The sequence below is a fragment of the Dipodomys spectabilis genome, unplaced genomic scaffold (assembly GCF_019054845.1).
Source record: "Dipodomys spectabilis isolate Male_0828 unplaced genomic scaffold, ASM1905484v1 ptg000140l, whole genome shotgun sequence".
NCBI lineage: Eukaryota > Metazoa > Chordata > Mammalia > Rodentia > Heteromyidae > Dipodomys > Dipodomys spectabilis.
The window spans coordinates 22,768,480-22,998,147 of NW_024870817.1; the positions used below are offsets into that span (position 1 = coordinate 22,768,480).

Genomic DNA, 229,668 nt, shown 5'->3' on the forward strand with positions numbered 1-229,668 from the left:
CGCTGCCTATTTTCCTGAGATCTGACCAACATGGGACTACAATATGGTTGAAGGTAGGGAGCATCTCCTCGTCTATCGCCAGGCTCTGTTGGCAGGTCTCAAGGCAGCAGCTTGCCGACCTGCTAATATAGCCAAAGTTTATGATGTTAGACAGGAAGGAAGTGAAAGTCCAGCAGCATATCTTGAGCGGCGCATGGAAGCTTTTAGTCAATATACCCCATATGATCTTGAGACCCAGGAGTTGGCTCAGATGATTGTTTGCCTATATAAATCAAGCTGCACCAGACAGAAAGCGAAAGTTGCAGGCTCTAGACAAAGTTGGTGAAAAGTCTATTAGGGATCAAATAGCTGTGGCAGAAAAGGTTTACAATAAGAGAGAGACAGAGGAGCAAAGACAGGAAAGGAAGGACAGAGAATGTGAAATTGAGTGTGAAAAGAGAGACCAGACCAAGGAAAAGAGGCCAGACTTTTTGGACTCACCAATATCACATGCCGAGCATACCTGGTTCACAGACAGCAGCAGTTTCATTTGAGATGGAAAAAGGTACGCGGACACAGCAGTAACCTCGGACATTGAGATAGTGTGGGCAGAAGCACTCCCCCAGGGAACGTCTACACAAACAGCAGAACTAATGGCACTAGCAAAAGCCCTACAAATGGGAAAAGGGAAGAGACTAAACATTTACACGGACAATCGGTATGCTTTTGCCACCCTGCATGTCCATGGAGCCATTTACCAAGAGAGGGGGCTACTGACAGCTGAGGGAAAGGCTACTAAAAACAAGAAATTTTAAGCCTCATCCGGGCCTTATGGGAACCAGCAAATATTGCCATTATGTACTACCCTGGCCATCAAAAGGGAACTGATTCAATAACCAAAGGAAATAACTTGGCCAATCAGGCAGCTAAGAAGGCGGCCCTCCAGCCCAGAGCAGAAGTACTGACTCTAGTAGACCCAGGGCCATGAGCTTTGCCTCCTGAGCCTCAGTACTCCCAAAAAGACTTGGAGTGGATAAAGAAAATTCCCATGGCTTATAAACCCCCAGACAGAGAAGGAAACAAAGACTGGTGGAAAATTGGTGAGGGAAAACTTACCTTGCCACAAAGATTGGGCAAGGGGATTCTTAAGAGAATCCCTCGGGCCTCTCACATGGGAACCCAAAGAATTCAGGACTTGTCCAACACTCAAGTAAAAATTAGGCAAGGAAATCAACTCATTGAGGACATTGTTAAAAATTGTAAAGCCTGTCCACTCACCAATGCCCCCAATCAGCCGGTTACAAAAGGAGCTCGCCTCCGTGGAGATAGGCCAGGTGTGTATTGGGAAGTAGACTTCACAGAAATTATAAATATTTGCTAGTTTTTGTATACACCTTTTCAGGATGGGTTGAAGCCTACCCAACAAAGCATGAGACTGTGAACATCGTAGCTAAGAAGATCCTGGAAGAAATCCTACCCAGGTATGGCTTCCCATCCACCATCGGGTCGGACAATGGACCCACCTTCGTTTCAAAAGTAAGTCAGGGAATAGCCGCAGCACTGGGGACAGATTGGAAATTGCACTGTGCACAGAGTTCAGGGCAGGTAGAAAGAATAAATCAGACTCTAAAAGAGACCTTAACTAAATTGGCTTTGGAGACTGGGGCAGACTGGGTATTGCTCCTTCCTTTTGCCCTGTTTAGAGTAAGAAATTCACCCTTGCTGATTTGAGTGATACTGAATTTCTATGTAAACTTGACTATCTACAGCTTGTCCACAAAAGTGTGTGGCCCCAGCTTAGAGCATTATATGATTCTGTTTCTATTCCTATCCCCCATTCGTTTAAACCAGGGGACTGGGTGCTTTTTTTGAAGGTACAACTTGAGATCTCTGGAACCACGGTGGAAGGGACCTTACATGGTGCTACTGGCTACATCTACTGTCCTTAAGGTGGATGGCATTGCTGCTTGGATCCGCTGCTCCCACGCTAGACTGGATGACCCCTCTGTCCTGGACGACCGTGGGGAAACATGGGAAGTCTCCAAGCATCCTACCCAACCACTCCGCGTATGCCTCAAGAAAAGAAAAATGGACTGATTAATAGTATGGCTAAGGTCAGAGAAGGACTAGAAAAGTCAAGATTGAGAGCTGTTGGAGTTTAGTTTTGGGCCGGAGCCACAAGATTGTGTCTCAGGACCATAAGTCAAGGGGGGGAATTAAGGGTTAAAGTACCATTTGTTGCTTGTTTATCTCAGCTAGCAGATCAACACGTGGTGGTAATCCAAACACCTGGTTGTGTGCATTTATAAGTCCTGCAAATCCTTAGCTCGGGGCTCTCCTCCTAGACTCCCCTGTGTCCTGTAGGATGAGGCCTGAGCTGCAGCCCTGCAGCCTGTCTAAATAAAACCTTGCTTTTGCATTTCGGAACGTGTGACTCTCGGTGGTCTTCTTGGTGGGGTCGTGCAACGTGGGCACAACATCTTGGCTATAGTCTAAGAAATAGTACCCAACTTAATGAAAATTCAACTTTATCATTATTTATACTAATGACACTTGTCCAAATACCCATTTACATTCCCTATATGTACTTGATTTCCAAAGGAATTAAGATAATGCCCATATAGCACTCACCCATTGTCTTTTTTTTTTTTTTCTGGACCCTCCCAGTTCTGAAGCAGCACTATTAAAAAACACAGCTAGTGGGGATCCCTGGTCAATTCATGATATAAAAGAGAGGGAAAGGGCAGGGTTGTAAAAAGATTTTTAAAGGCAGAAAGCTCCATTGGATCAAGCCATCTTAAAGGATAATGTGACAGAGGGATGTTAGAAATGTCTTGAGTAGAAGTGGAGTTGTGGCTCAAAGTGGTAGAGCGCTAGCCTTGAGCAAAAAAGCTTAGGGACAGTGCTAAGGCCCTGAGTTCGAGCCCCATGATTGACAAAAAGAAAGCAAGCAAGAAAGAAATGTCTAGAGGAATAATGACATTTGAATTTAAAATGCTCTCCAGACCAACATTTATTTGGATTGTACATTTTAATGCATTTGTTTAAAAAGTTTATTACAAGCTATATTATGTAACAATGAAGCTCTTCTAGATTTTCTCCTACCCTTTCTTTTATTTCCCAGCCATTTCAGCAGCCAACCCAGCAGGCTCTTTTTGTTGGTCCTCTACTCCAGGTTAAGTGTACTGGACACACAATTTTACTTCCCCAGGCTTGACACTTGGAACAGATGTCTAACTGTCCCTGGCTGTCTTTCTCTTGGCTATTTCAGAGACTGAACTTAGCACCTTCACCCAACTAGGAAAGAACCAGTAACTGTAATCATAACTCTTGTGCTGAATTCCTGGTCACAAGCCACAGAATGACAACAGTATCCACAGGCTGTGGCAGGAAATAAAATACTTTCTTTTCAAAAACATTGAGATACTAAATTTGCTTCTTGAAAAAAAGTATCTCCCCAGGCCAAGTACTTTGTAAAAAAAAAAAAAAGAGGGCTAATTTAGCACACAGAGGCTGGAAGTCCATCATTAGGTAGGCCCCTCTATTTGGTCTCTGATAAGTCACATGCCTGCATCACCGTGGAAGAAAGGCATCATGGTGGAACTGCATGTCAGAAGAGAGATCACATGATGAGACAGGAAGTCAGAGACATTCAGTGGTCAGGCTTACTCTTAAAGGAGCTAACAAAAGTCCTGCCAGAACTACATTAGTCCTTTCCAAGGGTAAAACATTCAATGACCTAACTTTCTTTTGTCTAGGCTCCACCTCATAAAGCACCCTTTCCTCAGCTTTGCCATACTGGGGAAAGCTCCCAGCACCTAAACATTTGGATACATCCTCCAGCCACATCCGAACAATAGCAAAGCCATTCTGAATGCCACAGTATGTGGGGAAAAGTGCCTTTGTATCCTGGTTTTTGCAGTAATCTAGGACAGGCTTCTTTTATTACAGTTTCTAAATTCCCAGACGACACAAATCATTTTTGTAAGTATATCAGAGGCTGTTAATCCTGTTGGCTGAGACCCTTCCCCACTCCTGGGCAGTAGTACCATTGCCTATCAGTCTCCATCTGGATGGTGTCAACAGCTTTATCTCCTTGTGAAAATCACATATGAATGTAGGTTGGAGTTTTTCACCCTCTTAATTTTAGGATAAAAGAAAAGCACAATGGGTAAGGACACAAATAATGCTGATTATTTGGCTTCTGCCTAAATTTTGGCCATATGGGAGGCAGAGAGGAGAAGCCTTAGGAAAAAATGAGATCAGAGTTTTTCCTTTCTATAAACACAATCTGCAAAATATATAAGCCAGCTGAATTGGCAGAGTCTTTGCCTGCCCGCAAATGCAGGCATTTATTGTATCAAAGAAAATTTAGTAGGATGCATTTCAGCTTGGGTTTCCTGTGAATGAATTGGGAAGAAAGTGAATGGCTAAGACCTGGATGGCACTGGATCACTTGAAAACCAATGCCCTTTGCAGAAAATAATGAGTCTAGGGAGTGGAAGAAGCCACATCACAAAGTTCTGGATTGACATATGATTTCTCATATGAAGACTGTCCTAATATTTCAGAAAAGGATCTCAAACCAGCAAGATTTTCTTCCCCCAAACTTTTTTTTTTTTTGCCAGTCTTGGAGCTGGAACTCAGTGACTGGGCATTGTCCCTGAGTTTCTTGTTGCTCAAGGCTAGCACTCTACCACTTGAACTATAGCACCACTTCCTGCTTTTCCTAGTACTAAGGAATTGAACCCAGGGCTTCATGCCTGCTAGGCAAACACCTATCTATCACTAGGCCATGTTCCCAGCCCCTTCTTCTCCAAACTTACGATGCTAATAATCCAAAGCCTAAAACTTGAATTGCTTGTAGCTCCACTGTGACAACACAGAGCTGGCAGAACTGCTTTTATTTGTAGTTTTCTATTAACAAGAATCTTTAATCAGCCATTCTATCCTGTGGCTATTTCCTGTTCAGAATTTAGACTGAGAGATACATACATTTTCTCACTCATGTTACATGGTTCAAAAATTTGCTTAAAAGATTGAACCTCATGAAGTTATCTGGATGCCAAAATCTATTACTTTGATATCTGATCCACTTAACATTATTTTTCTCCTCCTACATCAATGGACACATCTTTCAGGAGCACAGTGCCCCTCGGGCTGATAGAAAGGAAGCCTTCCTAAGTTCTTGCCCTAAGGAGTAAGATGTCAGTATGAAATGTTAATTAACAATTCAACCAGGGATGTGCAAAGGGCCAAGTGAGGAAGGGTGGAAAGATGTGCAGAAATTCAATTTACAGCAAATAAAGGATAAATGAGAGATAAGGCTTCCCATTTTTATGGGACTATTGCATCTGTCTCCTGAAGAAAGAACTTGGGAGTTAGGAGAAGTATTTCAACTCTTCAGGAAGACCTTCTAAACTGGGAAAGCTAAGTTAATGAGATTGCCCAAAGCCTGCAGACAGGTAAGTAACCATCAGTTAAAGAAGCTGGAAAAGGATTTTCTACCCTAAGAAAACCAAATAGCCTCTAAGACTAGCTTGAGCCTATGACATAGTAGGTGACTGGAACATATCTCAGTCTGGACCACCCAGAAAAGCCTTGGTGGACCCCTGAACGTGGTAGGCTTCCCTCTGGGTGTGCTGCCATACCACTCACCACCCAACACCTATTCCTTGAAGGCCTGTGAATAGCAACGTCATCTCTATGGCAACAGAGGCTGGGACTCTTATCTAAGACCCCCAAATGGATGTGTCAATGATGCATTACATGTTCATGTATTTCACTGAATGTAAAATTTTTACCTTGAGGACTGTAGGCATGGCTCAAGTGGTAGAGTGCCTGCCTAGCAAGCACAAGGCTGTGAGTTCTAACTCTAGTACTGTTTCAATAAAAAAAATTCCACAAAAAATGATATTAACTATATAGTATTAAGTATACAATGTAGGGGTATCTTCAGTTTACTATAAAACATAAAAAAATAAGATGATAGTGGTTAAGACATAGAAAACAAAATGCTAATTATAGAATTTAGATGTGATGTCATCTATGAAAATTGGCTATAAGTGTTCAAATTTTCTACATGTTTAGAATTTTTTTATAATAAAATATTGAGGAAATTCATGTAGTTCTATTGAAGACACTAAATGGGTCACACTTTTTTGCAGTCTAGAAACATAACATTTCAGTTTATTGAGTTCTCAGCACTCACCAAGTGCTTTGTGTGTACTAATTTATCCTCACAACCAACTAAAGAAAGTATTGAAAATGGTGCTATGGCAAAAAGTGGTAGAATGCTAGCCTTGAGCAAAAGAGCTCAGGGATAGTGCCTAGACCTTGATTTTAAGACCCACAACTGACAAAAAAAAAAAAAAAGTATCATCACCTTTGCTTTATTGTGGGGAAACTGAGGCACAGAGAGCATAAGATACTTTTCAAGATACTTGGTAAGTGCCAGTCAGTATTTAAACCAAGTTCACTGAGCTCAGAACCCAAGGCTATGACCCCTGTACCACACTGGGGATGCACATGCCGATTCCATGTGACTACATTGGGAGCAAAGTGGGGTATGCTAGCCCAGCCTTCCTCTCTATTAGTTTCATGTGGGTTTGATTCGTTAAGTGTTACTCACACTGCCACCTGGGAGTTTTATTCTGGTTTCATGTCACTTTTTTCATATATATGTCTCTCTCTCTTTATAGATATGCTTACATGATGGTGTGGTACTGGGGTGTGAACTCAAGGCTTTACACTTGCCAGGCAGTTTCTCTACTATTTGAGCCACATCCCAGCCCTTTTTTCTTCTAGTTATTTTTCAGATAGCATCTTGCTTTTTGTCCATGTTAACCTCAGCTATGATTCTCCCTATCTTTGCCCCACAAGTAGCTGTGATTACAGGCCACCATATTTAGGCATTTCTTTTTCTATTTTAAGCAATACATTAGAACAACTTTTGATTTGAAGGGAATTGTATGTCGTATATTTTTATAGAAATTTTCCTTACTTGAAGATAGTACCCTGCCTTTAACAGCTACCTATATAAAAGCTACAAAACGGCCTCTGCTTTTATAATGATAAATGGGAAACAAAAAAATTCCCAATTGAACATGGTTGGAAAGGATTATTTTTATGTTGTGTTTTTGTTAAACCATAAGAGAAATAATACGTTACTAGACTAGAAAGAGCTGAATGAGTGTGCCTCAATGAGGCACATAGAACCACTAATTTGAACAGGACAGGGAAGTGAAAGAGGAAACTACACTGGAATGGTCAGAATGCAGTGGGACCACACGGTGTTTTTCTAATTAACGCTATATTCTTATCTGTAGGAACAGAGCTCTGGAAAGTATAGCAGGCTTCCATTTGAGTCAACAGCCCTGGTCTGTGGCAGATACACATTAACTGTATTGTTATCTTCCATTTGCCTTGGGACAGGTATCTGTGCCATTGATTGGCCATTCATCAAATCAGAATCTGACCTGCAAATCCTGTTCATCCCTGGCTTTAGTGAGTTTCCATCACTGGTTTTAGTGAATTTACCAAGTGACGTGCCTCTTTGTGGGAACCACAGACCCATCGGACTCATCATTTTCAAACTAAAATGATCCTTGTTGTAGGTCTCCACTCTTTCCTCGGGGTTTTCACCTGCTGCGGCACAAGCTGGAATGTTTTCAGCTGCCACTACTAAAAAGGTAGGAGATATTCTACAATGTGTCCGATCTTTATTGTACCCATGAAGCTGCTTCTGACCATTTGTTGAATCTATGAAATATAAACAACCTACTTCTAATTGGGTCATAAACATAGTCCCTAAATACCTCTCACACAGGTGTAGGGCCCTTCCCAATGCCCTTGGGGCTAGGCATTCAGTCTTGAGTGTTATTTCTCAAGAGAAACTGGGAAACTCGTGTCAGGCCCAGGAAACTCAAGTCAGGCCAGAGCAACCAAAGATGGCCTTGATCATACAACATTCCTCTGCAGGTACAGAAAGCCTTCTATCCTTGCATTCAGATTGTTGGGGATTTCTATTGTTTATCTTACCTTTTTTGCACCCTTGAGAAGAAAGGAGAGTAGCTGCTTCCCAAAACTAGAGAAAAGGAATTAATACCCAACTAAATGTCTTCCCTCATTCCTATGTCAACAACTTTTCTTCCCTAGAATAAAAAGCTGGAAGAAAAGTTTCCTGCCAAGTGCTAGGATCTAAAACACAAAGACATGAGTAATGCTAAAAAATATAGAAATGATAATTATCCTGATTTGATCATTACACATTATCTGTATGGTTTAAGTATGGGAACATCACCACAAAAAGCTCATGTAGGCTTGGTTGGTAGCTGGTGGTCTATTGAGAGATGATTGCCTCATAAGGGCACTTTTTTTTGGGGGGGGGTCTGGTTGTGAGGCCTGAACTCTGGGCCTGGGCGCTGTCCCTCAGCTCTTCAGCTCAAGGCTAGTGCTCTACCACTTGAACCACAACGCCACTTCCAGCTTTCTTCTTTTTGCTTATGTGGTGCTGAGGAATTGAACCCAGGGCCTCATGCATGCAAGGCAAGCACTCTACCACTGAGCCACCTTCCCAGCCCAGCAGGGCACTAACTTTGTGAATGGATTAACTCATGAAGAGTTCATAGCTGATGAACTATTTGGTTGTGGAGCATAGATGGGGCAAGTAGGTCCTTGTGGTATGCCTTTGAAGGTCACTTCCTCCTTTCTCTGTTTTTCTGGCTACTGACTGCTAAGTAGCTTTTATCCACAATGCTGCTCTTCCTCTATAATGTTTCTGCCTCACCACAAGCCCCAAAACAATGGAGCCAGCGATTGCAACCATGAACTACAACCTGATAAATGATCTCTAATAAAGCTTCGCTACTTAAGTTGCTTTTCTCATTTTGTCACAATGATAAAGTTGAGTTACATAGTGTATATGCATAAAATTATTACATTCTACTCCATAAATCTGTTTAATTATATGTGTCCATTAAAAAGTTTTTAAAAAGTAAAAAAAATTAGAAACTAGAATCAAGGATAGGGAAGGAATTCTTTGAGGCTGGACCTCTGGATTTCTTCAGAGTTGGTCCTGTACAATCACCCCGAGCCAGGCAGGCTGGCCAAGGAAATGTGCAGTTGTTCTGACTGCCCTGCAGGGACCCAGGGGTCCTAACAAGGTCCCTGCTTCAGTTTCATTGTGGAGGTGTTCAGATATTATCTGACCACAGAATTCTAGGACAGTGGAATAAGGAAGCTGTACATAAGGCTGAACTTGCAGCCCCTCTCATAGTGTACAGAGTCTGTGTCAGCCTGTCCTACCACATTCCACAGAAGGGACAGAGTAAGGCCTGGCGCTTGGAGCTTTCAAGGTCAAAGCAATGTGGAGTTAGAAGGTAGGGGACTTAAAATAATGGGAAGGAATCTTAAAGATAAGTAATTCCTTTTTCTCTTAAAAAAAATTAAGCTGGGCACCAGTGGCTCACACCTGTAATTCTAGCTACTCAGGAGACTGAGATCTGAGGATTGTGGTTCAAAGCCAGCCCTGGCAGGAAGGACTGTGAGACACTTATCTCCAATTAATCACTGGAAGTGGCACTGTGGCTCAAGTGGTAGAGTACTAACCTTGAGCAAAAGGAGCTCAGGAACAGCACCCAGGCCCAGAGTTCAAGCCCTAGGTCCAGAACACACACACACACACACAATTGTGGTAAATACATATAACATAAAGTTATCATTTTAATCACTATTTTTCCACATTTTATGAGCATCAATTAGTTGTACAAAGTGGTTTTATTGTGACATGTCCATATATACACACAATGTACCTTGGTCAGACTCACCACTCCATTCCTCTCCCTCATTCATCTTCCCCTTCCAAAAGCAATCTTAACAAGCTTCATTGTCTGTTCTCACATATGTACATAAAGTATTTTGATCATATGTACACTTCTTCGTCTTCCTCCCTCCTACAAGTGCCTGTCCTGTGAGACGGGACCTCTTTTGTGTTCCTACTATTCATATTTTAGTGTCTGTTAATTTTTCAAAAGTTTTTTTTCACCTTAGTGTTTCACACATGCATATACAGTTCTTTAACGACCTCATTGCTCTTTTCCCGGCCACTCCCTATTGTTAATTTTACAGTGAGTTTCATTTTACTATCTTCATTTATCTTCTCTAATCCTCAAACAGTCCCACAGTTACCAACATGGTAATATAATGTATACACATAAAATATACAGATATTTTTATATCTTCTGGTGTCTTCATCAGTTTTCTTCTTCAAGGTTTTATGGTTTTAATTTAAGTAGTCTTTCCCCATCTTAAATTTATTCTTTGGTATTTTATTTGGGAAAGGCTATTGTGCATGGAATGGTTTTCCAGATTTCTTTCCCAGCCTGTTGGCATACAGAAAAACTACTGCTTTTTATATGTTGATTTTGTAACCTACTACTTTGCCAAAGGTGATTATTAGAAGGAGGAGCTTAGAGGTACAATCATTATAGAGATCTTAGATATAAGATCATATCATCTGCAAATAGGAGATAATTGGACTTCCTACTTCCTTATTTGGATCCCTTTTACTTCTTTCTCTTGCCTTATTGCCCTGGCTAGAAATGCAGTACCATATTGAAAACTAATGGGGGGAAGAGTTGGAAGTGTGGCTTAGTTGATAGAGTGCAAGACAATGAGTGAAAGTGTCAGGTACTGAGTTTGAGTCCCAACCTTGGACCAAAAATGAAAGTAAGAAAACAAAATGAGGAGAACAAGCTGGGTACTGGAGGCTGTAATCCTAGCTACTCATAAGGCTGAGATCTGAAGATTGTGCTTCACCAGCCCAGGCAGGAAAGTGCGCATGATTCTAATCGCCAATTAACCACCACAAAAGCCAGAAGTGGCGCTGTGGCTCAAGTGGTAGAGCGCTAGCCTTGAGCTGAAGAGCTGAGGGACAGCACCCAGGCCTAGAGTTCAAGCCCCACGACTGGACCAAAACAAAACAAAACAAAAAAAAGACCAAAAAAACCAAATCTCTTATATAGACCCTACATTATAGAAAGGAGTCATCATAGACCTGGCAGCCTCCTTGCTTACTTTTGCAAACACGATCTATATGTTTATTACAGATATAATTATCTCTCAGTTTTGCTTTAGACATCATTGCTATAGACATCCTCTTGTGCAGTGTCATCCAAAAAATTGTTCCATGATTTGTCTGTGCATTCAAGAATGTCTTGACAGCTCTTTTAATTGCAGCTTTTAGAAGAATCAGACCATTTCCACTGGCAGCTAAGTTCCCGATTTAAGGGATGAAGGAGTAAAATAATTGCACACAGACATCCATTCTGTGTGTGTGTGTGTGTGTGTGTGTGTGTGTGTGTGTGTATGTACCAGTCCTGGAGCTTGAACTCAGAGTCTAGATACTATCCTTGAGGTTTTTTGCTCAAGACTAATGCTCTGCCATTTGAGCTTTTTTCTTTTTGCTTATGTGGTGCTGAGGAATCCAACCCAGGGCCTCAGGCATGCAAGGCAAGTGCTCTACCACTGAGCCAACTTCCCAGCCCTAAGAGATTTGTTTTTGTGCATCTAGCACCCCTTCCTGGTTCGGACGTCAGCATTCCCCTTCCACAACTTACTAAGGATGATTGTTCCTATTCTGCTACCTGGTGAATGTGGTTCTAATGGTACTGCCCATGTCTTGTTCCATCCCTCTTAGCTTCAACAATGGTCTGTAGGGAAGATAACAGACTAAGCTGGCCTGATCAAAGTCTTTCCTAGGACTACTATGTAATAAAGTAGTAGGCAAGACCTCAGTCTTATGGTAACTTTGGGAGCCATAGTTGAAGCTGTCTTTGGCTGTTGGGAGCCATAAGATAAAATTATCTTCAGCTTCCTTTCCCTCCAGCCACCACTACCTACAGAGTGAGTGAAGGAGAAATCTAATGCCCAGCATGTTCCTTGAACCAGTTCTACTTTATCCTCCCCAGAGATATAAATGAATATTGAAGAGCATATATGTGATTGTGAATTTCATTCCTTTTGCTTACACTACTATGAGTTGGCTGATTGTGTGTTTGTAATAGATAGAATGGGTATGAGATTTAGAGGGAAAAAATTGTCTTCAAGTTCTAGAGCTAGTTCTTACTGTGTTCAGGATATCTAACTTGTCCATACCTCAGTCTCTTTATCTATACAACAGAGTATTTGTGAGGTTTAAAATAAATTTAGTCTATGAAAGAGGTGTATATGATGACAAAATGTCTCAACATTAAAGTTTTTTTTGATGGTGCTGGGGTTTGAACTCAGGACTTTGGACTTGCTAGGTGTTAAAGACAATTCCTAATTCAAGTACCTCTATCTTAAATAAAGACTAAAAGAAAATCTCATAGGTTCACCTTGCCAGTCAATCTATCTAACAAAAGGATTCACTGTTCCGACTTCTATCGTCACAGATTGTTCAGAAAAACTTAGATTTGAGTTTGAGTGATGATGATTATTAGCTATATGTCTTTAGACAAATCATCTAATTTTTTCTGGGCTGCAATCTTATCCTGAATATAATGAGGCTTTCAAAGTGTACTGTAGGCTAGATGCCAGTGGTTCATGCCTGTAATCCTAGCTACTCAGGAGGCTAAGATCTGAGGATCATGGTTCAAAGCCAGACTAAGCAGAAGAATCTGTGAGACTCTTATCTCCAATAAACTACCAAAAAAAAGTTTGAAAGGGAGCTGTGGTTCAAGTGGTAGAGTACTGGCTTGAACAAAAGCAAAAGCACCAAAAGAATTTAAAAAAAAACAAAAAAAAAACAAAAAAAACAAAACCTCACCTCGGCCAGGTATGTTGGCTCACATCTGTAATCCTGGCTATTGGATGGCTAAAAATAAGAGGCTCACCATTGGAGGCCAGCTTGTGTAAAAAGTTTGTGAGACCCCCTTCTCACCCAATGGCTGAGTGTAGTGGCTTACGCTACATTCCAGTTACACAGGAGGCTGATACTGAGAGAATCACAGTTTCAGACCAGCATGGACAAAAACAATCATGAGACTCCATGCCAATGGAAGAACTTGGGCATGGTGGTCTGTATCTGTCATCTCAACTATGGCAGTAGTATCAAATAGGAGGATCATGGTCCGGGCAAAGACTAGTCAGAGACTAATCAAAGGCTAGTCAAAGAACAAGACCCATTTCAAAATAACTAGTGCAAAAAAAGATTAGAGGTATGGCCTAGCAGTAGAGTACCTATCTAGCAAGCCCTGAGTTCAGGTCCCAGCACTGCAAAAGCAAAACAATAACAAAATAAACCCACTGAAAAATCTATTTTAAGAAAACTTCAGGCTAAGAAGGTGGCTCAGTGGTAGAGGGCTTGCCTTGCATGCATGAGGCCCTGGGTTCAATTCCTCAGCACCACATAAGCAGAAAAAGCCAGAAGTGGCACTGTTGCTCAAGTGGTAGAGCACTAGACTTGATCTGAAAAGCTGAGGAACAGCGCTCAGGCTCAGAGTTCAGGCCCCACAACTGACAAACAAACAAAACAAACATACAAACAGACCTCACCTTGGAAGGTTGTTGGAAGTATTCTGGAGTAATGTAAGTTTTCTAGTGAAGATCCCTGAGATGGAGTGATCTAAGGGGCAAGTTTATTTCTTTGTTATAAAACCACCCAAGACAGGTGCCTTGGGATGGTGGGTAACTAAGTCCAACTCAGCCAACAGGAAGGTCTATTGGACGAGGCAGCTTCCCCCTAAAGGGCTTTGGATTGAGGACAGTACACTCTTCCTCACCTCTCACTGATGAAGATGCTATCACACATGCCCTTACCGGGTCTCAAGGGAGGCTGGGAAATCCAGTCCCTAGATGGATAGCTGTGTTTTATCCATACCTCTTCAAAGAGGAGAAAAACAGATTTTACTGTCAAACTACTGCATAAAAAGTAAAGGAAAAAAATAGCATTCAACTATTTGCAGTTTCAGTATTTTTCTCTCATGCAAAAGGAATTACAAAAGAAAGCGTTTTCTCAAAATGATTTTTCAAGGAAAAATGTACTGATGTCATTATCACAACCTGCCAGCTTTCCTTGGCAGCTCTGAGCACATATCTCAACCCCCTTTCTCTAACAGCCACCATTCCTCTACCCCAAAGAGCTTCTCCAGAATGTTCCCTAGGGTGACAGCCTTGGAAGACGAGCCCTGGACAAAGTCCAGCTTCATCTGCTGAAATGTTCCCATTACTTATGGGATGAACTAAGAAGAGAAGACAATTAAAAGATGATAAATGACCATTAGATTTGCTACATTCCCAGCCTAGTTTGGGCTCCACTCTGAATTCATGCAGATCAGTGTGGAGACTCTGGGAGTTTACTTCATGCTAACTCTGGCACTGACTGCCTTCTTTCCTGTGTCAGGCAGCTGGGGGAGGGGGGGTGGGCAGACACCTGATGTAAGAGGATAGCTGAGATTGATTGATGGCAGCCCATCCAATGCCATAAATAATGTAGGCCCAAGTCCCATTAGTTATGGAGATTTGTAACAAGAAACTAATGAAGTCTTTAATTATAAAGTCTTAGCAATTTAGTTTCCCAAAGAGGCAGAGCTCCTAATAAATAGTCTGGCAGAGCCCATAAGCAAGGGGCGTACTGTGTTGTGTAGCTGGTGAGGTATGAATAAGAAAGACCACCCACAAGGCTAGATGGCAGACCAGCCTGAGTATGGCTTGTTCTCGACCTCAGCAGATGGACTGTCAAGGAAACAAAATTCCCCACTGCCCCCTTCCTACTTGTCACCCCACCTTCTGGCCAGTGCAGATGTGTGTGAGGAATTGGGCCACAGCCAAGGACAGCCCACCTGCACTTGGCTCATGCACAAAACTTACTTGACTTCTTAACAACATCTGAGCCTCTCCATGAGCAATTAATTTGCAGGTTCACCTATTAGGTGTGAACAGGGAATGATTTCTTGTATCCTGCTTATTACTTTCCAACTGTAGCCAAGTATAAACATTTCTACAAAAGAAAAGAAATAGGAGCGATTGTATCCCTCACATATAGGATGAAGAAAAATAGAGGGACTAAGAACCACTTCTTATGAATGCATTATAGTGTCTGGTTAAGAAGACATGGGGCTATCTAAAGCAGTGTCCACTTATATAATTTAAAGAAGAGGCCATTTTCTTGATCATTTGAGCATACATTCTTTCACTGAAAAATCCAGAAAGCTGAAGCTAAGTTTCTCTTAGTTCTTTCTTTCTGATCTGATTGCCCTAAAAAGGAATCTCCCTCAGTTCTTTCCACCTGATTTCATTTGTCCAGACAATTTACAGGGAATTCAATTAAGTGCCTTGCTCCTGACAAGGTTCAAATCTCAATTCCAAGAAATCTAGCTTCTAGAGGCAGCCAGGGTATGTGGCCTACGAAGGGAATTGGTGCCACATCTGGGGAAAGATCAAGAGAATACCTTATCATCTGAAAACCAAGAGCCAAGCAGACTCCACCATACATTTCCAAGGGAGGAAGCTTATGTTAGAAACTTTAAAACCCTGCTGGGAGGTATCCATGGAAACCAGAGGAAACAGAAATAACAGGCCAGCCTTTCTTCAGGTTGTGGAAGTGGCCCAGGGTGAATATGAGCTAATAAGAAGTATTTAGTAATGTCTTTGCACAGTCCAAGGAGACATTTGCAAGCCCTAGAGTATTTTCACTCTGGCCTGGAGCCTCAGATTCCATCCAGGCTCTGATTAATTGCAGGAGAGATCCTGGGACACAGATCAGGAATAGAAAGTGGTTTATATCAGTATGATCATTAAAATTTGATCAAAAGCTAGACTTGGCTAGTACTTTCTGAAGACATTTTCCTGAGTTCTAAAAAGTGGTTCCCAGCCTTCCTGACCATGAACTCTCCTTGAATTTCCAAGCAGTATTTTGAGGCAGTGCTACAGAATGGTTTAAAAGAGAGTGAATCAAAGCAGCTGAGTGGATGGGACATTTTAGGGAGTGATGTAAAAAACAAGCAACAGAAAGAAGTGCTCCAGACTTAAGGTCATTCATAAGAATGTTCCTGTGTTAGCAGCAATGAGTATGATTGACTTCTGTCTCTCAATTTTAAGAAAAACAGCATACAAACAATCTTCAATAAAATTACTAAGTACAAACTTGGCTATTTAAAATATTTTTTCTGTAATTCCAGAGCCACAAATCCTTCAATTTTAGGTGTCACCTTAGGTAAAATTTTCTGGAAGTCTCTTTATATCTCCCCCCTACCCCGAGTCTCTGTTTCCCAGGTATGTCCAGTGTATGCCTTTGTGATACCCTTTTAATGATGTGATTCCTTTTTATGTGTGTGTCCTCTATAAGACCATAAGTTCCTTTTGAGAGGAACTTGAATCCAGCACTTGATGCTCATAAGTATTCCATGAATTTCTGTTGAATGAATGAAAATTTAAATAGCAGTTAACTTTTTGGCTCTTCCAATAGAAAGCTCTATATTTCAACAGAAAAATAGATAACATCTGTTCTCTTTTCTCCCATTGTGATACAAGAGCATACTCCATATGCGATACCAATTCGCACTGCTTTCTGTGAAAAATGTACATTGAAGCTTCCATTTGGGAACTCATGACATCAAATTTTGATCATCCTGCTTCAGGGCCTTTAATGAAGACAGTTGCTTTATGCCTTGCCACCTGCTGTGGCTCTGAGAAAGGGTTTTGGTCCTTTCTTTTCTTTTTTTTTAATTAATAAGTTTTTTATTTTGAAAATACCATACAGAGGGGTTACAATTACATGGGTAAGGTAATGAGTACGTTTCTTATCAAGCATTGTTGCCTCCTCCTTTGTTTCGCCTTACCATCCCTGCCCTCCCATCTGCCCACTCCCCACTTCTTTTCTTTTCTTTTGCTGTTTATATATTTTTTGTGGCTAATTTTTGTGTGTGTGAAAATACTGTACAGAGGGGTTACAATTACATAGGCAAGATAATGAGTACATTTCTTATCAAGCATTGTAGCCTCCTCCTTTGTTTCCCCTTCCCATCCCTTCCCATCCTCCCCCTGACCCCCCACCCAATCCTCCCCGCTTCCCCCGGCCCCATCAAAGTTGTAAAGTTCGTTTTCAACATAACCACTTGTACATCTCATTGTTGCAATGGGTCCACCTGTATCCCTATTTAAACGATTTGTTTTTCCCCTTCCCCTCCACAAATTATACTGACATCAAATATAGTGAAAACAGGGGTTATAGTGTGGGGGAGGGACATACAAAGCAACAAAGAAATAATCTTTAAATGTGTTAGAAACAATCACAAGAAAGAAAAAAAACATTTGAGTACATGTCTTAGGTTTCATTTCCCTAACATCACCTTATCTGACCTTTTCTGCTTGACTCAGACATATACTAGATATTGCAAATAAGGGAAACCATGGGACCTATGTTTCTTTGGGCCTGGCTTACTTCACTTAATATAATTTTTTCCAAGTCTTTCCATTTCCTAACAAATGGGGCATAGAATTCCATTGTGTATATATACCACATTTTCTTGATCCATTCATCTACAGAGGGGCATCTGGGTTGGCTCCATATCTTAGCTATAGTAAATAGTGCTGCAATAAACATAGTCATGCTGGTAGCTTTAGTGTGGTCTTGTTTGTAAACATTTGGGTAAATGCCCAAAAGTGGAATTGCTGGGTCATAGGGGAGCTCTATGTGGAGTCTTTTTCTTTTCTTTATATACCAGCACTTAGGAAAAAGAGAGATGTCTCTTAGGGTCACAGGAGAAAGGACCCATTCATAAGACTTGCATCCTAGGGAGTATTCATCAAACAATGGATTTGTATCCAGAAAATCCTTCCTTCCTTCCTTCCTTCCTTTTTTTCTTTTTTCCCTCTCTCTTTTTCTCTTTTTCTTTTCCTTCCTTCCTTTTATGTGCAGGTACTAGGGTTTGCTCAAGGCTAGTACTTGAGCCATGTCTCCTCTTCTGGCTTTTTGCTGGTTTTTTGAAGATAAGAGTCTTGAGAATCTTTCTGCTTAGCCTGGCCTTGAACCTTAATTCTTAGATCTCAGCTTCTTAACTAACTAGGATTATAGAAGTGAGCCACTTTCACCCAGGGTTTTGTGTGTGTGTGTGTGTGTGTGTGTGTGTGTGTGTGTGTGTGTGTGTGTGTGTGTGTGTGTGTGTTTTAAATATTGGACAGAAGAAAAAGATAGTTTAGAACTTTGATTTTTCTCTTGTAATAAAGTCACTAGGAATGTTGAATTCTCAATCTATTTTCAACCTACAGTTAACCTAAAAGACACAGCTATTACCATTTCTTTAAGTAGCTACTTCTATTATTATTGTTTTTAATTTTAATTTTTTTGGGGGGGGTCCAGTCGTGGGGCCTGAACTCTGGGCCTGGGCGCTGTCCCTCAGCTCTTCAGCTCAAGGCTAGCACTCTACCACTTGAGCCACAGCGCCACTTCCGGCTTTTTTCTTTTTGCTTATGTGGTGCTGAGGAATCGAACCCAGGGCCTCAGGCATGCAAGGCAAGCGCTCTACCACTGAGCCACCTTCCCAGCCCTTAATTTTTATTTTTGTTAGTCATGGGGCTTGAACTCAGGGCCTACGCTCTGTCCCTGAACTTTTTTGATCAAGGCTAGTGCCCTACAACTTTGAGCCATAGCACCAATTCTGGTTGTCTGATGGTTAATTGAGATAAGAGTCTCACAGACATTCCTTGTCTCTAATGGCTTTGAACTGTGATCCTCAGACCTCAGCCTCTTGAGTATCAGCTAGGATTGCAGGCATGAGCCACTGGCACCTGGCTCTACTTCTTTTTATTCTTTTGTTTAACATTGCTTCCTTCACTTTAACCTTTGCCATCTTACAATATGTAAATATTTCATTCCATCTGGAATTGCATTAGCTTAGGAAAGATTTTTGCTCTAGTAGTCTGGACTCTAGACATTTCTAGCTATCTACCTGTTAGCTGATGTCACTAGTAGCTGGAATAACGATGTTTAAGGATAGCAAGGTATAAGAAAGCAAACTGAGTATATAGAAAGAGATGAAGAGTACCCTAGCTTGAAGGCAACATCTACCCTATTTACATTTTGTGAAAAAATATTTACATAGCTAAAATAATAAAACTAGTGATTATTAAATTAAATATTAATCATTTAATACTAATTTAAGTAAATATGAGGAGTTTAGAGAAGTGGAAAAAGGAATATAGAAGATTCTTAAGGAGTTAAATTTTGTTTTCTCCCAAGAGAACTTCAGTAGATAATACCCAACATTTTAAAACTGAAGAATTTCCCCATGATTTGATACAGAGCATTTTCATTAATTTCATGAGATCTAAAATGTATTCTTATTTCCATTATAATTTCATCTTTGATCCAGGGGTTATTTGGAAGCATATTTCTTAATTTCCATATACATGGAGATGTGCTTTTTTTTTGTGGTGTGGTGGTGGTGGTGGTAGTGGGGGTGGGGGTGGGGGTGGTGTGTGTGTGTGTGTGTGTGTGTGTGTATGCGAGTGCCAGTCCTGGGGCTTGAAATCAGAGCCTGGCTGCTATCTCTGACCTTTTTTTACTCAAGGTTAGCACTCTACCACTTGAGCCACTTCTGGCTTTTGGGTTGTTAACTGGACAGAAGAGTTTCATGGATTTTCCTCCTGGCCTCAAACTATAGTCCTCAGATCTCAGCCTCCTGAGTAGCTAGCATTACAGGTATGAGCTACCTGCACCCAGACAAAAGGGGATATTTAAAAAATAAGAATAAAATAGGAAGCAATATCTTAAATCTAAGAAGACTAGAGTCCAATGAAATTGCCTGGGAATAATATGTGCTTGAGGCTCTAGAATCTCTTAAGGTTGAAAATTTAGTGAATCCAGCATATTGCCAAAGCAGATTCATGTGTAGTTGAAGAATTTGGACCTTACAGTTTTGCCTAACACAGCCTTGATTCCCGTGGACTGAGTCACACAGGTGGGAAGATGCTTCCCCATCGCTGATGTTTCCTTTCTATCACATAGGCTCTTCCAGTTAGGTGAACAAGTAAAGAACTGACCACAGCTTTCAGCAACGAATTCTTGTTGGGATTACAACACAACTTTAGTGGAAATGCTAGCTGACTACAGATACAAATCATGTACTCCTGGAAATCGTTGCTTGTTCACTTTGTTCCTAAAGCAACATTTAAGGAGTACTGCCTTTGTACTGGGCACTAGAAATAGAGCAGTGAAAAGTTAGACTTGGTTCTTGGGACTTACATTCTAGTGAAGAAGTCCTGATTATATAATTTTAAGGTATATAATAAGTATATAAAATTACATATGTTTATGAAAAGTATGGGAGGGGAATCCAAGATGATTATAGGTTATGCTGTGTTACCAAAGAAATAAGCTGGACAGTGTGATTGAAGTAGGGAATTGAGAGAGAAAAAGGAAATTAGTTTTAGCTGAGGGATAAGAATAAGCCAGCCATGCAAAGATCTGGGAGAATGGGTATCCAGGCCTAGGGAGCAACCAGCGGACAAAGATTCAGTATAGTCAAAGCCCACAAGAAGCCACACTCAGGTGTAGAAGAACAGGAAGAAATGAGAAGAGGTTGCAATAGGGAATAAGGAATCAGGTGTTTAGGGACTCTTTAAGTCCTTGGTAAAGGTTCTAAGTGACTCTGTCTATAAATGAAATTTTCCCAGGATACCAGACTGAAGTGGTCCTTTAATCCTTCTAGGAAGTCAAAAGAAATTTGTTGGGATATCACTCACAAACTAGAGTTCTTATAGCCTATAGGAAAAAAAATCTCTAAGTCCGAACCTAGAGTATGCCCCCCAGCTGTGTGCAAGGTAAAGGGATGGCACCTCCCAGTCCATTCATAGGGTTCTTACCAAGCATGGATTAAATCATTCATGTGAAAGCACTGGTCAATAAGAAGAATGCATGAATATGGGGATTACTCTTTTTATCACCAACACAGTCTACCTCCTTTAATGACCCATCTTCCCTCCTCTCTTCTTCCCTACCTCCCTTTCTTTCTCTTCCTTTCCTTTCATCCTTTGAAGTCAGCAGACTATGTGGTCATTTCATCATGGGTAAAGCAAGAAAGACTGTTCATCCACATGGTTTTAAGAAGGGCAAAATGGAGTTGTATGTGTACGCCTCTCACAAAGAATATCTGCCCCAGAAGCCATGGCCCATACAGGGTCTCCTTTTCCCAACAAGCTTAGTTTAGAACCTTCTATTCAAAAGCAGCATGATTTCCCAGACAAATGAAATTCAGGCAAGCGCTCTAATGATCATTCTATATCTAGAAACAAATTCCTTTCTTCAACTCCTAACCCCTTTACACAGACCTTGCAAGAAAAACTTGCTACAAAGCAGGGCATAGTGGCTCACACTTGTAATCCCAACACTCGGGAAGCTAAAGCAGGAGAATCCCATGTTTGAAGTCCTCTCTGTAAAGAGAGAGAGAGAGAGAGAGAGAGAAACAAAGAAAAATCCTTAGGATTTCACATATCTCAAATCGAAGAAGAGCTCTAATATCTAAAAGTCCAGATGGGCTTAAAGCAAAATTTAAAATTTCTTTTTTAAGTTAATTTTGTTTATTTTAAATCAAGTAATACATTCACTCAGCATAAAACTAAGAGATATTGAAGGTACACAGTCAGTGAGCACCACCCTTCCGCTTCTATTTATCTACCTTCCATTCTCTTTCCTGGGGAATGTAAGTCAAAGATTCTTTGTGTAATTGCAAAGATAATCTACATAAAGTCCATACAGTTATGAGCAACTGTCTTCCCTTCCTCCTCTTTCACAATTGCCTCTGAACTATATACACTGAACACATTGCCCTGCTCCTTACTTTGTTGTTGTTTTGCTTAAAATTTCTATCATCGTGCAATGACTTACCCTCTATTCTTTTTTTGGGGGGTCCGGTTGTGGGGCCTGAACTCTGGGCCTGGGCGCTGTCCCTCAGCTCTTCAGCTCAAGGCTAGCACTCTACCACTTGAGCCACAGCACCACTTCCGGCTTTTTTCTTTTTGCTTATGTGGTGCTGAGGAATTGAACCCAGGGCCTCAGGCATGCAAGGCAAGCGCTCTACCACTGAGCCACCTTCCCAGCCCCTTACCCTTTATTCTTTGTGGACTGTACAATATACTATCGAACATCAAAACTTGTTTAAGTGGTCTCTATTTATAGCCATTTAGGTTGTTTCCAATAATTTCTCTTTAACAATACTGTGATAATATACCATACATATGCCAAATTAAATTCATGTAACTATATTTATTGGCAAATAAATTGGTAGAATAAATAAAATAAAATAATAAATAAAATAATTGGTAGAATATCTGAGGATGGCACTTGTGTGTATATTATTTTGGTTAAACATTAACTAACTGCTAATATCCAAGAAGGATGTAGTAATTTGCCATACCCACCATAAGTTGTTGGACACCTGTTTTAGTTACCTATTGCTGCCTTAACAAATCATCCTCAAACTTAGTGGCTGGCTTCAGACAACAAAAAGAACATAGTCTGAGCATCCGGATATAGGAGTGGTTTGGCTGCACTCTTCTGGTTTGGGATCTCTTGCAAGTTGCTATCAGATGACCTTTGAGGCTAGGGTCATTTGGAAGACTGGAATGGCTGACTTGCAAGACAAGGACTGAGTAGCTTGGACCATTCAGGTGTTGTATTCACTCTGGAATTTCTCCACAAGATTTTTCACTCTGAAATTTCTCCACAAGATTTTTCCAAGGAAGCCTGACCTTTAATATGGTAGCTCAGGGCAGGAACGTGAATGTGAGAGAAGTTAGAGCCTTCTTATGACATGGCCTTGGAAGCATGTCCAGGACTAAGGGGAAGCACAAAACATACTTGGGGTCTGCAATTTAAAGAATCATTCTTAGCTGCTCGCCAGTGGCTCACACCTGTAATCCTAGCTACTCAGGAGTCTGAGATTTGAGGATCACAGTTCAATGCCAGCCTGGGCAGAAGAGTCCCCATGAGACTCTTCTCTAGGCAATTAACCGCTCAAAAAACAGAAGTGGCACTGTGGTTCAAAGTAGTAGAGAGTACTAACCTTGAGCAAAAGAACTCAGTAACAGTGCCCGGGCCCTGAGTTCAAGCCCTACAGACGACTGGGGAAAAAAATCATTCTTTTCTACAACTGCCCTTGTACTTGTATGATCCTGTGAGTGAGTACACCTTGCTTCTCTTCCCCTTGCCCTGGCTTCATTTGAATGCCACATAGCATCCCTTCCACATTCTAGCCTTCAAGAAAATGACGATATCATCCAGGTGTAGGATGGGGAAACCGAAAGAGAAGGATGGCCATGTTGTGAGCAATCCCATTGTTCAGAGAGCATGCAGTATGTTCTCAGCTCATTTACCTTTATAATCGGATGAGAAAAACATAGCAGTTGTTTGTTAAAATAAACATCTCTTTGAAGTATTATTGAATTGTAGTTTTCAAATTGTGTTTCTCTATGAGCAAGGTGACCACCTTTTGAGTGTTTGCTATTGATTTATTTATAAATATTTTTCAATATGAAATAAATGTGGGAGTGAATACTCTTATCTGTATGAGAATTATGAGTTTTTCTAGTTTATTATTTACCTTTGACTTTGCTAATGATAATGATGATTATTATTTTAATTTTTATTTATTTATTTGGTACCAGTCCTAGGGCTTAAACTTGGGGCCTGGGCCCGAAGCATTTTTTTTCTTAAGGCTAGCACTGTACCACTGAGTCACAGCTCCATTTCAAGCTCTTTTTGTTGTTGTTGTTGTTAATTAGAGATAACGTTTCCTAGGCATTCCTGCCTTGGCTTGCTTTGAATCATAATCCTGATATCCCAGACTCCTGTGGAGCTAAGATTACAGGCATGAGCCACCACCACTCTGCTACAAAAAAAAAAAATGTGTGGTCAAATTTTATTTTCTCATTGTTTCCTTCCATTTTTCATGTGTATAAGTACACATATGCATGTATATGTATGTGCTTGGTTTGTTCGGATATTTTACATTTTTACCTTTGATCTATTTACTACCAATTGTGCTCTAAGATATGAGGTAGAGATTCAAATGTCCTTTAGACCAGTGGCTGTCCAGTCAATTTGAAATATTATCTTTATCTGATTAAATTCCTGAGGTCTATGTTTATGCTGCTTCTATTCTACTCATTCATAGGAGTCTTTATGTGAAGTGTCACAATGTTATTAAGTACTGTAGTCATGTGATGGATTTTCTGGTAAGGCTTTTGCCCTTATTTATTTCCACAATTTTGTTAGTTATTCATACTGGCTCATTTTTCCTTTGAAAATGAAATTGGGTTTTTAGACCCCCAGGCCCAAATTCCAGGAGTCCAAAGTGTCTGACTCATTTCACATAGTGAAGTGCAGAGAAAGGGGATTTATTAGATGGTACCCATGAGAACACAGTCCAGTACATCTTAAGTCATCACAGGCACAGACATTGGCTTCAAATAAAATAGGAAGATTCGGGGCAGAGGATAAGAAAGGTATGCATGGTCTCAAGTGGCAGGTTTGGCCTGGTTGACCATTAGCCCAGTTCCAGAAAAGTTGTTATCACTTCATTACTGAACAAAAACAGAATCAGTGGTATTCTAAACATGTGGCTGTTTTCCTTAGGATGATAAGAAGGCGTGGCCTGTTTGAGGGGCAATTTGCCTTCCACAGAAGAGGCTTATCAGTCAGTCTTCTTTCTTGGAGCCTGAGGTGATTTCAAAGGGACTTCAGCAGAGAATAGCTCAGATCAAAGGGCAAAGATAAAAAGTTGGGGAATTTTTAGCTAATTCACAGGGCTCAGCAAAAGCATCTTTTAAGTTGCCTCTTACAAAAATAATAGCTAAAGTTAATGGCATGGTAGTGTTACTGGTCACGGAATACAAGTAAGTGATCCTCACTAGGGTATTTGGGATTTTTCTGAATATAGAAGTAAAAGAAGCTAGTCGGTAAGAAGAAAGAACTTAAATCTCAAATCTACAGATTATTTTGTAGTCTTAATCCAAACCATAATGGAAGAGAAATAATCCACAACGGTAAAGATTTATAAAGGGGAAATAAACTTTTTTTTATACAGTCACTTCCCCATTTTAATCATTTAGATTTGGTCTTAGAAATAGTAAATTTAATGCCAAATCTGTCAGAATAATTTCTCTAACAACTATGAATAATATATAATATGTGATTATTTATCCGTGGTTTTATAATCTGTCCTAAATTTCTAAAAGGATAATAAGGGACTAGTGAATGAGATTCTTTCATGGAAGTCTATGCACCAATAATTCATGTCTTTACAAAATTTTCACAGCATCTGACATGAAAATCTCCCAGAGTAACATTTTTGTTACCTTTTCACTTGAGTTTCAGGATTGTAAACATTCACATTTCTATGTCCTGAGTAATGTACAACAATATTTAAAGTTTAGGATATGGCCTTTATTGGAACTTCCCTACTGAAGGGATCAAAGGCATTTCACTATTGTTCCCTTCCCATTCTCCTGGGGCACTCAGCAATCCTGCAGAGTCTCATGGGGGGTACATTCTTGTAAAATGCCTTAGATTTGCAGACATTTTGCTATTATTCTTTAATAATCTATTTCTATTGAAAGGAAGCCCAAAGCTCAAAAGTTCAAATAAAGCAGGAACAAAAAGCAAATGAAAACTGAAAAATATGAAGATTCTATAGTGGATTGTATGGTGACCCTTAAAAGATATGTCAAATCCTTACTGTATGACTTTATTTGGAAACAGGGTCTTTGCAGCTGTATTAGTCAAGATTCTCTAGAAGAACAGAACCAATAAGAATATATATATATATATATATATATATATATATATATATATATGTTAGGATTTATTGAAATATCTCACACAGTTGGAGGTTGGTTAGTCAAGCAATGTCTGTTTGTACACTGGAGAAGCAAGAACCCAGTGCTTGCTCAGTCCAAGAAGCTGAAAGACTCAGAACACTGGGGAACAAGATACACAACCATAGTCCAAAGCTGAAGGGCTAGAAGTACCCTGGAGGGTTGGCATGAGTCCACATTGAGTGGCTGAAGAAACTGGAGTATGATAGCCACAGATGGTGGCAGCAGTAATGGATATATTCACTCAGGAAGAACAGTGCTTGCACTGGCTAGCTGGTAGCCTCTTTTTCCAGTTTTATTCCCCAGACTATTGGATGATGTTGCCTATATTCAGGCCAGGTCATTCCCCTTCAGTTGCTCTCCCATGTGTCAATAATCTCAGGACACAACCACAGACATACCAAAGGTATACTTATTCCCTAGAGATTTTTTTTAACACAACCAAGTTGTCAGTTAAGATTGACCATCACACTTGCTATTAAGATGAGGTTCTAGAAATGAGCTCATTTTATATTTAGAATGGAACTTCAATGACTACTACTACCCTTAGAAGAAAAGACATAGAGATCCGACTCAAGAAGACACAATGGAAGTAGAAGTTGGAGTTGATTGGTCTGCAAACTAGGGAACAGTAATGATCACTAGATGGGTACCAAAAGATACATTATGTGTTTCCCAGAGTTCCAGCCTGCAGAACAGTAAGAACAACTTTTGCTTGAAGGTATTCGGTTGGTGGTCATTTGTTACAGAAGCTATGTAAAGCTAATACAGATCCTGTTACCCATAGAGAGTTAAGGCTGAGTAGCAAAAGTATTGTACTCAGAGGTCTATGATACAGTGATGTGGGAGAAAACCTTCAGCAGCTTTGCTTCCCCTAAGTTCCCTGTTATTCTGACTCCCACTCCTTAACGCCAGGTGTATCAACACACCATGGCTTTGCCCAGATCTATTCTTTCTGAAGTTACTTTCCTTCAAGTTCCAAAACATCCCTCTTATTTCATCTAATTTTCCCTGTGTCAAGACCTCCACTAGCCATTCATTTACAACAGCTTAGGAACTTGTTCACAGCATGAGAGAGACCAATAATGTGGAAGATTCTTATTTTTAAAGCAGCTGGAAAGGACTTTGCCACAAAGGAATTCTCTTTGCTGGTGGAATCTCTGGAATTGGCTTGTGGGTGGGAGGATAATTTCACCAAGGTTCTTCTCCCACTCTCAAACCTCTCTGGCTTCTTTCCTTCACCTCTTCCCTAGGGATCCTGGTTTCTGTGGCTTTGTTAAGCCAAAGATCCCCCATCAGTCTAGGCCCAAGCAGCATGTTTAACTTCACTGGCTCAGGCTCCTACAGACTAGCCAGGAGGTTCAGGCTGGAGGAGTGCTAGGGAAGAACTGCTTTGAAGGAAGACATTCTTTGATGGTCATATGTGAATAATATAGTAATAATAGCAGAGACCAGTACAAATAAAAACTACAGAGCCTGGGCTGGGAATGTGGCTCAGTGGTAGAGCGCTTGCCTTGCATGCTCAAGGCCCTGGGTTTGATTCCTCAGCACACATAAGCAAAAAGAAAAAAGGCGGAAGTTGCGCTGTGGCTCAAGTGGTAGAGCACTAGCCTTGAGCTGAAGAGCTGAGAGACAGCGCCCAGGCCCAGAGTTCAGGCCCCATGACAGGACCAAAAAAAAGTAAAAAAAAAAACAAACAAACTACAGAGCCACTTGTATGGCAACAGTGGAGCATTGGACCACCGCTGGGCTCAGTGTACATGGTCTTCTGAATGTGGAGGTCTTGTACCATTGCAGAAGATGCATGCCCATGAAGCTGGCTGAGTGGGATCACTAAACACTTTAATCCAAACTATAGAGAATTTTTTACTTCCTTTCTAATGGACAGTGTTTTCAGGTCTGCTGAAATAGCTGGAAATAGATTAGCAAGAGAGGAGGCATGCAGATAATATTACTGTGCACATGTGCATGGAAGCCATACAAAATGTGAATCTCAAAGAAAAGCCAGATGGTTGAGACCTAACTACTCTTCAGCAGGGAGAGGAAAGTAAAGTGGGGTTGTAAGAACTTTTAGGAGTGGAAAGTAAATGACTTTTAGGGCTCCTGAACTGCAGACATTGTCTGGGACACAGATCTCTGGGCTCTGGGTTTGATTTGGATTTTTGATCTCTGATAGAAGTTTAATTTTCCTAGGTTAATTAAATTGAAGTAAAAGGATTGATGGCAATCATGTCTCTTTGGCAGACTGCATATTTAGGTAGATCAAGATCTCCAGCAAAAGCTCTTCTCTGTGGTCCCTGCTTCTCAGATGATTAAAGTTTAAAAGCCAAAGGATATATTTTTCAGGATTCATTTTCTGAACCCCCACAGAACTGAGGGGGGTGTTAATTTGGGTTAGTGAATATCCTGGTGTGGATCTGAGCTCATTCCAGAGATCAACGTGCCCACAGACAATCTGCTGCCCTCACAGTTGTGGGCTCAGGTGAGACTTGAGGAGGTGAGGTAGCTATGTATATTTGTGTAGGTGATACCTTCCAAAAGAGAGAGACAGAGACAGAGTCAGAAAGACACACAGGGTGGGGGGGAGGGGGATAAAACTGATAGCTATTTAAATCCCTCTGCCAGGACAGGAAGGGTCCTGGTGACTAGGAGAGCTCTTACTTGTGGATCACAAAGCTGTTTTCTTTCTGTGAATTCAGTAATTAAATTACTTTGTATGAGAAAAAGGTGAGGTGGTCAGGATGGAGCATCTGAGAGCAGGGAGAAAGTAGGATGTTAATGCTGGTGGGAGGGAAAGGAAAAGATTTGGCCAGGGTCTTTCCCAAGTGAGATTCCATGTGTGGGTAATGCGCACCACCCCTCATCGCTATTCTCCCCGCCTCCATTGCTGCCCTGACTTTTTCATTTAAAATAAAAGAAGGGGGGATTCCTCTGGTACCACTGTAGAGTGAGCTTCCTTTGGGAGAATGAGAAGTATGCCAGGGTTATATCATAACCTTATTAGAATGGAGACATTAGTCCTGTAGTACTTGTTCAAATGAAGCCAGTAACATAGCCCAGTCTCAGCTATACTGGTTTGCCTTTTCATTTGGTCCCTTAACTCGGAAAAATCATGAAAACAAAAAAGGGAAAGAGGTTGGTGGGAACAGCCTAGGTAGAGGTGGATCTAGGTACTGATGAGGAACACAAATATGCGGAGAGTTGGTTATGGAAGGCAGATCTGGGCAGGGAGTGTTAAAGCCTCAGGCTTTCACCTGGCTCTAGACCCACAAGACCCAGGGAGTTTCCAAAGGGAATCACGAGAATGGTGTTCCTAGAATGATACGTGGCTTTGGGCTTTGATCCCAGCCAGATTCAAACTTACAGCCCTGTTACATTCTTTCCAAGTTCTAGATATTTTGCTGACAAATATAACTTTATTTCCACTCAATAAACACTAGTAATTGCTATTTTAGTCTAGAATGAGCTATCCCTACAACACACTTGGGCGGGGGGGGCGCATCTAGTGTGTCCAGATGTGATTGAACTCACATCTGGTCAATTGGTTTAAAGCCAAAGTGTGGTTGTGGTAGTTGCCAGTATCAAGAAGGGACACTGGGCACATTTTGTCTTTCATATTTGTTCTAAATATACCCAGCAATGTTTCATCTAACAAGTTCTATAGATAAAATATGTCCCTACCTAAAACCCTGCAGGATGTGTCATCAATCTTCAATTTCTGTAAGAGGCAAGAGAGAAAAGAACCCTTTGTTGTTTGGCATTCTTCTGTAGGATGGGGAAAGAGAGTACTAGTCACCTGCTTCACCTCTGAGATGCAGCACATCCATAATGTACTTTAATATGAATCTGGTGACCTCAGCTCTAGGAAGATTCCAGCCACAGTCCCCTATACGTAACTAAGCAAAGAACACTCACTCAAAGCTGATGCTTTCAATGCTAGTTGCCCAGGTGTAGAATCCACTTGGGTATAAAATCCTGTAGGATATGTGTGCTTAGCATGTCTGAGGACCTGCATACCATCTTTCACACCCCCAAAATACACTTTAAAGGTGAGCTAGTTTTCTGTTTATGGAACTGCTGTTTATAATTATGACAGCCAGCCCAAAAACTCCACATCATGAACTACTAAAATGTCATTTGGTAGGAAAATTTTTCAAAACTCCAGTGCCACAGAAATACAGCAATTCAATTTTAGGTCTACATTTTAAGTTAGGGTTTTCTTTTTAATGTAGCATTTGATCCCTAAAAAGAGTATTTTGTAGTTTAAAGTCTTTTTCCCTCTTGTAATCTTGTAATTACACTTGTAATCTCCCCATTCCATCTAATCACACCTTCCTTCCTTGGCCCCTTTCCCTCCAGAGGGAGGCCCATAGGAGGCTAGTGGCCCATTCTATTGCCTAAACAGCATGAAAGGCATCCACTTGGGGATTCTATTCATCGTATCAAACATTATGAATTTAATTTGTTTGGTAGACTAAAAGGCCCAAATTGGCCATTTTCCAGTCATTCTGCATACTACCCTGAGAAAGGCAAAACCAAGGGTTTTCTCAAGAACCACTGACAATGGATAATTCTGAGTTAAGAAGCTAGCAGCTCTCATCACTTCCCACCAAACCCAGTCAAATCCCAGCATGTCTGCTGGTCCATAATCTACAGATATGGAGGACAAAGGGAGCCAACAACAACTATGTCATTAAGTTAGCTAGTGTGTCCAATGAGTATCACCTGAATACCTACTATTTACCTGTCACCTGATGCAGGTGGACAAGTCACAATGGTAAGAAAACTTGGTAGAGCTCTAGTGAGTAAGTAAATAGCAAGCAAGCAGACAAACAGATAAGCTTAGCAGGGCAGGGACACCCTCTAGCTCTCATAGGAAGATAGAGGGAGAGACACACAACTCCTTGTTGGAATATTAATATGATAATGGCAGTGGGCCTGCTTTAAAGTTATGGAAAGAAAGATAGGTGCTTTGTCTGCTCTAATCACACTTGGCTTTACTTTCTGAGTTTCCAGGTAAGAATACATCCTGCCATAAAACAGATCCTTATCCTTGAGATAAGGAAGCCCTTACTATCTACATTTGATTTGTTTGGAAGACTGCTTAAGTTAAGATGGCTTAAGTTTGGGAAAACAATTTTCTCAGGAATGAATGTATCCTGTTGTCTCTCTTTGAAGCAAAGATGGCACGTCTATGTTTCTAAATACCATATTTCTGAGTTGCCTTCACCAGCTCTCAGTTTCCTTAAGTTACCCTGCTTCAACCCAACCCTGCTTTACACCTGTGGCTACCCTGTGATTAAGCCTGTTAATGTGAAGTTTCAGGACACCCATCTATCATACCAAAGGGATACGAAGTCCACTATAGAGAAAGATATAGTTACAAAGCCTTCTGGCAAGGACCTACCACAACTCTCCTACTTCCCATTGGTCCCAGTTTGTCCACTAGAGTTACACAGGACCATGGTGTCCTTTCCCTTCCAAGATTATCCTTCTAGCATTATATAGCAGCAGCCATGTTTCTACTGTTCTTATCACTTAATGTGGGTCTAGGATATGCAAAGATGGCTCAGGCTGACCTTGCATCCATGTTCAGAAATACCTGGGGCTTTTAAAGAAAGTGCTGGGGCATGTATATCGGAAGTCTATTTAATGAGGGACTGAGGATCCTGTGAAGAATGAACAGGAACCCACCCAAAGAGAGCAGCAGGTGTGGCCACTCTGCTTGTTACCAGAACCCTGATTATTAGAGAATGGGGCATACCTGAGCAGAAGTCAAAGCCACACAGAAAAATTTTAAAAACTTGCGTGTGTGTGTGTGTGTGTGTGTGTGTGTGTGTGTGTGTGTGTGTGTGTGTTCAGAGAAAAGGACTGAATCAAAATGTTGTTACTTTTCTAGGAGGTAAAATTATCAGTAACTAAGCTAGGTGCTGGTAGCTCATGCCTGTAATGCTAGCTACTCAGGAGACTAAGATCTGAGAATTCATGGTTTGAAGTCAGCCCAAGAAGGAAAGGCCATGAGACTCCTATTTCCAAAAGACCAGAAATGGAACTGTGGCTCAAAATAGTAGAATGCTAGTCTTCAGCAAAAAAGCATAGGGATAGTGCCTAGGCTCTGAGTTCAAGCCCAATGATCACCACCAACAAAAAATAATAAAAAAAAATATAACTAATGCAAGTATAAATTTTCTTTCTATCTTTTATATTTTCTACAATGAATATATAAAATATATTAAAAATAGAACAAAATTTTTATTTTAAAAATTATTTAGAAACTCATTATCTACAATGATGGACATATCTCTTTCTTTTTACCATAGGAAAAAAGTCCTTTAGTTTACACACAAACATTCATAAAATGCATTTGGCATATATGTATTTTAGAATCACTCTCTGCATTGTGATTTTGCAACTAGTGTCCCCCCCCCCCCCCCCCGCCTCCTCCCAATCTCTGTATTGTGTCTAACAGTATAAAAGAAAACACTGGAGACATGCCCACAAACTAAAATGACTTATATCAGTAAAGCAATCAGTAGGTCTATCAGCAGCTGAATGGTTCACAAAAATGAAGTAAACCACCGAAAGAAATCCATTTCTCCTAAAGGATTGCAAAAGGGTCTTTCAAGGAGGGCCTGAGACAGGGTACTGGGGCAAATTTTCTGGAGAGGTTAAACACTGGTTCTTAACGCATAATCACATTCAATTTTCAGATGCTTGAGAGTTTTTCAGAACTGATCAAAGACATCCCATACATGTCAATTACTGTCTAGCATCAGGAGAACTTAGGTTATAGTTATAGGATTTAGGAAATAAGAAGTCTGAATTCTATTTTGTGACCAATGGTTATTTAATACATGGGATAAGGTTTTCAGAAAACATGCTAATATTTTCAGAACTACCAACTCTGTTTTGTAGAAGTCTCTTGGTAGAATTGGTTATGAGAATTTTCTGGATTTAAAGTTACAGAGTAAAAACATTCACACAAAACCTATTTTAAGTCTGGATTGCTTTAGAACTGTATTTCCAGATAGGTCCTGAAATGGAACAAGGTTTCCTTGGAGACCAGGATATAGAAGAGTTCACAGAACAGGGATAGTAGTACACTGACTACTGGTATGATTATCTTTGATCTCTCTCTTTCTCTCGATAGTACTGGGGTTTGAACTTAAAAATTCATACTTACTAGTTGGTGCCCAGCTTTTTGCTGATTGTTTCTGAGAAAGAATTTCTCAACCTTTTTTCTATCCTGGCTGGACTCAAACCTAAATCTTTCTATTCTCAGCCTCTTGAGTAGCTAGGATTATAGATGTGAGTCACTCATACCTTTAAAAGTGCTGTTTGATATAGCTGAAATAGAAATTTCAAAACCATGGTGGAGAAGAAAGAATTGTAAGGATTATTGCATGGGACTTGTGATGTTATGTCTCAATTTTTTTTTTTTTTTTTTTTTTTTTGGTCCGGTCGTGGGGCCTGAACTCTGGGCCTGGGCGCTGTCCCTCAGCTCTTCAGCTCAAGGCTAGCGCTCTACCACTTGAGCCACAGTGCCACTTCCGGCTTTTTTCTTTTTGCTTATGTGGTGCTGAGGAATCGAACCCAGGGCCTCGAGCATGCAAGGCAAGCGCTCTACCACTGAGCCACCTTCCCAGCCCCATCTCAATTTTTTTATCTTGAATTCTGATTTAGTCTTCTGTAATGGCGACTCCTTTCCAATTCCTTCAGTAATTATGATGAGAGCCATGGAAGGGATCCTTGCTTCTAGGAATTAGTATCTCCTGTGTTTTACCTCAGAACTTATATAACTTTAGGAAAAATAATAATAGAAAGATGACTCTTTAGGCTTCTTGATAAAATAGTTGGAACTCTAAGATTAACTGTAAATTATTCCTGTATGACAGCCTAGCTTGTGAGCTAACACTTAACCCAAATACTCACATACCTACTCTTAAGCACAACTTCCATGTGTCTTGGGGGGTACTCTTGCTAGAAACATAACTTGCTTTTAAAGCCCACAGTTGATGGGTATCATGGCACATGCACTATATTCCCAGACTTGGGAGGCAAAAGTAGAAGGATGATGAATTGAGGCTGCCCTGGAATACATAGTGAGACTCTGTCTGGGGGGAGGGGGAGAAAGCTCAGGCTCTGCACAAACTCCCAGAGTGCAAATGCCTACCTCAACCACTTACAACTTGTGTGAACTTAAACAAGTCATTCAACTCTCTAGGGGACATTTTTCCCATCCACAAGAAGAAATAATAGTAGCTCCTTTATGATTAGTGTTGGGATTAAGTGTTCATCTAGATAAATCATGAGGGTAGTGCTTAGCTTACAGTGTTGGTTGTGGTGGTTCAGACCTATAATCCCAGCATTTAGGAGACTGAGGCAGAGAATAGCTTGTTCAAAACTACCTCAGCTATGGTATTTTCACAATAAAAAAAAAATTGAAAAAAAGACTACCTCAGCTACAACAAAGACCTAGCTCAAAACAAAACACAAAACACTTCCTTCTCATGTTATTATAATTTTTTCAGTTAGCCCCTTCTTCAAAATGTATGAGAAAAATAAGAATAAGTCCTGCCGTTACCGTAGCTATTAAAAGTGGAACCTAAAATGCTGAACATTTGTTGTCAAATACAAAGTCTTGTATTAGAGAGAAGGTGACTAATATTCCAAATTATTTTTGTGGTTAATTTCCAAATGCCACAGATGTAACCAATTTTTATCATTTGGGGAGGAAAAAATGTGATGCTGGGGATGAAACTCAGGATCGTGTTTGTATTTAAAAAGTGTTCTACCAAGCCAGGCACTGGTGGCTCATGCCTATAAATCCTGGCTATAAAGGAGGCTGAGATCTAAGGATTGTGGTTCAAAGTCAGCCCAGGCAGAAAAGTCCCCATGAGACTTTTATCTCCAATTAATCATTCAGAAACCAGAAGTGGTGCTGTGGCTCAAGTGGTAGAGCACTAGCCTTGAGCATAGGTTACAGAGTCCAGGCCCTGAGTTCAAGCCCCACAACTGACAAAAAAAATACTCTACCAATGAGCTACATTGTAGCCCTCATTATTTCTTTACATGGAAGAAAGGTAGAAAACGTGCCTGCTTTTTCCCAAGATAATAAAGCAGGGAGCCGAAATGAGATTTTTGTTATTATTAAGGTGATGTATAGAGAAGTTTCCTAAATCAGGTAATGAGTACATTGCTTTATGGACAGTGTCACTCCTTCCCTTGATCTCTCCCAGTTTTTCTCTCCCATCCTTACTACAAGTGGTATAGTTCATTTTCAATATAGTATCTACTGAGGACCCCAGCTGCCTTTTCCTTCCATTTCTGTGTCCCCTCCTAATCCCCCAAAAGTAGATAAATGAACAACAAAGAAAAAATAACTTACAAGACAAAAAATGCAAACAAGACAAAAAAGAAACAAAAAAACACCCACAAAAACACAAAACACCATCTTTGCCAACAATAGCAGAGTAAACAAAAACAAAAAAACACAAAAAAATTCCCCAAATGAGATTTTTTTTTTTACTTAAACCGTACAGGAGTAGCTAACAGGGCTTCCTATAATTGCATCATCGTTCATAGATTTATTTCTTCTCTCCCTGCAGCTGTCTGCCAGATGCTGTACTTGGAGAAATCACCTAACTATAACCCATTTGCCCTTAACCATATGAATGGAGATAATTCTCCCAGTGCCAGATGACTGTCTAGTGTGTGTGTGTGTGTGTGTGTGTGTGTGTGTGTGTGTGTGTGTGTGTGTGTATGTGTGTGTGTGATTTTCTTTCCTTTTTTCAATTCACTTTACCTTCCAAATTGTAGTTTCCTCAAACTCTTTCTAAGGTGTTAGTGCCCATCTTTCTTTTCTGTTCTTTCTCTTCCTCTACAAGGACTTGGCCTATCCTACTCCCCTAGTCCCTGCAGCTTTTTGGAATCTCTGCTTTTATTTTTCCTGTTAAGGTCTTCTGTGCAAATCAGTCAAATTAGAGAGTTAATAATAATGACTGGGCAACCCCATTAATATAGCCTCCCTCTGTGAACGTTTACTTTTCTGTTTCAGTGTCCTTTATAGCAGAGCTTGTTAAGAGCCTTTATTACTTGAAGAAGGTATACCTTTGGAGCTTTAAGATTTCCTGTTTATATACAAAGGGCAGGACCAGTGGAATGCTGACAGTACAGTCAACTTCTCCAGCTTTGCCACAGGACCATAAGGAGACTAAGAGAAATTGCAGTAGGGATTGAAAAGTAAATTTCTGCTAGAAACTAAGAAAGACCCAGTCACAGCTGGGGACAGGTGTAGCACTGGGATGAAGAGGCCTGTGGCACGCTCAGGGTCCTAGTGGAGTTGTCCTTGTGCTAGAAAATAAAAAGGTCCCTTATTCTAGACCCCTAGTGTGAGGGGATAAAATTTAGCACTGGGTTCCTATAACACGGGCAAATAGGGGGTTGGAGGTGGGGCTCACTTGGTAGACCATTAGCCAATAAACAAAAGCAGCCACAGGTACTCAGTTTAAGTCCTGGTAGTAGACCTAGAAAAAAAAAAGAGAAGGAAAAGAAATAGTGGCAAATAGACAGACTGATCTTTAGCTCCCATCCATACAAATGACATTTACAGGAAATGTAGCTGTTTACAAATCTCTTTTTTTGTTTATTGTTATTATAAAGGTGATGTACAGAGGTGTTACTGTTACATAAATCTGGTAATGAGTATATTTCTTTTTTTTCTTTTTTTTTTAATTGTGAAAATACCATACAGAGAGTGGTTACAATTACACGGGCAAAGTAATGAGTGCATTTCTTATCAAGCATTGTTGCCACCTATGAGTATATTTCTTTTCTTTTCTTTTCTTTTTGGTGGGGGGGTCCGGTCGTGGGGCCTGAACTCTGGGCCTGGGCACTGTCCCTCAGCTCTTCAGCTCAAGGCTAGCGCTCTACCACTTGAGCCACAGCACCACTTCCAGCTTTTATTTTCTGCTTATGTGGTGCTGAGGAATCGAACCCAGGCCCTCATGCATGCAAGGCAAGCACTCTACCACTGAGCCACCTTCCCAGCCCTGAGTTTATTTCTTTTTGGACAGTGTCACCCTACCCTTGTAATCCAAATCTCTTTTGTATACAGGATCTAGGAAGGGAGCATGTTCTCCACCAGTCACATTATCTAGGCAGTTCTGCACAGACTAAGAGTGTTCTGCCTCTGGCTCTCTGTAGACTAACAGTATATCAACTATTCCCATCTGTAAAGCTTGCCCTGGGAATCATTGTGATGGAAGACAGTGTCTCCAAGCAGGGAATCTTTTTTCCAATTAGAGGTGGGTTGGAGTGGGGAACCTGAGGTTGCATTCATCACTGGAAGCCACTTGATGGCTGTGTGGAATTCCACACTGTGGAGTTTCTTCAGGAAGAATCACATGAACAGTTGTACATGTGGCCAGAAGTAACAAGTCCAAGGAAAAAGTGTATATTTCCATCAGAATGGAAAGGGAGAAAGCCACGAGTTCCACTGACTCAGGATAAGCCCCTGGGGGGGGGGGGGGAAGGGGTGGTTCACCAGTCTTTGAGAGCCCTAGAGCCCTGAAAATGCCCACCCACAGTACAGTTCTCCTTCCCTAGAGGGCCCTGGATAAAACTCTTGTTTCCTGTTTATCTGGCTCCACAGCACCAACTTCCTAGCAGCCCAGTTATCCCCCAGCTGATCAGTGAGACTACAGTTTTGGCCTGTTGTAGTTTCTCATAAATGTGAGCCTGAACTAAACCTAGTCTGAGGCATTTGAGTTGATGCTCTGTTTATGTGGAGATTGGGCTGCATGAGTAACTGACTCTAGGAACTCTGGGGGTCCATTCCAAGTCCCAGAGGCCTCAGACTCCTTTAGTTTTATCAGGTGGGCGGAGCCTAAGGCTGTATTCTTGTCTTTCTATTGTGGCATTCTATTATGAGGTCAATATGTGAAAGTTGGAGTGAGTGAGGAGGGGACAGGATGTGGACTGGAAAAGGCTTCGAATAGTGCAGCCAAGGAAAGATGTTCAGACCTGCCAACCATCAAGCCAAGTGCGAATCCAGAGCCAGCAATGGCAGCCAACGGACCCCAGTCCCAGACTGACCTCTTCTCTGATGAGCCCACTGATTCCATACCCTAGGGGCTGGGTGCTTCATTCAAGTGGTAAAGCATTTGCCTAGCAAGCCAAAGGCCCTGAGTTCAAACCCCAGTTTTACTAGAAAAAAAAATCCTGAGGGATGGTTTACCCTTTCTCTCCTGCAGAGCCAGGAGATAATGCCTTCCAACCTGTTGGGGCTTGACTTTTATAACACCTGCCTTTGCCCCAGGAGTCCTTTCTGACTCTTGCAAAGTCTTGCTCTTTTTCTTTACTCTTCCCAACAAGCATATGAGCCAGTCATTATTAGGCTCATCTTCCAAAGGAGGGAACTGAGATCCAGGCAGGGAGAGAAAGAGTTCTTCGTGAGCCCATGGCTGATGAGTGGCAGAGATGAGACACAGATCTGGATCACTAAGTTCCAAGTTCAACATTGTCCTTACATTTGTGGAAATGTCTCTGTGACCAGAATTGGTGCCTGAGGCAGGAACTGTGTCTGGTCTTCCTTGGAAGCAGACTTTGTCCTCCTTCACCAGGGCAGCAAGCAACATGGCACTTCTGGAAGTATTTACTGAAGGGAGAATCCAGGTCCTTACTCTCACTAACAGTAGAAAGGAAGATGGTGACAGGGAGCTGGTGAAAGCAGGCAGCCAGGATGCAGCTCCCCACAGCAGCAAATCCCTCCCAAGACTTCCCAGCTGTGTGGCAATTCTTGCTCTTCTGTTGGCAGTAAGTTTGTTCCTTTGATAGATGTTTCAGTCTCCAACTCAGCAATCTGTAGTCACATGGATCTTTCTCATCTCCTCTACTGTGTGGAGACATCACCAGGCTGAGGTAGGGATGTGCTTCCAGATACTAATGAAAATTGTGCAGTCAACTAATGAACCCACCCTGTTTCACTTCACCTCCTCCTTGACAAACAAACTCTACTCTGTGAACATCCTATAAAAACTCCAGGCCACAAATGCTTCAGCTGTGTGGCTAGCAATTCCCAGTGTTTCTGTTTCTAATGAATGGTTATGGCTGAGTACTCACTAAAAACATTAGGCTCTGGGGTCTCGTGCAGTAAGCTCACGTCCTATTTAAGCCATTTACCAGCTTGAACTCAGAGCCTAGGCACTGTCCCTTAGCTTTTTCACTCAAGGCTAGCACTCTACCACTTGAGACACAGCCCACTTCTGGCTTTTGGTGGTTAATTGGAAATAAGAATCTTACAGGATTTCCTGCCCTAGCTCAGATTTCAGCTTCCTGAGGAGCTAAGATTACAGGCATGAGACACTGGTACTTGGCAACTGTGGGCAACTTCTTACTCAGCTTCTCTGGTCAGATTTGTATCATAAAAATAGTAGAAACATTTTCCATGTTTGTAGAAATGATTAGAAGTAAGTTATGGAAAATGCGTAGCACAAGGCTTGACTTTAAATTAGTTAGCACGTGGTGTTATCATTACTATTGTTAAATTCCGTCACTAGTATTTTTCCTGCTCTTCCAAATGGCGGGTGTTAGAAAAGAACAATGGTCTTCTTAAATTCATCTCATCCTCTCTCTGTTACATATCATTTCATTTTTATGTATCTGCCTCACTTCTTGTCACAATAATCATACATTTCTGAAGATTTGCTTTTGTTTGTTGTTTTTTAGGCAGGTGTTAGGAGATAATTCTTCATGGATCTCTTGTATTCTTCATATCTTTTTTTTTTTTTTTTTGTATTTTAAAATACATTTTTTTTTCATTTTTTTTTTATTTTAATTTAATTTTATTTGTGAACATACTGTACAGAGGAGTTACAGTTACATGGGCAGGATAATGTGTACATTTCTTACCAAGCATTGCAGCCTCCTCCTTTGTTTACCCTTCACATCCCTTCCCAGCCTCTCCCCTCCCCCCCTAATCCCAATCCTTCTCCTTCCCCCCCCAGCCCCCCCCCCCACCCCCCCGCACCAACGTTGTAAAGTTCGTTTTGGACATGACAACTTGTACTTCTCATTGTTGCAACAGGTCCACCTGTATCCTTAAACAACTGGTTTTTCCCCATCTCCTCCACAAGTTATACTGACATCAAATATAGTGAAAGCAAGGGTTATACTGTGGGGGAGGGACATACAAAGCAACAAAGAGATAATCTTATAAATGCGTTAGAAACACATGCATGAAAGAAAAAAACATTAAAATACACATCTAAGGGTTCATTTTCCTGACATCACATTATCTGACCTTTTCTGCTTGACTCATACATATACTAGATATTACAAATAAGGGAAACCATGGGACCTACGTTTCTTTGGGCCTGGCTTACTTCACTTAATATAATTTTTTCCAAGTTTTTCCATTTCCTAACAAATGGGGCAATGTCATTCTTTCTGATGGAGGCATAGAATTCCATTGTGTATATATACCACATTTTCTTGATCCATTCATCTACTGAGGGGCATCTGGGTTGGTTCCATATCTTAGCTATGGTAAATAATGCTGCAATAAACATAGTTGTGCTGGTAGCTTTAGTGTGGTCTTGTTTGTAAACATTAGGGTAAATGCCCAAAAGTGGGGTTGCTGGGTCATAGGGGAGCTCTATGTGGAGTCTTTTGAGGAACCTCCATACTGCTTTCCAAAGTGTATTCTTCATATCTTAAGAACAGAGGCCTTAACTGTTGTTTGCTCCTAATTATATGCCCAAGTATAATTGTGTCATTCCCAGTGGGATTAAGAAGCCTGTGTCTACCACCACATCCCCTGCTATCAACCCTGCTTTCTACCAAACAAAGCCTCCATCAAATTTCTCGAAGATATCAGTGCCTCCTTCATCTCTCCCCTTTACTGCCCTGGTGATGATGAAGGATCACTCCTTTTCCCACCTTGGGGATGTAGTCCTTGGGTGGCTTCTATGGTCTTGCATAATGAATCTACTCTACTATTCCCATGTATCTGAGCTTTCTGACCTCTTCAGTCAATGCTATGCTAAAGCAATTCAACCACTCTGCCTTATTCAAATGTATTATTTCCTAGAGAAAAAACAATCTCAGAAGGTTACATATTGTGTGATCCCAATACTGTAACATTTTTAGAATGATAAATCTGTAAGATTGAGAAAAGATTAGTGGATGGCAGGGCACAGGAATGCTTATTCTTGCTGAGGGTTGGGATCAGGAAGTTGAGTGGGGTGGCTTGAGGGATAGGAGTGAATACAGATCTAAAGAGGCAGCAGAAAGGAACACTTGTGTGGCAGTAATTTCACAAATAAATCATTGGACACAACTGCATAGAATGAAACTCATATCCATACAAACATTGATATTCATAACATCTTTTTCATAATTGCCAATAATTCAAAGTGACCAAGTATCTTTCAGTAAGCAAATGGGTTAAAAAATTTATGATAAAAGAAACATCTGCCCAATAAATAAGTGGGCTAAAGACTTAAAGAGAAACTTCTCTGAAGAGGAAAGAAGGATGGCCAATAGACACGTGAAGAAATGCTCAACCTCCCTAGCCATAAAAGAAATGCAAATCAAAACAATATTAAGATACCACCTCACCCCAGTTAGAATGGCAAAAATCAAGAACTCTAAAAACAACAGATGCGGGAGGGGACGTGAACAGAAGGGAACCTTACTGCATTGTTGGTGGAGTGTAAACTTGTTCAACCACTTTGGAAAGTAGTATGGAGGTTCCTCAAAAGACTCCACATAGAGCTCCCCTATGACCCAGCAATCCCACTTTTGGGCATTTACCCAAATGTTTACAAACAAGACCACACTAAAGCTACCAGCACAACTATGTTTATTGCAGCATTATTTACTATAGCTAAGATATGGAACCAACCCAGATGCCCCTCAGTAGATGAATGGATCAAGAAAATGTGGTTATATATACACAATGGAATTCTATGCCTCCATCAGAAAGATTGACATTGCCCCATTTGTTAGGAAATGGAAAGTCTTGGAAAAAATTATATTAAGTGAAGTAAGCCAAGCCCAAAGAAACATAGGTCCCATGGTTTCCCTTATTTGCAATATCTAGTATATGTCTGAGTCAAGCAGAAAAGGTCAGATAAGGTGATGTTAGGGAAATGAACCCTAAGATATGTATTCAAATGTTTTTTTTTCTTTCACGCTATTGTTTCTAATGCATTTATAAGATTATTTTTTGCTTTGTATGTCCCTCCCCCACAGTATAACCCCTACTTTCACTGTATTTGATGTCAGTATAATTTATGGAGGGGAAGGGGAAAAACAAGTCGTTTAAATAAGGATACAGGTGGACCCGTTGCAACAATGAGAAGTACAAGTTGTCATGTTGAAAATGAACTTTACAACTTTGGTGGGGGGGCGGGGAGGATTGGGTGGGGGATGGGGGGAGGATGGGAAGGGATGGGAAGGGGAAACAAAGAGGAGGCAACAATGCTTGATAAGAAATGTACTCATTATCTTGCCCATGTAATTGTAACCTCTCTGTATAGTATTTTCACAATAAAAAATAAATAAAAATTTAAAAAAGTTATGATAATGCCAGACAGTGGAATGCTATTTGTTAGGAAACTGGAGGAAAAAGGATCAGGCTGGACTCAATCTCAACAGGTGAGGACTGTTCATTGAGGCACAGTAGCAAGGGGCAGTAGCCTTCCTGCAGAAGTGGAAGTTGTACAAGGAGGTGGGGTCAGAGTTGTGGGGTCTGAGCAAGGAGGCAGAAGTTAGCCAAAAGGCTGTTAGAGCTGGGGAGGTGGGGACTTTCAGTTAGGCCCACAATGGAATGTTCATGGCCAGGCTTAGCGGGGATTGCCCTGCCTTCATCAAGCATGCCTGCGTATACCTGGTGTTTTGCCTGATGTCCATATGCACCTGGGATAAGAGGGTGGGGGTCCATCCTTCATATTTGTCTTTGGATACATAGAAAGATTGAAACAAGAGGGGAGAGGTAAGTCCTTCACTACTTACTACTGAAAAGAAATGAGTTATCCCACCATGAAAAGACATAGTGGAAACTTAAGCGTACATTACTAAGTAAAGACTGTAACCTAGGATTCCACTACAGGTTGAGAATCCCTTATCTGAAATACTTGAGACTAGAAGTGTTTTGGATTTTGGAATTTGAGAATGTTTGTATTTCATAATGAGATAATTTGGAATGAGACCTCAATCTAAACACAAATACATTTATGTTTCCTATATACCTTCTGTACGCAGCCTGAAGGCAACTGTATACTGCTACACATCACATTAGGCCAGAGGAAGAATTTTCTATCTGTGGCATCATGAAAAAGTTAGAGCAGTTCAGATTTTCAAATTAGGGATCCTCAACTGTACATGGAAAATGCAATGTTCATTCTAGAAAAGGCAGAAGTATAGAGGCAAGACAAGGCCAGTGATAACCAGGAATGCAGGGGAGGCAGGGGGAACACAAGATGTTTAGATTAATACAATTCTTCTGCATGATACTATAATATGAATACAATCCTTGTATGTTTGTCCTGAACCATAAAAAGTGAAATACCAGAATACTGATACAAACTATGGTCTTTACCCAGGTAAGTGAATAAAAAGTATGTTTTTTAAGATGCATGCACACACACATACACACAAATGAGTAAAAGTGGTAGAAAATGTATAAAATGTATCATTTCACTTAGTTGATAGTAATTATCTCTTTCCTGGTTTTGATGTTTGATATGACAGGTCTAGAATTGTCATGGGTGGGGGATGCTGGGTAAAGAGTACTATTTGCAACAACTTCCTGTGAGTCTACATTTTACAAGAAAAAAGGTTTTTTTTTAAAATCTTTTAATTCTTTAATTAGTCTGAAATTTATTTTGTATGTGGTATAGGGTAAGACTTTAAGTTAATACAGATTCACATGATTAACCAAACACCCCACTATCCTATCTTGATTAATATTGTCCTGTTCCACTCATTTTTGAAACCTCTAATGGGATTCATTAATCAAATATTTAAAGATCTCTTTCTAATTAACTTGGATATCCTGTACTGTGTATCCTTGATCTGGTGCCAGAATTACACTGATGTTATTATCATTACTGATAACACTAGTGATTCATACTGGTCTTAGTAATAATAAGGAAGTGGAAGAGGAAGAAGAAAATCAGTGGTTACTGAGCATCTAGTTGTCATTTGAGATCTGGAAACATGGTGAGGTTGGGGTCAAATCCAGACCTGTAGGGTTCCAAAGGCTATTTTTTCTTTAATTATAATATCCTGTCTTTAAATAAAAAAAAAAAACTTGTTTTATCTATTTATCCTTCAAGTCTAACTTAAAAAATCATTTGTTCTTATTTTGAGTAGAAAATAAACATTTGATGCTTTAGTTTTCTATGTTCAAACATGTAAATTATCTTGAAAAAATTAGCTGTTTTGATAATATATATTTTGTTTTCATTTTAATAAATTAAAAGTAATGAGAAGTACAAGTTGTCATGTCGAAAACGAACTTTACAACTTTGGTGGGGGGGGAAGATTAGGTGGGGGGGTGGGGGGGAGGCTGGGAAGGGATGGGAAGGGGAAACAAAGGAGGAGGCTACAATGCTTGATAAGAAATGTACTCACTATCTTGCCCATGTAATTGTAACCCCTCTGTACAGTATTTTCACAATAAAAAAAATAATAAAAATAAATTAATTAATTAATTAAAAGTATTTAGCCAGCCTCACATTGAAAGACATTTATTTGGTTAGTCCTTTCCTATTTTACATTGAACATCCCTAACCTTGACAATCTGAAATCTGACATTTGATGGTTTTTTTTGTTTGTTTTTTGTTTGTCAGTGTGGGGCTTGAACTCAGGGCTGGGCACTGTCCCTGAGCCTCTTTGTGCTCAAGGCTAGCACTCTATCATTTGAGCCACAGCACTACTTCCAGCTTTTGGGTAGTTAATTGGAAATAAGAGTCTTATGGGGACTTTTCTGCCTGGGCTGGCTTTGAGCTGTGATCCTCAGATCTCAGCCTCCTGAGTAGCTAGGATTACAGGCATGAGCCACTAATGTCCAACGTGAAATCTGAATCTTTTGACTGCTAATAATATTTGAAAGTTTTGGATTTGGGAGCATTTTGGATTTTGGAATTTCAAATTAAAGATGCTCAACAAGTCAAGTCTATGCAAATATCTCCAAAAAAACCAACTCAGAAATCTGAAGCATATTTTTGCTCTAAGAATTTCAGGTGAGAGATATTCAACCTGCATAAATAATATAACAAAGAACATTCTTACATACATTTTAAGTATATAAGAATATCCATACATTAAATTTACAAAAGTAAAATTCCTAAACCTAAGTGTTGGTATGATTATAATTTGAACAGGTGTTTTCCATCCTGTTTTCTGGAAACTTGAACACATGTCTATTTACCAACAATAAGACAGTGTCCGTTTCTCTCGAGCCTCTCTTAGTGCTCATCTAAGAAGTAAAAGTAATATTTATTATAGCTCTAATTTGTAGTTCTCATATTATAAATAAGAGTGATCGTAAATTGCTGGTCTTTCTCTTAATGATTTGTAGAAACTCTTTGTACGTGTAACATGAATTGCAAAATTTCCCTTAGTTTGTCATTTTCCTTTTTTAACTTTATTTATACAGAGGGGTTACCATCCAAAGGTCATTTTCTTTTCATGTCATCAAGTTGTCAGACTTGTATTTTTGTTTTCATCTTTCAAACATACTGAGGTATTCTGTATTCCTAGATAATAAAAAACAAAAAATATATCCTAACAATACCTAACAAGTATATAGTTCTTTTGGATGTTTTAACTATCTGGATTTTATTTTTTCATGGTTACTCAATATCACTTGTTTGTTTTTTTTGTTGTTGTTGTTTATGCCATGTAGGGCTTGGGTGTTGTCTCTGAGCTTTTGTTTTGTTTTTGCTTTTTTGCTTTAAACTAGGGCTCTATCACTTGAGCCACCACTCTACATTTTGCTTTTTGGGTAGTTAATTAGAGATAAAAGTCTCATTGACTTTACTGCCTGGGCTGGCTTTGAACCTCAATCCATAAATCTCAGCCTTGTGATTAGCTAGCATTATAGGCGAGAACCACCCAGCGTCTAGCATCAGTATCATGTATTTTTAATGAGCTATTTCCACTACTGATTTGAAATGCCAACTCCATTAATAAATTTCTGTTTGTACTTGAGTCTATTCATGAACTTCCAAGTCTATTTTCATTGGACCCTAGGATTGTTTATGTATCAGTACCACAGAGTTTCACATATTATATTTGATAATATGTCTTACTAGCTGATCAACTTTGTGCCTCTTTGCTTTTTATTTACCTATGATGTTAGGCACATGTCTGTGGTAGAGACTTGGCTTCTCAACTTCTTTCATGAGTTCTTCCCTGCTTTCAGTTCTCAAAGTTAGTCTCGAAGCCATTGTTCTCCTGCTCCTTTAAAAGCCAAGTATGCAGAAAGGTGAGCCTCTTCATCCATTTCTCTTTGTCAAGGGCTTCTAAAAGCTTATATCAATTGTGTTTCTAAATCCTAGCAAGATCCATCCTCTACTGCACTGTGCAAGGGCTTAAAGTATTTCTCTTGTTCAAGTTCTCAGAATAAGTACTGAGGTTTGATGTTTTTCTCTAGTTAATGTCAAATAGCAAGCCTGTAATTTCCCCAAATTTAACAGTATTTTCCCCTGGCTTCCTGGCTGGCTCCAACTTGTGAAAATATTCTCAATTTCAACTTTACTTCCTTTAACATTGTGTAAGAGAGTATGTGGCAAAAACCTTAAAATATTAAATGTTTTTGACATTTTTGCTCTGACTTGCCAGTTTCTCATGCGATTCATTTTCCTTTTTATAATGACAAATTTAAAAGCAATCACTCCCTAACCTTTGGCTTTGTTATTTCTATTTCCTTTGTGCTACCCATTTCTATTTCCCCATCTATCACTCTTCTCTATTGATTTTGGATGGTTCTATGTTTGCCTTTGTGCTTTTGCAAAGAGACCCATTGATTTTGAATAGGCCCAGAAATGTTGGGAGCATTGTTGGGTGACATACTCAATCTTAGTTTGTTACTAAAGGCATCAGATATTGCCTTACAAATGGCTTTGTCTCAAGTCTTTGATTATGAAAATTAAGTCTACTGATAGCTCTTGGGGGAAATAAAACACCTCAGATTTGTTATCTGCCTATTCATGACAATAAGAGCCAGAAGTGACCTACCTGTCTAATATCCACTTGTACCACTGAGGACAAGTATATGTTTGACTTCAGGTCCAAAATGTAGAATGTGATGAAGTGAAAAGAGAACTTTGGATGAAAATTTAAGAGGTCTGATGTGCTCTGGCTAGGTAGAATTCCTTCTGAGGCTCCAGAGAGAAAAACTGAATGCTCCCAGATAGGAAGTTGTAGTATACAGATGATTCTAGATCGCCCCTAAATGATAAGGGCAAGAGATAATGTGGAAAATGGAGGCTACCTTACTTACCCTTTCATCTTTCTTCTATGCAAATCATTCCTCAGATTTTTATAGTCCCCAAAGTAGATGAGATGAAATGAGAAGTTAGGTGGTCAAAACAAATAGAAAAAAAAAGATGATAGGAAAAGTCCTCTCTGATAACTATCCGGATAACTAGATATTGACTTAGTTGAATATTGCTTAAATGTATCGATAAATTCCATGATTCTGATGAAAGAACTATCTTGTCTTTGGCAACTGAAGAAAATACTCACATATTTGGTAGGGGTGAAGAAATGGGTGGCTGACTGGTAAAATCCAGAGTGATGACTCACAGAACTGTGAGCAGTCACCTGCACTAATGCAAGACTCTGTCCAGGGGGATCCTTAGAAGAGCAAAGGAAACAATGTCTCTTGGACACACCCATTTCATTTCCACCGGAGTAAACCATGGTTCTTTCCATTTCAATCAACCCCTGTATCTTCCTTCATATTTAGGAAAAACTAGTACTATCTGACTATAAGTCAGATAGTCTTTTTCCTTAGGGATTTTCACCTGAATGAGTCAGTATGTCATGACCAACCTCTTAGATTTATCTGTCTCTTCCTCAACCAAAATGGCCTTTTCTCTTCTGTCTCCCATTTCTTCTGGACTGTCTCTATATTTCTTCTAGACTGAGGAGTGGAAGTGAGGGGCAGAGTAGGCATTATCTCTCCTATGGCTGAACACATCCCCAGAAGGAAACTCTGCCCTCATCCCAACCCAGCTCACCTGCCCAGCTCTCTCATGGTTGGTGAGGTGATTCATGTTTACTTTGGGTGGGGTATTTGGAATGCCACATTCTTAGCACGTTCATTTCAGCATATTGCCCACAATCTTTTTCATTACTTAGAAAATGCTTTGTTAGCCTCAGTAGTAACACTCAAGTAAACGTAATCTTTCAATTTAATATAGTTCATTACTCCTATACAAATGAAAAAAAGTTTACCACTTCTAGGCTAATATGCCTATTAATTGCTGTACAGTGTTAAAACTCAACATGGTAAATTGAGATGCTTTTTTTCCCCAAAGCTGACAGCACAGCTAAAGTGTCTAAAAATTCAAATATATATATATATATATATATATATATATATATATATATATATATATATATATGGCCTGAGATTGGGGGGAGACAAATATTAACAGTATATTATTCATTGACAACTTTTCAGGGTTCTGAGCAAAACTCTAGAGATATCTATCGCACTGTATTAGTAGCATGAAAAGAAAAAGTAAAAACAAAATTCCAGAAAACAGCAAACTTTTGTTCCCTTCATGGTACCTACTGGACTATATCATCCAATTTGAGTGAAAAAAAAAGACAAACAACATAGAAATGTGGCATTTTCAATATCATTTCAGTTCAGGAATAACTGAAAATAAAACTATATCAGTCTTCTTTAATCTAATAAGTTCATTATAAAATATTTTTCAGCAGTAAAAAATAATGAATTTAGAGCTACATGAAATAAGATAAAATGGATAAATCTTAGATGCCATGTTGAGGGGGGAAAATAAATCCAGAAACTATCTCTGTATCTATATATGTATGTATGTATGTATGTACATATATCTATATATATGCATGTATCTGTTACTATCTAAGATAAAAATCAGTTAAATAGAATATATATAATATATATGTATATATTTGTGTGTATTAGTTTCCTGGAGCTGCTGTAACAAATTATCACAACTTAGTGGCTTAAAACAAAAGATTATGGTTCTCTCTCAAAGTTCTGGAGGCCAGAGACTGAAATTAGTTTTGCTGGACTAAAAGTCAAGGAGTTGGCAGAGTTATGCAGCCTCCGGAGGCCCCAGGGAAGAATCTGTTCCTTGCTTCTTCCAGCTTGTGTAGCTGCCAACATTTCTTGGCCACCTCATTGCAAGTCTGTCTTCATGGTCACATTGCCTTCTCATCTGCAGGCAAATCTCCCTCTGCTCCATTTCACTGGGTCACTTGTAATTGCATTTAGGAACTAACTGGACAATGCAGGAGAACTTTCCCATCTCAATGCAGGAGAACTTTCCCATCTCAAGCTCCTTAACTGAATCACATCTCCAAAATCTTTATTGTGTAAGGTATTAATTACAGGTTCCAGGAACTAGGGTGCAGTCGGATTTGGTAATTGAGTGGTCTGTTAACAGGTGTTTATCTTAGTGTGATTTGAAGTTACATAGATTTTTATACTAACACATAATATTTTTTATTTAAGGAATAAATAGGAAAGGCAGTAAGAAATTTCTGATCTTACAAAAAATTAAAAAGAAGTACAGTTAAATATAATGGCTTGTGCCTATAATCCTAGCACTCAGGAGGCTAACAAAGGAGGATTGAGAGTTTTGAAGGAAGCCTGAACTACTTAGTAAGAACAGAGTCAAACAAACCCAGAAGAAACAGGATGTAAAGATGCTGGTGGATCTTTCTAATACTGTTGGTGGGGGATATAGCCACTCTGGAAAGTAGTGAAGATGATAGTGGTAGTTTCTTACACAACTAAAAATAATCTTACAATTTCATGAATGAAGCCTCTTCTCCACCTAAAACCTAGACATAAGGTTCATGCAGCTTTATTTTTCAAACTGAAAACAATCATAATACCTTTAATAGATGAATCATTATTGTGTTTAATTGTCAGTACATACAAAGACTTGAATGGATCTAAAAAGCATTATGTTGGCACAAGCTGGGCACTGGTGGCTCATGCCTGTAATCCTAGCTACTCAGGAGGCTGAGATCTGAAGGTTTCCAGCACTGGCAGAAAGTCTGTGAGACTCTCCAATAAACCACCAGAAAACTAGAAATGGCACTGTGGCTCAAATGTTAGAGTGCTAGCCTTCAGCTGAAGAGCTCAGGGACAGCTCCCAGGCCCAAAGTTCAAGCCCCATGACCGACAAAAAAAGTCATTTATAGAGATCATAGTGCTAAATGAATCTATAGACATTGTAGTCTCAGAATGTCAAAATTATATCATTAGAGCAGATCCATGATTGTCAGGGATAGGGATGCTGGGTGTGGATGTAATTCTGAAGGGGCAGCTTGAGGGAGACTTTGTAGTGTTGGAATATTCTGTATCTTAACCTGGCCTGGTGGTACTTTCAGAAATCTATACTTTAAAAAATAGTATAGAGAGGCTGGGAAGGTGGCTCAGTGCTTGCCTCGAATGCACGAGGCCCTGGATTCAATTCCTCAAAGCAGAAAAAGACAGAAGTAGTGATGTGGCTCTAGTGTTAGAATGCTAGCCTTGAGCTGAAGAGCTCAGGGATAGCACCCAGGCCCAGAGTTCAGGCCCCACGACTGATCAAAAAATAAAATGGAATAGAAACATCTGATACATTATATCAATATCATCCTCATGCTTCTGGGATCATAGTATAGTTGTATAAGAATTAACTATTCAGCGGAATGGGACAAATGGTACAGGGACCTCTCTATATTTCATTGCAACTTCTTGGAAACCTATAATAAAATTCACAAGACTGAATGAAGGTAGAAAGTGAAGAAGGAATAGTTGTGAATGCAGTTATGCTTCTTCATTATCTCTAGATGTTGTTCAGCATCGTCACAGTGTACCTGGCCTCCTGTGTAATGTACTTGTTCCTTTTGAGTCTCTGCCTCACATCTTACCCTTTTCCTGGGACTTCTTGGCTGCTGGTTCTGTTAAATAACTTCTATCTGACATTGTTCATCACATCTTATCGAAAGCAAGTTTCCTTCATCATCTTATCACAGTCTGTTCATCAGTACAGAGAGCAAACACAGAATATCTCCTCTATTGTGTCCTGCTAGACCTTTCCCCATCTGCAGCCTTGTTTTAAATCTCTTCCTGTATGCCTGGTTAAAAGCAACATGCTGGAATCTGATGGATTCCTTTCCTATCTTTTATTATTATATTTGGACCATCTCTAGCCAGATAGCTTGTGAGAATTCTCTCCTCTCCTCTTTCTTCTTTTCTTCTCTTCCTCTCCCATCTCTTTCCTCTCCTCCCTTCTTTTTCCCTCCTTTCTTCTTTCCTTCCCCTCCCTTTCCTTCCTCCACTCCCTTCATCTCCTCTCCTGCTTTTCAATCTTCTGTTCTCTTCCCCTCCTCTCCATCCCTTCTTCCCTCCTTTCCTCTCCTCTCCCTTCCCTTTCTTAGGACACTGTGAGTCTCAAGTGATTCTGAGGATGAGGAGGACAGGGCTCTGGCCCACAAAACAGTCAACACAAACAGCTAGAAGACAGGCCCTGGAGGCTGGACACTCTCCTAGCCACAAGACTAAAGCTTCTCAGAAAGTGAGTGTAATTCCTAGCCAGGCAGGGTGGGCCTACAACAACTGCCCAGTACAAGTCTTAGGAACCTAACCTACTTGGCACCACCCAAATTCTGAGGCAGGGCATCTCAAGATTTCCTGAGCTGAGGTGTTTCTTGTTAGCAGGTTCCCAGAGTCTTTCTGTCCCAAACAATAGCCTTCCTCTCAATATAGCATCTTGCTATCCACCAAGATAGAGTGTCTTCCTCAGTAAGGCTAGTCTTCCACACCAGAGCAGCCACAGGGTCCTAACTCCCACAGTGAGTTTAAGGCTTACAGGGGATGTGGACTTTCCCCAGGCAGAATCGGCAGTCTCTGTAGCAGGGTCATTTCTCCTTGCAATGGAGTCTTCAGCTTTCCTGCCATCCTGGGAATGAGCTTGGAACTCCTCCCACTTTTTTGTTTGTTTGGTTGGTTGGTTTTGGGTTTCTACATGTCTTCCTCCTCTTTTGTGATTCCTGATGCTGTGCCTCTCCTTTTTAAGAATCTAGTATCACCCGTGTTACCTTGGCTCAAAAGCTAAGGCAAGTGCCAAGGGTTCTAGCAGCTTGAGGCTGTCAGCCAACTGCACTGCTTTTAGCTGGGCAACAGTAATTTTCTAAAAGGAATCCCAGCAGTTTATTTCCACATCGGCACAAACACCACATTCTAAATCCCATACCTTCTTTTTTTTTGTTTGACATCTTCATTTTGGTGGAGCATGTTATCAGGAATTCTTCAGAAAGTCATTCTTCATGTGTGTGAACATGCTTGCGCATGCACAGTAGTCCTGGAACTTGAACTGAGGGCCTTGGTTCTGTTCCTTAGCTTTTTTTTTGCTCAAAGCTCACAGTCTATTACTTGAGCCACATCTCCACTTCTAGATTTTTAGGTGGTTAATTGGAGATAAGAGTCTCATGGACTTTCCCGCTCAGGTTGGCTTCAAACCACAATCCTCAGGTCTCAGCCTCCTGAGTAGCTAAGATTATAGACATTAGCCAGAGGTGCCAAGCTAAAATGTCATTATTCTATCCTCACTCATTTTTATAATTTTTAAAAAATTATTATCTTTAAATAGTTGTGCAAATGAGTGGTTTGGAATAGAACTCTGAATCCCTTTGGCATAATTTTGTTGGTATTATAAGGTCCGCTCCTGGATGAGGAGCAGACCCTGCCCTCCTCACAGCCAAGTCTCTCCCCCCAGCTCCCCCCCTACCCTAGATAAGGCCTAGCCCAGGGCCAGATGCTTTTTTTCCCAGGCTCTCTCCCAGCAGCATGGAGTGCCTACATGGCCTGGTACCAGCTAGAAAGATGAATAAACCTACCCCTTACTGAATACCACATGTGTGGTATACTTCTTACTCAGCCTCTTCTTTCAAAACTTAACAGGTGGGGCTGGGAAGGTGGCTCAGTGGTAGAGCGCTTGCCTTGCATGCCTGAGGCCCTGGTTCAATTCCTCAGCACCACATAAGCAAAAAGAAAAAAGCTGGAAGTGGTGCTGTGGCTCAAGTGGTAGAGCACTAGCCTTGAGCTGAAGAGCTGAGGGACAGTGCCCAGGCCCAGAGTTCAGGCCCCACGACCGGACCCCCCTTCCCCCCCCCCAAAAAAAAACTTAACAGGTATCACTGTATTATCTTCTAGATTCTGAAACTGATGTTGGTAATTTACCACAATTCTGTTTATCACTCTCTGGACTCTCACCTTCTTGTCCTGCTTTTATTCTTTCTCTAGAAAATTTTAAGATCCCCCCCGCCCTCTCTCTCATTGGCTCAGTCTTTTCAATCATTGTCGGTCATGGGGATTCAACTCAGGGCCTGGGCACTGTACCTGAGCTCTTTTGCTCAAGGCTAGCACTTCACCACTTTGAACCATAGCTCCATTTCCAGTTTTTTGGTGGTTAATTGGAGATAAGAGTGTCATAGTGGCTTTCCTGTCCAGGCTGGCTTTGAACTGTGATCCTTAGATCTCCCAGCCTTCTGAGGAGTAATAATTACATGCGTGAGCTACCAGTGCCCAACAAGATCTTTTCTTTATTCTCAATGTCATAGCCATGCTAATTTATGAACCTTTTTTATTTATTAGGTCAGGCATACAATGGTCATGTTCAGTCTGATAATGTCATTATATACTGACAAACATCGATTTTTCATTTTTATTAGCATATATTACTTTTGCAAAGGGTTTTATTGTGTTATTTCCATATATTCACAAAATGTGCTCTGATCAAATTCATCCCTTTATCATTCCCTTGTATTCTTCCTCTTCCTTTCCTAGAGCAAATCCATCAGGTTTTGTTGTACAATTTTGATACATTCGTGCAAACGTATTGAATACTCTGATCATAATAACTCACCTCTCATCTTCTTCCCTTAACTAATAAATGGCCCAAACAGAGTCTGTTTTATATTCATCTACATAAGAGAGAGAGATCATGTGACATTTGTCTTTCCAATCTGTCTTATTTTGCTTAACATGATGAACTGTAGTTCTGCCCATTTTCCTGTAAATAGCAAAATTTCATTTTTCTTCCTGGCAGAAAAATACTCCATTGTGAGTATACATACCACATTTTCTTTTGTTTGTCAGTCGTGGGGGTTGAACTCTGGGCCTGGGCACTGTCCCTCAGCTCTTCAGCTCAAGGCTAGCGCTCTACCACTGGAGCCACAGTGCCACTTCTGGTTTTCTGGTGGTTTGTTGGAGAGTCTCACAGACTTTCCTGCCCAGGATGGCTTTAAACCGTGATCCTCAGATCTCAGCCTCCTGAGTAGCTAGGATTACAGGCATAAGCACCCAGCTTATACATTTTATCAGTTAATCCATTGATAAAAACCTAGGCTGATTCTATATTTTGGATTTTGTGGTTAGTGCTGTTATAAACATGGATAGGCAGGTGTATCTTGACTATATATTACTTAAATTCCTTCAGATATATGCCCAAGAGAGATATAACAGATACATTGTAATTCTAGCATTAGTTAGTTAGTTTGTTTTGTCAGTCATGGGGCTTGAACTCTGGGCCTGAGCGCTGTCCCTCAGCTCTTCAGCTCAAGGCGAGCACTCTACAACTTGAGCCATAGCACCACTTCCAGTTTTTTTCTGGTGGTTTATTGGAGATAAGAGTCTCACAAACTCTCCTGCCTGGGCTGGCTTTGAACCATGATCCTCATATCTCAGCCTCCTCAGTAGCTAGGACTATAGGCAGGAGCCACTAGCACCCAGCTTCTAACATTAATTTTTTAAGGAACCTCCAAACTGCTTTCTCTCTATTTAATAACTTTCTTTGCCTAATATTTTCAGTCCCTCTTCCTTGATTTTCTGTTATTCAGAATTGATCTTTTTGACATTTTCTGTTGTTTTTGGAGGTTCTTGCTACATAGCCCAAACTGACTTTATATTCATTTTTTTGTAACCCATGTTTGTCTCAAACTCATAATCCTTCTGCCTTCTGAGTACATAAATTCCAAGTGTACTCCATCCTCAGCTCCTTGAATGATTATCTTTTAAAAACTTTCTTGTGGCATATATTCTGTCTGTTTTATTAACTTTTTGAGACACATATTACCTATTTTTCTATTGAAACTTTAACTTTGGTATCATGGTGTAAAATTTCAAGAATATACATAAACATATACAATATATTATTAATTTTAGTTGTACTGGGGTTTAAACTCAGGGCTCTTTGCTAGGCAGATGCTCTATTGCTTGAGTCTATCTCCTGCCTTTTCTACTTTTAGTTTGCTTTCAGATAGAGTCTTGCTCCCTTCCGCCTTCCTTCTCTCCCATTTTCCTATGTTCTTTTGCTTTCCTATATTTTTGCTGGTACCAAGACTTGAACTCAAGGCCTGTATTTCTGAAACTTGCCAGGTTTCCTTCCTTCCTTCCTTCCTTCCTTCCTTCCTTCCTTCCTTCCTTCCTTCCTTCCTTCCTTCCTTCCTTCCTTCCGTCTCTCCCTCCCTCCCTCCCCCTCCCTCCCCCTCCCCCCCTCTTTCCTTTTTGGTCAGTCCTGGTGCTTGAACTCAGGGTCTGGGTGCTGTACCTGAGTTTTTTACTCAAGGCCAGAGTCCCACTTCTGGTTTTCTGGTGGTTAGTCAGCTGTAAGAGTCTCATGGACTTTACTGCTGGGTTGGTATCAAACGTGATCCTCAGATCTCAACCTGCTGAGTAGCTAAGAATACAGGTGTGAGCCAGGACACCGCCACCCCACCCTGAGCTTGCTAGGTTTCTGTGATGTGAATAGGCTTACTTCCCACTGTGAATTCCTCTTAACTTTTCTCAGCTCTGTTGTGTTAGTGGGACTCATTCATCTACTTCTTTCAAAACTTTTCCAGTTGAAAGTCACTCTTACCTTTTTTTCTTAATGTTATGTGTGCATGTGTATGTGGTATTTATTTATATGTTTGTAATTGGCCTTTCAGGCAGAAGAAATATAGATGCGTGTATTTAATTTGACCACATTTAATCAAAAATCCCTGGTATAAAATTCCAGCGTGGTACAGGAAGGTGGTAGCAATTTTCCTTAGCCTTTACCCCAGTTCAGATGAACATTTGGGCAGCCTTATGACACAGTTAGGAAAATTACAGCTCCAGCATCTCCTGGCTCCCTAATAAGGCTGTTCCAGGAATTGTCCTAGACATAACATGGTGTGTGCTTTATGCAATTGGTATGTCAATCAAAACCTGGTTATTTTCCTTGCTCTTTTTGTATGCCTTCTGCCATAACTTTTTTCTGACTTATAGTCTAAGCTTTGATGTTAAAGGCAGGATGGGAGTGAATATTATGTGCTGTCCTTACTCCCAGTAGAAATCCAAATCATAAGCCCTCAGATTTTAAAAAATTTATTTTGTCAGTTGTGGGGCTTGAACTCAGGGCTGGGCACTGTCCCCGAGCTTTTTTGCTTATGGCTAGTGCTACAGCGTTGTGATGGTGGCTCTAGTATGGCTTTATTTGTGGTCATTTGGGTAAATACCTAGGAGTGGGATTGCTGGGTCAAAGTAGATCTATGTTTTGTGGAACCTTCATACTGCTTTCCAGAGTGTTTGAACAATTTACACTCTCACCAATAGTGTACTACCAGTCGCTTTTGGCCACATCTCCACCAGCATCTGTTGTTATTAGATTTCTTGATAATGGCCATTCTAAGTGAAGTGAGGTGGAATCTCAATGTTGTTTTGATTTGCATTTCTTTTATGGCCAGACTGTTGAACATTTCTTCATGTGTCCATTGGCCATTCTTATTTCCTCTTTAGAGAAGTCTCTGTCTTTTTTTTACAAATAAATTCTAATAAATGTATTTATTTATTAAATTTAATTAATTTATTTTTTGTTTATGTGGTACTGAGAAATTAAACCCAGGGCCTCATGCATGCTAGGCAAGCACTCTACCAATAAGTTACATTCCCAGCCCTCTCTTTAGTCTTTAGCCCACTTGCTAATAGATGGTTGTTTCTTTGAGGATTTGGTTTTGGGGGATTTATGTGTATATTTTAGATATGAGGCCCTTCTCTGTTGCATGGCTAGTGAAGATCTTCTCCAAATCAATAGGCTTTCTATTGATCTTGCTATGCCATTTCCCATGCAGAAGCTCTAAGTTTCATGCAACCTTCAGACAAACTTCTTTGATTTGTTGTGCTTCTGGGTCTTTAGTAAGAAAGTTTCCACCTATGCCAAGGAGCCCTAGTATTTCCCCTATTACTTCCTGTAATATTTTCAGGATATCTGTTTATCTAATCTGTGGAAGGGAAAGGGAATCACAGAAAAATCAGGACAAAGGATGAACTGATGCAACAATGACAGTCACTAGACACTATGTTGGAAATGAAATTTACAATTTGGGGGAGAGGGGAGTGGGGAGGGGTAAGTGGGAGAAAATGAGGGAGGGGGTAACAGTGTTCAGAAAGAAGTGTACTTAAGTACCTTACTTATGTAACTGTAACCCTGATGTTTATTACCTTTACAATAAATTCTTTTTTTAAAAAGGATCTTAAGGGACTTCTCTGCATGGGCTGGTTTTGAACTGTGTTCCTCAGATCTCATCCTCCTGAGTTCAAGCTAGGATTATAGGCATGAACCATTGGTACCTGGGAGCCCTCAGATTTTTAAACTCAAAAGTTTAAGAGTTGGTGCCTAACGAGTAAATGTTTTCACTAAGAACAAAAGAATCACCTTTCACAAGCATAAAACATGTGTTCTCCACCTCTTCTAAGTGCCCTAAGTTTCTGAGTGAAGATGGCTTAGACTGTCTCATTCCTGTCCCATCATGATTCTCCAGCCACTCAAAGCTAAACTGGGAGCCCCTCCCCACTTGGCACACATGAGGCTAGGGACTGTGTTTGAACACCTCTGGGGGTGGGAAGCTTACTTTCTCCATTTTCTGTCTATGTTTATTTCTACCATCTCCTGCTTACTGGCACTGATTATACACCTAGATCTCTGAAGAGCTTTGCAAACATCTCATTTAATCCTTACTACAACCCTAGAAATACTGTTAGTTTCACTTTGCAACTGAGAAAGTTCAGAGGAACCATTGTTTGCCACAAACTCCCAGCTAGGGAGTGCAGGGCCAGCAGGTGAAGGAAAGCTGGTCTACATATGGCTCTTGCTTTTTCTATTTTTTTTTGCCTTAGTCCATCCCATAATACCCCTCTCAGAGGTTTCCACCCACTGGGGAACATAGGAGAAAAGGTCTAAGCTCTCTTCCATATGAGCACTCCTCAGCTATTTCAAGATATTTATCTGATATTCATTCTACTGCAGGCTAAAGCTTTCTTGAATGAAGTACAATCAATATTTATTTCAAGGGCTCTACATGTACTTCTCTCTGGTTGCTGAGCTGTGTTCTCACTCAAAGCACTGGACAGCTTGTAAGAAGACAGGCACTGATTCTTCTCTGTGGGTGCCCAGGATCAGCCATGACTCTACCCTACATCCACCTTGTGATGGGCTGAGATGAGCCTGGATGAGATCGGAACATCCTTGACCTTCTTCTGAAATAGCCAGAACATGAGCCTCTGAAGTCATCCCACTTTAAATGGAGTTCCTTCAGAAGACTCAGCTGAGTCCCAGAGCAGTAGCAGTTGTTTAAACGGGTTTCTTTTTTCTTAATTTCTTTTTCTTTCTGTTGCTTCTTTATTCTCTTTTTCCTTTCTTTCCTTCTTCCTTCCTGTTAGGTTTTTAAAGAAGAGTTCGAGTAAGAACAACACCACGCACGTGGTATTCAGGTAAGGGGTAGGTTTATTCATGGTTCCAGCTGGCACCAGGCCAGGTTGGCATTCCACAAGGCTGGGAAAGAGGGCATCTGGCCCTGGGCTAGGCCTTATCTAGGGTAGGGGCAGGGAAAGGTAGGTGGGACCAGTGGGAGAAAGGTGTGGTCACATCGAATCCAGATATGACCTCATCGGATGCAGATGTGATCTCTTCCAGGTGTGCCAGTTGCCTAGGTAATGCAGGTACTGGGCGGAGACTTGGCTGCAAGGAGGGCGGAGTCTGCTCACCATCCAGGAGAGGACATTACACTTCCATCTTTTCCTTTTTTCATTAACATACATTAGTTGTACAAGGGGCTGATTTCATCATGACATAATATTCATCATACAATGTATCCATCAACCTCATTCCCTCTCTTTCTAATATTCTTTCTTCTTCAGTCTCCAAAATCTAGAATTGCTGGTGTATACCACCATGGACAGATAATTAAAGGAATTTTATTTATTTATTTATTTGGAAGTGGTGGTACTGGGGTTTGAACTTTGTGTTTTGCCATTTTTCTACCATTTGAGACAAATCCCCAGCCCATTGATCCTAATATAGACTCTATTGTATGCCATTAAAGCAGGTTTAAATCATTGATTAGATTCACTTTGAGTAAGTGCCCATGTGAATCCCACCAGACAGCCCAGCTCTTTTTTAGCAAGTAGATCTGGTTTACCTACCACACCTGCCTGATCTACCGGGTCATGATCTCTAGGAACCAAATATACACCAGAGAAGCCTGACTTCCTTAGTTAGAATCTACAGGAGAGGGACCTGTAGCTTTAATAAGCCTTATTTGCAGGCTCTCATCATCATCTAAGTTTGGAAAGCATTGTTTTGAGGAGTTTATGTTTAAAGTCCCATCCCTTGTATGTATTTATAAAATGGAGAAGAAACAGATCTTAAGGTTCTAATGGTTAATTTTGTGTCAACTTGGCTAGGCAAAGTCAAATGTGGTTTAACATTATTCTGTATAGTCCTGTAAAGGTGTCTTGGATGAGATTAACATTGAAATCTATAGACGTAGATTGTCCTTCTTGATATGGAGCAGGGAGGTCTTCATTCCAGGCCTTCTCAGCTAGGAGGTCTGAATAGAACAAAAATACTGACCACCTCTGAGAAAAAGTACATTCTGTAGCACATGGCTTTATACTTGAACTGTGTCCTTAACTATCTCTTGATTTCTAGCTTGGTAGCCCATCTATATGTAGATATGGACTTGCCAGCCCTCATGATCATGTGAGCCAATTTCTTAAAACCATTTAATTCTCTCTCTTCCACTTCACCTGTTCATACATCCTTCCACATAATATCGGTTATATTTCTTTGCAGCATCCCGATTCATGTGAAGACCATTTTTCTCACTTTTCTTTCCTTTTCCCTTCCTTTCTTTCCTTTCTTTTCCTTTTCCCTTTCTTCCTCCTCCCCCCCTTTTTTTGATGCCAATATTGGGGCTTGAACTCAGGACCTTGCACTCTTAGTTGACTTTTTCTCTCAAAGCTGGTATTTTACCATTTGAGCTACCTTTCTTTCTGGCTTTTTGGTCATTAGTTGGAAATAAAAGTCTTTGATTTATCTGTCCTGGCTGGCTTTGAATTATAATCCTCGCATCTCAGCCTCATGACTAGATAGGATTACTGGCATGAACCTCCAGTATCCAGCTAGGTGAATTGTTCTTCAAGTGGCAAATGAAGTAGGGGCTTATAATCTTCTGAACTGCTTTTTTTTGTTTCTGGTCCCTGTTTAGAAGTGGATAGAGAACATGCAGAGAATAGAAATGAGGAGAGTTGTAGGGTTCTCCTGAAGGCTTGAAAGAAATTGGAAGGCAAAGGGAGCTTTCTGAGTCAACAAAAGGGCTGTGACAACCTTGCTTTGTGAAGCCCGAACAAAATATAGCCATTTTAGGTTTAGATTCCATCCTGTTAAGGCACTATAACTGAAACTCCAGGAACTGTATCAGCAACTCCCCTTGAGCCCAAATTCCAGGAACAACCCCCTTTACAGTAAATTCCACTAACTACAGCTAAGTTCCAAATGTTCCTCCAAGATAAAGAACACTTAGTCACAGCTCAGATCATCTGCTTTAGCCAATCATTTTGAAGACATCAGCCCCATGAACCAGCCAACCCCCAGTCTCTAGTCGGTTCCCGCCACCAGTTAAACTAATCATCTTTTAGAATTATTTTATGAATTTCCCCCGGTGTGATATGATTTGCTAAGTGATGCTATGGTGTATAGAATGCCCCTGAAACCCTATAAAAACCCTGCTGAAGGAAGGGTCATGGCTCTCAACTCTGACCCGATGCATCGGTGATGGTTGTGAGTGCAGCTTGAGCTTATAATAAGTGACTCACACGTGCTTACATCGGTATTGGCCCCTTGGTGGCCTTTGGGGATCCTTATCTGGGCATAAGATCCTTAACCTTACCAGGACAACAGCCCATAATTAAATACTTCTACAATGAAGCAGGGTACAAAGGTTGGTACTGTTCTGTTGTAGAACCCAGGGCCTTAATCATACCCATCAAGCCCTCTATGAGCTTTAGGTACCTTTAGTCCTCAAGACCCAGATTTAATCCCAGATTTGTTTCCCAATCAGACAGATATAATTTACACATGATAACCTTCCAGAATGTTTAGTGTTTATGTGGTGTTGGTAAATGTACAAGATTACACAGCTACTATAATAACCAAGAATTTTTCTTTCCCTCTAAGCTCCTCTGAATCTGTTTTATTCAGTGTCTTCTTTCATTTCCAGTTTGTGGAAACTACTGATTTCTTTTCTGTCAGCATTGCATAGTTTCTTTGTTTTGCGTTATTATTGTTCTACTGTGCCCAGTTTTTCTGTATCATTTTAAACTCTCTAGAATTCCATTAAATGCAATCACACTGAAAATAGCTCTTTATATCTGGCCTCTTTTACTTAGTATAATGCTTTTGAGATTCCTCTAACTTGATTGGTGTGGATCAGTAGTTATTCCTTTGTATTGCTGAGTAGTATTCTATGGTAGTATAGATGTATGTGGTTATCCACTCACCAGTTTGGGTTATGACATTTAGGTTGTTTATGCTTTGGGCAATTATGAATAAAGTTGCTTTGCATATTCCCACTCAGGTCCTGGTTTAGACATCTATTTTCATTTCCCTGGAGTAAATCCCCAGGACTGAGATTGCTGATCTTATGTTATGAAAAGAACCAGTTGTTTTTTCCAAAGTCACTGGACCATTTCATATTTGCAACAGTAATGTAGCACTGAATTATTTTGAGAAAGACAATTCATTGCAGACAGATCTATAAACATTCTTATTTTGTGTCATCAGTGTCAATGATAGAATTAATTTTGTATAAAGCACTACTTAAGTGGGCTAGAAACATGGTGTGGTACATTTATAATCCCAGGACTGGGGAAGCCAAGGGAAGAAGATTGTGATTCTAGGCCAGCCCAGACAGGATGACAAGATTATTGTCCCCTTCCCCGCCTCCCCCCCCTCCAACACCACCATAAAGAAAGAATGTTGAACCAGGAGTCAGACCCATCCAGGCCCATTACTGGATATATCACAAAAATTGCTTCTGTAACTTTGGATGTGTTATTAGATCTCAACATGTTTACCTTTGTCCCTCACCTGTTAAATGGAGATAATAACAGAGTGTTTCTGTTAGGGATGTTGTGAGGATTAAATAAAACAAACCACACAAATACAATACCCGATACATAATTTATGATTAATATAAATTACTACTGCTATTTTTATTACCTTCTTTGGAATGGAATTTGTTACAGTAAGGGTTAACTTTCTAGACCACAACCATAAACTTTTTTACAATTTCTCTCCGGTAATAATTTAGAACTCAGGAAAGCCACATGAAGTTGAAAATGATATTTATTGTTGAAAGGAGGAGCCTATAATTATTTGGAATGAACAAACAAATCATTTCTTAATTCTCTCCAACCTTTCTGACCTTACTTTCCTAATTTGTAAAACAACTAATTATTCTGACACTGTGTCTTTCACAGAGTTGACATGAGATCAAAGAAAAAACTAAACATATAAGCTTTAGAGAGCTACATAAATATTTGCCTCCAGTGAAAGTTTTAGGGAGATAAAAACATAAGATATAATTCAGTTAGAAATTATAAAAAAAGAAAGTATAAAATAATGGTGTCCTTTTATAAGCTTCCTTCTTCTAATGTTGATTGGAAAAACAAGCTGAGATCTGGGGAAAGTTGCTCAGTGTGTGTGTGTGTATGTGTGAGTGTGTATGTGTGTGTGTGCGCGCACGCACACGTATTGGTACTGGGCCTTTAATTGTCCCTTAGCTTTATCACTCAGCCTCTACCACTTGAGCCATAGCTTCCAGCTTTTTCCTGATTAATTAGAGATAAGAATCTCACAGATTTACCTGCTTGGGCTGGCTTTGAACCGAGATCCTCAGATCTTAGCCTTTTGAGTAACTAGGATTACAATACATGAGCCATCAGCACCCAGCTTAGTATTGGGGTTCAAATTCAGGTGCTGTGCTTATTAGGCACGCACTCTGCCATTTGAGCCATGCCACAGGTCTGCAAAAGAAATTAATAAAATAAAATAAAAGATGTAGCGAATGGGTTCTGCTGGAAGATAGTTTGTCTTCTCTGGAACTTATGTTGAAAGTTCATCTCTATGAGATATTAAGAGTGGTTTCTTTCTTTTTTGATCCTAGAAATAAAATATTTTAATTCAGATCCACTTAAAAAAATGTTTCCTTACCACCATGAGTGCATCAACCATATTTTCACATACAGAAAACTTACATATATTCAATTGTTTACAATATATCACGGTATAATACACTTACATTCATGTGAAGTAGAGGGCTTAGTCCTTATGGATGGAATAATTGATTCATGTGATTAATGAGTTAATGGATAATGTGTTGTCTTTGGTGTGGTTTTGCTATAATAGCCAGTTTGGCTAGAACTCTCATGAACTTCCTGTCTGGTCATGTGACTTCAGGCACTGCCTCAGGACTCAGCTAGCAAGAAGGCCATTGTCAAATGTGACCCCTCAGCTTTGGACCAGAGCCCCATAAGCAAAATGCTCCCTCTTTTCTTTATAACTTACTCAATGTGTGGTATTGTTATTAGCGCCAAAAAACAGATGAAAGTATAAAGACCAAGTTACCACTCAGACTCTAGCCAGCACTAATCTACCTCCAGTAAAAGAAAGAACACTCACAGCTCTTTTCACACACTGCAGGAAGTTAACATGCAGAATTCAAAAGTTATTTAGTAGCTACAGAAGAATGGTGTGACTGTCTGTGCATGGTGCATCTGCTTTCAGTTGTCTAAGATGACACATGACTTTGAAATGACACTTAAAATTCTTTTTTTATTTGCAGTGTTGGGGATCAAATTCAGAACATCAAGCATACTAGAAAAGCACTCCACCGTTGAGTCATAGCCCCAGCTCTTGAATTTATTTTCAAAAATCCTAATAATTGCATTTAAAAAGCTGTTTACACAAAGGAATTTTTGGATATTATTAGGAAAGTTTTAATAAAAATATAAATTATTTAACTATCCATTGGAGCCATGTGGGAGAACAAAATATGAAGTCAAGAGTTGCATTAGGGAATGGTAATACTGTATATATTCAGAATGGAAAAGAATTAATTGTGCCTTCCATAATTTATGAGCAATGCCAGGCAGTTAGCCTAAGTTACTAAACTGTATTCTCTTTTTCTGGATCTGGCACTTCAAGGTTTGTTGGAGCTGTTCTGTGGAGGAAGTCCAATTCTACATCAACTACAAATGGAAAGAGAAAGGGAGACAAGGGGTCCTTTGATGTAGCTGTTCTTCAGACTTAACCAGTTGATATGGACTCCCAAGTACAGATACTGTGACTTCTTATCTAATAAGTAACTTTTTTTTACTAAACAAAGTCTGAGAATTTGTTATAATTTGTTTATAAGACTCAGAAATAAAGGAAATAGTTGTGTTTTTAATTTGCTGGTAGGTTAGTGCCTGCATCATATTCCAATTAATTTTACTGCAGACATTCTGATACTGCTGTGTGGTCTGAAATATTGATGTATGACCACACATGTAGAATACACATCTTACCCAGACATAGCCTAAAATGCTATGATTCAGAAACATCTACTGAGAACCACCTCAGGAGCTCACTTTTTAAACACAATCACATATCATTTTCATGACAAGTGTGTGAAATATGTATTTATATGTTCAATTTTTGGTTACATGTAACATGTAATCAAAATAACAAATGTAAGAAGTTGGAATCAAGCAGACTAACTTACCACACAGATTCCAAACTAGCACTTATGTATCCCCATGCGAAAACAGGAACTAGGTTATGAGGAATGTGGCTCAGTGACAGGGTCTCACCTAGAAGGAGCAAATCTCTTTGTTTGATCCTCAGTACTTGAAAACACATACAGTACAATAGCACACAGCACATGTCCTACTATGTTATAGTAGGACAACAATCTGAATTCACTGCAAAACTTAGTAACTACAGGGGAATGGCTCATGATTCTCATTTTGTGTATATATATGTGTGTCTGTCTGTGTGTCTGTATGTCTGAGTGTATACACAAAGAAACCAAAGCCTAGACTGATAAAAATAACTTAGCCAGCATTTTTTATAGCTATGAGGCAAAGAAATAGCCTTTCAAGCCCTCTATCTTGCTACTGATAAGCAACAAATATATACCTTAAAGAACTATGGGCATGAAAACTCTAGATGTATCATATTTTGATCTGTGAGCTCCAGGAAAATTGTTGGAACACATTAATTATTCTCTAAGGAAGTCTGTCTCAAAAACGGAGTTTTTGTCTCAAATATCATTAATTTCCTGAATAAGTTGACATAGGCCTACAATCATTTTTTTTTTGCCATTCCTGGGGCTTGAACTCAGGACCTGGGCACTGTCCCTGAGTGTCTCTTCCTCAAGGCTAGCATTCCACCACCTGAGCCACAGCACCACTTCTGGCTTTTTCTGTTTATGTGGTGCTGAGGAATCGAACCCAGGGCCTCATGCATACTAGGCAAGCACTCTACCACTAAGCCACATTCCCAGCCCAACCCTTAATTTTTTTTAACTACTTCTTGAAATTATTTCTAGTTCTCACCTCATGGGATAGTATTTTAGGTTTTCATTACTTGTGTTATTCAGTGATTTCTTTTCTTTGTATATGTTTAAAATATGTCAAACATCAGTGTTTTCTGTATATAAAGTGGACATTCTTCCCCTAATTATGCTCTTAAGACCTGTCATCTTCCTTAGAGGGGAACATTTGAGTCTTTGTGATTCTGTCCTTATCAGTAAGCCTTTTGATTATAGGAGTTCATTCTGAACATTCTGCAGTCATAACAATTTCCCTGGACTCTACTATAGACCTTCTTGTCTACTCTGCCCTGCAGGTCTACCTCAGCCTACCTACTTTTTACTCAAAAACTAATGATTCATTAGATTTCACTTTAAGTTCTTTCTTGCCCTTCAATATTTCATACTCTTGATAGGCCACATTTCCCCTTTCAGTTAATAATATTCTAGGTTTAGAATAGCTATATATATATGTGTATGTGTACATATCTATATCTATATCTACCTATCTATCTATATCTATATATAATTAAGCAAAAGATGTGACATAATGAGAAAATGACCTCTTACAAAACTTCAGGTTTCTGGGCCAGGCACCAGACTTAATTGCCACTATATGGTCTTCCTGGGGGCATTTTGATGCGCAGGCCTGAAACCTTCAAAGAGCTTGCTGTGATCAAAGCAATCTCATCTAGAAAGAAGCGACTCCACTGATTTAAAGTTAATGTTATTCATGAGCTCTCACTTATATTAGAAAAACCTTTCTTAAGAATAGGAATAACCTTGGAATGGGAATGGTGGCCCGCATCTATAAATCCCAGGAACTTGGGAGTCACGATAGTGTGATTATAGTCTGAAATCTGTCTGGGCAAAAGCATGAAACAAACTAAAAACAAAAAGACTAGAGGAGTAGTTCAAGTGTAGAGTGCTTGCCCCAAAGGCAATGTTCTGAATTCAATCCCCCAGTAACAACAAAAAAGGAAAATAGAAAAGAATAATAAGAATAAAATTGGGTGCTCTTATTATTCTGAATAGGCTAACATAAGAAACAAACCCAACTCAATCAACCAACCAACTACCCACCTAGCCATATAAAGTCTGGTTGAAAGAAGAACTAATCTACCTCTATGGCTTGGAGAAAGCATTGCAGATTCTGCTCCATAAACTAGTAGGAAAGGCAATATGATTACAGATTTGTGAGCTTTGCCTCTTGAGAACAAATTGAATATCTTTGGTCTTTGACCTGACTGTGGAAGGCATAACTGTCGCACAATTAGATAATTCCCTAAAATGCCTTTCCTCTGGTCTAACTCAATTCAGATAACTATGTTTGTGAGAAACTCTCAGAGAAAACATTCAAGCCAAATGATCTCATGGCTGGATTTTGCAATGCAATATGTGCATAAGACTAGAATTTATATCCTTCGATATGTGCCATTCCCAAATCCAGCCCCAGGATGTTCTTCAACAACATGGTTTCTTTGCCATGTCTGAGTCATTTCCTAGGCCTGGATCCAGGGCAGCCTGTAGACCCCTGGCCATCACACAGGCCACATAAGAAGGCAGTTCTGTTCTATTTCTAGGAATGTCATCTTTTAAAATTATTTTACACTTATCTCACCCATTTTGCTATCCCAGATGTTTTTAAAAGCAGTTTGCATGGCCAAAAGTGATGTGGTTTTCTTTATTTAAATTTTTGTTGTGCCCAATTGAAAGCAAAATCAAAGGGGTGCCCACATTAAAAATGCCTGAGAACCCCCTAGAGACATTACGCTTGTCTCTAGGGAAGTTCTGGTGTGCTGTTTGCTGCCTTGTGGGTTACCTGCCTTTGGCCTCTCTCGGGGAGGTAGGGGGACCTGGACTTTACCTTTTCTATTTTAGGGAGGTAAAGAAAGAGGAAAAATTGTTCTGGATTGACTTCTTATCTCTGACCACGAGTAACCGATAATGACACCTGTCTGGCATTCTGTGTTTCTTTGCATGTTTTAAGATGATGTCTTCATAGTTGAAAAGGTTTGATGATGTATTTCTGGTTGCTGTCTTCATTTTCTTTTTCTTTTTTTTGGTTCACAACTGGAACTTAAACTCAATATCTAATGCTTTCACACATTGGCGAGTGCTCTACCAACTGAGTTATACCTCCAACCCCATGGATACTGTCTTCTACATGTTATTTGTGATCTCTTAATGAGGGGAGCAGTGGAGAGCATTATTCCATTATTTTAGCTGTCTAGCTTACTCAAAATGCATCCTGAAGGCTGGCCTGTGTTCCTGTAGGGAGACATTTCTACTCGAGAGACTATAGGATGATACTGCTGGGCCCCAAAGACCCTGCAAAATGTCTACATGAACCTGTTTTGGCAAGTCATATGAATTGATAAATCTCCTCTGTGATTAGTTGTGAGCTAGAATATTCTTTATGTAGCTCCAGTTATCTTACTAAGCTAGTCCTATAAAAATCAGGTAATACCTCTAGCAGGTAGCTTTTCCATTCTTAGGTAGTTGACCTTTTTATGAGCCTACGTGGCCTGGTGCTATGTTGTCATTCATGTTTTTATATCATATCTAATCTTAACTTCATAGTTGTTGATTAAGCTCTAGTATCTAAAATGACAAAGGTAAATGATGCCTTTCTTAGAGTGTTTGTGAGCAGGAAATGAGATAAACTATGCTAAATGTTGTATTGTTGATATTTGACCAGGCAAATGGAAGATATTATGATAGCTTTACAGGAGGTGTAAGTAGAATCCCAAAGAGGGACATAGCAACTTTGCTCACTCTGACTATTTTCCTGGGACCAAATGTAAGTGACTGTAATTAGAACTGCACAGAAAACCACACCCCAAAAGGACTTTGCTCTTTTATATCAAGATCCCTTGTCCAGTGTTCACCTGAAAAAACTTAGCCCTAAGGGCTTCCAGAGCTTCAGTTTATGGAATGAAGAAGAGGTTAGAAAATCAGACACTCATTCTCACAAGTCTGTTTAACAAGTAGTTTGGTGGATGATTGCATTAATTATTAAGGGTAGGGGTCTAAAACAAGTAATTGTCTCAGTAGACTGTAGCAGAGTGGAAGATTGTGAGGAATTGTAGAAAAGATGTCATTACTTCCTCTGTACCCACATCTCCTCCTCAGGGAACCTGTCTCCTCTCCCAGACATTTGCCCACAGCTGTTTGGACAGAGATTCGGGCCTCTTTACCTCAGAGAAAAGTCTTGACCAAGCTGTCTTCATAGAATTGCTGGAGAGTTCCTGCTTTGGAAGCATGAACTTGGAAGCCATAGTGAGCCAGGCTGAAGAATGTATGCATTCCAAAGCAAAGCGAGTCAGCCCTTGAAGGGCCCAGAAAGGATGCCCTGTCTGTGCGCTATGCCCAGTTTTCAGAAAGGGCACTACATCTAAGATGTGAATGAAATGTGATGGGAATAGAGAGGATTCAAAAGGCATATGCCTGTGTTAAGATAGAACAATCAGCTGGGCTTGAGTGGCTCACACCTGTAATCCTAGCTACTCAGGAGGGCTGAGGTCTGAGGATTGTGATTCAAAGCCAGCCCAGGCAGGGAAAGTCTGTAAGACTCTTACCTCCAATTAACTACCAGAAAACTGGAAGTGGTGCTGTGGCTTAAGTGGTAGAGCAGTAGCCTTGAGCTGAAGAGTTCAGAGACAGTGCCCAGGCCCAGAGTTCAAGCCCCATGATAGACACAAAAAAAAGAAAGAAAGAAAAGAAAAAGAACAATCAAATATTAATAAAAATTAAGCATTTTTTATGGTACATCTTGGAACAAACAGCAGTGAATCAATGACAGCGGGTTTGTTTTTTGTTTTTTTCATTTTTGGTCATTTTTCGTTTGTTTTGCTGATCCTGGGGCTTAAAATCAGGGCCTGGGTGCTGTCCCTGAGCTTCTTGTGTTCAAGGCTAGCACTCTACCACTTGAGCCACAGCTCTTTCTAAGTAGTTTATTGGAGATGAATCTCACAGACTTTCCTGTCCAGGATGGTCTTGAACTGTGATCCTCAGATCTTAGACTCTTGAGCAGCAAGTATGACAGGCGTGAGTCATCAGTATCCAGCAATGGCAATGTTTGTGGTAATTCTGGGAGTCTTTCTGGACTGGCTCAAGTGATACAGATGTCTTATTAGATTTGCTAAGTTCAAGTAAAAAATAAATTGCCTGAATTAACAATCTAATGTCCTGCACATAGTGGAAAATGAAGGTGAGAAAGGACTCAAGGAGTGAAAGATTGAGATGGAAAAAGTAGTTGCCAATGTTGCAGCTGTCTGTGCTGTTGAAAGGAGGGTTTCAATGGATTGGAAGGTGATATAGTTGCTGTGACCAACTGTTATAGCTTTCTAAGGCACAATTGGGTGATGCCTGTTAGAGATAGTGCTTCTCCTCCAGAGAAGGAAGGACTCTCAAGGAAGCTGGACTCTGGTGAGATATAGACACAGACCACCATACTGTCCTTCAAAACTTTGAGTGATAGAGCTATATATCTCAAGACTTTCCTAAAATGTCCATTCTCAGGTTATCTTTTAATTTGTGTGTTTGTCTATGTGTGTTAGGACTTGAAAAGTTTTAATTAACTTATTGTGCCAGTACTGGTTTCTTTTCTTTCTTTCTTTATTGTTAATATGAAGGTGATGTACAGAAGAGTTACAGCTTCTTAAGTCAGGTAAAGAGTACATTTCTTTTTGGACAATGTCACCTCTTCTTGCTTCACTCGCTCCCAGCTTTCCCTCCTGTTCCCACCCACAAGATGTATAGTTCTTTTTCAACATAGTGTCTACTAAGTATCACTGCTGCATTTGTTCACCCTTTGCTCCTCCACTTCTGTGCCCTTCCTTACCCTCCAAAGACAGACAGATGAATAACAAGACAAAAATAAAAAAAAACAACAACAAAGAAAAGAAACCTTCTTGTTGCTATTACCTGGAATTCATTTCAATAAATAATTATTTTGTATGATCAGACTATGTAGGCATTGCACCTTTGCGTTCCTCTCCTAAAAATATCCTCCTTTGGTCTCACTCTGTGTGCATGCCTATAGTCATATATCATTCTGTACTAGGTTTCAAACTCAGAACCTCATGGCTGTGCTTGGTTTTGGTTTTGGTTTGTTTTTTTGGTCAGTCATGGGTTATTGGTCTTGTGGCTTGAACTCAGGGCCTTGGGACTATCCCTGAGCTTTTTTGCTCAAGGCTAGAGCTCTACCACTTTGAGCCACAGTGCCACTTCCAGTTTTCTGATTGTTATTTGGAGATAAGAGCTTCATATTTTCCTGCCTGGCCTGGCTTTGAAACAGGATTCTCAGATTTCAGCCTCCTGGGAGGCTAGGATCACAAGCATGAGCTGCTGGTGCCTGGCTAGGCTTAGTTTTTTTCCTTAAGCCTCTCAACCATGTAAGCTCCATTTCTACATTTTTATTGGTTTATTATAAATGAGAGTCTCATGGACTCTCCTACCTGGGCTGACTTGAAACCTCAAATCTCAGCCTCCTGAACCACTAGGATTATAAGCAGGAGTCACCAATACCCAGCATAGATCTTTTTCTCTCTTTCTTAAATTCAGTGCTTGGGCATTGTCATTGAGCTTTTTTGCTCAAGGCGGGGACTCTACCACTTGAGCCACAAAAGTTCCACTTGTGGCTTTTGGGTGGTGAATTGGAGTTAAGAGTCTCATGTACTTTCTTGTCTGGGTGGCTTTGAACAGCAATTCTCAGATCTCAGCCTTCACAGTAGCTGGATGACAGGCCTGAGCCACCAGCACCAGGCCAATGTTCTCCTTCTTAAAGAACCTTGAGCATTTCTTCCTGTCTTTGTTTGCTCATCCTCAGTCTTGTCTTTTTTACATACTATATATTTTTTACTTTTACTTTCTCCTCTACAAATCCCCTTTTTACTTTATTTTTTTTTCTTTAAGATTTTTTTTTCTTTTAAAAAGCAGTTTGCCCTCCAAACCTTGCAGCCAGGGAGAAGCATGTTTCTTTCTTGCTTTTTGACAGGACCCTCACATCATTGCAGTATTTCGAGTCCACCACATTTTAGAGCAATCATGTTGAAAGTCTGTAAGAACTACAACCCGGAGGCCGTTTGCAGAGTGTTCATTCTTAAGTACAAAGTTTAAGTGAGTTTGAATGTCAGCTTATCTCAGATTCCCATTTGTGGTTCATTTAAATGATTCGTAAACTCAATTTATTGCTGCAATCTTGTATAGACAGAACTCAGGATTGGCCTGAACTTTTCTGGTCCATTTCCAAGTCTACACAATTTCCAGTGATCACCTCCTCATAATTCTTCCGTATGATCCAGGATTCTTTATTTGCCAAACTGTGTATTATGTGGGGAGATCGGTGGTTTTATTTTTGGCTACTTCTTTACTGTTATTAAAAAAAAAGAGAAAGAGAAAGAAGCTATGTAATACCCGTAGGCAGCAGGTAATCAAATCCATCTATCTTTTCTTTCATCAAATGCTTAGTGAATGGCTGCAATGAACCAGACACTGTACTTGATCTTGAGGATGCAGTGACAGTCATCACAGAAACAGGAAAACAATGATGGCTGCTCGGGGAGAAGCCTAGCACTAAGAAAGAATACAGCTGGAGGGCTGTGTTTGAATTCTGGCAGTTGGGAGGCACTGGCAGGGGAATTGAGAGTTCAAGGTCAAGCCTGGTCTACCTTGAAATACTTGAAGTTCTGTTGTTGAAATACTTGAAGCCTGTTAAGCATTTTACAATGACCAACCTATGTGCTGTACTGGAGGGAAAGGGGGCAAGATGAGGGCCAACTGCTAGGGGCTCTATCTATTCTGTTCTCCACAGTTTAAGGTCTGGCCTGGGCTGTGCCAGTCAGGCTGGAGCCCTAATAAAAGGTCTACAAAGGAGTCTTCTGCTTAGGAACCAACTGGGGAGCCTGTTTCATCTGAAACTTTTCCATTTCCCTGATTCCACAAGTGATAGATACTTTGTAAACAGAGGAATCAGATCTTTCTGATAAAACATTCACAGGAACATTCCCACCCTACCGCAGCAGGAAATATCCTCCAGCCAGAACATTCGATTAGCAACAAATTAAGAACACTTGGACTGTCTGTGTGATCCCTCTCTGCTGGGTCTTGAGATAGTGTGGATTCCTGAAGGCCTGTCCACTCAGCAAATGCCAGCACCTGTGCCCCACTTCCTGCCCTTCAAAGCCTCCACCCCTAGTGCTCTCCCCTTTTAATTCACTGAACCCTGTGCTGAGGTGGCACTGGGGGAGGGGGTTGTAAAAGGAGGAGTCCATGTCCCTAATTACATGCTGTATACTTGCCATGAGCCAGCCCTGTAGCTGCTCTGCACAGAGCTCACTCAATACCAATTCTTTTTTTTTTTTTTTTTTGGCACCCTAAGTGCTCATAGAAATATCAGTTCTTACAACAACCTTGTCAGATATTATCATAATAGTTTTAGAGCAAAGGAAACTAAAACACTGAAAAGTTAGCCAAAGGGTCCACTGGCCTCCAGGGCAAGTGGAAATTGGGAGCTTACATCTCAGGCTGATTTTTTTTTATTAATAATAATTATAACAGCTAAATGTGAGTTGAAGATTTATTATGGACCAACCATTGTTAAAAGCACTGTACCTGTGCTCACAACAATCCCAGAAGAAAGTGTTATTTCCTGCTATTGTTAATGGGAAAATTGAAACAGAGAGAGATTACACACCCTGTATAAGGTCATGGTATTACCTGGCATGCTTGGCCTGGAACCTAGACAAGTGGTCCAGTTGCCTTGGCACTGCAAATCCCCATCTTCTCTGCTAGGCCTGCCTTGGCCTTCCCAGGCTAGTGGCAGAATTATTGAAGTTTCGGAATCTTAAAAGAGATGCAATCTGTGAGAACTCTCTTGGAAAGTGCGCTCTGTGTTGGCCAATAGCAGGTGAAGATACAGACCTTGATGAGAGGGTGTGTTTTAAAATTGGAGCAGACAGAAATTTAAGTATGGGGAAATGTTTAGGTCATGGTGTTAAGGTGGGGGGGGAGCTTGAGAGGGAAGCTACAAGGCTATCTATAAGCAAGATCTCAATGATAGAAAAAGACGTTTAAACCAGATGTGGTGGCAATTTCACCTCTTGACATATGGAAGCAGAAGAATGACAAGTTCTATGCCAGCCTGAACTAGACAGCACTTTCAAGACCAGCCTGAGCTACATAGCAAGACTTTATCTCTAGGAAAGTAAATATATAGAAATAAGAATTTATTTTTTGCCAGTCCTGGGGCTTGAACTCAGGGCCTGGGCACTGTCCTTGAGCTTCTTTTGCTACCATTTGAGCCACAGTGCCATTTCTGGTTTTTTTCTGTATATGAGGTAGGGAGGAATTGAACCCAGTGCTTCATGCATGCCAGGCTAAGCACTCTACCACTAAGCCACATTCCCAGCAAGAAATAAGAATTTTAAAAAGAAAAAAGATAAAAATGAGATTACTGTTTCTTTAAAAAGACTTCAAAAATTTAGTCAAGTAACAATAAAGAAATAAATTTATATTCTGCACATTTTCCCTAATTTAGTATGGCTCAAAGCAAAATTTTAGGCACCTCTTATGCTAGTAACTCAGTGTCACCAGTGCTCAGCATTACCCTGGGAAGTCTGCATTCTGGGGGTGGCTGAACTATGAAGCCTCTTCTACCCCTGTATATGTCTGTATATATATGTCTATTGATCATCTGTCTGTCTGTAGAGTAGTATCATTGGATTATGTATGGTTAAGCTTTTTGGAAAGTACCAAACTGTTTACTAGCAACTGCATCATTTTATGTTTCTACCAGCATTGTATGAGGATTCCAATTCCCCACATTCTTATCAACACTTGTTATCGTTGTAGCTCTCCTAAGGTGTAAAGTGGTATCTCATTGCCGTTTTGATTTTCATCTTCTCAGTGAACAATGATGATGAATATCTTTTCATGTACTTATTATTTTCGTATCTTCTTTGAAGAACTATCTATTCATGTTTAATGTTCATATTTTAAAATCAAGTTTCTTGTCTCTTTATTATTAATGACTAGGAACTCTGTATTCAGTATGTTAAATCTTAACAAATGTTCTTCTTTTGTGGATTATCTTTTCAGTTCATTGTTTTACCTGGTGTATTGTAGAGTCCAGTTTACCCTTCCTCTTGAGAGGTTCCTACAACTTGACCATGAGACTACAAGTAGTCTCTGCTAAAGTTTTCCTTCAGCAAATCAATTTCATTATAGATATTCTCAAAATTAAACATCTAAGTGAATTGTTTAAAAAAGCTCCCTTGTCTTCTAATTGGCATACAGAATATTTGGTTCAGTTACTTGGCTTGTAATGAAGTCAAGATCCTGCCTAGAGCTTGGGCAACAAAGTGAGATACAGGACCTCTCCCCTCCTCCAACCCCCCCCCCCCCCCCCCCCCCGTGCTGATTCTCCCATTCTATTCCAATTGCACTATTCAAGATAACAATGGAACCACCAGAATCACAGAATCACAAAATGCTTTTTTTTTTAAAAAAAAATCTTTTGATAATAATTTCTGGGAAGATTTGTGAAATTTGGGGTTTAGAAAACATAATAAAAGTGAGTTTATTAAAACCCATATGCATAAAATGAATACCTATAAACCCAAATTAATTAAAACCCATACGCATTAAAACATATTTTTCCTCAGTCAGTTCATGAAACTACACTGTTCCTTGAGCAGCATAGAAAAAGCATAAACCATTTCTTGCATTAAAATATTAGCAGGATGCTGGCTTTGTTATTGTCAGGCCTTGGCAAGTTTCCTCCAACTTACAATATCATTAGGAGCCTGGGAGCTCTGGGAAGTGTTCTGAGCTGAAAGAGAAGGCACACTCTGGCCCACAGCCAGGGTCAAACAAAGAGTAAGAAAGATTTAATAATTTTTTTTCTAAGTTTGACATGTTTCTCCTGAATCACTCTCAAGTTTTCAGTAAATATAGTAACTGCTTTTTCTAGTGAGGGTTATAAGGTTAAAAAGTACTTGCAACAATTGATTCTTTTGAACAGACATATTACATTGTTTTTCATCCTATGTTGAAGTGGCCACTTTCTATCAGGTCAAAGGGAGATTAGTTTCTAAGTGAAATTTGCAAAGATAGAACCCCACATTAAAAGAAAGAGCCTGTTTCTAATATGACTTTATTTTTAGGCTATGTCCATTGATTATGTTTTCATGTTAAGTTTGGTCCCATCAGCAATCAATAAGTGCATTTATTTTGAAAGAGTAGTCCTAAAACTTTAGGTCCACTTGAGAATCAATAACTCCATTAGGATTTGAGAGTCTTTTCTTGGTAACATAAGCCACAAAGGTTTCTAAAGCAGTGCTTTATATGCAAAAGAATAGCTCAAAAGATGTGAATGTGGTGGTTGTTATTGTTATTTAGTTGCTGGACTCATTTTAATGAGGTGATACCCATCAGGAATACTTATTTAGACCACAGATGTACTTCATGTATAGCCATAATACTTGGCAATGATGTTTACTCAACCTAACCTGGAGAAACTTTAGAGAGTCACCTAACTTCTTTGAGGACTTAGATTGTGATATCCCTTGGGAGACTCTTTCCCCTGGCCTGTTATTAGTAGACATTTTTCCTTTCACTGAAACCACTCAGTAATAATTATCAGCACCATCTGATGTTGGTGCAGTCTGTTTTTGAGACAGTAGTTGATATTTTCTACTACCAAAGACCTGTCTTTGGCATGGGTACCAAGGAAGGGATAGCTGGACTCTATTCCACAATCTGGTGTTATAGGGAAGTATTCTAAGTATGTCGTAGGAATTAATATTCATTCTTTTGTATGTGCATGTATCAAGCAGCCTGAAAAAAACTGGGAATCACTCTTTGACATCTTCCCCTTCATTGACTACCCAGCAGTTCTGCAAGCTGGGTTCTTGGTCCTCATCCCATTCACTTGGATGAGAGGGCATTTCATTCCTTATCCTACTTAGATCCAATCTGCTTTTTTTGCACATCAGCTAGAGCAATCTTTCTAGAACAAGCTTAAGTCATTTCTGGGATTAAAACCTTCAGTTTCATTCCAGGGCCTTTATTTAAAAATTCTTCATGTTGCTCTCTTGAAGACTGTTAATGGTTCCAATAACATGCTCCCTTAGCCCCCTTTGAATTAATTTTCTTTGACTTTTCCTTTTACTATGCTCTTTATGTATTCTGCTGCTTCAGGGCCTTTGTACATGAAGGCTGAAGGCTCCTTTGTCTGAGCCTTCTTTCATTTTTTTCTTTCTGAGAAGACAGTATCTCAATTCCTAGAAACTTCCTTTAACACCATTCCTTTCCCACTTGCTTTCAGTTCTGATGGACATCCCTGATACCTCCTCCCACCTTCATCACAGAGCTTTTGTGCGCGCGCACATGCGCGCGCGCTCACACACACACACACACACACACACACACACACATACACACATTTGGTCAGTCAGGGGACTGAACTCAAGGCCTAGGCATTGTCCCTGAGCTTTTTTTGCTCAAGGCTAGCACTCTACCTGGTGAGCCACAGCTCTACTGTCCATTTTCTGGTAGCTAATTGGAGATAAGGATTTCTCAGGATTGTCCTGCCTGGGCTAGTTTTGAACCATGATCCAAGGCCTCAGCTTCTTGAGTAGCTAGGATTACAGGATGAGCCACCAGTGCCTGGCAAAAGGATTTTGTTTTGTTTTGTTTTGTTTTTGTCCGTTATGGGGCTTGAATTAAGGCCTTGGTGCTGCTCTTGAGTTGTTGTCCTCAAGGCTAGAGCTCTACCACTTTGAGCCACAGCTCCACTTTTTTACTTCCAAAGCCAGGGTGCCTTAGAGGATTGGAACAAATACCCCCAAGTATACCCCAAATGTAACACAGTGCTTCACATTATATATTAACTGAATACTATGTAATACTGCTATTTAACTCTAGTCTTCCTGGACTCAGGTCTGTTGACCTTCATTGAGCTGTATTCATTACCTGAGAATGGAGACTAAGCCTTCCACCTTCACATCTCCTTTACACATAGTACATGGTTAGTGAATGTTTACTAAAGTTATTCCTGAAGGTTGATAACACAACCTTTACCATACTATTTCTTAAATTTCTTCTCAAAAATTAAGAAATAGTTCACATACCATAAAATTCACCCACTTGAAAGTTTACAATCAAGTGGTTTTTTAAAATATTTTCACAATTGTGAAACATTCACAACAATAAAATTTTAGAATTTTATCACCCCCAAAAGAGTTCTGTACTAATTAATTTCCCACCTTCCCTAGTCTCCAGTCCACCCCAGTTTTAAGTAACCACCAATGTATTTTCTGTCTCTATAGATTTGCCTATTCTAGACATATCATATAAATGGAATCATATAATATGTAGTCTTTTATGTCTAGTTTCTTCACTTGGCATGTTTTCAGAGTTCATCTATACTCAATCATGTTTCAGTGCTTCATTCCTTTTTATTATCTAATAATAATCTATTATACATATAATGTGTATATAGCACATTTCATTCACCCATTTATCTGCTGATGTAAATTTGGGTTGTTCTTCTTTGTAGTTATTGTGAATAATGCATCTATGAATATTTTTCTATGATTGTTTTGTCTACATGTCATTTCTCTTGGCTATATACCTTGGAAATGAATTTCTGAGGCATATAGTGATTATTCACCTTTTGAAGAATGATGAGAATGTTTCTTGAAATAGTTGTAGCATTTGAAGTCCTATCAGCACAGGATGAGGATTTCAGTTTTATCAATACTTGTTATTTTGTCTTCATTAACCATTCTAATACCTGTTGTGTGATACTACATCCTGGCTTTGGTTTGCATTTCCTGATGACTAACACTGCTGAGCATCTTTCCCAAGTTTTTATTAACCATTGTATGTCTCCTTGCAGAAATATCTATTCATTGCCTTGGATTGTATTATTATTTGTGCATGTGTGCACGCACACACACACACACACACACACACATGCTTAGACTCAGGTCCTGGGCACTGTTCCTTAGTTTTTATGCCCAAGCCTAGCACTCTACCCTTGAGATACAGCTCTACTTCGGGCTTTTCGGTGGTTAATTGAGGATAAGAGTCTCATGGACTTTCTTGCCCTGGCATGGCTTCAAATTACAGTCCTCACATTTCAGGCTCCTAAGTAGCTAGGATTACTGACCTAAGCCACCTCCACCCAGTGTCTCTTTATTAGTGATTCATAAGAGTTCTTTGCATGAAGTGGCCACTCATCCATCCTAGGCTTCTTTTCCAGGCAAACCTTCTCAGTAATCTATACCTCACACAGGTGCTGAGAGACCAATATGAGATGGGAGCCAAAGTGAGATCTGCACTAGCTCCATCACATAAGCTTCTCCCTTTCATTGTGGTTCTTCACATGTGCATAGGCCATAGTGAGACAGCATCATGTCATCAGAGCAGCAGGACTCTGGAGTGTAGTTCAGTGACAGTAGTGCTTGCCTAGTATGCACAAGGCTCTGGGCTTGATCCCCAGTAAGCAAAGGGGGAAAATAGGTCCCTTATATATTCTTGCTACAAGTACCTTGTCAGATAAATGATGAAAAATTTCAATTTTGATTAAATACAATCTAATCTATGTGTTTTTTCTTTTATTACTCATTTCTCTGGTATCATCCCTAAGAAATTATTGCATAAACCAAAGTCATAAACACTTATGCCTATGTATCCTTCTGGGAGATTTACAGTTTTAGCTCTGACATTTAAGTCCATCATCTAGTTTGAGCTAATTTTTTGGATGGTATGAAGTTGGGTTAATACTCATATTTTTGTATGTGTATACCAAATTACATCAGCTCCTTTTATTGAATAGGCTCTTCTTTGTCTATTGAAATACCTTCACACCTTTTCTGATAAAATATGAGGGTTTACTTCTAGATTCTTAATTCTATTCGATTACAGCACATGTCTACCCTATGCCTTAAAGATGTTTTGCTGATTATTTCATTTTTATAAAGGAGTAAAGAAATGCTATACAACTGGCAAAGGATGATCTCCTTGAACTGAAAGAATGTTCTGTTTGCAAGAGCATGGTGTCAAGGGAAGAATGGACAATTCATACCTGTTATACAAGGTATGGTAATGTATACTTGCACATACAATCATGACAATATAGTAGACTGATCATATTACCTACTGGTAATTCTGTCTTTATTTAAAGATATAGAAACCAAGATTAGGAAGTAACTCAACTAAAATAATTTAGCAACTAGAGTAGGTAGTGAGACTTGTACACTGTCTCTAGGACTCAAAAGCCCATAATCTTTTCCTATCAAACTCATTTTCTGTCTGTGCATCTAGGAAACAGAAAAATCTGTGGTATTTGCAGTCAAAGTAGTGATATATTCAGTATATTTGATGCATGAGTATCAAACATTTTTCTCATGACACTCTAGAAAAATGAAACAGGCATTTATAATTATTTTGAGACATTTGTCTAATAGAAAAATGTCATAAGATATTTAAAGAAGATATTCTTCAACAATGAAAGTAGTTTTGCTTTCCTGATGGTATATCTTTGTCACTAGTTTTATAGTTTCTCTTAATTTCATTTTATGTTATTCTCATGTAAATGACCTTAAAGTGACTGAACATAATTTTTATTATTTGGCAATACTAGGGTTTAAATTCAGGGATTTGTGATTGTTATTTTAAATAATTAGCATAGCATATTTATTTCTGCTAGAAGAAAAGCTAGAACTAATCTCAGCTGTGTGAATTCGCTTTGTCCTTAATTTTTATTTTCATTGAAAATCTTCCCAAGGAGATGAGTATAGGTTATAGTGGTCTAACAAGTGCTATGTGAATTGTAAAAGATTTGAAATTGAGAAAGATATGAGATTGATGAAGAAATAACATTGATTTCATGTTTCGCCTAATATAAAGCTCTTTTTATGATTTTTTTAATTGAGGGGACGGAGTATAGACTCTGAGTAGAAGTTAAGTTTAGATAATGTAGTTTCAGCCATGACAGAAGCAGTCTAGAGTCTAGACGATTCTGTCATTTCTTGTTAATTTCTACTCTCACTGCTTCTGTAGGGCAAGACTCTTTTGCTTCCCTGAGCAAAGACTCTGCACCTACATGTTTAGTATCCAGTGTGTCTTATGTAAGGATTCCCATAAGTCATTTTCTCTCTTAGAAGATAGGGCCAGGAAAAAGTTTGTCTGACTTGAGAAACAACTACAATTCTTTTACCAGACCATAAAAACTATATCATTAATTTCGTGTTGTTGTTTTCTTGATTCTGCAAAGTTAAAAACTAAATGTAATCCTGGCAAGAGGAGCTTGTACTTTCTTCTGTTGTTTCAAATAGGAAAGAAGTCCCCCAGATCCATCTGAAACTAGGCAGAATGCATGAAATAATCAATGATGCTCAGTATTTTCTTATCAATAGAAAATAATATATGTTCTAGCTCTAGCACTGAATGAAATTAGATGCCTTAGTCAACAATGACTAGCTTTAGAGATGTGTCAGTCTGTTTTCTGTTGCTATAACAAAATATCTGAGGCAGGAATTATAGAAAGAAAAGTTTATTTAACACACAGTTGTGGAAGTTCAAGACACTCATGTGACATCTGCTGAGCTCTGGAAAGGGCTCCCTTGATGGAATCACATGGCAGATGGCTGTATGATGGGAATACACAGGAGAGATCATATGGTGAGACAGGAATTACAATGAGGAGAAGATAGTTTTGTGTCTTGTTCTTGTATAACAACCCCTCTTTTGAGAACTAAACAGGATCCCATGAGAGGTACATTGATTCTTCCCAACGCTCCTCACTGGGTTTTTCTGTTTAAAGGCTGAATTACTACCTGGGAATCATGCTCCCTACATATGAATCATCAGCGAGAACATGCATAACATATCCAAATCATGGCAATCGACAGGTGTTTTGGGGCTTCTTGTTTCTAGAAAATCGAGTAGAAAAGAATTCTTGCATGCAAGATTTTCAAACAACTTAGAGACAGATTAGGACAAGTATCCTCTTCACAAAACACATGAATGAATGAATATAATATAGTAGTTTTCCTTAAGTTCTCATTCTTACCCTTGCTATTCAATTATGCTGAGTATTTCACACATTTTATTGTAGGTGCTAGTGAGGGTGAACCTTTTCTGTTAGAGGTTTAGAAATAACACATGACTCATACTAGCAAAGATGAAGTTATTGGCAATTCAAGTCACAGACCATATGTACAGCATTGTTGTTATACAGGGCCAATATATACTCTATCTGAGTGGTTTTATGCTTGTCACAAATACCGTAAGACAGCCAATTGCTCAGGCGTCTTGTATCTTGTAGCTCTTCTGAGAAGTTTATAATGCAGGAAAATGAATCACTGTGAGCACATTCAGTTAATTGAATTTGCCAGTTACATGTTATTAAGCAGCTAAGACTAGTACAGAACTTATATGCAACTTATCAAGCAACATTGTAGTAAAAAGTTCTTACCATATAGAAATTTCCATCTTAATTCAAAGGTAAACTCATCTGGACAAGAGCCAGATGGATATATTTATGGTAATATAACAGGAAAAAATGAATGGTAGCACAGTGTAACTTTTTGGGTTGAGTTTTGCCAAATTCACATTGAGTCAAGTTTGGAAATTAGAGGCAGGAAGACAGACTATAATTTTAGGAAGAGTCTGTGGGCAAATTAGAGCTAGTACTTCATGTGTAGAAGGAAGAAAGGCCAGGAGATAGGGACAGTGGCTAGAATATGAAAGTGGCCAAGAGTCTTCAGGGTTTTTTTGTTTGTTTTTTCATTTTCTTTTCTTTTTTTTCTGTCGGTTGTGGGGCTTGAACTCTGGGCCTGGGTACTGGCCCTGAGCTCTTCAGCTCAAGGCAAACACTCTACCACTTGAGCCACAGTACTACTTTCAGTTTTCTGGTGGTTAATTGGAGATAAGAGACTCATAGACTTTCCTGCCTGGACTGGCTTTGAACTCTAATCCTCAGATCTCAGCCTCCTGAATAGCTAGGATTATAGGTGTGAGCCACAGGTACCTGGCAGTCTTCAGTTTTTATAGGAAGTACACAAAGTTCTGTGTATTTACTTCTCTATGATTTAGTTGAGGTATTCTGAAAAGAGTTTTCAATTGATTGTTGAGCTCTTCTTCATGAGGAACCCATGGACCTTTATGTCTAACTTGTATTTCCCTGCCTATAGTGTCAACAGACAACCAAGTATCTTAGTGGTATGATTTCAAGAAAAAGAGGGACATTTCTTTTGTATCTATAAGCTTCATTTTTTATTCTTGACATAAAAACTGCCACTTGAAAGCATAAATTAAGATGTGGGGACAGTGGTTCACACCTGTAATCCCAGCTGCTCAGGAGGAAGAAAGCAGAAGAATTATGATTCAGACTGGTTCAGACTAGTCCAGGCAAACACATAAGATTCTATCCAAAATGGATAAATAGATAAATAATAAGAAGAAAAGGCTGGGAGTATGGCTAACATGGCAAGGCAGGTTCTGAGTTCAAACCCCACTACTGTTCCTCCCAAAAAGATAGACTTTTTGTAAGTCCATTGGTGAATTTGGTCAAGCCATTTCTATGGCCACAAAAATGGCTTCCATCTCAGGTAGGTCAGAGGGTTGATTTTTACTTAAGTCTTTCAATCCTTTTGCTCAACATCAACTTTTCTTAACCCTTATTTGTAGAAGAAAATGAGAGTAGCTTATTTGCATAATTACATCCATGGATTAAAAAAGCAGAATGATCTATTCACAGACTGTGTTCTCCTACTTTCCTTGCAGAGATTCTCAACTTAAATCATCTAGGTTTTTACATTTTTTCTGATTTTCAAAAAACATTGATTTCCAAGTTTATGTTCAGCATTGCTGTTCTATGATGAAGCACAGTTTTAGCGAATGTCAGTGTCTCAAAGTGTGTGTGGTGGGGAGGAGTTGGGGAAGTAGATTTGAGAATTGAATTTTTATGAAGATGAATAGGCAAATGGACATGAATCAATATTAAAAATGCTGCCAATGCTGAAATTGTATCAACTACTTTTCTCTTATGAATGCATGTCTTATTTTAATGCCAAGCTCATTCACACTCAGAAGTAAGAATAAAAAGAGTTCACACATGGAAACTATCTACCCTACTGATGGAGTGGAGCAAATGTCCAGATGTTCAGAGAACAGAGAGATCTGCATGGGCAAGTCAGTTCAAAATCATCCACTTTAGCCAGGCACCACTGTAATTTTACCTTATGACCTATCCAAGTGGCTCATAATCATTTTCTTTCAAGGCCTCCTTGTCATTTGACTAAACTTTGTAGATACCCTTTAATTTTCTCCTCACTTATGCCTTGCAGAGTTCCTTGAAAATTTGGCTGGAGCACACGATAGAAGCAGATTCACATTGTCCCAAAATTCCTTTATTATCTTTCTTTCTCTAGTACTACCTTTCTGAAGAATGTAGTGGATACTTCTTTATACCCTGTACCATCTCTCCTTCTCTAGTCATATTCTTTCTTCTCCCTAATTTCTTGCTTCCTATTAAATGTAATTTATCTTTCTTTCAGATCCAAATAAACCTACCTGGGGATACTTGCTTTGATTATTGCCCAACTAGCTGCAAATGTGATTTTGAGAAAGACTTAGGCTTTCATTTGCCAGGTAGCTCTCTCCTGCGAATTCAATAACACAGAGTATAAAATGGGTGGAAATGCCTTAATTTACATGTTGTAATAGTCTGTACTGTGCTAGACTTTTGGAAGGCACAAAGAGTGAAGGTTTAACACTAGCCTTCAAAGAGATTGCAATGTAAATGAGGCACCAATTCAAGCTCTCTACATCCAAAACATATAATACCACCAAATACTACAGACCACCATTGATGCCATGTTACTCATAGTCCACAAGGGCAGACATTTCACATTTCTTTTTTGTTCACTGATGCATCCCAGTGCCTGCAACAGCCCTCAACATAAATTGTAGTTAAGTATTCAGTGATGTGTGGGATGCAGTACAGTCCTCTCTGTAAGGCTATTTTTCCTGTGACAAAGAACACAAGTTATCAGGCAACATGTAGGGAAAGGAAACAAGTATAATGGGGATAGTAGTGTTAATTCATATGCAAGTGTTTCTAGCACTATAATATTCACCATGAAGGGACAGCAACTGCAAAACACAACAGAAGAATTTGCCGCATTGTAGAGAACGTATGGTATTGTGCTGGAGGCCCATTTGCCCTATGTTCTCTATTAGATTAAGTTTGGTGAGGAACTCTAACCCAGAAAGGTTTTAAGGGATGAGGGGAAAGGGCAGAGGGTTCTTTTATTTTGTGTTTATCTTCTCAACTCAATAGCTTCAAACAACTTTCTTTATAATTTCTCCAGCAGTTACCTTTACCTTGTATAAAGGTAAGGTTTTATTTTATTTTATTTTTGCTGGTTGTGGGGCTTGAACTCTTGGACTGGGCGCTGTCCCTCAGCTCTTCAGCTCAAGGCAAGTGCTCTACCACTTGAGCCACAGCTCCACTTCCTAAGGTTTTAATTTTTACTGTAATATTTATTAGGAACTTAATGTGACTCATAATCTCTGCCAGTATGTTTGTTTTGGAATGGGTGGCTGTTTTTATCCGTGTTCTAGCTGCAATCTTTGAGTTACATATCCTGAACCCCTATTTCCTCCATACACCCTGTTTATTCTCTTTGTGTTTTCTCCAAATGGTAAGAACAGGTATGTCTTCTTAAAGTAGGGATGTGGACGTTCAAGCTTTGTGGTCAATGAAGTAGGATTTGGCCAGGAGAGAAGATGTTTTAGAAAGATCATCAGATACTTCAGCATGGATAGATATAGGCATGAGGAGCAGGGGAGGAACCCATCTGGACAGTGCCAGGCTCTGAGGATGAATTTGAGGTTTAAAGGAACTCAGAATTTTCTCTGGTAAAACACTTCAGTGTTTCTGGGGCAGGCAGTGGCCTGGAAAATGGTGGTCTAGAACCAAACACCTGCAGGTTTGTGCTGGAGGGATGCAAAGGGCAGATAGAGTCAGACTAGGTAACCAGGAAGGGGCCTCTGGAGCTTACAAATAATCACCACGCAAATACCAAGAAGGTGACAAGAACTTGGAAAGGGTGGGGCAAGTGAAAAGACAGTGAAGAAACGGGAAAGTGAAGAAAGCTGCTACTGTCAGAAGAAGATTGGTGCTCAAAACTGGTATTTCTCCCCCCCCCCCCCCCCCCCCCCCCCCGCCGGCCTGGGATTCCCAGGTCTCTGATCTGGTCCCCTGTCATGGTGGATGGAGGTATCCTAGACGACAGGCTGAGAAGGTGAAGGACAAGAACAAGTTTTGACAAGAAAAAGATGAAGAAGGGTTAGCTTGGCTGCGTGCCCCTCGCCAAGGTTTCAGCCACAAGGAACACTGGCACTAACTCGCCCCCGCCCGGCTCGGGGTGGGGGGACGGAAGTTAGTGGGTCTTCTCTCTGGATGAAGATGTCTTTTCAGACAGGCTAAAGCGCCTGGGTTCTGAGTGCCAGGGAGGAAGTTTCGGGATCCCAAGCATCCCATCTAGGAATATTCTTTGTGACTCTTGGCACCTCGTTTCCTAGAGGAAGCTACAGCCCGGAGCGTCCTCTGCAGGACAGGCCGGCCGGCGGGGGGTCCAGGCACCCAGCCCGCTCCCTGGCCCTGGGACCCGGGGGCCCTGGGGCCCACGTTCGTCCCTCTCCAGCCCAAGTCTGGGGGTGCACTGCTCGGGTCACCACGTTACCCCGGGTCCGCTGGCCTCTCACTCGCGGCCGCCTCCCAGGCGAGTTTCTCGAAACTGACCCCCCCGGGAGGGTCCCAGGAGCGGTTCAGGGGGTCCCGACAGGACCCCAGGGGACGCCGCCACCGCCCGGAGGGCCCCGCCACCCGCTCCCAGGGCCCCCAGCCCCGTCGTGGGGATCCCCGGGCGCGACACTCTCCGGGACCCCGCAGGACACTCCCCTCCGGAGGCTGGGCCTCGCCCGCCCCCGCCCCGCCCCGCGCCGCGCCAGGGGAGCCCCGGGCCCGACCCCTCCCCCCGGACGCCGGCCCAGCGAGCGGGACGCAGGCGGGGATGGTGACCGGGCAGCGGCGCGGGGCCGGGGCTGCGGGGCTCGGCCGCCTCTCTCTGTCGCTGTCCCCGCCCCTCCTCCTCCGGGCCGTCCGCCCCCTCCCCGAGTGCTAGAGCCCGGCGGCCCGGCGCCCCCGCCTTCCGCTCTCCGCCGACCCTCCCCTGCGCCCCCTCCTCCGCCCCTCCCGTCCCCTCCCCCGAGCGGCCCGCCGGGGCTGGGCTGAGGTGGCGGCCGAGAGGCGGCACGGAAAGCCCCGGCTTGGGGACGGCTGCGGACTCGGAGGGAGCCGAGCCGGGTGAGTTGGCCACGCGGGGCCCAGCGCGCGGCGCGCGGGGAGAGCCGGCAGCCCGGCCAGGTGGGCGCCCGCAGCCCGCGGCAGGCACGGGGTCGGGGCCCGGACGGGCGTTGGGTGCGGGGATGGGAAGGGAGCGGGACGGCCGCTCCTCTCCACGCCGCCGCCGCCGGCCGCAGAAGTGGAAGAAGTTGTGTCTGGAGCGGCGGCGGCGGCGTCCCCGCCGCCCGGGGCGGGCTTCGGCCGGCCGGCGGCGCGCGGGTCCCGGGCGCAGCTCGGCTCCGGGCCGGGAGCGCCTGGCTGCTCGCCCGCTGGCCGCCGCGACGTCGTCCCCGCCCGGCCTGGTCTGTGGCGGGTGGGTCGCTTGGACCACAGACGTCAGCTGCATCCCAGATCTGGCTGCATTTTTGTGGCAGTGCCGTGGTTTGGGGTGCAGGCTGGAGGAGGTGGGCGGGGTGGGGGGGACCACATCTGGACTGGGTGGGCCGGTCCTCAGGATGGGTGAAGGACTGGAGACCTTTTACGCACAGGTTTTTGTTTGTTTCTTTGGTCTTTCCCTTTCATTCAGCGGCCCAGCGTTCTTTGAACTGAGGAAAGCAGAAAGGATTTTCTTCCACCCGGCTCAGCTTTCCTGGAGGGTCGTGGGTTCTGTGAAAGTCCGTGAGCTCTTTCAGTGGGAGAAAAAAGAAAAGACCAACTTTTGTCTCTCACTCCCACCCGGGCCACTTCCTGTCTTCCCCATTTTTCTCTTGCGGTGATTGTGTGTGTGTGTGTGTGTGTGTGTGTGTGTGTGTGTGTGTATGAGGGGGGGAGGAAGGGAGAGAGAGAGAGACAGTGTGAGGAGCTAGGTTATCTTCAGTGGGCTCCTTTGGCAAAGTAGCCCCACAGCAGACAAGTGTGTGTTAGAGCCAGTGGGCAGAAAGGTGTTTATAATCTGCCTTTCTCACTGTCTCGAACTTCACCCTAACCAGGTATAAGAAAGGATCCAAAGTTGCTTATTCTTTCCACCCATTTCTGTTTTTGAAAACTACTTAAGAAATTTTTTTTTAGAGATAACATGTGCTAGTGGGGAGAGTAACTGTTTTAAAGACAGGGAGAACATTTTAAGATCTCCTCTCCCTCCTTCCCTCCCTCCCCCCCCCCCCCCCCATCAGGTAGTGGTGGTAGGTTTGTGATTATGCTGGAAATGTGATTCTGATAACATAGTATTTGAAGGTTTGATGTACTACTTGGTTAAATAAAGCATTATCTTATAATTGTATTTTCTCCCCATAGTCACACCGAACACACAGCATGGCTTCTTGAGGTTTGCAGCAATATAGCAAATATTTTATGCCAAGAAAGATGTTAGGAGTTGTAGGAGAGCCTGGTGGGAGGGGGACTCATTTGTCTTAGGAGCAGATTAATTATAAAGAGTAATTACACTGCAAATGAGTATTCCTGAATATAATTTGAGTCATGATAGGTGAAACAGACAATGATCCATATGAGTAGGAAGGGTCCTTGTAGATGAGAGCAAGTCATGTCTTCCAGAAAAGGTAATACATTGTATTTATCATGGGGATGGTTCAGAACTGAGGGTACCTAAGACTGGGAACTTTAATTCCAGAACTGGTACTGGAGGCAGGGCAAGGTAAGGAAAAAAAAAAAAATCCATACTAGATGATAAAAAGAACGGCATTCTGAAAACTGTATGTGTATTTTAATGAAAATTAAATTCAGCTTCTGAGCTTCTCTACTGCATGTAATTGGCAAAATATGAGACCACAATTTAGGCGACTCAGAATCAGTCTGACATTCTCAGATGAGCCACATACTACCTTATTTAATTTTAGCCTCACTCTAAAATGGTGGTGATAACAGTTCAAGTCAAAGAATCAGTTTGACCAGTTAAGTTCGTATAGAGCTTAGGCTGGCTTCTTACATAAGTGCTACAAAATGAACAACGATCAGCAATATTTCAAGGCCCTGGGCCAAAGGAGGAATGATTGCAAGGATACCTAATTTTCAAATGAGCAACTCTAATTAAGGCTGAACCCATGACTTTGCCAGGCCACACCCAGAAACACCTGTTCTTTCTAGAACTTCAGGCTTTTCTAGGCTTTCTTTTCCAAGGAATGCTTGTTGCATTGTAGGCATGCTGTTAGGCTTGTTGGCCACAATTCCTTTTAGTATGGTACATAACAAGGTGGATGCTCTTATTGTAGAGAGATAGCAAGAAATTCTGAGTTTACTTGAAATGAAAACTGAACTTGAAACTTCCAGGGAAAGATGTCCAACCTAAAAGTGGATACAGGCAGGAACAGTGGCTGGAGCTAGAGATGGATGATGAAAGTTCGTTCCAAAGCAGGAACAGGTGGTCTCAAAGAGTCCTCTACCCACCTAGTGGGTAGAGGGTTTCTGAATAGTGCAGCAAGTGAGGGTAATTTGTATCATTGGGACTGAAATTTTCAAAATTTTGTCATCCTTTCAACAGTCCTGCATGGGGATAGTTAAACCCCTGATCTTGGTCTTAAATGAGCAGGCTTATTCTGGTGTTATTTGTGTAGATTTGGCAGATCTGCTTCTGTAAATTTGAACTTACAGTTTAAAAGGATGTATACAGCCAGGCACTGGTGGCTCATGCTTGTAATCCTAGTTGCTCAGGAGACTGAGATCTGAGGATTGCAGTTCAAAGCCATTTTCACAGGAAAGTCTGTGAGGCCCTTTATCTTCAATTAACCATACAAAAAGCTGGAAGTGAAATTGTGGCTCAGGTGGGTAGAGCACTAGCCTTGAGTAAAAAAAGCTAAGCCCAGCTTGGCTTTTTGTTTTTTTTTTGTTTTTGGTTCTACTACTGGTGCACCCACACAGAAGATGTACACAGAATGGTTTTGAGTATTTGATTGTTAGGATGTGTGATTATAGTGATGCCTTACACATGTGTTATAGTCCAAATGTTATGTTTCCAGATTTGGGCATTGAAGTCAGGACTTCTCTGTGCACTAGTATTTGGAAATTGGGCCTTTGAAAGATGTTTAGGTGTAGATGAGATCCTGAGGGTGGGATTCCCATGAGGAAGTTAGGATCCTAATGAAAAAAGGGACCAAGCTTTCTCTCTCCCAGCCCTGAGGACACAGAGAGGAGGAGCTTGTCAGGAAGAATGCCCTCACCTGCATCCAAACCTGTGGGTGCTTGGTCATTAACTTTGTAACCTCCCAACTGTGAGAAGTAAATATGTGCTTGTTTGTTAAGCCACAGATTGGTGGTATTTGTTATAGAGTGCACTAGTAGCCTAATATACATGCATTACGTTGAATAACTATTGGAAAGACCTTCATGTGAAAAAGATGTATACAAGTTTTTTTTGTTTTTTGTTTTGTTTTTTTTTTTGGTGCTTGTGGGGCTTGAACTCTGGACCTGGGCTCTGTCCCTTAGCTCTTCAGCTTAAGGTTAGCACTCTACCACTTGAGCCACAGCGCCACTTCTGGTTTTCTGAGTGGTTTATTTGAGATAAGAGTCTCATGGACTTTCCTGCCCAAGCTGGCTTTGAAACGTGATCCTCAGATCTCAGCCTCCTGAGTAGCTAGGATTATAGGCGTGAGCCATGGGCACTCAGCCTATATATAAGTTTTGTATGCAGCAGTACAATACCAAATCAGCCTGTATACAAGTTTTGTATGCAGCAGTACAATACCAAATGCACTTTAAGAAGTATGTTATCTGAAAATTTTCTTGGTTTAACCTTAATACTATCAACTAGGTCATGAGATGTACCCAACTGTGACCTTGAGATTTTATAGATCAGAAAGGAGTACCTCATTGTACTTTGACTTTTGCCTTTGGTGGGTTTGTTCTGATTTTGGTTTAACATCACAGTTTCTTGATTAAGTAGTTTTTTTTTTTAATTTTAATTTTTTGTGAACATACTCTACAGAGGGGTTACAATTACATGGGCAGGATAATGCGTACATTTCTTATCAAGCATTGCAGCCTCCTCCTTTGTTTATCCTTCACATCCCTTCCCAGCCTCCCCCCCAATCTTCCTCCCTCCCCTCCCCCCGCCAATGTTGTTTAAGTAGTTTTTATATGTACTTTTTTTTTTTTTTCCAGTCCTGGGGTTTAAACTCAGGGCCTAGGCACTGTCCCTGAGTTTCTTTTGCTGAAGACTAGTACTTTACCACTTGAGTCACAGCGCCACTTCTGGCCTTTTTTGTTTATGTGATACTGAGGAATCAAACCCAGGGCTTCATAAATGCTAGCAAGCACTCTACTACTAAGCCACATTCCAGCCCTTGCAGGCACATTTTTTTTTTTTCAAATTTAAGACTTCAGAGTTGTTATTTGGGAGTGAAACTTTTTATACTTAACTGAAGTAACAAAACTACAATAATAAATTTTAAATCTTAACATACAACTTAAATCTAAAATAATAGACACTGACTTTTGTACCTGGTTGCAGTCTTTGAATGAAGAATATTTGGTATTTCAGCAGATTCATGAGGAACGATGTCTTAACATTGTTAGAGGAGACATTAGAAACCAGTCTTTCCTTGTGCGATCATTACAAAGGAAGATTGAAGAAGGCACTAGGTTGTCTGACTTTTGCTGTACAAAAATGTTTATGTGTTTGTGTGTAGATATGTTGTGTGTATGTATATATGTATGATTTGTAGCCCAGGCTGATAGGTGAAACCAAGGTATTGAGTGTTAAAGTCTTATTAAACACCCTCTGTTTGTGGATTGACTCTGGTTCTAGATGATTGCTGATGGGTAACTGCTTCGTCTGTACGCTGATCCCAGGTGTTCATTACCATGTGCTGTGCACACTCAGTCTCACCAACATCTATTTCCCTACCTTATGCAGTGTATCTTTGTATTAGGAGGACAACCGTTTCCATTTTCCAGAAGTGAAGCTTTAAAAAAAATGTTATTAAGATACAGTGGGGTTACCATTTCATAAGTCACATAATGAATACGTTTCTTTTTGGAGACTATTACTCCCTTCCTTTGTTTTTCTCCAGTCTTTCTTCCCTCCCGTCCTTGCCCACAAGTTGCATAGTTCATTTTCCACATAGTGTCTGCTGAGTACTGTGACTGCATTTGTAAAATCAAGCTTTTTTACCTCCTCATTTTGAGACTCTTCACTAGTCGTGGAGGGCTATTGCTATTAATTTGCATTTCATTTGTGGAATAATTGAAATTGTGCCAAGTAGACCCCAACGAATGCTCATTGTATTACAGGCATGCTGTTAGACTTGTGGGCCACCACTGCTTTTACTGTGGTGGATTCAGGGTAATTCCAGTGGGGATGACTAATCATTGTCAGCCTGCATGCTCAGCAAGGGCACTTCATCTCACCCTGGTTTGCTCAACTGCATTAGAAGAACAGAGGCTAAAGTTTCAACTAATTATCTTAGACTAGTGAGGTTGTGAGGTAGTGACTAGTGAGTAATTTTATTTTTCAAGTTCTCTATAAGTGGCATGCTACTTTGTAAATCAAAATGAAAGAGTTGGTAGGTTCTCTTTTTTAAAAATATCACTGATTTTTGTCACAACACAGGGAGTCTCTACATCTGTGGTGGGTCCACTCTAAGTCTGTGTCACTGAACAGAATGGAAATTCTTACCCATTGTAAATTAGTTGCAAAAGCTGAAAGGCTTCAGGATTGAGTGCAAGCAGGACTGGGTGCTGTGACTCCAAAGTCTGAAGGGGATAACTTCCCTTCAAACAGGAGGGAAGGCCCTACTCCTCATAATGGCTGTTTCCATCAACAGTGTAAATGTGATTTGAGAGATGTTTCTATAGAATTGCTGAGAAGCATTGAATTAAATAAGCACTATTCTGGCATGTTAGTTTTTTTCTTTCTGTTTCAGTGTTCCATAGAATCTAAACTAGCAGTGTGATGTGAAATCTTCTTAGTAACAACCTCCCACATGCCTGGAAAACGCAGAGGGGCTCCTTTTCCTCTGCAGATTCTATTGTTCAACATTTTCTTTCTTTCAGGCCAAGCTGTGTTGTCAGGGGCACCTGGAGTTCAAGCTTCCTTTCTCCTGGGCAAGCTTCAGGCTGCACATGTTGTTTTCTAGTTTTGAGGCATTTAGCCAGTTGTTTAAGGAAGGCTCTAACTGTACTGAAAGTAGTGTCATTCAATATTCAGATAAGTGGCAGATACCACACACTTCTTAAATACAAAATAACTTCTTAAAAAACCAGCTTTGTTTCACTTGCCCACAGCAAACACATTTCCTGAAATGAAAAATAATAGACTAGTTAGTAGGAATTACAACTTATCAGTTTTGTATTTACAAATCACTGCTATCTGTATATTAAATTTAAAAAGCATAGCTTACAACTTAAAAAATAATCTAGAATCACATTCTTATTACTTAAACAGCCAGCTGTTCAATCCTGGAAGATGATTCTACCTAGTAGGGTATGTCTACACAAATATTCCTGCATTTGCTGTCACAGTCATCCTTCTGGGGTCCTCCAGAGGGGAAGCTGTAATTCTTGTTTTGCATGGATTCGTGCTGTATGTAATAGGGAACATGACATCAGACTTAATCGGGACTCTGAGTTAGTATTGATCTGAATCCTTTTGATAGCGGATGTGCTTATGTTATCTTGACTGTAAAGGTTTCCCCCTAGCTTGTGCTTGTATGCAAAGAAAAGATTCAAAAGGAGTGAAACTGATACATGTGTGAATGTTTAAATTGTACTGAGATGCCAAAAAGAGCTGGAGCCAGGTATACTAAAGAGGCCACACTAGGTAGATAAGAAGGCAAGTTGTGGTAAAGGAAAAAAGTGATGGGTTGTGCAAACACCTGTGTGGCCAGGTGGTTGGCGCTGTTGAGGATAATCTGATCAGCCCTACTGTTGATCATGGGTCTGCAGTTCCTCTTACCTGGAAAATAGAGTCTTGGGTCCTAAGAGTATGCTATTGTGGCATCCTAACAGCCATTGTGGTCAACAAAACTTTCATGGTTGAAAACATTAAGACTTAAAAAAATAAAGAATCATAGGGAAATGCGTGAAAAAATACAACAGAGAGGTCCATCAGCTGAACTGGACATTGATGAAAGTGAACTAAGCAACTTAAGGGCAGCTATGGGAGGGAGAGAATGAGAGAGAAAGAGGGAACAGCTTACACTAAACAAAAGGAAAGAAATGTACATATCACCTGATTTGGAGGAAATAGTTGTATTGTCAAAGTTCATAAGCTTTATAGACCATGATAATGACAATTCGCCTTCTGAAGGTAAAATACGTTTCTGACTTTAGCTAAGTATCACAATATTGTGAAATTTATGTGATCACTTAATCTCAATAAAGAAATAAATAAAAACCACCATCAAGTTAAATTTACTCTAGCTTCGATCTAGCAGGATTTTTTAAAATCTTGCCCATGGGACTTCCCATTTCTTCGTGTAAAATTTCAGCTTATTTCTGGCACAAGTTCATCCAGGTAATTTCAAGTCTGACTTGGACATCTGTCCTGTCAGCCTTCCTTCTGAGCTTTCTGCTCATTGGCCATCATGGGTCCTTTGAGTCCTTCACTGGAGCTGCTCTTCTGGGACTCTCCTTGTCATTCCCCCCAAAGTACTCTTAGTAACCAAAGGTCTCAGTTGTCTTCCAGAGAGTAGAGAGCTGGAGTTTGTGCCAAGAATACAGAGGAAGCTAATCATACCCATGACCCCGACCTCATTAACATTGTGCTGGAACCAAAAGAATCAGCATTCCATGGCATTGTTTGACTTTGGATTGTCCCTACTGATTTACGGTCACAGGGTCCGTATTCTGGCCTTCAAAGGGAGGCAGATTTAAGAGCTAGATGAAAATGGGAAAGGCAATTGGTACTTCCTGCCTCCTTTTAGCACTTAACAGTTGGGCTTTGTATTGTCAGCTAATCACTGAGCCCTGCCAGTGGTGGTTTGGGTCAAAACAAACCAGAACTGACAAGGCTGATTCAGTAAAGAGAATGAGGGAGGCCTCAGAGTGTAAAGAGGAAGAGTCTCACATTGGTGCTCCCCTGCCTGCAGGCAAGGATTCTCAGACCTGAAGGTGTACAACATCCCGTGAGTCTGTTCAAATGTAGCCTCTTGACTCAGTAGGACTGGTGGGGCCTGAGATTTTGCATTAGTAAGGAACATTTCCAGTAACATTAGTTCTGTGGAGCACACTATAAGGATCAAGTCCTCTTGGGAGGGTAGAGAGGAGGGTGAGACTCAGCCAGGTGGAAGCTGAGACCTGTAAAGTCTGAACCTTGTCTACCAGCAGCCTGTGGAGGCCAGTTGGGCCTCTGGCCTCTAACTGAGTGGCTGTGTGGCAATTCCTATTAAGTCCTTTGGAGAGGGAGGTTATAGGCCTTTTATATTATAATATGGTTAAGTTATAAGGGAAGACTTTTTTTCTTGCTAAGTTTTATGTAAGTTGATTTCCTCATTGTATCTTGGTTATACTCTATGAGTTAAACTAGACAAAAACAGCTCTAACTTTTTCAACTAAAGCTGTATTTTCCCACATACCCTGTAACTCTGAAGTTTTGTGCTTTACAAAAAATTTTAAGTTACTTATTTTTTCATTTGAAGGATTATTCTAAAACTTGCTTAACACTGCTGGGTGCTGGCTACATATTTGCATTCCTAAGTGCTCTCTTGAGGCTCTGACCTAGTAATCCATACTTTTATAAAGCAACTTCTAGGTGATTTTTATGGTCAGGCAGATTCTAGAAATACCAGGTTAGAAAAATGACATCATGGAATCTGCTCTGATGCTTATAGTGGTAAGGCTGGCGACTACCTTCACCTGTTTGCCACTTGGAAAGTTGGTTGTGATGGAATAGCTTTGTTTCTGTGTATCTAATCATTTTTATCTTGACATGCTTTTGTTCTCATAAGAGACTCTTGGATGGAACCACAAAAGGGAGTCCTTTGTCAGCAGAGTAGAAGTCAGTTCCTGAGGGCTTTATTTTTAGGAAAGTTTTGCAGACACTGATTACTAAGTGCTTCAGGGCAATCTTGGAGTTACTGGAGTGAAAGCCTGTGCCTCTGCAGAGAAGTCTTTAAGAATGTCTCAGTACTGACTCCTCCCCATTTCCCTGTTTTGGTTCAGACCCTGGAGATTATGAGTATGTGACATAATGCATGACCAGAAATGGATGTGGAAGGGCCCCCATCCTCCCGGGACTAGCTTGGTTCTATCTAAGTGAATTGGGCTATAATGGTGGCAGATTTGCCCACCATTGTATCAGCACTAAGCTCTAGTTGTACCGATGCAAGATCCATCTCAGCCTCACCCTAGGGGCTAAGACAGCTTACAAAATGGTTCAGCAGAAAGTGTGGATACCACAGGCACACATGGGCAAGGAGGGTAGGCCTGTGAGCTGCCTACTACAAAGACAGGGAAGCAACTGGGGTTTCAGCACTCAATATGCCCTGGGAGCCTTCACTGCCATAGTACTACCAGGAGTTCCATGGCTTGTTGTGCTTTCCTGCAGTTCAGCAACCTGTGTGGCTCTGACATGAAGGGCAGACCCTGGAAGTGCTGTGGGTGTATCTATGCATGTTCTTGTTGATCTGCGTGCTGTTTTAATGCTTTGGACTCCATTTCTCATCTTTTGTACAAGAAGAGAAAAGGTTTTAGAAACATAAACAAGAATGTCAGAATTTTCTTGCACAGAGGGATGCTTTTTCTAGGAGGAAAATAGAGAAGTTCAAAGAGAGAAAGTGGGTGGGTATACTGGACTTGTCTCATGAATTTTGGCTTCAGCCTCATTGTCTTTGTACCACAGGATTTGTTCCACTCCTCAGAAAGAAATTTGACCCTCTGATAAAACCAGGTAGAGCTTTCTAGGATGGCTTCACTGTTTCATTCCCCAAGTAGTCAGATTCTGTATGTAGGTGGGAAGAACAACATCTAGGAAGAGAAGCAGTGTCCACATTGTTTGAGGATGGAGTGAGTTTTTCTAACCCATTGTTCTGCAGTGTTAGGAACTATTCTAGGCTTCCACAAAACCTGCTTTGTGTATTTTGTTTTAATCAAGAATGAGCTTCAAAGGCCTGTTAGAATATAAGTCCTTGAGCACAAGGTCTTTGTTGGTTATAGTCTAGGTCAACTCTAGAGCCTGTATTGGCCTTAACATAATGTCTCCCCCTTTCCTAAAATAGTTGCAAGGCCTTTTGTCATCTGAAATACTCCAGTGGTCACCAATACTTTTTATTTGTGATTCACTATGTATTAATATCAGGACATCCCATTTTACTCTTTTTTATACTAGCATGCTCTTTGCTTATCCACTAGTCTTGTAGACTTTGTGTCTTAGCTCAGCGTACCTCTCACTTGCTCTGGGAAGTTTCCTTTGACGACTTTGGAATAATCTGGTGCCTCTGTATCCTGGTTACCTCATCTCTGGTCACCTTGTGTTCTCTGTCTTAGGTGCTTATAAGCTGTGTCAAAGTCATGATTGTTACCTGTTCATTTCTCTGTCCTTGTTGACTGTAAGCTCCCTGAGAACAGGAAACCCAACATATGCTTCCTCATGTGTCTCGTATCTGGCATATGGAATATATGAGGTGGGTATTGAGAGGCATAGGTGAGATGAGCACCTGATATATAGTTATCCTGCCACTGAGCTAAAACCAGCACTCTCACGTTCGTCTGTTTGATTCAAACCCTTGACCAGATAATGATGGCCATGTTTTCTGCTCAGAAACCAAGGAGCCGTAGGGCCATGGACTAGCTTTGTACTGGGACCATGAAGATGGGCTACTCCATGTTAACAGAGATGACTTTTTCCTATTTTTCAGGGAAGCAGACTCTTGAGTTTGCAGCTGGCCTATAGTTTCTGTAATCCTTTAAGAAGCACTTCTTACAGGTAAGTGGTTGGTAGATTGTACCAGTGATGCCTATGTAGATTATACCAGAATGATCACAGTATTCCCTGTACCACTTGAAGTTCTTATTCTGTGGAAATAAAAATAAATGTAGGGTAGTATTTTATCAAGAAAGTGAAAAATGGTTTCCTGCCCCTGTTGTGAGTTAACTGGTGAAGGTGTTTATCTGACTGGCTGTTTTGGTTTGAATATGTAATGGCCAATGCAGGCCCAGGTATTGAACTTTTGGTCCCCAGTTCTCTAGCTTTTTGGGTTCTGGAAACTACAGGAGGTGGGACCTGGCTGGAGGGAGTAGGTCACTGGGGACATGTTCTTGAGGGTTGTATCTGGCCCTGGACTCTTCCTGTATCCTTTCTCTTGGCATCCTCCCTGACATAAGGCAAACATTCTCCTCTTCTCTGTGTTCCCACTGTTATGATGTTCTGTCCATAGGCCCAGAATCTAGATAATCAAGGACTATATGGATTGAAATATCTAAAATTATGGGTCAAAATAAAATTTTCCTCGTTAAGTTGTTTCTGTCAGGTATTTGGTCATGGTGAGGAATTAATATGGCATTAGTTTTCCTGGTGTTCTCCTGGGCATTGCTGGTCTTCTCATCACTGACATTCTTTCCTCTCTTTAGGCTCATGTTTTAGAATTCTTTTTCCTCATTTAAGATCCAACCAACATTTCACCTTTTATTTATCAAATATGTGAATGAGAAACCCTTTGGACTGTTGTTCAGCAGAACAAACTAGTTTCTCTTTGCCCACGTGACATGATATTCTTGTCATAGTAAGTCTAACTTCCTTGTGTGTGCCCATCTTTTTCTGCTAGTCTACGGATTTGCTTTTGCTATCATCTCATACTTAATATGGTTTTTGACATGAAGCAGGTTTTCAATAGATGAGTGAAGTTAGTCTGAGGAGAAAGAATGGCTTACCAAAACTGAACTAAAACATAGCATGTATACATACATCATAATATATTTCTAGACCAAATATATGATTTGTCAAGTGCTTTATAGGTTAATTACTTGCTCTTTGTTCATATTACTACACATAGTTGAAAACTTACCATAATATCTTTGAGAGTTTTTGTTTCATTGTGTACTTCTTGACTAGTCACTGAACCGTGATATGCCAAATGGCTATTGTGTGGCCATAAAGAGCCAGTCCTTTTGGTTGCTCTTGGAGAGACAATGTCAACCAGAACTGGGAAGCTCCTGTCAGCCCTTGCCGTTGCTATGTAGACCGCCTCAAGATTGAATATGTACCTAAATACACAGGCAGCAAGGGAGCAAGCAATAGATTTCCTAGTTTCCTACAGAAAGTAAAAATGTTTCTTGGTGTCTTAAGCATTTCTTTTAAAAAATAGTTTAGAAATTTAAAGAATTGTAGTAAAGGCCGGCCGCCGGTGGCCTAGACCTGTAATCCTAGCTACTCAGGAGGCTGAGATCTGAGGTTCGCGGTTCAAAGCCAGCCTGGGCAGCAAACTCCGTGAGACTCTTATCTCCAATAAACCACTAGAAAACCGGAAGTGGCGCTGTGGCTCAAGCGGTGGAGCGCTCGCCTTGAGCTGAAGAGCTGAGGGACAGCGCTCAGGCCCAGAGTTCAAGCCCCACGACTGACCAAAAAAAAAAAAAAGAATTGTAGTAAAGGACTCTAGGTCTGTGCATTAGTTTGCTTCTGAGTGTGTTGGCTTGAGTTATTGCTTTGTCTTGTGGATTTGGAGTTAATACCTCCCAGGACAGTATGAATGGTATAGTCAGAATGGGACCAGGGTCCTTTTAGGAGTTGGTTGAATTCACTAAAGTTTAAGTGATGCTTAACTCTAACCAAAGAATATTTTTATATAGGAAAATGTGTCCTTGAGGTTTTGTACCCATTACCTGATTTTCACTGGCCCAACTGCAATAGAATGAGTCATTGTCAGGTATTTCCAGTTGCTTTGCTGGATGCATGCTGTGCCTAAATAAAGAGAAATGAGTTCTCTTTTCACTTCTGTTCTCCATTATCAGTACAGGTATCCAGCCCTGCCAGAGTAGTCATGTACTCAGAGCATCTTCCTCTGGTGAAGTCCCTGCTGTATAGCTAGCGGCCTGAAAGAATGTAGTAAAAAACAAGGCAGTAACAGAAATTTGACTCCCAGTTGACCCTTTTCATGGTCTTGGGAACAATATAGTATAGCTCAGCTCAGGGATTTCCAGCCTCATGGAATCAAGTTGTCTGCCATATTTAAAAAATAAGCCCTGAATAAAAATTGAATTATAAAGGTCCCAGATGTTAAAATGTGAGTAGGCTGTAGCCTTCTTTGGAATTTGAGATATAGTTGAATATTTGGTCCACACCATCTCTGGAGTATATTTGTGGTGTCTGGTTTCCACCCTGCCTGTCTCATGGGGAGTGCTAACCAATTCAGAATGAATAATGAGCTGCTAGATCTGCCTAGAGTGTACAGTATAGAAACAAAAAGGTAGTGAGGATCTCAAGCAACTCAGCCCTCTTCTCACAGGGCTCACACTGGTATATGCAGAGACACATCACAGAGCCATAGTTGAATCTTGATTATCCCACATCTTCCTGATTAGAAAGTCTGAGAATTTCCTTAGAGCTTCTGAATTTGTAGAATGTAGTACAGTGCTATTATTTCAATCATTGAAACATTTATAATTTCTAAAGATTCAACTGTTTCAGCAATTGAATTTATAGATCAGGGTTAGTTTGTTTTAGATATAGCTATTTTGGTGCTAGAATTCAAAGATATTTACTCAGTTTGGGCCACTTGTATGCAAGGTAGACAATTTGGAGCAATCTGAGCAATGACAAGACAGTAACCTAGTCTACTGGTCTTGGACTGCAGTGCTATTAGCATGATAGTCTCTGATTAACAATATTGTTGTTCTTGTTGTTGTTTTTATGCCAGACATGGGGCTTGAACACAGGGCCTGGCCATTGTCTCTAAGCTTCTTTTGCTCAAGGCTAGTCACTTCCAGATTTTTCTGTTTATGTGTACTGCCAGATTTTTCTGTTTATGTGGTACTGAGGAATTGAACCTTGGGCTTCATGCATGCTAGGCAAGCACTCTACCACTAAGCCACATTCCCAGCTCCCAACAATGTTGTTTATTGTTGAAATGCCTGTGAGTAGGTACCAGTGAATGAAGGAACAAGTAGCATCTCTTCCCCCAACAAGGCTTCTTCATTTTTTTTTTCAGTTTTGTGCCTTCAGATAAAGCTTACTATTCAGTTATAGTTTCTTAATGAGGAAGCAAATAGCCTTTCAAGTTTCAATGCAGAACTGGCTCACTGATAGACATCTCTGGGAAGGATTTGCTACTCTATTTCTAGATCACAATCAATGCATAATTTAGGAATCACTTTTTACTTGGATCAGGTAGCTTGTCAGTTATAATTTGTTGGCTAGTTTGTTTTGTCCACTTTAGGGATTTTGTTGTTGATCTGAAAGACTTACAGATCCTTCCAGGAAAAGTTGATTTTCAGGGCAAGGTCTTAGAATTTTTGCCTTAAAAAAAAAAGATATTGTTTTAATCACTTTTCTGACATGGCCTCTTCCAATTAAGAAATGACTTTTCTCTGTTCTTTTTTAAGGATAAATTTTAGCTGGTTTCTTTTCCCTGTAGGGCATTCTCCTATGGAGCAATTTCTGAGGGCCTGGTGGTCTCTCTAGTTCTTTGTTTAGATCAGAGAAGCTGTGGTTGGTTGCTCAGCTTGTCTTACCTCTACTTCATTTCCTGATGGGATGTTCTGGTGCCTACCTCCTACATTTTTTCTGAATTCAGCTAGAAAGCCCGTTTTTCTTTGTGGATGCAATCTGAAAAAACCAACAGGGAATCTCCCACCGCAGCCCAGCAGGCTGGGGAAAATAGTTCTCAGTCACCTTGTTCCTGAGTTCAAAGTGCACTTCACATTTTATGGGGGTGACCAGCTCTCCCAAGGTGCTGGTTTGAGTGGGCCTGCGTTGTAGTTTGGTGGACAATTAACCACGCTGACTGCCTCCTTTTCCCAGGTCTTTCTGCCTGAGTTGACACTAATATTCTGAGTGAGAAGGGTCTGTTGCTCCTTTGAGCAGAGCACCAGGCCTGGAGTTGGGAAACATTTGATCTTGTTCAAAGGGGCTGTCTCTGAAGCATGAAGATTGAACTGATTGTGACCCCACCCTGGGGGATGGAGAAGCTCCAGAGAGTCAGGAGGACAAGCTAGCCAGTTACTAATCCCATTGGCCTGTGGGTCTTCAGAGTCTCATATCCATCTAAAGTAGAGAGAATTGGGGTTGAAGGCAATAAAGAAGGCCTTAAATGAGAGGAGCAGGGGGTCATTTCATCTAATTTTGTGGTTGTTACTGAGGAATAAAAGGCAAAGGAGATAATTTCATTAGCCCTGGTGAGATCTTTATCACAGGGAGATGGCATCTTGGGAGGCAGCAAGGATTCACAGGACTGTTCTTTCCTTTGTGGTAAACCTACAGCTAGCTCCCCATAGAGCTGGGAGAGGACTCTGGAGCCACAGGACCCTGCTGGGCATTATGGTCAGGAACTATAGTTGCTCCTGTCCTAATTAAGAAGCTGGTGGCTGGAAGTCCTGAAGAATCACTGTCAGCTCCTCAGGAACTGTCCTCGAGCTGAAATAAAGAAACCTATCAGCCAAGCCAACTCATGTAGAATTGCAATGTCGTTTACCTCTGAGGGAGGCTTGCTAGGCATCTGTTGCTCACTTGATTTGTTCAGAGCCTCACGTTCCTTTGAGCTGAGTGTTGTTGGACACCTCTCATGTGGTAGAGATTGAGACCAAGCAGTGCCTTCTGTTTGATGAGTGCTGCTCTGTTCATAGTGTCTGTTCACATCTGCTGCTCTCACAAGCCTGCTAGGTAGACAGGTATTCCTATCCCAGTAGGCAGAGAGGGGAGTGAAGCAGACAGGTTATGTTGTTTTAAGGTCTCACAGTAGGAAAGTGGAGGCATCTCAGTTACATCTCTGGACTTGTAACTTTTCAACTGTGTCATCAGTAGAAGAAATTGAAAGGAGGAAGAGGAGATCAGTGCAAATTCTTCCAAGAAAAAGGGAGGGAGTAATGGTGAGCTGACAGTTCTCTGTACCAGCCACCAGCTGGCACCATTCCCCAAGGCTGCTTGGTTTCTTTCCTAAGAGGGGCAGAGTGGCCAGGCAATGAGAGAAGAGAGGAGTGGAGAGAGGTGGGTGTCAGACTTTGTCATATTCCTCAGCAGAGTGCCAGTCACTTCCCGAGTGCCCATGGTCAGGAAGGACAATGACAGCCTCTGTCCACCATACTTTTTTTTTTTTTTTTGGTCCATCAGGGGCTAGAACTCTGGGCCTGGGCGCTGTCAGGTCAAGGCTAGTGTTCTACCCCTGGAGCCACAGTGCCACTTCTGGATTTTTCTGCTTATGTGGTACTGGGGAATTGAACCCAGGGCTTCATGCATGCTAGGCAAGCACTCTACCACTGAACCACCTCCCAGCCCTCTGTCCACCATACTTGATTCACATTCTCACTGTCTTGTGTTTGTTTTCTTTTCCTTTAAAACATATTTATTGTAAAGGTGATGTACAGGAGGGTTACAGTTATATAAGTCAGTTAAGGAGTACATTTTCTTTTGAACAGTGCCATCCCCTCCTTCATCTTCTCCCAGTTTTTCCCCTCCCAACTTCCCTCTCTCCAAAGTTGCATAGTTCATTTCCAGCATAGTGTCTAGTGGGTTTCACTGCTGAATTGGTTCACCCTTTGTCCCACCATTTCTTTGCTTCCCCTTCCCCGCTCCCCCAAATCAGATAAACTTACATACAAGACAAAGGGTACAGAAATAAAAAGCACTGACAGAAAGGAATTAACCATAGGAAAAAGGGAAAGAAGAAAAAGAAGCATTTTCTTGTCTCCTTCAACTAGACTTGTACTATTATTGCCGTTGTTATTATTTTGGTGGCATATGGACTTCCTCAACTGTCTGTATATTTCTGCTTAATATTTGTGGATTTAATTCTGAAAAATGAGAACTTCTCTTGATGTATTAATAAGAACTGTATTAAATGTTACGTAAACTTAATCTTAGAAAATCAACTGGTTAAGGGGCTATTTTCCAAGTTGATAATGGAAGCTGTCACCTTTCTAGGGGATATGGTATATTGGGAACTCCCAGGAAATGAGAATGTGGTCAGATCTTTCCTGAAATATTGTTGGAGGGCAGTTGCCAGGGATGAGGGCTGGGGAGGGCAGATCTTGGCATGTTTCATGAGCGCTTCTTCACATTCTGGATAAAAGTCTTTGCCCTGCAGTCCTCAGAGGCAAGCTTCTTGCTGTGACCAGCTGCTGTTTCCTCCCTCATGACTGGCTCATCAGGAGTTGGCTGTACTTCAGTGCCTCCTAAAAACTTTCCTCCCTGGTTGCGTTCAAGAAGTTAAGTGTAGTGTCAGAAATGATGTGAGTTGATGAAAAAGAAATAAACAAACCCAGGCAACAATGTGAGAAGGGTCTGGCAGCCCTGCTCCTGTTTTTCTGTAGTTCTGATCTGAAGGAACCAGATTTCCTCTGTGTGGAAAGGATCCAGTATGAAGAAGGCTGAAATGTGCTTGCCAGTGGGTCTTCCAGAGTGGGGCACTGCTTAGCCTAATCAACTGGGGTGGAAACATGTAGCTTATGGTTGGCAGAGTGGAGAGAAGTCACATGGCTACAGCCTGAGCTATATGACTCTGGAGTTAAAATAACATCTGTTCAGGGAAGTGGAACATTCCAGAGGGCTATAGTTCTTCTTTGGCACCAGGCAGAGTAGAGAAATGGAAGGATGGGGAGGATTTTGGCGCAGCTTCTTGTCCAAGCTCCTCAATTCAGTTTAAGATATTGAATGACTTGGCTGAAACTCATGAGGGCAGGATCCTATCTTGTTTGTGTCCCTTTGTACCTCTGGTCCCTGGTATGAGTTAGGTGCTTGATATCAAACATTTTCAGGGGGAACAAGTGCTACAAATAAAGATCTAATTCTTGTCTTCCATTCCAGTGCTCAGAGGCATTTATAGGCTGTGGAGTCTGTAAGGGATGGTGCTGTAAGAGTCTATAAAAGATAGTGAATTTTATGCATTAGAAAATGGAGACATAATATCAAACTGTTTACTTCAAGTTGGGGAGGGATAAGGGGAAGAGGACCTGCCTATGCTTGAGTAGGAGGCAGGACTGCCACATTGCTTTGTATCTGCGCCCTTTTGCTCTGGATTTCATGTGAGTGGGGCCACTGGTACTTGGCCCTGCCTCCCTGGAGAACTCAGGATCATGAACACATAGACTTGAAGTTACCTATCTCCTTAAGCTTCATTACCCCTCCTTTTGGTCACAGCCAGCTCCTTTATAGAGAGGTATACCACTTGGAGCCCATCAGACTCATTATAGATGCTTGTGCATTGAAATGTTGTGATGTGATGGGATGTCCACGTGTCTGCGGCAGAAGAAGTATGTTCTGTGCATGGTGTCTACCTCTGTCTAAATCCATTTGAGAATTGCAACTTAGCTGTTGTGGGCTGTGACCAAGGAAACCGGGTCTCGCCATGGTACCGCTTAGAAACCCACAGTGGTAAATTCAGTGTAGTTAGAAGCCACACTGCTTCTTTGGGGCTGGTCATTCAAAGCCTTGCTATTTGTTTATATCCCATATTTAACATCTTGGGTAATTCAAAAGCAAACAAAATTAACCGTGGTAGTAAATGGGGAGATTTAGAGTAGTTACGAGAGATTAATTCAAGGTATCCAAAGAGATTTGTTAAAGTCAAGAAGTTTTCTTTCACAAACACTGACCCAAGGAGACAAAATTATTTACCACCAGTAGGTTTCATCCTCCCACCTTGTCCCATCCTCCCATCCTGACTAAGGATATGTGTCTTTAAGTTGACTTTTAGGCTTCACTACTTGGTCACAAGGTGTTGAGAATGGACGGGCTTCTTCCTGGTAACTGCTGTAGTTGGAATGTTCTCCAGCGGCTAATGTGTTAACTTGTTCCCCAGCCGATAGCACAATTGGTGGGGGTGATAGAGCCTTTAAGAGCTGGGGCCCAATAAGAGGTTGTGTTATGGGGCCAGCCCCTTTCTCTTTTCCTTATTCTGGTCATGAGGTGAAGTACTTGCTCCATCATGCACTCCTGCTATGATGTGCTAGCTTTCCAAAAGCAAGAGTGCCCACTGCCCATGCACTGAAACATCCCACACTGTGAGCCAAGAGGAAGCTTTCTTCTTTTTAAGTCCTTGGTTTTAGGAATGTGTTACAGTTACAGAAAACTGACAAACACAACTGGCTGTTTTCCTGTGGCATTTCCCTGTTACCTATGGGGGAGAGCCCAGATCCCTCTGGATCTCTAACAACTGCAATGCTGACTTTGTATGACCTTTTCTTCCCTCTCTTCAGAAGATGTAGCAGACCATGCATCTCCTTGGTAGGTCAGAGGACAAGCTGTTATAGACCCTGAATGAGGATTACTGAAAGAGCTGGTTGGGTTCTGGCTTCTACGGTGTATTAAAATATTACAGAACACACACATACACAGATCATAGTGCTTATTGGTGTGGAGCTGACAGACTTGCTGCAGGCCAGAGGTAGATTGGAGCAGGTCTCCATAGCTTTGAGATTACTAGCATCTGAACAAAAATAGCGAACTTAAATTTGCTCAATGGCATCAATCATTAGCTTGATTTTTAGTGAAAAATCAGGTCTTGGTGTATAGTAGTGTCTGTAGCCTGGAGTTTGAGCACTTCATAGGGACATTATTGACACTGAAGTGAAGTTATATGTGAACTGGTCTTGTACAGTGCTAGCATAAGGCTTTGGGAAAGAAAGGAAATACTTATTTGACTCAAAATATTCTGTCTGTAAAATCATGCATAGTAGAAAGCAATTAAGAACACATACATAGGGCCTGGGAAGGTGGCTCAGTGGTAGTGTGCTTGCCTTGCATGCATGAGGTCCTGGGTTTGATTCCTTAGCACCACATAAGCAGAAAAAGCTGGAAGTGGCGCTGTGGCTCAAATGGTAGAGCTCTAGCCTTGAGCTGAAGAGCTGAGGGGCAGTGCCCAGGCCGAGTTCAGATCCACGACTGACCAAAAAAAAAAAGAATACATATATATTGATAAAAACCAGTTCACTGAAAAATCTAGTTTCCTTAATTCATCTGTGATTCTTCAGGATTCTTGAAAGTGCAAACAGAAATGAGGTTGGATTATCCAATTTTCCCAAAATGTGAATTTTTATGGAGGGTATTTTAGAAAGCATATCCTTTATTGGAAAAGTATTTTGTCATTGACAATTGTTGAAGGAATATAGTTTTGTATATTTTCTTGGGTATTTTTATTGCATGTGTATGTAGAGTCAACAAAGTAATTCTCTTTAATACTCTTCAGAGGGGGGGTTCTGTAATCACAGTGACAAAAAAAGTTAATGGAGATTTATGTAATAGTTTTTATATTTACAGAATTAAATGCTGAAATACGATGAAATTCTGTATTCATCTGATTCTGGCTCACTATGAAAATTAATGTTGCTAGAAAATTAGTTTATATTCATGGTTTTCTTATTGCAAAGCCAAGTGGCATATATACATTAATTAATTAGTCTCCCAAGTAAAGTATAAATTACATAAGTATGGTTTTCTAGGAGTGAAGAATAAAATTCTGCAAGTACTTGCTAATGTTTTTATAACATAAATCAGGGAAGCCTTTCATAAGTCCCGTCTTTCTTTGTACCATTTCTCTAGATGATTTCCTCCCTTGTTATATGAAATCTTTTCCCACGATACAACCAAAATAAAATGGCTGGAAGTCAACCCAGTTTCACCTCCCTCTTTGTAAGATTGGGACTCTTGGAGTTTTCATGACAGGACCAAGTTCTTCTAACCACTCATGGCCCCAAAGATATGCCAGTTTATATTCTTTGGTCTTTTCTGCAGTCCAACTGTAGCCCACAAACTGCTCAGCTCATCCTAAGTCTAGAAATCATGCATTTTCTGTTAATGTTAATAATTACTTACACAGGATTAGATTTCATGTGGTGGTTGGGTACACTCTTTAAACATTTTACCCATTGAAAAACTTGGAAAACTAGTGTCAGGCCTTGGGAGGAAAAGAATGCTTGGGAGACAGCCCTTCCCTGCTCATTTTGCCAGAGTGAGGATGGACTGAACTCTGTGTATGTTGTATAGTAGGAGACCTTGAGCGTCAGAACCTCCTGGGGTCTGGTCCCTATTCCCAGGCTCTATGAGCTCAAGTAAGAGAGCTCAGTGTCTTCATCTGTCACACGGGGATAATAAAATCAAATTGCTAGGAGGATAATGAAATAACCCACATGTTATCTCATGTGTCAGGTATACCTAGAATAAAAAATAGTAAGAAAATCTACCTTGAGTAGTCCAATACAACCTGAAAGTTTCTCCCTAGTTGTTGCCCAGTTGGCTGTCTAAGGTGCTCAGAGCATTTTGATAGCTGGTACTGTTTTCAGTCATGTCTCAGTGGGTTTAAGTGGGTTTACAGTGCTTCTCTGTCCATGTCAGAGCTCACCACTGTGAGAATCTCCTGGCTTTCCTTGTGCCTTGTTTATTCATGCTTCCAACTGAGCAAACAGGTTGTAGAAACCTGCACTTACCAGGGCTTCCTTTGCCTTTGGGATTCAAGGACTTCTAGAGTGTGTGCCTTGTTGTAAGTTAAAATTAATGGTCTTTTAACAAATTAGCCCTGTGGTTGGATTTGTTAGAGCATGTGTTTCTTGGGAGGAGTACCTTCTGTTTGTGGTCCATTCTTGTTGGTGATCTGCTTTGTGGGACTATTTGGAGTGTACTTCCGGGGATAACATCATAATTGGAAAGGATGAATCAAAGCCCCCAAATTGTGTGAGAAGTGTTTATGTTTGTCCTGGGAGAACAGCAGTATAACCACACACTGTTAATGGGCTTGGCCTGCTCACAGTCCTGAGTTGTAGTGTGCACCAACCTAGCAAATATAATTTATTTCCCTCAGGGAAATGTGGTTTTATAGGCTGTGTATCGGTGTCATTGAAACCTTGTTTTGAGAGGAAAATAGCAATTAATGTTTGGAAATAGGAAATAGCTTTACAAATTTGTAGTGGAAGAGACCCAATAAAAACGACTATCAGTAGTTCCCTGAAGGTGAATGTAAGAGTTTATAAATGGTGTTTTCTGTCTGGTAGTTTGACAGCTTTTGATTTGTAAGTATTAACCAAAGTAAGTATGTATTTGTAAGTATTAACCAAACAGAGGAGGTGGGAGAGTATTTCTGCAAGGCAAAAAGTAACTGTGCCGGCACCCAGCCGGCATCTGGCTCTTCTTAGGGACAGATGGCAGAGGTCGGGGGTATGTTTGGCCAGATGAGGCCATGTCTGTGTCATTGCTGCTATTGTTTCCCTGCTGGGAGATGACAGATGGAAGAGCCTACCCTGAGAGAGAGCCTGTTAATCTGTAACTCTTAGTTTGCTTGCACCCATGCATAAACAGTTCAGCTCATTATTTTAAGAAACAAAGGACCACAGCATATGGGAGCCACTCAGTATGGAATCGTTTAAAATTAGTTTTTGCTCATGTGTTGTTTTCAATGTTACTGATAAGATTGGCACCTAAATTAAAAGTGACTTTTAATGATTGTATATGAAAGAATGGTTACATGATGAAAAATATGCTTTTCAGCCTTTTGGTGTGACTCTTTAAAATGAGACATATCCATGGAGTCACAACATACCTACAACGCACCCATAACAATTAAGGCTTTGTATAGTTCAAAGCTAGAGGCACACAGTGAAAAGAAAGTGGAATGGTTTGCAGTTTGCTCAATTACAGTGTGTGCCTTAGAGTAGGATTTCTCAACCTTGCCCCTATTGACATTTTGCAGTGGATAATTCTTTGTTGTGGGTGCTATCCTGTGCATTATAGGATGTTTAACAACATACTTGGCCTCTATAACTAGAAGCCAGTAGAACCTTGTTCCCGTAGTCAAGACAATGAGAATTGTCTGCAGACATTGCCCAGTGTATATGAGAAAAGGGCACAGCTGTCCAGGTGGACAACCATTGCCCTGGCATGAAGCAGTTTGAGTGACTTTTCAATCTCTTTCCCTTTGATTGTAGGTCTCAGTTTGACGATGTCATTGTAGAATTATATAAAAAGGACAGCTCTGAGCCATGTGGCTTAAAGTATTAGAGATTTAACCTCAAGGAGAACAAGCTTGATGAGATCCCTCCTAGAAATGTCTCAAGGCCAAAACCAGACAAGGAGAAATGAGCTGTCTCTTGATACAAATTTTAGCTTTATCATTTCAGAATTTCTTGGACATGATGTGATGTTCATGGCTCCTTTCTAAACCCCAAATCTGTTTACTACCTGCTGTTTTCTACAATTCTATGAAAAAACAAGCAAAGCAGTCATTCTGATTCTTCTGGAAGTTCAGAGGCCATTCTGATTGTATATATTTAGTGTAAGTCTTGCCCAAATTATCTTTTCTTTTTGGTTTTGTCTCAGGAAGGCAAAATTTACTTCTGTAGAAGGATGCGCCAGAAATCTGACAAGCAAGCACACAGAGTCGGCAGGTTTTCTGAAAGTGATGGAAAAGTTTATAAGGAAAGGAATAGCATTTCTAGGGTGAGAATGATAATACCAGGCCAATTATCTTTACTGTTTGGATAAGGTCTGGATTTTAAAATAAAACTCTGTGCTCTGTGAATCTGGTTGGGCTTGCTAGTTCTCACAGGGGTAGAGAATTTCTGGCCTGTGGGCTATATAAGGGCCATCTGTCTATATTGATAATTTTGTATAGCCTGTAGTGATGTTCTCCATATCCAAATGGCACTTAGCAGAGTCAAAGTTCTCTGCTGTGGTATGGATGGAGTGCACCATGTGACTTTTGAGACTGGGTCCCAGGGCCAGGCAGTTTCTGCTTTACCCATTGGAACAATGACAATTCTTGAAGCTAGGAGCTTCTGTTTGAAAAGTCTTATTACCTGTGGCTTTGGCTGAAGAGGCCATGTGTAGATACTCCATGACATAGTCCCAGTTAAAACTTGTCTACCAGCCATCCCCCAACTTTGCAAAAGCCATTTTGGGTATAGGAGAAAGCTGGGTTCTTTTCAATTAGGCCAAAGGGACATTGATACCAGCACCCATCAAGAAGAAAGGAGTTTTATAAATAGTAGGTTGTCCGGCAGGTTATAAGTTAATTTGAAATCTTGGATTTAGAGTTTATGAAAGAACAGATAAAAGAATTCCTACCATATATGGATTTGTTTTTAGAAAATAGTTTTCTGTTAGTTGGTTAGCCCCATGTCTTTTCAGAACACTGAGTTGTGTTAACGGAGTTGTTACCAGTTTCACACTGCAGCATTTGATGGATGAAAAGAAGTGTAAGTCTTCCCTTGGTCTTTCCTTCTCCATATTTCTTTGCGTACATTCTTTTCAAAATTAATCTTTATTTCCTTTTCCGTTTGCTATAACGGTTCTCATTGGGGGCAAGGCTCCCCCCCCCAGACTTTCTCTTCTTCATCTTACCCTAGACCCCATATTCCAAAGGCCTTTGGATATGGAGAGAGGAGTGGTCTTCCCAGAGGCATTTGGAGAAAGGGACCAGGATGCTAACCACCTGCACACTCCTGAAATGGTAGTACTGACTCCGTTCTGAAGGAAAGACCCTTGGGCAACTTGTGGTAGAGGAAGTTTTGAATTTTATTTGCAAACTGTGACTAGCTGAACTAAAATAAGCTAGCCAGTACAGCCAAATGGTTAAAAGCCCAGGATTGTTGCCAGACTACTGGTTTGAACACAGTTCTAACCTTTACTAGTGGATTCATCTTTGGGAAGTTATTTAATGGTTCTTTGCTTCAGTCCCCCCACCCCTCTGTAAACGGGCTAATCTTACCTCATAAGTTTTTATGAGGATCAAAACAGTTAGAACTGCAGCTGGCATGTTTTAGGTTTGTTTTTGTTTTTTGTTTTTGGTTGTTGTGGGGCTTGAACTCAGAACTTGGGCGCTTCCCCTGAGCTCTTTTGCTCAAGGCTAGTGCTCTACCACTTTGAGCCACAGTGCCACTTCTATTTTTTTGTGTGGTTAATTGGAGATAAGTGTCTTATGGAGTCTTTTCTGCTCTGACTGGCTTTGAATTACGATACTCAGATCTCAGTCTCCTGAATAGCCTGATTACAGTCATGGCCCACCGGTGCCCTGCTTGTTTTAGCTTTTTTTTAATGGCTACTTACTACACTGGAGATTGAATTCAAGGCCTCATACATGCTAGGCTCCACCACTTGTGCTATGCCTCCAGCCCCCTTTTTTGTTGGTTATATTTATGGTAGAATCTTACTTTATGCCTGGACTGACCTAGGATGTAGTCTTCCTACTGTATTCTCCATTTTATTGGGGATGATATGCCCATGCCAGTGTGCCCAGCCATTGCAGTCCCTGGCTGATAGAATAAAGGGCGTGTACCACTGTATCCAGCCATTAGTTTTGATGGAGTTTTATAAATTACCTTTTGTCTAGGCTGGCCTTAAGCAGAGATCCTTTGATCTTTGCCTCCCTATTAGCTTGGAATACATATTTGAGGAACCATTCTTAGCTGGGAAACAAGAACTTTTCTTTCTACTCCTCTTCATGGCTTACCATGCGATGCTATGTAAAAGCTGGGAGGGTTTATTCTCTTTCAGTTATTTCTAGGGTACACAGGAATAATCCTAGATATAGGAATCAGAAAAAATGAATTTGTGCTTTATCGTATCAGCTATATTAATTTCTCACCCAGTAAAATTACCTGTGGCTTGAGAGAAGTAAAACCACCACAGAGGTAGAAGGCAAAGGAAGCATGACTTCTATACCTGGAGGTACCATGGGAAGAATTTATAGATGAGATTTGGAGCTGGGCTCACGCCTGTATTCCTAACTACTCAGGAGGCTGAGATCTGAGGATCATGGTTCAAAGGCAGCCCAGGTAGAAAAGACTGTGAGACTCTGATTTCCAATAAAACCACTAGAAAACTGGAAGTGGCACTGTGGCTCAAGAGGTAGAGTGCTCGCCTTGAGCTGAAGAGCACAGGGATAGCACCCAGGCCCAGAGTTCAACCCCATGACCTACAAAAAAGAAAAAAAAAAGAATTGGAATTCTTTGCACCAGCAAATGCATAATCTTATACAGTATGCACATCTGTTTATCCAATGAGCCACCTATCCTTTCATGTTTAGTCTGTCAGGTGTGCACACAGTGGAGCTTGCTGCAGATAGAGGCCAATGAGTCTCCCTGTTCTGAGTCTATCAGTGAACCATCCCTGTACCTTGTGAGTGATGACCCTTGCTCAGATTTGTATTATTAAGAGATCATTATCCCCTCAGCTCATTTGGTGCCAGCTTTAAGCATTCTTTAAATGTAGGACCAAATACTGCTATGAAGTGAAGTCCAATAGATTTCCAAGACAGCGCCTGGCACTAGGCTTTTTGAGTCCTCACTCTCTATAGGAGCCAGCTTCTCAGGAGTAATTCTGGGTATTGAGGCAAGGAGAGGCAGCCTTTATGTAGAAAAAATGTGCTACAAGTAGGTAGTTGACTGCTTATTAGTTTACTTTTTCAGACAAATTATTTTTGTTGCTGTTAAAAATTAATTTTAATAATTGCTTTTGGCTCAAGCTTTTGAGGAATGAGGCTGAATTTTCATGCTCAATGAACTTTTATAGAAAAATCTCCTCCCTTTATGGAGTTATTATGAGGATGATACTTGTAAAGAACTTTAACTGCTTAGAGGAAGGTTCTGGATAAATAGCAGCCATATGTTTAGAGATTTGGAGGATTGATTGTACAATGGCATCCCAGTTCTGAAAGAGGCAGATCACACTCTGCTGTTGGTGGCTTGTTTTAGTGGCTATTTTCCTGTTTTTAATTCCAGAAGCTGGGTGATTTTTAAATTAAGTTTATTTACTTATTGTTGGCTGTTGGGCTTGAACTTAGAGCTTAGATGCTGTCCCTGAGCTCCTTTGTTCAAGGCTAGTGGTCTAGTGGTCTACCACTTTGAGTCATAGCTTCACTTCTGGTTTTCTGGTGGTTAATTGGAGATAAGAGTCTCATGGACTTTCCTGCCAGAGCTGGCTTTGAACCTGGATCTTCAGATCTCAGCCTTCTAAGTAGCTAGGATTACAGGTGTGAACCACCAGCATCCCCCCTTCCCCCCCCCCCCCCCCCCGGCCTCATGACTTTAAAAAAATCTTTTTGTTGTTGTTGTTGGTTGTAGCTCTTGAACTGAGGGCCTGGGTGCTGTCCCTTAGCTTTTCCACTCAAGGCTAGTATTCTACTATTTTGTGCCACAGCTCCACTTCTGGGTTTCTGGTGGCTAATTGGGGATGAGTTTCAGGGACTTTCCTGCCTGGATTGACTTTGAACCACTATGAGCTTCTCAGTTTCCTGAGGTTTGAACTAATGGTGCCTGGATGGGTACCTTTTTTCCCAAAACTTATTCAATTAGTTCAAAGAAATCTCAATCTGCAAATAAATATTTTCACAGTTTTGTTCTCCATTGTCAATGAGCAGCATTAAATGGAAATGAAATGTCAAAGTCCTTTATTACAAAATATTTTTTTCTATCCTTTCTTGAGTTGACTTTTGGAGGAAAAAAACACCAAATGATTAAAAAAAGTTGTTTTGTTTCAGAAAGAAATTTATTTCTTGAAAGGACACCTTAACATGCACGGTTGGCTTTTCATGAATGGAGCTTATCCCTCACATGTGTGCCTCTGACAGCTTGCCTGTACAATATGTGAAAATGGGGATTGTGTATTAAAAGCTTCAGTATGTTACAGTCTATACTGCATTAAAATACATCGTAGCCAGGTGCTGGTCACCATACCTGTAATCCTAGCTACTCAGGAGTCTGAGGTCACTGTTAATATGATTTGTTTGGTTTTAGACTATTGTCTTGGAAGAATTTATACCTCTTCCAATTGTTTGTTTGCTCATAGCAATTAATGAACTTCACAATAACAAAGTCATGGAGTCCTAAGTAGAAACTGTTCCCATTCTGTCTCTAGCAGTAGCAGAAGCAGCAGCAACAACTCTTCAGACTCCTCTTCCTCCACATCTTTATCTTCTTTCTCCTGTTTCTCCTCTTCCTTCTCTTCTACCACCACTACCATCACCACCTCTGTTTCTGCCAGTACTAGAATCTGAACTCAGAGCCTTGGGCTCCTGCTTGATTTTTTTTCCCTCAAGGTTGGAGCTCTGCCATTTGAGCCATATTGCCATTTCGGCATTTTGCTAGTTAATTGGAGATGAAGCTCATGGACTTTGCTGCCCTGGCTGGCTTCCACCTCAATTCTCAAATCTCAGCCTCCTGAGTAGCTAAGATCACAAGAATGAGCTGCCAGTGCCAGACTACCTTGTGCTCCTTGAGGAGAAACATCCTGCTCCTGTCTGTGCAGTCTGCCTTGCTCTGCTTGTGGTATAGTCACGGCTTCTCTTTGCCACATAACATGTGACAGAGCTAGGTGCTGGTGGCTCACACCTACAGTCCTAGTTATTCAAGAGGCTGAAATCTGAGGATCAAGGTTTGAAGCCAGCCCAGGGAGGAAAGTCTATGAGGCTCTTACCATCTTCAGTTAACCACCAGAAACCAGAAGTGGCACTGTAGCTCAAAAGTGGTAGCGTGGTAGCCTTGAGTGAAAAAGCTCAGGGACAGCACCCAGCCCCTGAGTTCAAGCCCCATGATGGACTAAAAACAACAACAACAACAACAACCTGTGTCAGAATGTCAGTGCATCTCTGTATTTAACCAAAACCCACATTTTCAACAAGGATTAAGAATTATTCAGGCATGCACAGGAGAAGGAGGAGGAGCCTGGGAATAAGGGAGAAGGAATTAAGAAGAGCAACAGCCAGGGCAGCTCTTTTCTTTGCTGTTGGAATTGTTCAAGAGACTGGACGTTGAGGCCTGTCTGCCCCAGAGGCACTGTTAACTATGCCTTGGATTATGTTTGCATTTAGATAAATAGCCTTTTTTTTTTTTTTTTATTGGGTCCGGTCGTGGGGCCTGAACTCTAGGCCTGGGTGCTGTCCCTCAGCCCTTCAGCTCAAGGCTAGCGCTCTACCACTTGAGCCACAGCGCCACTTCTGGCTTTTTTTTCCTGCTTATGTGGTGCTGAGGAATCGAACCCAGGGCCTTATGCATGCAAGGCAAGCACTCTACCACTGAGCCACCTTCCCAGCCCTCCCCTTTTTTTGCTTAGTATCTTGTTTGCTGTTGCCTCTAGTTTTTGAAATATGTAAAGAATATTCCTCTTCCCCCTTTTCGTGCCCTCTCTTCACCCTACCTTTTTGCTTTAGTACAAAGGACAGTTTTGGGCCCACAGTGGACCTTTTGCTCCAGAGTGGAGGATTCCATGTGGGCATGTTTGCCGATCTCCAGATTGAGTCCTTCCTAGTGGCTTGCGGCTACATGTGCAGTAAAGTAGAAAAGGCCTAAGTAAGGTACTACCACCTACCACCCTTTTCTGTCTTCTACTCCCCTTTTGTGACATTTCATTCATCACCCATTCTCTGCTCAGGGCCATGTGCTGAGTTCAGAGGGTCCTACTTCAAGACCTGCTCCTAGTGGAGTTCCCCCAGAATCCACTTAGGAACTCTTCCTGTGGTCAGGCAGGCACAAGTTGACAGTGGTCTAATACTCAGGTGGAGTCTGACTGGAGGTGAGTGTCTCCAGGCATGCTGCTTCCCAGGTCAGAGGTGCTTCCCAAGCTTGAGGATCAGGTTGCTTCTGCTTGAGAGCCTGTAATGTATGGCAGTGAAGTTTTCATCTTATAAAGGATGGCTGTTATATCCCCAGGGGAAACCAGTGCAGCTTTGAGACCCACTAGACACAAATGAACTTTACATCTGGGGGAAGGGAAGTGGGGGAGGGGGAGAAAATGAGGGAAGAGTAATGCTGCTTGAAAAGAAATGTACTCCCTACCTTATGTAACAGTTACCCCTCTGTATGCCACTTTTACAATTAAAAATTTCTTTAATTTAAAAAGGTACATTGATGATGTTTTTCTTCAGGATGAAAGGAGCTTAATTTTCTGGTTTCTGTTATCTTTTTAAAATGTGCTTATTGTAGAAAGTTAGAACAGTTCATAAAGTACAAGGGAATGCAAGCCATATTCCTGTGGAGATAATTTCACTTTCTAGAGATAATTGTTGTACATCTTGCATTTTGATAATCTTTATGCACATGCACATTCTCACAGAACTTAGATTTGAGATAAAATATTGTTTTCTTCACAGTTATTTCATAGAGATCCAATTATCCCAGAGAGCAAGTGGGTTAAAAGTACTGTCTGAATATGACCATTTGAATATTCATTTAGGTTGATATACTACTTGCTATTAAAAAATCTATAATGAAGTAAAGCTTCTTACTGGCTCTCATTTTTATGTTAAACTTTATTTTTATGTTTATTTTTAATTTTTGAAGTAGAGTCTATTGTAATCAAGTCCGTCTGGATTTGAACTTAGAATCTTCTTGACTCAGCCTTCTGTGCATTGGGATTAAGCACTGACATTACCATGCCTGGCTTGCTGCCTTTCTTTCTGTTCCCTCCCTCTCTCCTTCCTTCCCTCCCCCTTCCCTCCCTCCCTCCCTTCCTTCTTTCTTCCTTGGTATGTGTGTGTGGGGGGCAGTGGGTACTGGGGCTTGAACTCAGGATGCTGTCCCTGAGCTTTTTTTTTTTTTTGCTTAAGGATAATGCTCTACCATTTTAGCCACAGCTCCACTTCTGGATTTTTCGTGGTTTCCTGGAGATAAGAGTCTCATGGACTTTCCTGCCTGAGCCAGCTTCTAATCAGGATTCTCAAATCTCAGCCTCCAGAGCAGCAGCTAGGATTACAGGTGTAAGTCACTAGCACCCAATGGTGCTGTTTCCTAATGCATTTTAAATGGTTAACCCAAACTATTCAGATAGGACTTTTTTTTTTTTTTCAAATACAGTTTATATAATAGGGAGAAGTTTATTGATTAATTTTATTAGTTTCTCTTTTGGATAATATATTGTGTTCTATATTTTTATGTTACTCCTAAAACCCTGGCTATAAAGAGCTTTGGGGAGTAAAAGTTGCAAATACTATTTTGTAATTTGACAGAGATTTGAAAAAATATGCGATCTTACTTGAAATTATGTGAATTGTGGCATTTCTGCTAAGGAAGTGCTGCCTTCATTACCATCGCTGGTTTCTTCTAGAATCCTTTTCCAGTGTTTTTGTCTGTGAGAGTCTAAACAACTCTGTATGATTCATGACCTGTTGTGCCACCTCTTTGAACTTTATCTCCTTGATCTCATTTGTTTCTCCCCTGGTGTCACCTGACATTTTTCGTCTGTTCATTGGTTCATTGCTTATCTTTCTTTTACACTTTCTTGAGTTCATCCATTGATAGGGATATCATGTATCTTCTTTAAAAGCTTTTTTAGTGTGTATTCTTTTACTGCTCCCAGTAATTTCATATTTAACATTTATTATGTGTTTGCCTTTGCCTGGACTTTTCACAGACTGACCACAGATAGAGTTTGCCTGTTAAGATCACTGCAGTAACAAAGAGGATGTAGGTACTGACTGGTAGCTTAGGGGATAAAAAGCTTAACACCAACTTAATTTTCATTGTAAACAATTTAGAATTTTAAGAGATGACTTTAAAGTCACTTAGGAGCATTTCTTTTCAAGTCTTATCCCAATGGGCAAAGCCTGAGATATTTTCTTGTTGAAATGTGATTGACTAGACGGGAGTCACTAATTGGAGGGAAGGGACACTTTGTCTAGTGAGTAGGTCAGTCTAGGGCAAAATGGGAGTGCAAGATGAGAACCAACTAAGTAGGGGTAACTAAGACATTTTGGGGGTGATTGTCAGATTTCATTTCTAATTAGGTCACAACTTACTTTAGACTGTCTTTTATGTGTCAGAATTGCAAACTGTAAACCTATGGGAGAACTTTGGGTGTGATTGGTAAATGAGCGAGGATGTTGATGGCTTGCAGTGGGGCTGTTGTCTTGTTACACCCTGTACTTGGCTACATGGGAATCAGAATGCTGGGAATTCTAAGGGAGGATGTTGAGTAGAGTTCTTGCTTAGCTGTCCAGCCAAATGCCAGGGTTACTGGCTAGAGTTGGCTGCAGTGTGATAATTCATGTCCCACCCTCACTTACCAGCAAACAGTGTTTGTGTTTGCTCATGGTGAGTTGTATGAAAATGTCCCTTTCAGGACACCAAGTTACCATTTAATGAGCTGTTCCATTAGTTCTGTTTAATAACTCACAATCCTAGTACAGCTAAGTGGTATTTAATTACTGACTTTTTGAGCCACTGGGGAGTCATTTAGTAATTACTGGATCATTGTCATTTAATAAATTTCTGTCTTGTACATGAAATAACCCTTAGTAATAATTCACTGCCGAGTCCCCTGGTGGCATAAGTAAGTTAATGCTGCTTCTAGAGATGCTCATGTGGAACCACACAGTCACTTACTGAGAGTTTAGAAAGTAAAGGTACAATAAACTATTTCAGTGTAGGGGCTTCAGATTTTTTTACTTTGTGGACTAGTTAACAAATGTTTAGGGACAGACAGACTTGGGGTTATGAACTTTTGGATTCTTGTCAAGTTTTATTTTCCTCAAGAAACCAGACTTGGGAGTGCATTCCTTGCCTGGGGCATGGTGGGCACTTGGCGAGTATCAGTTGAATTGACTGGAGTTGTGTATTTCAGGACAGAATTTTTGCCGATGACATCTGTTTAACTTTATTTAAGTAATTAACATTATTAAGTAATTGTCTTTATCTGTTTATTTCATCAGACTATACTGGAGATGCTGATTTTATAAAATGTGTTATAGAGTATGTCTGATTGAAGAAATTTCACTTTATATGGGATTGTGAGGGTTAAGTAGCATATTTGAAAGCTTTGGAAGCACCCCATTGTAAGATGATCATTTTTATCTGTTGAAAATCTGATAGAGAGATGGCTTATTTGGGGGTTACATATTCTGGTAAGACAAATTTAAAAGATACATTTTCAGTCATATTATTTCACACAGGTTAATTCAGCAAGTTACCAAACTGCAAGATATAAACACATTGCTCAGACATAAAGTTAAGTACATTCTGTTAGAAAATTCACTTCATCCTTAAGGCTTAGTGCTATGGTTTAAATAGAAGGGATTTCGTGAGTCCATATATGTGTGGAATAGAATAAACAAAAAAAAGAACTAAAGAAATGTATCCTAAGCCACTTTGATATATACCTGTGAGCCTTGTTTCTCCTCTTGGGGATACAGGTGATTTTATTTTAAAGCCAGCCTTCATGAAGCTAAGAGATATCTTGCTAACAGAAACTGAGAAGCTAATTTTAGTTTTTGGAGTATGCAGGTGATATTATCATGAGTATACATTTCTTTGATCACAAGGTACTCTATTACTGGTCCTTTGAGTTTTCGTTTAGTGTTTCTCCAGGAGATTTACAACTATAACAAACTTTACAGCTGTAACCATGGACTGTGGCAGAAAATGAATTCTCACTTCTGTTTCTCTTACTAGTTTTGATCCTGTATCTCTGTGGGATTGTTCCCTGGTTTTAAATGGTGGGTACATGCCACTGCATCCGAGATATTCAGAATCATTGTAATTTTATATTCTACATCTCTGCATTAACCACATTCTGCCTATTTTGAATACCTCATGTAGTATTTCATCATTGTATGGGCCACAGTGTGCTAAGCTAACCCCATATTAGGGCATCTGAACTTTTTCCAGTTTGAGGCTGGCATAAATAATGCTGCTGCAAACATCTATAAACCAGTTGCTTTCTCCTTCTATTGGGATCCCTTCTTGGGGGTGTATTGTTCCAAAGAGCCGTGACTTTCTCATGAGAAAGCTGAAAGGCTGGAGCAAGCATTCCCGTAAGTTGTCTCATTTCTCCTCTTTCTCTGGCAACTCAGCAAATGGCCTGGTGATGATCAGCTGAGACATGGACTGTACCCTTTGTACAGCCCAGCCACAAGGAGTACTTACTTACAAGGAGGTAGAAGGTCTTTTCCCCTTCTGTGCTATGGAGTTCCTTGGTGGTATGTTTGCTGCTTAGGCATGATAGATATTCTTACCTAGTGTTAAGTCCTTATTAGTTTAGTCTTATATAATATACATCTTCTTTTAAGGGAGTCTACCTACCTCACAGGGGCCCTTCCCTTTTAGTATTAACTGTATACAAACTAATTCATGTTGTTTGTGAGGCCTTGCACTGGGGCAGCAATTTTGTGAACAATCCATGGCTATAGGTGCTGTCTCTCGTGGGACCCACCTACATAACTGTGGCCTTGTGATGAGGGTGGAATCGTCTCAGGTGGGTAAATCTTAAGGCAAATCAGATGTTTGTTCTGTTACCCTCACAGAGAAGCCAGAGGCCCAAGTGTTTGTCATCCTCCTTGACACCTCATTTTTCCTTTCATCACCACACCAAATGGTAGGAATTGTTCCACTTAATTGTATTGTCACAGATTTTCCTCTGGGGCTTCCCTCTCTGTAGTTACTTGATCTTTCAGGCTCCAGTACGCTTTCCACCGCAGGGTCACTCTGGCATGGGGTCAGGGTATAGAGGGAAAATGTGCTGGTCAAGTATGGGGCAGATTTAAATGTGATTTTTCTTTTACTTTCTAGTATTTTTTGAGCCTGTTAACCTTTTATTATTTTTGTTTTGTTTTGTTTTTTTTTGTTAGTGGTTAATTTGAGTTCAGACACAAACCAAAATAAAACATTGGCCTGGTCATCTGCTATTTATGTTCCATTGTGGAAAGTATTTTCTCAGCCAGGACGTGTACTTTTGTTACTAACTTCCTTCATAGGATTTTGTTAGCAGTGTTTCTCTGAGGGGTGAGCATATGTCTGCTTGAATTCACTAGTCATCTTTCTAAAAGACTTGAGGTTTGAAATGCAGAAAGTAGAGAAATTATTTTCTTATTTTTGTTTGTATTTTTTATTTTATATATATATATATATATTTTTGTTGTTGTTGTTGGTCCTGGGGCCTGAACTCTGAGCCTGGACGCTGTCCCTCAGCTTTTCAGCTGAAGGCTAATGCTCTACTTGAGCCACAGGTGGCACTTCTGGCCTTTTCTGCTTATGTGGTGCTGAGGAATTGAACCCAGGGCCTTATGCATGCAAGTCAAGCATTCTACCACTGAGCCACCTTCCCAGGCCTTTGTTTTTATGTTTTGTGCTGGCCTTGAACTCTGGGCTTGGGTACTGTCTCTGAACTTTTCTGCTCAAGACTAGTGCCTTACCAATTGAACACAGCTCCATTTTTGTTTTTATTTTTTGGTAATTACATGGAGATAAGAGTCTCACAGATTTTCCTTCCTAGGCTGGCTGTGAACTTTAGTTCACAGATCTCATCCTCCTGAGTAGCTAGGATTAGAGGTATGAGCCACATATACCAGGCAAGAAATTATTTTTAACCTGATTGCATTCCTATCATTATACTCCTTTCCTTTGTTACCAACCCCACACTTCCTGCTTATGATTCACCTTTACTCTGAAACTCTGCTGTGGCCATGTATTGAAACCATGACATGTCACAGAGTTTTTGTAAGGACTGATATCTACTTTCTCTGTCAAGCCTATATTTGTAATTTTTGGGGTTGAAAGACTGAAGCAAAAAATCTCACCTTGAAAGATTAAAAAAACTGATTAGGAAGTGAGCACTTAATGGTTCATTCCTGTAATCCTAGCTACTCAGATGTTTGAAAACTAGGGCTGACTGGACTGGATTATCTAGCAAGTCTACTACTGAAATTATGGAGCAGTCAGTTCTTACCTGTGAGTTCTATATCCAAGGATTCAATAGACTATAGATAATTGCTTAAGAGTTGGGCACAGGTGGCTCATGCCTAATCCTACCTACTAAGGAGGAGGCTGAGATCTGAGGGTCACGGTTTGAAGCCAGCCTGGGCAGGAAAGTCTGTGAGACTCTTATCTCCAATTAACCCCCTAAAAAAATGAGAAGTGAAAGTTACGGCTCAAAGTGGTTGAGTGCTCCCTTTGAACTTTACTAAAGCTCAAGGCCAGCACCCACGTCCTGAGTTCAAGCCCCAGAACTGAAAAAAATTGCATATGTACTGAACATCTACAGACTTTTCTTGTCATTCCCTAAACAATATAATATAACCACTAGTTTCAAATGTAAATTTTCATTAGATAGTTTAAGTAATGTAGAGATAACTTAAAGTGTATGGCCAGGTGTGTGCAGGTTACATGCAAGTACTATGTCATTTTATGTAAGGAACTCCATTTGTTGTGAGTTTTAGTGTCCATCTTGTGTACTGTAGCCAATCCCTGGGGATATCAAAGGATGAGTAATATGCCAGTTTGTAGAAGGCTCCACACAAATATAATAAAGTTGATTATGCAAACAGGATTATACATCTATGCATTTTAACTCGAGCGATATTTGGAATATAACATGGAAAAATAGTTCATAAAGTGAGGAACTAATCAGTGTATAGACATATACAAGAATCCATGGCTCTCATTTAAGAGTATTTTGAAGAGCACTATCCTAGAGCTTCTCTACTGCTCTTTCCTTTTTCTTTTCTTTTCCTTCTTCCTCTCTTATCCTTTCCTTTTTCCTTCTTTCTTATTCCTTCCCCTTTCTTTTTTACCTGTAGGTTGTGCTTTCTGCCAGAAGCAGTGTTGATTTGTCTTGACAGTGAATTCAGATGTCATGCTGCAAAACAAATTTTATTAAGTCCCTTTGACCAAAAAGCTTCCAAATCCTCTGGTTTAGGTGCTGTAAGCACCAAAATAGATACTTTTTTCAAAAGAAGCTCCTATCTTGCTCAATAAGCAGTTTATATAAACAACCTAGTAAATATTTAAGTTCTAACAACTAGTTGCCATTGGAAAAAGTAATACACATAAAATTATATTACATAAGTTTAACAATTCATGTAAATTTCTCTGTGCAGAGCTTTAGAACTTCTTTCTTGAAATCGCCACTATCTTGAAATAAACCATAGTGGACTATGTTTACCTGAGCCTGTACAACTTTCTAGATATTTGATTTTCAAATGTTACTTGGCTTTTTATCACTAGCAGTTGAAAAGAATTGTGTTTCACAAAGAGATGTTATCAAAAGGGATGTTGTTCAGTCTTTCTGTAAATCAAATGGAACTAGTAGTCTGTCCAGTGTCTAATGCTTCACAGTGTTTTTCTGGAAAAATTAGAGTCTCTCTCTCCTAGCTTCTGTGAGTTTACTGTGGCTCTCCAGGATGCCTTGGCATGAGAAACCTGGTCTTAACTTGTGTTTGTTCTCTGTAACTTAAGTCACAGGGCTGCCTTAAGAGGGCTGTGTAGTTAGCTACATTATTCAAAAGTTGTTTTCCATTATTGTTTAGACTGTGGTTGCCAGGTTTTGTTGAATAACAAATATTTCTAGCTCCTGTATCCTTGAAGATGATTCATTATGCCTGGGGTGAGGGTATGGAACCCAGGTGTCTTTAGATGTTAACAACTTGCCTGGCAATACTAATGTACACAAAGCTCAAGAGCCACTGGATTCCATCACAGAGCCATTAAGTTCAGGGACCATGCCACTCTTCAACTTTTAACTCCCTTCCCAGTCTTCTGTTATACTGTAATGAACACTTGATTAAAACTCATTAAGCGCCATTTAACTTACTGTTCCTTATTTCACCTCTCTCTCCTCTTCCATGTTTACTTTGTTACCTACTGTACAAGGAAGAAAAATAAGGTGTGAGGGGCTGGGAAGGTGGCTCAGTGGTAGAGCACTTGCCTTGCATGCCAGAGGCCCTGGGTTCGATTCCTCAGCACCACATAAGCAAAAAGAAAAAAGCCGGAAATGGCACTGTGGCTCAAGTGGTAGAGCGCTAGCCTTGAGCTGAAGAGCTGAGGGACAGCGCCCAGGCCCAGAGTTCAGGTCCCATGACCGGACCCAAAAAAAAAAAAAAAAAAGAAAAATAAGGTGTGAGGTTTCTGTCTAACCAGGTTCTCCCTTCTCAGGACTCTTGCTTTCAGCCTTCCCTACCACACACCACACTCTCACACAAAGCCTGCACCAAGCGGAATCATTCTGCTTGCTTGATGACACACTTGGGTACATTTCTCTCCATGTTTTCTTGTTTCTGTTACACACACACATGCACAAATGTTAAGTTTTCCAAATTTAAAAAACAAAACACCACCTCTGGGATTGGGAGTAAATGAGAGAGAATGGAAGACTTATGATAATACAGTATCTCCATCTTAGAGTTCCTGTGGGAAAACACAGGGAAAAGATGTGAGGTACCAAGGTCCCCCAGGTGGTACACGGCCACACTGGGATTAGAATCTCTTCTCCTGTCTTCCTGTTCTTAGACTGTTGCTATTCCACCTCAGGCCTACCTGACATTGGTCGATGGAGTTGGTCAAGGAACATCTGTGAGTTTCCCCAAGTCCAAAAGTGACTGTGATATGGGAATAATGGCTGAGGTCTTTGCTCACAAAAATTACCATTTTTCTGTTAATATTACTTTGAGGCTCATTTAGCCTCAGAAAAGAAATTCTCAAATGTTTAAATTTTACTTTCATATAAATTCACTGTATAACCTGGGAACCATGTGTAATGACTAGTGTAACATTAGCCACCCAGTTTTTTGTGGTTGAATGAGAAGGCAAACACTTGGAAGCAGAAGAAACTATCAACATTATCATATAAGGAAGAATTAGTGTCGTCTGTGCTTTGTTTATAAATGATGCTCTTCTAACATGAGAATGTGTTCTACTGGGCTTTGGCTAGCATTCACTTGCTCAGATTCTCCCTCTTCTTCCTGAGTTCTAGGCCTACGGGGAAAGCCTGACCTTTGCCCAATTTCAGAAAGGCATGTAGCTCCTTTCCATGTAAGCAGAGTTGGAAGGATGAGAGTTGTGAGGATGAGATTCATGACTTAGGAAGGTCAATAATTTTTACCATGTTCTCTTGATCAGATGTCAGGTGTATTTTTAATGACAGGTATATTTTAGGAAAGTTAATAAGAAAGATTCATGTTGAAGGGAAATTAACTGGACACTGTAAAACTTATGAAGACTATTCTTGGAACTTTGTGATTATTCATGACTGCATTTTTCCCCCATCTGTTCACCAGAAAGGTCCCTCCCTCTCTGAGAGGTCTCCTTCCCAGCAGCTTTTCAACTTCCTGAGTCGGTAAAGAGTTAAGTAATCTTGAACAGCTTTGTGATTATTACAAGTCCAGCCTTTTGGAAAGAGAACACTTTCTCTTTCCATCTTTCTTGAGAAACAGTCTTGAAGCTGCAGTCTTTTCAATTTTACATAATATTTGTCTAGCTTTTATTGTAGACATAATGGTATTGGGAAAGAGAAATGTGTTATTGGTTTTTCATAGGAAGGTTGCTTAATAATTTATTATAACTTGTGTAATCTATTCATTTCAGTTAGAATAAAGACAAAAGAATGTTCCTACTTTCATTCCTTTTTAGACATGTAGCCCAGGTAGGTCTCAAACTTGAGATCCTTCTGATTCGGCCTTTGAAGTGATGGGCGTACAGATTGTGCCACCATGCTTGGCCTTTACCTTCTGTGTCTAATCAAGAGCAAATTTATCTTTATGCCATAAATAAAAGTAATAATAATGCCATTTTGTTCACTTAAATCCTGCCCCTTACACTCTGCTTTACCAGAAATGCTTCTGAAGAAAAATTTACTACATTTACATTTCTTTCTTGGCTTTCATTGTCAAGAATCCCCTCCAAAGAGAGGGAATTCCAGAAAGAAGGTATATCATAGATTTTCCTGGTGCCATCCTGAGCAACCAAGAATGTTTGTCTGGCTTCCTGCATGGTGACAGTGTTCACTGTGATGAAGAGGGCTTGGCATTAATTTGTCCACTCATTGTACTAGGGTTGACGTTAAGCACTGACGTGGCATAAACTGCATTTGACCTGGTGCTTCGGATTCAAGCCAGTAGGTGACTCATTATTTCAGATGTTTGGTTTGTGCTGCTATAGTTGAAGCATTCTGTAAGGAAAATGGAGAAGCTTGTTGTAAAATATAACCTGTCTCCAGGAAGGAGAATCCCTACATCCTGACAGAAGGCTGGTGTAGCTTGTCTAGCTTTTTTTTTTTAATCTTAGATCCGATTGGAAGCAGTCCTGGAAAATGTCCATCACAGCATGTTTAGATGGCATTTCTGATTACATTTTTTTCAATGAGAGTTCAAAACATACTGAGTGGGAGGTTCTTCAGGCCCTGAGTGATAGGCCACCAGGAGGATAAGGCAGTAGGAGTCATCCACTGGGCCGCACCCATTCTGAGCCAGAGGAAAGAGCACTGGGTAGCACTTACCCAGAAGACCAACCTCATCAGCTGGTTTGTCTCTGCAGTTGAGATGACATGCAATTTATACTTTTCCTTCAGAGGCTGTCAGGTCTAAATGTGATTTAGTAATTACAGAATGTTTGGTTTTCTGGAATCAAAGACTATTGTAAAATGTCAAACTTTCTTTTATTATCTTTAACTTTTGTACTTCATGTTTCTAAGTAAAACATTCTGCTAACATGTAAATATGTCCATTTTCTCTTTCTTATATCTTGGTTCTTAAGTATCCCTGGGGAACACTTGGGGAAAAACTGGAATCCTTACCTAAACAAGATTGTCAAAGAAGTTTGAGTTTTATAGGGCCCTGGTATGAACTAACTAGCTTTGAAGTTTAAACCTATCACCATAATTACTTTATTAGAGGATTTTGATTAATTTGTTGGACAGTGATTATGTCAGATACTTAATTTGAGAGCTTTTGCCTGGGTAAATAATATTGTCTGCCTATTGGATATGTGCCAGAAGCTTTATTTAGTCCTTATAGATACATTAGGCAGCACATTTAACTGATAAGTGAGTAGCCAGTATTTAGAGAGGGTAATTAATATGCATAGGGCCACATTAGCTCATAAGTGGCTGACTTACCTAAATAGTCCTGACTTGAAGGATGTCTCTGCAAGTCTATGCTGTCTCTCCCCCAGGCTCAGAGTTAATCTGTTTTGTAGTGCTGAAGGTCTTCATACCTTTCTACACATCTGGCTTTGTTATAAAGTAGCCATTCTCAGAAGAAGTGCTGAATAATGATTAAGAGAGTGGGACAAGTGACTGGCTTACACACTGGCTTGCTCTGCAACCTGGGGCAGCTTTTGAACTTTTTGATGTCTGGCTTCCACCAGGGGATAAAATTGTTCCTGTGTTTGTTAGGTGAGTTTCTGTCTTATCTATAAGGTGTTAGAAGAATTATTCATCATTAACTCTATGCAAGCATAGAGTTGTCTGTGGAAAGGCGAGCCTGAGGGTGCACTCTTAGTACCGTCCTGGGTTAACCCTCCTGGGCTGTGCATGGAGCTCTTGTTTTCCTCCACATACCTTTGTTTTTCCAGTCTCTACCACATACACCACAAATATATCACTACTTATTCAGTCACTAATTTAGTGTCCTAGCCTGTTGCCCATGTGTTTCAACTAGTGTGGCCACAGTGGTATATTATAAATGTGACTTTCTAGATCCAGAGACCAGGTCTGTGAAGACTTTGTAGACTTTTTTTTTTTTTTTTTTTACCAGTCCTAGGGCTGGAACTCAGGGTTTGGGCACTGTCCCTGAGCTTCATTTGCTCAAGGTTAGCACTCTACCATGTGAGCCACTGGGCTACTTCCAGTTTTTTCTGTTTATATGGTACTGAGGAATCGAACCCAGGGCTTCAGGCATGTTACCACTAGGCCACATTCCCAGCCCCCTTGGGAAAAAGAGCTTGGTACTGGCACATGAGCAGGCCTGAGGACCAATGGAATAGAATTGAAGACCCAGAAATGATCCCATAGACCTATGGCCAAGTTGATGAGGGAGCCAAAATTATCAGATGGAAGAAAGGCTCTTCAACAAATGGGGCTGGCATAATTGGATCTACATGTGTACAAAATTAAAGTTAGATCCTTATGTATCACCCTGCACCAGAACCAATTCCAAATGGATCAAAGACCTCGAGGTTAGAGCAGATACTTGAAAATATTACAGGAAGGGATAGGGAATATACTAGGGCTCCTTGGCACAGGTTGATACTTCCTAAATAAAGATCCACAACACAACAAATCTAAGAAAGTCTGGATAAATGGGATTGTATTAAACTGCAGAGTTTCTGCATGGCAAAGGAAATAGCTAGCAAGATAAATAGAAAGCCCACAGATTGGGTGAAGATTTTTACTAGCTATATACAACAGACAAAAGCCTCATGTCAAAAATACAATTAGAGCTCAAAAACTTAAATCCCCCAAAAACAAATTCTCAAAGAAATAACTATGTTAATAAGTGGACTAAAGAATTAAAAGAGACTTCTGGAGAGGAAATAAGAATAACCAATAGACACATGAAGAACTGTTCAACATCTCCAGCCATAAAAGAAATGAAAATCAAAACCACGTTGAGATTCCACCTTACCCCAGTTAGAATGGCCATTACCCAAAAAACAAACAATAGTAGATGCTGGCAGGGATGTGGCCAAAAGGGAATGCTACTACACTGTTGGTGGGAATGTAAACTTGTTCAACCACTCTGGAAAGCAATATGGAGGTTCCTCAGAAGACTAAACATAGAGCTTTCCTATGACCCAGAAATCCCACTCCTGAGCATTTACCTAAATGATCACAAACAAGGCCACACTAAAGCTATCAGCACAACTATGTTCATTGTAGCATTATTTAACCATAGCTAAAATATGGAACAAACCCAGATGCCCCTCAGTAAATGAATGGATCAAGAAGATGTGGTATATACACACAATGGAATTCTATGCTTCCATTAGAAAGGATGACATCGCCCCATTCATAAGGATATGGAAAGACTGAAAAATCATATTAAATGAAGTAAGCCAGACCCAAAGAAATATAGGCTCCGTAGTTGTAATAATTAGTATATGTGGAGGATAGTCCCAGCAGAGGATCACAATCACTCAATAGCTATGTACATATGACTATATAAAATGATGCTAATCAAAAACCTCCCAAATATGGAAACAAGGTTGTTTTTGTTTCTTTGTTTTTGTTTTTTAATGTACTTATGAAGTTATTTCTTTTTTTCTTTCATTTTCCCCCTTTTGATTATCCCCGGTTGTCACTGTTTTTTATTTTGGTACCCTGTGTCTTGTATATACGCTTATCTGATTTGGGGAAGAGAAGGGGAATCACAAAATAGTGAAACAGAGGACAAAAGGTGAACTAGTACAACAGCGATACTCATAAGACAATATGTTGGAAATTAATTTTACAACTTGGGGGAGGGAAGTTAGGGGGGAGAGAAAGAGGGGAAAAACAAGGGGGGGTAACAATGATTGACAAGAAATGTACTCATTACCTTACTTATGTAACTGTAACCACTCTGGCATCACCCTTACAAAAATAAAAATTTTAAAAACTATGAAAGTAAAGTTCTTTGGGATACATGTAGGAGAAGGTGCCTGAAGGAGGTAGTTGGCACTTTTAAGGCCCTAGACAGTGTTCTAATAACTGCAAGAAGAAAAGAGGCCCCCAAAAATGTCCTTCCTTCCTTCCTTCCTTCTTTCCCTTCCTTCCTTCTTTCCCTCCCTCCCTCCCTCCCTTCGTTTCTTTCTTTCTTTTTGGTCAGTGATGGGGCTTGACCCTCAGAGCCTAAAACTGTCCCTGAGGTTTTTCGCTCAAGGCTAGCACACTACCACTTTGAACGACAGTACCACTTCTGGTTTTCTCATAGTTAATTGGAGATAAGAGTCTCACAGACTTTCCTCCCTGGACTGGCTTCAAATTTCAATACTCAGATCTCAGCCTCCTGAGTACTAGGATTATAGGTGTGAGCCACCGGTGCCCAGTTGTAGGACTTTGGTTCTTATCTGCTACATTTCCCCTTCCTTAACTCTAGGGCCATGAAGGTCTTACTCCTTCCTGCTTACATCCAGCTTCAGAGCACCGGGTCTGTCCTTCCTCCTGCAGACATCACACTGCTAGAATAGGCTTGGTTGAGAGGGGCCATAGGCCTCTCCTTCAGTGCTCCTGTGAGTGTCAGAGCCTGGCAGCTCCCCAAGCCTACTGTGAAATGACAGCCCCAATCAACCACATGCAGTAACTTTGTGCAGATTGCCAAGGCCAGATATGGAAACTGCCTTTGGGCTTTCGGTTTCAACATAGATATATCATCTTAACATTTAAAAGGTACATTGGGTCTAAGGACTTCCACACTGTTTTGTAACCATCACCACTGGTCTATCTCTACAACTCCTCTGATCTTGCAAAATTGAAAGTCAGTACCCATGAAATAGTAATTTGCTATTCAACATTACCTCATTCCCAGAGTGTCTTCTAGAGGTAGAAATCTCTCTGCAGCACTGACTGTTTATTTTTTCAGGGCTCCTCCCACTCCTTTGAGGGAGGGAGGTTCTCTGCTTCCTGAGCTGTTGAGGCAGAAGGCCTTGCAGACCCTGAGTACTTCTAGACATTTCCCGAATTTCTCGGCTGGGATTCTGTTGCCGCACATCTAACTTCCCATTGACCTCTAACTGTAGGCCTCTGTTGCTTGTTGAAAAGAATATTATACTGTTTGCTAATTCAAGAATATGTGGGCTTGACCACTGTGAAAAGATCACCAAATGGAGATGGCCTGATGGGAACCATGTCTTTTCAGAAATTTTGCAGATGCAGAATTTGGTGCACTCTCCACAGCCGTCCTGTGCTGGCTCCCCATCTTGGCTTAAGAATCAGCTCTCAGGACCATCAGTAAACATTGTGCATGCCAGTTGTCTGTGCCCAGATAGAACTATTAAGAAAATGTGATAGCTGTGTGTTGGCATTTATTTTTCTAACCCTGTTATAAATATGCATCACTCTTTGTTTTTACTGCCTTAATTAACAGGTTTCCTTTTTGTTCCTTGTCCCTTCTACACAAAGTTTCTGCTGGCTTCTCCCTTTACTTCCCTTGCTTGATTTTTAACAAGGCTGAAGGTCTCATTTAGTAATTGTCAGAAACAAGTACTCCATAAAAGCAGGAGGATAGAAATGGTGATGTTGAAAATTACAGTGAAGAAAAAGTATTGAGGATAATTTTTCTTTCTTTTTTTAGTGCTTTTTATTGTAAAAATACTGTACAGAGGGGTTACAGTTACATGACTAAGGTAATGAGTACATTTCCTATTCAGCATTGTTGCCTCTTTTGATTTTCCCCTACAATCTCTTCCCTCCCCTCTTTCCCCTCCCCCCCCCCCAAGTTGTAAAGTTCGTTTTCAACATAGTGTCTTGTACATCTCATTGTTACAATGGATCAACCTGTATCCTTATTTAAGCATTTTGTTGTTTCCCTTCCCCTCCCCAAAGTAGAAAAATGTATATACAAGATGCAGGGCACCTGAATGAAATACAGTGAAAACAGGGGTTATACCATGGAGGAAGAACATACAAAAGAAACAAAAAAATCACATAGTACATTATAAATATGTTAAAAAAAAAACAATAGCAAGAAAGAAAAAAACAGTTGTGTCCCTATCTTGGGGTTCATTTCACATAACATCATCTTATATGGTCATATGTGCATAGCTTTTGACCTTTCTGCTTGTCATAGACATATACTAGTTATTGCAAATAAGGGAAACCACAGGACCTATGTTTCTTTGGGCCTGGCTTACTTTTCTTTGGTCTTGGAATTTAATTTGAATTTGCCTGTCATCTTGTTTCTACTGTTGTGCCTTCTCTTTCTCAGATGATTTCATTGAAAAGCAATGGTAAATTATCACTTCTCTTGTCTACTATAGCCATAACAGATAGTTTAGTCCCAAACATAAACATTTTAGTAAGCCTTGTGTTTAGTGACTCATTAATTTGATGAGGAAAATGTCCTAATAAAGATAAAGAAACTGTAAATTGTTTTAAAAGCTGCAGCAGGAAAAATGTTGGAGCACTTGAGGTCAACTGCTTCCCCTGTTCTTTGGATTTCATTTGTTATTTGGTCATGGGAATGGACCAATTGGTCATATGGGGGTTAGGTCCTTCTCTTCTATGAACTAATGCATGCATGTCATCATAGATGTTTTACTTCCTGAGTTTCTTCTTTTTTTTTAAGGGAGCTTAATAATTAAAATTTTTTTTTACCCATCATATAACTTTATTAACATTTTGCCCTATTTGTTTCACCTAATTATTTTCTTAGAAGCATCTTAAAGTATTTACAGACATTGTAAATTTCACTGTGAAATACAAATCCTTCCTGAGTTTCTTTGTACACCAGGGGTTACAGATGGGAAGACTTTTTATGAAAATAGTAGATCAAATTTCTCTTACCCACAAACTAGTACATCACATGTGTCACTAGATTAGCCCTGTGAAAGATATGCTTAATTTTTTAAATTGGTAAGCAGTTTAGTTTTTTTCAGAGCTTCATGAATTCTCAGGTATAAAAGCATAAACAGTCATATTTTACTAAATAAAATCTTGGTTATAAACTGTGGTTGGGCAAAGCATAATCTTCATTTCCATTTGTACAAAGTCATCTAGAACATATGATGATTTATTTTCATATTGGTTTGCATAATTTTAGTAAAGCTAAATGTCTGGCATGATGATGTAACTATTTCTAGGTTTTGTTTGAGTGTCCAATGAAGTAAGGATTTATTTCATTAAAATGCCCAGTTCAAGAATGTATTGATTTTTACAAAATACAGAAATAACATCATAAATATTTTGAAAAAAGAATTGTCCTACAATTTTGTACTTAAATTTCAAGAGGTAGTGGTATGCCACAGTGGTTCTAACACAGTGGTTCTAAACCAGGAAGACCTGGTTTTAAACTAGAAGGAAAAAAAATGGAGCAACATCTTGCTATGCCAATTAAAAAATTACTTTTAGTATTCTATAAGTTATGCTTGTGTATGGGTATATAATCAGGAAGAACGAATGTGTGCAATGTAGTTAATAAAAGAATCATCAAGAGGTATGACAAATAGAGGCTGGAGTAACAGTATAAAAATTGGACTTGGCTTTGTACATATAATCAGTTAATGTCTTTATCTGAGTTTGTATCTACTCTCTTGCCAGGTACTTGTCAAGTAGGAAATACAATGATCCAAAGGTAACTTTACATTGGAACATATCTTTCAGTTGTTGCCCCTTTTTCAGTTGTTACTGCCTGGGTCTTCTGGATTAGGAGGGAAAAAGAAAAAAGAACTATAATGAAGCACTAACTCTAGTAAGACCAAGTGTATGGAAGTTGCTACAAGAGCATGAGGTAGCAAACACAGCAAGTGGAGTTTAAGAATGACATGTATATATTTTATTTCACTATCTTTCTAATGGCATCATCTAATTAATTATTCTTTAAGAGATGTGGGTTTTGTTAATGCATAGATCATTTTCTGACACTTAATGGAGTCCAGAGTTAATTCTTGATCTTTTTAACTGAGAATATTTGCTAGATGAGCCATTCCTTAATGCAACCACCATCTATGCATGCTGTTTTGTGTGTCATGCTTGGGTCATGTGAAGTGAACCAGAAATGCTGACAGACCTCCAGGAACCAGTGCAAGGTTTGTTGGAAGAGGCTGGTATGCCAGTGCTTGCACTCTGGGATGGCAAGTGCAAACAGCGGGGCATGCAGAAGAGTCTCTGTTGTGAAGGAGCAGAGGAAAGAGGTCCAGGAAAGGCATCTTCTAAACCCATTTTGGAACCAGACTGCTTATGTACATTAGATGTCTTTTTAACTTTTTCAGGAAAACTTTTATTATCTCCCTCCTCACACGCTTTGTATATAATTGGAAACTGGGTGCGTTATAAAGCAGGCTCTACATCACTTAGCCTGAATTTGAATCCTGTCTGCCACCTGATAGCCACTTGACCTTTCTGAACTTCATATAAAAAATGGATAATAAAATCTCACACATAAATAAGTTGGTTGTCATCATTAAGTAGATTAGCTAACAATACTTACTAGTTCCCTCCTTTCCTTTTGCACAACAAAATTTGAATCGTTTGAAAACCAAGGTAATTTATTTTGACAGGTGCCTGATAGAACAAGAAAGCTAGGTTAATCATGGATGAGTGCAGAATTAGAAACAGCTAATTGAACCAGCACTATTTTAAGTTTTTTCCATTTGCTCACTCAGTCTTTCTACTAACATCCTAGGTACTATTGTTTTGTCCTAACTTTACAGATGGGAACTTTGAGGCTACAGTGATTAAGTAACTTTATTCCTTCTGCATGTTTACCTCTAGAGCTCTTAACTATCAATAAACATGGAGCTTTTGATGAGGATAATGAGGATCATAGCAAAAAACAACATCCTTTAAAGAATAGTTATGTATGGACTGTTACTTTCACCCCTCATAAGGAAAAATAGGAGATGGTTAGAAATTGGATTAGAAAACTATGGTATCTGGAAGGGAAGTGAAGTACTTGCTTACAGTTACAAACTCAATATATGACACAAACTTTTTCCATTTGACTCATGTTTATAAATGAAAGGAAAGATCAGAAATATCTTTAAGAAATGGTTGCTCTTTATTTTTTAATATAATTTTATTGGTAGGAAGGTGCTGTATACAAGGGTTACTATTTCACAAGTCAGTAATGAGTACATTTCTTTTTGAAGAAGGGTACCCCTTCCTTTGCTTTCCCTTAGTTTTCCCCTCCCATCCCTGCCCACTGTTAATTTTGTAATAGGGTGGGGGTGATGCAAGGGAGTTTGTTTCATTGTTCAAGGTTACACATTGCATTAATGGTCAATTAATCATAATGGCTAACTATAACAGAAGGGCAGATTCAGTCTGAGCCATATAGTTTCCAAGTGATGCAAGTGAAAGAGTTGGAAAAATACTGATATTTCTGTTTTCTGGACCCCTGGGAGCTGGGGTACATCTTCCCAGGATTCTGGAACCACAGAACATGGACTAGACTAGGAAATGGACTAGGAACCCTCACTTACCCATGAAACCTTCCCAAAAGTGAGCTGGTTGGGGGGAGGCTACCTGGAAGGATGATTAGGCTCTACCCAGCCATTGTGATAGAGATAACAGAGCCAGGCCTGCCTCACTGACTCCCAGTGCTAATCGAAAGCTGCACATTGAAAGCTCAGCCCAATTTTAAATAGAGCCAGAGAAACCAAGTGAAGTTTGACCAATGGCCTCTTGGGATAATGTAGTGTTTTCCTTGTAGTTGAGTATCCAGTTACAGATGCCTGTGATTATGGCCTTTGCAAACAATTGACAGTGAAATTCATAAGATTTCTAAAGGCTACAGAAGAGCAAATGTGGAATTAAATTTCAAGAACAGTTACCCATAATGGCTTACATGTGGGCAGAGTGCATTTAGAATTCATGCTGAAGTTCTTTTGTGTCCAGGAGGTGTGGGATAGAGAGACAGAAGCAGAGATTAGAGGTATCAGCATTTTCTGGGGATCTTTTGCTGTTCTATCATTTATTCTTAACCTAAAGATCTTTTAAAGTGGTGAAATTCTTCCACAGTGGTTGGTTGCAGTGTGTACCATAGTCATCGTTTGTCTTATTTAGTAAGAAGGACTAAATGATGATTGTTGTCTTTGCCAACAGGCTTTACCAGCAGATAGATTATGGAAAAAGTGAGTCTCTGTGACCAACTTTAATTAACTGTGCAACAGACATTTTAATTTAGCATTGCTTTACAAAGTTGAAGGTATTCAGGCTGGCTTTGTTTTGAATCTGTTTTCCAAAATTTATATGGCAAGGACTTTATGCTAAAAAATAAGTTTGCTGAGGATAATAAAGGACAAACTTAAAAGAAGTAACTTATAATCATCCAACAATTGCTTGTTACAGAACAGCAGCTGCTGTCATTAGACAACAAAAGGGACTTAAAATTCTAAAGTCTTGGTATGTATGAAAAGAATATTCCAGTTCTTGTTGTATGAAAATGCCCTTTTCTGGAACTTTTAAAAACGAGGTGCTGGAAAGTACAACTTTGTGACTAAGAACAGGAGCCTCAATTGAAGAGTGGGACATAATTTTAAACATTGCCTTTGTTTTCCCTATAAAATCTGCAAGTTTTTTTATGCCTCCAAATGGTCATGCTTGTTACCAGGTTTGTTGCCTGAGAGAGTTGAGGTTTTTGAAAGACAGAGGACAGAGGATGAGCGGTTGGTGGTAGGTTGGCACACCAGCGAGTGATGACTCAGTACCATCCCCGTGGTTCCACGTGGAACCTTTTGGAAGCTCTGATAGGATAGCCCTCCTCCAAAGGCGACATGACATGAAATGAGGTGGTGTTCAGTCTTCCGTAAGCATTAGCCATTATATGCTTGTACCACAAGTGCTAAGATTGGTATGTGAACCCAGAATCTGAACTCCAGAGGTCCTCGAGTTCCTTAGAGAGGCAAAGCAGTATGTATAGACAGTGACCTCAACACTCCGCCTTCATTAAGCTTTGAGGTTCCATGGCTTTTTAGACCACTGGGGGGTAGTTCCAGAAGAGTCTGTGCTGCTTGCTATCTGTACAACTTTGGTCAAGATTCTTTCTCCATTCTGTTTCAACCCTGTTTCCCCACCTGCAAAATAGCCAGCATGATAAATTGCTGTGATTATTCCAGGGACATAAATGCTATTTAGTGCTTTCTTAGTTCAGTTTCTGGTGCCTGGCAAAGGCTCAGGCAGTGCATGATAATGATGAAGAGGAGGCAGCTGCTGCTGCTGGTGGTGATGGTTGCTGCTGAAGTTTTCAGCACTCTTGAACTTTTAGTTGCAGAAACTTCTGGCTTCCTGGGTGGCATCCAGGCCAAACACCTACTTTTGACCTCCCATGCTTCATACACCCACTGTGTGGCTTCCTGGGGTCTTGTTTCCAGGAATAACAGCTTTTGGATCTTTCTCATCATCTGCTTCCTATTTATTTCACATACCCTAATTCAAATTTTCACAATTCATCTACCCTGTCAAACATGGGAGACAGCTAGGCCTATGGCTCATGCTGAAACCCCACGTCTTCTGAAGGCCAGTGGCCCTCAGAACCTCTGTCCTGAGGAAATCTCTCCAGTTGTTTATTAGAGGTTTTTGAGCTCTTACATTTCCAGCATAACCAAGCACTTTATGCCCCTCTGTATCACATAGCCAGGTACCAACTTGCTACTTCCCAGACATAGATCTGCAGCAGCACCCAAATGCTCTTTTGTGTGCAGGAGAGGAACTTATGTCCAGCAATGCTATTGCTCTATTTCCTTTTGCCTCCCTTGAGAAGCTCTTTATCCTGTTGTTTTTTACTCTTACCCCCTACTTTTTTTTCACTTCGTGTACCTCATAAAGAAGAGCTGGAAAAATCACAGGAGTCTTCTGTTCTTTTTACTTTAATTGAAAACTTAGGACAGTTCTAAACTGGCTAGCTCTTCTCCCCAACTAAAACCTTGAGCTTAGAGTGCTATTTCCATGAGTAATGTCCTAATCAGCACCCTCTAAGAGCCGGGAGTCATCATTAAAAGCAGATGGTTTCAACCTACACTAAGATTAAAGGTTCCTTATTTAGCATCTAGAAGTAAAGTCCTTTAAAAAATTACTCCTTAACCAGAGAAACTTTAGAATGGGGATAAAATAGTTCCTTATTCTAAAACTACTCTGTTCAAAATAGTCCAAAGATAAGGATGTAGTTTGAATTGATCTGAATGGAAACATGCAAAAGGCAGAAATTATTTTTTTGTTTTGTATGACTGCAAATTGCGTGAATTCCTTTACAGTAACTTATACTCCAACATTTTGCTTCTGATTCATATAGATGAGGAAACTCCAGTGATTTGCTTGGTCTTCCATTACCATAATCCTATTAAAATCTTTGAATTGGTATCCCAAACTGTAATATTAAACAAAACCCTGTTCTTATTAAAGTGAAATTCCTAAGAGCAGTCATTCTGAACTTCCATCAAACAGTCTGGTCCATCAACAAGTGTTAACTAAGCATTTATGATAGGCATTCTTTCTCCTGATCATTCTACCCATGGCCTTAATTGTGCTAGGTTTGTGTCTCTCAGCACTGTGACTACTAGTCATAGTATAGGGAAATGGCAAGACCATGACAAATAGCAAAATCACTGAACTTGAGTCACTCTATAGGCCACCAGCATGTGGTATTAGTTTAGTTGCGGACAGTTTTCAAACCTTCCAGAAGCATATCCCAAAAGGTGGAAAATATACTACCCTTTGTGCTAGGTTCCAGTTCATCTTCATTGTTAACACTGATTGTACTTTCTTGAAACTGCTTGAAGAACCAGAGCTCTCTGTGAATAAGTGCTCTCCCTGCTAGGATGGAAGCTTCTGGGAGCAGGCATTCTGAGGCCAGGATTCTGATTCCCCACCATGCTCACACAGGTTATTGATAGCTCCTATGATTGTTTTATTTTGTTAGAGGGTAGATAGCTAGGAACAAACTGGCTATGAGAAACTGAGGTTTACAGATGAAGCTAAATAGAAGAGTGTCAGAATTTGTCTACCTAAATATTCCTGGAAGGTATTTCCCAGTGATACAATTATTTATTTGTCTTACCACTTGAGTGCTTGGTAGAGGAAATCTCACGTCCCCATTCAAGCCTCTTGAGGTAAAAAGCCTCTGGAATACCTATGACTGGATAGTGTGTGTGTGTGTGTGTGTGTGTGTGTGTGTGTGTGTGTGTGTGTGTGTGTGTGTGTGTGTGTGTGTATACATACACGTGGGGTCCTTCCTAAGCTTGTAAGTGTGACCATTTAAATGGAATTGCCAAAACTGTCATGCCAGAATCTTCCTTCTTGCAAGAAAAGGAAATGATCAATTAAACCCTGTTGCTGGGGTCTGATTCCAAAGATCCTCAAATGGTCTTGCCAGAGATAGCTTGGACCCAACCTTACTTAGACTCTTACTTGGCAGAAAATAGTCCCCAGTCCTCTTTTCTTCTGTTCTGAGGTAGATCATAGGACTTTTCTTTTCTTTTTTTTGAGGGGGGGGGGGGTTCCGGTTGTGGGACCTGAACTCGGCCTGGGCACTGTCCCTCAGCTCTTCAGCTCAAGGCTAGTGCTCTACCATTTGAGCCACAGCGCCACTTCTGGCTTTTTTTTTTTTTTGCTTATGTGGTGCTGGGGAATCAAACCCAGGGCCTCATGCATGCAAGGCAAGCGCTCTACCACTGAGCCACCTTCCCAGCCGATCATAGGAATTTTCTATTCTTGAATTCTATACAGTCCCGTTCTTCTTCCCCTGATTGACATACTGTTTCTGTTAGAAAGATAATGTGCTAGCATATCCTATATTCACAATGAGCCTCTCTACACAGCTGGAGTGCAAATAGCTATGCCAGAGAAAGGAGCAGAGTACCTTTGTGACCCTGCCCAAGTTCTTGAAAAATTATTAGAACTTGACTTAATATTTACCAGTTGAGGTCTAGCCAACATCTGTGCTTGTCTTCCTTTCCCACAGGGTATGACAAGGAAAGGAAAAGAGAAGAGTTCAAAGAATTAATAACAGAGTTTTCATTAGGGTAACATTTAGAGTCATATAAACATCTCTTTCCAGTTTCATTGAAAAATTCCAGGAGGCCAAGTTTTGTAGACTTGTTTCAAGGTGTGTAGCTTGGTAGAAAACTGAACTTAAAGAAAAAAAGTGAGAAAACCAAGTATGAATGATACGTCTAAGAGAACTCTTCAAAAACAAAAGACAATGAAAGAGGGACTGGGAAGGTGGCTCAGTGGTAGAGTGCTTGCCTTGCATACATGAGGCCCTGGGTTCAATTCCTTAGCACCACATAAGCAGAAAAAGCCAGAAGTGGCTCTATGGCTCAAGTGGTAGAGCACTAGCCTTGAGCTGAAGAGCTGAGGGACAGCACCCAGGCCCAGAGTTCAGGCCCCACCACCAAAAGAAAAAGAAAAAAAAGAAGATAACCCAGGGTTTTCTATATTTGGAAAGTGTGGAAAATCTGGAAGAGATTTTCGTTGGTGACTTGGAAATCTTTCTTCATTACACACAAGCTACTTTTCTTCTGGAGCTGTAGAGTCATTTCCTAAGCTTGTGAAGTTGAGATGTGAATGGGGACATCATGGATTCAGCTGGCAGAGAGCACTATGCCTTGTCCTTGGGAAGTCAGCCATGTTTTCTGTGGAGATACGCTGTCACATATAGTGCTCATCTTGGTCATTTTTTGCTGTTCCCATGGCCAGTTTCGAGAACTTTTCTCTTTTCTCTAGAGCCAAGAGATCAAGGGGTGAGATGAATGTGTACTTTTTCTGGGAAATGTCTTTCAGGAGTTATTTAGGTACAAGGTTTCTGACACCATTCCATTCCATCTGGAAGTCCAAGTTACTCTTTATAAGAGTTGAGCTCTTATTTAATTTAAAAAAAAAAAAAGAAAGAAAGAAACGTTGAAAGAAACAGTGCCCTTTGATGCTGAAGGAAATTAAACCACAATTCAAGCTACCGATGGAAATTGTGGAATTTCTGTCCTGGAGATCTTTAAAAGTAGAACACAAAAATTAGGTCACTTAAGTAAGTCTGCTTGGAGGCTGACCAAAAATGGCCTTTTGCAATGTTCCAAGTTTATAAAAACAACTCAGGTTGATAGTCATATATTATTAGAGCATAAGGAAAATCAGTCCTTTGTAACTTTTTGTTTTGTTGTGTGCCAGTACTGGGGCTTGAACTCAGGGCCTTTAACTTCTTGGTTAAGGCTGTCTCTCTACAACTTGAGCCTCAGCTTCACTTCCTACTTTTTTGCCGGTTAATTGGAGATGAGAGTGTCACAGACTTTCCTACCCAGACTGATGTCAAACCAGATCCTCAGATCTCAGCCTCCTGGGTAGCTCGGATTACAGGCATGAACCATGGGCACCTGGCTGCATTATTGTTTGACTCTTAAAATGTCTTGAGCTTCCCACGTCTGGAAATGATTATGTTTCTTATTTGCATTATATGGTAATGTTGCCTTTGGAAATGGAGTGAATGAGAGGGAGGAAAAAGGAGGCTTGTTACTTTAGACCATGCATAACATTTTCTCTTTCCAGAAGATAGCAGTAGGAGGACACTTGGCTTAGATAGAGATGACAGACTGAACTCATTTCAAACCCCCAAAGAATTGTACTTCAGTTTATGGGTGCTTCCTGCAAAGAACTATTGTCATCACCGGTGATAATGTTTGCTGGTTTTAAATGATCCATAAAATGCAAAAATATTGTTTAGTTCAATGTCATAGAGGCTTCTAACTTTAAAGAGTTAAGATTATCTGGCATAAGATGTTAAAATTTTCTGGCCTTGGGTTGAGCTTAGAATGATAAAAACTGAAAAGTCAAAGAAAAGGTTCTTTGTGTGTGCCATACCACAGCAAACATAGTTCTTAGTGACTTGTTGGATTCTCCAGGTCCCCAGGACCTTCTTCTCCTTCTGAAAATTTCATCCAGCTCTAAGGCTTGCTGCATAGTGGCCAGCCAACTTGTCTTCTGCCAACTGGCCTTAACGACACAGTTCAAGGTCTTCTGAGGACCTGTATGAAAGACTTTGGTGCTTTTAGGGAATGGTAGATATTGAAAGTTGTTGAAAGTGTTTAACCCAGGAGATGTCCTATTTATTAACTTATTTTTGTAGCAAATAATGAGAACTAATTTCCTCTGATCTTTTGTATTTACATGAGGAGGTTATAGGTCTCCTTTGCTTCTCCTTCTGGATATTGTTTAGTCAGTGCAATATGGATGGAAAACCTCAGGGACTTGGAAACGCAAGTGTATTTTCTTCCTTTTGTTTTTCTTCTCTTTCCTTCTCCAAATTTTCTAATGTCATAGAGTCTTGTTGTGCTACCCAGATTGATCTTGAACTCTTTGTCTGGTGGCAGTCCTGCTGCCGGAGCCTGTGGTATAGCTAAGGCTCTTTCTGTTTTGATTTGTGTTGTTTTTTTTTAAAAAACTGGGCAGGCAAACAAAGAAACACACAGTTTTAGTGCACTTTTCTTTCCTTGTTCCATTCCCCCTTGTAACTTCCCTTTCTATTTAAAGTTAGTTCTGCCATGTGGTGGTTTTCAAGATGGTTATTTATGGTGAGCCCTCTATTTCAAGTGACATCTTGTGCCACTGACTTGGGGGTTTCCTCAGCCTTCTTTTTCACCAGGTTCCCAAAGCATGTCCGAGTACCTTAGACCTGAGGAAACAAACTTGTAATCCACTGGCAACAAGCTCTGCCACTAAGACTTGTTGCTGTTTTTGAAGATGGGATCTTTTTATGTAGCTTATGCTAGCTTTGAACTTGCAATCCTCTTTCGTCTGTCTCCCAAGTACTGGGAAACAGATGTCTGTACCACATCAAGAGATTATTGGTCACCTTATTTCTCTAGACTGGAGTTTGTACTCTTGTGAAACTGTATCTGCACCAACATCTCTGTGCTGGCCTTCCTGCCTGGATAGTCAGCAGTTCCAAGTCACACAGAGAACTGTGAAATGTCAGTGTATAGTGCTACAGGCATACACACAGGATACACAGGGGTTTGGCAAAGGGAACAACCATCTTATTCTGTTGTGAATGGCCTTCAGGTCATGCCAACTAAAGCATGGATCCCAAACTGATGCCTCAGCAGAATTGGGCCTGAGGAAAATATTTTTCTAAGATTTTAGTGAGGCATCTGTAACTCTCTATAAAGAATCTGTGGATAAAGGAATTTAAACCAATTAGATGTAGGTCATTGTTTACAAACTCATTGGTAAGTCAAGCTACTAATGAGCTTGAACTCAGGACTTCAAGGTTTTTTGCAAGTTTTTTCTGCTATACCAGATAAGCCATGCACCCAATTCTGGCTTTTTGCTAGTTTTATGAAAGTAAGAGCTTTGTAGACTTGTCTGCTTACGCAACTGAACTGAAATTCTCAGACCATAGCCTCCTAAGTAGCTAGGATTATACGTGTGGGCCATTGGTACCCAGCATAAGTAGTTAGCTATTTATTAAAAGCAGCATTTTCCTTTCTAGAGAAAATTATGTCCCATCACTTTCTCTGTTGCTGTTGGTTCAGAAGTATATCTGAGACCTACTTCAAGAATCTGTAACCAGTTACTACATCTGGTCAGAGAATGGAGATGGTGTGAGGCCAAGGTCAGCTACCATGTGGGCCAGTTAGCTGGGTGGGGTTCTATGGCCAGACTGTACTTTTCACCCCAGCCAGTTGCCTTTTATGTGTGGGCCATGGGTCACAGGGAGGGGTAAGAAAGCATATGAAAGGATGTCCAAACTCAGTTTTCCTCCTGGGACCTCTTCTGATAGAAGAATTCACTCTCTCTCCTCTTGATGTGTGGGGAGGACCTTGCCTATATCTTTAATAATTTAAAGGACTGTCTGAACTATGACCTGTGAACCAGGATCTTATTATTCATGTAGTGGTGTCCATAGTCTGAAGGCAAAACTCTGGACTCAGAGCCTTCTGAAATAAAGCTCCACAGTTATGGAAATTGGGAACAAGGCCATCATTAGTAGAGACAGTTGCTTCTGCTTTTACTTTATTATTTGCTGTTATGGAACTCAGGGCCTAGGCCATGTCCCTGAGCTTTTTTGTTCAAGACTAGTGCTCTGCCACTTCTAGCTTTTTGGTGGTTAATTTGAGAGCTTCATGGGTTTCCCTGACTAGGCCGGCATCATACTGCAAGCCTCAGATCTTAGTTTCCTGAGTAGTGAGGCTTTCAGGCATGAGCAACAGGGCCCCATATTTTGTAATTAAAATTTGAACATGATTATCATCTAATAGCACACAAAAATTTTATGCTGAACATCATTAAAAATATTTTATTAAAAAAATTTATGCAAGTCGTTTGGAAAAGAATATGATTTCAGTGTTCACAGTTTGCTTAAAGAATAGATCTAAGTGAATATGTTTTTACTATTAAACATGCAACAGTTTCTCTTGTATTTTAGTATAAACATAGTATGTGAGAACTCAGTAGGATTTCATCTTTCCCCAAAGAAGCAATTGAATTTAGTTGTATTTATACATATATTTTTTTCCTGTAAAAAATACTACTTGTGAGGCAGAAGTAGGTAGATTGAAGGTTTGAGACCAGCTTAGACAAAGTTAGCAATGCTGAATCTTCTTCCCCATCTGTAAAACAAAATATGAAAGTAATGGGACCGCTACTCAGGTTGCTAAGATCTGAGGATTGTGGTTCAAAGCCAGCCTGGGCAGGAAAGTCCATGAGACTCTTATCTTCAGTAATCCACCAGAAAACTGGAAGTGGCTCTGTGGCTCAAATGGTAGAATGCTAGCCTGGAGCTGAAGAGCTGAGGGACAGCACCTACGCCCAGAGTTCAAGCCCCATGACCAAAAAAAAAAAAAAAGTATTGGGACCTTGTTTTAAGGTCCTTGTTTTAAGCTGAGCAAGACTCTGGATTCAAGACTCTGGATTCAACACTTAGTATCTTCAAAAAACTTAAAACAAAAAAGAGGAAACGTAAGTAGGCTAAAGGAAATGTCTCAGTATTTTACATTTTTGATCAGAAAAGTATTGTGTCTGCTAGCCAGTATGCACACATTTTAGGATTCTAAAGCTTACACATCTCTCTGTCTTTGTACCAGTCTACCTCCCACCAGAACCATCTTCCACACATTCTACAGTTCATTGTAAAAAATAAAGTAAAATAAAAAAGTACACAAAAATTAGAATTTTTTAACACTTGTGATTTTTTTCCCCAGAGAAATAATTTGTTCTAGTGCAGAAGCTTCCAGAGTGGTTCTTTAACAGTTAATCTTTCCTTCAGGAACTCCTTCAGGAACACTGTGCCAAAAGTATGCACAAGGTCATAGTTATCATAGGGGGTAGATATGATAACACTGTGGCCACAGTGAGCACAAGCTCACACCACACAAGGGTGTGTGTGACAATGATGTCCCATAACTCAGAAACTCATAGCTATCTACATTGGCGTATTATTGTAGGATTGCATGAACTTCAGAGGTGTCTATGAGAGTCTGCAAAGGGGCTTCAAGGAGGCTGGCACTGAGGTGAATTTGAGCTTGCTTTTGACTTGAAAAGGCACAGAGGAAAAACAGTTGATACGTCAGATTTGGGGTCAGAGCAGGCCACCAAAAGAGGGAGCATAACCTCCTAGCTTTAATTCAACAAAGCCCAGGACAAGTGAGCTGGGACATATATGTTTGTGGGTAATTCTACTGCATGTGTTTGAATGTTGGTCTTAGGAAAAGAAAGACCCATAATAGAAGTCTTTCTTAGAATTTTAGAGGAAGATCAGCCATCTGTACATTCTGGGAAACAGCTCTGCTGGGTCATGTCACTCCACTCAGAAGAGACTTGGCCATGAGGCCTGATCATTTGAGTGAGAAAAAGTGGCCCTTGGTGTTCTCTTGTGACCCAGCACAGGAGTGGGAGCATGCTGAGGGAGGAGTGGGGAGGACATACCAAATGAGGGAGTGTGGTCTAGTGGGGGGTAGAGTGTCACACATGGTCTGTGTGCACGTGAGGAATGAAGTGAATGTGCCAGAGGAAGCTCTTGGTGTCTCCTGCATCCAGCTTCGGTATTGCTTCAATTTTTCTGTTCCCTTAATTTTCTCTAATTTGACAGAGCACTCTTCCAGGTTTTACCTGGGAGACTTTATGAATATACTGATTCGGTGGCAAGGGTTTTGTTACGTGTAATTGTTTTTATTTTTTAGGGGGTCCAGTTGTGGGGCCTGAACTCTGGGCCTGGGCACTGTCCCTCAGCTCTTCAGCTCAAGGCTAGTGCTCTACCACTTTAGCCACAGCGCCACTTCCGGCTTTTTTTTTCCTGCTTATGTGGTGCTGAGGAAACGAACTCAGGGCCTCATGCATGCAAGGCAAGCACTCTACCACTGAGCCACCTTCCCAGCCCCTTTATTATTATTTTTTAAATAGTGAAGCCTTCTTCATTTATGGAACATATACTTCTGCTTAGTGAGTAAAACAGTTCTAGGACACCTCAGGAATAAGTCCCCATCTGACTGTCATTTCTTTTTTTGTTTTGTTTCCCCCCCCCCACCCCTGGACCCACACATACCCCCTGACTGTCCTTCCTTATTGGACAACAGGCTTGCTTGGTTTTTCTTATGGAATAGCAAGTGTACTAAGTGGACTCATTGTAGGACTTCATTGCTGGGGGTGTGTGTCTATGTATGAGGGTGTGTCAGTTCTAGGGCTTGAACTCAGGGTCTGGCCGCTGTCCCTATTTTTCTTACCCAAAGCTAGCACCTGACCACTTGAGCCACATTTCTACTTTTTTGATGACTAAGTGGAGGTGAGCGCCTCACAGATTGTCCTGCCCAGGCTGGATTTGTACCTCCATCCTCACATCGCAGCCTTCTGAGTAGCTAGGATTATAGTCATGAGCTACTTTGAGCTATGCTGAGGATGTTTTAGGATGTTTGATATTGACAAATTATGCTGAACATTTTAGAGCAAAAGCATTGTTATAAGCTTCATTAATGATATTACTAAAGCTAGTCACAGGTGGCTCACACCTGTAATCCTAGCTACTCAGGAGGCTAAGATCTGAGGATCACAGGTCAAAGCCAGTCCAAGCAGGAATGTCTTTGAGATCCTTATCTCCAGTTAACCACCAGAATACCAGAAGTGGTGCTGTGGCTCAAGTGGTAGAGCACTACCAAACAAACAAACAAACAAAAAAAGAATATTACTAACGATTGATGTATTTCTGTTAGAATATAATTTTTTAGACATTTCTTGAAAAAAAATTTTGAAGGTGATAAAAGCTTACTCACAATATCCTCAAGTAATTAGTGGTTTAAGGTGGTTTTATTTCTCTGGAAATTTATTTGGAAGCTGCCCTTAGATGATGGGAAGACTTTAGGGCTTAGTGCCAGGCAGTGATTGATCCCCTTCTTTGACTGTGTCTCACCTGCTCATCTGATGTGAAATCTTTGGAGAAGCTTTTGATTGTATAGACTAAAACTAAAGACATGCATGGAGGAGGTAGCCGTGAGTCCTGCACAATGTAGGGTAAATGATGGCCACCAAATCTTCCTGCCTATGAGGTCATTGAAGGAGATGCAGAAGCCCTGGAGGTAGAGGGTTTCTGAGCCACAACCATTAAGGAGAAATCATCCTCTGAGAGGAACAAATAGTATCCTGTCTGTCTTGGTCTAGCCTGTGTAGGGTCAAAGGCAGGTGTGTAATCACTAGTTTTTGATTGAGGGCATTGGGAAAATGAAGGCTTCCAAAAAGGTAATAGGTAGGGAAGCAGGTTATGCAGATGCAAATGTCCATCTCATCTTGAGAACCAGCCTTGCCTCGGTGCAGAGACTCCCTAGCATCTATCTTCTTTTTGGTTTCTTTCCTTTGTGGATAGGCATTTCCCAAGTAGTGAATTGGCTTGTTTGGATGGCAGAGCCCCTTTAGCCAGCTTTCCCTGTGAAGGTGACAGACTTCCACATGGAGATGGTGCTGGTGGCTTCAACGATTGGCATGGGTGGAAGCCCTTGGAGATGTATCAGGGTCTCTGGCAAACACTGCATGGGTTCATTCCTGATTTCAAAGGGTTTAGAAATGGCAACCAGCCTGGGAACTTGGTCTACTTGATGAATATATGCTTTGGCCCTGTGTGTATCCATAAATAATATCCTATTTGGAAATATTTTAATGAGTAAATGATCTTTATTTCTAATTTTAATCTTGGCATCTGGTTTTCTTTTCTTTTTTCTTTTTTTTTTCCAGAAACACTGGTCTGTTATTGCTTAAAGTTTATGCCTAGGTTTGGAATATAGGCTGCTGAGAAACGTCTAACAGGGCTCGTCTGTACATTCACACTGTTCATTTGGCCACTTGTCTGCCTTGGTCCACTCCCCCAGGTGTGTTGCGCTCACCGGACTGTCTAAAACAGTCTGTTTATTTGAAGTCCCCTGTTCTTCAACAGATAGAGTGTTTGCTGGGCCTCATATATTGCTGGTGCTTGAGTATATTCACAGTGCTTTTCATCCTGGAAAATGGTTGAACATCTATGTTCTAGATCAGCAAAGGAACAAGAATATCGGGCCATTGTCATCCAGAGGAGGTTTGCACACACTTGCTCCTGTCATTCTCCTTTCCTACCTAATCTAAGGGTAGGACAGATGGAGTTTATAAAGGCTAAACTGGACAAATGCTGGCAATTGGAAACACACCCACATGAGGTTTCCCCTTTGCATTGTGCAACCTAACATTTCCCCAGCGTCCCTTTGCTGTCTGCTGACTCAAGTCTGCTTCCCGTACTTTCTTCGTCTTTCTGACATACCTGCTGTTGTCTTTGCATGATGATTTTCTTCGTGCTTATGAGTCCCATAGCTTGAATTTTCTGATAGTCTTTAGGAAGTGTTTTTACTGCGGTCATCCACCTTTTATTTAGTAAACATGAACTCTGTTCTAGGCAATGCACTGATGTGCGTAAGATACAGGGAGAAGTAATTAGAATCGGGAAAAGGGTAATAGTTATGTGGATAAGTATAATCTTAACTCTGTAAATAGCAGTAGCAGTGTTTTGCTGCACAAACCTGGGGTGTTAAAATGTGGAAAATTCAGTTGACTTGTAGGCTCTTCTGTTATACTCAGTACATTTAAAACTTATTCTCTAACAGCTTCATGTTGACATGGTAATGTCTGGATGGAGGAGTTTTTCCATCCTTAAGAGTAAAAGGAAGTGTTCATGATTAGCAGCATTTGACATAGAGAGTTCACAAGGTCTTTGGAGAGTTGAAATCGAGTCATTCACCGTTGCGGCTGAGTGGCAGGGCAGTCTTTATAGAGGGTCAAGTTCCCAGAACTTCACATGAGTGAATACAGTCTAGGCTTTGGCAGCCGGCCGCTTTCTGTGCTTGGTGGACAGGTTCATGAGATTTGATACTTTCATATCTTTCCTTGAAAACCTGGCAGGTTTTAGCAATCCTTCAATGGCTGACCCATTTCTGTTGAACTGCTGTTGCTAGACACAAGTGAGATTGTCCTGGGCCAATTGTCAGAGAAGGTATTTCAGTGATCCTTTTTTTTTTTTTTTTCCCCTTTAGTAATTCCAGCCTAACTTTTGAGCCACAATTTATGCTTTGGAAACAGAAATGAGCCACTACTCTTTGTGTTTATTACGTTGTACTGCCCTTAAAATATGGAAAACGTCCCCAAGTGTTTGTTGTGTCAACCAGAGCACAGTCAGTAGGACTCAGATAATTATTCCTTTAGTTGACTCATGTAAACAGAACCTTTGAGAATGCTCCTGCAGAAAATATAGAGTCCTTGTTGGTTAGACAGAAGGTTTGTGAGAGCAGTGGGACTCAGCGTGTTTTATTCTTGGCTAATCTTTTTTGGTCTTTGCTTCATGCTTCATGTCTTTGGGGCCCATCTTTGCTACCTCATGCTGAATAAGTACAATGGCTGCTAGCATTTTGTCTTGGGTGTTGAAGAATTGCCTTGCTGTAAATGTACTGGGCTTGGGAGTCAGAAGTCCTAGATTGAAGCCCAAATCTTTTTAGGATTCTGACTCTGTGATTCAGCTCAAGTTGCTTGCATTTCTATTCTGAAAAATGGGAATAATAATTGCTGCCAGTCCTACCCACAGTCCAGCCACTCTCTACTTATAGTGTAACCTGATGCTCTGCCATGGACTGCCATTCTTGCAGAGAATGGATATGGTGAACATCTCAGATTTCTGGAAAGGACTCTGCCTGTTTGAGGACTGTTACTCAGACTTTCCTCCTCCGTGGCTTCTGTGAGCAGCAGCAGCTGTCTCTCAACCCACCTCCAAGGCAAACTGGGCAACTTATGGGGCCAGTTTATTACAAAGTTCCCCTTTTTCTAAAAAAAAAAAAAAAAAAAAGCTGAAATGTATTCTGGTAACTTTCAAAATAATTTTCACTCTTTGGTTCTAGTTTTACAGAGCAATATGACACAGTTCAAATTGGGGCATTTCACGCATTAGAAGTTTATAACTGAGGAAGGGGTCTCACCACTGTGTTTCCTCTTTTTTTAAATAATTCACTCCAGTAAATAAGTGCTGATGGGTACAGCCTCAGGCACAAAAGGCAGCTATTGTTTCTCCTCCTGTTCTCTGGAAGTGGAACCAGAGGACGTACAACCCAAATAGAGCTGCTGGATAGCAAGGAAAACCTTTTTAACTCCTTAATGTGCAAAACCACAGTGGTTTTAATTTTATTTAAGATGCTTGCTAGTATAAACAGTGTCTGGATTTATTGATCCATAGTTTAGATGGCCAAACAGAATAGGCAAAAATGAAGGTGAAAAAATAACACAATAGAGACAAATATTTGTAATTTTTTATGTAACTTCTTAAGTTTAACAACCATCAAGTCAGAAAAGCATAGTTGCATATGACAGTGGGGAAAATGGTGGCAGTATTTCAGTATCTTGGCTCGGGCTACCTATACTTATTATGTGCCTATTTTTGGAATGTGCAGGAGTAGATTTGTGGATATGTGATTCCAAGGAAACTATCATTGTGGGCGGGGTGGGGGCTGGGGAACACGAATGTGCAGGGCTGCAGAATTCAGACCTAAACCACAGATGTGTGATTCTTTATTGTTTTTGTGTCGGTCCTGGGGCTTGAACTCAGAGCCTGGGCTCAGTCCCTGAGGTTTTCTACTTAAGGCTAGTATGATACCACTTTAGCCACAGCTCCACTTCCGGCTTTTTGAGTAGTAAGAGTTTACTGGCTATGAGTCACTGGCACTCGATGCTTGATTCATTTTTTCCCCATATGCCACCCAACTTCTACTACAGACACATTGCCTTTCAATAATCTAGTTTTTACTTTATACTCAAATTAAGTACATTCATTTTTACCTTGCCTTTTAGGCATCACCGGCTTCAGGAAAGCATATTTTTAACAAAGTTAAGGGCTGGAAAACAGCAAATCACACAATGATTTAACAACAACTGATCAAGACATAGGCCTGACTGAGAACTTCTGAACTATGTTATGAGTGTGCAAGAACTTAAAATCTTTGGGTTTTGAAATTCCTTTTGATTATTTTTTGACCTTGCTTGGTCAAAACCACATGTAATAAATCAATAATAAGACACTCTCTGTATTAATAGACATACTTTTCTGAAGATTATCCCGAAGCCAATTTTCACTGTCTTTTGAAATTTGATTCACAAGTTTCACACAAACTTGTGTGAAATACCAAAAGGAATACTTAATTCCTAAGTAAATGAATCATTAAGTAAATTCTTCTCAACTTTTTGCTGTCATGATTTTAGTGACCATTTTTCCAGCTCCTTGGGTTTTGATATCTTTTTGAATTTAGCTTTAAAATAAGTAAGAGTAACTGAAAGTGAATAACATGCTGCTAGAATAATTGACTCACTCATCATTTCATTCCCTAATTATGTCTGGGTTGAGTCCTCTATAGTTTCTAGTTCATGGTCATGTGTCTATGGGACACACGTGGTTTCGAGTTGATTGCCTTGTGAAGGAGAAGGGAACAACGGGTGCTCTGTGGGCTGCACATTCCTGCTGGCCTCCTTTTCCAACTTCATTTAGGCCTGTGCTTGTGAGTCAGTGTTCCAGAGCAATGGCTGGCCTAATGCAAATTGAACTATTGATCCACGGGACTAGTATTTGAAAAAATATCACATATTTTAATGACATATAAAACACATGGTAAATCTTGTATATGTGTGTATGTGTATGTTTTAAATCTAATCTTTCTGTTCAAATTCTTTCTCCAGGTGGCACTTTTCTGAAGTTATTTGTTGAGAATTCTCAGCACTTTGCAGATATTGCCAGCAGTTTCTAGGTGAGTAGCTGCTTAGTTTATTAAAAAGTACACCGTTTCCAACTTTTGGATCCTACATGGTCAGCACAAGTTTTTATTTTAGCCTAGAAACACCCTTCAGCTAAACATCAGCAAAGTGTTATAAAAGACTGAAGTTTCATAAACAGTATTGAATTTAATGCTATAATTCCTATGCTTCAACTCTGACATGTTCTGTTCTGTCACCATTCATGAATGAATTTTAAAGCTCTTTAGTTTTAAAATTTGAAGTTTTGAATTTAAATCTTTTTTTTGGGGGGGGGGTTCCGGTCATGGGGCCTGAACTCTGGGCCTGGGCGCTGTTCCTCAGCTCTTCAGCTCAAGGCTAGCACTCTACCACTTGAGCCACAGTGCCACTTCCGGCTTTTTTTTTTTTTTTTCATTTTGCTTATGTGGTGCTGAGGAATCGAACCCAGTGCCTTAGGCATGCAAGGCATGCACTCTACCACTGAGCCATCTTCCCAGCCCCTGAATTTAAATCTTAAGTTGTCTTTTCTTTTGAGTTTCTCCATGGACCATGCCACCATTTGTTATCATTTCTCTCAGAAAGGGGAAGAAGAAACGGCCAGTTCAAATTACCCAATTTTATTACTTGAAAGAAAGATAGCCAGGGTAAAGGCTGGGAATGGTTCAGTAATAGATGATTTATGATTGGGTAGATTTGAATTTACAAAGGTCACTTCCAGAAAATATTACCAGTAGGGGTTGAGTAATCTCCTGAAGTATGCATTCAAGCAAATCAAGGCAGTGGGAAAGGAATTAAATATGGTCCTTATAACTTGTAATCTACTTCTGCTTCTCAGGAGGTGAGGCCTGTTCACCCAGCTTCTCTAAGAATTACATTGTAACCTCCGGGATGCATTCAGACCAAAGGAGCTAGGATGGACTCTGGACATATCATCCAGGAGGGTCTTCTTGTGCAGGGGACTTACACAGAACATTTTTAAAGATACATCTTATTGTAAAGGTCACCTTTTTGGTTTAGATTTTGAGGAAAGATGGTTAGTATGTAGCATTTTGGTCTGCTGATTTTGCAAGTTTTATTAAGTTGTTCTAGCAGCTACTACTGATTAGGTTAGGAAACTTTGACTTTCTTTAAAAATGAGAACTGTAAGCACTTTGAGTTACAGAGCTCTTTATCATGGGGAAGATGTGGTAGTGTCCTGAACAAGCTAATCTTTTGCACCTTATCAAACGGAGAGTATTTAAGTTGACGTTCTATACTTATTTAGTAGTGATAATTTTATTTTCTATTAATAAAAATAATTAATATTTCTGGGCACTGGTGGCTCACACCTATCATCCTAGCTACTTAGGAGGCAGAGATCTCAGGGTCATAGTTCAAAGCCAGCCAGGACAGGAAAGTCTGTAAGACTCTTATCTCCAATGAAAAAAACAAGTGGCACTATGGCTCAACTGGTAGAGTGATAGTCTTGAGTATAAAGGAGCTCAGGGACAGTGCCTAGGGTCAGCAAAGAATAAACATAAAGATGTATGTATGCATGTATGTATGTATGTGTGTATGCTGTTTCCTAGCGTAGTGCCAGTGACTTATGCCTGTAAGTCTATCTACTCAAGAGACTGAGATCTGAGGATCACATTTTAGAGCTGGAAGTAGAGCTATAGCTCAAGTAGTAGAACACCAGCCTTGAACAAAAAAACTAAGGGACAGTGCCTGAGTTCAAGCCCAAATGCCAGAACAAAAAAATTATGTATTTATATAGAATATATAACTTATATATTATTATTACAGTACTACATATTATATATAAATATTTATATATCTTATTATATATATTATATAATCATCTATAACATATTTTATTATAGAATATAATATATAAGATAAAATACATTATAAATGTATGTATAGGTAATATGTTTATATATTATACATAACATATTATATATACTATATATTATAAATAACACACCTCTTTCTATATGTTGAAAATAAAGGATTTATGACATGTAATTTTTCTGAACCCAAATTTTCATGATTTTACTTAAAGTTTAGCCCTGTCAACATGGGCTTGGCATTGAAGTCTGGGCTGTTTCTATTGCTCCATGGGTAAAGGTATTCTCAGCAGGGACAGGTCTGAGTTGTTAGGAGTGGCCACTATTTGCCTAAGTGAGAAAAACACATCCTTTCCCTTGTTGTTTGTCATGTAAGTACTTGTGTGAAAAATCGAGCCAGGTGGATCCATGTTTCCTATGTGAGGAAATCCAGTGAGGGTTTGTCCTTCATTGTGAGTTCTCACCCTGGATCACTGCCAGCTGGCTTGTTTAATCTTATTCTGGGGGAAAGCCTGGTGAGCTCTATAGTGCTCAGTCATGTTCTCCCTCATAATCGTCTTCTGAACAGTTAGCCCCATAAAACCAACAACATTCTGTATGTCTTTCAGGATGTTGTTTTCTAAGATGTGAATTCATCCCATACAAATACTCAAAAAATACATATATCTGTGTGTGTGTGTGTGTGTGTGTGTGTGTGTGTGTGTGTGTGTGTGTAATTTATAAATAGCCATTCTGAACTATGGCCTCTGACTTGCAGAGAATTGTGGCCTATTTCTTTTCTTTTCCTTTTTTTTTTTTTTTTTGGTCAGTTGTGGGGATTGCTATTTCTTGTTACCTACATTGTGTCTCAGCTTTCTCTTGTGCAGAAGGAGTGATTGCAGTTTGAGGAGAGCCTTGACATTAGCAGTACTTGGCAGATATCCCCCTCTACTGGACACATGGGTTGGAATTTCAGCTGAAGTGAGAGTTATCTGTGTGCCCTGGTAGTTTCTGTACCCACTGGTGCTCCATCCTCTTACATGGGGGTGGTCTTTCTCACTGGTTTGAGAAATTTGCCAGGATCCTTCCTGGAGCCTGTCACTAGGTATTAAATAAGTGGATTCAGAGTCTGAGGAGCTACTCTGCCAGGTGTTCACTGCTCTCTTTAAGCAAACTCTTGCCTTCTTGCACCTCATTGGCAACAAAAGGCAGCACCAGCTCTGTGGGAATTGTAGGAAGGCATTGGAAGTGTGAGTTCTATGTGGGGTTCATATAAAGGGACTTCTACTGGCAGACTTTTCTTTTTAATATAGTCAGACTTTCTAGGCTCAAATCCCTGCTCCATATTTTAATTACATGTATGACCTTGAACAATCTACTGACACCCTCTTTGGCTCTCACTTATCTCATAGGTTTCTAAGAAAGACAGGGATACACTATATATAAAGTAGGGTGCAGGGAACTAACACAGAATAAATGTCAAGAAATATGCTTGTAGATTTGTCAGGACACAGGAAAGAAGGAAGAGAATCAATTAAAAGTTTTTTCCTTGGTTTTAAAGTTCTTCCAATTTAAACTGTGGCTTACTGAGCTGCCTTTGATAACCATGTTGTGTTAGTTGGCACCAAGAATAACAATGTTATGTCTGGACTGGGATTGCCAGATGTTTATATGTGCCCCTCTTTGATCATCCAGATAATCTGTATGCATATAGAAATGTCACCCTACTTCCTAATGGCCACACTTTTGTATGTATTTTCTGTGTCTCACATAATTGAGTTCTTACTTTGCATACAACTTTATATCCAATTACTCTTGCCTATTATAGAAAGTTCTCCATGTTGTTTAAATTTGCTTGTAAAAAACATTTCTGTGGTTTTAGCAGTCCATTCTGGTGTATATAGAAATTGCTTCAAACTTTCTTCTGTGTCTGGCACTTGAATTGATTTTTATTTTTATCTATTAATCATAAACTTTGTTGTTTCATGTGCAGCATTCTTCAGTTATAAAATATTCCCAGTAAAGCTGGGGTATTGTTGATTATATAAAAGAATGCTTGCTTGTTTTATAGCACTCCGTTTAACAAGGAATTTCAGATTCTTAAATGACAGTTTATGATGTGAAAATAGTATTTAATTTTAATTTTTTGCTGATATTTGTGTATGTGTTTCCATAAAACTTTGTATACAAAAAGGCAGCTGCCCTGTTTGGCCCATAGGCCATAATTTGTAAGCCCTTGTTAGGTAACAGGTGGAAAGATGGCAGGAGATCACAGAAAACAGCTGCTGTTCATTCCTCTCTCTCTTCCTCTTATCCCTGCTAGGTTCCAGTTTCAGTCTTCTCAGGAACTTTAGATATTTTTCTTATTAGTTATTAAATTCAAGACTTCTCATCAAGTGAATAATCATTTGCATTTCCTCTTTTATAAATTGTTTGTGTTCTTCCATTCTAGTGAAAATTTCATTTATGATGGTGATAATTTTGACATTTATGTGAAAATCATTATGACTTTGTCCCATTTTCCTAGCATATATAGCAACATGGACTATCTGCTCAGTGATTGTTAATTGCATATAAAACAGGAGGAGCTCAGTTGTGGACATGTCAGAGACCATAGAAGTTCTATGTGGCTTCTTGGTGTGGCTGCATCATGTGGAAATTCAGTCCTATGCAGTAAACACTGCTGTCCCATCTCACCCAGATTTGTGAGTACCCCATCCTTGCTCTCTTCCATCATACTTCTTCTAATTTCTCTCTGTTGTCAGGAAGAGAAGAATAAAGAACAAATGTAGCCTCAAGGAGTGCTTCTTACCTGCTTCTGTATCTGTTCTGCTGGGTCTTCTCACTGTAACTCCTTCAGTCTGCCCCTTAATCCACTGTTTCCAGGCTCCCATTCTCCCTCATCTCCTTGCATTCTCTTACTTAATCTACTGCATAGCTTCAGCTGCCATACATAGGCCAGACCTCTCATACCAAACCTCTGTTCTAGGCAGTAGACTCCTAAAGCCAACTGTGTGTTGGACGTCTTCCCCTAATGTTCCACCAGCATTCCTGAGGCACATGCCTCCCCCCGCCCCAGTGAAGCTTCTTTTCCTCCTTCTGCATCCCTGTTTGTCCTGCCTGCAGCCAGCCTACTTACCCTAAGTAAGTGAATGTTTTCCTATCTAGGTTTACTCTTACCAAATTGATAAAAATCTGATTCTTCTAAAACCAAAGTTAATATTTTGCAGGGTCTGCCATGCTAATGGAATTTATTTATGAAGCAAATCCTTATCTATTTGTAAAATCTTGAAAATTAAAAAAAACACTTGTTTTGTATAAAACAAGGTATACCCTGAATATGTGTATATTAGTGTATATTAATCAAGTAAGAACCCCTGCATAGTGCTTTCTGGTTTGAAGGCTAGCCATAATTTTTTTCAGGTCTTAATTATTTCCATATTCCACTATATATTGTTTTTGTTCATGTTGGAATTATCCTTTATTAGCTAGTTTTCAGCTTATCTCTAAGGGAACTCAGGCAAGAAATACAAATATTTTCATAAGATTCTTTGAGGGAATAAAATTAATATTTTTGAGAATGAAAGTAGGATGACTTGTCTCATAAGGATTGGAAGACTTTAAGATAGCCTCAGGGGTGGAGTTTTTTTTAGGGCTTATTGAAGAATAAAAGGAAATTTAATACCATGAAGTTTGAAATTGCCCACTCTGTTTTAGAACACATACACTACACTAATTCCCATGGATTTGAGAGAGCTCAGTTCTCTTGCTGAGCCTGCCAGGCCAATTATAATGGTGACATGGAAAGATTATTTAGTAGGGATGTTCCATGGCTAGGCTTTGTGTATTGGGAATATTTTCTATACCTGAAGATGGCCGCCCTCCCTTTAGTATGTTTAGTTGCTTTAGTCTGGTCCTCTTCTTAAGTTGGCTTCTTCCAAAGCAGATTCCATTGGTCCTGAAATGAGAAGACACTATAGGAAAAATCTCTGAGAGATGTCTGAATGATGTTCCCCAAAATGTGTGCCTCAGTCAAAAGGCTACAAACTAAGAGTAATACTTGGAGCCATTGGATTGTTGGGGCTTCTCATAGTGTTGGAGTTTCCCCAACACTAATCAACTTGCAGAAGTTAATGAGGCCCACAAGGAAATTACAGTATTGTTTCCAAGTTCTGAGATCTGGAACAGAACAAAAATCTGTCGGAAATCTGTGACCAGCCAAGGCTGAACACAGCCACCTCCATTAGTTGGGGGGAATTCCTGGGGAAGGAAAGAAGGTAGAATCCAGTGCTATTACTGGGTCCTTTAGTGCTGTATTTTCCTATTCATTTCTGTTACACAAATGCAAAGTGCAAAAAGCCTTACTGATACAACTTGACATGGTAAATGCTTTTTTTTTTTTTTTGTCGGTCGTGGGGCTTGAATTCTGGGTTTGGGCGCTGTCCTTGTGTTCTTTAGCTCAAGGAGAGCACTCTACCACTTGAGCCACAGCACCACTTCCAGTTTTCTAGTGGTTTATTAGAGATAAGAGTCTCGTGGACTTTCCTGCCTGGGCTGGCTTTGAACCGTGATCCTCAGATCTCAGCCTCCTGAGTAGCTAGGATTACAGGCAGGAGCCACCAGTGCCCGACAGTAAATGCTTTTTTGTAATTGTTCCTTGACTTTTTTTTTTTTTTACAACTCTTGTCATCCAAGGGATAAAGTATATACTTTTCAGGCTACAGAAATCTAGTCATTTATTTATTTATTTATTTATTGTGTGATTCTGAGGCAACCAAAAAGGGCACTGTTGCTGTCCTTATGAACTCCCAATCTAGCCAGGAGGAAACAAGCAGCAGAGATATCACAGCCATTGTGGTAAACCAGTTATACTGGCGACAGAGGAAATAAATTATTTCTACTAGTTTTGTCATTCAAACGGACTCTTGAAGATGACCAGCTTTTGCTGAGGGATGACAGGTAGAGATGAACGTAGGAGGAGGAGGCAAGGAAGACTGAAATACAGAGGATGGTCAAAAAATAGTGAATGGCTTGGTTTGGTTAACATGAGGTATAGTGGGGCTGGGAAGGCAGGCAGGAAAGGTCAGCTTGTGAATTTCCTGAAGATTTCACCCCTGCTTTTACTATCTCTCTGACACAAATGACAGCTGTAACGTTTATTGCTAAACCATTTTTGTTGGCTGATAAGCCAAGTCCCCATTGAACATCCTGTCATTGTATTAACAACTTAGATACAGAATGATGAATGGAGCTTAGAGAACTCATGTGGGTTCAGAGTTTCAAACATATGCGTTTTATATCAAGTGGCTAATTAGTGATCCTGTATGGTGCATGAGTGGGCTTCTTGAAGGGGAAAATTGGCATGCTGTATGTAGGTGGTCAGTATTATACATAAGACATGCTATTTATTCTCTACTTACCAGGTGCTTTTTCACACCTCCTGAGTGTTCTATATGTCTGGAAGCTATATTTAATAGCTCTTAGTAGTAGTTTTCTACAGTTGGTGCCTTTGACCATTGTTGAAGGATATGTCTGCACTTAAATCCTTATAGTACATGGATTGAGAAAGGGAATGAAGTAATTGGTGAGTTTCCTCCCCTGTTGTTCAGTCCCTTTAGTTATTTTTGCCCTGTGTAACTGATGGAGTAGCTATGTTTGTGGAGGGGAAGAAAGCTCCAGAGGGTAGGAGCTGAAAATTACTTCCAGATCCTTCACTGGGAAGGACCTGAAGATGTAGATCTATTACCATCTTATCATATCTTACTACTTAATTTTACATCTTGAGATCTAAATTTAAAATTGTACATGAAGTCTGGGGATGTAGCTAAATAGTAAAGAGCTAACCTGTCTCCCAAAGGCTCTTCAAGCGACTTAGCTATAAAACAAGCCGTTACCTTGTTTATTTTTTAGACTGACCAGTATACTCACAATTCTTTCTCCCTTAGGAATTCTTGTTTCCTCTTTCATCATCTATGAGTGTATTTCCCCATGGAATTCCCCATTCCTCTGAAAATTCACTTTTATTTTGTCTTTTGAAATCACAATTTAAGCTTCCAGGATGTGGTTCCCTAATGATTTCAAACACAAGATCAAAGACTTAAAAAGGATTTGACAAAAAAAAATGAAATGTTAGGATATCTTGAGTCTATTTGGTAATTTGGCCTCTTACTATTGGGTGTCTTTGGATAAATCATGTTCCATCAGTGAATGAATATAAGAATAGTTGATTGTAATAAGCTGCAGTCAGATGAAAATAGATCCTTCTTTATACCCCTTGTCAACCCCCTTCTCCAATATGAGTGAATGCCAAAGGAAATGGGATACTTTTCAGTCTGAACTATATTCAGTATTTCAGTGTGCTTTTATGGTATATTGGCACTCTTCTCCACATACAAGGGTGTGCTTCCTAAATTTGAGGAGACTGTCATTACCTATTCTGGTCTTGTGAGTGCTCTAATCAAACCAGCAAACCCTTGATCTGACTTAGCCCTCCACACATGAATCTTTTTTTTTTATTGTGGCTGATTATATACATTTCATAGTCTTGAGAGATAGTGATACTTAGTTAATGTCACAAACACATTCTCTCCTTCATGGGGCAAATTGTCTTTATTGTGTTCTATAAAGTTTGTGAATTCTATGAGCTTTGACAGTACAGCTATTTCTTCCACGTCGGGTGATAGGTATATTTCTTTCTTTTTGCTTAGTGTCAGCTGTTCCCTCGTTTCCACTCATTCCTTTCCTCCCATCGCTGCCATTGAGTTGCTTAGTTCATTTTGGTCAATGTCCAGTGCAGCTGATGAGTCCTGCTTTTGTATGTTTTCCCTTGTTTCCCTCTGTGTCTTCCTCCTAGTTTCTCTCAGATGTGCACAGATATACCATATATGTGGTCAGCAACATGGGGTCATTTAGTAATGACCAGGTGAGTGGAAGTCCTTTGTTTCTCGAGTCTTGTTTACTTTGTTGTATCTCTTTACGTTTTGGATTTAACACATATCAAGGAGACCATGTGCCGTTTGTCTCTTTGCTCTTGGTTTACCTCACTCAAAATGATTTTTTTCCAGTTCCATCCATTTCCCCGTGAATGCCATTATTTTGTCCTCCATTGTATAGAGGCACCACAATTTTTGGATCCATTCATCTGTAATAAATCTTTTACCCCCTGTTAGGACTATCATATTCTCATGACCCAATTGTTAATATTTTCTCCCGTGTCATAGCTGTTGAAAGCTACTAGTGAAGAATGTGGTTCTGAAGATGGATGCACATTTTCCATTGAGTCAGAAATTATATGTGAAGTTGTGTTTATAGCCAACAGGTATGAAATAGAGTGTCTCACTAGTCCTTTGTGGAAAAAAAAGCCATTGGGCTCCTGCTTGTTGTTGGCCTCCTGCTTGCTATAGGCTTTTACTGTTGCCTCTAATTTTAAAGTTATGAAGTTTATCATATTGTATCTTAACATTCATTTTGTAAGACTCAAGATGTCTCACAATTCAGAAATATTATACTTGAAGAAGAAGACACCAAACCTTTGAGAATACAGCTTTTAGGAACATTTTCTTTTTTAAATTATTATTTATTTTTATTGTGAAAATACTGTACAGAGGGGTTACAATTACATGGGCAAGATAATGAGTACCTTTCTTTTTTCTTTTTTTTGTCGGTCGTGGGGCTTGAACTCTGGGCCTGGGCGCTGTCCCTCAGCTCTTCAGCTCAAGGCAAGCACTCTACCACTTGAGCTACAGCATCACTTCCGGTTTTCTGGTGGTTTACACATTGGAGATAGGAGTCTCACGGTCTCTCCTGCCCGGGCTGGCTTTGAACCGCAATCCTCAGATCTCAGCCTCCTGAGTAGCTAAGATTACAGGCGTGAGCCACCAGCGCCCGGCTAATGAGTACATTTCTTATCAAGCATTGTAGCCTCCTCATTTGTTTCCCCTTCCCATCCCTTCCCTAGGAACATTTTCAAGATGAGTTTGAGTGGAAGTTTCTTCATGTCCAATTTACCCAATAGATAATTCAGTAATTTTCCCCTTTGAAAACCTAAACTCAGCTCTTGTTATATAGTGCATCTCTTCCTTGTGTATCAGAAGGTATTTTAGACATATGTGTGACATTTTGGAACATTTCATAAGGCAGGAAGACAAAGAATGCTAGAACTAGAATTGTTCTAAAAATCCAGGATTCATGATGAGATTTTATAAAACTGAATGACAGGAACATGCCTTCATCTGCTTCTATAAACATATCTGTTAATGATTAAACAAAGCAACAGGGTTTATTTTCATTGCAGGACTTCTCATAGATTTCAGCATGCTAATGTATGCAGTGGCTCTTCAAGGGTCAGATTCAGGATTCAGTATCTGCCTTAGAGGGACTGTGACTATGTTCCAGAACTTGCATCATTCTGACTCAGTTGGAGACACTGATATGGGCTTGATTAAAAATGGTCACAAACTCTTTTAAACAATTTGGAGCAAGAACTGGGACCTTATTTCCTCACCCTTTGAGTCTGGACTGGCCTTCTAATGTGCTTACACAGATAGAATGGCATAGAAGTATTGTGTAAGTCTCACAGTCTCAGCCTCAAGAGATCTGGCAGCTTCTGCTTTCACCCTCTTGAAACAGAGCTCTAACATCTTCATATAAGGAAGTTGGTGGTGGGCACTGCTAGAGGTATAAATGAGGCTCTGAGAGCCTTCCAGGACAACAGACCTTGCTGAACACAGGAAACAGTCAAGGCCATGTGAAGCCAGAGGAAGAATTGTATCACCAAACTAGGGAATTATGAAGAGGATAAACCATTGCTGTTGGAAGCCACATTGCTGTTGGAAGTTTGAGGTACTTTGCTACAAAACAGTAGTTTAATGGAAATACCAGCATATGCATAAGCATCAAACAATAATTCTGAAGCCAAACCCCAACATGTCTTTTTGAAGTTAATATAATACTTATTAGGAACCCTTTCTGATTTACAACTGAATTCCTAGATGGGTTTTCCAGAAGCTCGAGTCAAGTGAATAGTATATTTGATATACCAATGAACAACACCAGACAGTGGCCCCCAATTCCAGAGGGACTCAGCAGTTGAACTCATTCTGCCTTTGCAAGGTTAGAGAGGCTGATGGAAAAGTGCTAGCCTTCCTACCTGTGCTCAGGGAGTTTCCAAGGGCCAGCCTGACAGCTACTACTGAGGGTAACCAGTATCATCCAGGGTTTCTTCTTACAGCTTAATAGTCAGATTTAAGCAGATAGGCTTTAGTTTAGACCCACCTGCCCCATCTGCTGTTCAGCTGCAGGGTGTGAGACCTTTCTAGTAATCCTTTCACAGAACAGCTTTAGTTTTTCCTGTCTCCTTGGAGCAAATCTGATTGGCAGATGGCACAGGGGCCTGTTTCCAATTGGCAGAGATAGGAGAGGGCAAGGGTCAGGTACCCAAGTCTGGCTGGCAGCACTAGTTCCTTGGATACCACCTCTGCTGTCCTCTGTGCCCGAAGGCCAGGTGGTGCTCATGAAATAACAGGCAGACCACAGATGGGAGGCTTCAGCTAAGAGCCCTGACCAAGGGTTACATCTAGGCCCTACAACTCTCAGGTCAGAGGCTCCTGGCTGTCTCACTCTGACCATGCTAGCTGCAGTGAATTGGGAAGAAGCAGAAGGATCCGGGAATCAAAAGAGTTAGAGCTGGAAAAGACCCACTTGGTCATGAATCTTCTTCCTTCCTCACGGCCAGACCATTCCCTTTGGGATGCCCTGCAGTGCTTTGTAAAATCTGTTTCCGAGTGAGTCAGGCTGGGAGTCTTCCAACTGTTCTCTGGGGAGATGGAGCAGCCTTTTCTAAGGAGGAAATGTTTTTCTCACTATTGGTTGGGATTTTTTGTTGGTTGGCTCCAGCCCCATCACTCCTGGCTGGTCTCCCTCAGACCACCCTGAACAAATCCCCCCTCTACCTCTTAGATTCCCACACTGAAATCTATGTCATGCTTCCGCTGAGCAGCAATTAAACCAAGGAGACAGGGCCTGCTTCTTTCTCAGTTTTGTGTTTTCAGCAAGTAATGACTTTCTCCAGCTGCTTCATTATTCTGACCTCCAGCTCTGGATTTCTGTCTAATTTTCTGCCTCTGTTACCTACCACATTGTATAGAAACCATGCTGGTATTTCTCAAACATCGCAAAGAGCACATATTCCACCATGAGGATGGTGTTCTAATGGAAAATTATTAGGGATTTTTGGTGAGGTTTTTTTGGATTTTTTGGCTCAACCTTTCTTGGTTTATATATTATTGCCTAGTAGGTACAAAAAACTGTCAGTAGAATATGGCTCCTCAGAAACTGACAATAATGATATCATACATATTGTTGGTCCAGCCCTGTAAACATTTTGGGAGCAGGGGGGGAGGGATGTTGATATAACTCCATATATAATCAATAAAAGAAAGAAAATAAGGACCTGGGTGTCTGCACAGCTCACAGGGACATTTAGGAAGCAAAGAGGAATGGTTTATGAATCTCTGGCATTGTTACCAATGAAGTGAAAGGTGATAAGCAGGAGCTGGCCAAAGAGACTCTTCTGCTTCAGGTTTCTAGGCCATGAGACTGAAGTTGGAGAAATAAGTGTCACATAAGTGTCTTTCTGTGAGTACTGCAGAGTAGTCCTGTTCTTAGAGGCATTTTAGGTATTACTCAGAGATGAGAGTGTGGGGAAGGAACCCCATTTCAACATCTTTTAACTCAATACAGCTCTGATTATCTGTTTTATATACAAAACTGGGATTGGTTTGTCAGACAGATTCTATTTAATAGTGTTCCATGCTCAGAAAGCCAGTTTGCAAACCACAGGTTCAGAGAACTGACTTCTAGTAAAAACAAACAGAGAGAAACCTCTTCAGCCTAGCAGCTAACGATTACAATTCTGAGATCCACATAGATCAATCCACAGACATTTGGGAGCAGCAGACAGCAAATTAAACAAATAAATGTTCCTGTGTAACTACTATGTCATCAGGAAACTCTTAGTCAACATAAACAGGACATACAGACTGTGGCCTTTAAGTACAAGAACAAGGGGCCAATTCTGGTCATATGTGCAGGTGATTTTGCTGGATTGTGCTAGCCCAAGCAAGCACTGAAGTTGAGGTTAGTGAAAGTCATGAGATAAAAGCTGTCCTTTATTCAGAGCTTTCCATTTGCTGCACACTGTACCTAGCTAATGTGCATTATCCATCCTAAGAATCAGTGGCTCTATTATCCTTATGTCACACATGGAGAAACAGGCTGAGTGATTTGCCTGGGCTCACACAGTTGATAAAGTCATGGAACTGAAGATGGGATGAGTCTCTGGCTTTAGTTGATTCCCTTAAATGTTCTGATGTATTATATCTACTAATATCTCCCCTTCCCCCTACTATTATGGATGCTTGTTTGGCCTTCTCAATTCCCTGTCCTCCAATGATTTCGGTAAGTGAGGATGCTGAGCATGAAGAACTATCTTTCCTGCTGTAGTTATTCCTTTGTCATCAATCCATTTACTCAAGGGTTGCTTCATATTAAACTGAATTTTAATGTTGTATATACATGATCTTCATTGATAGAAAAGGGTGCCAATAGTGTAACTTTGACAGTGTATACTCATACCAAGCAAGCATTTGAAGCTCTGAAAAGTATATATTTGTGCCTGGCCTTAATGACTCTCATCCACTCCAACGCTTCTTGGGCTTCTGTAGAAATTAGAATTTTAAATGGCTTAGCAGCTAGTGATATATTACTAAGGTGGATGAAAGGTGATAAGTTTTTAAATCTTGAATGTCTCTCTCAGATTTTCATCTTTGCTTCTCTTTCTTCCTCTATCATGGCCTTTACCAAAGACTGATATGTAGGGATAGGTCTAGTTTTGAGAGTTGGCCTTGAATGACTTCATAACCTGCTGTGAGTGAACCAGTTCTTGGTCTGTGCCAAGAACAGGTGGCTGAAGTGTGTGCCTTAGCTTCTGCTGACTTTTTTTTTCTATAGCTCTCCTAGGGAGTAAATCTAACAGGGGCTTAGGTTTGTACATTTATTTTTGTAGGTGTATTTGGAAATGCTGGGGCTGTTGAGAACTATTTCACAGAACATCCAGGTGGCTGAATAATCTGCCTCCCTACATCATACTTAGTCTTTTTCAACAAGATGAGAGTTAGCTAGTTTCAGGGACCAAGTAAGGCCCTCAGGGGGAACACTGAACTGATAGAGGCACTTGGGAAGTATTAAGTAATAATAATTTCTAACTGTAAGGACTTCCTTATCTGGCAGGACTTCCTAAACAGTACCCTAGTGGCTTAAAATGTCCATGTTCTTTCCCAAGTGACTATCTCACTTCCTGAAAGTAACATTTTCGTGGAAGGGTTGACCATGCTCCATCTTTACAGGGGAAACTCCCACACTAGAAATCCCACACTTGATTCTGTAGCAGAGGATGAAGAGTGCTGAGCTAGAGTCTGAGATGTCACCTCTTGACAGATAGGGGTTCAAGGGGAGAGTTGTTGAATAAGCAACTGCCTGAGTTCTGGTAGAGAACTCTGGAGCTGGATGTACAGAAGCATCTTTACCATAATCATAGAGCCAACCGCTGTTTGACTGTGTGACCTGCCCCCCAGAGACGGGCAGCTTGTCACTGCTCTCCAAGACATCTGTCTCAGAGAGGCAGGAGGGTGTTTCCATTCATTCATTGTCCATGAAAAATGAGAGTGAGTAGGAGCAAGAGACACACAGATTCAGAGGAAATGAGTCCACCCTCCACTTGGAATGACAGTGCAGATGAATTCCATATTTTGGTGAAGGAGTGTTTTCTTTAAAAAGAGAAAAGGCAACGAAGATAGGCTTAGTTGCTGACCTAGTTTCTGAAAAGCATACCAAAATACAGTTATAGCCTGCTGAAATGGTTGCTTTAGTAGCTTGTTTCATGTTTTGTTGTGTGTAAAAAACAAAAAGGGCCCAGAACTTACTATCATGCTTCTTTGCCTTTTGCCTGGTTTTCCTACCAAGGTGGCCAGACTTGCTGACAAGCTCCTTTAAAATTGCTGTGGTCAGCAGAGTTTTAGAGCCTTGTTACATCGGCACAGATCCTTCACTTGAGGATTCAAGCAACTGTACACCCTTTACCCTGTTAGCAGCTATTACAACAGATGTGTGCTAGCTCAATTCTTAGTTTGGTCCTCCTGTAAGAAAGCAGTTATCAGATTTGATTTTAAAGGCTGTATGCTTACCTGTCCCCACCTATATAAATCCAGAAATGGTGAGGCTGATATGCTTTTGTATTTAGAATGTGCTTATCAGCTGTGATGAGTCAAAAACCAAGATTTGGGCTCTGTTCATTCACCTGTAGACCTGTGTTTGGAAGACACTGTGCAAGGATACAGAATGGAATGTGGAAGATGCACATGCTCCCTTCTTTCATGGGATTTGGTGACTATAGAAACCAGATGTCTTACATTCTACATGGAATTAGAGGAGGTGACCAAAGGCTTAGACAGCACTTCTAGCCCTATACTAAGCCACCCTCTCACCCCCATTTTACATGCAGCAGTGACTTTGTGTCTAGCCTGATATTTTGTCCATGTTGTCACTGTGCACAAACCTTACCATTTCCCTCAGAAAAATTGCCTGGTCAGAGGTGACAGGTGATGACCTGCCTTCATGTTTTCCACACTAGAGTGCATTTGATGTGGCTTCTCTAGTGGGCCTTGCATGCGGAGCATAGCTTAGTGATCAGACTAGCTAAGGAAAGGCTCTTTCTGCAGTCCTGCCAGAGAGTTCTAGAGAGTTCTAGAACTTACATCCTGAGGGCATCTGTCTTGGGTTATACCAGCTGTGTACCTACACTTAGGAGACTTCAGCCTGAGCCTCAGGATTGCCTCTTAGGGCAAGGCTGAGGGCAGATTTGCCTACTATACCCTTAAAAGAGGAACAAAGAGGAAGGGTAAGCATTTGGAGGGCGTACACACCTGGAACTCAGGAAGCTTTGTGAGCCCTTGCTGCCCCTCTGTAGGCAGGATGGAACCCTAGGGAGGTTCCTTAATGAGCACTTACTGGGTGGATGCCCTGTGGAGGATGTGAAGGTGAGTCCTAGAGACTCAGACCTCAAGGGACCTGTGTTCTGTTTAGTGAGGGAAAAGAGACATGCTGTGAAAAGTACTCATGGCGTTGAAGTGGCTTAGATAAAGACCCAGCTCCCTTCGGGAGGGCTGTAGTCTAATGGGAAAGACTCCTTGATAGAGGTGGCTTTGAGCTGGACCTTAAAGGGTAGGCATGAGATGGACACATGATGATTAAGGGAGAAGAGACACCAGCACAAGCCAGACATGGCCTGGGCCTGGCAGCTTTGCTTAGCTGGAGCTGTGAGAGAAGTAAGCAAGTTCACTTCCCAGGATGCAAACAGAGCAGCCACAGCTGAGAGGGGCTACCAGAGGATTCTGTAAAGTTTCAAAAAGCAATTCACAGGTGCCCTTTGCTGGTGGATTGGGCAGAGGAACAGGGACACTTGGATGTGGCAGCTCTGGGAGTGAGTGTGCTTGACTCTGTGCCTGCCATTCCCATTCAGAAACCTTAGCTTCTTGAGGGATCTGCTGGAGAAAGCAGCCCTAGGGTAACGTGAGGCCTGTGAAAGATGGCTGCTTCCTCTTTTCCTAATGACAGACTAGAGTCATGACAGGGCTGCAGGATTTATTTCTTAAGGATGTGGGAACCCTTTAATGACAAGTCTTAAAATGAATTGAAAGCTTATAGAGCTATTAAATTTCTATACCTTAAGGACTCTATAATTAAAAATGGCTTCTCTCAGCCGGCCTGGACAGAAAAGCCCATGAGACTCTTATCTCCAATTAACTACCAAAAAAAGGCCAGAAGTTACAGCTGTGGTTACAATGGTAGAGTGCTAGCCTTGAATACAAAAGCTCAAGGACAGCACCCAGGCCCAGAGTTCAAGTCCCAAGACCAGCACCAAACCAAAAAAAAAAAAAAAAAAACAAAAAAAAAAAAAGAAAGAAAGAAAAAGAAAAGGAAAAAAAAAGGCTTTTTTTCATAAAACAGACCTTTGTCATACTTCAAATTCAAAGCTTCTATTGTTATTTCTAATAGAGGGATACATTTACAGATTTTTTTTCTGGTACTAGAGTTTGAACTCAAAGTCTCACAGCTGGTGCTCTACTTGATTTACTCCTCTAACCTGGCTTTTTACTGGCTAATTGGAGATGGTGTCACGTGTGGACTTTTCTGCGTGAGCTCACTTCAAACTGTGCTGGATCTCAGTCTCCTGAATAGTGAGAGTTTATAATCATGAGTCACCAGCACCTGGCTCTTCGTTTTTGTTGTTATTTGTTATTTGTTTTTAAACTTAACATCAGTGGTATGATTTCTGTCAGCTCCAGGCAAAACAGCCATGAGGTGATGACCATCTTCCTCTAAATAGATGCACAAGTGATCAAGCTTCACCAACTCTGACTGCTGTTGGACCTTGCACGGATTAACTGAGGACTATCTTCTATAGATGTCTTTTTGGGACTATTTATGTTTTTCTCATTCTTGGGTGTTACTGGATCCTTCATCACTGGAAGTTGGGATCTGTTTAGTAACTGAATTATCAAATGTCACATCTTGCTGCAAGAGTATGTAAAAGGGACTTCATCTTCTTCCCAAGGACTTGGTGAACAGCCCATCCAGGAGTCTTGACAAGAGGTGACAGGTCAGGGTCTGCCATGTGTTTTCCATAGCAGAGTATGTAGGGAACAGTAGCTCCCACATCTCAGGGCCTCAAGGGTAAAAACTTGAAGACACTATCACCAGGCTTGGGGTCTCTTTCTCATGGGTGTGTTCTGCTGTGTTACCAGGAAAATACTTGAGAGGTGCTCTCCCATGGCTTGCTCTCTTGGTGAAGGAGTGCTTCCCTTAGGTCTTGCTTTCAAGATGGCTGGTTAAGAGTCTGTTCTGAGAAGCAGGGTTGCTGGATAGCTGGGTTTGGGGATGGGGACTGCAGACTCAAAGGTAGTATGTCAACCAGTTAAGTCAGGGGCATACTTCCTCTAAGAGGGAGGCAAGGAGCTTTCTCTTTGTTCTCTGTTCTAATAAAGCTATTTTTTCAGGCTCTGCCCAAATACTTCTATGATTCTCTTCAGCAATTCTAGAGGTCAGTATTGCCCTCACCAAAGATATAGGACTTTGGTAAATCTTGGGGTTTCGTTGTTGCTAAAGGCCAAAAGTATGGGATGAAAACTCTTTGTGTCCCTTCAGCTAAGTAGGGACTGTGTGTTTTGTTCAAATGAGTGCATCATTCTGAATCAAGGCTTTAAGTAGAGTCTTATTGTCTGTCCTGTGGAGGAGGAGGAGCTATTGTTCAGGTCTATGATTAACCCCCATGAATTTTATAGCTGGTCTTATTTAAAAAAAAAAAAAAAGATGGAAAGGAAAGTAGGAAAGTTTTAAATTCTACCTGTATATGGGATATAGTATAAAACATTGATACATATTGCATGTATAATGTTTAGATCGGGATAAATAGCATGCCCAGTTCTTTAAACATTTATCTTTTCTTTATGTTGGAAATCTTCAGACTCTTATAAAAATGTATACACTTAAGTTGTGAGCCATAGTTACCCATCTATGTTGTGAACCCTAGACTTAGTCCTCCACACATGCAAAGCATGGCTTATTTAACTCCTGTTTGTGAGTCAAAGCTGGTTATGCAGAAGCAGCAGTAACAGGATGCTCAAACACCCCTGCTGCCTTCCAACATAGAGACTAAAAATGACCTGCAAACAGTTCCTGCTGTTGGGCCAGGCCTCTGAGTTCTGAAAGCCGTGAATGTGAGCCCCATGTGGTTCCTGAAAAGGACAGCTAAGGCCAGGGCCTGTGGCCTGTTGGAATCACTCACTGATATTTTAGAACTGAGATGAGGAACTTGCACGAAAACCATTGTTTTTGGAAAGACATATCATGTTTCTTCCGTCAGTTTTGCTGCGTTAGCAGATAAAACGCTGCAGCCCCAAGATCATCACCAGTCACTTTTTAAGGAAACATGACAGTGACCCAGTTTAGTCCCTTTTCATTTATTATACAGTGCATGTTTCAAACGTTACCAAAGATGGCTGGAATAGTTCCATTTCATAGTTTCATTAACATAAAAAAGTTTCATTAACATAAAAATCATGCCTTTTAGCATGCAGAAAACAGATAGTGATGGACATGGTAAGTATTGTTTGCTATATTCCTTAGCATTTTGCTGGAATAACATAAATGCACAAAAGGGGGGGTCTGTTTTGCTTGAAAGAATGAAGGAAACTGCTGTGTGCGTGTGTGCATGTGTGCATGCATTCATGTGTGGGTCTGTGTATATACACAAAATACATTTGTGTATTTTTAAAACTTTCTGTTTGCAACATAGTTTGCTAATCACCTTTGGGGAACACTTACAGTTTCTGTAGACATGTACATGGCCTTTATGAAATTGAAAGAACATTAGATACTAAACTGTGTGATCCTAACTAAGTATAATGTGAAATCAGAGGAGGGAAAGATTTGTGTGGGCCAAAAAATGGAATTAAAATGAATATCTTAGTAACTTCAAAGGGAGGCAATTGAAAGTGCTAACTTCAGAAATACCAACAGTAAATAGTTTGGCTCATTCTTTAAGGGGTGATAAGGAAAATGCTAAGTTTGGCTGCAGGAGCTGTTGTATGGTTGTAGCATCCTCAGATGCTGATGTGGGCAGCCTGGCCAGACATACTCAAAGACTACAACGTCTTATTCCCTACCCCAGAAGATGGTGTGAGGGGTGGCATAGCCCTGTTTCAGTGTGTGTGTGAGGGTAGTAGTCTAGAAAAGGTTTCGTTAAGCACCAATGGGGTAAAATAGCAATTACTACCTTCATTGAGTACATACTATATGCATGGTACTGTGCTGAGTATTCTCATAATATCTCAATCAACTAGTAAGTTAAATGTTACCCCTAATTTCACAGCTATGGAAAGAGGCTCAGGGCAAGGCTATTTGTACTACTATGTTTAAAAAAAAAAAACCCAAAAACTTTAGATTGGGTTCTTTTTTTTTTTTTTTTTTGGTTCTGTTCCTGAGGCATGAACTCTAGGTCTGAGCATGGTCCCTCAGCTTGTATGTTCAAGGTAGTGCTTTATCACTTAAGCCACAGCTCTATTTCCAGCTCTTTTTGTAGTTTATTGTAGATAGAGTCTCCTGGATTTTCCTGTCCAGGCTGGCTTCAAACTCCTCAGCCTCCTGAGTAGCTAAAGAAATGTACTTGATATAACCCAGTGGCCTCACATGCACAAAGCTCTGGTTTGATCTCCAGCACTGCGAAAGTAGAGGAGGAAGAGAAATGGAAAAGGAATAAATGTCTGGGGAGACTGGGAAGTTCTAGATCATGTGATAGCACTAACGCATGCTGGGCTTACTCTCTGCACCCAAGATAGTATCTTGTTCCTGTGTCCTCATCCAGCAGAAAGACAGTAGAGCAAGCCCTTCTTGCATCCTGGAACCCTTTAGTAAGTGTGTTAATCCATTCTTTTTTTTTTTTTTTTTTTGTCGGTCGTGGGGCTTGAACTCTGGGCCTGAGCATTGTCCCTCAGCTCTTCAGCTCAAGGCAAGCGCTCTACCACTTGAGCTACAGCGCCACTTGTTAATCCATTCTTGATGGCTAAGCACTATAACTTCATTGCCTCCCAAGGGCCCACCACTTAATATTGCTGCATTGGAGATTAAGTTTCAATAGGGAATTTTGGAGGGACTATCATTCAAACTCTAGTGGGTTTAGCTACATGTCTAGAATCATCAGACTGCATTGAATGGCAGTGCTAGGAATCAGATATACATAACTATAATTTCTGCCAGCCTTTCGTCACACGTTCAGATAGGCAGCATGCAGAGTAGAACAGGCTGTGAAAGGCAGCAGGAGGTAGTAGAGACTGGACTACACTAGAGAGTCTATTCCCTGTCTAAATCACATAGGCACTACTTAGCTTTGATTATCTGTTCTTGTGTGCAAATATGGGCCTAGTATTGCTAAGTGTAAAGATATTTTATAGCCATATGTCTGGCTTTTTACATTGTCTTCCTATCTTTGGACATTTGCTCCTAATTTAATTTTTTTCATGGCTCAGCCTCCAATTTGAGACTCCAAAAGAAGTCAGAATAGAAATTGGGGTAGGGGCTGAGAAGGTGGCTCAGTGGTAGAGCGCTGGCCTTGCATGCATGAGGCCCTGGGTTCGATTCCTCAGCACCATATAAGCAAAAATAAAAAAGCCGAAAATAGCGTTGTGGCTCAAGTGGTAGAGCGCTAGCCTTGAGCTGAAGAGCTGAGGGACAGCGCCCAGGCCCAGAGTTCAGGCCCCGTGACTGGACCACCCCCCCCCCAAAAAAAAATTGGGATATTGCCAGTAGCTCATGCCCATATCCTAGCAGGAAGCTAAGATCTGAGGAGCGTGGTTGGAAGCTAGGCTGAGAAAGTTCATGGGATCCTTACCTCCAATTAATCACCAAAAAGCTAGAAGTAAACAGTGGTTCAAGTGCTAGAGTATATAGTCTTAAGCACACAAGCTCAGGTCCAGTGCCCAGGCCTTGAATTCAAACCCCAGGACTGGGACGGGGACACACACACACACACACACACACACACACACACACACACACACACACACACACACACACACACACACACACACACACACACACACACACACACACACACACACACACACACACACACACACACACACACACACACACACACACACACACACACACACACACACACACGAAATTGGGATATTAAAGGTTAGAAATCCTACGAATGACTAGCCCAGGATTAGCCCAGGATAACAGGTATGGCTGGCTTTGTGGATCATATCAGTGGCAGCAGCCCATGTTGCCCCTCAAACCTCAGTGTGCAGATGAATCACCTGGGGAAATTTTTGAAAATGAAAGCTATGATTTGCATGGGTTCCAGGTTTTACGGTGAGTCTGATGTGCTTCTGGACTAATTTTCCATTGAGGATTCCAATGTAGCACGGAGCTCAGCAGGGAAATCACTGATATGAATTAGTGACATGTTCTGTAAGCAAAGAAAAGGGGATAAAGCCATAAGGTGTTAAGAGTCTTGTCCAGGGTTGTCCAGGAAGAATTTAAGAACACAGGTAGGTGAGAAGCTTTTGAACTTGACAGTTGTTTTAGGCACAATTCTTCACATTAAAAAAAAATGGACTCATCTTTATTATCTGGAAAATTGGGATTTGACATTTAAGCTTTCTACTTGGGTGGGATGAAGGGAGAGTTAACTGATTGGCTGTCCCTCCTTTCTGCTGTATTTTAAGGGTGAAAAATATGTCTTGCATATGTTGGTGTTCTGTTACTTCCACGTGGCCTTGGCATCCCTTCAGCATGGGGTCTGTGGTGGGAGGAGAGGGTGGGTGCTGAGGAAATTGCTTTGAGCAGAAATCATCTTGTTTCCATTCACTAAGAGCTGTTCTTGTAGCCCTTCTTTGCATCCCCTGCCTGTATTCAATGCCCTTGGAATTGTATGCCAGGAAACAATAAGATCTTTCTAATTGGGCAAGTGGGAGGAGAGGGACTGGGTAAGCCAGGATGCGCTGGCAGTTGATGACCTAAAAATAGATCTTATTCCTTATGAACACATTTTGGGGGGGGGGGGGGGGAGGGGAACAAGAAGCCTGTACGTTCTTAACCATCCTGGACACCATTCCCTTGGTAAGTCAAAGGAGGAGGCTGAGTTGGCTAGGGCACAGCCAGGTGGGTGGAATACTAGAAACTAAGTTGTCATGGTAAGTGGGCCCTTTGGAGACAAAGTTGGTCTTCAGAGAGCAGAGACAACCTGAGATCTAGGGCCAAAGTATATGTCTATGGGATGGGTGGTAGGAGAGCAGTCCTGGAGAAGTGCTTCTTAAATTTGAACATGCCTGTGAATATGAAGCACAGATACTGATTCAGTGGGACTAAACTTGAGTTGGAAATGCATGGATCATTGGGATTTAAAGAGTAAAAGCAACAGATATTCCAGTCTTTTGTAATAGTTAAAGTAGGGCAAAGCTGAAAAAGGCAAGTAAGTGAGTCTCTCATCACATTGCCATGCTCCAGATGTGTCATTGCATGATGGTGGTGACACTGTCATATCATAAAAAACAAGATTATGAGTGTTATATGTTTGATTCTATTGGTGAAAATGCTTATAGTCGGATAGAATGTGAACATTGTACATGATGGTTAATTTATAACTGAGGCTATTACAAAATAACCGAGTGGACTTCATTAAAATTTTAAGGGCAAAGGAAGAGCCCATACACAGAAGCTGGGAATGAAAATCACTTTGACGAGTTTAAGTTTTCGTAAGAAGGAAGGCAATTTGTCCTTTAGGGAAGGGGAGCGGGGAAAACAAAACAAAAGAGAAAAACATTCTCTGAGGAGTCAGTGATCTTGTTGGTTCTGAGGTCTTAGAAAATAAGTTGGTTGAGAGAAAGAGGTGAAGGGCACACCTTAAGCTGGTTCTGTAAACATTGGAGAATTATTACAGAGGCAAGGAGCAGTCAGACTGCTGCTTCTTGAAGGGTATTTCTCTGAAAGGGGCTTTGTGGTGACAGGTTGTGTCTGATCAGTAGAGGTAGCAGCTGTCTGCAGGGCCATTGCCAGGATGGTTACTTGTACAAGGGCATGTTCCTTTTCCAACCATTGCCCTAGTGAATTCTTCATCCCATTTGCCATTTCTGATTTTGGTCATCACACTCTTTTTTTTTTGGGGGGGGTCCAGTCGTGGGGCCTGAACTCTGGGCCTGGGCACTGTCCCTCAGCTCTTCAGCTCAAGGCTAGCGCTCTACCACTTGAGCCACAGCGCCACTTCCGGCTTTTTTCTTTTTGCTTATGTGGTGCTGAAGAATCGAACCCAGGGCCTCAGGCATGCAAGGCAAGCGCTCTACCACTGAGCCACCTTCCCAGCCCTGGTCATCACACTCTTGAAACTCAACATAGAGTGCTGAAAAACATGTCTAAATGGAGATGTGACTAGGTGATCTGTCAAACTTTATATCCCCATGGGATTTTTCACTTCTCTTAGGGAGCATGCTTAAGCTATCTCCCAAGGGTATGAATGGTTAGTCTGATTTTTACAACTCTTGAGACCAGAAGGTTCTAGCTTGTGATTTTGATGTGACTCATAGATGTTTATTATAGTTTGTGTTGGAATTCAATACCTGTTGTGTGAACATGTTGTGGTCAGATATAAGGAAGAGCTGCCATCCTACCTTGCCCCTGAAGGGTGAGATTCTATGATACTGAAGTCCAGTAGCTAGTAGTAATGATATGCTTGTGGTTGGTGTTCATCTAGAGGCACCCCCAGACACAGGGTTGGCAGGGGAATAAGGACACAACCTTCCTACTACTGCCTGCAAAGTAGCAGCAGAATGGGCATGGGGCTGTGTACTAGTAGGCAAATGGGAGGAGGGGGGGGATGGGGGCTTTTGTTGATGGGTTTTTCCTTCTCCTGGCCCCACCTTTCTCCTGCCTTTGCCAGCTTTGTGGGCTCTAGTGGGGAAGGAAGGTTGACCTTGTTCTTCTTTATCCATCCCCCTTACCTGGCCATAGTGAATAAGTACCTTCCTTACCCTGGCAAGCGCTGGGGAGCAGAGTGGAGCAGCCACAGGAGGGAGGCATCTCTGTACCAGAGTTCCTCTGCATCTGTGAGTTGCTCCGGTTGAGGTGAATGGAAGGCCGCCTGCATGCTGAATGTAGTCCCAGGGCAGGACTGTCTGTGACCCTTGGCAGACCACTTTCTCTGACAGCATTATTTGACCATGTGGTGTGTCCCTGGTTGTCTTGGAGCCTCACTGCCCTTTTTGGAATCCAGAGAATAGAACAGAATGAAAGCAGTTCAGGGACACAACCAAAATGGACTGTCCTCCCTTTTCCTCTTAAGCTGATGATGATATTTTCCTTCTGTGTTCCTCGCAACTTACTCAACTTACAGCAAAATAGCATTAAAACGTTTAGATTCTTAACTCTGTTCTTACCATAGTAGGCAAAACACCATTTTTTTGTTTTGTTTTGTATTTTTTGGGGGGGGGGGGTCCAGTCGTGGGGCCTGAACTCTGGGCCTGGGCGCTGTCCCTCAGCTCTTCAGCTCAAGGCTAGCACTCTACCACTTGAGCCACAGCGCCACTTCCAGCTTTTTTCTTTTTGCTTATGTGGTGCTGAGGAATCGAACCCAGGGCCTCAGGCATGCAAGGCCAGTGCTCTACCACTGAGCCACCTTCCCAGCCCCGCAAAACACCATTTGTAACACTTGAGACATTGAAGTTTTGGTGGCTAAATGATTGGGGCAGTGTTTCTTTGTGGATCGTGTCCTAGCCTTTCCCTCCTCCTGTTCCTCTTGGCAGGAACAAGGGATGGTGCCATAGCATTGCTGGGAGGGATTTTATGGCACCATTTGCTGCTGCTAAGGGCTCCTGACAAAGTGCAGCCGTCTTGGGTGGAGGAGGTCCTGGCTTTTGATGACAGCCTAGAGGCTGAAGCATAGGCCATTGCTTCCTTCCAAGGACCTGAGACAGCTTCAGTGCCAGGGGAAGTAGGGAAACAGAACCCACATCTGGGGTGCTGACTTTCTGTTCCTGTTTTGCCTTGAGTCAGAAGGATGGTAAGAAATAGAAAACCAGACAGTCACCAAGCGGGGGAGTGAGCAGGCTTAGAGGGGTGAGGTGCCAGGACACGGAACATAGAGTCACGTGTTAGGAGCTCTGAGGCCTCCCAGCAGCACCTGTTCTGTCAGACAGCCTTATTATTTTATTTTATTTATTATTTTATTTTATTTTTTGGGGAGGTCCGGTCGTGGGGCCTGAACTCTGGGCTTGGGTGCTGTCCTTCAGCTCTTCAGCTCAAGGCTAGCGCTCTACCACTGGAGCCACAGCGCCACTTCCGGCTTTTTTTTTCTGCTTATGTGGTTCTGAGGAATCGAACCCAGGGCCTCAAGCATGCAAGGCAAGCGCTCTACCACTGAGCCACCTTCCCAGCCCCAGCCTTATTATTTATGGAGGGATCCTGTGCGGTCCTGGGAAAGCAAAGCAACCTGCCCAGGGACATGCAGCTGAAGGAGGAGCAGGAGCCTAGGCAATTAGTCCTGTCCTGTCTCCTCTATACTATGGCAGTTTCCAGAGCCCCCACCTGCTCTCTGCTCTAGCTGAAGAACTGCTGTTGGGGCTAGGCCTTGGGGAGGGCCTTTTTCCCAGCCTTTGGCCCCTGAAATCTCTTCTGTTTTTCCCTCCAAAAGTACTCCAGAGTATTGTAAAACCAGGTTTCTGGTCCCCGGAGAGCTCCCTCTCATACCCTTCTGAGGCAGGATCTATCTGTACTGCCTCTCTCCATTAGCATCCTGCATTGCACAATTGGATTGGCCGCAGCCACACAGCTTCTTCCTCCTGGGACTTTGGCAGATGCTGCTCTCCTGAGCTGCCCAGGAAGGCCATAGAGGTTCCCAAATATAGCAGTAGGGCTCTCTAACTCCGCTAGGCTGGGGAATATATCTGGACCTCTGTCCATTTGCTGTAGCCTTTCTGGCATCTTTCTTTAAAGAAAGGGTTTACAATCTGAAACAGGACCTGCAAGTCTGAAGGGAATTAGTAAACTCGAAGTTTAAAATTTTAATAAAATTGCTTTACTTCTGAGAACGAAAAGAAACAATTTCAGGTGTTGATAAATGCTTGGCAGAGGTCTTTTCCTCTTTTCAGAGTTGATCCTGCAGATTAGGTTTTTGGCACATGGCTTATTTCTTCTGCTAAAAAGAGGGCTCTGACCTTAGAACAAGAGCCTGTAGCTCAAGCAGATATCTTTGTAGTGTTGGATCCTCCATTCCCTCTTTCCTCCTTGCCTTTGTTCAGGAAGACTGAAAAGCTCTACTTTTGTTCACCTTTCCCCTAGTGTCCTACATATCCATCCTCACTCTTCCAATGGCAACAGCACATTTACAAACTAATACTTGTTCTTGTTTCTCATGATTTCTGCTCATACATATTTGTTCTAAGTCTTCTAAGGAATTGTACCAGGCAACACTTTGTTCATATGGTTTGAATTACTCATGTACCTAATAGAACAAAACTTCATTTGTTTAAAAAATATTCTACAGTTAAGGCTTAATGTTCAGTTCCCCAATAGATCCTAATACTGGAGTGTGTGTGTGTGTGTGTGTGTGTGTGTGTGTGTGTGTGTGATGTGTGAGTGACAGTATGACAGTGTAACAGTATCAGGAATGGGAAATGTCTTCTAAAATCTTGGGTTAGGGAAAGATAGCACTAACCTAGACTTAAGTTACTCTTGCTTCAGTCCACTAGTAGATTCTTACATCATAAGAAGGCATAGGGTTTCAATCTGTTGGTACATGGATTTAGCTGTTAGGCTGTAAAGGAGAGGAGAGAGAGGCAAGTGTCCACAGACAGATCTAGCTGTTTGGTACCTTGGCTTGCTGGTGTCCGCTAGTCAGTGTGTATAGCAAGCACAACACTATCAGCCTAGTTTACCCTCATGAGAAAAATTTCCAATCACTGGTTCTCCCTGGATTTTACCTCTCGTTACCTAGAAAGATAATAAAATGGACTTCATAATAGTAAGCCAGCAATAGGTTAGGTTGAAAACAGTGGCGTTTGGGTAAGATGGAAAGAGAAACATTGAAACAGTGGTAGTATCTCTCGCCACAATTTAATGGAAGGTGGTAGTTTTATCACTGTGTTGGGTTTCTTTTGTGTATTTACAGTTTCTTTTGGGTTTGTTTTTTCTTTGTATTTATGGTACATATGCATTTATCAGTTATCTGAGACCTAATTGTAGTGCTTTAGGTAAATTAGGATTCTTACTGTTTTTGAGTAATAAGAAATGCTGAGGTAGATAAATGTGTTGCTCTTGCTAAGTCATAAGGGATCCAGGTTCCTATCAGCAAAATCCCCACCATCATTAGCAGAGGATTTTCATTCTCTGAGACCCCCACAGTCATGAGATGGCCATTGGAACCTTCATGATGAGGAGAAAAAGCCAGATCCAGTGTCGGCAGAGTCAGGTTCCCTCCCCAAATCTTCCACTTAATCTTATCATGTGCTATGGCTCAGACCTGTAATCTAGCTACTGAGGAGGCTGATATTGGACAGTCAAGCTTTTAGGGCATAAAATTTACAAGATTCAATGTCAGTCAAGGGCTGGACATGGTGCTATACTCCTCTTATCCCAAGTATAAGAGAGGCACAATGGCTGGGTGCAGAGATACGCACCCGTCATCATCCATGCCATATGGAAACACAAGTAGAAGGATCACAGCTCAGGGATAATGTGAGACCTAATGAGGCAAAGAGGGCTAGAGTTTGGCTTATTGGTAGAGTACCTGCCTTGCAAGTGTGAGCCCCTAGTTCAGTCCCCATTACTGCCAAAACAAAAACAAAATAAACTCACCCACCATCCCTCTACAAAGGAGGTTGGGAAATACAGACTTTTTAGTTCCCCATCAGGACCAGGATGAAGATAAAGGCAAGTAAAATTTAAAAGGATCACCAATAAACTATCCGGATAAATGGAGTACTATCCAGATAGATGGAGTTTTAAGGAGATGAAATGGTGTCAAACTGGAGCCTGTGAGGCAAAAGGAAAAACGGATCCTGTTGATCCTGCCTTTATTTAAACTTTTGATTTTTGTTCATTGTGGAGTTTTAGAATACGTTTTTGTCTTAAAGACTGCATTTGGAAGTGTTTATGAAGATTAATACATTTTTGCCACCCCGGCTGAGTGCCTCACACACTGGTCTTAGCCATAGGCTCGGTTAGCAAAGGAAGGGAGAATGATTGGGTGGGAACCCGGCAGTCTTTGCCCAGGATATGGTTCACATGGTTCACCCAATTCCTTATGCACTACCTGGGAAATTGTAAACTTGTGGTTGAGAGGACACCATTGATAAGCCAGCGGCCATAGGACATTATTCCTATTACCTACAAACTTGTCAGAAACAATTCAAGTCCTTCTAGGGTAAACTTGCAGTCATATGTCCATGCAGAGTTCCCCCAAATCTTCAAGGGATATGTTTTAGGATATACCTATGTTCCTGTACATGCAGATCTCTGATACATTTAATATACAAATTAGGCCTAGCAAGAGATTGACAATAACCAAACAGAACAGTTGTAACAATATGTGATAGTAAAAACTTACATGTGATCTCTTTCTCTCAAGATATCTTATTGTACTATACATATGAACAGGAGGGTACCATATTCAGTGTGCACACACTGGACAAAGGGATGACTTGCTTTCCAGCAGGGGCAGAGCAAGATGGCATGAGATTTTATCATGCCACTCAGAATGCTGTGGAGTGAAGCTTATAAATTGTTTCTAGAATTTTCCATTTAATATTTTTTGACCATGGCTGACCATGGATAACTAAAAACATAGAAAGCAAAACCAAGGTTAAAGGTAGCCTACTGTAGTTGTATAGACTTCTCAGGCAGGTTAAGGTTATATTGTTAATCAAGGATCATTTGGTGTGGTCAAGGGTCTTATGGTCAGTTGGAGGTCCATGTTATAAATGTGACTAATAAAGTCTGACCCAGTGAGCAGCTTCAGTGTGAAACTGCTCAGAAGAACCATTGACTCAGAACATCTTATCAGTTGCTACAGACTTCAGGGCAAGTAACTAATGCATGATAGATCCTTGTTGGGAAGGGAGAAAAATAAGTGCATCATATCAGGGGAAAGACTCTTTGAGCTCCGGTTACATAGACAAACTTCTTGTAATTAATGTTGATAGGTAACTTTGATTTTTTGCTGACATTTTTGGTAGTTATAATGGACAACAAGAAACATGAGTATAGGTGAAAGTGAAAGAAGTTAATAATATAATAATATGATTACCAGAGACATGATTCAGAACTTTTTCATAATTTTTAACAATGACGTGGGGTTTCTGAGAAGTGTGTGTCTTAAATGTCAGTTTTTTAAATAATTTTGTAAAAAATAGTCAAAATTTTGGCAAAGTTCTGCTGATGCTATTTACTTGTAATGGAAGTATTCTTGAGTAATTATATTAAAAACAACATGCCTAGTGACTCTTAGAATTTAACTAAATATGGACAAAGTTCATCTACATAATCTTCAGAGCTGGGAGCTAGTTTACTTTCTCTTCTTCTTATAGCTTCCAAAAATTTAATTTTCAAGAAGAATATATATTATATATAATCTATAAATTTAATATAAATTTAATCTTTAAGAGGAATATATATGACATATATTTTACAAATTAAGGAGATAATACCCATAATAAAAAGACCAGAGCTTTTTGAAGATTTGCTAAATTCATAAAATCTTATTTTTGCAAAGATGTTAAACATTTTTATGGCTATGATTCATACTCTGGTGCTTTTATAAATTCTTGCATTGCACAAATGCATGATTCAATGTCAGATGACTTCCTTTCTTGAGTCTCTATATTGTTGAAAAAAATCAGTGATCTGTTTCACAAATCCTTTTATCTGTCTCCTCATATAATGCTTTCTGTTTTGAAAGCTGTGAGCATTTTCTCATCTAGCTACATGCTAGTCTGTCATGGCTGGCTTTATCCCTACCTCAAACCCTATTGCCTGCAAGACTGCAAAAACCCTTCCAGGAAGCGATCTGTGGCTTCATGCTTCAGGGAGAAGTACTGTGCGTCTTTTCAGGCTGTCAAGGGAATGCTGTACTAATAAGATGAGGTTATCATCTAAAGCCCAGGGATGATAAAGATGCCATAGAATTCCAGTTTTGGTATGGGTAAACTTTTTTAATTTTAAAGAATGGAAATGCTACAGTCATGGCTCAGTGGGGAAAGTACCTGCCTAGCAAGCATCAGATCCTGAGTTCAAACTGCAGTACCAACAAAATTAAAAGAAAAAAAAGAATGAGGTGCTTGCCTTTGCTAAGCCTCGACAATCTACATTTGGTTTGGTCGATGACTTCCAATTGGAGATTGTTTTTAAAAGGAAGTCATTTGAATACATATCTTAGGGTTCATTAACACATTTATAAGATTATTTCTTTGTTGCTTTGTATGTCCCTCCCCCACAGTATAACCCCTGCTTTCACTGTATTTGATATTGGTATAATTTGTGGAGGGGAAGGGGAAAAACAAATCCTTTAAATAGGGATACAGGTGGACCCATTGCAACAATGAGATGTACAAGTCATTATGTCGAAAACAAACTTTATAACTTTGGTGCGGGGTGGGGGGGGCGGGGAGGATTGGGGGGCGGGGAGGATTGGGGGTGGGGGGAGTGGGGGAAGATGGGAAGGGATGGGAAGGGGAAACAAAGGAGGAGGCTACAATGCTTGATAAGAAATGTACTCATTATCTTGCCCATGTAATTGGACTCCTCTGTACAGTATTTTCACAATAAAAAATAAATAAAGTTTACAGTATCAAAGGGAAAAAAAAGGAAGTCATTTTTAGCATCTAACTGGGTAAAACAGAAACATCTTGGTGGTTAGTATTTGTCAGCATATTTTTTTCCTTTTGAGATACTGGGGTTTGAACTCAGGGTCTTGCATTCTTGCTTTGCTTATTGCTCAAGGCTGGTGAGCTACCACTTGTGACATTCCTCCAGCCTTTTTCTTTGGAGGGGTCCAGTTGTGGGGCCTGAACTCTGGGCCTGGGCGCTGTCCCCCAGCTCTTCAGCTCAAGGCTAGAGCTCTACCACTTGAGCCACAGCACCACTTCTGGCTTTTTTCTTTTTGCTTATGTGGTGCTGAGGAATTGAACCCAGGCCCTCATGCACTGAGCCACCTTCCCAGCCCTCCAGCCTTTTATCAGCATCTTTTGAATGTGATGTTGTGAGTATCTTGGGTGCTGGAGGGAATGCTTTGTACTTACTTATGCACTTAGTTGATCAGTGCCTCAGTCTTCCCATTTGTGAACCATGATGATAATAGTGACTGCTTGGGAGCTATGAGAGTTGAATGGCAGTGTATTTAGCAGATGGTCCTGCTATTTTGGTAGGCTGTTTTTAGTGTCATCATTGGATTAGAATGTGTAAACATTCTGCAGCCAATAGTGGAGCTTCACAGAGAGTTACATGAAAACCATACAGGACAATGTGGGATGGTGAAACTGGAAGTCTAAAACAGGATTGAGTTAGGCCAATGGTTCTATGTTCAAGGGCACTTTTACAGGAATTCCATGGCAGGTACATTTCAATGACTTAACACCTACATGAAGTGCATTGATTTGAACATTTCAGTCTTGATTTCTGTTGTGGAAAATACAGTTACTGTCAGGAGAGGCCATTTTTTAGACAGGTAGTTTGGTTCATAGTTTGAGACTTCCTAGCAGCTATCAGGCTCCGGAAATGAAGAAGGGGGACTGCTGGGCCTGAGAAGCAAGAGAAATGAAAAGCAGAGATAGATGACTTAGACAGTACTCTCCATCAACCAGCACCCTCCCCTGCTGACTGCTTGGATTCACAACCGGAAGCAGAGCTGACTTCACGCTCTCATCCAGGCAGTTTACTAAACATCATGCATCTGAATAAATAAAATTTGAGATGGGGACCAGGAAGGATGGTAAAATTTTTCATCTAAATATCGTTCAATGTCTTTTTCAGTGAACCTAGACATTGTTGTGATATAAAACTTGAAATTTTTCAGTTTTTTTTTCCTTCTCTCTCTTCTATGAGAATGAAGTAAAATCTAAGACCAGTCATTCCTTGGCTCTACCAGAGAAAACTGGATTACAAGCCTCGTTTCCATGCAGATTATTTTCACTACAAAATGTTCCAACACAAATGGGTCAGGTCCATAACAGACAAGTTCACATTTCTGATCCTTTGAATTAAAAACTGTCTCTGGTGGCAGATGTGGACTATGCCGCCTATGAGGCAGTCCCGAACCCCGCCACCATCTTCCCCTTCTCATTTGAACTTTTGGGGGAAAAAAGTGTTTTTACCATCAAAAGCTTCCCCAGGGGCTGGGAAGGTGGCTCAGTGGTAGAGTGCTTGCCTTGCATGCATGAGGCCCTGGGTTCGATTCCTTAACACCACATAAATAGAAAAAGCTGGAAGTGGCGCAGTGGCTCAAGTGGTAGGGCAGTAGCCTTGAGCCGAATTGCTGAGGGACAGCGCCCAGGCCAAGTTCAAGCCCTACTGACCAAAAAGCTTCCCAAAGTTTGATCTTCAGTTTTGCTTCCTGATTTCCAGTCAGCATTGGGTTAAAAACAGAGCAACTGAGTGGGTTTGTTTTTATGTCTCCAAGGTATCTGGCCTCATGCTGATCCTCCCAGCCAAGTATGTGAGAGGGGGGAGGGGGGGAAGAGTGGGAGGGGGGGAGAGAGAGAGAGAGAGAGAGAGAGAGAGAGACCTGTGCACTGACAGGAACACAGGATGGAAATGGTGACTTGACAAAATGCTGGCTGGGGAAATGCAGTTCCGCTGCAAATTGGGCCAAATGTTTCCCAAATTAATTCTAACAAAGTGAGCTTAACATTCAGCCTCCTGGAGTTTCTCAGATACTTAAATTCAACTATGTATTTGTTGTCTTGTTTTGCAAATTTCTAACTTCTACTAAATGTTGAATACTTCACTATTTCAAATGTTTTACTTTTTTTCAGCTTTGCTGTAAACATTTCTGTCTTGTAAATAATTACTCTGAAAAGTAAATGCTTTGGTGATGTCTTTGAATGGACATTGGAGTCACATGGAGGTGTGGTTTTCCTTCACCAAAGAATGGAGGGCTGTCTTATTTTTCTCATTTGGGTCCTAGAGTGCAGTTACTGCTGGACAGCAGAATAATAGCCTATCAGGGCAAAGTATCACTTACCTCCTGTGGGTTTTTAGAGAGACTCAGCATGGGCTCAGAAGATTATAGTTGAGTGGATGCATCATTGAACCTTAATGTGTGCAGCCTTAAACACTAAGCCCAGCTTGCTGTCATTCTGGGTTATTTTGCTTTACCAAGGAGAGAAAAATGTGGTACATTTGCATGCCATAACAGACAACTGCTTGTTAACTGAAATATAAGTATAACATGAATCCAAAACAAAATATGATAGTAAAAAGTATCACTAAATGTTTCCAGGCTTTATCTCACAAAGATTTGTTTGCATTTTTGAATGACTAATTGGGAAATGTATTTCCTTGTTTATTGTTTCATTCTGTGTGAGTCAGGTAGAAATTCAAGATGATTGTTTCTAACAGCTTATTTCAGACTTTGGCTACGGGGCAAGGTCCTATTTCCAAGCCCAAGAAGGGTTGGGTGCTGATGGGCATGGTGTTCTGATTTCATTTGATCCCATTTGGTAGAGTGTGGTTGAGGGAAGGTGTCTTGCTGGTGTCCTGTGGGTACAGAGGGCTGTGGAGGGCTGGGAATAGAGAATGCTGAGAGGGACATTTTCAGTTTCCAAGGATTGGGGGGAGGGGGGGAACAAGTAGTGGCAAAGATCCAGATTTGAGGCTCTTAACCTCTCTTCTCATTGGCAATGGACTGGACAGGCCCTTGAGTGACTCACCACTTCTTCAGCAGGCTTAGCTGGATGTACAGGAAGAAACTACAGGCAGCTGTTGGCCAGAGACATTCTCTATGGGGCTCACTCTTCTTCTTCTTCTTCTTCTTCTTCTTCTTCTTCTTCTTCTTCTTCTCCTCCTTCTTCTCCTTCTCCTCCTTCTCCTCCTTCTCCTCCTTCTCCTCCTTCTCCTCCTTCTCCTCCTCCTCCTCCTCCTCCTCCTCCTCCTCCTTCTCCTCCTCCTCCTCCTCCTCCTCCTCCTCCTCCTCCTCCTCCTCCTCCTCCTCCTCCTCCTCCTCCCCCTCCTCCCCCTCCTCCCCCCCCTCCCCTCCCCTCCCTCCTCCCCCCCTCCTCCCCCCCTCCTCCCCCCCCTCCTCCTCCTCCTCTTCCTTCTTCTCCCCTTCTTCCCTTCTTCCTTCTTCCTTCTTTCCTCCTCCTCCTCCTCCTCCTCCTCCTCCTCCTCCTCCTCCTCCTCCTCTTTCTATTTTTCTTCTTCTTCCTCTCTCTCTCTCTGGTTATTTGGTAATATTTGCCCTCCTGTCTGCATCAGGACTGTCCTTTTTACTTTCTAGTGTCCATTTTGACTGCTAAAATACTCACCAATTCTTAACTGTTTTTCTCCAGATCCAGCCTGGGTAGTTTTAACCTGTAGCTAGCATCAAGTACTTTTTACAAGGTGTGAGCTTTGACCTCTTCTTTGTGTCAGGATGTTTTTTCTCACCCTATAGCTATTTTCCCTTTCTCTTGGATCCCCTTGTATCCCAGAAGGGATTCAAACTACTTGGCTTCCCTGAGGCTTAGTATAAATAAATGCTTGTTTTCAAATACACTAACCCCATGCAGATTGCCCTGTAGAGGTTGCATAGCAATGAGTTTGTGGGCTGTTTGCTCATTTGCTGACCACTGAATGACCTGCTCAATTCTGTCTTCCAAAGCCAGGCCTATGCCTCTCTCTCATTTACTAAGTGGTTATTGTGTACAAACTTTTACCCGTATCTTCTCTTAATTTTTATATTAGTCCCATGAGGCTGGTAGTATTTTCCCCATTTAGAGCTAGGGAAATTGAAGCGTGGAGGATTAGTTACTTCCCCTATCTTATTCTGTTGGTGTTCAACATAGCCAAGTTTTGACCCTACCTCAACTGTTTTTTAACCCACAATTGAGGTCATTCTAGAACAAACTCCTTCAGGCTTTGTATAATGTCTAAACTTTTTTTCGTCATCCTAGGAGCATGCTAATGGCAGATAGTGGGGAGAAGTTAGGGCTGCTAAATATCCTGCAGTTTATAGGACAAGCCCCCCACCCCCCGCAACAAGAATTATCCAGTCTAAATGTTAAAAATGCCAAAGCTGAGAAATGCTGTTATACAGATGTGTATTAGAGCATGTACTTTTAATAGTTCAAGAGTACCAGCCAAACAATATTCTACAATTTCACTTAAGAAATCTGATAATAAAAAATTACTCAGTTGGGAGAAAATATATAGAAATGTGTAAAAGAAGAAAACATTGTAGGAAATCTTTAACTTTTGAAATTCAAAGAAGCCCTTAACTGCTCTTCTATCATCAGCAGTATGATATGGTTATTGAAACAGAGCATGTCATTTGGGTAATTATGCAGGGCATTTTTTTTTTCTTGAGTTGCCATTGAGAGGCTGCATACGCATATATCGTTAGATGTCAGCAGGAAATTTTGGCATTGTGAAATTTGATGTCTTGGCTGTGTTTGGGTCCCATGAGTGGGTGTGGCTCATATGGCCCCACAGACCATGTGCCCCAAGCTCCCATGAACAGCCTGGAGTGGGGGTGGGGGTGAGGCCACAGACATAATGAGGAGCAGAAGCAAGGCAAAGGGGAGGGAGGCTGGTGCTTTTCTGTGAAGGAGGCTGGATGTTGGCTTTAGGGGAGGGGTGGGGGGGGGGGTTCTTGAAGTCTTAATCACAACCTTCTGTTTTTGTGTTCCAGTCATGCGCTGGGTTCCGCAGCTCATCAGGCAAATCCAAGCGTTCCCAGTTGGAGAAGTTTTAAGGTCTTCCTGTTTGTCTGAACTCCTGGCAGCAAAAATGTAGACATCTGTGCATTGTCCTGCTCATTTCCTTCCCCCCACGGCCCCCTGCACTGCCCTCCGCAGTATCCACACCATTGTGTTTTCCCTGTCTTCCTCATCTTGACCTTGTACTGCTTGCTTACTGTAATGCCTCCTCAGATCATGTACTCCTTGGGACTTTTTTTTTAATTAAATACTTTAAGCTGGATTAAGCTTAAATGCAACACATAATATTTTGAAGTGTATTTCAGGTCACAGTGAGGCCTGGGCTTAGTTCCTACTTACCAATGTCATTACTGCCTTGTAAGGTAAAATGTTTATTTCATAGGCTATAAATGTCAGAATGGCCACCAGCCCCCCTTAAACATCATCCTTATACCCAATCTCTTTTTACCCTTTTCTTCCAGGACCCATTCTCTCCTTCTTTCCCCTTAATCTGTTCCTTGTTCTTTTTGGCAGGTTCCTCTCCATTACCTGTCCTGAGCAAATGAGCAGATGCTATCCCCTGGCTCTCTTGTCTTCTTACCACATACCCTTACTTGGATTATCTTATCTCTCCCCCTGGCTTTCTTTACTCCAGTAGTTCCCAAGTCTCATGAAATCCTGACCTGTATTCCATGCACAGGTACTAGTTCTTCTTGATCTGGAATAGACTCTTGATCTTGCCCTTTTGCCAGCTTGACCCTTTTCCCTTAGTTTTGTTCTAGGCATGGAAACCCTCAAATAGTCACATAAAATCTTACCATCAAGCCGGGCATCGGTGGCTAATGCCTGTAATCCTAACTGCTTAGGAGGCTGAGATCTGAGGATCCCGGTTCAAAGCTATCCCGGGCAGGAAAGTCTGTGAGACTCTTTATCTCCAATAAACCACCAGAAAACTGGAAGTGGTGCCGTGGCTCAAGTGCTAGAGTGCTAGCCTTGAGCTGAAGAGCTGAGGGACAGCATCCAGGCCCAGAGTTTAAGCCCCATGACCGACAAAAAAAAAAAAAAAAAATCTTAGCATCAAACTTTACATCCCTTTCCCCAACAACCTCTACAGGCAGTTTGTCTCCAGGTCTTACAAAACCTTTTGAATATTTCTTAAACCTTCCCCCTCCACTGCAGTACATCAGGTGCATACTCACCTGGATGAGACTGCCCAGATGCTCCCTTCTTGCCATACTTCACAACTGGTGGTAAGGTCCTGCATAGCTTCTTGGCAGTCATTACTGGCTCTGTGGCTCAGCTGTCACTTGAATCAGACCTGGTGATCCCTGAGCCTGTGTGAACCTGTGCATACACACGCATGCAGTATGCATGCATACACACATTTGCAGCAGATTTTTTTTTCTTTACACTACTTGACTAATTCTCACAAACATCCTAGAAGTGACTTTCTAAACTGTAAATTTAATCTCACTTTCATGCTAAAAGTATTATAGCCTTCCCATCATGATATATAAGACAGTAAGCTCCAAACATTTCCAACTCTTTACAATATGACTTCTCTTTCTTCTTTGCCTTACTCACAGACTCTTCCCCTAGTAGAGTCACTAAGCCAAATACAGTGAATAAGTATTATGTCAAGTGTAAACTACTTTGGTTGACTCTGAACCCCATGTGGATCAGCTTCCCAGGGCCAAGGGTGCTCCCCTATGCAGCAGCAACAGACAGAGGCAAAGCAGACCTGCCATGCACCACCCTACCTTCCTAAACACCGTTCATCTCTATTACAGTGGTGCACACTTGTCTCTTAAATCTGCCTAACCACAAGGTATTCGGGAGTTTCTTCATAAGAAAACCAGACTCATTTAAAGGCTACCCTGACTATTTGGAAATCACTTTAAAGGGTCTAAGACGATATGATGTCGCTCAAGTGGGAGAGTGCTTGCCTGGCAGATGGAGAGACCTTGAGTTCAAATGCCAGTACCACAAAAGAAAGAAAAGGGAGGGAGGGGAGGAAGGAGGAAAACATCATCACTTACAGGGAATTCACACAAGTCTATGAGTCAGAAAGTGAATTTGAATGGACAAGAGGGTCCAGAACACATATTTAATTTTAATTCTGTTTAAGATTTATCATGCCTGATGGTTAAATTGCTATCAAATGCCTAGCTTCACCTTTCCAGCCTCCATTTGTACATACACATGCATGTGCATGCACACACATGCACATGCACCTTCCCTCCCCCACACGTACGATGATTTCTTCTTCTTAGAATATAAGCATTGCCAGCATGGCCCAGCCCTTCCAAAGAGTTTTATGAAGTGTTTATGCAACCTTCCTGAGTTACCTAACAGAAGCTGGAAAACTCCAACCTTTTCCCTAATGGTGACTATTCTATTTGAATTAACATCTGTTGCCTCAGTATCATTCACTCAGTAAAGCATTATCATGGTTTAGCAGATCCCTGCCCTGCCTTCTCCAGTACCCTGAGTTCTCTGTCACCTGGTTGGCTTCTCTAGGCCATCTGTACTTCCTCATGGCACTTCCTCAAAGACAGTGGGAGGAGCTTTGTGTCTCCTCTCTCCATCCATTCACCTTTCATTCTGTGTACTTTAGATGTCAAGTGTGAACAGGTAGGTGTTAGGTTCTAGTGGTGCCTTCTTACTCTGCCCCCATGGGGTTGTTGAGAGTATTGCCCAATTAGAGTGGACTGTGGGTAATCTTAGTGACAACAAAGGTACAGAGAGTGATATGAATTCTGTTTGGGAAGCTGCACTGAGAAAGTCCTTTATGCATGATTTAGTTTTAGTTGATATTTAAAGAGCACGGTTTTCAAGAGGGAATGGTTTAATAAGAAAGAAAAAACTAAATATTGGGACTGGGAAGGTGGCTCAGTGGTAGAGTGCTTGCCTTGCATGCATGAGGCCCTGGGTTTGATTCCTCAGCACCACATAAGCAAAAAAAGCCAGAAGTGGTGCTATGGCTCAAGTGGTAGAGCGCTAGCCTTGAGCTGAAGACCTGAGGGACAGCGCCCATGCCCAGAGTTCAGGTCCCATGACCGACAAAAAAAAAAAAGCTAAATATTCTGAGAGAAATAGTGAGAGCTAGATATAATGCCATTTTATCTTGTGCCTTAGAAATCTCTCATCCCCATCTTCTGTAGGAGTCAGAACCTTGGTTTCCTGAGATGAGAATTAACAGTCTGATGTGTGTGCACAATTCATTTATCAAGTTAGTGGTCCTATGCTGAGCCAGCTTCAGGAGGTCTGCAATTTTATTTCTTCCCTTATCACAAAAGCTTCACGTAGCTTAGGCCAGGATTTTACAAGTATCCACCTCTGCTAAAGGGCAGATTGAAGCCAAGGTCAGGAAGTTAGGAAGAGTGAACCTGGCATTTGAGTCCTTGTTGTTGACAAAGCTTTATTCTCCCAGCCCAAGCTCACAGCTGGCCAGTGGGTGTGAAAGGTGAGAGTGGTCACAAGTAATTTGTTTTACCAGAACCTCTTGCTCTGGCCTTTCCTATCTGTAACATTGTAATCAGACCAGTTTTTACTGAGCTTTGTAAATATTGCCTTTGACAGCATTGTGGTTACAAATTTTTAAACAGCCAGGAGATGGTGGCTTATACTTGTAATCCTCAGGAGGCTAAAATCTGAGGATTGTAGTTTGAAGCCAGTCCATGAGGCTTTTATCTCCAATTAACCACCAGAAAGCCAGAAGTAGAGCTGTGGGCTCAAGTGGTAGAGCGCCAGCCTTGAGTGAAAAAGCTAAAGGACAGCACCTAGGCCCTGAGTTCAAGCCCCAGTACTAGCCTAAATAAATGAAACAAATTAAAATTTGATCTCACTGATGATGTTAAATAAAATTTAAATTTAATTTTAAATGATATCAGCTCAACAGCTACTATATTGAAGTGTTGGATTTTTAAACAACATTGGAATCATTTGGTTAATTATAACAAAACAAGGCATTTTACTACATCATTCATAAAAAACCTTTTCAGAAATGTATGCCCCTAGATAGGTGTAAATCAGCCATTTATAACTGGCGAGAGGATTGCATTGCTAACATAATAACTCACTAAAGAGCGGAGAATGCAGAGAACCAAACGTTAATTTTAAAGGATGTTTCATAGTTTGTTTTTGAATAAAAGAGATATGACTTTTGACTCTTGCCTGAAACTAAAGCACTTAAATAGGAAGATGCCATGTTGCTGGTACCTCAGCTGGAGGCTCATGTTTATATACATTTGCTAATCATTTGACATGTTTCTTGACAATATGAGAGAAAAATACAAATATTTTAAGAAGGGTTGCACTTTTTTATTATACTATGCCCTGTGGCATATGGTTGTGAAATCCTTCATAACCCAAGCATTTCAATTGTCTAGTACAGGAAAGCAAAAGCATATGAGGAAGAAAGGGCCCTCTTAGGACAAGGGGTTTTCAGAACTTAGTTAAGATGCTTTAATACAAGGCCCATCTTTGATGCTAAAAGTAGAGGGAGCCTCATTTGTACTGCTACGCTAAACACCAAAGTGGATCTACTCTGCCATATTCCCAAGAAAAGGAGTTAGAATTGAATTCCCTCACCCTCAAAGAATAAAATGCCAAAAGAGGGAGCCAGTTTTGCCAAGGTCTTTGTACAACTCCTTAGGTATAGCACCAGTGTCCTGCCTCCTGCGTATACAGAACTGAGATTAGATGTGGCCTTTGTTTCTGACAGCCGCTGTAGTTGGCATTCTTTAAAACCCACAGGTTTCCTACCCCTCCCCCCCCTTTTCTCCAGAACAGTAGATCTTGATAAACCCTGTGTTCTCAGAGAAGCTGTAAGCTAGGGAAAGAGCAGTTAGAGGTGGTTATAGTCTTGAATGTTTTCTGAGCTAAAAGTGACATCAGTAATCAGTAGATCATTACTTTTGCCTCAGACATTGAAGCCAGCATGACTAAGGGGAATCTTATGTGGTTACACATAATGTCCTGCAAGAGTGCAGGACAATACTCCTGATTTCCTGCTAGCAGAACCCCCCCTCTACACATATCTATTGCATTGCCATTAAACTTTAGTCTTTGGAGAGTTACTGATTATCAAATATTATTTTGTCTTGGGTAAAAGTAACAGAAAAATAAATATCGATCAGTATGATGATGATAATACTAGCTCTTACTGTGTATTGGTACATATACTTATCCCTCCCTAGCCTTCTGAACTAGATACTTGCTTCAATCCTATTCCTTAGAGATGAGGAAATGATTCTCAGATAAAGTTCATTTCCTGGAACACAGAGCTAGTTAATGGTGGAGCCTGGTTTATAGCAGTCATATGACTCCTTTTATATGGGGGAGGGGATTTGCGTTTGAAGGTGAGTCTAATTACCTATAGGCCAGTGGGCCCTAGAGCAGGAAGAACTAAATGGCAGAAGGAATGCCCAAGATGTGACCTTAGAAGTGGTCACCTATATGCTAGGTAGAGAGAAGGGGGCTGGATCCTGTTCCAGAATGGGGAAGCCACATGTGAAGGGGACTTGTTCTGTGCTAGGTACTGTTCTAAGCATATTTATTTTCACATAGTTAATCCTCTAACATCCTTATTGCTAGCTTCTAGCATTTCTGTTTCATAGGCACGGGAACTGGACAATAAGGGTCCAGCCATGCCCAAGGTTACCACTTAGGCAGTGGTAGGACTTGGATTTGGGTCTAGACAATTTAATTTCTGGCTGCAAGCCAGATAACAACCTTCTGGGTAGGATCTTTGCCCAGAAAGGATGGAGGAGAGGTGTTACCTGTGATCTTTCTGTAAATGTCTTTGGGGAAGAATCCCCCACCTACCCACCCCCAAAACATTTCCTCAGTCTAGTCAGGATCCCAGAATTATCAACTCCCCCTATTACATGGGAGAGCTTGGCCCTTGGGATGGATAGAAAGAGAACTTTACTGCCACATGTGGAAGTCTTCTGTCAAGGGCACATTGGTCAGGGGTTTGAGGAAGATCTGCTACAATGAAGTCAGTTAGTTCTGCCCATCTTGGGGAAACGTGTCAGCAACAACGATTCATACTTTTCCATCAACCAGCCAAAACAGTCTGGTTTTCCTCCACCGATTCCCAAGGCTCTTAGCCCACCATCTTCTCTCACAGAGGGCATTGTGGGTCCATGGGGAGTCATCTGTTCCAGCTGACTTGTGCTGGGAAGCAACGTGTGAAGAGCCCACTGGAGCCCCTGGGTGTCTGTGGCACTAGACATGTGAGTAAATGGAGCCGCCTTCCTCTTTGCTTACCTTGCATCCTACAGGCTGCCAGAACAGGGACAGAACTAGCTTCTGTCCTTCAATGCCTTCAGAATTGAGCTGAAAGCCATTTTTGTTCAATCCTTTCCAGCATTTTTTACTTTCATATTTACATGGCCTGGTCTTTTCTGATACATATCCTCTTCAGAGACACACAGTCCAACTTTCTCTCTGTTTACCATGCCTCATGGTTAGTAGAGACTGTAATAAAAAGTCTGTATTCCCAAAAAGAAGATACTGGAACATATGAACAAGTATAGGGATTCAGAGTTTCCCCCAAAAAGATTTCTGTGAGGACCCCCCCTTCCTTGAACTGTGGGCTTGAAGTGACTTCATCTTGGGTGCCATGGGGAAGGCTTGCTGGGTCTCCTCCCATTCATGCATTCCAAAGTTTGGGAGCCAGCTCAGTGCTTCAGGCCAAGAATGCCATGTGAGCTTCATGATTGCTTAGTGTCTGCAAGTACCTGAAGCTGCTGCAGCTGCATGCTGAATTTAGCATTTACTCGCCCTTGCTGTGAGCATCCTTTGGGGGCTGCACTTAAGCCCATCTGTTTTCAAAACGAACTAGGGAATTCTTAGGGCTGACAAATGAAGAAAATTTACATTTGCCTATGGTTTTTAGATTTGGCATTCTCATTGAGATGTGCAGTATTTAATAAGCTGACTGCAGATGCAGCTTATAGATATTTTGTTTTTCAGATGTTTAAAATAATTAGCATTCTAAGTCTATATTGTGAATTACTAATCACAGAATATTTTATGGATCTTAAATCTCTCAGAGAAATGAGCCACTAGAGGAGAAGAATTTTCAATACATAAATAAAAGTATATAAAGCCTTACTTTCACTTCCTGGTACATTTTGTTCTTGGTTGCATGCATGTGTGTTTAGCACATAGGCTTAAACTATTTTCTGATGCTCCTCAGCAATCTCTGCTTTGGAGGATGAGGTTACATAAGACAGGACAGTGCAGACGTGGGGCTGCTACTTTTGTTCTTGGCTGTAAAAAACTAGTATTGATTGTGAATAAAGTAATAAGAAGTGGGGAACGTTTCAGAGATGCTCTTGGAAGTGGAAACACAGCCCTGCGTTTTTACATTCCACTATTGCTCTGGCATACCAGTGAGAATCAGAAGTGATACTATTAGTGTTTCAAAAGATAGAGTGAGTAACTAGTAGCCATCTTGGTCTCCACTTCATCTGAAATTAGGTTCTGGGTATTTACATCATTAGGTCTAGTTCACCAATACTACCCTTGAGTGGGTAATTAGAAATGTGTCACTCTGCTTATTGTTTTGAAAGTAAATCCTCTTAAGACTGGTGGCTCTGTGATATGCTTGAAGAGTTTATTTTAATGGGATCCTGGGTGGAGGTCCCTGCTATGTTGTGAACTGGTCTAGCCTCTGCCCTTCAGGAAGTTGATGGGTTTATGTTTCAGCTTGTAGCTGCAGATCCTCTCTTTGTATGTGGATCATACATCTAGACTCTACTTCCAGCTACTTTGGAAAGTTTCTGTTGCACTTCCATTTGCACCTGTCACCTTAGGTTGTCTCCCCAGGACTGGGGCACTAAGGCCTACTTGCATCTTAACCCCTCCTGTCAGAAAAGCACTTACAAGTCAGGTGTTGGGCCAGTGGAAAAGAAAAGAAAGCTATTATTAAGGATCTGTGTACATCTAGATTAACATATTTTGTTTATGGGCAATTTGGAACTTATAAAATTACACTTTATCACTATCTTTAAAAATAAAAAGATGAGGAAGTGGCACTGTGGCTCAAGTGATGGAGCTCTCGCCTTGAGCTGAAGAGCTCAGTGACAGCGCCCAGGCCCAGAGTTCAAGCCCCATGACCAAAAATAAATAAATAAATAAAAAAGACGAGGTGGGGATATAGCTCAATTGGTAAAGCCCTAGGTTCTATCCTCAGTACTCCTCCTCAAAAAAAGAAAAAGGAAAATGTTTATAAAGAGACAAATACCTAAATTAAAGCATGTTTGCAGTGCTCAGGAGCCTCATGAGCTGATGAAAGTCCCAAGGAAGTCGGTAGTCTATCCTTCATGCACATGCTTTTCCCTTATCTTTGAAATGACTATATTCCCAGAGGGAATAACATGACTTCATGGAAGGTGGCTTAGAAAAATCTGTAGTGCAGATGTGGCAGTTTCTCTTGCTATGACACATTAGTTTACCTGGTGTCCGCATGTAATTCAGCTTCTCTCTCTCTCTCTCTCTCTCTCTCTCTCTCTCTCTCTCTCTCTCTCTCTCTCTCACACACACACACACACACACACACATACACACTCACAGTCAACCCACTCTGAGGCTGCTGGGCTCCTTGCTTTGTAGCCAGAGGCCCATGGCCTCAGTCATCTCCCCTCTATTCATAATGGCTTCTTGGCTTTGCCACTGCTCTCTCTTTCCTTGGAAAGACACATTTTGGAGACAGGGCTCTGGGATATTGTACATTCTTGATTTTCTAACATCTGGAACCAACTGATTCTGGAGGTGCTGCTTAAGCTGCTCTTCCAGGTGAGTCTTTCCTTTCACAGAGAGCCCAGAGCACTTATTCTTCCCATGGTTGCTAAAAGCAGATTTCTCAGTTGTGGCAGGAGGTGGCTCTCAGGTCTACAGGTAGAAGGAGAAAGATCAGCGAAAGGCCAGCTGCAGCCACCCTAGTGAGTCAGGCCTTAGTACTAAGAGACCTCAGATACCCTGATATGAGATGGGGTTCTTCAAGCTGGATTTGGGGAGACACTTCTGATGTTCTTATTTACTTAAAAGCGTTTCTTTCTTTCCTAGCACATTGATTCGTTAACCTCAAAATGAACTCATCAAAACGTACATAGTAGCAGTTTTACCTAGTTGAATTGTGTGGCACATGCTTCCGAGATAGTTGTCCAAGCTTTAATGTGTCTCACTAGATGACCTTTATTATTGTTATGTGTATGGGACAGGATGGACACATGGAATGTCACCAGACACAAAGTCAGGCAGTTTGAGCAAGCTGTCTGGCTCAGCTGATCTCCAGTCCTCAGATAAGGTGGCTGTGCTGTGACCTGAGGATCTCAGCACTGACAACAGCAGTGGCGTGGGTTATGTCCACATAGCACACCCCACATAGCACACACATGCCCGCTTCATGTTGTCAGACGTAGCTGCAGCAAGGGAAAGGACAGCTTGTGAACTGCTGGCACTCAGAAGTGACACATGTCATTTCTGCTCACACCGAATGAGCTGAAGCAAGTTCCATGGCTAGGCTTGATGTCACTGGGGTGAGAAACATAACCCTCCTCCAAGGATGGTCTGGGAATTCTTGAAAGGATGTGTTTTCCATGAGAACTTTACCAGAAGCTTCCAGACAGGACAGGACTTTTGTTCTGGTTGATCCTTGGGTTTTCTGGTATTTCACAGGGTTGTGTGAAAGATTTGGGAATCCCAGATGGTTAACTCTCTTCACTTATCATGTTTGAGGCTTGGCAAACCATTGGGAGGGAAATTAGCAGGTGGCATTGTACGTTATAAATGAGCATTGATTCTTTGTCTCTGCACAGAGTGGGCTATAAAACCTGCAGTTGTGGTGAGATGAATGTCACTGTTCTTAGACAAGCCAGCAGCCCATCCTGTAGGAGTCATGCATCCTTGGACAGAGGGCTGGTGCAGCTTCCCCTCTGCAATGCCAGCAGTTGAAGGAGGAGGAAGCCGTGTATCTTGATGTTTATTTTTAAATTCTTTGTTTTCCAGCTGTGTGACCTTTTGCCATGGAAGACTTTCTATGTTCTTACTGATCCTGGAAACATTCTCAAGCTAAATTTCTGGCTTAGATTTTGCTTTCTATCACAAAAATCATTAAATGGAAAATGTCTTTTGTTTAAAATCATGTAAAGCAGTAAAGGAAAAAGTCAATTACTGGACTTCATGTTTTAATCTAATTTAGACATGTTGAAAAGGCTTGTGCTCATCAGCAGCACAGCAAAAGGCATTGTTCTCCAACCAGTTCAGACCTTAATGTCTGCTTGGTAAGCTGACTTGCTCGTTCATCTTCTTCAGGCCGAAGACAGACACATGACAAAGGACTTCCTTGTCAGGTGTTTTAGATGGGGACATATGCGAATGGGCCTCCAAAGTCTTAAAGACTGAGTTGTTCAGAAAATGGGAACAGTCTGGTAGACCTGCTGTTGTGGCAGCTGCCTGGGCTGCTGAAGGAAATGAGCCTTTAGAAACAGGGGTTCTGGAAGGAGCCTAGGCCTGGAGGAGCTGGGTGATAGTGTCCAGAATGAAGTCTGTGGCTAGACAGCTGGCAGATTAAAGAACTGGACAGTGAACAGGAGGTCAAAGATGTTCCCAGGGTATTCCAAGATGAGGTAAAAGCTTTTGTTTTCAGGTGCTATTGGACCTTTCACCAGACAACTGAAGTCACCAACAGGTTCAGCTAGAGTGAGAGAGAAGCATCTTGAAGAGGGAGTCCAGCTGGACTTAGGTGAAGGTCAGAATGCAGGAAAATCTAGTAGAGGTCAACTTTGTCCACCCTGACATTTGGAATGACTGAGACCTGTACAGAGGCCCCACCCTATGCTGGAAGCCATGTAGTCAAAATCTCAGTGCTCTGAGGCAAAGCTCCGGTAAAGAAAGTTAGCACACAGGAACTAGTTTAGATAAGTAAGGAGCTCCATTTTGTGTGTTCTGTTTTGTTTTTGTTTTCTTTTTTGCTATAGGATATTTCTGTGTAGCTTAAGTTAGCCTGATCTCATGATTCTCTTGGGTGCTGATTACAGATTACATCCAGTGTAGAAAGCTCCATTTTGCCATTTGCAGAATAGTGACTTGAGATCAAGAACTGTCTTTAGCATGTGACCCAGGAAATCACCCAGGACCATGGGAAAAGCATATCTTTGTTCCTAGGCATTCTGCTCCAGAAAGGTGGACTTGACAGCCTTGTCATCCTATCCTGTTTCATGAACATGCAGACTAGTATGGTGGGCCTTACAAGAGCGGTTAACCGTGTATTTATTGCAATGAATAATGAGATTGTCTCTGTAGATTACAGAACATGTATACTCATTGGAAAAGAGCTTTTGAAAATTTAAAGATTTTAAAAACCTATTTTAAGCTGTTTCTATACATTTATCCTCCCTCCCTTTCTTCCTGTGCCAGTACTGAGCTTGAACTCAGGGCCTCATGTTCTCACTTGCCTACCCCTCCCCCTCCCCGCCTGCTCACAGCTAGTGCTTTGTTACTTAAACCATGCCTCCAGTCCAGCGTTTTTTGCTGGTTAATTGGAGATAAGAGTCTTGGGCTTCTTTGCCCAAGCTGGTTTTTAACTGCAATCCTCAGATCTTAACCTCCTGAGTGGCTAGGATTTCAGGTGTGATCCACCAGTATTCTGTTGATACATAGCAAGTTTCTTGACATTCACACTACTGACATTTGGGCCTGATAATGTTTTGTTGTGTTGTTGTTGTTCTCAGCATTATCAGCAGCATCCTTGGCCCATGAGATATAAGTAACACACACCTGGACTTCCTTCCAAAATGGTGACAGCCAAATGCCTTAAGACAGTGGCATGTGTACTTGCAGGAGGCCTCATCTACCTAGTTGAAAACCCCAGCTTCAGTATCTTCCCACAGTGAGTGGTAGTAGTAGGAGGAGTCTGTCAGGGAGGTAAGGGAAGGTAATGAGCATACTTGATGGTAACGGAGAGAATAATATACTTGTCAGTGCATCTGGACCCCTCTCTTTTCTCTTTAACAGAGTTAAGATATCTGTACTTTTGTGGTTACTGTGTTTTATAAGGTAGCCAGAGTGAAATTATACAACCTCTTTGGGTAGGTGGTTTTAGACCAAAACCAAAAACAACTCAGGCAAGGTGCTTTGTATTTTGTACCAGCAGCATCCTCTTCCTTGTGAAGGTTTCAATTGTGGTTGGAAGAGAAGGTCCTGAATGTTTTGGGAACTCATTCATGCAATCCACAAATGAGCTGGAAAACATCTGCTAACCTGGCTGAATCCTTTGTTCTTCTCACTTGTGAGGCTTCTTGTGCAGAGGGTGGGCAGTTAGTCTCTGGCTCTGTCCCGATCACATGGCAATGCTTCTTATCTACCTCCCTGGGCCTCCTCTTCCTGACACCATGGAGTTCCTTGTGTCTTCCCTCCACTGTGAAAGAATCTGCCAGGAGGTTGGGAGACATAAGGGTCTGGCACCATCTCCCCCAAAGTTTGCCTTCCTGAGTGGTGGCCAGGAACTTAGGCCTTCTCTAATAGGTAAGAGGTAGGCCAGAGACCACACTTCAGAAGCAACATTTTAGAAGCTCGTTCCCACTTTCAGAAGCTAAAGTATGTCGAGTCTACTTTCTCCAAGGTCTTGTGCTTGCAGAAGACCTGGGACTCAAGCCCTTGTGGGAGGGAGATGGAAACAATGGGCCAAAAAACTTCCAGTGATATGTGAACATAATACAGTTTACTCAGAGGCAATGGATTATTTTTTCTTTGGACATCATCATAGCAATTTATTTATAATTGAGCTAGTATATATTTTTTAATTTAAAGTTTTATTTTACAAACTTACAGTTGGTTAGTCCTGTTCATGAATTTTCCCCAGTAGCTGATGCAAATCCTGCCTTGGTATTTCTGTCGTAAATGGCTTAAGCTCTGTGTTCTCTTATATCCTTTACTGTGAAGTGCTAGAGGGCTGCCGTGGCCTGGGACGTGCCAGTCTGCAGTCTTTTGGAGATCACAGATGGAGTTAGGAGCACATACTTGGGAACTTTGTGGTTTGTTACAGAAACTTGTCAGGTAGCATGCCGCCGGGTTTCTCCACTGGATCCTTATCTTTCTTGCTGGCTTTCCAGAATCTCTCTCTCTTCCTTTTTCTGTCTTTGGTGGTATCAAAAAACTTGAAGAGCATCAGGGACACTACAGCCTCAGTAGAATGCTGGACAGAAAGGAATTCAACTCCAAATTAAGCCCAGAAATCTCATTCGTAGAGCTAGTACTGTTGAGTGCTTCCTACACTGCAAACGCTGTGCTAAGTTAATCACACAATCACGATGAATAACAGCCACATGGCCGACCCCGTGACTCAGGTGAGCTTCTTACTACCCATCCTCTCACCATACTCCTCACAACAGTCCATGAGCAAATGGGGGTGGTATCCTTATTTTGAACATGAGGAAACAGACTTGCAGAGATAAAACATCAACAACCTGTCCAAGGACACAGCTGCTTCTTGGTGGAGCTGAACTTTGATCTTGGGTCTGTTTACAAAGTTCCACGAGCCCTATGCCTCATCCTCACATGGCTGCTTGGCCTTTCCCAGCCTGGTAGTTATTGCCTGGCACCTGCTGCTCCCTCAGATTAGCTGAGGGACAAGGGTGGCATAGAGCAGTGGCCGAGGAAGCCAGTTTTGTCGTTTTCAGAAAGAAGCATTGGAGGTACAGGAAGGGCTGTGATCTCCAGACATTGTGACCTTGTTGGTTTCACAACTTTTTCTTTCTATAGTCTGTGTTATCTTGATTCAAGTAAATTTGTTTAGGGAGGCTACATCTGTTGAGATTGCATCTCCATCCCTAGTTCGGCAGATCTTTTTGTGTTTCCAAAAGTTGCATATAAAATATGGCTCCATTAAAAAGAAATACAACATAGGTTTCTGAGCAGCAAAACTCCTTGTTAGCTTCAGGATGCTTTGCAATCTCTCGAAACAGTTTCTCAACCCAGGCACTTGGCTGATGGCTCACACTGGTAATCCTAGCTACTCAAGAGGCTGAGATCTACGGATCACAGTTTGAAGCTAGAAAGTGTGAGATTCTTTCTCTCCACTAATCTACCAAAAAAAAACAGAAGCGGAACTGTGGCTCAAGTTATAGAGTATTAGCCTGAGCAAAAGTAGCTCAAGGAGAGCACCCAGGACCTGAATTCAAGCCTCAGGACCAGCGCCAAAATTCAAAACAAAACAAAAACAGTTTCTCAGCCATGATATCAGAGCTCACTATGGGATTCAAATCTGCAGAGGCTGCTCAGATCAGCCTCCCATTCAACCATTCTGACTTTTTGGGCCAGGAGTTAACTAGCCATGGAGGAGGAAAATAGGGGGAGGGAGGGAGAAAGAGAGAGAGAGAGAGGGAGGCATGTATAATGCATGAAGTTGTTCTCTTCCTGAGGTATAACAGCATTACCTACACAAGATTTTTACCAATAATGTTTTAGCTGAATATTTTAACCAAATTCTCCTTTTGTGTAATTTCCCATTACTGTGAAGCACTTGATAGAGAACAAGCTTAAATGACATCACAAGGAAATAGACAAATCCAGATTTTTAAATGTTCTATAAGAGAACAGGCTTACTATCTTCTGAGAAGGTTGGGTTTGGTGGAGAAGCTAGTGAAGAAGACTAACCAAATATAATGCATGAGCTTTAACTTAGTCACAATTTTAAGAAAAGATGACTATAAAATGGGCAGAGCCAGTCACCAATGATTCATGCCTGTAAGGATCAAAGTTTAAAGCTAGCCTGGGCAGGAAAGCCCTTGAGACTCCAGTTAACTACCAAAAAGCTGAAAGTGGTATCCCACTAGCCTTAAGCCAAAAAAATAAAAAACAAAAACACAAACTTAAGGACAGTTCCCAGGCCCTGAGTTCAAACCCCAGGATACACACATGCACACACACACATACACATCCATAATGTTGGTTACTTGGGAAGTTTAGATTGAAGGTTTGCAGTTTAAGGCCAGCTTGGGTAGAAAACTTCTCAACTGAAAGCTGAGCTCAGGGGCACACATCTGGCATCCTGACTAATATAGAAGTCTAAATTAAGTAGATCCTGCACATGTCTGAGCAGAAAACAAGACCTTCTCAAAAATAACAAGCACAAAAAGGTGGGGTGGGGGAGGCATAGCTTTGGTAGAGTGTCTGCCTAGTTTGACGCTCTGATGCTCTGAGTTCAACCCCAGTGTTACCTCAAAAAAGAAAAAAAAAAGTGGAAATTGGGAAATTTGAGCCCAGCACTGGCTATAAGAGGATTCTTGTCACTTTTCTTGGGTTGTTCACTGTATTGTAGAAAACAGCATTTTTAGGAGGTATATGCTAAAACACTTAGGGATGAAGTATTAAGACATCTCATTTTCAAGTGGCTCACAAAAAATTATGTGTAGGCTCTAGATCAGTAGAACCGGTCTCCTGACTGTGTTAACAACTGTGGTGTTGGATGTTATATTATAGGTGCTCACTGTCAATTCATGGCAACTTATATCTGTTTGTAATTTTAATAGTAAGGGTGTCGAACAGATCTAAAGTAAGTAAGCAAGGTAGCAAGGTGCATTCTTGTCCAGGTCTCCTCTGTGGTGCTGAGTGGGTGTACTAGGTCTCCTCTGTGGTGCTGAGTGGGTGTACTATGTGATCCAGCATTAACTGCTGCCCTTCCTGTTTCCCTGTGCCTTCTAGGTAGAGATGAACTTTACTCCTGTGTCTTTTCCAATAATCTAGGAAAATCTGGTCAGTAGGCACAGGTTAGTTCTGGCTTCCTATACCCTTTTACTCCTTAACTGACTGTTGGAAGATGTAAAAGATGGAGCCCTGTGACTTAGGGTGCAAACCAAGTCTCTGCGCTGCTCAGCTCTCCTATCCTTCTTGTATAATTAGAGTTTTATGAAGAAATATTCAGCATATGTGGCTTACAAATCCTCTGTGCTCTCTGTTCTCACATACTGTTCGTGTGATTCTCTTTGTCTTTTTCTTTGGTAGATTATTTGCTTTACATTGTGTTTCTTTGTCACATTTACAGTATTATTTTCTCAAAGTTGGAGACTGACCACATTACCCAAACTATCAGGGATGTGATAACAAAGTCATGTCCTCAGGGGAGTGTAGTGAGAAGGCTTGCACTGAAGTGGCAGTGGGGGTCTGGTTTCATGGGAGCTTTGTGGGACCAGGAATTACAGTGATGGTACTAAGTGCCCTGTCTGAGGAGCCACTGTGTCCTGTGTCCCTGTGGTTAACAAGGATCTATAATGAAGATCTAGTTCTCCTTTGTAGGGACATTGCCTCAAGAAGCACCTGCCTTTCCAGGGAGCACAGCCTGCTGCCTTTCCAGATTTCCCCTTGTCCACCCTATGGTCTTTGCTTAGAGCCCTGGAAAGCTCCAAAAAGCTCCAGTTTCACTTCCGTGGCTGTACATAGCGTGCTGGTCCTCTGATAGCAACACTCAGCAAACTTGTCAGGGGAACCAAAGCTTCTTATCTCCTGGCCAGAATGGAGGCCTCATCCCAGCCCTGGTTGTGTTGACCTGGGAATTTGGATGGAAATTGTTTGTGCACACAAACAAGAGAGAGAGCTATATTTTAAGTAATCCTGCCTTAAATTTGGCATGGACCATTTGCTAAGCCTATAGGCCTCATCTTCCCTGCTTTTGAAAGTGCATAACCTTTTCTTTGGAAATTGCACTCATACTCAGAATGATGGCCAGTAAGACACAAGTGATCTAAGAGGTTGTAGCAGAACCTTGAAGTTCAGCAAGTGATCAACTGTGTAATGTATATTCTCCTTGAAAACCCACCTTCCGTTGAAGAGGGACAGAGGCTGGGTGGGCATAATAGCAAATTATTTTCATAACAACAGGGGGAGGCTTTGGGCTTCTTCTTGTTGTTAGTTCAAAAAGTCCCTGAGCCTCTCAATGCCTTCAGAAAGTCATCCTGGCTCATTTTCTTATTCTCTCCAAGAACAATCATTTTCAGTCTTACCTAAGCTGGATCTCATGTAGTGATTTACTCAAAGTCTTTTCCATGTGGTAATGTTTGGGAGGTGGGTGGGAATGAAGGAGGACATGCATTCTACCTTAATGCTAACAACCTATTTCATTAGGTGAGTCAGACACCACTACTGGTTTTGTTCTCATCTGGACAGAGACATTAATGTTAGGGGGAACTCATCAGAGTTGGAGCTGATGCTTATTGATGAGAACATGAGTGTTTTAAGAGATCATCTCTGTTCCTCCAATCTTGGGAGGTGGAGTGCACTGTAGGTGGTAGATGAGGTCATTTATGAGGCAGAGTGGAGCTGGCTTTGGAACCCAGACTCTAAATCTTTCTCAGTGGAACATACCTCCTTTCCCTTACCCAGGGCTCAGCACAGCCCTGTTTCACACATACACACCCTGACAATTACGTGCATATGTCCCCAGTGTTATCCTGCCCTGTCCTCAAAATAGCATCTTGCATAAGAACAGTGATATAAGGAGTTTTAAGTGCATCATGTTGCACGAGTGATTGATCAGCATTCACTAGGATGTCCCTCTACAGGCAGCTGGTGGGTGGTATAGGAGTGGGGACCGCTTAAGTTTTGACACCACGTTTCCTTATTTTTCTGCTTCTCTCTCTTCCCTAAGTCTTCACCCCACCTTAGCTCATGTGCCTAGTGGGCTCTTTGTGGCTCTCATGGAGTTGACATGACCTGGGTTAATGAGATGGAGTCATTCAGAACAGGGCCGTATGCCCAGATGTCATATGTGAGCTGCTTGATCTTGCCTGACCTTAGAGAGGGAGTAGAAAATGAGACTGCACACCCGCACTGCCAGCCCTTGATTCAGGGTTCAGGCTCTGAAGGAGGGTTGAACCACTGGGGCAAAGTCCTCTGGTAATGAAGTCATTTGTCCTTGGGAACAGAATGAGTCCTCTGTGAAATCAGAAACAATGGGCATGTTGAGTTGCAGACCTGGGGTGAACTGACGTTCAGGCAGAGGCACATGTGATGAAGTGGGACCAATTTAAGAGACGCATTCTTCTGGAACAACTTTCTGTTGTCAACAAGGGGACTCAGTTGTAGTGACACTTGGTGGTTGTTAATGCCTCATTTTAAGTGATTTTTCCCCAAAAAAGTCATGAACTCTTCTTTGAAAGTTTTCCTTCTTAATTAGTGTAAATTATTATATAAATCATTGTGTCCCCCCAAAATGTGAGACATAAAGTTTGGGCAGTGGGGTTTTGTTTCTTTTTCATAGACTCTTTCACCTAGAAAGCAAATACTCTCATGTCTCTGCCTAGTAATTTGATTTGCAGGCAGGCGTCCGCCCTTGCTCTACTGTTGAGCAAAAGGTTTTGGTGAGAGGCTTTAAAAAAAATCTTCCTTGAAAAAATTATCTTCCGAGCAGTTGTCAGTTGGTGAGCGTGTATGAGAGCCGGTCTGATCCTCAGCAGTGGTTGGAGTCCTGCAAGCTGTAGAAAGGCAGCCAGCCGTTGGCTGTAGTCCCCTGCCAGTCATGCCCAGATCTACCTGGATCTCCCTGTGTTGTTTGCCTTTAATACGAGACTAGGGAGCAGGAGTTTCCCCAGCCCTGGCTGCCAGGGCAGTGTGCCCAGTGGCGGGTGACCCTGCGCTGCGTGCAGGCCCCGCCTTTCTCTTCCTGCCCTGCTGCCCCAGATCAAGTCACCCGCAGTTGTGAGCTTGTAGATGGGGAGACCTGGAAAGAAAGACACCCAGCACATGCCCGCAGACCGCCCCGCTTCCCCCCTGCAGGCTGGCTGAGACCTGGGTGTGTGCGTGCACCCCGCCCCTACCAGGACCCCTCACCCCTCCCTGCCAGACAGATCGGCGGTGCGGGCGGGGCCGGAGCCGGGGAGGGTGAGAGCCGGGGGCGGGAAGGTGGCCGGGGGGGGGGGGGGGGGTGAGGGGGGGGCAGGAAGGTGGCGGGGGCGGGCTTCCCCCCCCTCCCGTCCCGGGGCAGGCCGGCGGGCGGGGAGCCCGGCTGGGGGGCGGGCCGGGAGGCGGGGCCTGGGAGCCGCTCACGCCCTGCTCTCTGCTCTGCCCTAGGTGAGGAGGCCGCGCGGGCCGGGGAGTTTCGGTGTCGCTCAGCAGGAATGCTGCCGGTCCCCCGGGGTGAACGATCGAGGACCCCCGCTGCCTGCCGCCCCTTCCCGAGCCGCCTGGGCTGCCTCCCGCGCCCCCACCGGCTGGCTTAAAAAGAAAAAAAGCACACCAAACACTGACCCCTGGACCCCTGCCGCATCTCCCCCCGCGAGCACCAATATGTGTCATGTCATTGTCACCTGCCGCTCCATGCTCTGGACCCTCATGAGTATCGTGGTGGCTTTTGCGGAGCTCATCGCCTTCATGAGCGCAGACTGGCTGATCGGGAGAGCCAAGAGCCGCAGCGGCGCGGAGCCCACGGGCGCCGGCCCCTCTGAGCCCTACCACCCGACCCTGGGCATCTACGCCCGCTGCATCCGCAACCCGGGCGTGCAGCACCTCCCGCGGGACACGCTGTGCGGGCCCTACGCCGAGAGCTTCGGCGAGATCGCCAGCGGCTTCTGGCAAGCCACCGCGATCTTCCTGGCCGTGGGGATCTCCATTCTCTGCGTGGTGGCCCTGGTGTCGGTCTTCACCATGTGTGTGCAGAGCATCATGAAGAAGAGTATCTTCAACGTCTGCGGGCTCCTGCAAGGAATCGCAGGTAAGCGCGGACCGGCGGGAAGGCGCGCGGAGCCCGGCCAGCTGCGGCAGCCTGCCACTTGTGGATTCCCACTCGCTGCCCGCGGCTCCCTGAGCGCTGGGATGAGGTTTCCTTGCTGATAGTCGGTTCCTGGCCTGTGTGGTGGGTGACACGGGTCCCTTTCCGTGTGTCTGTCACCTGCGCTAAGACCTGGTCCTCTCAGGCCTGCCAGTGGCGCTCCTCCTTCCTTGTGTTTCCTGAGGGTCTGAGTTGTTCAGGGTTGTTGGAATCCTACGTTTGCTTTGCGGGTTCAATTCAAATTCTCCCAGGAGAATTTGGTGAGCGAGGTCTCACCTGCAGCAAGCGCCCCAAACTGTGTAAGCACCTTGTTGGGGGGTGGGCAGTGAAGACCTTCTCTCCCCCCACCCCACGCCTGCACGATTTCTGCTCTGGGCCTGGGAAGACCATGCAGGCTTGGAAGGAATTTGTATCAGATGCTTTGTGTTCAGTGATGTTCTCACGTAAATTGTCTCCTTGGAGCCTGACCGTGTTTTATACACTCAAATCGGAAAATGCAAGCAAACTTCCACTTTCTGGGAGCTTCTTACCAAGGAGCCTATTGGAAATGGGTGGAAAGAAAAGTTAGAGCTCTTTCCAGTGACCCCAGGGAAAGCTGTGCACTGCTGGAAAAGGGCCTCTACCCCCAGCCCTCCCCAGAGGGCTGAAGGTGGATGGGGACAGCAGCAGACTGTTTGGGCTCCAGGGGATCTTTTTGTGTGGCTGCATTAGGTGACATCCCATGTAAGTAGAAGGGACAGACTTACAGACTTAAGTGTGATTTTCGGGTGGTGGAGGGGGGGGGTGCAAGTGTTTACTTTCTAACCAACCTCTTTATGAAGCTCAACTCTGTCTAGTAGGAGGAGCAGGAATCCATCACAGCCCTACTGAGGGGCCCAAGTGATTCAGCCATTAGAAAGCCCAAGGCAGGGGGTTCTTCAGCAGGGGCTCCTGAGAAACAGACCCCAAATGAATGAACTCTAGTCTGCCTCATAGTTGAAGCTTGAGCTCAGCAGGGCTAGCTTCCAAATAAACAGATCAAATGACAAGAGTTTTTCAAACAGCTGATAAGATAAAGTTCTCCCTTCCTCAAGCCTTAGGGGCCTACTGTGATATGTTTTTGTGGGGAGGAGGTGGGGAGTAGGCCAAGAGCCCCAGGATCCTCAGTCTTTGATTGGCCTGGGCCAATGTACATTTAGACACCCAGGGTCTATAAACTTAATTGTTTCAAAATGACTTTTTTTTTTTTATGCTTGGTACTTTTACCACTGTAGCCACATCTCCACTTCCAGTTTTTTTGGGTTTTTTTTGGTGGCTTAGTGGAGATAAGAGTCCATGGAATTTTCTGCTCAGGCTGGCTTCAAACCTCCATCCTCAGATCTCAGCCATCTTAGTAGTAGCTAAGTACAGGCACAGGACCCTCATTTATCTGCCAGGATTAGTGTACATGAATGACTCTGGCAGTCTGAGGCACTCTGGGAATCTGGGAGACCAGATAAACACCACCTCTCTAGACCTTAGCATTCCTCTTCTGAAAAAGAAAGAAATTGGAAAATATGACTTTAAAAATTTTGACTTTTGGTCCAGTGAAGCTTATTGTCTGTCCCCTTTTGGTTCACTTCTGTAATGTGAAAAGTGTCAGGCGCAACATTTCACCTCTCAGACAGTGCCTCAGGTGCCTATCTTAAGACCTTTGTGAAGTGTTTCCAGAGTCTTCTGAAAAGTTAAAATAAACACACAGATAAAGTGAAGCCAGCACACACAATTTATTCATCCTATTGAAGAGCTCTGGTTGACTTGAGAGGACGATCTAACTTTGTCTACCTTGTTGAATTTAAAATCCTCCCTAGTTTCATCCTGTCATGTGGGTTTATTAGTTGGCTAGTATGCAGGCAAGACTCCTGATTTGTCCTCTAGCAGTGAGAAATGGGAGACTCCCTTCAGCAAAAACAAAAACAAAAACCTGTTCTTTGCAGTTTAGAAGTGAAGTGGAAGCATCTTTTGGCCTTGAAGGCTATTCTACATGAAGCTTTTAGTAAAAGGTTAGTCCATTGAATTCCGTCTCTAAGACAAGCATTAGCTTACCAAACTATTGTGGTGTTTGATGTCTCACGTAAATGGCAAGAACATTTATTTTGCACAACGTTCAGAATGTATTTCCTGGGTTTTCACACACTGCTGTGAGTTTCTCTGACTAAGGCTTCTAGGCATTTATTAAGATGCACTGTATTCATAAAAGGCTTCAGTAAATGGCAGCTCCTTTGCACAACTACTTAAAGATTAAAAAAAAAATTAAAGACTTGAAAAAAAGGAAGTTAAGAGACACCCAAGGGGCTTATCTGCCTCTTCCAAAATTTTCTAAAGAAACTTGAATTTTCTTTCCACCCCTATGACTTAGTCTGTATCTCATAATTTCTGAAATTACTCACAACTTTAAATTGGCAGGAGGCAATTCCTGTCTAGTCACTCTGCTCTCTAGGGGCCACTGGTCTGAGGCCAAGCCCTGAAACCCAGGAAGAAGTAGTTTTTGTTGCTCTGCAGCCTGTCTAGTTGCAGGCCTAGGAGAGGAGATCATGAGAAAGGATTGAGCCGTCTTTGTTCAGAGGGACAGATCTGCTGAGTGGCTCAGTGGGCTGTTTTTTTCATATCAAGCATTCAAATCAGTGTAAGTTACAGCTTTGGGCCTGGAATGGATGGTTGAGAAAGTGGCCAAAGGGTGTGTGAAGCAACTGGCTGCTTTCTTTCCTCTCTGCCCAGCTGCTGTAGCACCTGGTCAGTGCAGCCTTAGCCATGGACTTGCAGCTGTGAGCAGCCCCAGTCTTTACTCCAACCCATCTGTTCACATTGAAACAAATGGGGGAAAAGGAGCCTGTTGCCAGAGTAACACAAGGATTCCTTTTGGCAGAAAGGATTTTTTTTTTTAAAAAGATCTGACTAAATGAAAAATCATGATATTGCAAAACTTACTTGCTTATACCTGATTTAAGGAATAAATAGGTTATTGGCTTATAGGCTTCATTGTATAAATCAATTAAAATTTTGGTATGTTGATTTTAGCAGTTAAATAGGAAAGAATATGTTGCTTCAATGGAAAGTCATTCCTGGGTTATGTAAAAAAAATGAAAAACAAACAAAAACAAATTACTAGTTAACAAGATGGTTAACTTGATTTGCCTTCAAGGCCTGGCCTAATAGTGGTCACTAATTACTTGTGCACTGGATACCCTTAGTGTTACACTCAATAGTAATAAAGAGTGCAGGCGTAGAGCTGGATGTTGTGGTATACAACATGGAATGGCACAGCTGCTAAGGAAGTGGAAAGAAGAGGAAGATAGTCCTAGGCTGCCAGAGACTTTCTAAAAACAAGCCAAAGCCCAAAAGGACTTGGAACATGGCTCAGTACTGTAGTAGAAAGCAGTCCTGAAAATAAAGCAGCTGTGAAACACTGACCAACTTACTTCACTCCTGAAGGCCTTGGCTTTATCACTTGTGAAATGAGAATTCATTCCCCATGGCATTTTGAAGAGAGAAGCCTTCTTAGCAAATTTTAGCATATTTTTCATTTCCCAGAATTGCTACTTTCTAAGGAATAAGATACCTTTCATAGTATTTATTTAGGAATTTATTTTTATCGGTTGTGGGGCTTGAACTCTGGGCTTGGTGGCTGTCCCTGGGCTCTTCAGCTCAAGGCGAGTGCTCTACTGCTTGAGCCACAGCAGCACTTCCAGTTTTCTAGTGGTTTATTGGAGATAAAAGTCTCATGGCCTTTCCTGCCCGAGCTGGCTTTGAACCGTGATCCTCAGATTTCAGCCTCCTGAGTAGCTAGGATTACAGGCGTGAGCCACCGATGCCCGGCTTTTCATAGTCTTTAGAACTGACCTTGTTCTCTTCAGTCATGAGAGCCCGCCTGTGCTGGCTACCAGGCGCAGAACAGGACTGGACTTCCATATGAACTCATATCATTTTTTGAAAAAGCAGAAGATAACAATAGTATCAAAAGGAAAATGTCTTCCTCCCACCCCCCTTTCATGACACTCTCCTCTGTTCCTTTTCTTTCTGGCAGCAGCTTCCACACTGAACCAATTGCAGGTGGCTTTTCAGACTCCCCTGGCAACATAAATCTCAGGCTGAATGGTCTTCACTAGGTGGGGGCATGTCGAGGACTTGGCAGAGCCAGAAACACATATGGGTTCAGATCCCCCTGGGATTCATTACCAAAGCTGGGTAACCAGCCAGCAGGGCTATTTTTTTTATTTTTACTTTTTTTTTTTGCCAGCTGTCTTCCTTAGGTTGTGACCTGGATGTAATCCATAGTGAAACTGTAGAATGCAAAGATCCAGGTTTTCCATGACAGCATCAAGCAGTTTGTTTTTGGATGCATGTAGGCCTCACTTACAAGTCCATGGAATCCCCAGTGACTCAGGTTTGGGCCAGAAGCCATTAAAATGAGCTCAGGATTTGGCTCACTTGTGCTGGCATGGACTGCTCCACTGGGACTGCATGTGGGTTGGACTAGCATCTGAGCTGCTGGGCCTGGCTGCCTGCTGACTTCCAGTCTTCCCTCACAGGCCTCTTTGCTTCTCCAGAGCTCTCTGCTTCCTGTCTGCACAGTCTCAGTCCAGTAGGATTGCCTCAGTGATCCAGCTGCCTCACCAGTCTGACTAGACTGATTGCTGCAGGAATGGAATGGCCCTGAGAACTTTCTGCCATGGTGCCTACGGGGCCTGGCTGATGTGAGACTTGGCTTTCCTGGAAGTGAGCAAAGTAGTTAAAGAAGGAACAGAGTAGATAAAAAGAAAAGGGAAGCCAGGCGCTGGTGGCTCACACCAGTAATGCCAGCTACTCAGGAGGCTGAGATCTGAGGATCACAGTTCAAAGCCAGCTGGGGCAGGAAAGTCTGTGAGACTCTCAATAAACTACTCAGAAAAAAGCTGGAAGTGGTGCTGTGGCTCAAGTGGCAGAGCCCTAGCTGTGAGCACAGAAAGGCTCAGGGACAGAGCCAGGCCCAGTTCAAGCCGCAGGACTGGCAAAGGAATAGGAAAAGAACCTGTGAGAATGGGTTTGTTTTTGCCTCTGTAGAATTGCTTAGATTTTGATGAACTTGTATGTGTGGAGACGTGAGTGGGCAGGAAATATACGCAGAACTAGCATTCCCATTGGTATTTCCTCACAGGGGCTTCAAGGTGATGACTTCAACCCAGACTATTGCCAGCTTCCATTTGAATTAATCTCCTGTTCACTCAGTCTCATACAAAAGAACTGGATTAGCTGTTAGAAAAGAAACAGGGGCACAGGAAACAAAGTGTCCCACCCATAATTTCTTTTTTTTTTGGGTCCGGTCATGGGGCCTGAACTCTGGGCCTGGGCACTGTCCCTCAGCTCTTCAGCTCAAGGCTAGCCTTCTACCACTTGAGCCACAGCGCCACTTCCGGCTTTTTTCTTTTTGCTTATGTGGTGCTGAGGAATTGAACCCAGGGCCTCAGGCATGCAAGGCAAGCACTCTACCACTGAGCCACCTTCCCAGCCCCGTCCCACCCATAATTTCATACCTGACAAATTGATAGAGCTTCTCCAGGAATATAGTGTTACCTTACTTGCCCACTTTCAAATTTCCTCTGAGAATGAAAGTATAGGGAACATGCAGTTTTTCTTCCCATGGGTGGGGTGGGGGGGGGGGGGGTTGGGGAGGACTTCTTGGCCACTGAAAGGGCTCTCGATTCCTTTAACAACACATTCACAAAAGTCAGGCTAGCAGTTCCATGTTCTAATCAATTTAAAATTTCCCTGAATATGACATATTTAGCAATGCATCTGCATTAATCCCTAGGGTTGTCACTTTTTTGGTTAAAAAATAAAGTGCTGTGCAGTGGCTGCATAAGTGCAAAGATTTATAGGCGTGGACCTATAGTTTGTTGAGTTTCTGCTCCCACGCTGTATTAGAAGGCACATAAACCCCAAAGAACCAAAAACAAAACAAAAAATTACAGGAAGAAGTCAACCATGACACCAGATTTTTTTTTTAAATCACACAAAAAAATCTGCCTAAATGCAAGTGGACAGGTCTGTAAATCTACAGGCAGATTAGGATCTGTTTTTTTTTTTTAAATCATTTGTAAGGACTAAAAATTGCAAATGCTTTTTAAATTCAGATATAACAATTGATATGCAAATAAAATGTGGACATGGTTTGCTATGGTAACCATTTAATTAGATCAGCCATGGATGATCTATGTTCAAATCACATTAACAAATAATCCATTAAACATGGCTCTGAATATTTACATGAGCAGTTCAGGCACTCTGTTTTAAGAGCTTAAGGCAATCGTAAGCTAAATTGTAAAAACCACTTTAAAAATAATCCACATCTATGAACAACTGCAGTATAATCAGGCATATGTAAGAGTACATAGGTTATATATGGTTTCCTCATACCAGTAACTATCTTTTTTTTGGGGTCCAGTTGTGGGGCCTGAACTCTGGGCCTAGGCGCTATCCCTCAGCTCTTCAGCTCAAGGCTAGCGCTCTACCACTTGAGCACAGCGCCACTTCTGGCTTTTTTTTCTTTTTGCTTATGTGGTGCTGAGGAATCGAACCCAGGGCCTCAGGCATGCAAGGCAAGCGCTCTACCACTGAGCCACCTTCCCAGCCACCAGTAACTATCTTAAGGGGCCAGTAATCACTTTTTAAGAAGATAGCCCCCAAAGAGACAAAATCTAAAAATTCACATATTGAGAATTTGTGTATGTGCCAGTGCTTGGGCTTGAACTCAGGACTTGAGCATTGTTCCTTAACTTTTCAGCTCAAGGCTGGTGCTCTATCACTTGAGCCAAATCCACTTCTGGCTTTTTGGTAGTTAGTTGGAGATAAGATTCTAATGGACTTACTGCCCTGGGTGCCTTCAAACTGTGATCCTCAGACCTCAGCCTCTTGAGTAGCTAGGTTTACAGGCATGAGCCTCTGGCACCTGGCATATATTGATAATTTGAAGTCAGTATTAAAACACAACATAAACCTATAATCCTAGCACTTGGAAAGTAGTGGCAGGAGGATCACAAGACCAAGGCAAGCCTGGACTACATAGTAAGATGCTGTTCTTAAAAAAATAGTGGTTGGAATGTAGCTCAGTGGGAGAGTGCTTTACTTCCAATCACAAGACCTTGGGTTTGATCCCCAGTCCTCTTCTCTCCCACAATAACGCAGTACAAATATATGTAACATTCAAGTCAAAATGCAGAGTGGCTGCCAGGCCACTTCTCCTATCTTTAAGGCACCAGCTGCCCATTTATAGCCATTCATTTTAAGTACAGCAGACACCTTCTGTGGGAATCTTGGTTCTGCGATCCTTTTTGTCATAACTATATTCTGATGGTCATTCATGGAATTGTTTGGGCTACTCTGTCATCTTGTTTACACTTCCCATCCTGAAGACTATTGGCCTTGCCAATTATGCTACCATGGGAGTGTTAGTAGAAAATGGCTATCATACCAGAGTCCTTAAGCATCAGTACAGCCTTTAAAATTTTTATTAATGAATTTTATTAAATTTTATTAATAAACAGGTCTTTCCTTTTCCTCCCCCTCAGAAAATTTCAGTTAAAAGCCTCTGACTTTACTGACACCCTCTACAAAGGCACTCAGTCATCAACTGAAAACCCTTTTCATTACAGTGTACTGACTTCTAATTCCTGGTCTGGCCCTTGAAACAGTCACTGAATGTCAAAAAGTTAAGCCCTAAAACAGCCTGCCCATTAACTCTGAAAACTTCTTTTTGTTGCATCTAGCTTGGAAAGTTTCATATCAGACTCTTGAGACAGAAAATGTAAAAAGAACCTCTTCCCATCATCCTTGGTATATGAACAGTAAAGACATAGCCTCCTCAGAAAGAGGTCCAAGCCTTCTACAGACAAGTCCTCAGCACACACACCCAGCCCCTCACAAGGGCCTCTCCACTACTCAGACTCAATACAATGTAAGAACTAAAATACTGGTCCACTCCACTAGATTACTGCCAGTTCACAGACAGGAGAAAGATAAGACCAATGTAGTGGGAACTAAATGTGTCTTAACTTTATCAGTAGATTATATCCTTTACCCTTTTGTGTTTAATAGATTTTATAAAATATTTTCAGTTTTCTTACATTAGCATGTTGACTTCCCGATTTATGCATAATTTTTGCAAATTTTCACCCATGAACTTCTAAGAGCTGGTGGGAACCTACTGGAGCTCTGTATTGGTGACTGAGTGTTGCTACTGCAGAATGTCTGCAGAGCCCCCTGCCAGGCTCTTCTTGGAGAACATTTGGCCAATTCAGTGGGTAGGGACGCAGATGCGATCTACTAGGGTGTATCCTCCTCATAGTCACTGCCTTGGGAGATTGTGAAAGAAAATGTCCTCATTTCCCAATAGTTGATGACCCACAGATGGCTTTTAGGAACTTCCAGAATGACTCCCAATGGTCAGGATGGAAGATGACTTGGGGGAAAAAAAGTACAGACTGAAAACAGAGGGAAGCACTGAAGTAAATGTTAACCAGCATACGTTAGGATACTGTCTGGGATTGCAGCATACCTGGAGTGCTGCACCACTGTAGAGAGATGGGCCTCAGGGTTAATCTGTTCTTCTAGTGGGATCGCAGAGACCTGCCCCTCCACTTCTCACTGATCTATGACTTCTCTTCAGGCTGCCAAGAGGAGCTTTTCCTGGGTGGTGGAATAGTGTGCAAGCTGGCTGCTTTTGGAGACCACCGTGCTTCTTCCACAGATGGCTGGGTCACCCCATCATCTCCTGTCCCCTCATCTTTTCACCTATCATTTTTCTGCCCCTCTCCATCTCTCCACTTCCTGCTCTCCTTTGGACCATTCCCAGTGAGGGCTACGGCTAGGAAGAGTTGGAATCATTTCAGAGTTGTATGGCTAAAGAGTGGACTCTAGATAACTGAAAACTTATTACATTTCATTGACTTACTATTTTCTGTCTACCTCTCAACAACAACTGTTTTCTGTTGCCAGGGAAGTGGTCCATAGCATTAAACAGTTAAGTAAAAGGCCAGACCAATGGTTTGGCACCCAAGTGAGCCGCCTGTTGGCCCAAACTGCCAGTCCCTGAGATTCGTGTTATTGAATGGTTTTACTCCAGCTCTTTCCAGAATGTGGCAAGAACTTCCCACGCTGGCTTCATTTTAAAATGTAACATACTCTTATCAATCTTGTTCCTCATTCATCGATCTAATAGACAAATACTTATGAATCACAACATACTATACACCAGTCACTGTCTTAGGCAAATTGGGACACAAGTCCCCATCACAGAGTTTACATTCAAGCTGGAGGGGACAGACAATAGGCAAAGTCAGTAAAGTGCTAAAGGTGATGGGTGAGATGTGTAAAGAGCAGTTTAGCTGGGGTACACTGGGGTAGTAGGGTGGGGGCGGCAATTATAATACATTGTATAGTCAGGGTAAGATTTTCTGAGATGAGATAGAATCAAAGGAAGGAAATAAAAAAGTTGAACATGAGTAACAAAATATTCCAACCTTTCAAGAATCCTTGAAACAAAGGTTTTTCTGGTAAACTCATGTGGACTTTGCAGGAGTCACTGGTACCATCTTATACCTGAAGAACACGAGAACTGAACTTCCATTTGCTGAGATGAGGTTGCCAAGGTGAAAAATGGAAATGAGCTCGGTTTGGACATAAGCTTAAATACCTTGTTACATCCAGATGGAGATCAAGCGGGCAGTTAGAAATACAGCTCTGTAGTTAAACTTGGTGATAATAATTCAGGAGATAGTAGCAATGGGTATTTAAAGCCACCGGACCACATGCAATCCATAGGGCACTGTAGCCATGGAAAAGGATGAAGAGCTGAGCCATGAACATTCTCCATGTGGAGATTGGGAAAATATGGAAAAATAGCACCAGGTAAAGCCAGTGTCGAATACTGGCAGATGGCCTAAACTCTGTGTGAAGATAATGCTCCTGTCTTGGTCTTATCTTGTGCCTTTAGCGCTTGTTGAACCTGACGGTTGAAGGTAACAGCTCTAACAAGCTTAACGACGTTTCTCGCAGATTGAGGCCACTCGCTTGCTTGGTTTGTGTGAGATAGTCACATGGATGAGAGCCAAGGTGGCCTCAGATACTGAAGTACAGTATACTGAGTGAGGTCAGCCTGGGCTTAGTGAACTCTCCAAGGCAGACCTCTCAGGTCATGGGACAGATGTGACTCAAGGTGAAAAACCTGACACTGGGTAGATTTTTTCCCATCTCTTCCAGAGAAGAATTGGGCGTTTGATCATGTTAGATGGATGTTCTATGTTCCTAAATGAGTTTTAATAACAGTGTGTTACAGGCAGGTTCATAGGACAGTGGGGGCACTGTGGGAAGCAGTGACAATTGTTTCCCAGAGGTGACATCTGGACTGGGATGGAGAGTATTTCTGGATGATTGCAAACTCAAGGAGTCAGCATGATTTAAAACAACAACAAATATGTACCTACTCAGGTTGCTGGCCCACGTAGTGTGACCCATTCTTGAGTATTGCTGCTTAGAAGCCTATGACACTGATGACGTCCCCTTACCTTTGGCACTCAGCCAAGAATATGGCAGACAACAAATTCTGTGGCACTCCTCCAAGGTTGTCTCCTTGGAGGCCACACTCTCCCATTATTATTATTCAGCCTGATCTCAGTGGCTTGCTGTGGCTACTTCCTCAGGGACGTTAATTTGTGTCCTTAGGGTGTTCATAGATTCAGGGTGTGTCTCTTGATAATGGCTGACAGAGGTGTTCCATGTTGTGGCTCCCTGTGCAGACTAAGGCCTGATGTGTGTGTGTGGGATTCAGTCTGGAGGATTGTCTGAAGGAGGAGGAGCATGGCACCTGCAGACTCACATGCTCAGATATTCCCAGAGCAGGAACTGGCAGGTAGACCTCTGGTAAGGCAGAAAATGCCTTCCTTTGAAACAGGAGGTGATCCACAAAGACTGGAAGCCTGAAGACCATTTCTTGGTCAACAAATAGAAAGTACAGCGGTTGTATGGTGCAGTCTCACGAGGAGGGAAAGGCTATAGGACGGCTATAGAACCTTTCTCTACACTTGGCTATGGACAACACCCCTGAAGCCTGAGGGCACCCGCTGCAGGTCAGGTGCCATTGGATCCAGTGTCCATCCTTCCTACCTATGCTGTGATTAAAATACACTGGACCCCAGGGCAGAAAGGCTGCCGAAGGTTTCAATTTTACAGCTTGTCTTTTCCACTCTATGATGGCTGTTGAGAAAAAATAGGACTGTGGTTATTTCTGGTGTGTTTCAGTTTTTAAGTCCCTTCAAGCCTTAGGCAACTGGAAGGTAGTGATAAGGTACAGTTCCTTCTCTTGGGAACCACAATCGTAATTACCTGCATCAAACCCAAAGCACATGTTTAGGTTCTTCAGAGAGACAGGAAATTTCTGTGCAGGTGATTTCAACTGCTGGGAGGATAATGTGATTAAGGTAGTAGAGGTCATTGGGGGTCGGGGGTTGGAAGGATCCTGTGTGGCCTGCAGGAGAGCTACCCTCTGTGAAGGTGGCAAGACTGTTTTCCAGCCTGGAGTAGCAGGTGCAGGGCAGTCTAAGTGACTAACCCTCTTTGCACTTCCTTTTTTGATACCAGTAGTAAGGTTAAGGTCAAGGCAAGCAAGTGCCTACCTTTCTGTGTCAGTCCTTAACAGGGGCACTTGAATCACCAAGCTTTCTAGAGTTCTTTGATAGAGGAGGCTTTATCTAAATACCAAGAGAAATAATGTGGTTTTTGCCTACCTGAAGTCCAGTGTTGATGGCAGACTTTGACCTTGCATTTTCTTGCCACTGGCTGGCTAATTGATAGCGCTGTTAACTTGTGGGTACCAAAGTCACTACACAAGGTGATCTCTCCTTCCACCCCCAAGTCACTGAGAAGAGCTAAGACACTCTTCTTTCCCCATCTGGGGAAATGGTGGTTCCAGCCCCCTTAGCATCTGCTGGGCGGAATGGACCACTGATGCTTTTCATCACTCTCCCAGGTAGACTTCACGTCCACTTATACTCAAGCTGAGACTTTCAAGGGACTCAGACTGCTGAGATGAGGTTGCCAAGGTGAAAATGGAGTGAGCTCGGTTTGGACATAAGCTTAAATACCTTGTTACATCCAGGTGGAGATCAAGCAGGCTTTTGGAAGCTGTAGTTAAACTTGGTGATAATAATTCAGGAGACAGTAGCAATGGGTATTTAAAGCCACCGGACCACATGCAATCCACAGGGCACTGTAGCCATGGAAGAGGACCAAGAGCTGAGCCATGAACATTCTCCATGTAGAGATTGAGAAACTATGGAAGAGCCTTCTGCTGTCCTTATTCAAAAAGAAAGCCGATGGCAACCACTTGGGGAGCTAGGTCTGCGCTGTGATCAAGTGGAATGGCATGGGGGGAAGTGCTTCTGGGCTCCACAGGCTGCCAGAGGAAGGACTGTGCCCTTTAAAGCTGCCTGCTCCCTAACGGGCTGCCGAACTGAAGTAGCCAGAGCATATCTAGCACAGGAGACAGGGATGCTATGGCAGCAAGCACAATGCTTTCCAGACACTAGCAGATTGCCAGTGAATGTGAATATTTAACTGTAAAATAAGAACACTGACCTAAAGGGGAAGAGCAGTGCTCTTGCCTAGGGCCTGCCCCAAGGAGCTTCTTACCAAGGTCCTGGACGAAGGAAACTATGGCAGATCTCTGTGTGTCTTGAATGAGACTTCATGCAGACAGAATCAACTGGGGTTTGTCATAGACCTCAGAAGCCTTTACAAAATGGTTAAATCTTTTAGATCTCCTAGCTGAGTAAACTTCTATTCAGATGGAGAACTTTGTTCTTTCAAAGGTGCCAAATTATAGCCTGCTATCCTCGCATCTCCTTCAAGTCATGCCTTTTGAAATGCCTTCAAAAAGTAAACTGGTCCTGCACACTTACACAGGAGAGATGTGCCAGAGGCTTTACCTTGTTGTCTGCTTGTTGCGTCCCAGTTTGTTATGAATGTAGGAAGTATTCTTCAGACTTGAAATTCACACCTACCTTTTCTAGCCAGGTGGTGGTGGTTCACGCCTATAATCCTAAGTATTCAGAAGGTTGATAACTGAAGATAATAGTTCAAAGCCAGCCTGGGTAGAAAAGTCTGAGAGACTTTTTATCTCTAATTGACCAGCAAAAAGCCAGAATAGGAGCTATGTTTGAAATGATAGAGAACACAAGGCCCGGTACTGACACACAAAACCCCACCCTTTTCAAAGGTTGCTCTGCTAAAAGATGACAGAACTTGGATTTAAACAGCATCTTACTTTACTGAGAGCTGTTAACTAAACCACAAAATTTAGGGAGTTTCAGCCGTGTCCTCATCTTGCTGTTGTGTCCTAACTTCATACTGTTATGTGTCTACTAAATTGTACATAGGAACTTCTGAACCTCTGACTTGGTTGCAGATACCCACCACCTTCCATCAGCAATCGAACCTGAGTGGTCTCCATAGGCTGGTGCCTCACACTGCTCCTCACAGCTTCCCTAGCTCCAGTCATTGCAAGCCAGCTCCCACACCCAAGCCTGTGGAGCACTGTGCCCAGGCCTTTAGTTTTGGAAAGGCTTCTTTGGGGAGCTACTAGTTTCCTATACAGGGAGCCTATAAGTGAATTCCCTTGCGTGCAGCCAGGAATGGTAGAATGGAGTGGGTCAGACCCCAAGCCATTCTATGCAGAAGTTGATACCATCCTCAGTTGACAACTGTGCAGGTTGTACTCTGTGGCTTGAAACTCAGCTCCCTAACCTTCTTTCAGGCCTCGTACTGCTACAGATGCAGTCATGTTCTCTGGGGTGGGGAGGGGTAGGTGAGAGGGTACTACATGACGTGAAAGCTTTGGTGTGGTAAACCCTAAGAATTTCGTTCAAGGTAGAAAGAGAAACAAATGCATGCCAAGACTCACAGAATAAAAATACTATCCCAAAGGAGACTTTGCGTTAGGATTTAGCACTCCTGATTATGTCAGTTTTTAGAAGAACTAGTTTTTTCCTGCCACAAAGAATAAAGCCACCTACCCTTCTGTCAGCATCATGCAGCTGAAATGAAGGAGCTGACCTGTGGGGTCTGGGCCTTCCCGATCAGCTTGCACTGGTGGGTGGTAGGGGCAGGCCTTGGGGTGACGCCAGCCAGGCACCCATAAGCTCATAGCTGACTTGTGCCAAAGAAAATCCTGTGCCTCACGTACTTCTCTTGTCCTAACTGGGGTGCCATCAGGCAGGAAACACATCTCTCAATTGTTACAGTATAATTACGTATTAGTAAACTGTCTGAAATAGAAAATGATGGGGGTCAGCAAAATGGAAGCAGAGCTTGTCTACTCAGGCTGAACTTACAAGTATTCCGACATTCAGAAAATCCTTACAAAACTGTGATTTGCTTTTTTACTTACATATAAAAAAAAACCCCTCTGCTCCAGGTATGCAAGTGGCTGTTGGTAAACACTGATAAAGATTCCTTGCTGGCTTAGGTTAAGGTTTGGCCAGGTGTCATCTCTGCCATTTAACCAGGTTGAGATTACTTGGTTCTGTATGAATTCCCTTCGGCCAGGGGAGAGTTAACAACTCTTTACAAAAATGCCAGATAGAAAATTGGGGGGGGGGGGGGGGTGAAGGGTTTGAAGACAAAACCCAAGAATATTTGCTCTGCTGTTCTAGCACCAATACATTCATTCTTCATTTAGTTTGTAAACAAGTGTGCATGGCTATGTTCTAGTAAAACTTTATAAAGCCACATTTGGCCTTAGTTTGTCAACCTCTGTCTTAAAAGGGAAATGTTCATTGCAGTAGAGCCCTGTAAATAAAAAATTAACTTACTTGTCTAGAAAAGTTACTTGATGGATTTGTTATATGTACAAAAGTAGCTAAAACTATTTCTAATACTTTTTTTTCTTTTCCTTTTTTTCCAGTACTAGAGGTTGAACTGAGAAGTTAGCCTTCAGCCAGGATAGGCAAGCATTGTACTCTTTTGATCTATATACACCCAGCCCTTTTGTTTGTATCCTGCTTTTGATACAGGGTCTCTAACTCCACTCAACTCACCATCCTCCAGCCTCTGCTTCCTAAGTAGATGGGACTATAAGCATACACCACCATGCCCAGCTACGACGTGATTTAAGTCATTAAATTGCATTAAAAAGCTCCTAGCTATTTCTATTGCAAAAGGGATGCTACTGCACAAAGCAAGAAAACCAGGCCACCATTAGGCAGGTGTGAATGGGCAGTGCAGGACTAGAGCCATGGACTTCACCTCATTTTCTCTCTGTCCCACAGGTCTGTTCCTTATCCTCGGTTTGATACTCTACCCTGCCGGCTGGGGCTGCCAAAAAGCCATAGACTACTGTGGACCTTATGCATCTGCCTACAAACCTGGAGACTGCTCTTTGGGATGGGCCTTTTATACAGCCATTGGTGGCACGGTCCTCACTTTCATCTGTGCTGTCTTCTCCGCACAAGCAGAAATCGCAACTTCCAGTGACAAAGTACAGGAAGAAATCGAAGAGGGGAAAAACCTTATCTGCCTCCTTTAGTTTGGAAGAGACATGCTTTTCTTTCTTGGGTGACCTTGTGGAACAGCCATCATTTGAATCAAAGGAGAACTAGCCTTTACCTTCCAAAGCTACCAATGACGGCCACCATCCGGCTAAGCAGAGCAACCAGACATAGGGCTGGATGCAGTGCAAATGAGAAGGGATGGACCTCGAACACAGTATAGAATCCTGACTGTGGTTGTGCATTACTGTCAGACTCCACCTCCCCCAGGGCTCCATGAAGGATGGAATAGTGGTCGCAGCCTTCCTCTGGCCACAGAGACCATTTGCCAGTTCTACAGGCCATCTGAGGCATATTTCTGCCCTAAAATTGTATGCCTGTGAGCATTCTGCCTTAGAATGAGGTCTGTGGGTCACTGTTTTGGTTTCCTTTTTTAAGTTGTGTGTTAAAGATTAAAAGGAAGACTACAGACTTACTGGGGACAGGTTGTGTTTGTTAAAGGACACAGCAAAACAGGAACAGAGTGGGATCCAGGGCAAAGTGGATTAACTGAGCGGTCACTCCAAGATTTTAGAAAGTTTTGAGTTAAGGAAGATTAAAGACCAGTACCTTATATGAGAAAAAAATCTACAAGACCTTGCCAGTGCAGATTCTTTCCTAGTACCCAAACCAGCTCTGACTCCTCTCCCTCAGAGATCACAGTTCTGCTAGGGTCAGGACTGGGCTTTGGTTGCCAAATGAAACCTTGCTGTCCTTCCAGGGACAGCCATGGCCTCTTGTTAGATAGTCACTGGAAGGAGCTGTCAGAACCTTGAGTTTGTAGGGACAGCTCTCTGTCTGTTGGAAATCATACTATAGTCAGGTGACTTCCAACCCCTTCAGCAGAATGGTATTCTTTACAGAAAAAAAGGGGGTGCTTCTTGAGTTACTGTTTTGATCCTGAAACAAGAACAGCCACAGGCCACTATTAAAAAGGATTCAGGGCTTCTAAGCTGGTTTCCATAAATTATCAATATTATTGATTCAGGAAGATAGTAATCAGAATGACCTAAGTAGCCAGAAACAACTAGTCAGGCATTATGTGAGGTTTAAGAACTACAGAATGGTACAGAAACACTCCTGGAACTGCTGGGCTTCTAGAAGGATTAAAAGCAAGTCTTTTTGGTTTTATGAATGTGTTCATTTGAGGTTTTGTTTTGAAAGTTTAACAAAGAGTTAGCTAAGCACCTTCTTTCCTACTGTCAATACTGTGTGCTAAAAACTACCACTTATGCGAGTAACCCTGATTCATTTTACAACCTTGCCCTAGTGAATCATCTTTAAGCTTTGAGAGTTTAGAATTATCCCTGGGTGCAGAGGCAACTAAAGTTTCATACTTTATGGTCTTTGGCTACACCAGAAACCATCTTACTTCTCACAGATGAAAGGCAAGAGGGGTGTTATGCCACTTTTCAGTAAGTTCACCACCTTAAACCAAAGTTTAAAAGAAGCAAAGTAGAAACTATACAGCTTTTTTCAAAGACAGAAAAGAGGTTTCCTCCTAGGCAATCAAGGGATCATGTCTCTAAGCACATGAAGAATGGGAATAGGAGCCAATAGATGAGACCCCTGTTCCTGACTGCATTTATAATGTTCTAACAAAGCCCTTGTGCCTACTTAGTAACTATTTTCCAATATCAGCAATACTTGACATTTAAAGCAATTTTGTCATCAGGCAAATCTTGCTCAGTAATTTTTTTCATTACAAGATAGAAATCTCTAACACTAATCTCACAATCTCTTTTCTCCTTATAGGCAAGTCATAACCCTAGAGGATCCTCTGAACATATCACACATACCACTTGCTGTTTGGCAGACGTAGCAGTATAGTCCTAGATCAACCTGGCAACAGTCACATGACTGATTATTTCATTAGTCAGAATGTTATAGTAGATTGAAAAGGACACTTGCACAAGTAAAACCTTAAACCACTAAAAACTACCTAAACACTGACTTACTACAACAGACATCAGTTAAAAACAAATACTGGGTCTTTTAAAAACTTCAGTCTATTAGACAGACTTACTTTGGATTGAAAGGACCATTAAAAATCATTCCAATCTAGACCAAAACTCTTCTACACAGCTCTTGAAAAACCACTTGACCCACACCTATTTTCCTAATAGAACAATTGCTAATACCAGAAAAGTCTTATTTATTTTGCCTGCATCTGTTGCTTAAAGTTTTGTGATAAGCTGGGCTTCTCAATGAACTAAAGCAGAAATATTTGCCTTGGAGTCTGTGGATTCTTTAAACCTGTGTTTTAATTCACAATGTTACATTAAATGATGTAAGGGTTTTGTATCATTTCAAACATCTGTGGTGTAATGAATGATCTTTGTTAAACATGTATTCTGTAAAGTGCCATAGTCTTTTTATGTGTAGTGTATTTAAATATATATATTATATAAAATACATACACAGATTTGTGTGAAAGATGTGCAATAACAAAGGTGTATGTATGTATTGTTTTTTTGGAAACTGGACAGAAGTCGAAACGGGGTGTTTCTGTTTTGGCAGAGGAGAATTACACATTTTTGCCTGCATGGCCTCATCATTAGCGTAAAACAATTTTAATGCTACACAAATCTTATGTGAAGAAATGACTGGTATGAACTCATTTTCTCTTGGGTCTAAAATAAAATAATCACTCTATGTGAGTGAAGCCAGGCCCAGTTAATGCTAGTCTTTCATGTGAAATGTGAAGCTGCCATGTTGCCTTTTTCTGTTGGTGTGATAACTAGTAATTGGTACATTCTCACTAAGGAGCTATTTCTTAACATAGACCATGTTAATGCTAGACCACTGTTTAAAGGGCTAATCTCACACCTTCTTAGCCATGAGTCTGGCTTAGAATGGACTTCTCTGTGCAATAACTTGTGGCCACTGGAAATCCCTGGCCTCCAGTTGTGTTTGGGTACCAATGATTCCATTGGCCCCAAGAGTTGAAGGGATGACTGGGATTTCGTCTGAGACTGTGGTGAAACTCCTCCCAAGGCTGAGGGGGTCAAGAGGTGCTTTGGAGGAACTTGGCACCATTTGAAATTGAGTAGCCACTTGAGCCAAATATAAAATTGTATTTACAGCTGACAGACTCAATTTGAGCCTTCAAATTTGTGGTTATTCTATTGTAAAGTAATATGTTGTTTGTCTAGCATTTATTAGATTTTTATGCATATGTATTTTCACAGTGTGCTTCCTTCCCCTCCTCAGTTTGAATTAAACCAGATTTTGCAAACTCATTCTTTCAGTATATTGGCTTCAAAATCATGCATATAATTAGACCAAGAAAGTAACTACCACCATCCAACAAAATGTATTTGAAACGCTATAATATTGGTAGTAGGATAAAAGATATTAAACTATTTTCAAGTATTACTATTGACATATATATGGCAATATCTCTTTTGCAGGTTATCTTCATCAACAATTACAGTGGGGAAGGTGGGGGAAAGAGGAAACCTCATGGACTACACAAACACCTTTGAAATACAGAAAATGCTTCAAAGCACTATTTTATACTTGGGATAGGTGAAAGCTAACTGAAAGATACTTTCATCTCTTCCAACAAAAGTGGCAATAGTCAACTGTAATACACATTTCCTGACAGTGATCCTGCCCATTTACAAATGAAAAGATACTATTTTCATAAACTCAGCCATCCCTTTACAAAGCACTTCCATTCTGAGAGAAGACACCAAAGTGCTTCCCTGAACTAGGGCTTGTGACAGCCAAAGGGTATTTATGCTTTGGTTTCTGAACATACGTCTGCCCAATTTCTAATAGAAATCAAAATTAAAAGCAGGCAAAATTATACAGATCACTAAAGAAAATGTTTTCTAAAATCATGACCTGAATATTTCAAGCAAAACTAGAAATTTTTCTGTTGCTTTCTGAGGTGTTATTACATCTTTCTCAAAAGTCAGTCCAGCTGGGTGCCAGTGGCTCATGCCTGTAATCCTAGGTACTCAGAAGGCTGAGATCTGAGGACTGCAGTTCAAAACCAGCCTGGGCAGGAAAGTAGGAGACTCTTATCTCCAGTTAACCACCAGAAAACCAGAAGTAGCCCTGTGGCTCAAGTGTTAGAACACTAGCCTTGAGCTGAAAAGCTCAGAGATAGTGCCCAGACCTAGAGTTCAAGCCCCACGACAGCACCCCCTCCCCCCAAAAAAAGAAAAAAGTTCAGAAGGGAAAGGGCCCATAGCTTAAATTTCAGCAAAGGCTGGAGGGAATCTTGTGTTCCCATCTTTAGTTTTTACCTAGCAATTTTACTAGAATCAACTTTACACCCTTCATCTTCCTGGGGCACCTATTCAACTTACTCCTAGATCTCTTTAAAGTCTTTCCTTAACAAAAATCCACTTGTGAACAACTTTCATTACCCAAGACATTTATTTTATGTGGACTTTATTTCACTACCTTTCTTGGCAAATACTAAGAGACTACTCTTCAAAGCAGCAACAACCAGGACCTGTCCTCCCTCACGGACCCTTTACAGCAGCTTAGTCATTCGGTAGTCCATGCCACTGCAGCCCCTACTATCTTCTTCCTTGCAGCGTCCCTACTGTGAAGACTTCTATAGTCTGTTCTTCAAGGCATGAAATACTCATTTTGCTTAGGGCCACAGGATATAGATAAAAACACAAACAGGAAGCAGAGAGACTCAAAACCTCATGTCAAAGTCAAATAACATGGCTATTATCAGTTGTTTGACTTTTTATAGCCAAATCCTGAAAGATCAAACACCTTTAGGTAATCAATTTCTGATGCCTGTTTGGGGTAAAAGATTCCAATCTGCTCTATTTCAGAAAAATGAAATCATGACAATGGAAGTGAAGACTCAACAGGATGAGTTAGGAAAAGAATGGACAGTCTAGAAACATCAGAAGCAATGGGTCTAGGAGGAAGTCTAGGATTACTGTCGGAGGGAGAGGGGTGAAGGGGAATAGGTAGAGGAGAGAGGGAGAGAGAAGCTGGGTG

General features: G+C 41.4%; 1 protein-coding gene across 3 annotated transcripts; it reads left to right on the forward strand.

Moving 5' to 3' along the window:
• The first annotated feature begins 87,310 nt into the window (after window positions 1–87,310).
• Window positions 87,311–226,068, forward strand: Lhfpl2 (LHFPL tetraspan subfamily member 2). Of its 3 annotated transcripts, XM_042690847.1 has the most exons (7): window positions 87,311–87,391; window positions 90,966–90,967; window positions 91,907–91,912; window positions 98,176–98,243; window positions 152,982–153,049; window positions 208,420–209,059; window positions 224,431–226,068. In XM_042690847.1, the coding sequence occupies exons 6-7, from the start codon at window positions 208,636–208,638 to the stop codon at window positions 224,685–224,687; spliced, it is 681 nt and encodes a 226-aa protein (XP_042546781.1). In that variant the 5' UTR covers window positions 87,311–87,391; window positions 90,966–90,967; window positions 91,907–91,912; window positions 98,176–98,243; window positions 152,982–153,049; window positions 208,420–208,635; the 3' UTR covers window positions 224,688–226,068. The 3 variants fall into 3 exon arrangements, with proteins under 3 accessions (XP_042546781.1, XP_042546782.1, XP_042546783.1); XM_042690848.1 differs by lacking the exons at window positions 90,966–90,967; window positions 91,907–91,912 and having other exon boundaries at window positions 87,327–87,391; XM_042690849.1 differs by lacking the exons at window positions 90,966–90,967; window positions 91,907–91,912; window positions 98,176–98,243 and having other exon boundaries at window positions 87,329–87,391.
• Window positions 226,069–229,668: the final 3,600 nt, after the last annotated feature.

Bases quoted from the DNA above. Each gene is read 5' to 3' on its own strand.
- Lhfpl2 (XM_042690847.1), top strand. From the start codon at position 208,636: ATGTGTCATGTCATTGTCACCTGCCGCTCCATGCTCTGGACCCTCATG. The intron at 209,060-224,430 runs GTAAGCGCGGAC...TCTGTCCCACAG, and splicing joins GCTCCTGCAAGGAATCGCAG to GTCTGTTCCTTATCCTCGGT.